Source organism: Strigops habroptila, chromosome 10 (genome assembly GCF_004027225.2).
Source record: "Strigops habroptila isolate Jane chromosome 10, bStrHab1.2.pri, whole genome shotgun sequence".
Taxonomy (NCBI): domain Eukaryota; kingdom Metazoa; phylum Chordata; class Aves; order Psittaciformes; family Psittacidae; genus Strigops; species Strigops habroptila.
Genome location: NC_046359.1, coordinates 23754405 through 24042762, shown reverse-complemented (window position 1 = coordinate 24042762; position 288358 = coordinate 23754405). Strand labels below are relative to the sequence as shown.

The window sequence follows — 288358 nt, the reverse complement described above, 5'->3', positions numbered from 1 at the left end:
TCTCAGCCCATTAGGCAGGGTTTCTTATCTGTGTTATTGCTGTGAAAGAAACCTTAGGAGTTTGGCCTCCATGGTGCTGAGACCTGCAAAGAAACTAGTCTGGAACAGTAGTCCCTGATCCAAGATAGTTAACAACTCCTTTTTGGCTCATGTTATGTTTTAATGCTTCAACATTACTTAAAAAAATAAATTACGGTGACCAGACCAAAAGCTTCCACTAGAGGCATTTCTTTGGGTACCTCCTGTCTCTGTATTTATTAGAGAGCACACTTTCATAGTCCTGAATGTCTTGGGGCTGTGGAAGGAAAACCTGTCATTCACAGCCTAACAAAAGGAAGAAACTTCTCCTCCTACCCTGTATTAAATGATATTCTGTGTTTATAAGCACTTTCCAGGACAATCACATAATGGAGAAGGTTATTCTCTGTCTATTGAGAATTCTTTCCTGGGAATCTATGCTCCTGCCACCCACAAGCATCTAAAAAGCACAGGTCAGGCACTCAAAACCACAAGTCTGGGCAGAAATCACAAGACTTCAAAAATATGTTTGGAAGGGAAGAATTTTTTTTTTTTTTCATTTTGATGTTGATATCAAGCATTCAGGCTCATCAGGTTGAAAGTATTAAACTTTCTTCTGGAGCTTCAAGCACTAGAAATATGCATTTAAGTTGAGGTAATCTTATGATTTAGCAGAACAGTTGCCTGATAATATATACATTGCCTTTTGATGATGCGCCCATTGCCTTTTGATGATATGAAAGGAACCGCTGGAGGGACGGAAGAGGGTGCTGTCAGCCTCGGGTAAGATGCATTTAACAAAGCTGATAATAACCCAGAGATTCCGTGGACAAAATCTCTCTTGAGGGCTGGGGGAAAGGAAAAAGAACAAGTCAGCTCAGCCCCAGAGCAGGTAGCAAGGCAGAAGGATATCTTCCGATACCTGCCTACAGTGACCTAGCTCTAGCTCCATGGACATGTTACCTCCCCAAGAGAGCCGTGTCTCATTTGGAATACTCTGAGGCAGAGAAAATGGTGGTCACTGAACATAATCACTAGCATGATGTTTAAAAGCCAGAGCTGACCCCACAGCCTCATGGAGGACCTTGCCAGGGTACACAGAGGAGCCCACAGGCAAGGCAGAGCAGGAAATCCTTGGAGAGGGGAGGTGGAGGAGAGGATGAGGCCAGGGCAGCTAGTCCCAGCACCTTAGTGGCTGCTTGCCCCACTCTGGCTCCCTGCTCCAAATTCTTCACTATGCAGCACCTGGCCCTGGGCTGAAGGCCTTGCTTGGCATCAGATGCCCAGAGGCACTGCATGGCATATTAAGCGTCATGTAGGCATGTGATCCCAAGTTGCTGGCAGCATCCCAGCAGAGTCATATTCCCATTGCATTCCTTGGATATCTCCCAGCCGCTGGCTTGAGAAAGTCACTAACCTTAGTATGCTTCATTGTTCTGGCAGGGTGTCTCAGGCCAGAGGGCGTCTCGTGATGTCTACTGACCACTGCATGTGCACTGGCTCAGGTCATTCCAGAAACAGCTGAGCAGGTTGATAGATCTCTGTGGCATTCACCAGTCCTTAGCACCCACCACCAGGAAACAGAGTTGCCATGTGGCCAGGCGAGTATTTCCAGCCAAAGCACATCATCATCACTCCCACTAACACCTTCTCCCAGGAGTGAGGAGAAGGGCTGTGGGCAGTATAACAGGGTTTGAGCCCTAGCATGGGCATATTGGAGAGCAGATTGCTTGGAGAATTAGAGCCATGGGAGCACGCTAGCAGGAGCTGTCTGACAGGCAAAATCATTCTCTCCTCAGGGCAAGCAGTGTTTATTCCCCATGCTGTCTGCAGTCCTCTACCTCTGAAGGCATGATGTGCCTGGGTACCATGGTGAGTACAGTGACAATACAACCAAGACATGATTTCTCTTCTTTCGCTCCCCTGCCAGCAGGGCTGGCCTGGCAATGTGGACACATCAGCCAGAATGCTTTTTAGGGTCTGTTTGCCTTGGACTCAAAGCCACAAACACTGTTTGTAGCCTGCAGCTCTGCCACACAACAGTCCACACGCTTTTTTTCCCTGGGAAACTGGGCTGCTGATGTATTCAAGATCCTTTCCCAGATGTCTTGCCAGCATCCACACCCTTATGCCAGAGCACTTATTCAAATAGGAAATAACCAGGCATGGGTCCTGGGCTGCTGCCAAGGCACAGGTCTGCCATTCTGCAGATAGGGCCTGAGGGTTTCTCTGAAACACAGCTGCACAGGAACAAAACACCCAAGTACTGGTCCACTCATCTTTTCTCCTCCTTCCCTCTGGCTCTGAAAACAGCAGAGCTGATTCTTTCATCAGATCAAATAGGCCAGTGCTAGGAGATATCCTCTGTGCTAGAGGATACCTCTGAGGATGGGAGAAAGGGAACAGAACAAGCAAGGCCAGTCCCAAAGCAGGCAGCAGGGCTTAGGGATGAGCACGGCCAGGGTAGTTGTGCTCAGCACCTCACCAGGCTTGAGAAGAAGCCATGCGGTGATACTGGTAACTCCCCATTTGAAGATTGCTTCTGAAGAGCAACTCCACGCTCAAGGTAGGGAAGCAATCCCATGTGCTCACCAGTGGCTGTGCAGTCTCAGACCAGGGGTCTGAGAGCAGTCTGTCACCTGCATGTCATGTGGTCTCACTGCAGCAGGCGAGCATTGTGTGCTATGAGGCTGTGAATGGACACCTTCTGCCCTTGGTCACAGCTGAGAGAGAGGCAATTGGTGAGCCCAGAGGGTGGACCAAGGAAGAATGGGAGGAGGGGGTTCTACTTAGTTGAAGGATGGGGAAGAGGAGATGAAACAGAAGCAGTGAGAAGACTCAGAGAGGTTCAGTAACTATTGGGACAATACCACTAGCTGCTATGGAGATAATTTTATTCTCAGACTTGACACAGCATGGCAGCTGCCATAAAAAATCACCTTTTCAGCTCGGGGAAGAGGAGAGCTGTCATCTAGAAATTCATACAACCAATACATGAGTCTGATGGGGAAGGGAAGGAAGGTGCTTTACAGACAAAACAAGATTTATGGATACGTGCATCAAGATCTCTTGATAGACAGATCTTTGGATGAAGGTGAAGGACACCCAAAGAAGAGACTGAGGAAAACACCAGCTAGTAGAGGAGGAAGAATGGGTTTGCCAGAGGGCAGGTAGGTACAGAGGACTTGATCAGCTGCTCACACAAGAACAGTAGTGGTGGAAACAGAAAGGAACAAAAACCTTTTTGTGCTGCAAGGACCAGAGCCAGGACAAGAACCAGATGACTTAGGTTGGGAAGATGGACCATTTTTAGCTCTTTGTCAATTTTATTTGTACTGACTTGGGTTAGGAAATAAGGAAATACTCCTTTTTTTCAAGCATTATTACATCGTTATGAGTTATTAATGAAATGACTGTAGGCTCCGATGTGTCTGATACTATTAAAATCTTCATAAATTTGGAGAAGCAGTTCAAGGTTCAGTGACATTCAGACTACAGGGGGTAGCAGAGATTTCTCTCTTGCCTCTTTTTTAATGTACAATAAATAGATGTTACAATTACAACAGGAATGGAAAATATCCAGGACACTTGCAGAAAGAGGTCCAGTTTAATTTTATCAAACTGTTTGATACAAAATGAAACGCAAATATACTGATGATATATATTGCAAGATAATTTTCCAGCTTAAATGAAATTACCAATATATCATGTCAAAAGGCTTTGTGCTGTCTTTGAAAATATACAGAGAAAGAGAGACTAGCATCTTCTGTTTCCTGAAATACATGGATTGGTAAAGTCAATACAAACTTCAGAATCTGTTTCTTTCAAGCAGTAAAGCAGAGGTTGGGATACAAGTAACAAGGCAGCAAGTAGACAACAAGCCAATCCACAGGCACATGGAGGGTTAGGACCAATTATTAAATACAGAACAGGGCACTTTGAGTAAGAATTTTCATTATGAAGCCATTTACTTATCCTGTGATTTAAGTAACATTAAATCATGCAGCACACGAGATAGGGAGGAGACATAAGGAAGATGTCCAGCTGGTGGGGAAGGCAATATCTTTCCAGCACTGGAGGTCTACCCCATGTCCACTTTGAGTTTTCCAAACAAACAACTACAGTAAACAAACATGCATCCAGTGAATGATGTGAAGTCTACAGACTTCATGTTGCCTCTGCAATCTATATTCACAACCCTGAGCATATGGCACTGTACAGCACTTAATTTCATGAACACGTACTCTTTTTCCACAGGGCTTCTGCTGCTTTAACTGTAGCATGATTATTCAGCTCAGCTATTTGCCTTCCTTACCCGGTGCATGGTGTGCAGGCCTGTTTTCCGGAAGCAGCCCTGTAAACATCATTACTGAATTTCCTTGTGGTCTTACCCTCAAGTCAGAGAGCTTCAAAAAATCAATGCATGTTTCTTCATAACATGCATAGGAGAGGAGCTGGTGCTGCCCCGTAATAAAAGAGAAAGATCAAAGTTGCCAGAACTTTCTTGCTATTTGTGGGCGCCAAAATGAATTTCCCAAAGCTGTTGGCAAACTTACAGGATTTTAGAAGTTCAGTGCGCAGCTACCACTGATTTCCCCTCCAGGTGTGCGTGCTCAGCACTGCCGCAAATATTGTCTACAGGACAAAACACAGCACACAGTGAGTGACAAACAGAGAAAGTCTGAGTGGACTGTACTGCTGCCAAGGCAGGGAGGAGACCATGTGTTTCTCCAGCAGAGCATCCCTCTGCCTCACCTCTCAGACACTCCTCACCACTCTAGACAGCCACACCAGGGTACACTCAGGGTAGTTGACCCAGAGTAGGTTCCTTCTCCACAGCCCAATTCCTTCCTAGATCAGCCAGCCCTGCATGCTGAAGGAGGCAGAAGTCATGCCAAAAATGCAGCATGTGCTCATGCACCAGAGAGCTTGCTGAATGTCTCTTGAGCACAGGGCAGAGACATTCTCCATGCTTCACATATCCTAACCAAGTGATCAACTCTGCAACTTTAACATAAGGTACTGCAACAAAACCCCAAATCTTTCAAATAAAAAATGGAAAAAATAATTTGTCACATGGATTTGTATTGATCATCCATTTTGTCTGCCATGGAAGAGTTATTAGTTTCAGTCAAGTAATAAAGGTCTGCTCTGCAGATATGCTGTTAAACAGCCTTCTCTTTTCTTCATAGAACAGCCACCTGTTAAAGGAAAGGCAGGGAGGGAGCAGGACACCAATTTTGGCTGGGAGTTTCACTGCTATTTGCAGACAACAGATGAACAGGAAGACTGAGGTCTCGTGGGTTCAGTTCCAGGGTGCAGGCAGTAATCTGGATGAGCAGTTGCACACCATTCTGCTGTTACATGTTCCCTCAATTCTTTGCTTCTGTAGACAAAGGAGAAGATAAAAAGTATTAATAACAATCAAGTCCCACCTCCATATAAGTCCATAAATGATAAGAAACAGGAAGAGTCCAGTACCTCTCTTAGAAAGATCACATTATATATATTTTCAGTGTGAGTCTGGCTATTTAATCTTGTTAACAAAAATGTTTGAAGAAATGTCCAGTTGCATGTAAGTTTAAACAGTAGCCGATACTCATGGCGCGAGTTTGATGCACGGTCGTGGAAAGTAGAAATTACAATTGATTTTGCTAAGCAGCCATTTCAATGTGATAGAGGTCTTTCCTGCACTCTCTGGGAAGCATCCGTTTCAGAATGCCTTGGAGACGTTACCTCATTAATTTTAATGAGAAGCCCAGACGTGCGTCTGACACAACCATAAATTGTTCTTTCTGTGTGTGCATGTATGTGTGTGCTTAAAAGAGCTCCCTGTGTTACCCCATGAAGGACCTGACTGTGTTGCATGCTGACGTCCGCTATTTAGGCACACGTCATCTTGGCTCCACCACACAGCTCCCTTTTTATGCTTTGGCCACCCTTTACAAATTACCTTCGTGCCTCTCCCTGCCATGCCCTGTGTGCATAGACCTTCTTCCATGTCTCAGAGAGCAGTGAGAGCTCCACCCACTCCAGACATGACTCTAGACTGAGGCCATACCATCACCCTCAAAATACCCTCTCTCAGACGCAGACTTGACAGCCGTATATTCACATCAGTCCTACCCCATGCCCTGCACTGTCCTGTTTAAGCCCTGCAGCCCCCAAGAAGCCCCTTCAAAACCTCTCGCAAGGGACAAGCTTAAGGTTGGGCCCACACTGCAGGGCTGAGGATGGACAATGACACTGTCAGCCCCAGAAAGAGGACAAGTGAGGTGAAATATGACAGCTTGCTCTCCTGTTTTCCCTGTCTGACCACCACCCTGCTCTGTGGCTGACCTTAGAGGCACAAGCCACTGACAGAATCCATTGCTGAAAGGAAAAACCCCTCACTCAGAATATCTGTCGTGGGAGGGATCTGGCTTTGTACCTCCTGTAAACGAGTGTCGTGTAAAACTGGTGTCCTCAATGCAACCCATTCACCAGTGACTGTGAGCTCAAATCCCAAGTGTCTGCTGTGGGCAGCGGTTGCTGGCTACTTAAGTGGCATTGCCACAGCAGTACAAAAGCTGTTTGTCCTGCAGTGAATGCCATTTTGTCTTACATAAGAAGCAAAACGAACAGTAAAAGGGTCACCTCCCCATGGTACCTGTGCTCCAAAAAATGCCTTCCCTCCCACATATCTGCATTTCAAAGGTGACCCATTTCCCTTCTAAGAAAAATCTTTGCTTCCTCTCTTTGCACAATTACCTTACCTTGTGAGGTGCTTACTCGTCCTGGTGAGCAGCTTTGCCAGTGTTTCTCGCTGAAGTTCTCTGCCATTTCTTTCCTCAGCTACTTGCTAGGGCATTAGACCACCACATTCAGCTATGGGCTGTTTTCAACCCATATCAAATTCTGACCCTGTTCTGATCATCTCGGACTTGGAGGGAGATGTTTGGTTTGGTTTTTGCAGGTTTCACTTTGCCCATCTGCTGTCTATTCATTCAGTGAATACCCCAAACTACAGAAAACTTTACCATCTCTCTCTGTCCTTGTAGGACAATTCTTGCACATAGTTTGTCAGTCACTTGGGTATTCCCACGCAATATATTTATGAGTATATTTATGTTGTTTTTAATCTATCTCATTAAAGGCCACCCATCAACTCTTTAAAAAGAGACGCTGCATCTGTTCAATGAACAAGTTATAGATCTGCATTTGTAAACTTTGATTCAACTCAGATACTCGTGTGACTTGGGCTTCCTACACTCTGTGTGCTGATTAGCATCTGCCCTTCTGTAAACATCCCAGGTAGTTTGGCAACATGGACTCTTTGTATCTCGTGTGACTGCATATGAGTGCATTGCCATTTTGTCTTAATTATGAATGTAGGAAGTCTCCTCTCGTACTAACAGTATTTCAGAATTTGAGGGTGTCCATCTCATTCCAAAGAAACAAAGAAGTCTCTTCTCCAGCCTGACTGGGTACACGTAAATGGAAACCTGAAGAACCACAGGTTTTGTCCCATTGTCAAACCTAGCAGTTAAAAGTTTTTGTTCCCTCAGCCATACGTGCATAAATGTACTTTGGGCTTGTATGTCTTTGCTGCTTGCCAAAAGCAGCATATTTTGTTAAATGGGAAGCTTTTATTGAAAGTTTGTAACTAAATCTCCTTTGTCAGACTCATTGTTTTCTGTTGCAATTGCTTCCATGTTTATTGCAAACTAATCTGTTCTCTGCTTTCTGTTTACCCTGGCACTGTTTTTTGTGCCCTGGGATGCATCTTTAAGTAGATTCACTACCACTGGCCCACTGCTTGTTAACACTTCCAAGTGCTGGTTTCACTAGATGCCCAGATCTCTGGTCGTTGTCAATTCAAGTCCATTTCAGCAGTAACCTGCTCTTGTGGTCAGACACCATGAATCACCTGCTCTGAGATCAGCTGCCAAACAGCCATTAATGAGCAAGGTTTAGTTTTAGCCAGCAAAACTATAAAAATGGTCAACAGCATCTCCTGACAGGAGGTCTCTTGTACAGTTGCCTCTGGGATGTTTCTTAAGGGCCAGAGAGTAATCTCTGTCATGCTGGAATGGGCTGCTGATTTCTTATGCCTCAAATATAAAGCCTTCTTGCTTCTATTTCTTTGAAATACCATTTGCTTCTAGACAAGCTGAGACCTAATGCAACCCAATTCTTCTGACTCTTCACCAGGCTTTTTTTTTAAGCCTATTGACTCAATCTAGGTTTAACAGATTTGTTTTCTTCTGATACTGTACAAGAGCATTAGAAGATCCCTGCTGCCAGGGATCCTGAAGTGGAAGACCAGCCATTCTCACCTGGTACATGGTGTGCAGCAGCGTGCAAGGAGTAAAACACCATGCCCATTCGGACTGGTCATAGCCAGGGAATCAGTGGAAAAGCTTTCACCCTAACAATTACTCTTTCTCTGGTCTTGTTTTTCATGTTTTTCTCTTTCCTCCATCCACCCAGCTCTCTGCCTCCTCCCTTTCTTCTCACAGCTTCCAAATTGCGGCCTCTTTTCTTTCTGCCCTCAGCCTTGTATTTAATTTTGGTCTTTGGCTGACTGTACAAAATTAACCTCCCATCCAGGGAACAGCAGTTCTCTACGCTTGGTGAGCCGCTAACAGAACTCTGTCAAACAACAGGGCCCCGTATGAGCAGCATGATCTTTGCAAGCCCAGCTTTTTACATCAGATGGAGGGAGCCACGTTTCACAGAATATGGACTTGCTCTGAGGATGAGATCTACTGTTTGAGTTTTCCATCCTCGGGTGCAAGTGAATCTGAGCTTAAATGGGACATGTCCTCCAGTTCCTGCTTCTAAAAGTAGAACCCATTTAAGACTCAGCAGATTGCCCAAATGGAACAGGCTATTTACAGCTGTACCTGAAGCTCTGATAAGATAATGGATATGTTGTAAATACCTATCATATTATGTTGCCTTTGGTTAGTGTTTGGGGATTACATGTGAAACAAATGGCTCTAAGGATTGAATAACACCTCAGGGTTCCTCCTTGAAGTGAGCTGGGAATATCATAGGATTTAATTTGTTTGGTTTACAGGAAATTTCCCTAGAGACCTGGTAAAAAATAAACCAATTGGGTGATAAATAGCATGTGTTGCAGCTTGGTTTCAAGGCAGGGAGTCAGGGGGGCCATTTTTCCACTTCATTCATTTTATGTACATTTCATTAAGTGAGAGTGGACCTGACATTTACTGGAATTATTAAGGACCTGGGAAAGGAGTGAAGTGGAAGAGCTAGAATAAGGAAGCAAGCAGAAAACACGTGTTGCGCATCATGGGGTGAAAGATAATGTGTTCTTCCTTCCTCTGCCCTCTCTCCTTCTCTAAATTTAGTCTTCTTTCAGAGTAAAGAGAAGACAGGCTTCAGGTTGCCCCGAAGTTCTCCCAAATTCTGCTGTTGGTGATGGATGTGGGAAGAAAGTGCAGAAAATGGCTATTGGAAGAGGGTTTTTCCAGCCCAGGTAGCTGCTATGGGCAAAACCTAGATAACAGAGATGTGAGGCAGGCTGGTCAGGAAAGGAAAAGACTGACATGGGTCATCTGTACTGTGCTGTTGTTAGAGCACAGGGAAGATTTTCCAAGGAGATTGGGTGGGGGTTAGGGTGGCTCTTGGCAAAGGGGCAGGAGAAGAACAGCAATATCCAGCTCTCGTTTGGGCATGAGCAATTAACCCTATCACCTTCTCTGTACTGCAGTCCCCACAGTTTACCAAGAAATACTTGCAGACCACTGTTACCCTGCAGCTCCCCACATGCCAGGAAGCAGCTGAGGTGCTGCTCTCCACCAACACTCAACATGGCTGATCTCATGTCACTGAAATGCTTCACAGAAAGCACCCCCATTCGAGTAGACCCTTATGGAACTGCACGTTTTGTGCTCGCAGACCCACACACGAGCTGCAGCCAAGTGCTGGACGGTCCCATTTTCTTTGTGTTCCTCTTGGAGAGGAGGGAGATCCCATTAAACGTGAAAGCTATGCTCTGCTGTCTGCCCTAGTTCCTGTCCACATGAGTGCTGTAAAAGCAGCTAGTGTTACCTTTGGGGCACCAAGCAGAGCTCATGTCAGCATCTGTCCTGAGTGTCATTAACAAGGCATAAATATTTTTTGCTTGTTTTTAATTTAATTAAGCAGATTTTTTCTATTTAATTGCTGGGACCCATCCATCGTTTGGCTATGTGGTCACTGTGGTTATATTCAACAGGCACTCCCAACCTGAGCTGCTGGAAAAAAGCATCCCCTGAATGATGCCTACTGCACAGCAGAAGATGTGGCTCTCTCCCCCTAGGAACCATAATCAAGTTCATGTGTATACACTTAAGTCCAACATGTGTCTGTGCACCCAGTAACTGCTGCTTGACCCATTAGGCAGAACAACTGCCAAAATATTCAGCTCTTCTGCGCCAGAGCTAGAACCACAGCAGAGCTGCTAGGAAAGTCAGGAATATTTATAAGGGCAGCAAAAGTTAGCAGCTGGACTATACTCCAGGATTCAGGAGACATCAGCCTCCCCTCCAGGGTTCGGCCACCGGTGGTCTGCATTTTCACTGCCACCGTTCTTGTCCATCCTCTCACAGGTACCACGACGCGTCTCCTCATTAAGAGCCCATACAGTGTCCTAGCATAACCGCGGGCCTTCGACCCTGCTGCATAGCCCTAGGCCCTGCCTTCTACCATAACACCAAGTATGAAGAATGGATATACAACAGCACTCTCACTATCCGATAGTAATGACATGTACTCCAGGTCATAGACACTGAAGGGCAAGAATTGCCTCATTAAGGAAAGGAAAAATACGGGATTTTATCACTTGACATTATCAGGGAAACATGTTTCTTCATGTTTACAGAGTTATTGTAAGGGCTTCTGGTAACACAGATATCCTCTGATGGCAATAGTGAAACTGTACATAGCTGCTCTAGGCCTGACCTCCAAAACTGAACAAAGCCCCCAAGACAGAAGGAGGATTTGGGGGCCCAGAGGAAAGCCCCAGGCAGTGCTAAGCTCTTGGCTGATGAGAGGCTCTGTGCTGCACCAACCCGCCAAGCGGTCACTAACTCCCTCAGCTAGACCAGGGAGCTGCCAGGCACATAGCCTCCCCAGGCATCCTGCTCCGCTGCGAGTGACTGAGGCACTGGGGCTGTGATTCACAGGCGTTTTTAGCCCCACTGCAAAGCACCATCTGAGCCTTTTCCTACTTGGCTCAAAATGTAGCTTCAGAGGCCAGTTGGGCAGATCTCCTTGCAGCCTCTGCCAGCCTCGAAGGAATTCTGGCCAGTACTGGCACCCCAGCATAGGCCCCAAGTGTCTTGGTTTCAGAACGAAAAGACTTTCTTCTGTACGTTTGCAGCCTGGCTTTTGTTTTCCTAAAGAAGAGATTTTTGTTCAAGCAAAACAGCATTTCTAACCCACTCCCAAAAATAACCCAGCTCTAGGCTGCTGCTTCTTCTGCAAGATATAAGGTTCTCTTGGACTTGCAGAGAAACTTTGAATTATACAATTATTGGACAGCCAAAAAAGAGAGAGAGGGCAGCCCTTGATGTAGTTCTGAGTCAGATGTACTCAGATCTAATCCTGCTTGTGTATCTATCTGTCATCCTGGTGAGGGATCTGAATGATGTATAGGTCAGGAGTGAGTTCTGCAGAAAAGGGGTGCTATACAGCTGAACCAGCCCGGCATCCTTGGAGGACTGGCAGCTGAGCCCTTCACCTTCTGAAATCTGGGAAATATTTTCCTATGTCTTGTTGGGAATTTGGTGACACAAATAACCTGGGGTTTGAACTGGGGAGACTTGGCCCTGCTGTAGAGGGGAAGGCTGCTCCTTCCCTTCACTGACCTATTTGAAAGGAAGATCAAAATTTATCAGGGATGCAGGTAAGGAAGAGGCAAAGGCAAAAGCAGGATCCAAAGCTCCTGCATTAGTGCATTAGTGAGGGACTTGGCCAAATGCACTGAATAGTCTGGGGACGGTCATTTCATCTCTAGTTTCCCTGGTTGTAAAAGAGAAAGAAAACTTCCCCTAACCTCAGAGTAAATCCCTTGGTTCTTGTCAAGCACTTAACTACTACAGCAGTGAGGGCCATATAAATTATAATTACACTGAGTGCCTGGTGCTGCTGCCCGGAACTAGCACTTCATTGTTTAGTGCACAAAATTTCTTTTTGGTGGGGAAATTAGCTGCTTCTGCAACCCTAATTAGGTTCCCTGTCTTGAATGACTCATTTCAGCACATAGAAATCAGTTTTCTTGGTCTCTAAAGGAAGCTTGAAATCATGTTTTGGAATTCAAACCAGGTTATATTGCCCATAACACATAGCCCCCAAAGGTCTGGTTAGGACAGGGTGGGGAGCTAGGGTTGTTAAACTTAGAAATGGATTTAATTAACCTTTGCTGTTTATTGCTTGCTTCCAGAGTTCAGCCAGGTTAGGAAAAGAACAAGGAAGGGGTCACCCAGTGTTTACATGGGGCTTTTGAAGAATGGTCTAGACATTTATTTCTCACCCTTGCTTCTTTAAACATTTGGAGTTTAAAGCTGTGGCTTAATTTTGGAGCCAAGGAAGGGAATGTTGATTCAAGAGAATGGTAAATAGGTAGTTGTAGGAGGCAATATGAACCTCTCTGTGCTGCCTTTAACATCAGCATATCCTAACTCTTCAGCTTACTGCATGCAGGAGGTGGTAGGAGAGCCTCAGCACAAGGGTGACAATTGAATTCCATGCTGTGTAGCATTTTGGTCATCTGTCTTCATGCTTCCCCTGTGGAGGATGGTTTTCACTCCCTGTGTGAGCTGGGAGTATAACAAATAAAGCATCTTGTGAATGTTTCAGTAAATCCCAGAGGTATCTTTCCCTACAAGGTGCTTCTTTGCACCTCCTTCCATGCAGAGCCTGCATGCCCTGACCATATATCCATTTCCAACAGGAATAGACAGATCTGCAACATTCTAGGCAGGAGGGTAAAGAAATGTATTAACACAGTGGGCCACTTTTTTCTGGTCCTGACAAAGTCTTTCTGCTTCTTCACACCGCATCTGCAGCCACATGCACATCAGTACAAGCACAGCCAGAGATGTGAAGAAGGACTTGCTGGCAAGGCAGGCTCTTCAGCCCCAGAGTCCTTTTGGGTTTTCCTGGGCTCAGGAAAGGGAAGGAGTGGCCAGCCTAACTGAAAGAAGATGCCATTTACTTCTTTTCTCCCAAATGAGTCATCCCCAAATCAATTTTTCATTTAAAATAAAGTTACTGTGCACAATGTGAAAAATTGAGTTTCAGTATCTGATGAGCCTGTCCAATAGTATGGAGCAAGAAGCCACATAATTTAAATAGCTGTCATCAGACTGGCATAATCAGGACAGGAAGCTCCAGCAGTGGCTCTGAAACTTAGGAGTGACACAGGAAGGTTTGGGGAATGATTAATTCAGCAAATTGCACTGTGAGTGGGAGAAAAGAGACACAGTACTTTTTCAGCCACTGATTTTTACTTTTTTTTCTCCCTTATTACATAAAGAAGAGAGAGGAGAGGAGAGGAGGAGAGGAGAGGAGAGGAGAGGAGAGGAGAGGGAGAAGAGGGAGAGGAGAGGAGAGGAGAGGAGGAGGAGAGGAGAGGAGAGGAGAGGAGAGGAGAGGAGAGGGAGAGGAGAGGAGAGGGGAGGAGAGGAGAGGAGAGGAGGAGGAGAGGAGAGGAGAGGAGAGGAGAGGAGAGGAGGGAGAGGAGAGGAGACATGAAGGAAAATAAAACACAAAATGAAACAAAGAGGTTTTTTTACACACTTTCAAAAACAGTGGTTCGAGTTAAATGTGTGGCAGATTCCTTCCCTGAATCCTTATATTAGATTTTGGATGGTATCAGCCCATTTACATCCATTGACTTTGGGTGAAATCACACTTACTTACATCAGTTTGGAATCTTGTCCCATAAACTAGTGAAATGAAAGAAGAAAAAAAAGAGCAAGGGAGGTCACTTTGAGGTATGGAGATTATACAGGACAAGGCTTTGATTCAAATGTTGTTTGTAGTGACAGCAGAGTCAGTCTGCAGTAACTCCAGCACCTTCCATCAGGAGTTTCAACAACTTCAAGAGGTGATCTTAGACAGGGAACTCAGTAGGGTACAGGCACAAACATTGTTGTAAAGAAAGAAGTGCCCTGCCCACAGAAGGGAAATGGCTATAGCAAACAGAAGGGAAAAGAGTATCAAATATCAGAGCGTCCACATGCCTTTCACAGGCTGCCAGAATGTAATCCCCTCTAACAGTCACCCAGAAGATACCCCATCTTTTTGAAATGATTGCAAGCTGTGCATTAAGCTGGAAGTAGAAAACAGAGGGTCCTCCAGTAGGGTGGGTGTGAAATCTGCATACATGCTTTGCCTTTTAATCTTGTGAAGGAAGGAAGGAAGGAAGGAAGGAAGGGAAGGAAGGAAGGAAGGAAGGAAGGAAGGAAGGAAGGAAGGAAGGAAGGAAGGGAAGAGAGGAAGGAAGGAAGGAAGGAAGGAAGGAAGGAAGGAAAGGAAGGAAGGAAGGAAGGAAGGAAGGAAGGAAGGAAGGAAGGAAGGAAGGAACTAAAAAAAAAGCATGGATGACCTTTGTGAAAACCCTAAGCCACGAAATGCTCATGCTGGTTGACTCAAAGAAAGACAGAACAGTTTCTTGGTAAATTAAGCTCAGTGAAACAGGGTGGAAAGATGACTTTATGGTTACAAGACAACTCAGGAGACAGTAAGCCAACACTTGCTCCTTCTACAGAAACAGAAACAGGAATAGTTCATTTCTCTTTGTAGATCTGTAATGTGATGGGAGTGGACATGGTCTCTCATTACGCTTTTGGACAGCATCTGGGAGAGTGAAACCTCAGCCATGGCAAAGCACTTCTGGAATCCAAGTGAAGACGAAGATGTCATGGAAACTTGGATCTGGATGGTCCAAAACATTCCTCCAGACTTGCAGTGGAAGGCTGTGGAGATACTGCATGACAGTAAGTGGCAGTATTTGCAAAACAGAAGGGGATGAAAGCAAGCTTGCTCCTTTCTAATTATGGAGGAGAGCATAATTGATTCAGCCTTAAATGGCCCCTGGAAAAGGAACACGCAAAGAGAAAATTTCCACTTGGACTGAAATATTGACTCTGTTGGTGGAAGCCAAATTCTTCAGCAGATTAGATAGACTGATAAGGATTTTTAGATCTCCTTTGGCATGGAAAGCCCAGGCTTGAACACCTTCAGTATATTTATTGGGCAGGTTCCAAAACATTTCACTACACAGATGCTACAGTCCCTGTAAAAATTGAAGTGTCTACTTATGATATTATTGTCTGGGGCAGAACTGTCACTGAGTATCAGAAATTATTTCAACATGTGCTTACTGAAGTTGCAACTGGGGAAAGGTTTTAATTAAACAAGATGAAGTTTCAATTAAAAAAAAAAAAAAACAGAAAAAAAAGAAAAAAATCTAATTATTACAGATGCTGACCTTAAAATGATAAATCTAATGTTCTGGCTCTCATACGTGTTGTGTCCTTAACTTCATGACAAGATTTTCACAACCTGTGCGAAATGACTTCCCAAACACTGCCAAGGCAGAGTGGCAACACAGAAAGTTTAACCATTTGTAGTATATACTGGTATTAATCCAGGTTGCATTTTTGGGGCCTATTACAAACAGTCAAGTTCTACTTGGATGCTTCAAGTGGTGACTCCAGACCTCTACTTCACCCAGCACATTTCATGACTGAGTAGATGCCTGTAGAGCATGCAGAAAGCAATGAAGGAAAGAAAGAAAATGCTTGCATAGCTTAAGAAAACAATGCTAGGTCTTGCACATGGTTGTCCTGATTTGCCCAAGTCTCCCAAGGGTTATAAAAAATGCAAGCAGACAACAGTTCCCTCTGAAACTGCAAGAGCACACTATGAGCCTTGAATTGATGACCCAGGATATGATTTAGTCACAGCAGACATGCTGCTGAAAGCATATGCTTCACTTGTCAGCACATAATCTGATGATGTGGAACAAGCAGGAACAACTCATGCAAGCACGGTAAAAGCATCGTATGCTGCATCTCCTGAGATAGGGGAATCATCTAAGAATGAAACAGAGCAAGCATCAGTGTGCACAATAACTGAAAACTTGTGTACAAGCTTACTCCTTGTATGTGCACATGCTTCTGGGATGAAAGAAGCAGAAAGCAGGTGAAGAAGACAAGGAGGGCAATACATAGCTGTGTCTAGCTATTACTGCATTCATTCGGAGTCAGGGGTCGGCTCACCCTCCGACACCACTCAGCCCAGCCACAGTGAAACCTAAGCCAACAAGACAGATTTTCTGCTGCTGCAAGTTGGCATCTGTCCACTGACAAAAGCAGGCCTGTCTTATCCTTGGGTGATGTGAAGCAGTGTCATACCCCTAAAGTCAGTACACTGATAAGCCAGCCTTGGCTCTGGAGAAAGTCAAAAGAGCATCAGCAATTGTCAGGAGCTGAGATTTTGTCCCTCTCCCTTTGATTTTACAGTAGATTAGGAAGACAGAGATTTGTCCAAAAGACCAGTGAGGCACACTGACAGCAGAGGGGAGGGGAAGGGCGGGCAGGCAGGGAGCCAAGGCAAGGAGCTTTGCTGGGCTTATTAGTGTGGGCTTCAAACTGATGTTGCCAGAGCCAGCAGTGGGACAGGCAAGAAAGAAGTGGCTCGAGGCTTCCAAAGTGGCTTGGAAGGCTGAGCAGGTAGCTGCCACAGAATGGGAGAGATGGGCACCGAGGCAATGGCTGTGGGTGGATGAGAAGACAGCAGGCCCAGGGAACAGAGCCAAGAGGAGAAGGGAGCAAGACCAGGCAGCAAGTCGTGGAAAGTCGTGTGTTGTCCTCCAACACATTCGTGGTGTAACAGCAACAGGAACACTACAGGGCTTTTCTCACACCATCATTGTGCTTCTTCAGTGAATTTGCTGGTGTGCTGAATTTAGAAAAGTCATCTTTAAAAAGAGAAAGAGGGAGACAGGGTTTCAGCAAAGGTGGTACCACCTAATGCTGAAGTTGCCTAATACTTCTTATTAAAAGGCTGTTTTCAGTTACTTATATCTTTGTCACACTAACCATCTGGCCTGCAATTCCCCATGCTGGGTCACTGCCTCAAGCTGAATTTGTTTTGTTCATTTGTTTTTGCATTTCTGCTTAAGTGGTGCGGCTGTTTCTGAGAACAAGGAGAAGAAAAATGCATTGTTTCCCTTATGCTGAAACATTCTTACTGGTCTGTGACTCCCATGTCTCAGAGCAGGGCTGCCCTCATATCAAGGATGTGCTCTTGGCAGCCCCATTACAATCTATCCCAATCTATCCCTCTTTGGCCACCTTATAAGCCTCAGAAAAGCCAACATTTGCATTTTGTCTGTAGAAGAGGCAAGACAAGCACTTGCTTTCCCTAAAGGTCTCCTGGATCTCTCTCCTGGGTTTGTGCCCCATCTCTTCCAGCTCCTCTGTGCCATCATGCAGGAGATGTATGTGCACACCCATGTCCTTGCACAGGGATATGAAGATCAAGCAGGATTGCCTCTGCCACCACTCCTGATGATATCTCTGGCTCTGAGATGACTGTACCCAATCTGCTTTTGAAGGCAAAGGTAAGTGGAAACACAAACTGGAAAGATTTGGGAAGTAGGAATGAAAGAAAAAATGAGGCACCAGCCAGAGCTGTGAGGAAACAGGGTATGAGTGAGAGAATGTACAAGACAGGGGCAGGGAGTGCCATGGTACATGGGAGTACATCACTCAGGATCTAAGTGATAGAGCAGGAACATTTAAGCCATAGAAAGTTCTCCTTTGGAGAGTCTGCGGCCTGTACACCTCAATGTCCCGTGGCAGCCCAGGCTCCAACACCAAGCCAAGTGTGCTCCTGTCCCTGCAATCTGCAGGGCCAGTGGGCTGCTACCCTCCTGTCACCTCAGGTATCAGCGGGCTGCAGATCTCCAGCTCCCTCTATCCTGGTGACCTGTGCCAGGGTCTTCACACTGCACACTCTCTAAGGGGTAAGGAAGAAAGCTCTGAAACTTTAATGTGGTTCCCCGCCATAAACCTATGAAATAACACATGCAGAACTATGTTAAAGGAACATTATGACTGCACAGCAGAGTAAGGAAATGCTGGTCCGGAGGCTTTCTATACGGCATTAATTCATCTCTTTTGTGCCTACGTGTTATAGTACAGCCTTTAATTACATGATGACATAGTGTCTTGTTGGGTTTTTCCAACAGTATCCCTGCATCCTTTATTGCCAAGCTGGAGGGCTGTGTAGGAAATGAGGAAGGGGACTGGAGCTAGAGAAGAGATGATCTGGTCATTAATGCAGCTGAAAGCCACCTAGCCCTGTTCGTACCACTGAGTCCTTGTGTGGTACTGGCAAGTCACCTAAATAAGCATTTCCAAAGTTGGCCACTACCTCCTGTTCTGTTTGCCAAGCTGCGGACACTTGGGGCCAGATTGGCAAAGGTGCTGAGCGTTCTGCATTGCAAGCAAAGTTGCTGAGAGCTGTGCCTTCAACATAGAATCATAGGAGTCCCTGTCCTAAAGATTCAAGAAATACTGCTCTTAGAGTTCCCTGCCCCACAATCTCACTCTTCAGCCGAGGATGTGTTTTTCCCCTAGAGGTAGTTCGTAGCAGGTTTGCCAGTGATTCCCTTGGCTTGGCTTCAGTTCATATCACAACCTGCTAACAGGGATATTCTAGGGACTGCTTAGCTCACCTTTCTTCTGTTGTCTCAGCTCAGTGTCCTGCCAGAAGAGATTCTCAAGTGCTCTTCTATTTAGTCACAAACCTTCCACAATATTAGACCTTCTAATCCACACACCATTCTCCCTCCCTGCTCTCCTCCCTGGTCCTCTCAACACTTCTTATTTTTCTTTTTCTTGTTCTTTTCTCTCAGTAGGTGCCCAGCTCTCACATTCACAGAAAACAATTGGTTTTGTTATATATCTGCAACTTTGTCTTTCACAACAGTCATTTGGAGGGTAAATTCTCTGCAGTTTTAAGTAACATGTCAACATCTAAACATATGCAGCACACACAAACAAAATAAAAAAATTCCCCTGAACGCAAACTTGTGTAGCTGTAAAGGGAACAGCAAGAGTTAGTGTTCCCAACTCTAATGTCTTTATCCTCGTTTCACATTCATAAAATGGAAGCAGTACTAGCTCCTTCCTCTTCTCATAAAGTCTGTGGTAAGGGGAAATCTGTTTGTGTTGGTGAACTTTTCAGATTTAGAGTGAAAGTGTCACAGGAAAACCCATGAGGAAATGTAATCAGTTTGTGTTCTAGACAGAGCTTAAGTGGTGTTTAGTAAATAAGGTCTGAGGTCAAGTGATGAGGGTAAGAAGAAATTCTGAGCAGTTACCCAGTGAGCACAGTAATGATCTGTCCTATACAGTGATAATCCTGTGACTGCAACACAATGCAGACCTATATAAAAGTTTGAATTAAGGCACAAAGAGCTATCATGATGTTAGCATTTCTTATTTCTGAGCATTTCATGTTTCCAGCTTTGGTGGTTTTTTAGTGTCATTATTAAAAGTTAATAAGGACACTAATAATATAAAAATAAGTGCCCATCCAGCACATGAAATATTATACACATTTAGAAAATAATTACTTGGTTATCCATTTTCCCTTGCAATAGTATAGAACTAGACTTTATAGGATACATGCCACTACCTACTTTTGAAAGCCCCAGGCAAGGAGCCTCAGGAGATCATAGAATCATAGAGTGGTTTGGGTTGGAAAGGACCTTAAAGATCACCTGGTTTCAACCCCCTGCCATGGGCAGGGACACCTTCCACTAGACCGGGTTGTTCAAAGACCCATTCAATCTGTCCTTGAACACTGCCAGGGACGGGGCATCCACAACTTCTTTGGTCAACCTGTTCCAGTGCCTCACCACCCTCACAGTAAAGAATTTTTTCCTAATGTCTAATTTAAATCTAAAGTTTTCAGTTTAAAACCATTCCTCCTTGTCCTGTCACTACATGCCCTTTTAAGAAGTCCCTCTCCAGGTTTCTTGTAAGCCCTCTTTAGATACCGGGAAGTTGCTCTAAAGTCTCCTCAGAGCCTTCTCTTCTCCAGGCTGAACAAGCCTAACTCTCTTAGACTGTCTTCATACGAGAGGTGCTCCAGCCCTCTCATCATCTTCGTGGCCTCCTCTGGATTTGCTCCAACAGGTCCACGTCCCTCTTATGCTGGGTGCCCCAGAGCTGAACACAGGACTGGAGGTGGTGTCTCACGAGAGTGGAGTAGAGAGGGAGAATCACCTCCCTCAATCTGCTGGCTTGTGTACTTCACTGTTTAACTTATCCCCATAATATTCAAGTTACATTTTCCCTTAACCCAATGTCCTCCCCTTTTTATACCTTTTCATACAAGCAAGCACTGTGTTAAAGACTCATTATCCTGACTGCTCAGAAACCAGTAAGTGTGAACAGGTATTAACATGCCCCTGCAAACACAGCCAGCCAATACATAACCAAACCAACCAGGCTTGGGTCAGTCTCCCACTGCACACTTCAAAAACCCAAACGGGCTTGAATGATTCCTCCATATTCTCAGTCCCTGTTATTTCTTTGCTTTGAAGACCGTCCAGGTTACCACCATCTCCCTCATTTGGTAGGCCACTGCTTTCAAAGCAAGATCATAACTTCCTTGTCCTGTTTTGTGTGCTCTTTGTGCCAGCAAGACCAAACTCCACTGACCGTCCTTGTGGTCATTCTGCATGCCAAGACCTTATCAAATCTGCTCCATGTTTTGGCCCACCTACACCTTCCATTTGTTGAGCCTTACATCTGGCTTTAACGAAACACACTAGCAAGTTCTTTCAATCTGCCGAGGCTTTTTCTCCCATCTCATAGGCTATGTATTCTGTGTTGATTAATAGATGTTTGTTTTGTGGGGGGTTTTTTAAGATTTTTTTTTTTCCTTTCTTTTTTTTGGCTGGCTTTCTGCTCCTCCAAAGTCACATTGTATTTGTTCTCTGCTTAAACTTGCATTTGCAATTCAGCCCAGTTAAATGGCATTTGTTAATGCCATTAATGGGCTTTTAACTCCCCGCAACCCAATTAATAGAAGAGATATTAAGTACACCCAGAAGTAATGTTTACAAAAGCATCCACATGATCTTAAAGCATAAGTCCTGTCAAATGTCTCTGCGTCAGCTTTGCCTTTGAAAGTGAACTTCACAGTCTGGCATGGACCCAGAGAGCTGGGAGCATGCTCCATTTTTTGGGATGGGGAGGGCTGCAAACTTATCCCTCTGTAGCAGGACATTGGGGTAAGCATCACATCAAACTGGATTTGCGTACATTGACATTTTTCCTTCCCTACGTGAGTGCTAGCTTATTTTCTGCCTTACATCCTGTTCAGCCACCCTTTTTGTTCTGTCCTTGCGTTTTTAAGGAAGCAATGGAGACTCTCCGTCACTTCAGGCTCCATCTCATTTATGCATGGATGAACTCTCCAGTACTACTTGTTTTCACAACCTCTCTTTCTAAAATCCTTTCACCTTTCCTTGGCAGAAAGAACTCCCTTCAAATTCTTCTTGCATGTTCCTTTCCCTGCAGAAGGTAATGACTGAGCATTCAGATTTGGTTGCTTTCCCTACAACGATGGATATTAACATATCTAAATAAACACACCTATTTATGCAGGAGCCAGACAGGTATCCACAACAGACAGTGTTTGCTATGTCCCTCTAATGCTCACCCTCAATAAGCCTCACAAATGCCTTATCTCAATTGAGCCACCCTCAGCTTGCTTTCGGACCCCTGGATGGGCCAGTCCTAATTCTGAGGGAAGAACAAGACAAGACACCTAGCTTCTTTCCTGGGCTCCTCCTTCAAGAAGAGATTGTTTACACCTCAATATATCTGAATAATTTCCTGGAATGGCGGATAGCTACTTGGTGCTAATTCATCACAGCAGGAGCCACACAGCTCCACCACACTCACTGCACAAAAGCACTGAAGCTTCAGGGTCCCACATCCTGCTCCAGCTGTGAGATCTTCCCAAACATTCATAAAAGGAGGAGGGCCCACCTTTCCAGCCAGTGTCCATGGAATTAAATTGCTGCACAGTTCCCCATTGGCATTCCCCAACCTCAGGTCAGTGCTGACCACCTTAAAGCACAAACAGAACTTTTGCATCCATCCCCTTGTTGATGCCCTGCAGAAACGTTACTCAATTACATTGCATTCACCACCTGAGATAGTGGTATGGAGCTAGTGGGACATCCGCTGTGCTGACATACAGAGATAGTTCTCATACCAGCTGTGAAAAGCCAACTTATCTTGCTCCAGACACTGTGTTAAGCTTGAATGACATTTATCAGTGATTCACCAGGAACTTGATGGCTTTTGGCTGCTGCTTTCTTGTTGTTTGTGTGGCAAAAGAATGCCATCTATCATTGTTTGGGTGCCTTGCCCATTCTGGCTTGCTCTGAGGTTTGCCTATTTGACACAAACAGAATTTTCAAGGGATGATCATGCTAGAGCAGCCCATGCTTTCAGTTCCTCATGCAGCAGGGTGTTTCCTTGTCTCTAAGCAAATGCATGATGTCCTAGCAGAGCTGTTTCCCTCTCCCACTGAGGAGCTGCTTTTAGTCACCAGACCACTTGCAAAGACCAAAGTACAGAAATTGAAGAAGAATCTCCAAAGTTTCTCCATGGAGCAGGGGAAGGATGTGATGTGACTGGCCACTGTACCAGTTCTCTGCATTTCCCTACCACGTATAATTAGATATTACAGAAGAAGACTACAATCTAGAAGTCACAAGACCTCCCATCAGCTCTTCACACAGATAGCAAGGATTGTCTTTTTAATATGTGTGCATATATATATACTATATATCTAAAACCCAGTGCAACAGGGACTGATCACACACAGATCAGGACTCTCTGGGTGTGTCGTGGTTATGAGCACTATCTCAAGCACTGTTTTACAGTAAATTGGCATCTCTTGTTGCTTTGCAGAGAGGGAGCCCACTTCAGTGAATCCTGCTTGGTGGAAATTTAATGTGTTCAGAGAAGCTTGAGGGGATGGTGATCTGGAATGGCCTGTTAGCACATGGTTAGAGGGTGGAATTAGACCTACACTCATCTCATGGCAGCTGGTGTGACAGGGAGGGGCAGAGCCAGGGGGATCCAAGTGTCATTTGGTACCTGGTGAATGTGTGACATAGACTAGTCAAAGCAGGGATGAAGAACCACAGAATGCACCCATGGGGCAACCCTGAAGGACTGCATGCTGCTTCCCCTGCCAAGCAAAGCCCTGCCTGATTTCAGACACCCTGCAGTGGGTGTGTTTCTAATAAAACAAAAGAGAAAAGGGCTTTATTTCAAGAAAAAAAAACACCCACAAAGAAATTGAATAAATGCTGTTTAAATCTTCTGCCTCCTTTTCATAAGCTTAATACAGAACACAGGTCCATCTCAAAGTCCCAGCACACCACAGAGGGCCTCTGAGACCACCTCTGTGGGAGACCTGTCTCTGATGTGGTCCTGTCCACAAACCCCTCTGAAGCACTCCATACAAAGGCAAAGGCAAACCAGCAGCTCCAGCCACCAAGAAAGCAGCTGGATTTACTGAAGGAAAAAAAAAAAAAAAAATAGTCTGTGCTTCTCTTGCTCATTCAAAGCCTTTGGGTTTTGCTGAAGAGAGACTTCCAGATTTGGCAAGGGAGTGAAACATTACCTGTTCTCCTGCACAAATGCTACAGTTCTGTGGGGAAGCAGAAACCTGTTAATAGGAATGGGATTGCCCAGGGAGGGCCCAGCCTTCCTCTGCCCAAGGGCACCAAGGGCATGCTTGTGCACTGCAAACATGGGCTGTGGTTGGGTAAGCCTGAAAGCTCCAGGGCCTGCAGCTTCCCTGTCAGATTGTGGTCTGACACTTCTTCAGAGCTTGGTTCAAGGAGGGAGGGGCGTACTGTGGGATCTCTAAGGAGGCTCTCTGTCTTCTTGGAGCACTGGGGGACCATAAGCAAGCAGAGCAATGGATGAGGAATGTCAGTGAAGGACCTGACAATGGAGAGCACGTCTTCCATAACCACAAGCCTCTCATGAGGACTTTGCAAACATGAGATTAAGATTAAGCCTTAGTTGTAATAAATTCTGCATCAGCTATACAAACCTGCCCCAAAGAACAGATAGGCACAACGGAGCAAGGGCATAAATCACAACATGGGGGCTGAGGGTGGGAGGGGGAGAATCAGGAAGGTCAGAGTGGTTGGATGATAAAAGAATTGGCACATTGGTGTCAAGGGCATAGTTTGTCTCTGATGGTATATAACTCATGTGTGATCTGTCCCTATGAATGACAGCCAAGCTTCACCTTTGTTGTCTTCTTGTTTCTCCACCTCTCATCATGACTCTTACTGGAAGTGAAACTCAGATCATGCTAAGATCAAGGGGATAGAGAAACTGGGACACAGGTGTTTATGGCTTATCGTGCTTGTCAACACCATAGATTAACATCTATATTGGCGTCCTAACCAGTGGTTAGGAGAACATCTGCCAATGTATGCAAACACATGTTGAAGAAATTGGTCTGGCAAGTTGAGAGACAGTTAAAAAAACCCCACAGGGAGGTCTGTAAGTAGGAGAGCTCAGGCTGAGCCATTAAGATTTGGCTAGTCATGAGGAGCGCAGCAGCAGCCTGATGGCCACAGCAAGACAGACAGGAGATTGTCAGCTCTTCTTCATAGTGTGGTGAGGGGGCACATTCCCTGAAAGTCAGCACTGAAGTTAGCAGGCCTGGGAAGTCTGCAGAATGGCATTACTACTAAGGCACGATATCCTCAGGTGGTGCAAATCAGTGCAGCTTCACTACAAAGTTAGGTGATGGTCTGCCCCCAAATTAGTATTGTTTTTTTATCAGCTGGTTCAGTGTTGTGAACTTTTACCACAAGCAGAACTCTACCCTGTTGTTGTTTCGATAAGAGACAGAGGATGTTTCGCAAAACTTTGTGGCAGAACACGTAACACTGGCCAGAGGGCTGTGAGATTTGCAAAACTGGGTGAAATGTTGCAAACAGGCAGACTGGCGCCATTGGACAGCAATTCCGAAAAATGAACTCCTGGACACTTCCCGCTTTCTGCCAGGCGCCCAAACACCCTCCAGATATGCTTTTAACAGATGCTCCTGCATCCCAAATGCTGTCTAGCCTCCAGGACCTCAAAGACTTGTCCAGCATCTGTGAAAGGATATAAATAATAAATATAGAAGGTTTATTAACAAAAAAAACAAACAAAAAACCCCAAAAAACCCAAAACCAACCAAAAAAAAAAAAAAACCAAAACAAAACCCAAAACAGAAGCCAGAGGTTTGACTTTAAGCATTTAAAATAAAGCATTGGCTTTGCCTTCAACAGTTCTGCAGGAAACTTGCCATCCTGTGATGCCAATGACCGAAAATGCCACCAATATGTCCCTTTTAGGGGCCACCCAAAATGTCTGAGTAGATGGCCATGCCATTGTGTGATTCCTTAAAATAAAATGACTATAATTGCGGTTAAGCTTTAGCTATCCAGAAGCCACATGAAAGAACATAAAAGCCACAGAATAACTTAGCTACATTGTCTACTGGGGCTTTGCCAGGGCTATTTCTGAGATGATGAAATCTCTATCTCTCCAGAACTTCTGCTCAATTCCAGGTTCCCAGTTCTCTGATTTACCTTGCTTGGAAATCCACTCTATCACCTTGATTTTACTGGTGTTTGTTCTTCCGCAGCTGAATCCTACCATGGAAATGTAATTAAGGATAAGCTGTTCTCTGGCACCAATCTTGCTTCAGAGGCCCAAGTCCCACCCCACACTCAATCCAGTCTAAAGAAGAGGCAGTCTGTTCCAGGACATTGCATAGAAATGCATGGCTGTCCTGCTGAGTCACCCTGGTAGAAGGAACCTCTGCCATGAAAAGGTGTGCAGTTCCGTTTGCTTGGTGCTTCCTTACATGCAAAACAAGCCAGTTCACCCAAGTATAGGAAGGGGAGGAAGATCTACAGTTTGTGGGACAGCACGAGGGGCTGGCTGTGCCAGTAAAACTGTTCCAAAGTCTTTAATTATCTGCCACCGCGTGGCTGGTGCTTTTGACTGCTTTTCAAATAACGGAGTTGCAGCAGCAGCAGAGTACATAAAAATTATTACATACAACCGCAATCTACCCATTAGGAGATAGGTCTTATGCTGAGAGACCCAGAAATTAGAATAAACTTTTTGTCTTGCAAGGGGACTGGTGAAATCCCTGCATTAGGGAGGGAACTCAGAAAAAAGAGACAGTGTAAAAAGCTTGGATCTGCATGCAGGGCATTTGAGAACTTACTTTCAGTCCTTCCTTCCCCTAGAGAAGGCAAGTGACCATGAAAAAGAAGCCATTTCCAAACATGACTAAGTGAATTAGGACCATCAACCTGCATTTCAGAAGTGGATTATGGGGAGGGCTTTCAGCAGGAGAGGACTCTAAGGCCCATCAGGTTTTGAAAATAAGTCTTGGGTCCTCAAAGGTTTGATTCTATTAAGTGTTAAAACACTCTAATGCCCACTTTTCAAAGCTGCAGAAGTTCCTGCTCCTGCCTCCGTGTTCCCATCCTGCTCCCATTCCTGTGGTCCTGCCAGGCAGTTGCAGCAGCCTTTGTGCCCTGCTCTTTGCGTATCATTCCTAAGCTATTAGAGCAAAGTCGGCCGGTGAGCAGAGTCTGTTACTAGGTTCAGAATCGGCAAGTACAGTAGCAGTGTAAACAGCAGACACGTCCAGAAGCTCCAGCACTGTCCTCTCTGTCTCCAAGGCTCATGCTTCTTTGCTGCTCTGAATTTCTGAATAGTTTCAAAGCTGATGCCAGCCCTGCACTACCCCTGCAGAGCAGGTGCAACCCCTTGCACTAACCTAGGAGTTTTGGTGGCTGGGGAAGGAATAGCTTGCACGCATCACCTGCCTATATCCGTAGTAAAACCTTCTCAAGCTGCTCCACTGATACATGGCTAGTGATTACAGGGAGCAGGAGAGAGGGGCACGAAGTGCCCTACCCCACACTGAGCACATTTGCATCTTCTGCTGTTTGTTTGGCCATGATAGGCCCCAGTTAGCAAATCCCTAAGGTGCTGCCAGGTAAGCTTGAGTAGGAGAGTCCACGTCCTAAAAGGAGGTGTTAGGGTTTCTAAGCCATTCAAAGAGCCTGATCATATGTTTTTCTCCTCTTCCCTCTTTGTCTCTTGAATTGTGCTTTTATTCGCCATAATTTGGGTTACAGGTGCTTGTGTGCTGATGTTTACGTCTCTCACAGTGCCTGTCCCTGCTAAAGACATCTGGCTCATGAAAGCCCCTTGGAAAAATGTGTTGATCTGACACATTTCAGCATGGACCATACACACCCACCAGGAGTACCTGCTATGACCTGACACACTGTCCTGGGCACAGAAGGGTAAGGGGGCAGACCCCCCAAGTTCACGCTGCCCTGATCAGGAATTACACATACAGGCAGGAAACAAGGTCACACAGCTAGACATCTCTGCCCACTGCTGCCCAGGAGATCTCTTTCTGCTTCCACCTCCCTTCTGCAGTCACAGACAAACATGTCATGGGGCAGCTGATGAGGGACCTTGCTAGTGCTCCCCTATCTGGGTGGAAGGGAGATGGGTTTCCTGCCAACTCTAGCCCCAGAAGTCATAGAATCATAGAATGGCTGGGGTTGGAAAGGACCTTAAGATAATCTAGTTCCAACCCCATACAGCAATTTTAACTTTTACATACAGTAGGTTTCAAGATACCTATGCTGATAAGAAGAACTTGACAACGTGAAAGTTAATGGCTTGAAAACTCAAAGGCAAATACATCCCCCTGTCCAAATTACCTTTCTTTTCAGCACCTATTCTCTTTAAGGCAAATTTCCAGGAGTCTGGCCTGGGAACATGGGACAGCTGAGGCTAGCAATAGCACGTTAAGCGGCACTAGGGCATTGTGCTGTCCTGCACAGAGGTGAATGCTCTGGCAAATAGGAAGGCAGTGCGTAATATGCTGTGCTAATTATATATATGCCTGTAACCAGGGAAGGGCCTATGTACATGCCAGCGCCTGGAACAGCTTGGAAAGACAGGCATGATATGCAAAACTGCTATTCCTCCTTTCCCTTCTCTTCTCCATTCAAGGCACTTACACAGAACACAATTAAGGATGGTATTTATTTATTTCTTTGAATGAAAAAGAAAAATTGTACTTGTGATTTGTGAGGAGAACTGCCAGAAGAGGAACTGGAGCCCTTCCAATACCTCACAGTCTAGTAGTTAAGTATTGCCTGAATTGGGCACCGGGGAATCTTGAGTCCTGCTTTCTTCCACTCACTGGTTTATAACTCTTGGCATTTAAAAAGGCACCTTGTAAACATTTATTTCATTGTTCTTTAGTATACAATTGAGTCATTTGCTGGCTTACCTTGTTAGAGAGAGGAAAGCACCCTGCAAGGGGAAGTTTTCTCTTCTTCCCAGCTCTTCCTCTCCTGCTGGGGTGCGATGGCACCAGCAGCTCAGTGTCTTCTGCTTCCCGCCAGATGCTTTCTGTCTGCCTCTGAAGGAGGGAAGGTCACCTTGCAGAGAGTCTTCTCTCTGCACAGCCAGATCTTTCCTTACCTGCATGGCACCTGCTTCATCTTCCCGCATCAGTGGTGCTCAGCTGGCTGCTATGCCAGCCCAAGCCCCAGTCTCACTTCCTGAGTGAGCCAAGCCAAGACCTTCCACACAGCTGGTTCATGTGGGGCTGGCATGGAGGTGTGGTTTCCTCCTCCCAGCCCTCCCTGCTGAGAAATGTGGTTGCTTGTCTCAGTGGCGGTGCTCTGAAGTTTGCCCAGCTACTCAGCATGTCCCTGCTATCCATGTGAATGTGGCATATGCATAATGCTGGCCCCAGCATGCCTGGGGTTGGCTGGCTCCTTACTCATGTCAATGTGATTTTTCTTTAAAGTGTTTCCCTATTACTACTACTTGCATTTAATGCACAGGCCAAGGATTGTTTGATGCTGTGGCGGAAGCCCTGCCTCTCTGTTACACCTTATGTACAAAGTTAGTGGAGATCTTTGCTGCATTCCAATAAGGGACTGAGCAACAAATCTGCTGGTTAATCATTTATTGCTGTGTGAACCTGCTGAATAACAAATATGCTAGAAAGGGGAAAGGAAAGGGCATGGCAAGAGATTAGCTGAGGACAGTCGAAAGTCAACCAGAAAGGAGCGGGGATGAGGCTGGAAAGGTCAGGTTGCAAACAAGAAGGCTACTGTAGTGTAAACACCACCTCTCAGCAGCACAGGGACAGATGCACTATCCCGCACCCTGTTCAGCTCTCTCTGCTCCATGACCACAGGTACTGCAGGCTGAATGACTAGCTATTGCCTGCAGCTGAATTTGGTGGCTAGTCTGCCTAGGAGAGCCTTTTGGATTCACTAAGCTTCTTTCACTTTTCCAAGACTCAGATCTCTGCTGTACTTCTCACAAGTGGAGACCTGTCATGATCCTTGCAGCCAGCAAACACACACTTCCCCATGCAAAGTGTTGTTCTCACCAATGGCTCTGACTGCCAGCCCATTCTGGGAATGGACTTCTCCAATGGACCACTGCTTCTGCAGCATGGTAGGGCTGGTGGGGCATGCAACATATATCTAATAGGACCATAAGCAGAGCTTGAGAAGAACAAATGTCCCTCTCCTAGAAACCCATGAGGTATTCACATTAGTCCTCCAGCAGCTGAAGACCAGTGGGCTGGAACAGCAAATATAGCCACTGCCACCCAGGCAGCCCCAGATCACCCCAGTTAGATGGTAGTTAGCTAGGAAATTAGGCATGGTCACATGGGCACTGGCAAGATTTATGGTGTGTTTTTACCAGTCAGTGGATGGTGGATGCTCGGCCCCATGGCAGCCGTGTGTGGGTAGCAGCAATCCCATGCAGGCTGGGACAGGGTCTACTCCCACCCTAAGCTCACCTCCAGCAGGGAAAGCAGACGGGAATGGCACCCCAAAGCTGAGGAAAGGGCTCCATTTTGTTGCCTGTTGACATACCAATGGTATGACAGTGCCAGCATGCTCAGAGCATGGCAGCAAAACACTGTACCATGGGATGTCTGCCCAGAAAGTGGGGTGTTTTTTTGAGAAAAGCACAATACTGGGTGAATGCCACAATTCAGAGAGGGAAGTACCTCGGCCAACATAAACAAAGCAGTTATTGATATATTTAAAGGACTGAGCTTCCTGATTTGAATTGTCACCATCCATCAGACTCAAGCACCTCTTCTTTGCTCTCCACCTCAAGACTTGGTGTCGACCCAGACACAGGAGCAGCTCTGAGAAGCCTAGTTGATCATCATACAGCTTTGCCCATGTTGATGGGGAAGACCCTGGAAAAGCCCATGGTGCCAGCACGTTTGAGCACTTCTGGATTTTGAGGGCTGTGGGCACCACCACCGCTGCCCTTGCTCCTGGGATATCCCCATGATATGAGCTTTGGCTTCATTTGGGGTCATCAGTGGTGGGAAGGCTGTGGAGAGTCTTGGTGTCTTGATGGAAAAAGGGGTGAAGGTGAATCCTTTCCTCTCCCCGAAGCTCGTATCATTCTCCTGGGGTGAGGGGCAGAGCACAGTTGTGTATACCTTAGCTGAGGAGAAGGCTACCCCCATGCTTCAAAGGGTCAGCAGGAACAGCAAATATGCTCTAGCAGGTGAGTCTGTCTCTTGCTCATCTCTTGCACTGCACTTCCCTGCCTGGCCATTGCTTTGTTCATGAAATACTTGAAGACATCTTGCACTGTTTCCATCCCTCCTCCATTGCCTTTTTGACTCTGCTGGGATGCAGTTGAGTCCTCCCTACCTTTCATATCTGTAACAGGCACATGCCAGATACTCATACAAGAATCACACTCCCATCTATGAGGCCATGGTACATCAAGAAATAGCACAACAGAGACAAAGCTAGGCCTTTACTGTCTCAGTATCAGACTTTATGCCAGCTGCAGGAAAACAGTTCTTTTTCCACCATCTGCTCATGCCAGACTGGTGTGAGCTTAGTAACAGTAAAAGTTTTGCCACATTTTTCTCCCTCTCCTGTAGAAGACACTGGTCCAGTTTTTACCTGGCTGGGAAAGAGGGTAAGTTAGGAAAGGCAACAGGAAACCGCTTACCAACTAGACCAACCAGAGGGGAGTTTGTTACTCTTACTGCTTTTTAAAATAGTAAGAAGTGAAAGAACAAGATAAGCTATTGCCTATTTGATGGCCCTAGCGGGATTATATTGCTTCACAGTGTGCATGACAAAAACAAACAAATATGTCTACCAGAAACGGTCCTCTATTTGCCTGAACTAAGCACAAATCACACTGCAAAGTATTTTTGCAGTTAGTGTTCTCATTAAAAGCAATTAAAATAAGCAGGAATATTTTGCCAAAGCTGAAGATATCTCTGTCAATTTGATTTGTGCAATTTACCTTGCAGCAGATAAGTATCAGCTGAAAATGAGGGCACTAATCAAACAGGGAACTGGTATTTCCCTTTTCCTGTTAAAGGGCCAGACTACAGCAGGGTGTGAGCATTGCTGTGGACAGGAGTGGGAACAGGTGAATGAGAAGAAAAAGGTGGGGAGAATGAGAGGAATGGAAGTGGCATTACTGTCCAGTTGTTATATGATTTGATGCCTACCAGAAACAAAAGGTTCTGGCATTTCAGTTTTTCCATGGAGCCACCAGCAGAGCAAGGGCAGCATCAGCATGGTGCAGAAGCCAAGGCTCCTCACTACCCAGGCAGCAGCTGTGGTGCAACATAGCACAGCACGCTTCTAGGAAGAGGATTGCTCCCAGCATGGACAGGATGTCTCTGCCTGAGTTTGAGGCCCACTTCCATGGTTCTCTTTGCATGTGGTGTGTCAGAGATACTAAATGTACTAATGAGCCTTCTCTTGGCCAGGACATGCTCTCTTGGCCACCATGTCCAGGATGTGGCTTACCATCTGGCAAACTTGCAGCCTAGTTCTTCACAGGACTTTGCTGGATATCCTGAGTTTCTCCACTTCATTTTACCCGAGAGACCCTGCAGGCCTCAGTGATCCAGCAGCTGCTGTTGTGTTACATCCAGACATCCAGACACACTTCTGTCAGCAGAAGTACAAAAATACTAGATTTTCCATCAAAGCACAAGCAAGCCATAGCTGTCAGTGTGCAAACCTGGGCTCATCACAAAACAGGGCTGTGATCTGAAGGACGCAATACCAAATGAGACTCAATTCCTTTCCAAGTAAAACACTGCATGTGGAGAGAGATGCCACATACCTGAGGGTGGGTAGGGGAGGGAAGTAGCACCCATGTGTGAGATGGCAGGGCAGTTTGTCCCCCAAAAGACTGATGTTAACCCCCACCTAAAACGTTCTTGTGCAGACGGGGTCAAAGAGAGGTTTTCTTCTTTAAAACTGTACCAGAAATATAAGGGTAACTACAAATACAGTAACAAAAAGGTGTATGTCACCGCATGGCAGAACTGGACCTTCTTCTCCCTTGTGCCAGTTAGACCAGAGGGCTATGCATCATGCAGACGGTGAACAGGCCTTCTGCTCCACCACTGCACAGGCAGAATCTCAGCCATCCCGTTCTTCAGAGCTGGCAGCTGAGCCATAGAAAATATGAAGATCTCTTCCTCAGGGACTTTCTAGGAACTCACTTCAGGAGGATTCCTGTTGCTGAGGACATGCATCAAAGCGCTATATATCCTGTGGGAGGAGAAGGGGAATTCTTTCGCAGACATCATCTCTTCCTTATGTAATTAATAAAGTCAATGGGAAACGAATCCAGACATGAATATTTATCTTTGGCTTCCTGGTAAGCATTTTACTGCACTAATTCCCTTGGCCTCTTTCCAGTTCACTTAGAAAGAGAACCCAGATACAGTGGCTCCTCATAAGGACTTGGGTACCTGGGGACATGTAGCCTGAGAACCTGTTGACCCTCAAGTTGTCTGACTGGGCTGACACATGCATCTTCATCTAACGTATCCCCTGAAGACTCCTCAAAGTATTATTTTCCATAAAGAGTAACGCTGCAATAATTCCATTAATGAACAGTGCTGTGAAACTGTCTGCTGGTCCCTTCCCACACACCACCCTCATCCCAGGGAAATGTCTGAGGCGGTAAGATAGAAAGGGATCTGTCAGCACAGCCGCATCAGTTTTGACATCAGCAGGACACAGGCCTCCTGTGGGCCTGCTGCACAAGGGTGACTTTCATTGCATGAGGCCAAACCATCGGGGCTTGGGAAGGGACCACAGACACACCCCAAGGCAGCATTAAAAATGGCAGCCTACTGTGTCTCCTGCTTCCCCATGTGTTCTTACTGCACAAAGCTCTCCAGTGCAATGGTCTGGGGAAAGAAGAAGATAGCTAAGTCCTCCCTAAGCAGATCCCATGTCCGCGCTGCCAGTGCTCTCCTGCTCAAGGATGCTACTACCTACTATGACTTCTTATGTGTGAAGGAGCCACAGTCCTCTACAACAGAGCACTTCCTCAGCCCATTTTTTTTGCACAAAAGCTCTGCTCAGGCAAATTTGCCAAGTCAAGGGCCACCAGGTTAGGAAAAGCGTAAGTTAGACTTCTCCATACAACTCTACTTTTTCTCCATCCAGGTACAAACACTGTAACACAGACTTTACATGCAAAAGGCAATCTCCTTTCACCTCACAGGCTTCCTGTCTGCACATAACAAAGTATTATACACAATCTGCACAGGTTCATCATTCTCAACTGCTTTACCCATGTTTACTTACCACTCTCTATCCAATCTCTGTCCTGAACATACTATTATTCATTTCCTGCTGTGGTACTTTTCCCATTGTACTTGCTTCTTCATGAACATTAATGAGATTAACACTAAGATTATGAGATTAAGCCTCAAACTTTTGGATCATCCCCCAGCTTGGTCTTCTGCTCAGTGTGAATTTCCCCTGTGTTATCTACGGTCCCTACACTGGGAAACTGACTGCCTGATAACAACTCTGTAGTTAATGAGCAGAGTTAGAGATCCCTTAGTGGGTGACTCCAATCATCTTCTTGGTTGCAGGTAAAGACTCTCCCTTTTGAGCCTATTTTGGGGTGGCTGCTCCTTACCAACCATCAGTGGTTTCTTGCCGCTTCTCAGTGGTTTCCTTTTCTGAGCAGGCATTGCTCAGCAGCTCAGGTAGCACCTTTAGCCTCAGCCCAGTGCAGGACGATGAAGTGTCACAGACTCTACACAGCAGTAGTTCACCAGCAATTCACCAGAGCTGCCCAGGTAGTGGGAGTGGGAAAGCAGCACAGCAGCAAGCAGCGGCACAAGCTCTGCTAGGGTAATCCCTTCCTGCCAGTGAGTCAGAGACTTTAACCTGCTCGTATTACCTCACACAGAGGTTATGTGATTCAGATGCTACCTGATCACTTGATAAGTGTTGTAATGCATGTCTAATTGTGTGCCAACAATGCCCCACTATTCCCTGAAAGTGAAAATTTTGCGTGGAGTGTGATGGAGAAGCAGGATGACTCCAGGTGATCTCTCTCCTCAGCTCCTTGACAGCCTGAGCTGGTATCTGGTCAATGGGGAAGGGAGGGCCACATGTCAGAAAATGAGGGGAAACAAAAGCGGAAAGAAAGATTAGAAGATACACGTCCAGAAGAGATGAGTTGTTCAGCATTTGGGAGACAGAACTGATGGGAGGCAAGGTTATGCTCCTTACATGTGCAAAAGTCTGCCACAGAGAAGGGAATAAATTGTTTTCACTGCCCACTGGGACTGGACAAGAGAACTGTAGTGAGTTGGTACTAGAGAGCGGGGGCCAGACTTTCTCATCAGGAAGCTGTGGTCTACAGTGCCCAGGGATGCCGCAGGAGGTTGTGAAACACATGTTGCTCACATTTGGTTTAGGCAGCACTGACCCTGTCTTGGGATAAGGGGATGGAGCTGGTGACCAGGAAGACGTTTCCAGGGCACCAGCAAGGCACCTACGTTGCCACTGCTTTCCCAGATAACTGGGATAGAAGAGTTCAGGCATCCCTCACTGTACTCGAGGCTGGGGAACAGCCTTTTGCTCTAGGACTATCTATTGCTCTGTTACAGTCACCTTTTCCTCCCGTGTCTCACTCACCTCTACCAGCTCCTCATTTTCACTGTCATCTCCTGCTTGCCATCATCCTCAGTCCATGTCTGTGTTCTTCCCTTTCTTCCCTCCTTTCTTCTCAACAGCTTCTGACTTGTTCCCCTCAATGCTTCCCACTGTCCTCTCTGCAGCCTTCACCAACCAGGCCCTTAATTCTCCTCTTCTTCTTCTACCTCCTATTTTTCTACATTAACACTCAGGGTGCTCCTCCCCTACATTGTCTGAAGCCACATCTAGCCATGAAGCCATGGAAAAGAGACTCACCACAAGTTCCCACACACCCCAGGCTCAGCGCCAGTGGTGCAACTGCAGAGAAATCCTTGCTCAGCGAGGAGGGATCCCTGAGACAGCATCCCAGGCTCTCCTGTGCCCCAAGGCTGGCGAAAGCCCTGGGAGGGGCTGGAATGAAAGCAACGGAGGCAGAGCATTGGGAGAATTTAGCAGCCAAACTCTTACAAACCTTTGCCAAGCACGGGCACCCCACAGCTTTTTTGAGCTTAAACCCTAGTTAAATATGGGTCGCTTTTTTTAATAAGGGTAGAAACCAGCAACACATTGATCCCTTCCAGAGAAAACATCAAGGCCTTTCTCCAAAGTATTCAGTGAAAATGCTGTAAAAAAGGAAAGATTATTACAGAGCAAACCAATGTCATTTTCCTAAACTTATTCTCAGAAACCAATGAATCATTTTAGCCATTTTTTTCCCTTTTAATTAATTAATTAATCATGCTGAAGCAAGAGACCTAGCATGGAAAGTTGTAAGTAAATTAGTGACTGGCAATGTTATGGGGGGGGAAAAAAAGGCAGAATAAGACAAAGATGGCTGACTTTACCCATTGCTGCCACTAATACAGAGATGGCATTCGCACAACAGCAATTACCCCTCCTGTCAAAACTATCAATGTGGTCATGCTAGTACCCACTTGATAGGAGTTTTTCTTGAATAAAGGCTGAGAAAAATACTGAGAAAGAATGTGAGGTTGCCTGATAAAATCATGGTGCAAATAAGAAAGCGCAATAGTATTGTATCTTATGAGATCTATGCTTCCTTGTCAGTCAGAAAACCCAGGTAGTTTACAGAGCACACGAGATCAAGATGTTCCTGGCACAGATTAGTCACAAGACTGTCTATCCAAGGGTCAGTCACATGTGTGGAAAATAAAAAAATAAAAGAGTAGTAGTTGACAATCTGTTGGTCCATGTGCATAATCAATATACACTATAATGCTCCATGGGTCACATCGTACACACATGCATGCCCCTTCTCGGACTGAACATCCTCCATGACAAGAAGATGGTTTTTGTGTAGTTCTAAACAGCAAAGTACAACTCTGAATTGCAAAACAGAGAGAAGGGACCTCACTGAAGAACTGCCAGCATCCTGGCAATATCGCCATAAAAAGATGCTTGAGGAGGAATTCACCAGAAATACTTGGAGGGGCATAAAAAGACCATGCCTCCTAATTGAGGAAGGAAATGCCAAACCAGTAGCCCCAGATTGTTATATTCCTGTATAGTTTTGTCCCCAGAGAGGGGATAAAAGTCTTAGCATTAGAAAATCGGCAGTTCTGAGATACCTTATTGCAGGGTCATGTGTAGCAACCCAACTTTTCAGTCAGCAGAAGCAGAGGAAGATAGCACCACATCCACCAGCCCATCAGCAGGAGGTAGATGAGGCTCCTGGGTGGACATGTGCAGATCACCCATGCTAAGCATGATAAAAGAGGAACAGACATTTGTCATTAGTGATGCCATTAGATTTGCTGCCTCTACCAAGTGCTGGTGACCTAGAAAGTGCCACCTATGTCAAATGGTTTCTACCAGAGAGAATATTTTTGTCCTGCTTATATGGAATTTGCTTTTATTAATTTCCCTACCCATTTTTACATCTTAAAGGCAAGCCATCTAAATTACATTTGCACCTTTGCAGCAAAACCCAGAAGACAGGGTCACTGCCATGAAGGAAGACTCAGAGAAGTGTGCCGTGGGAGACCATGTGGGGAGGACAAAAAGGAGAGATTTTCACGAGCAGTCACAGAGAATGAGCCCAACAGTGGTAACTGAACCCCAAACGTGAAAGCATGGGCCAGTATTAGGTAGCCCAGCAATTCAGCCACGTGTTGCCAAAACCCGTGGCATGGTTCCCATCCCTTTCACTAACCCTGCAGTTGCGTTCCTCTACCCACAGCCCATACCAGGGTAATACGGTACGGGAAGGAGGTTCAGGACGTAACACACAATGAACAGCAAGTTCCAAGAACTTTCTCACCATGCTGCACAGTATTTTTTGCTTTCTTCAAGACTCCTTCTGCTGCAGACTACCAGCAGAAGAACAGGCATAGAAATAGAGAGTGTTAGTGGCGCCTTCCCCAGATAGATTTCACACTTCTAAGGCACAAATCAGCGTCACAGTGCTGTGCACTGTGTATGGTTAATGACGATACAGCACTCCCTCCTGTTCTTGCTGTCACAGCAGCTCAGTGAGCCTAGGAACCAGAGGTCTAAAGTTTCTCTACAGCAAAAAGTACACTCTGCAAACCAGAGCATCAAGGTCCTGCGCTGCAGCATCTCATGTTCCTCCAGCACAGCAGGCTCACACTAAGGTTACCCCTACACCATCCCCACTTCCAGAGCCCAATCCCATCACATTCCTGCTTAGACTGCTGAATGCAGATGATGCAGTGTGTATCATCATCACTGTTACCACAGAAGGATTCCTCTGTATGGAATGACTTCTCCACCAGCATTATCTACACGGTACACCTGTGCCTTGCACTGCACTGCAAATCAGAGATCTCAGTCTCATAAATATTGTAGGCATTACGCACTGCCACATCAAACATTGTCCCTGCCATTTCCTGTGTGATCCATATGATCTGTCAGGAAGCAGAAGCCTTATGAGAGCATTCTTAAGCGTGAGCACCAGGTCCCCCCAGGACAAGAGATGAAATATTCACTATGACATACTAAAATAAACCAACCCTTCCTTTTTTGGAGCCAGCTTGTGAACATGCAGGATGTGTGTAGTCAGATTAATGTCATTGCCAGATAACAACATCTCACACAATAATGCAGTGTGGAGAGCTCCAGCAAATGTCAGTTAGTGATCACTGTCATGTCAGTGTATTGCAAAAGAGCGACTGTTCTGTTTGCTGTTGCCACACTGATTTTGTAGAACTTCAGCACTTACACATGAGCAGCCTTTAAGACTGTGCAAAGGGAATGTCTCTTTCCTTTTGTCCATGATCATACCTTTATATCACATGACTGCAAGTATGATCATGTGCAAGGAAGGAACAGAACTGAAACCACACACTGAAGCAAGCCTGGCTTAGGAAATGCAGTCTGGGACACATGAAGTGTAGCTAAATACTGCAAAGGGCGATACTGTGGGGTTTTCTTCCCTGGTATTTAGGTGAGTGCAGTAGGAACCTTCTGAGCTCTTTGTTTTTCCCAGCATTTTCCTATCTGTACTCTGTACAACCCTACCTCAGGCAGACTCAGATGAACACAAAAGTGGCCATGAAGAGTTAAAACTGTCTATGTAAATTGATTTTTTTCTGAAGTAGAGTCTTATTTCCCATACTGCTTTGCACCCTCATTTTTATGCAGGGAAAAAGACCTTTCATTTCATATAAGTGTAAATAAATGTCCAGTGCCAGACACAGCCACCGTGAGATTTAGCTCTTTCAAACCATGGAAGCAGCCATAGGAAACGCCAGTTTCACAACAAATGTGAAGATGTCAGATGCCCCCTCATACTGGGAAAGACACAACCTTTACAGCATAGATTTAAATCCAAGAGAAGCATTTATTTTAAAACACAACAAAGGATTCACAGTTGCACTGTCAATAATATAATGGTAACAAGCAAGGCCACGTAAGAGAAACATCTCACCCATTACCCACATAGGTTCAGGGAGTGTCTCATCCAGATCCATCATCTGCCCAGGTATTTGAGCAGTGACGCCAGTGGCGATCAGCACTTGGTAAACATCTTCTACTTGAGCTGGGGCAGTATGGCCAGACCTAGGGGTGGCACAGAAAGCGTAGGCTTAGGTTGTACCTACGCTACAGCAGGAGGTCTGAGAGCAGCAGCCATGTGGCCAGCTTTTGGCCAGGCAATTTGGGTATGCAGAGGAGTGTTTTCAGGCTGGCAAAGACCCTGGCAGAGATTGCCTTCTCCTGGAGGAACCTGGCCTCCGCTGGACATTTGCTGCCTCAAGGTTGCGTCTTTGCTGCTGTTGCTGTTACCTGAGCCACTGAGAAAACAAGCATGCTCAGACAGCCTGCTTGTGCTCACTTATGCTGGAGTCTGCCAGGTGTCCTTAGCATCTAAATTGAAGGGGAAAGCCTGTCCGGTATTGTATAAAAGACTTTCTAAAGAGGCTTCTTTAGAAAAGGAATCTAACACTATTAAGACTCTTTGTTTTTGTCTTCCACAGCTGAAGACACAGAATATTGGCACATCAAGTAATGATGGAAGAAAGGCAGAAAAGCAGGAAATATGTGTCATGGCCCAGGCAGGGGCTGGAGGAGTGTCTTATGGAGAAGTCAGAAGACTGGTACTGGGAAGACAGGTGCTTAACTCCCATTGCATAGGCCCTGTGTGACACTGAGACACATATTTCCCCTGTGACACGTAGGAAACAATTTCAGCTGCCTGAGCTTCAATTCCCCCTCTGGAAATGGGATCATCTGGTGCTCACTGTTCCACTTAATTTCCCCCAAGGACCAGTCTCGTTGGTATTCAGGTGCTTGCCCAAGTGCTGTCATCATGGGGACCAGTTAATCAAACCCTTTGGAGAGGCACATCCCAACACACTGTGGCAGCTGGTGTTTAATGAGAAAGCAGGCTGTGTTGGAGAAGCCTCAATCTATGAAAACAGAGCCTGTGCCATGCTCAGTGCTCCTGGATCTGGCCCGAGGAAAGTGGTGGGCACAGCAGAGAAGTGATGGGTGGGCTGGTAACTGCAGCTTCCCTGGAGACAACTGGGAGGGACCCTGTTGTGGTTGTTGCCCTGACAGCCAGAGGTGTTAGCTGGTGCGTGTGGGACTCTCTCATCTCCCTTGTCACTTCTGATGGTGAACGTGAACAGCCTGCCTAGACTTCTCTTCCCTGCTAGGCTCAAAATGCTGGGTTGTGCCTCCCCATGTGCCAGATAAAAAACACTCCAGAAAGATTTGTTCCATATACCTATAAAACAGCTCACTATGAAGCTCTGCTTTCTCAGAGACTCGTCAAAAAATGTCTCACTCATTGAGAGCGATGATGTTCCTGAGACATTCTACTTTTCTGCTATGGGTCTGGTTAAACACCCACTCAGCTGCCAAACTGCAAGTTATAAATTGTGAAGATGACTCTCCTGCCTTCAGCTGAGCACCCTCTGCCCTGAGCACCCCTTGACAGCACCCAGACACCCCTTTCCCCATTGCTCTCATTGCTGCAAAGAGAAGCACATTTGCAAAACCATGGGTGTGCATGGGCGAGTGAGGGCTTCTGCTGGGTACAGGGTGGAGCAAGGACACGAAGGGAGGACCCAGAGAGAAATCGTCCGAGCAGATCCTCCACTAGAGTAAGTTGAGGCGGCCTCATTGACTTTGCCTTGCTCTGGCTGGGTTACGCCTCCTGTGCCGTGTTTCCTGAAATAGGGATCCACGTCTGGCTCGATGAGAGCAGGCTGCCCTAGCAGTGTTTAGAAGCTGTGTAAGTGGAAAGCATTTTTACACAGGCTAATTTGACATGTAGCATTTCAGGAACTTACAATTTATTCCATTCACGTTTCTAGCCAGGTACGGCATCTTGATTTTTCTGGATTGGGGGGGGAGGGGGAGGGGAGGAACAGGAAGAAAAAGAAAAAAGGAGAGAGAGGGGAAAAAAAAGAACACTGGGCAAATAATAACATGCGTGGGTGGGTTGGTGTGTAATACTCCAACCACAGGACTACAGCAGCATTTGGTCCCATTGACCTTTTTGCTCCAATTAAGGTAATTACTCAACTAATGACAATGGTCTGTTGTGTTATGTCTGTGGATTAGCCCAGAGAAAGGGACGTGACAAATACTTTATAGTTTGACATATGCAAGTGGCTTCAGACTTGGTCCAAAGTCTAACGACAGACTGTTCTTACATGCAGAATTATTAAACCTTGATTAAATCCCAAGATATAGAAAGACAGAAAGTTGGAGAGGTAGCAAGGTAGGTAGGTGGATATATAGGTAGGTTGATAGATAAATTCTATGTACATTAAAATAGATCTACTTGGGAAATTTCTGCTGTGATCTTTCTGAGGGTAACAGACTTTCTACAAACATCAACAGGTTTTGTTTCCAAACGTCATTTTTTTCCTAAGTTTTCCACTAGGAAAATCAAAACTGTATATTTTAAGTAAGTTAGATAATTCAGTGTGACTGACTATATGTTATGTTGTTGACCTGGCCCAAAATACTCTCAAGTGCATTTGCATTTGACTGTGATGCACTGTCTCCTGAAGCATTTGCATTTCTTTCCCATAATAAAACAGTCAGTCTCTTGGTTCACATGAGGAAATGGTGCTACCATCAAACCTGGGTCGTGTGCCTCCGTACAAATATTCTTTGTAATACTGAACAGGCTCAAAAGGAAGCATTCTGTTAAACTGAACATACCGACTCAGAACATTGACCTGGAAAAGTCAAATCATCCTTTCCTCACAGAAAAGTCAATAAAAGCAATTTACAAGTGTAAACATTTTAGAATTTTTCATTCAAAAACATCTGTATTTCAAATGTACATTCCATGTTTGTCATAAAACAAATGCTGAAGCATCTATTTCATTAAATAGAAATTCTGATTTTTATCCTGCTTTCCTGCTGCATAGCTGCAAACACACACACACACAAGGTAATATTTTCTTAGCTCAAGTTATAGAGCAGATTTGCTATTATGAAAAATAAATTATGTCTCTGACATGGAGACCTCATAACTTACATACTTAGACAGTATTGACTACCTTTAAACAAATCCTAGAAAATCTGCTTCTTGAGGTTGAATATTGCATCTGTGCACTGTTTCTGCTTTCAAAGCCAGAAGTGCCCCCTGAACACTGCTAATACAGATTTTCTCTTTACAATGAATGAAACACCTGAGATGAGACACAGAAGACCCCAGGTCATAAGATTTGTGTCATGAAAGAATGATATTAAACTTTGGAGTTTAGTACTGTTGAGAGCAAGCCCCAGGAGCTCACTTGACAAGTAGCAAGGTTCATCCCCAAGGCCAAGCTGTCTGCGAACCCTTCTGGTGCTGAGCCATCTGGTCCCAAGGCTCAGTTCATGTTTTCAATTTCCCACTGTAATTTGCACACCCACAATTTGACATCTCTTGGGGAAACGGGGCTAGGATTTTTTTTAGGATTTGAGAGTTCATATTTTTACATTTTACTCTTCTTAAGGATTAAGAGCTACATCAAATCCAAAAGAAAGATTTAGAAATACTCAACAAACCTGATGCAGTATAGACTGAAAGATGGAGGTTTAACTAATGCACTAGTTTTGAGCCATGTGTGGAATAGGCTTGTTGTTGGTTGTTGTCCTCTAGGGAGAAACAGATAATCCCAGGAAGAAAAGGAGAAGCAGGAGCTGGAAGGAGACCTACAAACACAAGGGTGAGAAAACGCAGAAAGCATTGACACTCTAAGCAGGCGGGTGGAAGATTGGAGGTACATGAGGGAGGAAGTGTCTTGTTCACACTGGTTTCGTATCAGACTTATCATCCAGATCTTCAGCTAAGGAATATTTTGGACCAAAAGTTCAGCTAGTATTAAGCAGTGTATCTCCATGTCACAAGCCCTGATTTAGCAACAGAAGGATCATGGAAATCAGAAAATTAGTCCTTCCCTGTGGACTGCTTAGTCAGACTTTAGCTATCCTTGAGCCACACTTGCCCTAACCTCTTTTTAGATGTTCACTGCCTTTCTAGTCAGTCTAAGGAAGCTAGGAGACCATATCCATGGTCTAAGCTGGTTAATTCATGCATTAGCACTACAGTAGCACCAACTGATTGTTTACTCCTTGAAAACACATCCTAGAAATATCTGTGGGGCTGCCCCTAGTAGTTCTGAAAGTCTCAGCTAAAACTCAGAAGGTAACAAGTCCCTGATGCCACAAAACTGCCTCCAGCTTTCCCTCTAAACACCACCTGAGCACAGTGAGAAGAATAATCCAACCAAACAAAGCCAAACAGCTTCCCACTGTTATTTTAACCCAGGAGAGGAGATGGAGGGAGGGGGTGAATGAACTACTCCGCATACACTGGGAAATCATTTAGTTTTGGCTGATGGCCTCTTGTGGCTGTGGTTTCCACAACGTCTCTGTATTCTATCTGTGTCAAGATGGAACCAGCCTCCTGAAATAGACTGAACAAGCTAGACGGGAGCTATTTTAATACCTGGAGCTTGTTCTCTTTAGACTTTGTTGAGTGAGGGGAGAGAATGGAAGAGGAGAGAGAACAAGCCAGGGTGATGTTATTTTAACACATGCAACAGAGCTGTCAGAGTAGCAGTTTGGCTGTCTCAGCACACACCGCCCCCCCACCCCGTCACTACTATGTGCAAGGATGCACAGCCTGAGCTAGCACCTTCGTAGACCAGAATTAGCCTGGTTTGTGTATGCACACACACACATCATACTGGAAAAGCATCATGGTTTCCTTCATGTCACCTCGAGAGGGAAAAGTGAGTTAATGTCTCTAAAAGGGTGAGTGCAAGGAATGATGGACGAGTTGACAGAAAGCAAAGTGGACTTCCGTTACCCAAGATACACACAAATCACTTGCCTGTCATTCCACGATAATCACAGTTTTGCTCAAAAAAGGAGGGCAGCTTCTTCTCAGCATCAGATGCTGGAGAGCTGGGAAGGGTGGTAAGATAGTATGCAAAGCAAAGTCTCCAGAATACCAGGAGATTTTTTGCACTTGCAGACAGAGTTTTGTGTGTGATAAGATAAGTTCGGCTTGTGCTGTGTGATAAGAGGGTAGGCTTCCAGAGACTTCATCTACTGAAGCAGTACGGACCAGTCCTTTCCCCAGGCCTGCCTGGATCCTGGTTTCATGACAGCTCAGACCACAACTTCCCCTCAGTTCTTCACTGATTTTGCAGCAACAAATAGTATGTCTTGAAAACATTCTCTCAGCTTGCCAGTGTTGCCTTTTCAAATCTCAGTGCAGGAGAAGGCTTTAACATCTTCACCTGGAGTGTTTCCCTACATTTCTGTATAGAAGAATGACATTAAATTCATCTTGAATGATATCAAATTTGTCTTGCTCACGGCACACTGTGCTGAGGGCTCAGCCCCTCCAAGGCGGTCTCAGACTGGGTTATCCTGATTTATGCTGGGGCCACTGTGTTCTGATACAACACAGAACAACATGTCAGCTGTACCCCTGACACACGACAGCTCCACTTTCTTCAACGGAAGAGAGCAAAGACATATAGCATTTTGTATCACCTCCAGGCTGGTCAGAGGACAAGTTACTCCAAGTAGGGTATTCCTCAGGACCAGATGAAGCCACTTTTGTAGCCTCTTCCAATTGCTAAAATCCTAAAGGGGGAAATCTTTTGCTGTCCCAATGTCTGGATTCCTCCTTGTCTTTCCACACCCTCTTTGTTGAACTAATGCCTGAATCCCTCGTGACACCCCTACATTACAACAAATCAGCCTAAAAACATATGTGAAGCATTGTGCTCCTTCTTTCAAGGTTAACTGTAATTTCTTTGCCCTTGCAACCAGACGTCCCCAAAACGGTCAGCCAGTGAGGTCATCTTCTCTATCAGATGGAAAGAGCTAAAACGTGATGCAGGAGATCTCAGCTCCATTGGCTGCTTATCTCAGTACCTACAGCCAAAACAGAAAGCTTACTCAGGCTGCCAAATAAAAATACCTCTTATGGGCACATTCCTTGCAGAGTACGTGAGAGAGCGAGCTGAGAAGACAGCAAGGGAGGGCAGCAAGCAGCAGTCAGACAGAAACAGAAGAAAGGATAGATTAGATAGATAGATAGATAGATAGGGACAATTCAGTAGGTGAGGGGGGAAGCACAGGTGAAGAGCTATGCAGATAGAAACAAGAAGACAAAGTCATACAGGGAGCATACTGGTTTCACTAGCAGTAAATGTCATGGCAGACAACACAACTGTATGACACAGTGCTTTCTTAGGTATGCTCAGTGAAATCCTAGCCCTGTTGAAGACTATGGCCAAAATCCCATTGACTTCAGTAATGCCAAGACAAATGGAGCTGCCCCATGTCTCCCAGGATTCAGCTCTGGCCCCTGACAAAATCCCTCCTGCAACCTGATCCTGCTTCTCGTGTTTCACCCATCACACTGCCAGAACCAGACCCAAAGGGACAAGCAAAGGATAGGGATGCACAAATGGCCAATTTGTGTTTTTCCAGTTTTCCATGTGTGGTGACAAGCAAAGCAGGCAGCTAAAGGCAGAATTTAGCCCCTGCAGCCCATCACCCTTCAGAATGGTATTCAGCCCCAGCAGGATTTCTTTCTCAATGTCACTGTACCTTGTCTCTTCCTAAGGAAAAAAAGCAACTCCTAATTACTACAAAGATATAATGTTCCAGATAGCTCAGAGCTTTATCTCAGATCACTGAACAAAGCACTGAAGTTGCTCTCTACAACTACCTGAAAGGAGATTGTAGTAAGGTGGGCATCAGTCTCTTCTCCCAAGTAACAAGTGATAGGACAAGAGGTAACAGCCTCAAGCTGCATCAGGGGAGGATATTAGGAAAATTAGATTGGATAGTAGAAAAAATTTCCTCACAGAGAAAAAAGGTTTAGTGGTGGTCCTGGCAGTCCTGGGGTAATTGTTGGACTTGATTATCTTAGAGGTCTTTTTCAACCTAGTTCATTCTATGATTCTATGAAAAGATTTCTACTACCTTTGGAGAGCAAAGTGTGCAGTGACGTTGTACTGGTGTAGTGGCAGACGCATTGTAGCCAGCAGAGCCAGCTCTCACAACAGAGTGGACTGCAAGAGCTTGCTCTGTCTTATTTCTCACTGTGATCTGATTGTGCAGTCATCAAACCCATGCAATGTGGCAGCACATAAAACCTTCAAAGCATTAAGAACTCCTTGCAGTGCAGAGCCACCACAGGACATGCTGTCCCCAAGACAGCTGAGATCTCTGCCTTTTTTGCATGGCTTCCCACTCCATACCTTGCTAAGTTCAATGTCAGAGTCATTACCTTCAAGGTGTCCCATTGCAAGGGCCAGGGTAACTGCAGGACCAGCTACCATTTGAGATGAACATCATGGCTGACAGCTCGACTTCTCCAGCATTCAGGAAATCTCAGCTGCAAGATGAACCTTCCTCCAGCTGGCTGGAACAGACGTGCATGGAGTGAGCTTCTACAGGAAGACACCACATGTCTTTCTACACCAAATGTGAGGGCATTTGTTCAAATTACCTTTTTCATCTTTCAGAAAAAAAAAAAAAAAAACCCAGACCAAAAGCGAAAGGAAAAATACCCCTCTCCACCAAACTTCAGCACAGCAAAGCATTCCACTTTTCCTCTGACAACCACCAAATATGTCCTCATGCTGCTCCGATGTTCAGAAACTGGGTGATAAAGGGGTTCTAAGGATCCCTGCACAGAACCAACTCAAAGCTTCTCAGCATGGTAGGGAAAAATGAATTTTGTTTTCCTGAAACAAACCACTGGGACAAATGGGTGACAGAAGTTCACCTCTCTGCTCTTTCTGCATTTGTGGGAAAACATGGCCTCCAACTCTTCTCAATAGCTGCCTACCACAGGATCCCAAATCTACCCTCAGCAACAGTGGGGGTTTTTTGTGCTGTGGCATTGGCAAAGTAGGCAATAGCTTATGGTGATTTTGCTGCCTCTGCAAACCAGCTGCCCTAAGTGTTTGTCTGCTTTGCCAGTGTTTAGTGTGAGTCATATCTTCAATTAGGAGAAAGAGAAGGGGAAGGGGATCTATGTCCAATGCAAGATGAAGCCCTGTTTTACACCCCTGTGGCTCTGGCACTTTGGTTTCCGTGGGTACACATATGCTCACACCAGGTGATTTGTTGACTTAAATGCTACCATGGACATAAGCAGCATAAACATTGCCTGATCACGAATAGTTGTCACCTTGTGAGGCACGTGTGCTCAGAACCAGGTGTGTGTCACTTCAGTAACATTGGAAACTTGGCTATAAAAGGAAGGATGAAGGGTGAGACCCAGGGAATATATGGACACTGCAGCAGGTACTGGAGATTGTTCTTGGCTCCTAGCAGCACTGTTTGATCTGTTCAGTGGGTCATGTGCCAGCCAGCTGCCTCCGTACGTGTGTTTAGGCAGCTCCTGCATGTCTGAATTCTCCCGGTCAGCTTTAAAGGTTGCTTTAACTCCTTCAGCTGCCTTGACCTCCAGAAGGCAGGCAGTAGGAGAAGTAAAATAAAACCCAGAAGGGCTGGAAAGCAGGGCTTGATTTAATTGAAGGTTTTTTTGAGTGACAAAGGAAATGGAGAATTTGCTGGGACCTTCAAATTAATTGCTGTCGCTGTTGATAAAAAGTCATGATCATCATGCTCCTGAGAGGTGTTTCCTAACATGTCTTTGCTGAAAATTAACCAGGGCAGCCTCTGCTCTCTCAAGCTTTGAAATCCTGCCATGGAAACCTGTAGCACAGGATGGAGAGACAAAAGCAGCAGCAGCATTATATAGCACAACCTGGCATTGAGAATAACTGGCAGGGAGAGGTTCTCATGCTGTTGTGCCATGCATCTTCAGTTGCATGCACCCCTCACAAAAGCAAATACTAAACATAGGAAGCCTGGAGAAGTGACACTGTTCACCAAAGCTTGTGGCAAATCTGTGACTGTGAATCCTGACATGATAGATACCTGAATGGATTTTTCTGCCAGTAGAGAATAGGACCAAACTTCTGCAGGACTGGAAGCATCACAGGACAACCAGGTGATCAGGCACAGTCAGCATGGCTTTATGAAAGGCAGGTCCTGCTTGACTAACCTCAACTTCTTTTATGACAAGGTGACTCAGTTAGTGGATGAGGGAATGGCTGTGGATGTTGCCTACCTAGACTTTAGTAAAGCCTTTGACACGGTTTCCCACAAAGTTCTCTATGGCTGCTCATGGCTTGGATGGGTGCACTGTTCACTGGGTAAAAACTGGCTGGATGGCGAAGCCAAAAGGTGATGGTGAGTGGAGTTAAATCCAGTTGGCAGCCTTGTTACAAGTGGTGTTCCCCAAGGCTCGGTGTTGAGGCCAGCTCTGTTTAATGTCTTTATCAACGCTCTGGATGAGGGGGTCGAGTGCATCCTCGGTAAGTTTGTAGATGACACCAGGTTGGATGGGAGCGTTGACCTGCTGGAGGATAGCAAGGTTCTGCAGAGGGATGTGGACAGGCTGGATCAATGGGCTGTGGCCAGTGGTATGAGGTTCAACAAGGCAAAGAGCTGGGTTCTGATTTGTGCCACAACAACCCCATGCAATGCTAAGGCTTCGGCAGAGTGGCTGGAAAGCTGCTCATGGAAAATGACCTGAGGTGCTGATTGACAGCAGCTGAACATGAGCAGCTTGTGCCCAGGCAGCCAAGAATGCCAGTGGCAGCCTGGCCTGTATCAGAAATAGTGTGGCCAGCAGGGCCAGGGCAGTGATCATCCGTCTTTACTCAACACTGGTGAGGCCGCACCTTGAATCCTGTGTTCAGTTCTGGGCCCCTCACTACAAGAAAGATGGTGGATTGCATCCAAAGAAGAGCTACAAACTGGTGAAGGGTCTAGAGAACAAGTCTTATAAGAGGAGGCTGAGGGAACAATCAATTGAGGGAACAATTGATAGAACAAGAGGAAATGTCCTCAAGTTGCGCCAGGGGAGGTTTAGATTGGATATTAGGAAACATTTCTTCACCAAACGCATTGTGAAGGATTGGAAGAGGCTGCCCAGGGAAGTGGTTGAGAAACATGCCTGGAGGTGTTTAAAAGACAGGTAGATGTGACACTTGGGGTCATGGTTTAGTAGTGGACTTGGCAGTGCTGGGGTAATGGTTGGACTCAACAATCTTAAAGGTCTTTTCCAATATAAATGATTCTATGTCTGAATCCTCTCCTCTCTCCTGTGGAAGATGCTACAACTGTTGGCTTTTTGTGGCTAGGCCTTAGAGACTTCTGAGCCCTACAGAGAAAGGCCCCAGGTGTTGCTGTAAAGGTATTTATCCACATAAAGAAAAGGACCTTCCTGGAAGGTTGCGCTATAAGGTAAAACAAGCCCAGATGAGCTGGGATGCCAATCTCCCTGGTCGGCATTAAATCAGCAATGACAAGCTCACCTGGAAGTCTGGGTATTGGAGAAAAGCACAGAACAGTGGAAAGACCCTTTCGCATCCAGTCCTCTGTTATGGCAAATAACCATGACATATGAATGTGCTCAAAAGCACCTTTGTAAATCAGGCTGACAGGTGCAGTCTATCAAAATAACCTGTTGGATTGGGAACTCCACAGGCCACTTAGACGGCAGTACTGTGGCAGGGCAAACCAGGCTGCAGTCAGCATCAGCAGCCAAGATGGATTTGTGAGATCAGCACATCAACACTGTTCCTGATAAGTATTTGGGTAAAATATCAGAAGCATCATGCTGGGACAGATTTTACCATTGATAAATTGCTTTTATAAAATTGTAGCTTTAAAAATATGAGGAAATTCTATCCTTGTTAACCTTTCATGCCCTAGCCCCATGTGCTACTATCAGAAGAGACAAGAACCACCACTCCCTTGCTCAAGCTTTCTACTGTCCACACATGCCACTTTAAAAAAAAGAAAACTATGTTGTTGGTTTTCGGGTTTTTTTTCCTGAGGGAGTTAGGGGAGAGAACATTTAAAGATCAAGAGCTGAGAATTTACCATATCAAAGTTGCTTTAGGCTTGACAGAATTCCCCTTGTTAATTGGGAGCAGCCTGCAAGGAATTACAAGGTAAAATCAAATATTTGAAATGCTCATTCCTATTGTTACACCTCTCTGTTTGACTGCTCTGGCAAACCTGCTGTCAGTTATAAATTTCTTCCCTGTGCCAAGCCAACCCAGCAATAATGAAACGTGCATGCTCCTGAGTTACCCCGCGTTCCCTGGCCTCCTGGCAGCTATTACTCTTTCCTACCTGTGCTTGTGGCTGGGCGGTGTTTTAAAATGGGTGCATGTTCATGGATGCCGCAGCCTGTGAAGAAGACATCTGGCCACATGCAGGCTCCTCACCCACACTCCACTTGCACACAGCACCCTCGGGCTGATCATCCCAGGTGAATTCACGCTCATCTTCCCTGATGCCTCTGTCTCATTCTTTCCCACACCTCATCCCCCTCCACCCCAACCTGCCTGACCACCTGGACCCCACACCTAGCCCTAGATGAACATCTAGGTCCGAGCCAATGAGGCCATCGCTACTTTCTTATGAAACTCAAATATGTCTCAGGTATCAAGTGATGATAGATCTCCCAAGACAAAATGCCTTCTGCACTGAATGCTTGCACAGCCTGGCCCTGGAGTGACTGTAAGTTGGTTGAGATCACACATGGCCCTATGACTTCATCACTGACAATATCCCCAAGCATTAGGGCAGACTGTTACATTCAGGGAATAAGAAAATGTTGACAGCATCCCACGAGCAACACCACCACTGGGGGACCCTGGCCCCGGCTCGCATGCCATCAGAAGCCAGGCAGCCCAGCATGACCCCCTGATTTTCCCAGCATGCCCACATCACCATTGAGAACGTGCAAGGAGCCCTGCACTTGTGCTCCCATGCCCTATGGACTCTGTCTGGAAACCCTGCACAGCCCATGATCTGCCAGCCTTGGCAGAGGTGGTGTAGAGAGAGCCACACCTCAGGAGTAAATATCTCTTGCTGTGAGCCATCCCTCTGTCGTATTGGCTCCCAGGAGGAATCACCCCAGGTTGGAAAGACACCATTCTCCTTGCTTATCACTTGCAGCAGGCCTGAGTCAGCAACTGAGGTTATGTGGGTGCCCCATATCAGCAAGCAGCAGCTATCTGCCTAATGTTTACGGCATGCAGTATGGCAAGTGGCATGCAGTACCTAGTTCTCCTCCATCCCTACAGTGATGATCACCTGCTGCTTGCAGGCACTGGGGACAGGTATCTCCATTTCTTCTGCACTCTGCAAGAAGGTGGCCTAGCATGGTTTCACCCCAAGGTCCTGAAAGCTGTGAAATGTGCATAACAGTGCCAAATACTTCTCAGGGAAAACTCCTGGGTTTGGATTTGGGATGTACACCGTTTTTGAGGATTCCCTCTACATATCAATGGGGTCTTTGTTTGGTGCATGAATCCACACACAGGGAATGGTCCCATCTGCAGCCCTCAGAGGACCTTGGAAAGTTCTCAGAAGTGATGTTGTTATGGGTGTGATAAAAATCTCCAGAGGTGAGTCCCAAGCACAGCTTATTCCTGACCATGTACATCTTCCAGAACAAAACTAATTCTACTTTCTCTTTAGGCAACATCAGGAGTCACTCCCATACAATTCTGGAATAGACATTTATTTCATGTCAACAGAGACGAAAGCAAAGTCTGGCTTTTGCATTCAGCTATGTCATACCTGTGTGGGTGCATGTCACCGATGCTGCAAACTATCAGGTCTGTTGGTGTACCCATTGCTGCACTTGCATCCTGGATTCTGGTTCTGAGCTCTATCCCTTTACTCCCAGCCTAAGCAGCACATGTGGTAGCTGTGTTATCCCATTGGACCTTTTCAGGAACAGAGAATGCCCAAAGCTCATTAGCAACCCTTTGAGATTAAGGAATGACATAACTTTGAGGAGCTGCAGAAGAGATACAGTGTCTTCAAAGGGAGTGCATGCAGGGCCTGCAGATGCCCTGAGAACTGCATACACTTTTGGACATGCTCACCTTGAGGCATGGTGCAGTGCAGTTGCCACCTCCAGTGTACGATGTTAGCTCTGCCTACTCTGCCTGGGTTTTGCTTGGTTGAGTGACTTTGAGTTTCTTTCGCCGCGCAGGATGTTTCCTGTGTGTTCCCTCTGCTGGTACTTTGTTAGAAGGGTCAGGCATTAGTTTGTGTGGTTTTGTAATTGGTGTGCTGCACCTGAAGGTCACAACAGCAATTCACACTGGGAAGAATGAAGCACTCAGAGGAAAGCCTTGCTCATTTTCCGCACCACAAGGGAAGTCTCTGGACGCTGCACATGACTCAGACATGGTCCAGAGCAATTGCAGAATTCTGGCATCAGCCTGGTGGTTTTTCAGGGTTACCTGTTGTGCTCTAATCACCTGCTTTCATCAGGCAGCTGCACCAGCGTGGTGGGTTTTCCTGCTTCTCCAAAACACAGTGCTGGCCAGCGGGCATGGCCGAGTTTACTGCTGTCATTTTTCTGCATGGCAGATGTCCTGTTTGTCTGTGGGAAACTACTGCCTGGGAGGAAGCGGTGTCTTCCTTGTACATCCTGCATACTACATTTCATTCCATCATCGCTCTGAGGACTGAGATTTTCAAGTCGCCCAAAAGGCTTTGAAATTCACATGTCCAGCACCTTCACGCAAGAACTGCAAGCTAGAATGCTCCTCAGTGCTTCAAACACATTCAGTTGCTTCAAAGCATCCTTCAGAGCTTCCTGAGTGGGATTACATCTGACAGCAGTGACAAGAAAAGCCATTGTTTGCAGCAGGAAGGACTCAAAGAATTGGTCTCTTCACCCAACTTTCAGTAAGACAGTTCCCAAGAAGAAATTTGAACACATATGTGCAGGCCTTGGAGACCCAGAGGTTCGAGCAAACCTCAATGCCAAGTGCTCGCTAGATCTGGTCCTTCCCTTGTCTGTCACTGAACTTGGAGTGAGGCCCAAAGAAACGTAAGTAGGTTTCATGGCAACTTTAGCTCTGTCTTCCTAGCCTAGATCCTGAACTTCTGTGAGCCCAGATGCAAATGCATAACCTGCCCACCAAAGCAGAGAAGTTGTGGAGCTTTTGTAGAAGCAAGGACACACACATACAAAAGTTATGGGTGTCTTTCTAATGCCCTGGTGTTTTCCTGCATCAGGTGGAATGTAGAGAGGGGATGGGCAGCCCTCTGGGGACTGCACAGACAAGGAGTTTTTCTCACTCACTTGGCATCTGCAAGGACACAAAATGAGTGTGATAGTATCAGCACAGGCTCTAATTAATGTTTTGTCTGATGGACAAAACCAGTCTGGAACTGAAAGAGAGACCTGGGAATTTCAAATGAGGAGAGTGATAGAGGGTGGCAGCCAGAGAGGGGGAGAGAAAAGTCCAGCATAATGTAAACTTAGTCCTGATTTGTAAAAGAATTGTACACATCCCCTACCTGCCTCCAGCTGAGGAATGTGAGATTGTATAGGCTGCCTGGCTCATCCAGCCTGGTCCTCAGTTCTCGCAGGCACTACATTTCAGAAATATATTGAATTCCATTGTAAAAGCGGATGGGTATTTGCCTGGAGTAGAAGGCTGTTCCAGAGCCAGTTACTGAACACAACCCCTCCAGGGTCATGGCATGTTTAACAGAGGTCATGAGCTCACTGGAAAAGTGATTGCAGAAGTGGAGCTTTGGCTAGAGGTTGGGTAACCATCAGAAGCAGTATTGAGGCTCTTTTGACTTTCCCTCCTAATTCAATGTCTTTGCCCTCAAGTGCACTGCCTTTGTGTCATTTAAGATGGAAGAGACAGCATGCATGCTTCAGTAGCTACCCATTCATTGTTTATTTTTTTATTACCTGTTTGCCTTAAAATGATCTCAGTCTATTCTGCAATCCCCTGACTCCTTCACAGAGCAGCCTTAAAGTTACCATGTAAATCACAGTTCTCCTCATTCTATATACCCAGACGGGGAGCAATAAAGCAGCTATAAAAAGAAATTTGGCACTTTTTCATCTTATCGTCTAAGTGTAATTTGATGGTACTTTACACAGGAAAGAAGCTGACCTCTTGCCTATATTATTTGTCTGGAAGAGGAGAAGAAAGATGGGTTTTTAAGGTGGAAAATTCCTGCAAAAGCAACAAGTTAATGGCACAGAGAGGTCTAATGGCCCAGTTGCCAGGCCTAGGTTTCACCCTGGCTCACCTCTGCATGGAGAGGAATAACACGTCCCATCTCTCTGTGGTGCCAGTTGAAGGAAAGAGTTCAGAGCAGCAGGGACCTTGATTTACAGCCCAGCTGTCCTCACTCATAGGACATGATCAAAGCATCAGCGATCCCCCACTGAAGTGATGGGAAGAAACGGCCGACTGGCTATCTGCTTGGCATGTTCAGCTCTAGCATAAGGCCAAGGCAAGCGCTTTGTTTTCATGGAACAAAGCTTCTCAGAGTGGCTGCTGAGAGGAAGAGACTGAAAACTAATTCTCAATTAAGTAGGGGAACCAGTAGGTGGGAAGTTCCACTAGGGCCAAAAGCCTATAATCTCGTCTAGATGTGACCTTGTGTTAGGAAAGAAAAGGATGTGAGACATCCTGTCCCCAGATTTCCTGGTGTGCCCTGGAGGAGGTCATGGCCCCTGAAATCTTGTGCTCCTCTTCCACTGAGGGCTGATGCACTCATTTGGAGACCCAGCTACCACAACATGTGGAGATCCCCCACCAGACATAGAGCAGCCTGGGATGCAGCCCTCCATGTTGAAGCATGGGACAAGGCCATAATCCTAGTGTCGTTATGTGATATGTGTGTGCTCTCCAAGGCTGCAAGTCATGAGCCAAGGCTGAACTCAGAGCAGAGATGACTGGAGTATCTTTACTCCTTGACTGCAACATGTAAAACGAGGACATCTCCAGAGACATGGCTCCACAGGGACAGGCAGCTTAGCATCCTGTAGGAAAGGTGTAAGGCGCAGGACATGCCTGGTGCTGTGCTGTTTCCAGAGCATGGGGCCGAAGGGTTTCTTTGGGATTTGAGGGCAGGGCTTGCATGTGTGTGTAATCATATTGCCAACCCAAGTTATATGGCACGACACAGGCCCCTCACAGACACTGGTGATGTCTGGCTCACCAAGCTTGGCTCACCTCCCAGTGCGTGTTTGGAAAAGGAAGGGTTTCTACCTGTGTAAAGCAGATAGGAAAACTGGCCAAAGTGACCCTTGTGAGAGCAACTCCACTCCCTGCCTGCAACCCCAGCAGCACGTACTCCACCACAACATGGTGTTGTGAGTGTTGGATTATTTCATCTTTGCAACTGTCTTGAGGAGAAAAGCAAAGAAGGGCCTTTGTGGAAATGTCATGCAGGTTGCAGCTGAAGGGGTGGCTCCGGGACAGCCTCAGGAGGTGCCACTCGCAGCCTACATAGGACAGCACAGCCACAGAGCACGTGGGCTTCATAAAGATACTGGGTCTCCTCCCCAGGGAAGGCTGCCAAGGAAGCTGATTAATGCCTGGAGAGATGACTGACCTTCTCCGGTGAGCCTGAGGAGGGAGTGGTTAGTAGGGAAAGGGGCTGTGATTTTGGGGCATAAATATGAGCTATGGGAAATAAGGGAATCCTTGAGTCACCAAAATGACAGACCCAGCCAGGAGGAATGCAGGGAGGACAGTCCCTGTGGTAAGTACTCCTTGGGCATATGTAGGATGGACGTAGTCCTTTTGAACAGGGATAGTTTTCACTTAGGACCAGTCCTGCAACCTCAGCTCTGACTCCTCAGACTCCCAAGCTGGAAAATTCAGCAAAATGCATAATTCTACCTCCAGCTTGTTTGTTCCTTTGGTTCCTCCAGTCACCTCCTCACCTTAGCCTCTTAGCTCTAATCCTCCACATTTACATCATACTGCCTATGAAGAGGAATAGCTCTTAACCTGCATAGAAGCTTGCTTCTTCAGACTTGTTCTCGCCACAGGAGTCACAATCTGAGGCCCGAGCAACCTGCACAGCCACCCTTCCCTAATGCCACCACCCGCATGAAGGAAGTGGTTGAAACGGAACACCCACGCCTGGTCTTGACCCCTGGCATTGTTGCCATTTCCAGTTTTATTCAGTATGGTTTCCTGGATAAACAGCTGGATTTTCCTCTCCTGACCCTTCATAAATATTATTTCAAGAGTTCCTTTGAAATTGTGTAAACAATCACGTGTTTTCCACCTGCACACATTATTTTTGCTGTCCTTTAATATGCAGATTGGTCTACCTAGTTCCTGCCTAAGTTAGCATTCCCCTCCAGCAGCTCCCACTTGTGTTTACCTCTTAAACAACAGGTTATTGCCTTTCAGTCACAGCCTTGAATTTCTTGCATCCCAAATAATTTCATGGTATTTCAGTCCAGCAATGACTGAGGATTCTTATAGCATTGGAGGCTGTGACTACCTCACATAGATATCAAGGATCCTGTCAAAAAGGCCCAGCCTGCCTTGGTTTTCTTCTTTGAAGAACTAAAATGCTAAATCTTGATGTCTTGTATTACTGTAGGATATGAGCAAGAGAGGGGGAACCTCCCTTTAGGTGCCTGAAAGTTTGTCTTTTTCCTAACTGTGTGATTTGGTCCAACCATCCCCAGAGGTACTTAAAAGATGTGTAGATGTATCATTTAGGGACATGGTTTAGTGGTGGACTTGGCAGTCCTAGGTTAATGGTTGAACTCCACGATCTTAAGGATCAATTCCAACCTAAATGATTCTATGATTCTGTAAGTAAAAGGCATACTTTCTCCCCATGACACTTCATTTCTTTGTATTCTTTTATCTGCCACAGTTATAACACAAATATGGAAGACTGCAAATGTGAAGGGATGGGGTGAGGCAACAGAAACAGTCACCCCATCTATATTTCAGAATATAGTGCAACCATAAAAACCATTCCTGATAAAATACTGGAAATAAAATCAGCAATGACTGCATCATCATCATAAAGGCACTGAGAAGTCAACCGAAAACAGCCACAAAGGGGATTCTCAGAGGCCTCCGAATTTTGCCGACATACTGCTACTGCTATCTTTTTTCGTACATATTAGCTGCCAGCCTGTCTTGAGCAACCTCTCTGAAGCAAGCCATGGACAAGTGTGGCAGCCAGAGGCTGTTTTTCCTCTGCTCTTGTCTTCTGCTTGAAGACCTTTGCTCCCTCAACAAATCCTGACAAACTATATGGCACTTGAATGAACAGCTTAACTGTAAACACAGAGCAGGACCAAAGGTGAGGCAAACAGGAGGCCGTGAAAAGCAAGCAGCATAGCCCAGCAGCTCTCAATGATCCGGGAACAAGGGGCAGAGTTGAGGTCCAAGAGTTGGACTGAGACTAATGTTTGCTTGCCCCTGAGATCACAGGACGCTGTTTTGAGGACCCTTTCCACAGGGTTCCTGTGGGAAATTCACTGACTGTTAACAGCACTGTAGAAGGGAAGAGCGAAACAAACACCCACTGCCTGGTCATCCATCACCCTGGCCTCGTTAGCAGGAATGGGGTCCTCCTGTGGTTTATGCTCCCTCCGCTAGTGTAGCTCCCTGGGACTGGAGCTTCCCTTCACCAGGTTTGCACAACACGCAGACTCAGGGAAAATCAGTGGAAATACTTAGTAACAGATAAGTGTTGTTTTTCTAAGAGCAGACTTGCATTGCTCTTGGCAATATTTGACACAGCCAGCTTCAAAATGCTTGCCCTGGCCCAGGAATGTGGAAAAGCTCAGCAGGACCACACCGAGAGGGCGCCTCATTCCTTGCAGAGAAGGCTGGAATCAGTTGCTGCCTCCCAGCAGCCAGGGCTACTTGCAAGACCTGAGCTCACCTGCCTTCCCCCCAGCACCTCCATGAACACATGTGGCTTCATGGTGTCGTGAAGAGAGGTGTCAAGGGCCCAGCCATAGATCCAGAATGACTTCACCAGGTGCTATGTGCTCGGAGTGCTGCATCTGCTTCGCACCAGGCTGCAGACCTGCCAGCAACATGTTGGTGAAGCTGCTTCTGCATTATAGAATCAGAATCATAGCATAGTTTGGGTTGGAAGGGACTTCAAAGGTCACGAGTCCAACCCCCCTGCAGCGAGCAGGAACATCTTCAACTAGATCAGGTTGATGTTTGTCTCCATACCACACCCAGAAGGGCCACAGCTGAAACCCGTGTCTGCAGGCAGAGCAGGCTGAAATGTTTTTAAACACAGCTTTTCATCCTAAAATATGTTGTGATTAAATGCATTGTTTTTAATAACCAGATATTGATGATAATGGAAATTGCCCCTGGCAAAATATATCAGTATGGGCATCTTCTTTGTTCTGGGTTGAGAAATACATCTTCATAAATTTATAAAATTCAAAATTTTATCCCAGTTTTCATTGTAAAGTTTTTAACTGCATGACAGCTTCTCAGCTTGCACATCTCTATATGAAAGACTTGAAATATTGGGTTTTATTTCCTTCTTTAAATCATGACAGACAGCTGTTATTTAGTACTAATTGAAACACCTTATCTTTTTTCACAGATCAAAGTGTCTCCTGTTTGTTTTGTAATGAAGCAGTTTGACACTTTTTGTGTTTGACTTTTTGTCAGACTGTTTCATTACAAAACAAACAAAGGTCACTTTGATCTGTAGAGAAAGATAAGAATTTTTTAATTAGTACTGTATAACAGCTGCCCTTATTTGGGTTTAAAAATAGAAGAATGGTAGGCTTCAAATCTCTTGCCATATTCTGCACTAAAACTTTATCCTAAAACAGGCAGTAATCATTGTAACACACGAAAAGGGCATGAATTAGAATTTCTAACTGATGCTTTGAAATTCCAAAATGTGAGTGAAATACAAAATGCAAAACCCAAAATCCCAAACTGGAAACTCTGTGACAAACCATTTTGTAAGAAAATTCCAAAAAATACTGATTTGACTTGTGAATATCTTTCAGAATTCCACTTCCAAGGGAAAAGTTGAGGGCCTCATCCTGAAAATCAGCAGGCAATGGCTAAAAAGAACTTACATCACTGGCCCAATTTTTTGGCATGTTAGGACAACCCACGGCCTTGGTGTTTCCCCAGCTCCTCATTGCTTCTAGACATTGAAATAGCCACATATGTTAGATTCATATCTGCTGCTCTGAATGAACATTGCCTCGAGCAGCAAAGTCCCGTTCTTGGCTGGCACCTAACCGTACTGCAGATGAATAGCAATAAAGCATCTTTTGACAAGGAGACAGCACTTCTTTCCCGTTGGGTTCACATTTTGGTGCAGCCTTTCCAGAGACAACCTCCCCTGAATTTATTCCCCCTAACTTTGGGTTGGACACCAACTTCAAACACCAGACTCTGGTTCTCTGCACCAGGTCTGTACCAAATTTTGGGTCAAATTCAGAGTTTCAGCCCTCCTCTCCAAACCGATTGTCTGGGTGCTAGCTGCCTAAGGGAACTGCTTCATGCTTTCTGATTGCAGCAGCTCCCAGCAGCAGTGATTCACCCAAAAATCTTTGTCTCAAGGGGAACGCCGATGTCTGCAGCAGATGGGCATCTTTCCTGCTGCTGACTCCTACCTCTGGAGTTTGCTCCTGCAGGGATCCAGATGAATGATTACCAGCTTTCACATGTCCCAAGGCCAGAGGCATGTCTCATTTCAGCCAGCTCACCAGAACACCACCACGCACACCAAATACAACCCTCGCTTCTGAGAGCATCCAGGAGGGTGGTCTGTCCAGCTCACCGCTGCAGAAGTCCCCGGCACAGTTAAAGGACCTCCTCCACATGAAACGGATGCATGGAGATGGGAGGGATGGCAAGGGAAAACAGCAGTGTCTCTCCCAGCAGCCCATCTCCGCTAGCAGCTGGCACCGCATGCTTCATGGGAGGTAGTAAAACCCTCATAGTGGACAGTTGTGCAATAGGCTTCCTCGTCTAGCTCGCAATTATTGTCATGCGAGATGAAGATTTATATCCCATGTAGGTTTTTATCCCAGCTGGTGTCGGGGTGGATGATATTTTTATTGCTCCTGTATGGAAAATGTGAGAGTAATGTCTTCCCAAGCTCTTGGCCACAGTCGTATTTTCAAACAGTGAATTCCACAGGTTACATACTGAGTAACACATCATGTTCCTTTATTAGTATTGCAGGTGCAGTATTTTAAGTCCTGAGCTTTTTCTTTCTCATTCTGGTATTTTAACAGAGGTTAAATAGCAGGGTCTTATATGTCTTCTCCCTGCCATTGTTCTTTTCATACCCATGTCACATCCCTCTCACTAAATTAATGATCCTAATCTTTTCTTTGTGAAATTCTCCTAGGTCCTCTAATAATTTGGATCATCTATCTTTAGATATCTTCTATTTCTGATATGTCTTTCAGAAAAGTGACAAAATCTGTGCACATCTTTTCAAATGTAGGCATCATTTCGGTTCATAGGAAGGTATTATAATGCAACCTTTTCAGTGTTAGCTTGCTATTGCAATCACTGTTGCTCAAGGAGCCTTAAAAGGACCTTGATGTTTTCCTGAGTAAGAAATAATTAATTTAGGGCCTGTCATGTTACATAAGTAGTTTAAATTGATCTTTCATGTTGTATTACCTTGTACCTACCCATGCTGAAATTAAACTGCCAGCTGCCTACTCTGGAGATCCTCACGCTCTCCCCTTTCTGACTCCTCTCAGCATCATACATAGCCCTGGAGCCCAGGGTCCATGTTGAGTCTTGCAAAACCAATGACCAGGGCCCAGAGAAGAGCAGCAGGTGCCACACAGCCCTCTGGCAATCCTGCAATGAAGTGCAGTGGGTAACATATTAGCCATTCTCCACCCATTGCTGGGGAAACAGCCACTGAAGGTTGCTGCTACACTACAAGCAGGTCTGCAGGGAAGGTGATCTGAGCCCACAAAGAGTGGTTGCTGTCTGAGTGGCTAAATCCTTACCTCTGCATGCCCGCAGGGATCCTCAGGCACTTTTAGTCCAATTTCTGCTTAATACTTGCTCAGTACCAACAATAACATTTCTGCCAGTCTTCTCTTCCGCAAGTCCTGGCAATTGCTGAACAAGATAAAGCCAAGTCAGCCAAGCTCAACTCAAAAGCGTGAGGCTTAGTGATCCCACTCCATTGCTATATATTTCTCCATGAGTTAAGCTAGAATTTGGCACAAAAATCTAGCTCTTTACATTGGCTCCCACCTTATATATGTGGGGCTGCTCATCTCTTTAGGTTAGCTATTTGGTTTTAATTGTGATCACTGACTCAGCACAGGCTGGAGGAGTGGCATCAGCAAAGTTGAGAGGAGTGGAAAGTGAGTTGGCTGAACCTGGATCACGAAAGCTCTGTATGTTCTTCACAGTGACAAGAGCGAGCAGAATTTGGAATACTATTGGCAAGGACTTATAGCTCATCAAGATTTATCTTTTGGTACGAATTCTTGCTGTTGTCAAAGGGGCTTATTTAGAGTTGTCTATATAAACTTGGCCAAATCCTCAGTAGTTATAAATCAGCATAGCTTCAATTAATTCAATGAAGCTGTCGATTTACAAGCTAGATAAGCATCTAGCTTGTAGTACATTCTTGAATCCAACCAGATTACCTCCCTTTCATAATTACCTGGCTGGCAGTTTTCTCTCTAGAATCTTTGCAGACTTTTCCTTCTGGAATCTAGCAGACTCCATGTTCTCGCTGTCTTGCTGGGCATGAAGTAACACCTGAGTGTTAGCCCCATAAAAAAAGAAAGAAGCACACATGGTTCTTTTACAACAGAGACCTATTAGCAAGTCAAAGCAACAGCTTGGAGTGGTGGAGGCACAAACGTAAGGAATCTGTGGTATTTGTAAGAAATGCAGATAGTAGAGGATTTGACTTATTTCCAAATACTACAGCAACTGTTCCTTTTAATGCACAGGGCTCTGCTCAGCTGATTGCATTGTCTGCAATAGCAGTGTATTTATGGATGGCTGGAGGCAAATACACAAACCTTGCAAGAAGTTCTTGCCCCATATGCTACAGGGATAATAATTGTTCCTTCAAATCACCTTTCACCAGCAGATTTCTGGGCACTTTGTAAACAGCAACTTCAGCACCAGGGATACCCTCTGTGATGCAATTAATTGGTGGTGCTGTACTAAAAGAGTGATTCAGTAGGTTGCTTTAGGACAGAGGCGAAGGCAGGAATTAAGCTCCACTAACCCACTTTTCAGTTCCAGGCTACAGACAGTCACCCCCCAAGCCTGGAACTAGAAGCCAAAAATCCTGAGTCCCATCACCAGCTACAGTATCTACTTCTCTTTTCACTTGCAAAATAATACCCACATCTCTCAAGCCCCGAGTCCACACTTTAAACCCTACACTCTTTGTGGAATGTCCCACAGAAAGATGCCTCCATTTGCTTTCAAATTATATAAAACCAGGATTCCACTGGTCATGTGGTGGAGAGCAGCTTTCTGCTCTTTTGTTTGCTTTGGAAGTCTCCAGGGGAGATTCCTGAGAAGAGGAAGAACCCTGAGTTCTCAGAGAGAGAGTACTCAACTATCCTGTTTGGCCAAAAGTTGGATAAATTAATTGTAATTCAATCTGAATCTCTGCTGGGTTTCTAGTGGTGATGTTTAGATTTGGTCTACAAAAATAGTGATTCCCATTCCAAGTGATTTCTTCTTTGCTTGTTTTCTGTTTTCCCTTTCTCTACATCACATAGATATTTTTGCTGGCTTTCTACTGTCCATTGTGCCATATCCCCCACATCTTTTACCAGGTCTTATTCACCCTTATCCTACCTTTTTCCACTTTCTTTCTAATTCTTTCTCTAAATTCAGTCCGACTTCGATGTAAACTCTCTTGCCTGACTTCATGGTATCTGGATATTTTGTCTTTTGTTTCCCCTGATGCTGTTTACTGCATCTTTCCTTTCCTCAATACTGCCGTGCAAAGTTCCACATGGCATTAGCTGTGTCTGTTCTCCAAGGTGTAGGAGTATTTCCCACTTTACCTGTCTAAGTCCATATCCTGGCCTCATCCTGATTTCCCAGTGGGACAAAACCTGGATATACTTGATTCTTAGTCTCTTTCCACTCTGCCTCATGCCTTAAAGTCCACAGGAATAAGACCAAGTTGCCTGGACAGGAGGATCGATCTCAGCCATACCTCTGCTCTGATCACTCATAGGGCACAGGACCAGAGTCTGTACCATAGCATACATCTACCCATAGTGTAAACCAGGTTTTCCTGAATAATGCCACAAAAATGCCACCTAGTCAAATATCTATACTATATCTTCTTACAATAACTTCAAGCAGATATCGCACGTGAGATGTGCCCAGCACCTCTAAACAGAAGATCAGCTGAGCCAAGAACTGAGATACAAGAAGAACCCCCCCAACCAAAAATACAAAAGATGGTACAAAGATGAAGCCTATAATGACACAGCAGGTCAGCATTAGATTAGGTATACACCAGATCTCCTGATTGCCCCCACTGGCGCCCTCACCACAGACTACATGTCATTTCTCTCTCCTCACTCCCTTCTTATCCACCTCTCCATCCCCGCCAAGCCACTCCTCTCCTTTTATTTTAAGAGCTGACTCTGCCATTTACCATCTATAAGGTGACATATGAAAACTTTCTTAGAAAACAGTCATAAAAAGAAGAAGAAAATGAAAAAGAAAGACCCAATGGAGAGCAGAAAATTACAGTGTCTGGGCCGTATTTACAATAATTATAATTATTATAAAGCACAATAGGGTGTAGAAACCCATAATTCTCCTGGTGCTTTCTGATTTTTAGATCTATGTTTAGAAAGCACATGCCAGAGAAACAGTCAGAAAAGGAATGCCATGAAGTCACTTTCTTCTCTGTGTTGCAAAAGCATTGGGGGGAATATTTGTGTCTGCAGGAACACTGGGGTGAACAGCTTCAGAAATGAGTCCATCATTGTCTGTCTCAGAGTGACGTACCACCTGCTATAGTGAGAAACAAAGCCCTCTCTGACACCACTTCACAGGAAGAGGACCTCCTTTCTCTACCTCCATGTGTCATTTTCATAGGACCAGACGTTTCTCCAATTTCTGATGCTTTGCTGACCCCAGTGCCAGACTCCACACCAGCAGCTGTGAACTCCAGCCCACAGTAATGCAAACATGGAGTTGCTCCCTTCCTTACATGAACATTTCGTGGTGATACCTATCTGCAGACCTCCTAGTAGCACCTGAGGCAGTCTGGCTAGCATCTGCCCTATGGGACTCCTTTCCTCATTCCTCTCCCACAGGCAGAAGTACGCAGGTAACACAAGTGGTTTATTTTGCTCACCAGGTATCATAGCCGGATAAAGTGGCTTTGAAGAAGTGCCCTCATGTGTAGGAAGGCTTGTGATGGTCATTTGCTCCTGCAGATGGTTATCTAGCCTACCTGAAAGTTCTCTTCCCTGCCCAGAAGAGCCTTCCTCTTTTGACAGCAACACTATTGCTCATTTCTGCAGCTTTGCTCTTAAATCCCATGCAATCTCTTCAACGAAAGAGGCTGAGATTTTCAATTCTAATCGAAGGTCTTTTATACGGATAAAAGCTCATATTCTTACCTAATCCTGCATGGCTGCTCACCTTGGAGTCAAACCAGTTTGTTCTGATATACTCCTAGTCAGGCTGACAGTATGAGACTTGTGTCTCCAAAAGAGAAAGGTCTCTCCACACAGCTCAATTATGTCCACAATAGTCTGTGTTGTTGGAAAGTATATGCTTTAGCATCCAGTACAAGCTCAATTAGTTTACCTCCGCAGATCTCCCTACTCTTTCCCACATGGGTTCAGACTCTGCCCTCCATGCCCCGACTCTTGAGCTCTGCTGTCCTGTTCTCCTAAAGCAGCACATATTCCAGCCAATATGATACACACCAACATCTTCTGCAGGGACAAAAACACAGCAAAAGCAGCTTTCAAAGTGCTATGGAAGTGTCACACTCTTTCAGGGCTACCTAGAGAGCTTGGGACACCTTCTTAGGCCAAAGAGCTGGAAGCAACCACCAGACCATAACATGGCTATTGCTGTTTCTATTGCTATTGTTTTATTGCATGTCCATGGCTGTTGCCAATGAACACTGAGGACCTTTAATTGTCTTTACTAATGAGTGGGTGATAATAGCACCTGAAAGTGAAAACCCACAATGAGTTATGACCGGGAAACCTGTCTGAGTAACAGAGCAATGCTTAGTGACATCTGGGTAAATAGGTAGGAAATCAACAGGGTCTGGCTGTGAAGGAAGAGGTGGACTGTGGTTTTGGACAGGAGTGAATACATTCTGCCCACAAGCATCAGTTGTGCTTTGGGCTAGGTAGAGGGATAAGTTCTGTGCATTGTGCATGTTATGTGTGTATGCATATGTATGCTCGTGTGTGTGCTTTTCTTTGAATGTTAACACATTTTTGCCCAAATAAGGCGGGTAGGACTGCAGCATGAACATTTGTAACTAGAAGAGAATAATCCTTAAAATATTTATGCCTACCTGCAAAATTCCTCCCAACCCTGCAATACATGTCAAGATCAGGCTCAGATAAAAAGTCATGGGATTACCCCAAAAGTGGACTCTTTTACATGCCTTCCCCAGGCATCCCCTCTCCTCTGGTGAGAAGAAGGATGGAGAAGCACCAAGACACTCAGAGAAGAGCTTCTTCTCAAGCTTTGCTGCTTCCTAAGGGGCAGGTGAAGTCTTTTGCATGGAGCCTTCAGCAGCCAAGATGAGCTCTCTCTGTGAGAGGTAGGAAGGTTGCCAAAACAAAGAGTTTTTCCCCAAGGTGAGCTGAGACTCACACCTGCCCAGCTGTTCCTGCTCTCTCATGAGACTGACTCCCACCCCACCTCAAATGAGACAGCCTGAAGTGGGGAGAGAGGGTGATCAGATAGATGCACATAGAGGTATCTCAGATATGCACCTGCCACTCAGACAGCGCCAGGGAGACGCCGGGCAGAGAGGGAAATGTTTTATTTTTCCGACATTTTTAGCGTGGATAACAGAGTTCAAGCAGAACAGAGGAGCCCAGCGATAATGGCTTCTGTTGCCTTGAGCTAAGCTGCTTAATTGCATGGGACTGGCTCTTCTAATCAGGGAGAAAGGTGAAACACCTCCTTGCTTGCCACAGCTGACTTTCCTCAACGAACAAAGCCGTGAGCAAAATGCCAGGTGGTCCCCAACATCAGAAATAACTGAAGGGAGCAAAAAGAGTCCCACTAATGTAATCCTGTTGGAAATAGCATGTGAGCACTCATACACTGAAATGGCTTGCAGACCAGGCTGAACCTAAAGCCCAGTAGCCATGGTCCTCCCAGCTCACTGGAAGTACATCATTCCTAACTTATCTCCTCTCCCCTTCATGCTTCAGGGCTCTGGGGAGCAGCAACAGTCCTCAAGTGGTTGCTGGTATCTAGAGGAAACTGCTGAAACAGCTGAAATAAGGATCTTTCTTCCACTTCGGTGTCTCACAGTTCAGGGCCATTTTCTTTCACCCCTGTCCTTCCCCTCCTTTGCAAGACCCTGGCTTTTTTCTGTTTAAAGAACTTGTAATCACCATAAGATACAGTGTTCTGCCAGGATGTATAACTAAAGATCTTGATGTACCCCAAATAATTGTGGGTAGCAGAATGAAACAGCTCAGCAAGAAGGGCCCTAGTCTGGACTGGTCTCATTTGTATGTCCTGTCACTCAAAGCCCTCAACTGTGCAGCAAAACTGGATGATACAGGGTGGAGCCTTGATCAGTGTGGAATCAGGTCAGGGCTGAGGGGTCTCACTGACCTACAAGAATGTGTTCTGCAGCAGACAAAGAAGTGTAGGTAGTCTGGTTTAATTTTACTTTGGAGCCACACTCAAGGCAAGGCATGTATCAGGGGGGTGGGTTTTGTGCCAGTCCAGGCCCTTTGCCCCATGACAAATTTTACATTAGTCAGGGACAGAGTACAGTGGGACCAATGCCCCGTGAGGAGCCTGACCCATGGTCTTCTCTCTCCAGTGACTGATGTAGAATCAGACACCACAACCTCCCCAGGCTTAGCGACTGATGCTATCGTCTCTCTGGGCAAGGGGAGCCCACCCACAGGTACACAGGAATGTGTCACCACATCAGTCCCATGGCTGCACATTTATCACCAGCATCAGCCACAACACCTGCCTGCCCCTGGCTCCAGTGGTGTCACCACCCACTGCAGACAGTGCCACCAGCCCTCTGTCTGCTCTCCAGGGCTGCTGTCTGGCCCATGCCCACCTCCCTGTCCTCCCACCCATGCCCCCAGCTAGGCCAGGCTTTTCCTAATGAGCTGTGGTCTGTGCCAGGAGAGGAAACCACCCTCCTGCAGCCTGGGGATGAAGAGGAAGGATGGGCTAGAGGGTGCCTGGCCCTGGGACAGGTCCAGTACCACACTGTGCCAGAGCTGTGCCATGTAGTTGGCATGTACCCATAGTGCAAACACCACGAGACCTGGCTTCACATCCTGAAGCTACGACTCACCCAACACGTGGCCCTGGGCAAGCCTTTTGCCACTTCCTTCTTTCAGTCTCCCTCCCTATCTGCCTTGTCTAATTAGGTAAAAGCTTTCCTGGGTAGAGATCGCTTCTTCCTGGGCAGTGACTCGAGGTGGCTGGGAGCACTCCTAGACACAATTAACACCCAGCAGAGCAAGCCCACTGGATATGATGGTGTCAGCAGGAGCCGGCGTCCCTGATGCAAACTTTTATCTTGTCTCAATTAGCAGGCAGCAAAATCTCAGTCCTTCTGTGGTTTGGTTGAAAGGCCAAGGCTTCCCCCTGGAGAACCAGTCCCCAGCTGAGGTCCCCTGACCTTCACATGCCGGCAAAGCATGGCTTCTGCAGGAGCTGCGAGATGCATCTCCCCTCTGAAAAGCTTTGCGGGCTTGCCTCAGTCACCGAGCAGAGGCTTTCTCAAGCTTTGGTGCTGCTAAAGGAAAGGCTTTGCCCGTTGACTAAAGACAGCATGAAGAGTCCTGGAGCTCAGCCTATCTCACAGGTAGAGGCACACAGGCAGCGGGGAGAGAGTGACCCTGGCATGGTTATTACAAGGGCTTAGGGCTGCTCGCCTGCGTCATGGTGGAGATAACATCAGCCTACTGAAGACAGCCTTGGAGCAGCCTAATTGCTCCTGTAGGAGAAGGAAAACATGGGCCTCAGGAGCCGCTCAGGCTCTCAGCTTATTGTCGGGCAGTTGTGCTGGCAGGGATTGTGTATCCCTGAGGAAAGGCTGTGAGGAGGGATGCCATGGGCAGCCAGCATGGAGATGAGCTCCATTTAAATGCCACGAGGGATGGGTGGACAGAGCAGTACTCAGAGGAAGAGGCTCAATTCTCCGTCTCCTGCGTCTCCCTGGGGAAGGGGCTGCAGGTTGAGATGCTGTGCCAAGGATTGTGGTCACCATCTCAGAAGAAAAGGGTGAGGGCTCTGCTGGAGGCCAGAGGAGAGTTGGGGGTGGGAGGAGTGTGATGGCTGCTAGGAGTTTAAATGAGGGCACTGCAAGGGATCCAAAAGAACACAAGGTCTCCCTCAGTCCCGCACTACCCGCCTTATTATTTCATTGCTGTTTGCCAGTAGATTTGAAGACATTAAGAAGAGAATGTCATGAGATTAGCACAGCTACAGACATTGCTAACCTCAAATGCAATCACCACAGACAGCATTGCAGAATGGCAAACGCGAGGTGTGCAGACATACCAAACCCAGACTCTCCTCACTAAAAATCCACATGCTCAGGATGTTTCCGACATGGCTTATAAATAACACATTGGCCTTAAATATTCGGAAACCCACAGTTATGTCCTCTAGGACTCAGGCCAAACAAAATAAGTGAACATTTTGAGATTATATAGGTTTACACGTTTGAGAGCTGCATACTAAAAGTAGTAGTGGCAACAAATGTAGCATTCTTTGTCTACCCAGTGGGCATGCAAGGAGTAAAGTGTGTGTCAGGTAATGTCCTTGCGAAGACTGAAACTGGAGCTGGCTTGAGCATGTGGATTCTGGGCATCTTCCGTTCCTCTCCTCCTGCCTGGAGTCTTCTCCCTGCTCTGAACAGCCCAGCAGCTTGGATTGTGACCCTGGCAGGAAGCACAACAGGACCCATTTACACTGGCCAGGACCATCTGCACTGACCAGGACCCACGTGCACTGACCAGGATCCACACAGTCAGAGTCCTGCCAATTGCAGGACAGGGAGCTGAGTTTCGTGGAGCTTGTGAGGCAGCAAGAGCTTAAGCAGTCTTCCCATCAAGGCCTTGAGCTCACCCACAAAACGGGAGCTCAGATCCCCACAAACCCACAGGCTTACCAAAAGGAACCTGGAAATGATCTGAGGGAGAGCATAGATGGAAATCATTGTCATCAGGGAGGCCAAGAGCTTTGCAGGAAGCACGAAAGGATCAGATGTTTCAATGGATAAAAAAGAACATTCAGAGCTACACGAGATAGAATAAAAACATAAAAGATGTAAGCCCTCTTGCTGCAGGATACAAGCATGCCCTGACTGACAGGGATTAAGACAAAATGACACATCTGAGCAGGTTGTTTCGTAATTACCTGCAGCCGCATTTCCTGCCCCTCTTCCCTGCAGTGTCTGGCACTGGCCCCATCCCAGATGCAGCTCTGAATTAGACCACTGGAAAACCGGCAGGAGTGGAAGGAGGCTCTGCTGAGGGGAAACGAGGAGACGAACTGAGAAACCTCAACTGTGGTAGAGAGCACTCATCCCCCTCTTGCTCTCCCCTTTATCCCTACCTTCTCCCCCTCCACTTCTGCTGAGAAAAGATGTTGCCAAAGCAAAGCTCTGATGACAGAACAGCCTGCTTTGGATATTTAGGTAGGCAAGGGAAAAAATTAATTTTCGAACCATCTGTCCTGTCCAGAGAAGAGCAGCCCTTCCCAAACTGAACTGACTCCATGCAATGGCAACAGTAAGCAACATGATATTAAATAATAATAAATCAAAGCTGACATCATTTGGAGCACGTCCAGACCCTCCTCTGTGGGGGTATCACTCTTCTGTGTGTCAACAGAGGGAAGAGAAAAGCAGAAAGAAACCTAATCTGGATCTGATAAAAGACAGTGGGCATAGGGTGGTGTTTCTGAGAGAGAAGACCCCTCCTAAAGACTTGCTGTGGGCACCATGAGGGCAAGAGAGAGGGTACAGGGAGGAAGGATGGGGCAGGATGACCTGTCTCCTTTGTGGCAGACAATTGTCTAGAACAGCAAAGCCACCTTCAGGGCATCCATCTATGGCACACAGCACACCTTTCTGAGCCTCTGCCTTTGCAGTGAAATCCCTTCTTCCAAATTGCAGTAGGGCTGCACACCTTGGTCCAAACCAGCAAGTCCAAGAGCTCAGACACCTATTGGGAGCAACAGAGCAGAAGAGGAGCATTTGTGGTGGCTCCGGACTGGAGGATGTGGTGAGACTTTGACAGGGATGTGCCAAAACAGCAGTCCAAAATCATGAGGATGCTTGGGGAGACATCCCTGAACCGGCTTTAAACTAGTTGGGGTCTAATGAGAGAGTATGAGCAGCAGCAGACAGCTGAGCTTGGCCTAGGAGGGGTCTGCAATCCAGACATCTCAGTGACATACTGCTGCTGGTACCCACACTAACAGGCAGAAAACTAGGTTAAAACTCAGACCGAAACCCAGGCTTGTTAGGGTGTGTTTACCAAGCTGCGATCCCACCTCTGGAATGCAATGTGAACATACCCAAGGGATGACTGGATTTAGCTATCTCCTTGTAAAATACTAATGGAGAAGTGACTTAAGGGAGTTTTACTCCAAGGCCAGCCCTAGAGCTGTATACTAAGCACTTCAGGGTAAACCTTCATTCGATATCTTATATATGGGAGCAGAAAAATGAAGCCATTTTCCCAGCGATGTACTAGCAAGGGACACCAGTGTCAGGGAGGTGTGCTGCAGACATGTTTTCTGCTCGTGTGTCCACTCGCCCATGTTGGGGTATTTATACCTAGACACATAGAAGTCTGCTTTATCTAGTTTGGTGCTTTCTTCAAGGGCATGTCCAAGAAACCAGCCAGCAGGCAAGGGTAACTTGGCCAATGGATGGCATTCAGGGAGCACAGCTTCAATCTAAAAGCTGAGGTTATCTCCTAGATACAACTGTGCTACAGACTCTGCCAGCCCAGTGCAGGGTTGTACACAGCACACAAAGACAGTATCATCCTTCAGCTTCTTCAGCCAGATATCGCAGACATCAGGGTGGATGGGTTTGAAGAAACTAGAGTCCAAGGCAGTGGCTGAAAAGTGAGCTTTGGATCACATCCCTGAGAAGCCCATCAGGATGAGAGAACTATGAGGGGCCTGGGGCTGGGCTGGTGGGGGCCATGGGGCAGCACATGGGGCAGAGGCAGAGGGCCTGGGGCCAGGTTCTGGAGGAATTCAAAGGGGTTAAAGTGACGGGGTAAGGAATTATCCCTATTACTTTGTTGTCCCACCTCCCTTTCACCGGCCATGTGCACTCCATTATAACGACTTGCTTCCAGTCATGCTGGAAGCTTTTCAGGCTATGGACTAACCTTCCAGAAATGCTGTAGAGCTCCAAGAACCAGGGATTATGATGCACAGCACTTCTCTCTCTGCTGCCATCACTGCAGATACTGAGATGTGCAGATGAGAAATGAGACGGTTTACAGCAAAGAGAAGAAATAAGGTGCTTTAGCCTCTTCCTGCCAGTTTTAATGGGCTTCTCGTAGGTGTGCCACTGCTAATGAGTGTTGAGTCACGCTGGCCAGAGCTTTCTCTTGCACAACCTGCTTCCCTAGGTTGCTCTGTATCTGCCCTCTGATAGTGCTATACCTGATGACTAGGGCAAGCACCACTGCCAGCAGCAGGTTTTACGCAGTATTTGCTGAGCTTTACCAGAACGGGACCTGATTGTTTCCCTTCGGCGGCTGTTTGTTCGGCTAGCTCACTGTTTGCTCGCCGTCCCTCCCCCCCGCCCCTCCAGAGCCCTCCGCACTGCCCTTGCCTCGCTCACGGCAGCGAAGGGCGAAGCTCCCGCAGCCGCCAGCGTCGAGGCCGCTCTGCTCCCCTCTGACATCACCCACACCCCACCCTGGCTCCCCAGCGCCCGCGGACCCACTCCCTGCCCCGGGGCTCAGGAGGAGGCACCCACCTCACCCACCTCCCACCCGAGCTGCGCTCCCAGGGCCAGCGCTGAGGCTGCGGGTGGAACCGGCTCCTTCCCGCTGCTTCGGACCCTCCCCCATGCAGACCCCCTGGCGGCACCACACCAGCCCCCTTCAGCCCTGCCTGGCCATAGGCTAACCCCAGCAGAGAACACACTAGCTCGAGGCAGGGATGGCTCGCACCACAGCCAGGTGGAAGCAGATGGAAGATTCAGTACAACATGACTGGCCCCCATACAAGCTTCATTTTTCTTTTCCTTCATAATTTTCCTCCAGGCTGTGGGAAGAGGAGTCACACATGGTGGGCAGGACCTAGGCACCCCGCTCAGGGGCATTATTCCCATAAGGACTTTCTTGATGGCCTCTGTGCACAGAGGAGCATGTGCTTGAAACCTCCTATACGAGGACTGTGAGTCCAAAGACACTGTGTAAGTAGGCAGCATTCCCTTGCTGATTCAGCTAAACGTACTGGCACATCATGGGGAAAAAGCTGAAGTATTTTCACTGACTCACACAGGTCCAGAGATCCTGTTAGGCCTATCCCAGGCTATGAGAGTGGGTACAGCCTGTCTCTGAGTCTCAGTACCTTGGGATTGCAATGGGCAGAAGAGGAAATTCCTTGTGGGGAGGAACTTGGATCCTGCCTAATGCACCAAGGAGAGCAGAGACCTTCCACCTTGTGACAGGCTGCAGAGCTGCTCAATGCAGTGCCTTACGCCAGTTTAGACTCGTCTCTGAGTCCGGCCTTCAGTCTCCAAGTGGCTCCACATGCCAGGGCACAGTGTCCCGGCATTAAAAATACCAAGGCTGACAGATAGTGTTTATTAATAGCATAAGTGGTGTTTATTGCTGAGCAACAGTCAGCAGTTCGGAGGTTACTGCTGTTACAAGCCAAGGTCTGAGAGCATTGCCACATTGCTTTGGTCTCAGGGGAGAGAGGCTCCATCTTTGGCGGCAGAAACCATGGGGATGGGGGGCGAGGTGGGTGTCCAGCTGCCTCAGGGACCTGCTGTGTGCAGAGGAGGGGGTTACAAGCAGAGCATCCTGACCTGAGGCACAGGGCAGCGCCATGGACTGGGGACCCCAGCTCCTCAGGGTGACCTGCATAACACACAGCAAAGCTTGTGCAAACAGGTGCACAACAGACATGCCAGCACTGAGCATCTGCTTTCTTCCCATCACCTGCACTTCCCATCACCTGCACACTTCCGTCACATGCTGGAGGCACTATCCCCTATCCATGAACAGTTCTGGTCTTCTGGGGTCTCACTCAGACCTACATGTGCCCCCACCCCAGCTCTGCTCCTGCCCCTCACTCCTGCCCCATGGTCCCTGACAGCCCCAGGGCACCAAGCAGTTCTTTAGGATGTTGGTTTTAACATCCCTGTTTCGCAGAGAGGGAAATTAAGGCAGAGAGAGGTGAAATGATCCACCAAGGGTGATCTGCCTGTGTTCCACAGAACACAGAACAGATTCCGCAGACCTCCACAGATCTGGTGACTACATCTTAGTGATCCAGAAGTAGTGACAGAGCAGGGGCACTTCGCTGGGTGTTCTGCAGAGATCTGTGCTTCTGACTTCTCTGAAGAACTCAGAAACGCCCAGGGGCAGGGGTTCAGAGACTGAAAAAGCTTGAAACCTAATAAGCAGTTGTCATACCCCAGACTCACAGTTCATACTCTGGTGGTGGAAGCCAAGCCCAGCTCTCAGCAGTCATTTCTTTCCAGTCCTTGATCTTACTCTCCCAGCAGACTTTGTATGACGCCTTGCACTCTCCGGGTTTCTCTTCTCCAGAGCCACGCTCCATAGCTCTTACCAGTTTATGGCTAAAACACTTCAGCACTAAAATGCTACAAGCAACAAACCACTTTGCTCTGTTTCTCCTAGTTTTTTTCCTTTTTCTCTGTCATCACATGCAACATGTGGAGGTCTCCTACAGAACGTTAGCCCTGGCTTCTCTCTTTACATATTGCTTCAAGGGAAGATGTTTGCAGCTGGGAAGCTACTCCATCCTGCCCACACAGACTGCTGCACACCTGGAAATAACATTACGTGACTGCTGAGCACTTGTCTTAAGCTAAGCATGACTTTCCTTTGGAGCCACGCAGAGAGCTCTGCACTGCACGCGGAACTTTGGCTCGCTACTCGCTGCCTGCTATCATGGAATCTCTGAGCACTCGACACAGACTACCAATTAATTCTGCTGTAACTCCTCGCCATTAATTCACTCACTCACAGATCATCCCCCAGGGTAGCTCAGTACTGTTATCACTATTGCACTGTTATCACCACTGTGTTGTTATCACCACTAACAGATTGGGAAACTGAGGCACAGATCAGAGTAGCAATTGTCACCACTCTAATTAGCAAACAAGGCACAGGGCTGTGACGAGGGCGTGGGATTTCCAGCTCTGGCACAGCATCAAGGTGCAGGATCACCTGTACTGCGCATGACCCTGTAACTTTTAGCTGGTTTCTTTTACACCAAGCTAAAGCACAGGGTTTGGCAAAAAATCTTCCATAGAGGCCACAGCTTTGTTCATCTTGGCTAAAAGACCCTATCCAAAACTCCCTCCATTCTCTGCAGTACCCTCCAAGCAGGTTTCCTGTCATTACTCTGCCTTCTACCTTTACCCACACTGCATCACCCTCACCAAGTTAGAGACCAGTCATCCAGCGCTAGCTAGCACCCTGGATCAAAGGATACACTGTTTGGTGCAGGGCATGGTCTCTCCAACCAACTGGACAGGGAGAGCCAGTGACCTGAGGTAGTCACAGACTGACTTTTGCTGCTAACATGTTCCACATACTTATTGTCTGAACGAGAAAATAAGGAGGCTCTGGATGCATCGGAGTCCCTGCAAATGGGCAGGTCTGCGTGGAGGTGCTGAGCAAGCGCACAGACCTCTTGTGATCCCAGCACAGCAAAAGCAAGGTGCCTCCTCTCCTCCCTCAAGGACCCCAGCTCGGGTCAGGGAGCCGGGCCGTGGATGTTTAGTCTGGAACAGTCTGCAGGACATGATTTGGTGGTGTTCCCGTGATATTTCACACAATAAGCTTAGAGAGGACAATGCAGTTGCTTTGTGAGACATGGTGATGCTGTGTCTTGTGACACAGCCTATTAGCAGATTGGCTAATGCTGGGTGTGCAGCTGCATTCTGTCACGGGAAAGGCTGAAAGCAGCCAGAATCCTGTGATACCTGTGAATCCTGCTTCTAATTACTTAGAGCAAAACACACTGTGCTCCCAGTTTTCCTGTACCCGAGTACCTTGCACACACATGAAAAATAAGTCAACAACCAGAACAAAAATCCCCTTTTATGCCTTACTGGAATCCTGCTCAGTAAACAGGATTATCCTTGAAATAGGCTGTGATAGAGATACGAGGAAAGACAGACAGATGCCCATATTTCTTTTCATGAGAACAGCTTGCTAAACAGCTGAATGGATTTTGCTACCTCTGCATAACCCCAGATGCCTCCACACTGCCTATTTAAAACATTCTACCTCTTTACAGGGTCTGTCTGGCAGCCCTCCATCACTGCCGAGTTTTGCTGGGGTGGGATGTGAAACAGCCCAATGAGGGAACATAGTTGTTTCCCTAATTTCACCAAAGCCAAGATCTCCCCTTCTTGCTGAGGGTGGCTTGGTAGTAATGAGGATCCCAGCAGTGAACTTCCTGTGAACTGATGGGAACAGCCCTTCTCCTGGAGCGAGGAGACAATATCCAAGGGCTGTGGACAGAAAAATGAGGGAGTCAGCTAATAAAGAAAATTAACCCAGTGGACATGATTTGCCTGCATTCTCCAAGGATGGAGTTCGTTTATAAGGCTTGCCACAGAAGGCTCTTAAGGATAACAACTAATCCCTGGATAAGGGTCAAAGTTCTTGCTGGGCATTAAAACTTGGTGATGTGATTAAAGAAAAAGTGAAAACTCCCTGCTTGGAGCAGAGCCTCCAGTGAGCAAGCCGCAGGGTGCCAATGCTCTGGTTGCTGCTGAATGATCCCAGGACATCAAGGATGAGGAGCTAATCGGTTTGGCTCATGGTGGTCAGATGTCTGAGGAGGCTGAAAGGGATGTAAAGATACTTTAGAGCGAAGCAGTGCAACAGCCCTCTGAAAGGGCCCCTGGATAGGTGCAAGGTGATGTACCCTGGCACGGAACAGCCAAAACTTCACCTCCTCACCAACAGGTCTTGAAGGTCCCCTCTGGAAAAAAATATTTAGCAGTTGCTGTGGATACCTCTGATTGGATGCCTGGGGTTTGTGTGAATCTACAACTCAAAAGGCAAAGGGGGCTCAAGTGACTTAAAACTGGGAGAGAAACTGTAAAAATTATCCACAGCAAGACAAGGACATATATACTGTCCTCTTCCGGGCTTAGGAAAGCTCTGAGATTGACAACACCAGAAGATGGGGGGTGGATTAAAAATAGGGTGGAACCTGGGTGTAAAGGGATATGGTGAGAACCTGGAGAGCAGAGCCTGAAGGGTGCCCGAGGGGACGCACTGGCAGGATTTAAGGGTAGGAAGGAAAGTCATTTGCTGGCAAATCACCTGCACAGCTGAACCCCACAGCACTTCAAAACTAATGCAACCTGGGCTTTTGGACTATACTGGGGTCATGCTGGATTTGATTTTTTCATGAGTATGAAGGATTGAAAGCTTTTTGGTTTGACTAGAAGCAGGTAGCCTTACACACTGCATGGCTTTTGTGCTGGTGTAAGTAGCACAAGAGTCTCAGCATTGGCCACCCTGGGCTCTAGCCTCTTTGTCTGCAATGGTCACCCCACAGAGGGGGGACTCCAAGGAGTCAATAGCCATGGGGGCAGCTGTGCAATATCTCATGCCTGCCTGTTCCGCAGCAGAGCTCTCCGTGGCACAGGGAGGCCGAGGGGCTGCTCCCCAGGTGGTAGTGAAGCTCCAGCACTCCTGCAAACCCAAACCGTGAGTTTTCCAGCACTGAAATCCATTCACACCAGGGAGAGATGTGTCCATGGGAGTGCAGGAGGTTTCGTAACTGGGAGGGTTCCCTGCGCCTGGCACTGCCAGATGATCTCAGGCCTGCCCCACCCCACTCCTGACACAGCCTATTCCTCCTCATCTTCCCACCTCACAGAGCATCCCTTTACCGACCAACCTCATCGCTCTTGCGCTGTCCCCTACCTCCCTGAGCCACCAAAGTCCCTCCTGAGATGGGCCTTGCTGTTTCCCCTCCCCTTCATCCCCGTAGCCCATATGCTCCTGTCCCCTTCCCAAACAGCAGATGGAAGGAGGTGCTACCAGTACCAAAATATCTGTTGAGGTTCTGTCACCAGTGATGGAGAGGAGCAGGAAGATATGACTGCAGCTGGGACTGGATGGTGAGGGGACAATGACTTACCTGCTTTTGGGGAAAGTATACAGAGATGCCTAACAATTTCAGCAAGATGGGAAGCCTTCTACTAAGTGGGAATAAAATAATAAGCAGTGAATGGCACTTGATCGTCCGTCAAGGGTCCCAAAAGAGGAAGATGGAAAACTCAAGGCAGGGAGGGAAAGCAGAGCATCTCTGTCCCAGCTGGGAACTGAACCCAGCTCCCTCACTTCCCACACCTCTGCTCAGCTCTACAGCCTAGGACCCACTGACTCCCACAGTTCCTGCAGCTGCACTGTGCAATTCCTATCTGATGGGGAGGGAGAAACACAGCTCACCAGATGATTGAACACAGCTACATGCAGGGCCACACCTGCACCCACACTGTGGGGCATCAGCACCACCACCCCGCACTGGAGCCACAGCACCCTCCTGACTCAGCAGCACCAGGAGAAGGTTCCCCCGTGAAATCCCCGAGCTGGCACCCCCAGAAGCAGCGATTGTGAATTCCAGTGCAAACTGAGAAATCCTCCAAAAGGATTTAGAGAGATTAGAAATGAGCAGGAAACAAAATGAGATTTAACTTGGGAAAAGATAAGCTAATGTATCTGGGGCAAAGCTGCTTTGCGGTGAGAGGGAGGGGACACCCTGGAAAGCAGAACTGCCAGAAGAGGTTGGGAAAGAGCAACCATGCAGAGATGCATCCAGAGAGAGACACAAGGGGATATGTTCAGAGCCAGCTGTCTGTTTCCTCTTCTATGCTTCTGGAGTGGTCCATCTTTGAGTGTGTTCAGCAGTAGACACCTTTCGAGGGAAAGGGAGTATTACTGTTATATATGAAAGGTGTTGGGATATGAGGAACAGGAATGACCAAGGGCAGAGCTTGATGAGCTGATGGCAGGGGCTTTGAAGAACCATTTTATGTCACTGGCCAATAAATGTCTGCAGAGGAGACATGATGAGACTCCGCAAGCATCTGAAGGGTCTATGTCAGAGAGGAAGGGAACACATCTACTGACACATCTGCAAACTTAGAGCAACGGGGTGAAATTAAGGCAGAGAAAACAGAGGCTAAAGAGCACAACAGAGTCCAGGCAGTGTGACAGCTCAGGCTGTGGGGTATGACCTGCACAAAGATAGACATGTTCAGAACAGCAGCAGATTTGCAAATGATTGACAAGACCACCTAAACCCAGAAATTGCTCCTCTTGGGATGTCTCTGAGTTCGTGACTGGTCCCAACAATTCAGCAGGGGTGTGGATCACACTCAGTCCCACAAAGTGACTCACGAATGTCACAGCCTCTTGCACTGCACATCCAGCCACCCCAGTGGTACTGGTGCAGAGGGCAGTGCCACTCCCTGACTCATCAGCACCTCCTCCGGCAGCTCAGCCAGTTCTCCGAGGTGCTGTGTATCGACGAGGTCTGCGCTGCACGTTCACAACACAGAGCTCTGGCAAGCCAATACTGCAAGCAAGAAATTGGCCCTAAGCCTCAAGACCAGCCTCGGATTAGTCACCAAGTAACTCAGGATGATCCTGTGACTCACAATTTATGGTGCCTGTGGAGATTGGAAACAATCAGAGCCAGTGCTGTTGACCCCCCATTCGCCGCACTTCCGGAGGTGAGATAAATCAAAATAAGTAGGAGTTGGCTTCTTATTCCCAAAGAGCAACAACACCTTAGGAGAAACGTGACCTGCTTAGGAGACTCCAGGCTGCTCCTCCCAGACGTGAGGTCCTTGCAATGCAAAAAAAAGAAGGCTTTGAAACAGCTAGTACTTGCAGTGGCCTCCGAGCAGCCAGATGAGGGGTTTCTTTGGAAGGAATAAGTCCATCATAAAGCTCTGTTGAGGCTTTTGCTTCTGCACTCTTGGAGTCAGAGCCAAGCACAGGCAGGAAGGGCAGGGAGAGGGGCTGGTAGGAGTCCAATGACACAAATACGTACTTCCTAGGAATGTTTGTGGCACAGTGCTTGCAGGTTCTCAGTAGGTTAGAAGGACAGGAAGGCCAGGCAGTGAGATGGTAGCTTGGATGCCTTTCCAAAGTGTATACCATGTCTCAGGTAGGAGTTAAGGGCAAGATGAAGGTGAAGGGCTCTGGTCAGCTAAGGCAGTTCATGCTTCTGGCCTTAAAACCTCTGAAAAGGTGATGGAACTGAATTATTTGTTTAAGCTGATCATTGTACTCGTGCCACCTCTCTCAAGCTGTCCGCACAGCTTGCAGCTAAGGGGTAAGGCTTCTCTCCTTTTTGCTTGGATAATGCTCCCAGGGATGCACACCAAAGGCCCAATGGCTTGTGTGAGACACACTCTTCCTTCATCACAGACCCGTTCAACCAAGATTCAGATGCATTGCCATCTAGATCCAAAGCTTCTCACCTGCAAGGCACCACACATGATGGGAGCAAGACATCCTGACCCGCATCCGAGATTATTTTGGCATTACACAGGCCTCCCTGGGGAGTGCTCCACGAGAACTGCCACTCACCAGCAGTCCTGTCAGGGTGCTCAGCAGAGCCAGATGCCTTTCCCAGCCTGGGTCCTAACACACAACGTGCTCCAAGCAAGAGCATTCCAACAGCTCCCAGAATAGCTAGCAAAGGACGTGTCAAAGTAACCTCCCCAGCTAAACCCTTGCCGTGCTGGCATCAGGCTTGCAGCACACCTTCCCCCTGCTCTGTGCACCAGGCTTGGCCAGGAGATGGGCAGCAGAGGTACCTGGGTGTTGTAAGGCACAGAGAAGCCTGGGGCAGCAGGCTGCAGCAGACAGCCCCAATGCCTAAGGAGATGCTTGGGCACTCTCAGGTTAGGGACAGATTGGGCTTTCTTTTTGGCCCCCCAAGAAGTGTCTGGGGCATCTGAAAGAGCAAGGTAAAAATAAAGAGCAGGAACCAGCAAGATTAGCCCTGTATCACAACGTACAGATATAGCCCAGAAGTGCAGATATTTCCTAACATGTCTCTCAGCTGTGAACACGCCTGGATGTATGGAGGCGGTTCAGGCAGCAAGCTGAAAAAAATCCTTAGGGGAAGGAGGCTTTTTCGGCCTCAGGAGGCCAGCCTTGGGCACATGCTCAACAAGCCCATTTTCCTATGTAAGCCTGCAATTCCCTCACACGAACAGTGAGCTGCACCTCTGGGAGATACTTTGGATCCCCTTCCCTGATGCAGGCAGCCAGCAAACGACTGCCATTTGAGGGGGAACTTGATCCTTGTGCTCCCTGTGGTGCAAAGCCCCTGGGGTCCTCCCAGCTCCCCAACCAAAGGAAAAACCTTCCCCAAAGCTGCGGTCAGGCGCTCTTTGCATTCCTTTCACTCCCTCCTTTGCTGCTGGTGCAGGGGGTATCACCTCCCAGCTCTTACCCACAACTCGCCACCTCCTATGAGATAAGGGGTACTTGGCTGGAGGTCCAGGCACAAGTGCCTGGTCCCTCTGGGTTGGCCAGCAGCTCAGCCGCCCCATCGCTCTGTAGGGTGTTGGGTGCTGCAGGGCACAGTGGGAGCCAGCAGCTGCCTGTGGGGTGGCACGGTGCCACTGGGGATGCCACTGGGCCCATGCGCCCCGAATGGGGCGCTGAGAGCAAGCATGGTGCTTGCAGAGACCTGGACTGCAGATCTTGTGCTGGATGATGGGGATTAGCCTTAAATTTCAGGTGTCCCAAGCACAGAGAGGGTGTCCACACACTCACCGCGTGGTCTGGGATAAAAATACCCACCTCTCATTACCAACGCTCCTGCAGGCGAATGGTGGAGGACATGTGAGACAGATTTCCTTTGGGCTCCCAAGGTCCTTTGTGGGGACTGTGCTGAAGGACAGAAGGTTTACAGGCATTTCTAACATAGGCACTGCAGGCGGTGGCGGAGCCAAAGCAGAGCCTTGCTGACTTACAGACCCAATCAACAGCGTAAAACATCAGCAGCAAGGGGTTAAATCAGCTAGCAGGTGCCAAATGAGAAAGACAGAAGTGGTTTCCAACCAAAAGCACAATTTTTTCCACTGCCATTGGGGTTTTCTGGGTTTTCAGCCCAGGGCACCCTTTTCTGCCTTTCATGGTGCCTCCGCTCTTTGAATCCCATAGAATATACGAAGCAGGCTTGAGGAAAGCACCAGCCAGCTGCCTGAAGATAGCGTTTTGATCAGCCAGCCACCAAAATGCAGACGTGACTAGAAGCCTTTGAGGGAAAGTTCTCATGCGCAGGGTGAAGGGCTGCGTGCCGAGATCAGAGCGGCTGCCTGCAAACCTGGCCTCACTCCATGTGTCCTCACCTCACCTCAGCACAGGGCTCAGGTGAGCCAGGTCCCTGAGCAGGCTGAGGGACAGCCACACTCCTGTGTCCCGGCCCCTGCAGGAGCAGTGTCCTCACTCAGGCGCAGCTTTTACAGCCAGGCTGAGCTCCCCTCCAACATGGAGCTGCAATCGCACTCCTCATGAGAGGTGACAGCCCAGCTACATCCACCCTGAAGGACAAGGGAGAGGAGCTGGACTGCTTCCAGGGCCCCAGGTACCTCGTTCAGAGCTGGCTTGGGCAGATTCTTGCTGTAGCAGCTCGAGGCAGCTGCCTCGGCTCTGCTGCAGCCACACAGAAGAGAATTCTTTGAGCAGGCAGAGTTGTCCCAGCTGAAACATGCCATCCACCCAGGTGCAGCCACTGTCTCATAGAGCAGGTGGCTACCACATCAACCTGGCTCTGCAGATGTCCTACATCTCCTGAGCCCTCACAGGTAGGAAAAGAGTGGGATGCAGCATACTCTTACCCTCCAGGAGCAGCCAGCCCAGCTCACCATCCATGGGTAAGGTTTGACGCGTTGCCACTGACAGTTTGGACCCACTGCCTCATCCATCCAGGAGAACTGGGTTCCCTCATGCTGAGATTTCACATCCAGCTCAGCCCCAGGGAGGAACAGTGACCTGCTGGTTTCAACCTTTTCAGTTTGATGACTTGTAAACATTTCCCAGGTCACAAAGACAATGCAGGTCTATTGAGGATAGGCTCACTGTCTTTGCCACCTTGCACAGCCATTGCGAAACAGCCCATAGATCCTCACAAACCAAAAGCTGGTGGTGCATATGCAAAGGAAGCAACTTCTTGGGTTCCTCATGCAGCAGCATTCACAGACAAGGGCCGCTCACCTTCTCATCTCTCCATTGCACTGAAGATGTTACTGAACAAGATGAACCAGAGCATCCTTGAATACTTGTCTTTTCTCCACTCTGCCCTCTGCAGAGACTGTGACTGCAGGTCCACCCGTTGAGCTACCAAAGTCCATCCTAAATAAAAGCCAGATTCTTCACCTTCACAAGAGCAGGACTGAGGCAGCCATGAACTCAGTGGTCTGCATTAACCCATGTGAGTCGCTTCCCAGCCAGCCAGACCATCTCATATGCTCCTTTCCAGTGTCGCCAGATGACTAACACAACACACTCACCTCCATGGCTGATGAGAAAATGACACCACTTCCAAAGAGCTTTTCCTCCCAAAGACCCCAAAGCATATCACAAGAGATGCAACAGTATCAAAATCCTTAATCGATGAGCATGGTCAGAGCTGGACAGTTCTTTGTTCAGCGATGTCCAGGATGGTGAGGTCTTGCTGAGCCATCACTGACAGCGGGTTACACACACACTGCTCCAACTGCAAACACCAAGTCCATTACCAGTGACAGGCAAGCACAGAGAATTGCTTTCATCTTGGATTGTAAACTCCACCGGGATCGCATCTACTCATGCCTGTACAGCACCCAGCACACGAGGCTTGGGTCCCAACAAGGCAGAGGCAGGCCTGGGACCATCACCATGCTCCTTGGCATCAGAGGCTGGGAAGGAACCCAGGAGTCCTGCCCCTCATTGCTGCCCGTAAGACCACCCTCTTCTCACTGAGCGGGGAACTCAGGCCGAGCTCCACACAAGTATTTTGGTGCCTACCTCCCATTCATCTCACCAGGCTGTAAGTACCTAGATGCTTTTGGAGGCTCTGGGCCCAAATCCAAGAGTCCGACTGGCAGGTTGCTGGTGCCCTATATCCTCCAGAGGCAATGCTGGAGGGATTGCTACACAATGGAAGAAAACCAAGATGCAAGGCAGAAGGAGAAGGCAAAGGAAATCAAGGTCAGAATTAAATTCTTTAATACAAAAAAAAGTTTGTTTGTCGTCGTCGTCGTCGTTTTTTAAGATATATCTGTAATTTCTTTGTTTAAAAATAAATATGTACTAAGGAATATCTTGAAAAAATTCACTAGACACAATATGTAGTGTTAATATCTTTTTTCCCCGCAATTATTACAGATAAACAGTAGCACCAATAAATAAAATGATAACAAATATTAAAATTAAAAAGGAGAGAGATTCAAGATGTAGAATTTTCTATTTTTCCTGTTTCTTCTTTTTACATATATAAAAAAATCGTAGCGTCTATTTAATCCGAATCACACATATACATAAACATATATATATATACAAACACATAGCCAAATATATATATAGTTATGTAGATGTATATCTAACCCTTGTCTCAATAGGAATGTGTAGGGGTAGGTGTTAGAGAAATTAATTAAATAACTGCCCATAACATGCTACTGACTCTGCCAACAATTGGGGAGAGATGGGACGGGACAATGGGAAGGTTAAATTTATACACAACCAGTACAAATAAAAAAAAAAGAAAAAAAAAGAAAAAAAAAAAGAGGTACGGCTTATAAATAGTTGAAATTAAATATTAACAAAGAATACTGAAAAATCCCTACTCTTTAATTAAATTATCTGTTTAATTTCTAATTTAAAAAGGGATATTAAATAAGTATATAAAACACTTTCTCTTCCCTCCCCCTGATCGGAAGCCTCTGTCTTGCGCACGATGCAGCATGAGTATTACACATTGCAGATGCAAGCACCCACCCGCGTGTTTTTCCTCCTCCTGAAAGCCACCAGTCGGATGGGGAGTTCCTAGTGGTTAGTAGTCGCTTGTTGTGAGTCTGTTTTTAGACTGTCTTGTCTTTTTGGAAGCTTTCCATGTTGTACATTATCAGGCGTTGAAAATTCAATTGCAGATGATGTTTGGCAGCATTCTGACACAGACCGAGTACCTTTTTGATTATTATTATTATTAATAATAATTTTAATCACAGAACTAGTTTATATATATCCACATAGATGTACAAACACGCTTTCAGGGGGGTGTGTGTGTGCGCGCGTGTGTACGGTGGGTTTCACATACACCACAGCGTATATTGCAGATACACACGTAGCCAAGATTCTTGGACATGGCTTAGGGATTCCGTCTGCCTTCACATTTGATTCCCCAGCCCAAGACTTGGAAAAGGGGCCTGATATTTACAGTATGTCATAAAAAAAGAAAATATCTTGACGTTTTTAAGGGTCATTCACACTGGGCACGCAAACTGAAGGCAACAAAAATTGTGTTCTTTTTCCCCCCTTCAATCTTGGCATACATATATATTATTTTTTTTTATATATATATATGTATAAAAATAAATATATATATATAAAAAAGAGAGAAAAACACATACATACACACAGACACAAATGCACACGTTCACATACACACACCCCCCCCTACTGTGTATATACTTTTGATTAATATCCCTTTCCAGAAATGTTCCGTAAGCATCTTGGATGCTCTTGAGTGGCAGCTCTGTGCATGAAGAAAGCAGACAGTGCTGAACAACTGTGTGGCTATGCACCGGTCCCCATTCTTGCTTCAGCACACTGTAGGCCTTGCGTCCTTTTGCAGCCACCAAGGGCGGGAAATCTAGACTCCTGTGATACTTCCTTGAATGGAAAGTTAGTGTGCATCAGCTGCCCACCATCCTTAAGAGAAGCCAGCATGTCTCTCTGGCAAAGTTTCTACAGCGAATAAAGTCAACGCAAAATGTACACTGACATCCCATGTCCCAGCAAGGCAGGCAGGTTATGAGACGAGTAAGGGCGAAGGTTGGGGGAAGAGAGGGGAGGAGGAATCCTTGATCACGGAGATGGCCATTTCCTTGGCCTTTGACCCATCGCACCCTAGGATGCCGCTCTTTGGAACTCCCTGCCCATCCTCTCCATCACCTCTCCTCCCTGTCCCAGAAAAGGAGAAGGTGGTTTGTGGTACAGCACACTCTACAGAGAAACAGCGGAGGCCGCACAAGTCAGTTAGAGTTAAGAAGTTTACACCCAGCGCTTCTACTCAAGTCCAGTCTTAGCTTGTTTCTTATGCCCCAAGTAGCCCGCTTGTGTCCACAGCAGTCGAGTATTATCCAGTGAAGACACCAATAACATTAGCAATGTTAAAAAAAATAATCAGTATATATATATAATATATATGTGTGTGTGTGTGTGGTTAAGATATACATATATGTATATATAGATGTGGTTAAAATATATATACATATATATATATGTATATGCATGTATACACACATATATATGTATGCATGGCAAAACCCATCAAATACACCCCTATAGTCTTCCTGGCTCTGTTATTTAGCAGCATGAAAAGAAAAATAAAATAAACCAGTTCAAAACCCAAAGGTGAATTCTGTGCGGCGGGTGCCTTGGGGAATGTTCCTTCCGGAGTCCATCGTCCGTACTGAAAGTGCTGTGCTCTACCGATCCTTCATTTTTAGGGTTCATTTGGATTAGTGTTTTGTTTTGTTTTCTGTCCAGGCGAGAAATCAGGCTCCAGAAACAGGGCTGTTCCCCCTTCTTTTCCGCTGCTCACCGTCTCGGTTTTTCACATCTGTCAGAGAGGAGAGGGAAGGAAAAAAAGAGAGGAGGGTTTAGTGTTTGTGACAGGGGTGCAGGTAGGACAGGGAAGGGAAGGAAGGGAGGTGGCTAATGTGTTTAAGAGCACATGGTGTTAAGACATGGCATGACGTCACTGGTGGGGTGAAGTGCTGTGCAGGTGGGGCAAAACAGCTGAGAACCTCGACCCATGAAAGGGTCAATGAGTTCTATTCCCCCAGGCTCACCTAGACAGGGCAGGACGGGGGTACTGGTACAGGGGGAAATTTAGGAGCAGAATCAGAGGCTTCCTCACAGATGAGCCAAGTGTCTTGTTTGCACCCTCTCACACCATGCACACATAGATACACACAAACACACAGAAAAACAAGGCTAAGCAATGCATGCAGAAAGACGCACTCCCTCAGCTCCCCACCTAGCCTCTTGTTTAGGTTGGAAGCAGTGCAGACAACAAGGCCTCATGCAGGGAAGAAGGTAAAAAGAAAGTGCCTCTCATTCGACTAGCTGCCATGAGCAGGAGTTAGCACCAGAGAACAGTAGCAACAGCCTGAAGAAGCAGCAGGAGAAACGAGAATTTACCCTCCCCTGAAGGATCCAATTCTAATTCTACAAGAAAGAGCACGAGGAATTTAACCTTAACTAGCTTTTTATCTGGAACAGATAAGCTACCCACTCCTATGACTCCTTCCTATCTTTCTGGCCAACACATCAGCTCTGGAAACCTCCCTTAATGCCAATTATCTCACCACAGAGAGGGACCAATAAGAAAAACTAGTAAACTTCTTCTGCCATCATGACTGCTTTGGGGTATTGGTTTTCCTTCGTATTTGTTATTATTTCTCACCTTTCAAACTCTGCAGGGTAATTTCTAGCTAATCTGGGGTTGGGGGAAAGGAGCAGAGGGAAAAGGTCAAAATTAGGTCTGGTCTCACACTTCAGGAGTTGCTGGGAGAAGGTTAACTCCAGAAGCTGCTCTATTCTGGCTTTTACATCAATTACTTTCCCACTGAAATAAAAGCACCCCAGAAAATTCCTCTCTATGCAGAGCCGTTTCCACCACACTGGCAATGCGAGTGCCTCTCTGGTTTGGACACAAAGCATTTTCACACCAGAAAGAAACACTTGCTACTTGTAGCAGCCTCATTCACTTAGCCAATTCCAGGCAGGGAAATAGAGGCAAACAGATGCCTCCTCTTTCACAGTGTTGCCACAGAGGACCCTGGACCTCTCTCCCTTTTTCTTCCCCATCCAGCCACTGTAACACTCTCTTGACAGGAGGAATCTCCTCGATCTCTGAGAGAGGGACCTGAGTTCAGGGTCACAGCTAAGGGCTCATTAGCAACCCCGTTTCTATGTCTCTCTCTGGTTAGGTAGGATGATCCCACACCAGAGATGCACACACAGCTGCTGTGAGTCAAAAGACCCCAGAGTTCACCAAAGAACTCAGCTGAGAACCAGGAATCTGTTTCTGCACATGTCTATGCCACAGATGGTGTGTGACAGGTAGCACACATGCACAGCATGGATCTCTGAACAAACGCTAACCACACAGTGTCTTTGTGTCTCCCACCCAAAGTACAGACTTCTGCCTGCCTTCACCCAGAGACAGACTTAATCCTGACATACTTCACTTAACCCTGAGTGCAGCCACTCAAACCGCAACTCTGGCCGAGCCATGGAGAGGGAACTTGGAGCAAGTGCAAGGGGACAGGGTACTCTCCCTTGCTTTTAGAAGAACAAAGAGACAAAGGAGAATGTGGGGAGAGCCTTGATGGAGGCTCCTGATGGCCTGGCTTTCCTCCCTCTGCATACAGCAGTGTCCACAAGCCACATAAAAAGGGCTTGGAAGACAGGGGTGGTATCAAATCCTAGTCAGCTAAGGATTTGTCTTTGTCCAACAGAATGCTCAGAGTTGCTTACAAATAATGTACAGAGGGCTACAGACCCTCCTCATGGCTACCTCAGCAAGATGAACTCTGTTATCTTGTTCTGCAGGAAAGGATACCTTAGATACAAATGCCCTGTCTCCAGGAGCCATCCCCATCCGAGTCCTGACAGCACATCTGAAACGCACAGCTGCCCTCTGAAACTCTGTCCTCATCTTAGCCCCTCTGCCCTCTGGCCCACGTAGGACAGCAAAAAGAAGTAATCACACAGCACTGGTGCCAGAAGTCAGCAGGAAGCAAGCTCTCCCCTCTTTCTCTTTCTCTCTCTGTCTCTTTGTGTGTTTCATCCTTCAGGACACAAACCTGCAAGTGCGCTCGTTTAACTCAAGCTGCCTCGACTTGCAACGTGAGTCTGTGAATTTGCAGGAACATTTACAGGTCTGGGGATCTTGTACAAACAAGTGCTTTCTCCTCTCTGAGCAAGGCTCACAGTGACTGCAAAAAGGCAAAAGGAAAGATGTCTAAGCTACAGCGCTTCAGCAGAAAGAAAATACACATGCAACACCCTAAACATCAAAGCAATCCCTCTGCCCCCTCCCACAGCCCCCATGCTGCCCACTGGAGCGTCGCGGGCTGACGGATTTTCCAGCAGCACCCCGGCAGCCCCAGGACAGCACCCCCTTGCATTAGCGTAAAGAGAAAGAAAAAAGGCACTCTGCACAGTATTCACAAATGCTGCATTGGATCCACTGGCACAGGCCAGAGGGAGGAAGAAGGGGAAAGCAACGATGGGAAGGTGAGAGGTCCCAGCCAGCTATTGACGTATCAACGAAAGGCATTCTCTGAAGTGGGCTATTCAAGTAGAAAGAGGCCAGCGGCTAAACGAGTTAAATAGACAGGGTCTCTCCTCCCCTGGAAAGCTGCTGGGCTGCAGCATCACACGCTTACCCCTGCAGCCAGTACTGCCCTCCTTTCTGAAAGCCCCATCCCAACCTTGCCACTTAGGAGTGTCCTATGGAGGGGTCATGAATTTACAATGCAGAATTCTGTGAACCACCGTGAGAGAGGCAGAGCGAAATGGACAGAGAAAGACAGGGAGAGAGAAGCCACCAAATCCAGCAGAAAGAGAGAGGAAAGGAGAGAGCAAGCCTGCCCGGTTCCCCAGCACCCCCTCTCCAGCTTCCCACCGTCCCACCTCTCCTCTCCGCCTGTGACTCCACCAGACACGCACGCACACGCACGCACACGCACACATGCATGGCAGACGCCAGCCTGCCTGTTGCCAGTCACCGCAGCAGTGAGGGCACAAGACGAGTCAGGGGAAGCGGACGAGAGAGTTGCAACCAGAAGGTGCGGAAAAGAGGGCGCAGGGCGCTCGCCTGCCCACCCGCACTCTTGTGCCTTGGGAGAATTGTCACCACTGATGATTAGAAAGCCAAGCAAGCTAAAGCCACCTTCCCTGAGATGCCCTCAGTGCCAGAGCAGTGCCACCACCAGCGCTGCCCCTGCAGGATCTGCAGCCCACCAGTGACTGGGAGGGGAGGGTGAGATTTGCATGAGCAGCAAGCAGGCGGATTGCTTTGGGGAGAGGGAGGGAAAGAGTCTACAAGCAGAGGACACAAACGTACAAGCTGAGTGGTTTGTACCGGCCTTTCTTGCGCTTTCTCTTTTGACCCTTCCCCTTTCCTCGCTTTGATTTTCTGGAAGAAAAACAAAACAAAAAAACAGAGAAAGAGAGAGAGAAGGAAAGAAAGGGAGAGAGAGAGAGAAAACGGAAGAAAACGCAAGGAAGAGGAGAAAAAAAATACAGCCATGTGCCTTGCTGGGAGGGGGAAGCACATGAGGCAGGACTGGACGGCAGGTCCCAGGGCCGAAGCACAGATCTCCACCTCGCACACACATTCACCGGCCCTCCTGCGCTCCTGCCAGCACCGCAACCAGCCTGCCCACAGCCAAGCCAGTGCCAGGGGACTCAGCAGAGACCACCGCCAGCAGGGCTGCTGCCAGCAGAGGCAGATCTGCTGCCCCTCCAGATGAGAGGGGCAGTGGGGAAGGGACAGGGCGTGAGGGAAGGAACAGAAAGCTTCGTGAAAGCATCACGCAACCGCAGGGAGTGCAGACAACCGTTCCAGGTGACAAGCACGGGCGCACAGTGACCGACAAGAGGCAACCTGAGCAGAGGGGTTCTCCCCAGGGGAAAGGAAACTGCTCTGACCTGACGCACTGCCCAGCATCAGGCCTAGGAGGGGGCAGCCGAGCTCTAACAGCTCTCCTGCCAGGCTGGTAGTGATCCCGCCTTGGGATGGGAGCAAAGGGGGCCCGGGCCTCAGCGCCCTGCAGCCAAGGGGTGAGACCTGGTCTACACTGCAGCGCTGTGTGGGAGAGGGCTATCTAGCCTGAAGGCTCTGCTTACCCACCCCACCTCCCACGTGTGGTTTGGAGGGCTCCAGGAGACCTCATTGGATGTTTGCTAACATCCCCTCTGGCAGCCCCTATCCTGTGCACCAAAGGGGAAAGAGGGAGGCCTGACCTAGTTATGACACCCAGGAGATAACCAGCAAGCAGCTTTCAGATTTTCCCTCCTTTCTCTCCTTCCCCTTGCCTTCCACATGGATCTGCCAGACTGACAAGCAGACAGAGCCAAGGCACAGACTCCATTCTGAAAAATCCACCAGTTGCTCCTGACTCTTGGGCAGGCCGAGACACTAAACATGGATCTCTACAGGTCAGTGAGAGCACAGGGAGGGAGGGAGGCTGGAGCCTGCGCTGCTCCTGAGCCACATTAGCCAGGACCAAAGGAGAGACATGCAAGGAGAAGGCCCTAGGCAAAGCACCAGGGCTTGTCAGGCAAGGGAGCCCCAGCACTGCAGCAAGTTCAGCAAAGGCTCCCTCGTTCCCTGGCACAGCCCACCTCGGGAGGGAACTGTGATGGGGACATGGGGACAGAAGGGAAAGCACCATAAGCGTTTCTTAGGCCCTGTTCAAGTCGTCTCACTGGAACGAGTGTCAGAGCGTCAGCTCGCTCCCAGCCTCTGCCCTACGTGTCAGGAGTCACAGGGAGGCAGTGAGGGGAGGAAAATCGACCTGAAGGGAGGAGAGGGGCACCAATATAACAGGACTTTCAATCCAGCACAAATCAAAGCACACCGGTCTCTCCCGTTCCTTCCCTTCCTTCCCCAGGGAGTGCAGAACCAGCAAAGAGCGGGCAAGGTGCTGTTAGAAGAGGAAAGGGAATGCAACACAGTCCGGGCTGGCTGCTTCACCCACACCCCATCCTCACCAGAATTCACACAGACCCAACTCTCGCACATCTTCAAACCACAGAGCCACACAGACCGACCATCCCCGAGACGGCCCTGCTCAGAGAGGAGTGCCGGCTGCACACAGCCCAGTGCAGCCAGGAGCAGATTTCCAAGGGGAGGAGGAGAGGCTGGAAGGCAGCTAGAAACACACAACCACCAGGAGAGGGGTGAAAGAAGTTCTCTCACTCTCCAGCTTGCTCTCTGTTTCAGCCTCATCTCCCAGTATTCATTCACTACCTCTCCAACTCCGCACCTCTGACCAGCAGAGCTGCTACCACGGCCACGCACAGTCCAGCTGACTCTCACCCAGAGAGGTCACTCTTTCTTTTTGATGTTGTTCCACATTTTGTGATCATGCCTGCAACTACTGCAGGATGAGAGCTTATTTCTCTACTTTTCACATTGTTTTTACTTTCAGGAGGAAGGACAGGGAGGGTTGTACCTTAACCTCCTTCAGGTCACAAGAACAAATCCATCAGACTGAAAAAACTCTCACGAAAGCCTCCACCAACACCCGGCTAGGACGTCCACCTCCCTTCACACCCTCCCTGGCCCCCACCCAACCAAAACCAGAGTCACATCCTGAATGGCATCCGTCCTGCCTCCACCAGGCCTCTATTGCCACCTCTCCCTGTAGCCAGCAGAGTTCCTACCCAAGCTGCTGTGAAAGAAGCCAGCAAGTACTCACTCAAGCAGCAAGAAAAAAAAATTAATAATAAAGAAAGGCAGCGATTTGCAGTAACCAGAGACACCCCAGGAAGAGGGAAGGGAGATCAGGGGCTGCACCTTGAATCCATTCTGGTAGGACACACACGACGGGACTTCCCTGACTCGGGATAAAGCATTAGGAATGACTGCCATGGCTGTGGGTCATGCAAGCTCCAGGACTGGGGTATGAAGGAACGACCATCAGATCTGGGTTTCTGTGCCCACCTGGAACGGATTCAGAGTGTCGCCCCATGCACTGTCATATGCCATTTCCAAAAACACCTTCTCCAAGTAAGTATCTCCAATCAAAGAAAAGGGCAGGGGGCAGTGGGGAGAGGAAACACCAACCAACCACCAAAAGAGAAAGGAGGAAAGGCTTGTCACTTACTTTTCTTGTTTGTTTTTGACATCTTTCTTTGGTCTGTGGAGGAAGAGAGAACAAAGGCCTCATTAGAAGGGAGCTTACCACATATGCTTCCAGTATTATCCCCAGTTCCTGCCAAGTCCAAGGAAGAACATGTACAGCTGGCATTGCAGGATGCCCATGGCAGGTTTAGTGGTCCTTCTCAAAGTGTTTGCTCTCCTTTTGCACCTCACTGGCAGTCAGTGCCAAAAGACCCGAGGTTGCAGGCTAGCACTGTCCACCTGTGATATCTGGAGATGGAGGAGCTGCCCCAGCAAATGACTTCTTTTCCCAGGCTCAGCCATCCCTCTGCAAACCAACTGAGGAGACTGCAGGAGCCTCTGGACAACAGTCCCAACCCAATGGCAGAAAAAGGAAAGGCTCAGAATAAGTTTATTGCAAGAGGAACAAGTGCTGCTCCATTCTCACCTGCAGTCACATTTACTGTGCTGTAAGAAGCTCATGTGCGCTATGTGCTGACTCTGATGGGGTTTAATTCTCATGATCTGGAATGAAAGAAACAGAGAGGGTCACTGCCCGTTCACTATTCATATTCACAGCTCCAAATCAGCCTGCTGCACAGCAAAGCATTTGCACCCCAGGTGCTCCTGGGAAGAGCATGGCAGAGTTTGAGCTGGCTTTGAGGCCCCATTCTCCCAGTCAGGAAGGCCTTTGATCACAAGCAAGTGGCAATACCAGACTCGTGCCAAAGCTCTGTTTGCTCATGCATGCAAGGTGCCAGCACTGGTGGACTGCCTTGGAGACAGGCATGGGAAAGGGCGTAACACCACAGCAAGATTCTCACTGAGCTGTCCCTGGTTGAGCTAGAGAGACAGTAAAGGAGCATCCAGCCTGCTTTCACGTAGAAGCATGTTTCGGTTTAACACAAGGGCTCAAGCAAAAATTCCATATCCGACTCCTTTTACCTACACCACCATTCCTTCCCAGCTGACGTATCACTTTCTCAGTGACTCAACACACAATGTAAATCTGGTCATCTGTGCTTAAAGTAGCCCTGCAGAGCCAGACACTGTCCATCACCCAGCCCCAGCTACCTCCAAGGTAGTTATATCAGAAGCTATGCATGTATCATCACAGTCTCTCAACCCAGAACCTGACTGGACCACGAGCTCTAGCATTTGCACTGGAGATCTGCCCAAGTGCCTCTGACCCCTTCCTGCCATGCAGGTATATCAGCCAAAAGCTGTGATTCAGCAAGGAATGGTAGGAAGAGGACCATCACCAGCTACACCATGCTCAGGCCCAAGCTAGAGCCTGCAAGTGGAAAAGCAGCATAGAGAACCATGGAAGGACACAGACAGGTTCTCCACCAGAGTTCAAACACAGCTCAAATGACACGTAAAAAGAGCTCGCTGGTTCATCACTTAGTCCTGCATGTCTCTCATCCACATTAAAAAGTGATGGCAACATTCACAGTGGCCATTCAAGAGGCTGAGGGACAAAAGTAGGTGAGGAAGCTATGGGTTAAGGGTAATGGAAGCAGCACCACTGTGGACACAAGTTAGGATCTAGGCTGCAGACAAGAGAGGTGACAAAGCTCTCTAAAGCAGAGTTTGATCTTCCCCATGTGCCCACCCTTTGCTATCACAGCCATCTCTGTCTCTTCCAAGGAATGAATTCAGCAGCCTCCAAACAAAGGAGGAGGATGCCCAGAGGCAGAAAGGCTTTTCCACTTGACACTGAAGCAGTCTGTTTCTTAGAGCCCCTTTCCACCCCTGCTGTGCCAATGTAGCTAATGACCCAAATCCCCTGCTCTGTTGATAAAGGCTGACCTCACACGCCCTCCGGGAGAGAGTACTGACAGGCTTTTCCCTCTTGCACTACTCAGCTGCTTTCAGATCAACAGCTGTGTGGACCAAATACAGAGTGAAGATGCAGCAGGGGCCCAAGGAGTATCTTCTTTGAGGCCTCAGAGATAAGAGCATCAGAAATGCTCCCTTGCATTTTCTTAAACATGAAGTGCTCCTTTGCAGAAAGCTCCTTTGCATGCTCCTAGCAACTCTATTTGGGCACTGGTGAGGTCAGAGCCAAAAAACCAGATTCTCCCCTTAGCCTTGATTAGACATGGGCAACTCATCTTTTAACCCTGCATGGTGTAATGCTGGGCACAAGGGTCAGGAGAGAGGTGAGTCCTCCTGATCTGACAATCTCCAGTTCCCTGTGGTAGGGTGCCCTTCCTCTGAATTAACTGGGAGTTTAGACTCAGAGTGGCTGTGATGGCTGACTTGCTTCATTTCACCCAAGCATGCCAGCTTGCAAGTTGGGCCCTCACCTCCATCGTGACGTTGTACACATCCACAGGGACACATTCTAGGCCCTCATCGCCGCAGCAACCCGCACATCTCATCAGAGGCACACAGGATGGCTTGAATATGTACTCCACCTCATCAGGGTACTCCTGGAAAATGTCCACCAGGGTCTCAATTGTCCTGCAGAAGCTGCGCTCATAGACTTCCAGGAATTTGATAACTAAAAGGAGGAATGGAGGGAATAAGTTAATGCAAACTTAGCTCAAGAATGTCTAGTGGTTCACCCCTTAAAACGAGACAGACAGTTGCAACACATCTACCCTATGCTCTTCACCAACAGTCTTGCAGGCCTAAGTCCTTTGTCTCTATCCCCTACACACACACACAGACCAAGTGGGGAGAGAAGGAGACAATCTCTTCCTACTGCTGCTTCAGGGCAGAGGCAAAACAGACCACAGCCTCACTATTTTCCTTGCTATCCCCTATCCTCTTGGATACACTGTCACTAAGCATACTAGCTCAGCCAAAAGGCACCTGAGGCTGCTGAAGATGATCAGCACTCTAGATTAAAACCCTTCACCGATTTGCCTTTTATCCCTTTTCAAAACAGCCAGTGGATGCCCCAGTGGCTTTTAGAAGGCACGGGGATAAGCCAGAAGCATCCTTTCTACAGCATTCAGAGCAGAGACCCTTCCAAGAACAAGCAGAAAGTTCTAAACCATGCATTCACGTATCTTCGCTCTTCCTGTCAGCCACTTCTTTTGCCCATGCAGAACATCCACCTCAACAGGCCACCTCAGAACCACAACAGCACTTACTACAAGTCACAGCCTCCGTGTCTCCACACTGATCACTTTCCCAGACCAAGGAATCAAGCCACCCGCTGAAAGATTCAAAGCAAGCCCACAGCACCCTCAGGATTAACCAGACCATATACTCGGCTACCGAACCACAAGGGAGTGTGGGAGGGGGAACAGGGTGGATCTGCCATGATCTCCCGCCTTCCCTACGAATGGAGCAAACACTAACTGCTTGCGATCTGCACTGATTTCACAAGCGTTTCTCAATGTTTCCCAGTCTCTTGCCAAAGCTTCATTCTGTTGCTTGGTCAAGGGTTGGAGAGAATTAAAGAGTAGAGAGATAGGCTAGATAAGTACACGCGCACAAAACCCAGCTGCTAGTACAGTTCTGCAAACAGTGAGTACCTGGAGCCCTCCAGGCCTCTCAGCTCTACCAGCACGCAGGTGAAGGAGGATGTCTCAAATGGAGCAGAGGATAAGAGTACACACAAAGAGATAGTACCTGCCCATGCTGTTATGGACTATAATGATCCACCTGTACAGTATGCAGAGTCCTACAACACCAAGGTTGATAACTCAGAGTGATAAGAGCAAACTGCTTGCATCATGGAAAAAAATGGTCTCCAGTAAGCGTTTCTAAAGTGCCCTGAACTTGTGACAAGCTGGCATAAAGGTTACTTTACTTTGCCACAAAAATGCAAAAGCTGCAGGGCTTGGAGCTCATAGCCCGCAGCTAATTGTTGAAAGTTAATTCTAGGTCACGCAGAGCTGACGGTGCCACAGTGCTGAGAGCGGGTACAAGAGGGGAGGAGCTTCCATCCAGGGAGTCTGAAGTGTCAGAAAGCGTGAGCAGCTATTAAAAGAGAAAGTGGCTTGTAAAAGAGAAATGTAGCCTGGCAGGCATGGACTGCTTGTTGGTATTCCTCGTCTAGAAGACAGCATGTTTCTGTTCCTTGTCCCTTCCCTTCCTCTTCCCTCTTCTCCTAACTGTAGTATGCCTCCTGTTTATTCTTCTATCTTGTCCGTGGCTACCTCCTTCTTCCTGTTCCGCTTCAGAGTGACCTTAGCCGCCACCTATATTTCAACAAGTTGAACAATTTAATATGTGGGAAATTCTGCAGGCACAATGACAGTCTCTGAACTGCACTGTTGATTATTCACACTGTGCCAGCAGGAAGGATCTGGGAACTCTGGCAGAGAAGGCACAGTTCTGGACAAAAATGCTTACAGACCTACGTCAAGGGGAGGGAGGGAAGAAAAGAGGGAAGGAAAGCGGCAGTTACCTGTGCAGATCAAATGCTGCTCACCACAGTCTGGGGCATAAAGGAGGCAGAAACCGAAACAGAATAGAAAACTGAAGTGAAACTGATTAATGTCTGCCACGCTTCCTAAATGTTTGCACTGCGCAAGCAGCTGGATTACACCAGAGAATACAGACTAGAGATTGGCCACAGAACAGCACATTCAACTTCTTTAGCAGAGCCTTTGCTTTCACGGCTGCACCCTGATGACTATACTTGAGAGCTGGGAGATTTCGCACGACCAAATCCTTCCCACAAAGAATCTGGGAGATTTTGCCCTTACTTTAATATATGATGATTTTCCAAAGTCTGAATCGCCTCTGAAAAGGAAAAGGGGAATCTTTCTCCAGCTGCCAGTCAGAAGATCCTGCCATGGAAGGCTTTGATTTTGCTCGACACAGACCATTCACTCAGACACTGCAACACTCCATAGTTCATTTACACAGCTAGCACCCAAACCAGAGCACATGACTGAGGCACAGTCATCCTTACAGCAAAGCCCTGCCCCTGTACCATACCTACACTTACTCCCATGTACTGGGAGTCATATTCCACACTTTGCTGGGCTGATTCAGACTGTGCTTCCTTTCCATTGGTTGTGTCAGGGACGGAAGAAGGTCTGTCTTTCATGGGGAAACATAGGAAGGTCACTGAAGGACTAACACCACTTAGCCTGCTCCTTTCCTGCAATTTGGGCTTCAGCCCACGTTTAAAGTTAATCCCGCACCTAACCCACACTCCTACCCCTCAAAACACCTTCAGATTTGAGTCAGAGGCTCTTCTTTGTGAATGGAGGGCGAAGTAAGGTTAAAACCCAGTCAGGGCCCACATTAACTCTTCAGGGCAGGCATAGCCACAGCAGGCAGGATTAAGTCCAAATTTGGAGCAGTCGAGTGGGAACATGCTACACTAGAAAAGGAACAAGTTCATGATCACTTTGCCTCCCTTGCCATCAATGGCTTAGCAGCAATACAGACAAACTGTTCTTTTAAAAATAAAAGTGCAGCCACAAGTGCTGGTGGTTTCTTTTATTTATACCAGAAAATCTTTTCTCGTGGAACAAACAAAGAGTGTTTGTCTGCCTCCTCTACATCTTCCCGTGCCACAAAACATGTGGAAGGCTCTCTTGAGCACAAAAGGGTAGGGGCTGAAGCTAAAATTACAATCTCCAACCAGAGTGAATCCATCCCAAATAAAAACCTGTCACAGCTCAACATCTCAGAGCAAGCACAAAATGACCAAAGACACAAAATCACCTTTTACCCCAACCCCGAAGCCTCCAAAAGCTTCAGTGGAAGGATCTACAGGACTGTCCTTGTGGAACAGAGGCACACCATCGTCTCCTCTTTGCAGAAGAGAAGTTGAGGCACAGAGAGAGGACCTCCAAGGTCATACAGCAGGATGGAAGTAGAGCCAGGAAGGTAATGCCAAGATTCTTGATTTCTAGCTCACAGATATATCTGCATCGCAGAACCAGAAATAGCACCAAGGCAACAGCACCAAAGTCTCACCACTCACATTGCCAGACCAACTTCTCCTGCAACCCCATTAGCCTTCTTGGGACAGGGAATTAAATTGTTCGATTCTTCTCCTCCCCGGGAAGGTAGTCGGACAGAACAAATGGCACAGATGAGGACACTTGCTCTTTACTACCAACAGCAGAGGACTGGTTACCAAAATAAGCCTCACAGCAGGCTCCATTTTGATCCCTCTGGAGTCACTGAACCTTCTTCTGTTGACTTCAGCAGGAGCAAGGGTCAAGCGCAACAAGCGGCAGCCCGCCAGCAAATTCTGCCCATGCAAAATGGACACCTATCCCAAACACAGCCTGCCACAAACCCCTGGCAATGCACGCTTAGCCCGTCACACCAATGAAGTTACAGAAATTGAAATCCATTGCAACATAAAAAAAAGGCAATCTGGGCCCACACTGCTAGAGCCCTCTGCTGACTTCCAGCTGGAATAACGCAAGAGGTCACCACCCGTGGGGACCCTACAAGACCTTTGCCAGACCCTGCCATGCAGCCAGCGGTCTGCTCCGCCATGAAGGTATGGGAAAAACACGGTCGGGATGGTCTTAAAGCAGCTGATGATCACCTCAGCCTGAAGGCTGCAAAGTCCACAGCCCTTTAACCTCACTTCTGAACTGAGGACTGCGGACAGAAAGCCAACCTCCTGGAATGCGCTGGGCTCCACAAGACAGGGCACCTGTGGCAGGCATCACTGACTAACCTGGTGGCTGACCATTCTCCTGGTCTACATTTACTTGCACAAACCAACGAGTCAGAGGACAATGCCACAACCTGGCCTTTGGGCAGCTGGACAGACCCAAAATCACAACAGCTGCTGAGGCACCACCTTGTTTCCTCTACAGGCAATTGTCCTGGCCATACTGGACCACCAGCAACGAATTAAGTAGAACCTAGCTGTCCCCTGAATCTGCTAAGCCTGCTAGCTCAAACTGGAGTAAAAGGGTGTATTTTTCAAGCCTGGCTCTGTACAGCACTAAACAATAACCTGACTGGGGGGTACATGGGACTGTCAGGAGCCACAACTCCAGAAAACCACCCTGGGCTGCCCTTTTCTCGTTCTCTCCCCCAGAGACCTGGCCGGAGTTGGGGCGCTGCTTCAGGCTTTGTTCGGGGATCAGCCCTGGCCACCCAGCCGGGCACCGCCATGGTGAAGATGACAAATCCCTTCCTACGGCACTGTGGCGAATGCCTAGCAAACTGTTCGCCGCTACTCAGCTCTTTGTGTGCGCTCGCGTGTGTGTTTATATATATATATATATAAATGAGCGTGTGTATGTGCACAGGCGCACGCACGCAGTTTTGCTCAGAGTTGTGGGAAGCCAGCGGCGGGCTGGGCCGGCCCTGCTGCACGCCCCGGCCCCACGGCAGCCCCGGGGCCGGCCCCACGGCCACCCCGTCCCCACGGCCCGGCCCCGCGGCCGCCCCAGCCCCGCGGGGACGGGGGGGGCGCGGCTCATCGCCGCGAAGGGGTTAATGGAGGCGGCCCCCCCGTTCCCGCCGCCGCCGCTCCCCGGGAGGTGGCGGTGTTGGCCGCCGCCGGCTCCCGGGGCTCGGGCCTCCTTCCCCCGAGCCCCCCGCCAGCCCACCCGCCCCCCGCCCGCCGGGCAGCCCCCCGCGCTTACCTTCATTGGGTTTCCGCTCCCCATCCCCCAGGGCAGGAGCTGCCTTCGACAACTGCAAAGATAACAGAAAAACGGTCACCACACGGAGCCGCGGTCCCGGGGCGCGGGAGGGCTCCTGGGCAGGAGGCGGAGGGGGCGCCCCCGAGGTGGAGCCGTTATATTCCCCCCCCAGGCGGGCACAGAGGGACCTTTTGTTCCTCCCGTCCCCCGGGGAGCGGAGCGGGACACAGGCAGGACAGGACGGCCCCGCGCCGAGCGAAGGGGCAGGCGGGAGGGAGGCGGCCGGGCCTTCAGCGCGGCGGCCGAGGGAGGCCCCGGCGGGAGAAACGGGTCCCTCGGGAGCGGCCCTGGGCGATTTTAAGCCAAACCCAGCGAGCAAATGTGGGACCGGGGGAGAAAAGTAACAGGAGTGACCTCCTGCTGCTGACATGACCGGTGGGCCTGGGCACCACTCTTCTCCCCTGGCTTCCATTTCCCCTGGGAAAGGTGAATCGGCTCAGGAGGGCACAGGGGGATGAAGGGCGGCCAGGCGCAAAAGGGCATCGCTCCCCTCTCAATGTCACAGATGTCTGTGCTGAGCAGCAGTGGCCACCGAGTTGCTGGTATCTGTCCGGGTGTCAGGGCAATTAGCTGTGACAGCACTGATTTGCCGACAGCACCGCCAAACCGCCCAGGTTTCCTTCCTTTCCTCTGGAAGGGCGGGCGATGCACACCCTCACCTAACGGTCCTGGTCCCCAGCCCCTGCATGGCCATGCTCCCGTCCCTCTGCTCCCTGTGGCTTCCCCCGGGCAAAACCCAGGAAGGCCCCAAGCTCTGTGTTCACTCCTGCTGCCTTCTGGGGCGAGGGGCATTTCCAAACCGTTGACACAGGCAGGAGCGGTGACAGGTAACCCACCCCCAGACCAGGATGGAGAAGCGTGACACCGCTTTGCTAAGGAAGTCTTTTTAATTCCAGGTGAAACAAAAACTCCAGTCTTCCTGCTCTGCGTGAGGGTTTTAGCTCTGACGTAACTTTCCAGCCAAGTCAGGCTTCCCCCTGCTGTTCTGTTCTGAACCAAAACTGAAAAATGCCCAGCTTTCTTCACTTCTCCAAGGTATGTTGCCACCTGTGTGACGCCATCTGCCCCAGAACCTGCTGCCTTTCAGCCGAGGCCCCACAAGAGCATGGTGATACATACGAAAATACTGCTTCATCAGCGATATGCTGCATTTAGACTTAGAAAAAGGCCCTCTGATGTTGCAGCTAGAGACAGAATGGAATTGAACAGGCAAAGTCCACCCCAAGCTCACAGCGGGAATCCACCATCTATGATCTTCCAGGCAGCCCTATGCACAGGGCAGCACCACCCTCTGAGCAGCCCAAAGTGTCAGCTTTTAAAAGGAGGGGGCAAGAGAGCCAGCAAAGCCCTAGAAGCCCCTCTCCCAGCTGTTCCTTTGTGTCTGTGCACAGTTCCCTTTGTCTAAGGTCCCCCTGACCGAACTCCTTGCTTCTCATTTCAACCAAAGTCTTTCTGTACCTGCGCACAACTCAGCAGCCCAGAGCTGTGCCACCCTGTACGTGGATCTCTTTCTGCTCTGGGGAGGAGAGGGCTGCATGCCCAATCTCAGTGCTGGGACAACAGTTTAAAAGGCAGGTTCCTAGAAACAGTTTCACTCCTGAAGTGTGAAGGTCACTGCAACAGCACAAACAAAATGGAGGCAGTAGAGGTTGCAGAGGCCTTCCAAAGCCACTCAGCGCCTGACAGCCTAAGGGTCAAAAGAAAACCGCATCAAGGGCAGAAAAGGCTCAATCTGTGTTGTAGCACAGGAAGAAGATCATGAGCCAAGTCAGTTTATCCAAGTCACAACATCCCCAAGACCTTTTGCAGAGGGATTTTGGGTTCACACACAGAATGACCATGATGGACTGCGCAAAATCAGCTTGGAGACACTTTGAGGGTCACTCTACCCATTCCCTGGCCAGGCTGCCCAGCCAGCTGCCAAGCCCTCTGCCTCCCTGCACACACACGGTGCACGGGTGATAGGAAGCAGAAACAAGCCACAGACTTCCGCTGCTCACCTGTGCCTGGCCAGCACCTCGCCCTGCCCCTCATGTACTGGAGCAGGAGCCTGAACTCCCCCAGAGCTCACCTAGACCTGGGTTGTGATCCCACCCCGAGGATGGGAAATCAGATCAGTACCAAGCCTGCAGAGGGCTTCTTAACACTCGCAGGGAACTCTCAGCAGAAACCCAAAAGGTTTCCGAGAACTCAGTTAACACGCTCTCTGCTCACTATACCAAGAAACTTTCCTGCCCTTTTGGCAGTGCCTTTCACCTGTGGCTACTGCCCTCAAAGCCCGTCCACCAGAACAGCAGGCGAGGCAGGGGCTTCTGCCTCACGTTAAACCAGTCTGCTACGTATCATACAGGGCCGTGGGGAACCAGAAGTGTTCCAAGGGACAAGCAGGCCTGGCGTGCCCTTCGGTGGGAGCCTGAAGGTCATGCTCTCCTCTGCTGCCTTTTGGTATTACCCAACAGCTCCATAACATGATTTCTTTCAAATAGATTTTCAACATTTCACAGAGGTGTGGAAGCAACCCCTGGGCTCAAAAGCAGGATAAATGACCCCAGGAATGGGGCTGACCAAGGGGAAGCTCCTTTCTGTGCCCTTTGCAGGTTGCAGCAAATGCATATCCCTCAGTGAAGTAAAACTCTCCCTAACAAATAAATCCACTACATGCCATCTGTATGTCGGCACCTTCCCTGTCCCCCTTCTCTCCCAGTCTCTGTCCCAAGCACATTATACTCTGAAGGGAGAGAAAAGGTTAATCAAGTCATCCCTCTCTAACCATCACCCCCCTAACCACTACCACCAGCACTCTTTCTCTTCCTTCCCCTCCCCCTAATCTGTGCAGGCTCATTAAAAGAGCTTTGTAACTGTTTAGGACTGGAACAAACAATCCATCCACTTTGAGAGGGACTCTGGGACAGGAGTTAAGGCACTTTTCGTCTTAGGCGCTAGAAATTCTCAGCGGTTTCTGCTTTAAGGGGTGGGGGGAACGGGACTTACTGCACTCCTTCTGTATTGTACGTGCAGACAGAGGTCAGTAATCCTGAAAGCTGCCAGCACAGCCGAGGCACCTCTGACATGAAGCAGGGAGGACAGGAGAGCAGATTCGGGGTTGCTCAGGAATCAGCAAGCCCCTCTGAGATGTCAGCACAGGCTTCCCTCTTCCTGCTCCAAAGGAGTGCTCCATCCCAGCCTGTCGTCTGAGCACAGACCTGGAGCAGCAATGGGGAAGGTGACCCACTGTGCCCTGGCTGCCTATGGGCTGGGGAAGCAGGTTCTGGTGGCTCCCCATCATGGCCTGGCACAGAGGCACACCAAAGGTAGGGAGCCTGGTGGGTGTGCGATCATTAGCAGTCTAGTCACAGGCTCCTTCTCCCTCCCTCCTTGTCTGATCCCTGCCTCTTCCCTATGGCAATACAGCTGGTGTGTCCAGGTCCCTCTGCAGTCCACGGCAGGAAGGGAAGAGTTCCCAGACCCTCACCAGGGGTGACTTGCCACCAGGCTGCCACCAAGACCCACAGACAAAGGAAGATGGGGAATGACTGACCATACCCTGTTCTATAGGAAAGGGGGGGCTGGAAGGGGACAACAATGCAACGTCTCTGACCCCGAGGAGCTGGACGACTGTGCACCTCGGCTCAACACCGCAACAGATGGGAGGGTGGCACTGCAAAACCACCTTTTCCACCCTCTCCCGCACAGAAAGGCTGTCACCACCAGCGGAGGCAGACACCTGTGGCATCAGTACCGCCCAGCCCTGACCATGGCACGATTTTCCACTGTCCCTGTCTTCCTGCGGGAGCGACCGTAACAAGTCCCTCCATAAGGAGCCATCCCCCTGCCACCTCCACCAGAGGAGCACCGTGATTCCTGCATCCATCCTCCTTTGCCTTCAGAAAAGCTGCCAGACACGCGCTGGACCCTGCTTTCCCAACGCAGCCTCTACCAGGGCTTTTATTTAATGCTCTCCAACGCGCCTGGCTAGCTAGATAGGTTTTATTCAGCACAACAGCCAGATTAACAGTACAGATAAATATTATCATCAAAGCACAAAACCCTAGACCCGGCGTGAAGAGTCATGCCTTCTGCCATGCCCAGAGACATCGTCAAGCTGCCTACGTGAGATCTGCTGGTATTTCTAACGTTCCCATCACCGTGGTGCCCAGGCAATCAACGGACAAATAAGGACAGAAACGAAGGGCAGACCTCACCATTGATCTGCCTGAGCACTTATATGGCCCACATCGCCCAGCTATCTGAACATCTCGCAATCTCTCGTGTATCTATCCCCGCAACATTCCCCCCCAACCCCACCGACACCCCGTTAATTCTTCCCTACTTCTTTTCCCACCGTTATCCTCTTTCTTTTCTCATCGGCATCATCCTCCTGCCCAGGGGAAAAGGCAGCATGAGGCTTTTACGCAGCTCCTGAGGACAGGACCTGGACTCTACCTGATTCGCCGTTTCCTCCTCTGGGGAAGAGGAAGGGGAGGGGAGAAGGAGCAAGGGGAGGGTTAAAGGGTATTATCACTAGACATGAGTACAGAGTTGTCTAACCTACAGCCTGGAACAGACAGGGCTGCACAAGTTTACCGAGGAGCTGGGAAGCAAAGAAACCCCCGGTTTAGGTGACGGTGGAAAAACTCTTGGAGAGTGGAAAGAATTGTCCCATGAGCCAAATCTGGCAGGCAGGCAGCACGGAGCTGCTCTGTGCCACACTCGAGTGAGAGCTGCACCTCGGTTCCCATCGAGCACAGCCCAGTGTGCGGCTGTCACTGGAGAAAGTAGAGATATAACAGGCTAGAAACAAAGCGTGCAGTGCCTGCATGACTTCGGTTACAGCTGAAATGGCTCCTAATTGGGGAGTTACCTTCCAGCATCCGTGCTGAACAAACAACGTGAATAACTGATTACTTTGCAACGTTTATTATTACAATTGTGGGAGATGATCTGGCCCACGTCCTCTCCAAGTGCCAGGCAGAAATGGCAGGAGAGAACTAACCTGTTATAGCCTTTAAAACGTAATCCCTGCCCGCCTAGCGAACAGCCACTTTCACGTGGGCACTCTGTCTAAACCCTGTAATATCTCTTGGCAACACAGCCCTCTTGACTCTTTAGAAAAGGCAGATTTAGAGGAGAGGTTTGCACAGAACGCTGCCTCTCTTCTTTCTTAAAAAAAAATAAAAAATAAAAAAAAGAGAAGGAAAAGAAAGAAGAGTTGGTTTCTAATCCCCCAGGAATGACAATGAGGCAAAAGTAAAAGTGACCGAGGAGGAAGAGAAGAGGAAAATGCACGGTTTTGTAATCTCGGTGCAGGAGATACCTATTTTGATTATTTTTTTTCTCCAATCTGGAAGAAATTCAGGATCCATTTTGTCCTCTTTGATCTCTATTTGTTTTTCCAGCTAGGTATTTTGAACTCCACTCGGCGGCACGAACCCGAGCTGGGACCTAAGGCAAATACCGCCGAAACACCCTTTTGCAATGTCAGGAGACCCGAGGACGGGAGGCGAGGCTGATGCAAGAAGCCAGCGCGCTGCCTCCCTACCCCGCGCCGCGCCGCGCAGCGCCCCGAGCCCGGCCCCGCCGGGACCCCCCGGCCCTGCCGCCGCCGCCCCGGGGGGAGCCCCCCGCCGGGGGCGTGCAATGCGCGCACACGTGCGCGGGCACTCCGCACGGCGCTGCCGGCCGCTCCGGGGGGCTGCGGGTCGCCGGGCAGCGCTTCCCCCCCCCCGCTGCAGCGCTGCACGCACGTGTGTGCGCTGCGGGCACGCACCCGCACCCGCTACCAGCGGCGCGGCGGCACCGCACCGAGCAGGTGGGAGGCTGGGGGGGGGGGGGGCGAGAAAATAAAAAGAGGGGGGTAAAAGTCTTTTCCGTCGCGTCGTCCCACCCACCCCCCCGCCGTACGCGGGGCACAAAAGCCCCCGTCCCGCCGCCGTCCCCGCCGCTTACCTCCGCGCTCTGCAGATAGAGCAGCGCCGCCAGCCCCCAGTGGATCCAAGTGAGCAGAAAGTTCATGGTTGCCGGCGCACGCCGCGGAGCGGGGCCCGCCGCGCTCCGCCTCGCCGCCGCCCCGCCGCCGCCGCCCCGCCGCGCTCTCGCCCGCGCCTCCTCCGTGCCCGCCGCCGCCGCCTCCTCCTGGGGTGCCGCCGGCCGGGCGCTACGAGGTTCTCTGGGGAAAAGAGGGTTCCTCTTCGGGGTCTCCGGTTTCACCCCTCCATAAGCCCGGCTCTCCGCCGGCTCTCGCTGCTGCTGCTGCTGTTGCTGCTGCTCTCGGTGGGCGCTCCGCCGGGCCGAGCGCAGGCTCCGCGGCCGCCCCGCCGCCGCCGCCCGGCCCCCGCCGCCGGGCAGTCCGAGCTCCACAGCTGCGCCCGTCCGCGGCCGCGCTCCCCGCGCCGGGGCAGCAGGCACCCGCGCCGCGCTCGCTCGGTTTCGCGCACTCACGCCAAAGTTTGCGCGGAAAGTTTCAATGCATCTCTTTGCCTGCGCCCCCTTCTCTTCGCAGCGGCTGCCTCCGGCGGCTCCCCGAGCCGCGGTCGCCTCCCCGGGGGGAAAGAAGGGGCTGCTCCCGCCGCCGCTCGGCCCGACCCCTCTTCGCAAGTCGAGGTGGTGGCGGCGGAGGGGACGAACAGAGCGCTTTCCTCCTGCCCTCTCTGTCTCTCTCCCCCTCTGTTCACCGCTTTAAAAAAAAATTAAAATCAGAATAGTAATGTAAAAAAAAAAAAAAAAAGGAAAAAATCCAACCTGGCTCTAGAGAGGGAGGGAACTGGGGCTGGGGGAGGCTCTGCAGGAAAGGGAGGAAAAAAATCCCAGCGGATCAAAGTATAGGTAGGGAAAAAATAAATTAACCGAGAGGATAAAGCAAGGCGGCAAGCCAACAGCAGGTCCCGGTGCCCGGGGAGGGCTCTGCTCCCGCGGCGCGCTGTCCCCCGCCGGCACGGCGTGCGCTCCTCGCCCCCGGCGCGGCGGCTCCGCGCACTCCAGTGGCGGCTCCGCGCAGCGCCCGCCCCGCCGCCCGCTCGCCGGCGCTCTGCAACTGCTCGGCGCGGCCGCGGGGAGAGACGCTCCGGCGAAGTCCCACCCTCTCTAGCAATTCCCCTCCCTCCCTCCTCCCCTCCCATCCCTTTCCGCGATGGGCGAAAAGGCCACGGAGGTAAAGGGGTGCGCGCCCCCTCCGCCGCTCTCCCCGCCCGCCCCACGCGGGACCGCAGCCCCCCGCGGCTCCAGCATTTCGCCCCCAACCTCTGTGCCTTGTCGTGTGCCCCCCCGGTCGCGGTCCCTCCGCCCGTTCTGCTCTGCCGATGGATGCACGTTCGGGTCAAAATTCACCTTGCCCGTGGGAATCGCTCCAAAGTCCAGCAGAGCCATTTGGGGGGAGGGGGCAGCAGGGGACAAATTGCCATCACAGTCATCATCTGTCCTTCCCACTTCTCTGTTCCCCCCCCTCTCCGAGGGCTTTGCTTTTCAGATACAGGGATTTCTTAGCACCTACGTGCCAAAGGGGTGGAGGGGGGGTCATCCTCGTCTGGGTTTTATTTCTCTGTATGCAGTGTCACCCCCCTTGGCACAGGGGGCCTGCCTGAGCGGTGCCCCCGTGTGCAGAAGGGTGTCCGCGTTGAAGGGGTGAAGACTGTTGCCAGACAAACACCACCCTGCTTTCTGGGAAGGTATTTGAAGGGCAAGCTTTGTCTCACCAGGGTTACTGCAGGCATCTCCCCAACTAAGCTCCTTTGCTCTGGTCACACACAAGATTTCCCCATACGGGATACACAGTAACAATATGCTTGTGACAATGTATACAAATATCCCTCCTGCCACCACCCTCTGAGGACCTTGGGTGGTGGACCAAGTGGAAGTCCAGACTGGCAGATTCCTGGGGCTCACCATGGGCTGGAGGAAGGGGAAAAAAAGACACTGAAGAAAGAATAGGCCATATTATCATTGGAAAGCAGGTATTCCAGTGCTGTGCCACAGACTCCTACTGACACAGGCAAAGCGTTGGCTCTATAGAGGCACCTGCTGGCTGAGGGAAACCACGAGGCAAAAAAAGAAAATAAAATTCTTTGCTTTCGTTAGATCTTAGACCTGTTCTTCCCTTTGTTTATTTTTTTAAAGATTTTGTGCCAGCGCAGTCTGTGAGGATGTCAGCGGGTCACACTGATCCCGAGGAAGGCTGGGACATGAGTGACAGGTCTGTCGGAGCAAGGAGCAACTCCAGCTCCCATCCAGCCCCTCCATGCCCCACTGCAGGGTCGCACCCTGGCTGATGATGGCCCTTCCTTCTGGGCGAGGGGCGAAACCCTGCCTAGTGGAAAGCCTGGAGGAGAATATAACCCCTTTCCCCTCAGGGATCACGTTTCTACAGAGGAGTGGTGGGTGTTGTTCAAACATCGCAAAAGAATCCCTTTGACTTGACTTTCTCCATTTATTTTTTTTTAACTAATTGTTGCAGAGAGTTCTGAAGAAACAAATATTCATAGAATCATAGAATCACAGACTGGTTTGGGTTGGAAGGGACCTTAAAGCTCACCTAGTTCCAACCCCCTGCCGTGGTCAGGAACACCTTCCACTAGACCAGGTTGCTCCAAGCCCCGTCCAAGATGGCCTTGAACACTGCCAGGGATGGGGCAGCCACAGCTTCTCTGGGCAACCTGTGCCAGCGCCTCAGCACCCTCACAGTGGAGAATTTTTTCCTAATATTCATCAAAAATGACCAGAGTTTCCCATATTCAGACTTCAATTGCCAAAAATGTTCTACAAGAGAGAGCGAGACTTCAAGCCCCCACTCCCGGGAAAATAGGGGATATTTCACTAAATGAAGGTAAAGCCAAATTAAAGCTCCTGGAGGCAAGAACCACTTCTGACTCTGTCACAGTTCACACTGCTCCTTCCTTACGCCAGGCCTCTGCACTTCAGGCCAGCAGGAAGCAGATAATTCACTAGGTGCTTTTTACTCTTTAATTGGTAGAAGTTCCTTGGTGCCGTTTCCCCTCCCGCTAGGTGACCAGTTTATGAATGAAGGTGGCTCTACTGCAAATACCTTGCAATTTGAATTCTTCTCTGGATGGACAAAATCCCTTCAACTGCTGGACTACTGCAAGTTCCCAACAGAAATCTCCCAGGAAAGATTAAATCCACAAGTGGCAAGGGGCAGCCTTATCCCCTTAAAGCTACAATGTACTGTAAATAATGTACAGAACCCAGCTTCTAAAATTACCACTACAGGATTGCTCATCTCGTCTTACGTTTCATCTGGATCCTGTGATCTTCCCACCTGCCAACATCCTGTTACCAGGAAAGCGGTGTATGTGAGGTTTGTGCAAATGGTCATGTACTTGCCTGAAATCTGGCACCGGCAAGGACATTCATGTGCCTTCCATGTTAACGTTACACCGCAATAAATACTGACACGGCTATAGAATCCGCAGCGTTCGTGCTGAGCACCGCTCACCAAAAAAGCAAATCAATGCATGTCCTGGCTATGCTTCTTGTTATCTTTCCCATGTCAGTGACTCCTGAGATAGAAAGAAAGACAGCATCAACAGGCAGGATTTTAAATATGGAATACCCAAAAGCACGAGCTCCATGTTTAGGCACTTAAGGGAAGACGCGTGATTTGCAAAGGGGCTGGGTGATGACTTATTTGGAGCTGTGAGACACTGAGAACTTTTAAGAACCTGACCATAATTTAGGACTTCATCTTGCAGATTGAGTTCAGTGGAAGCTTTGGCATTGACTTCAAAGGGCATAAGATCAAGATCAAGCCCTTATTTAGGGGCTCAAAATACAAAATCAGGAGCCTAAATTTAGGCATCCATTTTTTAATACCTTGACCTATGTTAGCAATACCCTTCGTCTAATCCTTCTATTTGACCTGAAAAGAGAGGAATGTCAGTAACTCTTTCCTGACTCAGGAGAAAGAACCTGTGGCTGACAAGGGGGAAATGCAACAAACAAACTCCCCGCACTTGGTTTATTTTTCCTCCCCTCTCTCAGATCCCCAAAATAACAGCCAGGGCAATGTTAGCAGAGGAGCTCAGGCCTTCTTTGAAACTGGAACAGGAAATGTGAGAAATGTGGATGTTAAAAAACAAATGAAACAATATTTTCTTAGAATTACATCTTGCGGGCAAGTCTGGGGGGAATCTGGATTTGGATAATCTAAATTGGGAGAGAAGTCAGGGAAACAAAGAGTAATTTTAAACATTTTAGTGCCAGAGCTATTTCTTAACACACAGCTCACTCTCTGGTTTCAAATATAGTCCCTCAGTGCTGAGCCTGGAGATCAGCACAAGGAAAACCAACGTCTTGTTCTAGCAGACATGATAGAAAGGCCAGAATGGGGTGAGCTGTTGGGAGAAGCATCCAGGTGAACGGATCCTAAACGTCCTGAGGTATTTCAGGTGCATCCTTCCCTGTAGGAAATCACAGGGACACAAGGTGCTATAACCAGGCTATGGCCAAGTCGGCTGCAGCATAGTCACAAGACAGTGAATCAATTAACCTTATTATTGTGATTATTTTTGTGTCGGTCACACTAACAGGGAAGGGAGCAGCTGTAGGTATAACAAAAGGTTGCTCCTCTGAGATGCTTTGCCAACGCTCCCTCTACTGTGGTATAAATAGAATACATGCAGCGGGCAAGGGCAGCGCTAGGCTTGTATCTGCAAGCATTAGAGATGCCCATGCACCACCCACTGGCAGTTTCACTTGCCTCTGTCACTCAGGAGTTTATCCAAAGATTTTCAGCTCCTCGAAAGAGAGAAAAATGCTCATGAACATGCAGCACTATCATCACTCTGTCCTTCTGGGTTGATTTTGTACCCTGGGTGCTTCTCTCACAGTCAATAATTACAGCAGATGATGAGGAGTTGTCCCCCTTTCCTTACTCTCCATCCCTACTTTCCTCCTGTCTCTCACTGGATCTTTGTACTTTCCTGTCTTTTTTTTTGCAGCAAGCAGCAGAGGCAGTGACAAGTGAGTGGAGGTAACAGGACAGGTCCTCAGCCATCAGCAGGATTGTTTTAACATCTACAGAGAGATCAAGAGACTCAAACAGCTGTCTTCCTGCTGAAACTACATGTAATGTCATCATAAGGATACAGACATCTTGACCCTGACTTAGATGTCCCCAGGTAATAGAGCTGGTAGGAATATACACACATGATTATTGTGATAGTACTTCACCTTACACTTACATCACAGTCCCTGGAGAAACATGTGATGGGGCAGCCTTACATATTAAATCATTTCCTGAAGGGCAGAATTCATTTGGGCTCATTTATTATCATTTGTCCTGGAGCTCATATTTTGCACTGAGCATAGGGAGTGGGTGTTATTCATGGCTATGGGTCTAAGAATCAAAGGCCAATTTCAGAGAAAGCTGTTCCATTGTTTGAGGTTGATCACTTGATGTTTGCCCTAGGTGCTGGACACATGTTGCTTGCTGAAGGAGGTATGACTTGATCTCGGATTTCAACATTTTGGTATCTACCAAACGAAAACAAAACTAAACTCAAGCATGCTTATCCCTCCCCTGCAATTCAAATGGCACTTAGCAATATTGACCTGAATAATAAATAAACCTATACAACAATCAAATCAGAATCACATCAATGACACATCAAATGAGTATGGTAACAGGGGGATACAGAAGTTGGACAGTCAGCACATGCAGTCCTGCGCAAAGACAAGCAAATGGGACTTCAGTCCAGGTGAATCCACAAAGCACCTATCCCATGTGTGCCACAGGACAGGGCCACAAAGTCCCTTCCAGCACCTCACACCGCTCTGCAGAGCTGTAGCAAAAGGACAAATACCACAAGTGTAACGTGCCACAGAAAGAGGGAAGAGCACAAGGCTCTCTCCAAGCCCTGGCAGTGGTAGGCTGTGGTTTGCACCAGTGTCCCACAGGACTATCAGAAGTTGTGAGCAGCAAAGGGGAAGGTAGTAAACCCCAACCGGTGGTGTTTATCTGATCAAGGAAAAACTCCTGTTACTCATAGATATGACAGTCAGGTTAAATGATGGGGACACGGGGACAGGACCACAGATACACCTTGTCACAAGTCATGTCTTTTCTCTGGCCACTCACTGACCACTGTTACCCTAGGAGGCAAAAGCTGCAGAAGAAACCCAGAAGCCTCCGTCTCCTTCAAAGGCAGGAGGAACCCTTCCTGCCTCCCTTCTGGAAGTGTGGGATTATTGCCACACAGGCACAGTACCCACAAGCGCTGACTCAACCTCCTCTCAGATCTGCTTGGTGAGACTCAGAAGGCCCTCTACAATTAAACAGGGAGATCCAGGAGTTATAACTTCCCTAGGGTGAAAAGCTGGGGAGCAGCTACCAGACAGCCATTTGTGGTTCCCCATCCCAGGGTACCAGAGGGGCGTGAAATGTATATGCACCAAAGCAACACCTGTGCCTCTTCCCCAGCAATTAGGATCTGAGGCCGGAAACCTCCCCATCCCCAAGCACCATGTCCCCGCAGGTGACTCTAGGCTCCTTGCACCATACTCCCATCTCTTCCCCACAAGTAACTCGTGATCATCCCAGTCTCACCTCCATGGGTGACCTGGGGCCGATCCCTTCAGGATATCCTGCAGGCTCTAAACCCCAACCAAAGGATGCTCCAATCAAATGTACCACTGGATGCCAGTTAAATATTTTCATACTTATCCTAGATTATTATCTGGTGTGTAAACCACAAACCATACATACAATTGTAAAGCTCCCATCTCAGAGGTATATTAATGTTTGGCTCTACATTCCAAAATCATGGGGTTTAGAAAAAAAAACCCAGACTCAACAAATTGTTTTGGGTAAATGGAAATTTGATAACTCTTTTGAATCACAGTTTACACAAGATAGTATTTCAGTTTCATCAGGACCTTGAGTAGAGCATATTGAATACAGTTCAGTGAGCAATTTCATCGAGAGCACATTGGGTTGCTCAGGCAGGGGAGTTTTCTTAAATTCCTTCTGTCTCTGGACTCTACGGATGCTCACACACCTCGGTGGCTGTCTGCCCAGAGCCACACCTTCACACCCCAGAATAGGCTGGGCAATACTCCAACTAATGAAAGATCAAAACAAGGGAAAATAGGCTGTTAGGAAGTTCCTAAATTCTTCAGCTCTCGGTCTCCTGAGGAAGTACTTCCCAGCTCTGGAACTGAAATGCAGTGCACACCACATCTCTTGAGAACACAATTTGAGAGCGAGCCTTCCTCATCCTTGGCCAATCTCATTATCCTCTTCCTTGCTAATTTCCCAAATTCCTTCTTCTTCTCAGCATTTTGAAACTGAGTTCTTAGGGCAAAACTTGGAGGAAGGAACTTTGGTCCGAACAACTTCAGCTTGAGACAATACTTCACTAGTGTCAGTTCTGGGAAAATTTCATTTACACCAGTAGCACAAAAAGTGGCCAAGGCTTAAGATGCCTGAGATGCCAGAAATGCTGCCTTTCTTCCAAATGTTATATTCATAAATAAAGCTACTTTTGAAGAAGATTGGCAAAATCTGAATTGGGTAATAGGTTTTCTGATGTCATCAATTCACAGAAAGGTCAATGTTAAAAGCCCAGATGATTTAAAACAAAAACCATAGGGGCAGCTACTCATACAACTGCCACCCGTCAACAAAATTAAAGTTCAAACATATGATCAGTTTCATCACGTCCAGCATATTTTCTGTTCACCTAAAAAAAAGTGGGGTTTTTTTTCTGGAACTAAGCTATGGGTCAAAGAGCCTAGCTTCTGACATCTATAGTTTTATACAGAAGTTGCTTTTCAATGTTGTCTGTATTCCCATATGTGTTATTTTTCTCCCCAAAGAGCAAGATTAACTCTTACAAAGGATGATGGACAGAAGAAGACATGTGAGTTTGCAAATCATCAGTGAAACTACCATCTCTATCCTGGTAGCAAAAAAATATGGTGCAGGTTTGCCCCATCCCCTTCCTGAACATTTCACAAGGTTTACACTAAGTGGGGACCAGGATCTAATCCACTCACATCTTATCCATCTGTATTGTGTTTCAGGGCAGCACAGGACCATCAGGACAGTGTCCCAGACCTGCACAGGGCAATGCTCTCTTACCATTACAATGTGAGGCAGCAGCACTCAGGAAGAGCAAGCTGCTTTCCTAGCAAAGGAAAATACACAGTCCTTGCTCAAAAAAAACTTACTGTGAAGTACTTAGCAGTTTGTTTTCCCTGAAAGTGAGCCATAACACAATCTTACAGCAATGCATTTATATCTGGAGAGCCTATGTCCAGAGCCAACCAGTTTGCAAATACAAGAAAAGCAGGCTGAGTTGGAACAAAGCTCCTCTTACCCTTTAGAAATAATGGCACACCATTTCTTTCCATCTTCCTTTCATTTACCTCCCATAAGTTTCAAAAGCCCCAAAACGCCCTCTCTACCCTGAACTAAACATGTCACTTTACTTTTTAATTCTCCTAACCCTGATGCTTGGATGGCAAAAAGCCCCTCCTGCCATTCAAAATATCTTAATCTCAACCTTTTTTTGGGGTTGGCTTATATGTCTCCTGGTTTCCATGCGCAGTGCAGTGCTAGGACCGCAGGACACACCTGACATCCGGACAAGTATTCTCTAAGGCAACATCCCGAGTACATGTCACTGGCTGGGGACCAGGTCTGTTAGCAAAACAGCTTTTGCTTCACTCAATATCAGCCCAGTTAGGTGAAACAACATGAGCTGAATCCCGTTTTCAAAGAAAATGATTGCACAACCCGGTCCTATCTGTGAAAACAAACAATTAAGCAAACGAAGCCAGGCAGCAAACTCAGTGCAACAACAAAGGTACTACATGCCGGGCGATGCCTGGCTAGCTAGCCCTGCTCTGGAGAGCAGCAGTCCCATCTCTGACACTTCTGCTCACTTTCACCCTAGCACACTGACACATTTCACTGCATTTCACTTGGGGAGTTCGCTTTGATCCTCTGTGGCACTCAGCAGAGAGATCGCGCAAAGTTCTGCTGAAGCAGCATTTGTGCCTGTGATTTAGCTGGACATTTCTGTTTGAAGGGAAGGTGGCTTTGCAGTCTTTGAAGGGAAGAGGTGACTTCCAGAACAGAAATACCTTATTTGCTCTGTACTTCAGGTCTTTCACTGATGAACACATCTGCTGTGTGTGTACCCATGTTCCTACCCTGCCTGGGACTGAGGAGAGGTCTGGGCAGAGAATGCGTGGTGAGGAGATGATGCAGAAGCTGCTAGAGGAGGTGCTGGTGGAAGGTCTACAGCTCTTCACCCAAGGGATCATGCCTGGAGGATTCCATGGGAAGAGGACAACCCATCAGTTCACAATGTAACAGAGCACCTCTGACACATTAGAGACATCAAGAAGCCCAAGGGCTGCACCTCGGAGAACAAAGCAGTTGCCAAGGGAGTTGTCTTCTTTAATAATCTACATCCTTGACCCAGGTGCAGACCACGTGCAGACTGGCCTCACTGCTGGACAGCATCCTATGGCACAGAGAGCTGAGGCCAGTGTCTGGGGGCTCGTGCCAGGTTTCGGTTGAAAGCGCTTGCCTTTCATTTTACTCTGGACTGAGCACTGGCAATGGAGGAGCTGCATCTGCCAGTGCCGATTTCATCTGGTCGAATGTTTGGTGTACTAAGATGAGTCAAGATTCATTAAGCAGCTGCTGAGGTTGCCTGAGCTGGCTGCATTTTTCTCCAACAATGTGCACATGTGCTTCAGAGAGCGGCTATCAGGCCAGTTACCTGCTCTCCCAGGCCTGCAGCTCATTCTGGGAGGATCATGCTGGTGCTTCTCTTCTAGCATCCCGTCTGTACATATCTGCCCACACGGGAGAACGGAAGTCTCTGATGAGGTCACCCCTAGGGCAGGCCCCCAGAGCAGGAGCAATCTCCTCACTAGACATGGCCAGGTAGCAGAAACCAGACAAACATCAGGACGTGGACCACAGGGAGGTGCCTGCATGCTGATGGATAACAGTTAGCTGGAGGTACTCAAGCACACAGCTGGAGCCAGCCAGCACAGTGACTCTGTGCCATCTCACAGAAGATGTCCAGTGCTCTGTCATTGCAGACACCCTGGGACAGTCACCTGCTGGCAAACGGGAAAAAATTATGCAGGGTGGTTTACTGCTAGCTGCTCCTGTCCTGAAGGCACCAAAGCATGTCCGACACCAAAGCACTGCAGGATTAAGAGCAAAACAGCCATTGCATCCCAGGAGACTTGTGACTAGTGCAAATTTTACTCTGACCAGCACTACTAGCACCTAGGCTGACATGGAAGGTGATCCCACAACAGCTAGCACACATCTGCAGGCAGAAAGGAGGCAGAGTGGGGTAGGAGGGGTCAGGGTGGGCCTTTCAAAGCACTTTCCTTTGGTGGAAACTCACTTCCTATTGGTATTCTGGACTAGATTAAGACTACTAACTACAGAACTGAAAATAAATTATTGATTAGTTAAGAGTCAAATGCGAGTGACTCAATGTGATTTGTTACAGGCAAACAGAATAAAGTCCAAACTGCTAATGTACAAACCTGGAGTTTTAAAAGGGCCAGTTTCCAAAGCTGAAAACAATTCAGACTTGAGCTAAATGAGATGGGGGAGAAACACAAACAGAAGAAATGGAATAGTTGAGAAACTGCATATTTTTATTGGTGCTGAAATATCACAATCGAGAAAGAAGGCTGGTTTGGAGGGAAAATAGAGCTCTTGGAATGATTAAATATGTGGACATCGGTCTCTCTGTATGGATTTGTGTGTATGTAGATATGAGGGGGGAAAGAGAGAAGCTAGCAGCAATAACTAATGTGACTGATAATTTATTTGTTCGTAACTGTAGAAAAATCATAGGAGGGGCAAAAGGACATGAAGATACTTGTGGACAGGAGACTTAAGGGCAGAAAGACAACTTTTTTAAGCAGAGTGCGAACAAAGGATATCATAAAACAACTCTAGTCCATTTCTGTGTGGAAATAGTGGTGAAATAATTATCCAGTAATGATACAGAGAACAGTTATAGCCATCAGATATGACTGTTGTAGACTTTGGACAGTGATGACATATATTTTCTTCCTAATAGGGACTATGGAGCTTTTAAAAAATGTAATAGATGTGTAAGAAACCTGAAGGCAGTGATTTAGTTTGAACACACAAAAAACACCCTGCAAAGCAATAAAAAGAGCTGCAGAAAAAGACTTTGAGGAGCTTCAATACGTATTGGAAAACAAGTTTCATGGGCCTAGAAACAAGGTGGCCTTGTACCAGTGTTAGAATGAGTGAATAGAGAAGGTTGTGTGGCACTGCAGTAAGATAGCCAGAGGGCTGGTGGAGCCTCCATTCCTGAGCTTTTCCATTAGGAGGAATGAATTAAAGGGGATAGAATAATTCATACCAGCAAGCCTAGATACGTAGAAAATGGATCTAGTTAGAATAACAACAGCTTTTATCAGTGAGATTATGAGTTTGCTTGACAGAGGTAACAGGGCAATGTAATTTACTTCGACTTCTTCAAGTCATTTTAGTTCATGCCATAGGATGATACAAAATACGCATGGATCTTATTAAATGGATTAAAAGCTGGCTAACTAGTAGGTGTCAGGAAATGATACTGTAAGTAAAGAGTCACCATTTGGCAAGTGGTGCTTTTGTCCCAGCTCTTTCAAATCCAACTCAGAAACTCAAATTAAATGATTCCTATTGAAGTCTGAAGATGGCACAAAGATGGACCTATTAAGTAATGAAGAGGATATGTCTTTGCTGCAGAACAATACTGCCTGGGCTCATGCAAACATGCTGCATTTTAAAATGCAGAAATGTGTGACTCAGCTGGGTAAGAAAAAATGAGACCTCCTACCAAAAGGGGATTTCTACCCAAACAACCCAGAAATCTGGAGAGGACTGGGAGGTCATGGAAGTATCTGCCAGGGTGAAATACGGTGTCAAGGGTAACAAGATTCTGGGCTGCAAAACAGGAAGTATTAAACAGGAAAAAGGAGGTTGCATTATCCCAGCCTTTAGCACCAAGACAGCTACTCCTGGGATCACTGCATGGGCAGGGAGGAGTCAGGAGGGTGCTGAGAAGAGCCAAGGATGACTGCAGCACTAGAAAAGATGCCATAGAGTAGAGCTGCCAGGATGCAGCCTGTTCATTGGATTAAAGAGAATGCCATGGGTGATCTGGCCATGGTGTGTAAGAGCCTTACACTGGAGGCAGAGATACAATAACAAATTGTTCTCTTTGGTTTAGCTCTCTTTGGTTTAGTTACAAATATTAAAAGAGCCAATGGGGGGAAATGATGCAAGGCAATCTTGGAGATTAGAAATGAGGCGAAAATACAACTGAGGAAAATTACAAAAAGCTCTGGTGGACTTTTTGAAAACCAGAAATCTTTCAGTCATTTATTTTCTAGAAAAGAGTTTTAATGTTTCTGCTTAATTCAAACAGTGATGAACTCAGAAGATTCTTTGCCAGGTGTTACATAGATCAGATGAAATGGTCACCACAGTCCCTTCTGTCCTATGTTTCTGAATCTGTTATAAAAGTTGATGGATTCTGTGGGTATATTTGTTTCTTGGTCTCATTGCAATAGAGATTCGTGCCTTCCTGCTGGCCAATCAGTGCTGTTTCTCTGCATCTAGTGGTGATTCCCCTCCGGTTGGCCTCCTGTTTTTCCTCCTTCATCTCTGCAGCCAGAAGCAGGAGTCTGCTGCTTTACCTTCCCTCCTGTTTTCCACAAGCTCTCACAGGCCACTGCTCCCCTCCCCTTTCCACACACACACCCCCCCCCAGCTCCATTTCAGTCCCAGTGTGCCCAAGTCTCCACGTTCCTCCAGCCCTGCTCCTACTGTTACATCCCAAGAGATGTCTCTGGAGAAAGACCCGAAAGATGCCCTAAAGATGCTCATGTCTTTCTTTTCAGATCCAGAGAGCAGCTATGCAACTGCCTCAGACTTGATTCAAAGGCAAGTTTTTGGGCAGCTAAAGACAACTTTTGAGCAGGTAAGGCAAGTCCCATGATGGACAACTTGCCCATGTCATACTCCAGGTTTGTGGCAGAGTGGGGAAGGGACTAGAGCAGACCGCCACCTCCTGCACCATCATTCAAGCCCTTGGACCCCGTTTGGCCGGTCGGTTGGTTTTTCCCCTAACGGGGAAGCTACTGAATTTCGTGCTGCCCACACTCCCCTCTGCTGGTCACACTGGCGCTCGGCCCTGCCTGCAGCCTGGCCCACTGCTGCTCTTACCAGTTTTCTGCCTACTTCATGTTCTGGAGTGAAATGCAGAAAAAAGATCACGATGGCACCTGGTCCCGTGCCTGGAGGTGCTCGGGTTTAAATATCCCTCACCCATGTGTTTCGACAGGGCATGAATTTCCGCCTGGATGAGGAGAGCAATGAGGAATGCCTCTTTTTTTGGCTGATGCTAGCAAGAAAATAACGCTTGTGTAAACACAGTCACCCAGGCCAAGGAAGCCTCTGCCGGCAAATGCTACTGTAGGAAAGACTCAACAGCATCAAAGAGCTACAGAGGGCCACCGGGCAGACCTGCGAACAGGAATGTCATTAACGTGAATGTTACCTCACGCTTTGCATGACTCACAGTTGGAAGTGGAAGCACAGTCCCATTACCTGCGCCCTCTGACAGTATGGTCATAACCCCAGCAGAAAGAGGTTGCTAAAAATTAACTTATTAGTACTGTTGTTGTTGTTGTTATTACTAAGAAGCTAGATACAGGAGTACTAACTCAAAGAAATGGCCTGTCCCCTTCTGCCAGCCACCGTCTGAAGACAGGGCTTTTCTGCTGAAGATAGGGATTAAGGAGAAAAATGAGCGAAGATTTCCGTTTCTGAGATAGCTGGTAATAATTAACATGCAGCTAATGGAGGGGCATGTTAGTGAGGCTTTCCAGAGAATGTATTCTAGCTGCAAGAAGATGGAAAAATTCCAGAGTGAAATGCAACTGGTCTTGCACCTCATATTTCTTGTGCTCCCCAGATCCCTTCAGGCCGTTAGAAGGCCTGACCCTGAGCATGCTGAAGCTACTCTAAGCATTTTCTTTGTGTGTAGAGGACTTTGGGGCAAGGCTGCTAAATCCAAAAGAAGAAAACAGGGATTATACTCCTGTTGGAGAGAGCTGAGGCTCAAGAAGCCCATGGGATACCTCCATCTCTCTGGCAATATCTTTCTGCCAAAATAACCCTGTTATCTCTTGCTGGAGCTCCTCCCCAGCCCCAACCCATTCTTTCTTTCAGAAGTTGGTTCAGGGAGCATATGGCCAAGGCTTTGTACAGAAGGGACTCCAATATGCCTACCAACACAACAGGCCGGTGTGTGGTCCCATCTGCGAGCTGCACGTCACCACAAACCACTCTGAATAAAGCAGTAAGGGAGCACAGACCTTGCTGTAACAGGGACAGCACAGCCTCACTAGTGATAAGTTAATTTCTTAGTATATGTCTGGCCTATCTGGTAAGGAATCCAGCACTGATTTCCTCCGGTAGGACACTTCTCACACTGCTAGTCCATACAAAACTACCAGTTTTCAAGGCGGGAAGCAAAGACCAACTTCTCCCAACAACTGGGATTAGACACATTTATATATAAAGAGAAAAAACACCATCAGTTTGTGCTATCATTTACTGTTCTATATGCAGCAGGAATAGCTCAAGATAGTGTAAGAAAAATAGTTGAAGTCATACAAACATATAGATTCTGGGGTATTTATGGGACAAGATAGCACAGTGAGGAAGGACAGATAAGGTGGTGTAGGAAGAAAAGAAAACGAGAAATTTTGCCCAAGGCAGTTGAGAGATTGAGGAAAACACAAATTTGAATGAGAAAGTTTTACACATCAGATGATCTCCAAAGAGCATTTGTGTTTTTCCTCTCCTTCATAAACACAGAACAGGGGGAGGGAAAAAACACACTGAAATCTTAACTCCCATTAATAGCATATAAAAAAGAAAGTCTCGCTCCATGCAATTTCTTACAGCTCTGTACAGGCAAAGACTCACATGGGAAAGAGGACTGAAGGACCATTAGTAATCAGAAAACCCAATCTCCTGTAATTACCATTCAACCTTTAAACAAAAAGTCTTCACAATTTGCCAGCCGTAACCATAATTCTATTGTCTTTGCTCCTGGTCCCTCGGCTCACAGTTACAAGACCACTCATGCAGAACACCAGGTTATAATTCTGATAGCTGGTGGAGACAAAGAGAAAGTCCACCAGGGAAAGATAAATATTGTTCTATAAAGATCACCACCCAAATCTACTCAAATTCCAGAAGATAAGAATCGTTAATAATTTCCTGCTCAAAGTGGTCAGCCCTGGCCTCTCCTGCAACCTTGTGTTCCCATGAAGATTACATTTTTTCATAATAATTTTTTTTTAAATATTACCCAAAACTAAAGCACTTTTCCCCTGAGTAAAACTTCTGTCCCTAATTTAGTCAATGCTGGCTTTAGGCCATCACACTTGGTTCTTCTCTAACGGGTTGCATGGTGCATTTAGAGAAATGCAGCTATATCTGAAGTGTTTGAGCACTTCATTTTAAGCAAAACACAGTTTCCATCCACCTCCAAGAGACACAAGTATTCCAGCGAGCAAAAGTTACCGGTTCATCTTACCAGATCACAACCTTTTTCCTCTACCCCTGGAGAACGAAATAACAATAAGTAAGTTTTGAAGTAAATTCTCTCTTTTAAGGGCTGATGAAACTCTTTGACCGCAACCATGCAGAATCATGGAATCTGGAATTGTTATCTACCAGTGGACTCCAGCGTGTTCAGACTCTCTTGCACACTCCAAGAGCTGCAAGTTTATAACCCTGGTGTTACTGTCAAGCATTTCCAAGACGGTTTTGGTTTGCTGACACATTCGTTACAGTTAGAGAAAACATTTTGCAGGAGCTGCTCTCTGGCTCTTCTGGCTCTGTAGGATCCCCACAGCGGAGCAGCTGCAGAAGTGATTTGCCTTGTAAGAACAACTGTAAACTGCCTGCATCCCAGGACAGGGAAAACAGGGCCAATCGTTAGTAGAACAGCATCATATCATGGTCCGCAAAGTATGTGTAGCCATGATCACTCCTTTCAGCAGAGCTGAGCTCCCTGTTCCTGCCTTATGCTCCTCACTCTAGAAAGTCCCACCCAGGGCATTTCCCTCTGTGCCAGCCCCACAGGAGCCATACAGGTATGAGAGAGAAAATGGGTTCTGCTCACCAGAAATGTGGCGTTTTGCTTATTGCCATGCACCAGGAAGAACCACTTTTGGGAGCCAGACCCAAGGGTGGGCTTGAGTGGTGGGCATTGGAGGTCAGTAAGTTATCGCTTTATTTGTAAACATGAGAAAACTTCATCTGGAGCCAGTGAAAACACAGAGTCCCGTGGGGCCATTTTCCTGAGTCAAAAGCAATAAATTCAAAGAGCTCATCCTTACAGAGAAAGGAAATTGGCAAAGAACAGCAGCATAATAATACCTTACATTGTATATCTACATGCTCTTTGATCCCTGGATATTTACAAATATTAATGAGTCATGCTTCTCAAGCACCTTTTTGGAAGGTATTATTAGACCATTTTCCAGATGGGGAAACCCACAGGAGAGAGAAGTGATCCTTCCATAGCCACACAGAGCATCCGTGACACAGCTGAAAGCAGAAACCAGATATTCTTGCTTCCAGTCCTTTGTTTTTAATTATAGCAACATTCTTCCTCTCATATTTTATGTTGTATTTTATAACAAGTCATATATGAATACACCTATGTAGGACATTTCTTGCTGGTTTACTTTCCACCAGACACACTGATATTTTACTCTTTACACTAAACAAATTTTAACTGACTGCATCACAGCAGAAAACTCTGATAAATATACACTGCTGTCACACAGAGAGTGTTCCTCACACAAAATAGTAATTGCGTTCACAAGCAGCAACAGGACACTGAAGATTTAAGAACAGATGGGTCTTTAATGTTTGAGAGGGAAACTTTAACAGAAGAAGAAGAAAAATGCGCTATACATATGAGTGAATGCCAAATAATGTTGTGTTGTGCTGTCTTGGTCAAGTTCAGCAACTGTAAAGCTACAGTATCTTAAGGGATCAAATTTAAAGAAACAGATCTCAATGTCTGTGGTTTGATGAAAGAGCAGAGGTAAAAAAGAAATAAAATCATCAAGTATTCTCAAGTATGTGAGAAAGCAGCTATCTACAGGCTCCTTTGTTCTGGGGGAGCTGATAAAACACACCACCTAGCACTGTTTTTTTGCTCCTGTTGTGGATAAGCAGGACAGTTGTCACTGGTTCACCTAACCCACAGCAGCTCTGTATTCCTCTAGAACACCATAGCCCTTTTTTTTTTAACTTTCTTTCCTTTTTTCCTTATGTTCCTTTTTCCTTTTTTTCCTTTTCTTGTCTTTTTTCCCTTTTTTTTTTTTACAATGTACAGATTCTTTACATACAACAGCTCATGCTTTAAAGCCAGAACACTATCACAGAGTTTAGGTTAATGGGATAACTCAATTTACATACAGAGCCAGAACTTATTAGCTTACTTCTACAGACCATTTCAAAACATTCAGACCCTCCTGTCTCCTCCCTCTGAAATCTATAAATTCTTCCCACCAAATCCATAGATAAGGGGATGAGCCAGGCCTCTGCACCGATTCTGTTTCTTACCAGCCCTGAAGTGGTGTGGGAATTTGATCACTTTATCATATTTTCCCTGGTTTTCTCTTCAGCCTCACTCTTCTCTGCTCTCACCCTTGACTTAGCTGATTGTCCTTTCAAGAGAGCAAAGTAATTGCTCTGGATTTTACCAGGGGACATTTTGCTGGTGGGATAAACCTGTCCAGATGTTGGCATTTACATCAGAGCTAGACGTCTAGACTTATTTTAACAGTCAGCAGAGAGAAACAGGCATTCTGGGGCATGGGTAATCTCATTTTAAGGTAGATGTTGAAAAGCACTCAGATGAACCAAGTCCTGGAAGCGCCTATCTCTCTCCATTGGCTATAAAGATTGCCTGGAGCAGAAGCTCAAACATAAACATCAAAAGTTAAGAGAGATGAAAGTGTATCGTCCTCAAAGTGCCTAATACAAAGGGACTTCAATAGTCACCAGGCTTTGGGTCTTTTGTAGTGCATGAAATAATATCTATGTGTTTTCCATGATGTGATCAAATAGTAATAGAAAATAAGGAAAAGGATTTTCTATGAAGGAATCACAGAGCTATACACCTTGTCTGGGAGTGGTATTCACCCACGTGACTGGAGATAGCTAGGCTTAAGCCTCAGCCTCAAGCCCAACAACTTCGGTTCAAGTATTTCTGCTGCCACCCCTCTCCCCAAACCTTCCTCTTCATGTTCTTCACATTAGAAGACAGCAGATGGTCACTTGTGCAGATTCCTATTTCTTCATTTCTTTAATAGAAGGGCTGTCATTTTATGCATATTCCTTTTCAAATTTAGCTACACTTGCCCAATGTCAGCATCTCAACAACATCATTAAAGACACCAATATCATCCCATAACTGAAAAGTCTGTTTTGTTGTGAGGACTCATTCCCCAAAAGCAAATTTTCCAAAGATGCTTGAGCAAAGAGGGAGGGGCTTTGTGAGTTTGCCCTAAACTACCTTCCCAAGAGTGTGGAATTGTCTGGGACATTTTGCACCCTGCGTGATCTTCTAATCTATACTGTTCCAGTATTCAACACTGCTTTAATTTAGCTTGTGTCAAAGGCCTAGTGGAGTCCAAAACCTACCCACAACGCTAGTTGTTCTTCCTTTCAGACAGCCTACTGTAAGGAGTAATTTCCAAGCACTCCCTCTTTGCATTATGAACTAAGATTGTTTTTCTCAGTTTTCTTTTTCTTGTTCTCTAGGAACACTTATTGGCAGAAGTGTCTTTGTTTCTTAGAAGTTCATCAGCTCTCGCCATCTGTTTTCTCCCATGATGTCACCACTCTCGCTTTTGCCTCATCGCTATTTCCACAGAAATCAATCAGAACTGGATGCCTCAAATGTCTGACCTCCACCAGGAATTAAAAACCAGAATGGACTGGATATGGAGAAAAAAAAGGATAATGGGAATCAAAACCAGGGAAAAACAACCGCTCAAAGTCTCCAATTGCCTCTAAATGTGATTCTTCTTCTGAATCTCTGTATTATGGTATCATCTTTTAAGAATGTTTTAAAGTTGGCCTCCACAGAAAAGCTGTTTCAATTCATAGATTTTAAGAGCTAGATGTTTAATAATGTTTTCACAGCGGTTTTAAAAGGAGTGATTTCTCTTCATTCTTGCACTCAGACTCCTATAACCTATAACCAGAGACGGTGTGAGAACTATTGACAATTCTTACATCATAAGAAGAAGACAGTAACATGCAGGCATTTTAAATTGAAGGATTAATTTCTTAATATTGGTGCCTAATAAACATAGGAAAATAATAATATCTGTTAACAATTACTCTGTAAATTTAGACACAAGACATCTGTTGGTTCTGAAACATACATCAAAATCAAGGAAGACACCAGTGCAAAAACTTTGCTGCTTCTAGCTGAGAAACAAGCAAACCATTCCGTCTTCCCATTTTTCTTTCTTGTCCTGATCACACAATGTCAATAAACAAACAAGGCCATAAACCCAGTTGTATTTAGACTTGGCAGGGCACCTGTAGCATGTGCTTGCTCTTACATAAAACAGAGCTTTTTAGCTGTTTTTCATTGCTCTCTCCAGTATCAAGGTGCCCACAACATTCCAGCCAGAAGCTCTCTGCTGCTTCTGGGGTTGTAACTATGCCAGAAATACCACTGCAAAAAGGAAGGCTTCCTTTCCATACACCAGAAATAATATTTTCCACAGATCCCCAGCTTGCACAGGTTAGTGTGACCACAGGCTTCTTCCTCAGCCCCCTGTAGTGTCTATCATGATGAAAGCATTTGAAAGCACTTTGTACACTAAACTTCCTGGACCCGACGGGAGGGCTCAGTATGGCATTTTGCAATCTGAGCATCCATCTAAGCGGCCCGTGTTCCTCATGAAGTCCCAGCGCTGCGTATGATGCATATCTGCGCGAGCAATTACTGCAAAGGGGTGCAGCTGAGCCTGATCTCAACACAGCTGAAGCTCAAGCACTGCCAAGAACAGAATGTGTTCAGCGCTGTTTTAAGTAGTATGGTTTCTCTTCACATGTAGGAACTCTCCTTGTTCTCATTACCTCTCTTGAGTGCCAGAGACTTTGAGGTGAGAGTCCTCTCCTTCCTTGCTCACACTGAAAAATACTTGCCTCAGTTTGGAACCCCATTCGACTAGAAACTACCCCCTCTAGATGTTTGTCTGTCGTTACTGGAGGATATGGTACATCCCAAACCACACATCCGTATGTGTCCATCCAGTAATCTCCAAGAGGAACTTTTCCTCTGTACCTGATAATGGAGGTATCTCTCACTGTATCCCCAGATTCATCTTCTGATTATTTCATGGGTCTTTTATTTTATCCTTTTACCTCCCCAGAAGGACATCCCTTTTCTCCACATCTCGTACTTGGGAATAGAGAAGAATGAGTACAAATTTTACCTAGATTATGTGTCTGCCTCGTTAGTAGCATACCTATCCTGGTGCATCAGGATGAAGAAGTTGTTCTGAACAGATGATGTCTTCTTTTTTTTAGTGGGGGAGAGAGGCTGTGGTGGAACAATTTTTGTGCTCGGTGTTTAGCTAGTGCAAGCCATGCAGCGGAAAAGGAGGACTTACAGTCCCAGAAAACAGTATTTGGGTTCACCCCAGAAAGTGGATTGATAAGATGATCGTTGTAAAGATATAATGGCTGCGTTACTGCATAGTCACCATACCCCCTCCAGGTGGCCCTTCCCAGCAGTCCAGTGTTCCCCCTGTACAGTTTCAAGCAAGGCACCCATCAGTGCCACCCTTTTCTTCAAACACTACATGACTGTAACTGATCCTTTCCAGTAGTTACGGATGAGCACACTGCTTCTGAAGGCTAAAGCAAAGAGGGCCTCAGTAATCTCCAGTTGCATTATTTGTTTCTATGTATGCATACTCAGACTATCCTCCTCCACTTCCCTGTGTCCCATATCCTTGGTTTCAGCTGCCCTTTCCCTCATCAGTTACTCTCTATATGTCACTTTACCCTGCAATGCTCTCCATCCACCTCCCACCATTCACCCTTACATTCCCCAGCCCTACCAGACTTAAGTCTTTTAAAAGTTTAGGGCGCAGATTTTTCCTCATGTGTGTGAACAACAGTGGGTGGAGTGGCTGCTGAAATCTTACTGGATCCATGATATGGGCAGTGGGGTCTGTATGCACTTAAAAACAAAATCTTGAGGGAAATCCTGAAGCCAAGCTAAGATGTCAGGCTTTTGCTCAAAAGGCCAATAGATCTGTAGTTGAGAAAATGAACCCCTGGCACCAAAAAGATAAGCAGGAGATGTTGAAAGTTAGGCTGTTTGCCTAGAAGTCAATCCCTGCCTCTGACTTTGAGGATGACCTAGAGGGAGACTCTTAATTTGCCTCTAGATGATGAGAGAGCTTCAGAAGGAGGAGCAAAGAAGACCATTAGCATCTCATTTCTTTGCTTCACCTACCCTGGCAATGACCATTTCACTCACAGCTGCACTGACCCAACTATCTGTCTCATCGAAAGAAACCAGAGTTCAGCGTCTATTCTGAGAAATACAGATGGGAGTGAAGGGAAGGAGGGGGGAGACCCGTTTCCATGGTTTCAAGCTCGCTCTTTCTCGATGTTACTTCCCTCCTCTTCAGCAGCTAATTTCTCCAGTTTGGGGGCTCAGGCCCAGGTCTGCCTCCTGTGGCATGGCAAGGTCTTTCACACCTTGGCACATCCTTCACCGAGGGACACGGCAGAGAAGCGAGTAGTCCTGCTTGCACTGGGGCGGGCTCTGCCACGTGTTGCAACCCAGCTTTCATTGTCTCTTCAGGTTGATGTGCCACACTGCAGCTTCCTCTTTCTCTGTCCCTCACACAAATGAGACCCAGCTGCCTTGGGTGGGTGCCTTGGCTGCCCCAAACCCTGGGGGATGTAACACTTCTAGGATAAGCCACAGGTCTCCTCTGTTTCTTCCCCAGGGCAGGAAGCTCTTTACAATTTTGCTACTTCCCTCTCTTAGCCCCACTGAAAGGACACCCCAGGAACCCCATCTTTTCAAGGACAGCAGCCCATCCATCCAAATCCCTTAAAAGCTGCATTGGAGTATGTCCTGCTGGTGGCATGTGGGGTGTCCTCCTGACAGCTCATTTCACTGCAGTGCCCTCCACCCTTTCCAGCTTGTGGCACAACCTCATGCCACTTTCCTCCCAGGCACTCCCTCGCTCTTTCCCCCTACCTTTTCCCAGCAGATGCTCCCCACTGACCAAACGCAGACAATCCCCCTGGAGATTCTGTAAAGTCTCCAGCTGGCTCAGAAAGATCTTTTGTACTGCCCTGAGCCTGTGCTGAATTTTCCTGGGAACACCTCGCACCTGCTTTTTCTAGGAAGGAATGAATGTAGAGGAGCTCAGAGTTGGGCTCACGGCTACAAGTCCAAACACAAGAAAAGTGAAAGAGAGACTGAAAAGCTAGCTACCCTGTCATTAAAATATGAAAAGGATTAAGCTTATGTTCTCTTTAGGAAATAGAGAAGTGGGAAGTGCCAGTGAAAGGGGCCTACAGTTGAACAAGTTTTGTTTGCAGGATAAATGGCTTTTATTCCTGGGGAGAAGAGCTAAGCCATGTTTACAAATAACGCTGACGGTCCAGCCCTGACTGTGCTCCAAAAGTGCAGCATCCCTACTCCTGGATTGCCTCAGCACTGCGTTCCCAGAGGCAGAGAGAAGCAATAAATCAGAGTAGCAATCCAAAACATGACCCAACTTTTGAGCAATATTTTCTTGTGCCTTGTGGTACATAGAGGGCTGCTGTCCCCACATCCCACTGGCAATTGCTCTGGTAACAAAAATATTATTGTCTGCACTGTGATGGACCCCTCAGGCTCATTAATAAAGACCCCTCAGGCTCATTGTTTTAGAGTTGGGATTTAGCCCAAGTATCCTTACCATGCCTCTGCCTCCAAATGCTGTGATTCAGTAACTTGGCTGTGAGCTAGAGAGTCACTCCCTCCCATCTGCAGCATGGGTCAGCCCTGAAGGTGGGATGGAGGTGATGTGAGGACCTCAGGCTGGCCTGCAAGACAAGGGCAAGTTATACCCCTGCAGAAGACAGTGCTTCAGAGCCCTTTGGGTGAGAGTAGTGGTGAGGTGACCCATGTGTCTCCTTCGCCCTCTCGCCCAACCCATTGCTCTGCTCCTGAGGACTCCATCCCACATCCGTGAGTTCCAGGTCCTGTGTCTTCTGAACCCTAGAGGGTACTAGAGAGCAATATTCAGCCTTCTGAGAAGCAGGCTACTTGCCTCTGGTCCTGGAGGTGTCATTTGTGAAACTAGGAAGCAGTCCTGTGTGCCTTGGACGAGCCTTGGAGGCACCAGGGCCTAAGCATCTCTCATTCATCACTGCTCTCTGAAGGAACCCAAGCAGACCCTGTTCAATACAGGGAACATGCAAAGCCTAGAAAAGGATGTACTTCCCTCTGGAATTTCAGGATAGGCGTCTCTGGGCTCTAGGTGATGATAAAAGGATGTTAATACATGTACCTGTCAGCGCCACCCTGATTTTAATAACCAGGGATCCCTTCATTCTCACCTCCTCTGTTTTACAAGACATGTTGCTCAGATACTGGGGACCATACAAGAACAAGACACAGATAAACTAGGCAACCTGTGCCACACTTTTCCAGCCTCCTGAACAGTGACTCCACAAATCCCAGCACAGAAGAGAGCACGCAGTGTGAGCACATACCCTGCCCTGCCTGGAATCGTAATGCAGAATGGGATCATTCTGAACCCATCCCATCCAGGCATTCATCCAGATTTTAAATGTTCTGCGAGTTCAGACACCAGAGAAACATTTCTGCCCTTTCTGCTTTGCCCCGTGATGAAAGCAGCAGAGACTGGGTGGGAAGTCAGTCAAGGACCCCACCAAATGATGTCCTTGAAAATGATGACCAGCCTTGGTGACTTGCTTCTCCCCCCTGGACCATGCAGAGTCCTGGCGTCAGTGAAGCCCTTCTGCTTCCAGAGAAAGAAACATCTCTGCTTCCTGACAAGCCAGGGTGGCAGATGTTAGCAGTGATGTGGAGCGTGCTGGCCATTTGCCAGCTTCTTGAGGTTGGCATGTTAATTACACCTGAACTATAGAAGATTTAAATCAGATCTAATTGCTCACAGTTACAACTTTCCACTCGGGCAGCAAAAGCATGTAGAATATCACAAAGCATGGGTTAAAACAAAAATATGCTTTCACAGCAACAGAGGAAAGGACCTAAAGAACATCCTAAAGAACTAAAGAGTGAAAAAAATATGCCCCACTTATTTCTTAGTCCTTTTTAACTTGGTGGAACTGGTACATGTGCTATACCGCACAGCTGAGCCTGTCCTGGAATCTCCTTTTGGAAATCACTTCTTAAAGGTAAAATGTTCTTGTTCACAACTTCCTTCCTTGCCTTGCAGAGCTATTGTTTCAGTGACCCCTGAAGTTGTTCCCCAGGCTCAGAGACAGACAAAAATGCAGTTTTAGGAAGCAAAGAGGGGTCTCGTGATAGCACTTCATGCCATTCTTTCATACCTTCTGGGTGTGAGATTCTCCTTTCCAGCAGATGCAGATCTTAATCTCCTCCTCTTGTCCATGGCCTCCACTGCTCAAACCTCTCCTGGCTGTTCTCCCTGCACAGCTATGGGCTCTTCAGTATTTCATGCTAACAGCAAATTTGATCCTGACATCACTTGCACCACAGCCTGTTTAAAAGAAAGAAATGAAGGAAAGCACAGGTTGGGATGGGATGATTAGCTGTTTGTGTGGTAGCTTATTGAAAAGCTTTTAGAAAGAGCTTGGAACAAAATTTTCACCTAGAAGGAAGGACAGGTCTCCTAACCGAAACCAGGAGGTGTCTTCTTTCTGTTACTTAATCGAATGATTTAGAAGTTCTAAGTGGTTTAATTTGTTACTGGTTTTGCTATTCAGATGAATGAGAAATAGGATGTCCCCAGTTTGTTCACAAACCATGTCCATCACTCAACAGACACTGACAGCGATGTACAGTGGGGTCCTCCGCAAAACCTCATTGCCATATTAGAGAACTAACAAAGAGTTCAGCTTGAAGGTGGAAACGGATCTGCAGTCAAGGTGAACTTTTCATGTCCCTGAACACCTCTAAACAGTTCAGCAAAGCAGTCCTGATGTTCCCTGTGCCTTTCAGCATAACTATTGCTGTCACCTTGGTATTGCCTTAGAGTTTGAAAGAAAAATGAGAGACATTATTTTCCAGAAGTCATTTTTTTAAAAGGCCATGATTGTTTTCTTGTCATCTTGCAAGCAAGAGAAGAAATAACTCATTTCTTGGCCTTAAAATTTGAAAATTTAATATAAAGGACAACTTAAGTGTCTGTAAAAAAGCTAGATCACAATGTGCCTTGCCATTTCCAGGTACTTCACGCTTTCATCATTATAAATGTTTAGGGTTTTTCAGTTTCAGAAGCACACCAAATTCTACCAAAAAATCTGGGAAGCCCGACAATCATTGGCCATGCTATTTACCTACAAAAAGTATAAGACTGACATGACCAGCTCTCTGCCACCTGGCAGACCTCACTGTATGAGCAACCATTGAGGATTTACTGTTTCTCACATACATTTGCCTACAGTACCTGTTTGTGGTCACCTGGATGAATTCTGTTTGCATCCGCACTTCTCAAGGGAGGCCCTGCCAGGACGTGGTCTAAACCCCAGCAAGCTCCCCGAGTCCTGCTCCATGCAGCCATCCCCACCGATAGGTGCAGACCACCTGCAGGTCAGCACATGCATGGCCACACACAGAACACCTCACAGTCACTGACACCACACCGCGGGCAGGAGGAAAACTAGGGGGGCAACAGATAAAACTGGTCATAAGCGCAGGCTCCAAACACAAATTCAGGGGACACGTTCCTTAGGAAACCATGGAAGAGGCAGCAGCCACCTTGACAGCAGCAATCAAAGCCCAATTTGCCAGCAGGCTTTTAAAATTGTCAGACCTTCTGCACTAGCCCAGAGGTGAAGGCACATTTAGAAGCTATTTATTGCACTTCAGGTTCTGTTTTCACTCCATAAAGAAAATAAATGTTTTGGCCATGAACACAGTCAGTTGTTTGGCTTTTGCTATGCATATGCAGGGAAACTTCCTAGTAACTTCTTGCACTGTCATCAAATACCATGAATTTGTTCCTTTCCACTGAGCTAGGCTCAGTCTTGAATTCTCAATTCATAGACTTTGAACTTGACTCAGGCCAACATTGTTTTAGCTGAGGTTCACAGCCTCTTGAGGCCATAGAAGGCCAGCCAGAACATCTCGTCTGAGCTCCTGCTGCCCTTAGGCCACAAACTTCAGCAGTTCAAGAGCTACAAATCTCTGTTAGCAGTACAAGGAAGATTCCCAGGATTTTTGAAGGGTTTTCTTCAGTGAAGAGAAGGCAAGGTATTTATTAGGTGGTTTTTTCTAATACAGCTTTGATAGAAGGAGCCACACAAAGACAGAAGTATGGTAAAATCTCCATCACTCCAGTCTTTTCACCCCATCTGGGTGAGGACAGACCAGACCATTTCCAGTTGTTCTCCTGGGTCTCAATACAGGGCTCAGGATGAGGCCTCCTAAGCCAACAATTCCACCACTTCTGGTGCACAGTCACTGGAGCACTTCCCTGCCTTGCACCCCTACTGTATCCACCTCATCCTTCCTGACTGGTGAACCCACAAGCATAAATGACACCTGAAAAAGCAACATTTCTGAAGGCCAGTTATCCACCCCTAATAATAAAGGCTGAGATCTCTGTGCGACTGCAACCAAGAAGCTGCGTTGTAAAAACTGAGTCCATTCATGAAAAGAAACAAAGGGGGAAGCTGTATGCAAGGAACAATTCACAGAGCGCAGCTCCATCAGCTCTGGCCCTTCAAACCCTCCATGGACCTTTGCTCTGGTACCCATTTACAGAAGCTATTCCCAGGAAACCTGTGTGGGAGAATGGAGAGGAAGGTGAGATGATCTCCTCTGCTCAAAGGCATGAAACAAACTACGTGAGGATTTATGAGATACTTTTCTTTTGCTTTCACCATCTTCAGACACTCATACAAACTGTCTAGCTAGTATGAATGCTCATGGCCAAATTCCTGTGGGAAAAGTTCTTGCTGAGTCAAGCTAGTGGAAAAACAGAAATTCTGCTTCGTGGGAAATTCCAGGACCTGTTTTCTTCCTAAATTAATCATAAAAGTCAGAAATAAAAACTTTCTGCAGAATGACATTTCCAAGTATTTTTCTTGACTATTTGGAAGATAGTTCAGCCTGAGTTTTACAAGCCACAGCAATGTGAGATATGCGACAAGTATAAAACCTTTTGGACACTTCTATGCTGCAATTCTACACTGCAGTAAACAAGTGCAGCATCAGAGACAGTGCTCCTAGCAGCATTAGACTGCCCCACAGTGTGTGTGCAGGCAACGTTTATGATCTTCCTCTAGCAGACACACCAGGTTGGAAGGAGATTCCCTTCCTTGGAGGGCTGTTTGCTGGGCTCTCTTCTACTATCTGTGCAAGGTGAAAGTATGTTTACATTGTGAGTACTTTCTCCTTCCACTGCCATTACCTCTCCCACACACTGCATGTGTTCCAGTGACGTGCAAAGGAAGTTACAGCTGACATAGGAAAGGGACAGGCTTTTAAGATGTCCCCAGAGCCTTGAAACAAAGGCTATTACAAAGAACTGCCTGTGCTTCTTCCAGTGCAGAGAGTGCATGACACCCAATGGCAGCTTCTGAAGCCTGAGTTGTGCAATCCTGTGCAGCACCAGCAAGGCTTTGAGCAAACAGTCTCATAAAGCACGCGCTGAACTGAGCTCATGAGGCTGAGTAACGATGACTTCAACCCTGCATCCTTTCTCTGCATCAAGGAAAGAGGGTAATCATTACCAACAGGCAGCTTCATAAAGTGGTGCGCAGAGCGTGGACTGTTTCCAGTGCAGCAGCATGTGGGACTGCAGCTTCCGAAGCCCAGGCTGGAACTGGGGTGGGAAGAGGAAGAGGAATAGACCACGGTCTTATGCCACTCCTCTGTGTCAGAGCTGCACAGGCTTTCCCCTAAGTCAAGCCAGAAACAAGCACAGATTCCATTAAATAAGGCAGTCCCAGGACAAAGTTTCTCCAAGTGCCCAGGCACCATGAACAAAAGATGGTTTAATAGAAGTAAGATGAAAGAATTGTTCTGTTAAATTCAACCAGCACCTCCTGCTTCCAGACTGCTCTGTGGCCTATTTGTAACAGCAGCATGCTGGGGGGACTGCAAACACAGGTGTTAAAGAGTTACACTCTGTGGTGCTGCAGAACTTTAGTTAGTTGAGGCAGTGAATTTACCAAGGATTGACTGGAGCACAAAGGAAGTGGTTGGGGGGGTGTCTTCAATGGCAGGCAGAAACAAAAAGCATAACAAATCACTGCAAACTCTTAATGGGAATCAGAGGACAGAAGGGCTGCAAGGCATATACATGGAATACACGAGAAACAACAAGCAGAGCCTAGGAAACCAAGTAGCTGGATTATTTCTTCCTGAGTTGGAGCTTCCTGAAGTTTCTGTTTTGTAAAGGTGCTGAATCCTTCCTACAGCCCATGCACTAGGAGAACAATTTGTGGCCTCTTCAGTGGGCTAAAAGAGGAAATAACACAACTACAACAATTTAGCTGCAATTTAAAATTGCAGCTATTAAAATTGTCAAGGTGCTGCAGGGTTACAAACACAAGCCCTGATTCTGCCATGTGTTTCGCACTGGTGCTGCCTTCTGCTCCACCTCCAGATGTGGTTAATTCAGCAATCCACTCACAAATTGCTCCTTGCAGGACCAGGGCCAGAGTTGTACAAGCAAATTCAGTTTGGGGGAGTGACTTTTAGGGAGGCTTAAAAGGTCTGAAAGAGAAGAGGTGTAAAACTTCCTAAAAGCTTCATCATTCTCACTAATTCCCCCAGACAGGAGAATCAAAGGCCAAGTGACTTGATCACATCTCTCCTTCCTCCTTATTCCCAGATCAAGAAACAGCAACAGCAGCATGCCACAGTGGTGGGGGTGACCTGTGGTTGCAAGGTTACAAGAAGTAGTGAATACCCAGGAAGCTTTCACAGAGCCATTGCTAAGGGGTTTCTAGTAGCAGTATGTTACAAAACCTGAAATCAGGCAGTATAAAGACAAGGGGGAGGAGGCATATACTGGAGTGACAGTCACATGATGCAAAGGGTTAACACCAGCCTAATCCGACATTTTAGCTCTCTTCAAACACATGGGGAATGGATTGTGCGTAAGTGAGATTCCAATGGGCTCCAGCATGGTGTTACTTTCTCTGTATAGGAGTGAATTCTCACCAACACCCAAAATATAGACTGTTACAAAAAAGTTTCCCAGCTCCACTACCAAACCCTACAGGGAGGATAAATGAAAAATAACAGGACTGACAGCATATTGCGAGACTTCCCCCAGATCCGCTGCAAGAGCCAGCCTTTAGGATGAGCAGGGTTTACATCAGCAAGTGTTCATCCACGTGGTGGAGTTAACTGGCACGGTCTACAGTCCAGTCCCCCTCTCCAGCTAGCTGACCTTGCAGAAAAGCAGCTGTGCCTCACTGGCTCCTCTCTGTGCTTTTGGGGGTTTATCCCACAGCCCCAAGTGCTGTGCAGGAAATGGCATAGCTCTACAGACCCTTTCCCAGGGAACTGAGAGGAGAGATGTCTGTCTGACCCAGGGCAAAGGAGGGATTATAGGAAGCCTCTGGAGGACTTAGTAGCATGGGAGAGGGGCTAGCCTGCACCCACATTGCAGAGCAGTTATGTCAGCAGCCTTGGGGTTGTACTCTAGCCCATCTCCTTGGCTGGCCAGCAAGCTCAAGCCGAAAAGCATCTCTGATTTATAGGGATGTGGGTGTGGATAAGACACAAGTTACCAGCAACACTGGAGTTACAATCTTATTAACTCTGCAGCGAACAACCCACCCTAAGCAGGGAGGCCAAGGAGGCAGGGTGACTCCAGAAGAGAAACAGGACAGCCAGGCTTGTAGTCCTGGTCCAGCTGTGGCCTTCCCACTCTCGTTCTCTTCACATCACACATCCCGCACAAGGTGGGGCAGGACGTGGCTTTCCTTTCAGTCTCCAGGACACGGGATCTCAGCAGCAGGACCCTCTCCCCCTGTGCACATTGCAGCCACTCATCCCTCCTCCACCTCCACCCCGAGACTCTGCAGCTGGGCCCAGAACACACAGCCAGAAATGGGAGCTGTCAGCGCAATCACTGTGGGTTTCACAACCTCCTATTACTGCAGCTTTGCAGTTTATTTGCTCGGTGTGCCAACATAAGTGGATGCATGCTCTGTTCCTGTGGATATACGTGCATCTATCCGTCATGCTATCCACCTCCTAAAGCACAGGGGAATGTCAGGCCTGTGAAAAGGTGATGTCCATGGTTTGGCAGCTACACATTTTTGTGGTCGCTCTGTGTATCAGATGGGCATGGGAAATTCCTGCTGGGCTCTGGCAACAAGTTTCTCCCTTGGCTAATTTTTAATGGCAAAGGTTTTGTAATCACCATCCAAGCCTGAGGAACAGAAATTCCTGAGGAGTAATTGGCTTTGTCGGTCTGTTAGGCGCACTCAGCCTTGATCTCTTCAATTACTGTACGCATATACCTACTCTCACACTGACATGCTGATGAGGACAAGCCTGCCAGCTCCATGGATGGGTGCGTGTCTTCAAGCAGCACAACCGCACTGGCAGCTAATGCAGCACATAAGACATGGGGCAACACTAGCAAGCAACACTGGTATTGTCTTGGCGGCAGCCACTTTATGAGAAAGATCACATAGGAGACAGGACCTGTGGGGACAGGGGGACAAATGAAGTGGCCCACCAGTTGTTCCTCTTCTACCACTTGACTCAGGTTGCTGACCCCAAACTTATCCACCTGCCACCACATAGGGCACCGTGTTCTCATTGCCAGTGAGGCCTTCTTCACGTAGAAAACTGGTTAGCCACTATAGCAAACCCTCCCAACGGAGTCTCAGCTTCCACTGGCAAAATGTCTGTCAGTGGCTTATCCCAGATGATTTTGCTGCCAGCAGAGCAGCGCATTGTCTTAAGACTCTTGCCAGCACAGTAGTATCAATGGGAGGGACAGGATGACTTTTCCTTTCCTTAATTAACGGGGTTATGCACGCAAAAAATTGTTGGGAATGGACCAGGCTAATGACCCCTTAATGCTGCCTCATCAGCACACAGCATTTAAAGGATGTGTATGACATTGAAGCATGCTTTGAAGCCCCTCCATGGGGCCCAAGAGGGCTACACATAGACACAAATCTTCAGTCCCAGCATCTGTTCTATCAGATTACACACCGGGGTCTCAGGCACAACAAGCAAGGTCAGGATACACGTGCACCATCCTCCTCATGCACCCCAAGCCTTCATCATGGTGTGACCAGCACATTCCTCCACACCGTCTCCTGTCTACGTCTGTCCCACTCATATTCCTCCTGTCCCACATGCTGGTCCCATCCCGCTCCATCTTCCCCATGGCAAACTCTGCTACCGCCTTTTCCCCTCCAGCCCTCGGCTCTGCCGACCTTCCCTGGCTGGCGCCCAGAGCTGCTGCCCCTCCGGCAGCGGCTGGAGGGTTGATCCCCAGAGTTCACCGCAGGCAACTTTCACTCCCTCATCTCCTCTAATTGCGGTCGGCGCCCCCCGCACAGGGGGAACTCATAAATACCACGGCCTTACGGGGGAGTCTTCCAGCCAGTAATTGACTAAACTTTCCAGATGCGTTTCCAGCAAGAAATTAGAAAGCAATGTGACCCTTGTCAAGGGCACGGGCACCCCCCACAATGCAAACACCCTCTCCCAGGAAGGGGAGACGTGGGGCTGGTGGGGCCAGCAGGAGCCATGGTGGCAGGAGGCACTGGAGGGGTGGGGGACAGACGTAAATCAGGCCCTGCTCTCCCCCAGACCCTTATCAGTGCTGCTCGGCATGGTGAGCAGTCCAGGAGGGATGTGACCAGGGCAGGCGCTGACACTGGTGGAGATAACGGCCCCACCGGGGCAGGCCTTGCTCCCCTGGGAGCTTCCAGACCCTGCGGCCCAACTGTGCGGCTCTTCTCGCTGCCATTGCAGCCTGCTGCTTGGCAGCCTCAGTGCCTTAACCGGGGCAGGGTGTCACTTCCCCATCCCCTATCCCCTTTGCCACACAAGAAACAGCACTGGAGCTTAATGAAAAATAAACAAGTCAGGAGTTTTACCTTTTCCCTTTCCCTCAGCACCCAAGCAACACCATCACTTTCCAAACATGCTTCTCTACCTCCAGCAACACCGTGATGGGACAGGAGGTGTAGCAGAGTCTCACTCTTCCTGGAGGCTTGACTCAGCTCAGGCTCCAAAAACCATGGCACCACCCAGCAAAGCTGCCACCTCACTGGACTGTGCAAAAGGCCAAAGAATTGGGACAGCATGGGGTGCAGGGCAGAGAGGTGTAGGGACAGAGTCCAGGTAGGGAAGAACAGGGAAAGGCAGACGTCCTTGGTAGGGGTGCCTGTTACCAGTGGGATCTGGAGCCACTTGGGCATACAGCCGAGGGACCAGAGGGGTCTCTGGGAGGGAAATGTGCCCTCTGTGTGCCAGGCTCCTGCACCCCCTGGCTCCCCCGGCACAATGACTGCCAGGGCAGAAATGGCAGTCTCCATCTGTAGGGCTTGCAGGCAGGGGAGGGGGATCTAGTCTGAGGGAGGGCATCCTCCAGCAGCAGTGAGGGGTGAGGAGGCAAAACCAGGTGTGCTGCGGTGTGCTCCTGGACAGCCATGGATGGTGGCTGGGAAGTGGCAGCCAGGGCCAGTGCAGGGAGAGCAGCAGACAGGTCCCTGTGGGGCAGGACAGGGCTCCCTGGATGGGGCATGGAGGGAAGTGCTTGGGGAGTGCCAGTGATTCACAGCATCGTGGGCAGACACAGATAAGTAGTTGAAAGGTCTTTCACCCTGCTAATCCCACTTCCCTCCGATAGCTTTAAATCCATCACTTAAAAATTCAGTGTTTCTCTGTTGGAAAGCTGGGTGGCCTACAGGATGAATGGAGCTCTTCAACCCTGGGGCAGCAGGGAGACTCCAGAAAACAGGGCCAGGAAGGTGCTGGCATGTTAGCACGTAGCTGGGTTATAATTTACACGCATACGCCATATGCTTGCTCCCATTAGCATCTTGGCTTGGAAGGCACCCAGTCTCCTTTCACCCCTGAAGGAGTCGGCCTCATTAGAAATCACTCGGAGGCGTGCGTGGCTCTATTTGCCTACAAAATAGAGGCAGCTATACGAAGACCAAAGGTAAGCCGTGAACATCAGGCTTGTTCCTCTTTGATGGAGTCAGAAAGATGGCACTTTTCACAGCGCACAATCTCAAGCTGGCCATTTTCCCTGAGGGGACACAGCACACAGAGACACCCTTGCTGCAATTTCAGTGACCTCAGGTGGCATGCAATAGAGATCGTTTGCGTTTGCGTTTGCATATTTAAAATAACACCTATAAGAGATTGCCCAAGGGTCCAGTAAAGATCACTTAGTTGCTAGAAGAGAAGTCTAACTGCATGTCTGTCCATGTTAGCCAGGACCTTGGGGCATTTAAAATGGGATTGAGCCCATGCGTAAGTATGGTTTTATTATTGTCACTGGCACCATTCACACTGAGTGCATCAAATACTGTCCCCCCTCCTGCATTCCTCTAAGAAAGATGCAACTGTTTCAGAAGCCCCAAATAAGCTGCAGAGGTAGGTGAGGTCCTCAAGGGTCAAACCAGTACTCCCAGATACTTGGAAGGGCTTTGCCTTCATGTAGACTTATCTCCAAGCAGCTTACCCACTCTCCCACCACTCTGGAAGGCAACAGCCCCACAATGTCCCCTCCTGTCCTTTTCCACCGTGTTCCTATGACTTCCGCTTAAGCCAGCTCCCTGATCCTGCAACAGGCCCAGTGCAGGGTCCCAGATGGAGGGCTGGGAGGAGGAAGGCTGCTGAGTCTGTATATTCTTCCAGATCTGCCCCTGCACACTCCTCCACGCAGAAATATCCCTGCTCCTATCAGCAGTATTGGAGCTGACGTCCTTCGTGACGCAGGTAACGTCCCGCAGGGCTCGCCCCGCCGGGCACCTGGACCCTGCCCACCCCAGCTGTGAGGAGAGACCTCACACTCACCTCGTCGCTGGTGCTCGCAGAATCAGTATGGGTCTTATTGGTCCCTTGAAGTTTGGGCCTGGTGACAAAGTGCAGCAGCACTGATTTAGACCCACCCAAAGAGCTGCCCTTTGAAATTCTGCTCCCCTGCTCCCAGCAGCCAGTGTTCTCCTTCCTTTGGGCTGTTAAAAGGCCATACTGACAAAAGCCCTTGCATGCCCTCTTGACCAGCATTTCCAAGCATTGAAACCAGGACTGCAAGTGTTGAAAGCACTGGAGCTCAAGCCCACAGTCCCTGACTGGCGCCTCTGTCGTGTTGTCATAAGGAGGACTTGGATCACAGACAGGAGCGATGGACTGTATGCAGTAGCTGCCTCAGGCATGCAGCAAAACTCTCAAGGAACGGCCTCAAAGGCAGCCTCACCATCATGCCAGCGTATACCTACTATGGAAAGGTGTTTCCAGAGACCCTATCTCATTCCCTGTTCTGATTTGACCACACTGGAACCTTTGCAGTAGAAAGAAGCACGACCAGGCCCTGTGGGGCCAGAACAAAGGGAGTTCACATAGTGAATGCCTAAAGCGAGCTGCTGAAATCCTGTCATGCCCTGGTGCACAGGGTCAGAGCTCTCTGACTAGTTAGGTGCTAACTCATCGGTCCCAAGCTACTGACTCAGGTCAAATACAACCTCCACCTCAGTGAGAGAAGTAGCTTCTGCACCTCTCTAAATTCCTTTCCTTCCTTTCCTTCCTTCCATACCCATCACCCTCATGTTGTCCCCAGAGCTCTTCCCTGTCTTGCTTTAGGAGCCACAGGCAGGGACAAGCTGGAGAAGGGACACAAGAGACAGTTCTGCTTATCTCTCCCAGAGGGAATTTCTCATCTCCACTCCTTTGTGCTCAGCTGCCCATGATGCAGTCCTGTCACTAGAGACAGTGTCTGGCATGATGTGCTGACAAAGTCACAAGAGATGTGGAGTGCACGTGGAGATCAAGGCACAGCTGACACAGGCTTTAAGGCCATTCCCACTGCTCTGCTCATCAGAGAAAGGAGGTGAGTGTCGGGGTAGAAAGGGGAGAAGGGTTATCTTCTGCACTGTGCCGAGAGCCAGGAGCAAACCTTGGCTCTTCTTTTCCTCCAGCTCAGCTTCTCTCAGCCACTCATATTTCCCTCCCTGGTCCCAGCTGGAAGCAGCACAGGTTGACAGATGGAGGCATCACTCCACGACCTTTGCAGAAGGTAGAAAACCTTTTCCTCATATCCAAGCAGCGCTGTCAAACACCGGTGCAAGCTCCTGTGTCAAGCACATCAAGTTTTTGCTCCCTGAGTTGACAGTGAGGCAGGCTCTTCTGGACAGGCATCCAAGAGCACATTGTCTCCCTCCTCCTCTTCTGCTCTCCGATTGCACAGTTCCTCATCTGGAAGATTCCTCATTCAGATGCTTATCTGCTGAGTTTGGCATCAAGCTTAGATCTGAGCGCTCTGCCCACAATCCTGCTGCACCTCTGTTTGCAAAGGATCATGATGATGTACACTGTGACTGCCTGGCAGAGGAGGGCAAGTTAGCATTTGCCTGGCAGTTTTCACACACACTGCTCTACCGATTACAAGCGCTCATCCATGCCTCCATTTAGCACGGAGTTCACTTGCCAGGAGGGGTTTGCTCGTTTCCACAGGCTGGGACCGGAACTGTTGCCAGCACCTTCAGCAGCAAGAGCAAAGCCCTGCTCTGAGTGCCCTCTTCCTGCATCCTCACAGACATCCAGGCTCTGTTTCTTTCTCTTCACAGCCCCCAACTGCCCCCTCCATTCCCCAATCTGCCCTCACAGCTCACTTCAGCTAGGTGGGAAACTCAGGAGCCTTCAGTGCACTCAGAACAGCCTCCCTCTTGCATTGGACTGCTCCCAAGTACTTTGTGCTCTGGTCTCTGGAAGCTGGGGCCTGGAAAGAGGTCAGGGGAACCTGCTGGTCCTCCTGGGCTGAGTGCACATCCCCAGCCCTAAATGACTGCACTGAGAGTAGGTCAGAATCAGGCCAGGGTAGAAAGCTCATTCATCGGGCTATGCAGAGGGCTGCTGTGGCCAATGCTGTCCTTGCCGCTTTGGCAAATGGGACGAGCTAGCAAGAGCACGTTGGTGCTGGTGTTACAGTGGCTATGCCTCCTAGTATAGAAATGCTGCTTTTAAAAAACACCCCATGTCCTTACGTGTCTCACTTTCACCATGAGGCTGACCATAATAAAGGCCTGCTTAGCCTGAAATCACTGGATTTTCAATGGTGCTCAAATCCCACTGAGCACAATAGCGAACCCCACCTCCCGAGGGGCAGCAGAAGCAGTGCTGAAAAGCTGTCCAGCAGTGCTGCCACTGCTGGAGCCCCAGACGTGCAGTGGTGTGCCTGCAGGACGCCTCATCGGGAGGGAAGAACAAGTAGGACTTCCCCTTCCCTGATGCTCTGTCTCCACCTTTGTGTTGCAAAAACAAAGAGGTTTGGGTGTGATCCCGCCCTGTGCCCAGCAGCAGCTCCAGCGGTTGCGTGCACAACGTGCCTGCTCCTGGTGCTGCTCATGGAGGAGGAGGGCGCCCGTGCCCTGGGCATGTTGCTCAGCCCCTGAGGCACCATGCTTCTCCCTCTCCAAAGTACACATGCCTGTACTACCACCTCCATGCCAGCAGTGGAACCATTGCTGGAGACTTTTCCATGCTGAAAGCCAGGCTGGACAAGGAAAGCCGGGCTCTTCCCAAGGTGCCCGGCCGCCTCCTAACATGAAATCATGGGGCTGATCGATGCAGATGAGCACGTAGGGCAGTGGGAGGGACAGTGTGTGCTATCCCAGCCTGACTAAAAATGCTTATAGTTTACAGCCAAACCTAGCTTGACCTCCTCCAGGATTGCCCCAGGGATCTGGGCTCTTCTTCTCCAGCTTTCCTTTTCTCATTTTATTGTTTTGACCTTTATAGCAATATCCAAGTAAACCCCTCAGGCTAGAAATCAAGGGGCTGCAGTTTTCCTCAGTGGTCAGTGGAAGTCAAGAACAGGGAGAGACATGTACTAATTCACTCTGCCACCTACAGCAGCACGTAGAGGATCCAGGATCCCACCACCAAAAACTAGAGGCAGGGTCACAGCTGTACAATGCAAGGCATTAGGTGTCAAAAGGAAGAAAAGAGCAGAAAAGGAGGAAAAATCCCTTGACACTGCACACGCACATGTCCCCAGCTAAAAGCCACTACCAGAGCAAACTGTGAAGACCCCAGGCGAGAAGGAACAGAGTTTCAGTGGTGTCTCCATCCAGTTTGGCTCCCATGCTGAGAAGAGGAGACTGTGACATGCAAGCTGGCAAAGCCTGCGAGAGCCAAGCTATACAGCAACATTGGCAGTCAGGAGCAGAGCCTCTGGGCTATTCCATCTAGGATTATTTTTCTTTTTTTTTTTTGGAGTCTTACTCTGCTTTTTCCAAACTCCAGACTCTGGCAAGCATTCTGGACAGCCTGGTAACTGTGTGCTAAGTTTGGCCTGAAAGCATATAATCCTAATGAGAATAAAAAGACCTGACTCTCTCTGGGAGCTCTTGCTAGGCTTCAAAGGAGCCAGGACTTACCAAGCAGTTTTGAAAGCCATCCATGACTTCTGGCCCACTTTCTGATCACTGCTGAGGAGGGAAGGCTGCATGCATGCCTGGGAAGGGGCATGGAAGAAGAAAGCAGGGGGTGTTCAGAAGGAGCGGGCTGGGGGAGGTGGGGGTCCTCATGCAGTGGGGGATGGCCTGGGGGAGTTTGTGTGCCAAGACGGGGCTAGGAGGAGCAGGAAGGACATACATGAGTTTTCTTCTTGTTGCTGAAGACAGTACAGATGGCATGGTGGAGATGAGAGGGTGGGATGGGAAGGGAAGATATCCATTAGTGTCCAGGGGGAAAGGCAGGGCAGCAAATAAGAAGCACAGATCTGGGTGTCAAGGTAGACACTGTCTACAGACAGGAGAGGGCTAGAAAAGACACGCTGGGAGCACACACATTAGCCTGCGTGGATGCTCACATGCATGATGAATCAGGGCTCCTGTTTCTTCATCTGCCCACTTAGCACCAACCCCCTGGACCTTGTAATAATGTAAACACCTGTCCTAAAGGAAAGTGCTTCCTAGGGCTGGAGATGCTCCAAGAGAGCAGGCTGGCTCATCCCAACACTTTCCACCTTACACTGGTTTTGCTGTGTATGTCAGAAGGGAGCAAATATATTTGTTTCAGCAGAGACATTGCTCTGTGCATACATAAGTAAGGGACGAAAATGTCCACAGCCTCTACCAACACAACATAGTCGGCCTTGAAGCTTTTGGTGGGTTCCCCTCCACCACCACCCTGGCAGGGAAGAGAAGTACTGTGTGCTTTAGCAGAGATATTTGAGGCCAAGGAGCACTGGCAGGCCATGAATGATGAAAAAATAACACTGCCACGCAGGTTTTAGTACTAGTTCAGGATATCACATGAACTGAGGCAAAGAGGAAACTGGAGAGTTGGGAATGAAAGGCCAACCTAGCTACTGGAGAGAAAACAGCAAAGCCCCTTTGTGAATCTTTTCTCTCCTGTCACATCTAATATTGCCCAAGTTAGGGCTGCACATGGATGTGCTGCTGATGGAGCACTGTGAAGTCAAAAGCCTGGTGCTATCCAAGATGTATGTGTGGCACACTGCTAGTTCAGAGTGGGGCTATCACCCCCACAGGTACTGTTGACAGTTCAGTGCCTGATCTCTTACGGATTTATACACATCTGGCCATCCTGCTGCTGGAAAGCCTTATGTGGAAAGCCAACTGCAATGCATTTAGCAGACTGTGGAGATGCTCACCTGCCTGCCAGCTGCTTCCTGCTGCTCTGCTGACTTGCTTCATCACTCCTTCCTTGTGAACATCTGCGTTTTCAACACCAGTCAACAGCAGTCATAGCTGTTACTTAATGAGTTGCTCCACAGGAGCTGCTTGCCCAGAAGTAGAGGCAAAGGCCTGTCTTCCCTGCTCTCCAGGGGTCCCAGGCTGCATCCCCAGGGAGGACTCAGCCCCACCACTCACTCCACAGCTCCTAGCAGCAGTGAGGTGGGTGGCAGCATCCCACCCCATGCACAAGCACAGCTGCACTCTGTTCAGAGCCGGCAAGGCCAGGGTGTGGCACCAGTCTGCACCCCAGATTGTAACACCCCAGCCCTCTTAGCAGCCCCAAGAGCACACACACATGCACATACACACTCTCAGCCTGGGCCCAAGCACAGCCTCCGATCCAGATGTGCTCTCCTACCCAGCACTCATAGACAATGGAAATGGTCTCATTAAAAAAACTGGAGACAGAATGAATCACAGCCTGCTGCAGGCCTGGTCTCTGGGCCCTTCCCAAAGAGATGGGGCTAGCAAAAAGCAACCAGCCTGTCGCCTGGAGCAGCCTGCTAGCTTCATGCAGCACCGGGAGGAAGCATCCTGCTCATCACTCTAAGACCAGGCTCACCTTGGGAAAGGAGTGGAAAGGAAAAGTGCTCCAGCGATATGGTGAAGAAGCCCCAGTACTACAGCAGCAGTTGCTGGAGAACAGCGCTTTTGGAGCCACAGCCCATGCAAGGAGCCACAAACGCCAAGGGATGCTGTAATGTTGTAGCAGTGAGAGAAAACAGATCTCCTCTGAGGAAAACAGCCCCAGCTTTTTCCTCAGGATGCAGAGGTGACTGTGTCTTGCTCTGGGCTGGTCTGCTTCCTCCTAGAGGACATAAGAACTAGCACCTATTTGACTTGTCTCTCCCAGTCCTGGTTTCAATTGCTTGTAACTTGCCACTTTCACCGCTTAGGCTGACATTTTCCAGACCAGGCATCTGCCTCAGCCTGTTAAAAGAAAACGAAGAAAGAAAAAAAAAATAATAAAAAAAAAAACCCAAACCAAATAAAACAAAAACCCCCACACACATTTAGAGATTTTGGCCGTTTTCAGACTATAAGAAGAAAAAGAGATTATTTTGTCCGCGCTAAAAATCAGCACTAACTTGTTAACTGAGAGTTTACAGTTTAAAGCAAGAACTTGAAATTAGGCAAGGGAAGTGCCTCGCTGCCAAGAATACGTCTTTGCTGTCCCCAAGAAAAATATCCCTAAATTTTCATCCACTTACGAGCTCGATACTCAGAGAGAACAGATTTGGCAGAGCTGGCAGCTCCATGCTGCAACATTCCTGCTCAAAGCGAGTGTGCGGTTTGTCCACATGTAGCTCCCAAATACCGAACTGAACCAGTCCTATATGGGAACATCTCCCCATGTCAATGTGCTTGGGGTGGGGGGCTGTTATGAAAATTTTACCTTCTCTACAGAACATAAGCACTTGCCTTGTAAAATCTTGCTGAATCACTGAGTCCCAGTTGCCAAACATTAACTGAAAACACTTGCCAGGCCTACCCTAACTTCATTTGCTTCACACACCTTTTGATATCTGCTTGTGTCCCACAAACAGATTTGGTTTCCTCCCCTAGAGAAGCCTAATTCATGTCCACCAATCCTGATATCTGTGCAAGTCAGAAAAAAACATAATAAAAATGTAACATGATGGTGTATCTATAGTATCTGATCTCCTTACACACCAGGGAGTTACATCTTAGATGCAAAGATAACCTTTTTTCCATCACTTCCTCACTGGGGAGGTTTGACAATGTTTTTAACCTCTATTGCCATGTAGGCTCTTACTTCACTTTTGTCTTTGCAGCTTCTGATTAGAAGTCCTAAGTAATATTGATCCTGCCTCTGAAACTTGGGCCTCTGATTCTTTTATCCTGCACCCAGGAGAGGAATCGGGGTATTTTGAAGCCTCCTGCCTCAGGCATTATGCTTTTGGACAGATGTGGCAGAGTGGGGAACACAGCCCATGGATGGTGACTCCCAGAAGAGCTGGCCATAGCACAGCAAGCCCTGACACCCATCACCCTTGGTGATCCTCAGCTGTAGAGAGGAAAGCTGGCTAAAGGAAGACCATGGCACTTTTCACCAAGGGCTACTGGGCTGCATCTTTCAGGGTATTTGGAGATCCAGATTTCCAGATTCAGCTTTCACACCAGTGGTCCAAAAAGCAGAGTTAACCACAGCACTAATGAAGGTACATAGCACTCTTCATACACCAGGCCCCCTACGCACTTTGTGAGTATCAGTTTCACCTCTCAACAGGGACACTGGGTAATAATTATTACTTTTGCATAGAAAACAAAAGATACTGGACATGAGGCAAGTTTCCCACAGACAAAAGATCAGCCATATGCAGAGTTACAAGAGAAACCCGTGTGTCCTGACTCCATTCTCCCTGCTCTGGCTGTGACAGTGAGCTGAAATAGCAAATACCTACCACATATAGAAAATAGAACACATGGCTGCTGCCTTACAGAAATGCTGCACCCTCTGATTTTAGCCAAGACATTTGTGTCCACGTCTTCCTTGTTCTGCCAAATATTTATTTGTAGCTATGCCTAGCCACACTGATAATGATGGATATAGCAAAGGGAGGTGAAGGAGAAAAGAATGATGATCCAGAGTGATGGGTATTCATGGGGTGGGAGTTAGGAGTGTTTTCCTTTCCTGCCCTCTTTATTAGCATGTCAAGGTTTGTAGGGAGCATAGTGGGGTTTTCTAATTAGACCAACTGATGTATTTGGGAAACGATGGACAAGCTGTCAGGAGCTGGAGCTCTTCTTAGGGTCTGAAAAAGATACATCAAACTTCAAGCTAAGTATAGACTGCAAGCAAGCATTCCAAGTTTAACTTCAGTGTGTCAATCAGCTAGCTGTTTTGAAGGAAAGGAGGTTGTTGGTGCATCCACAGCAGTAAGAAATATTAGCAAGAGAGACGGGTAAAGGCTGTTTGTTTCTATATAGTAAGCAGAGGCAGAAGTTCTTGCCAGGCAATTAGCAAGGGATTAGTGGAAGAGTGGGGAGCTGGGGAAAATTGTAAAACCAGTACTAGTGCTGCATCTTTGGTTTCTAGCATCCATTAAAGTCACAGATTTTAACTCCCTGCTCGTCTTTTGAAGGTGTTTCCTACGTTTGCCATAAGGATCAAGTCTGTGATAGAGTGGCCGTTCTGTGAACAGTGCTCTTCTGTCTGCGTAAGCCTGTTCCTGTCACGTACCAATGCCCGGTATGAGTTCATTCATGGCACAGGGATGGTTTGGTCACTGCGAGTTACCCAGAGGACACAGAGCATGCTGGAGGACATGTGCCACAATCTGCATGCCACTGTGATGGCTTTGGGAGGTCTCAGTGATTTTATCCTCTGTTGTTCAAACAGAGTCTGACTCCAGGGTGACAGTGCCTTGTTGTGCCATAAAACTCCCAGTATGGACTGCTTCTCCCTAGCCTGAGTTAATGCTAGCACCACCCAATGCTTCATCCCTGTCTTTTGATGACTGCTGTTGCCCATCTATGCCTTCTTCTGAGACCTGGCATGGGTCTGGGAGCTCCCTGCAACTTAAGCCTTGCACTGTGAAGGGTATCCAGCCTCTCTGCAGGGGTTACAAATGGTTATCCTGACACAGGCAGGACCGTGCTCATCCTCAGCCTGCCCTGAGTGCTGGGAGCTGCCATCACAGCTATCACACTTGGTTACACTGGATGCTGTAAATCTGGATGACTGTGTAGGAGGCATGGGGCAATTTCTGTGGATGAAAGAAGTGGGACCAGAAGAACCTTCCCTCCAGCCTGGGGGACAGGGTCTAAATAATACTCTTTGCTGAGTCCCTACCACATAATTCATTGCAAAGTATCTTCTTCCTCCTGCATCTCACCCCGTTTCAGACTCTCTGACTCTCTCATCCCTCTCTCTCTTCCAATCTCCGCTGTTTTTTCTATGAAACTATTCATCAGATAATTCCCACAGACAGCTCCCGAGCATCAGTTCACTCATGAACAGCTCTGTGTAAGCCTGCTTGAAATACCGCTGCTCTGAGTGGATGTGCAGGTGCTATGGGATCCTTCTGCCCCCTGCCACGAGGGGAACCCTTTGGATGGCGCAGATATGCTCGACTACAAATTCCCAAATGGTTTCCTAAGGCCACTCTTTGTAGTCTGATGTTCATGTCCCTCTGGAGCACAGAGAATGCTCAAGGTAGAACCACCATGCCCAAGAAGGAGTTTGCTAAATGAATAGCTATGGATCAGCTTAACCAGAGATGCAAACATCTCTGGGCAGTTTTGACAGAAGGGCTAGCACCAGCCAACTCTGCAGCAGGCATTTACAAAGTTTCCGTGCCCCTGCTAAATGAAAGGAGCATAGAGGTGGATAAATTAGTATCCACTGCTTGCCCCATCCTTTTTCCATGGTTTCCTCTGTGAGCACAAACCAGCCAAAGCCTTTGCCTGGGCCCATCCCCAGCACCACAGCTGAACACTGCTCCAGCTGAGATCATGTTGGAAGGCATTTCTCATGGTGATGGGCCTGCTTTCCTCTGAAGAGGGACTTAAAACAAAACAACTAAAGCCACTCAATTAGAGTTTGGGGCTTAGAAGGCCCTTTATCTCATGAAAAAAGAGATTAAAGCCCTCTGATAATTTATAAAGTGCTTAAAAGTTTAAAGGAGAATTGGGCTTTTATCTGAACTATCAGATAACATGAGGCACAAAAAGGCCACGCACAAGGCAGCCCCAGGGTGCAGTCACTTCATGGCAGAGAGCTTGTGCTTCCAACCATGGATCTGATCCCAGTCCCTGAAATTAATAGCCAGACTCTCAGGCTCTCATGGACTAGTAGCCAGGCCAGTCTGACATGTCCCCATGGCTCAGACATGCAGTCACGTAACTCTCGCTTAGAAAGTCCTTGAGTGTCCTCACTTAGTAGTGCCTGACAGCTCATGTGGTGAGATGGGCTGGATATCCCGGATGCCTTTGAGTGAACATCCTGGCGCTGAGGGCTTCTCCCACCACATTGACGGCCACTGCTTACTTAATGAAGGTGTGCGGTGTGCTCAGCATGCCCTAAGCAATGTATAGTTGGCCCAAGTGCTCTCAGAAGCTTGCCCAACCTGTTTTCATTTGAGCTGGTATTTCAGACAGCCAGTTATTATTTGGGTGGTTGAGGCCATATTCATTGCTCTCCTTGTAGACTTTTTCTGTCGTCCCAGCTCTCTCTCTGCTCATTATCCACTTTGGCCACTGCTGACAATGGTGTCCCGGCAGGCTGAGACCACCATCAGACAATGGAGGGAAGAACATGTGTGGGACACAGAGTGTGCCCTGGAGCTGGCCCTGGATGCTGGAACTCGCTCCTGCAGGAGATGGGCACTCCCAGGCTCACGGCAAAATGCCAAGCTCAACTATTCCTCAGCACTGCCCACACATGTTCTTGGAGAAAAGGGGTATCCTTTGTCCCCAGACATCTTCTTACTCGCTACATTAACCCTGTCCCGCATGTGCAAGAGACAATAGTGGTGCGCATAATCTAGAGCTAGGTTTGTGCTGGTGGGCAGGTCATGTTCACACCTGGTGATGGTGTGGCCAGCTGATGTCTAACAGCTGGGTTCTCCTTCTCTTTCCTTCAGAAATCACTGGTTTGCATCATTTCATCTTCTCCGACAGCCACAAAGTTAGTGTTTTTGAAACTTCTACTGCTCTTTCAGATGTGGTTGAAACTGGCTGACATGTTGCAGAGCTACTTGAAGAGGAAAGGATGAACAGCCAAACAGGCAGTTTCCGTTGGAAAATGGGCTTTAAAAATACCCTGCAAATAAACCAGACTTTATTCCTTTGTGCTGACCCTCAGTTAAACTATATACTTCATCCAACAGATAAAAAAGTCCTAACTCCAGTCATCTTAACATGCAGACAGAGCCACCCGGCCAGGCCCATCCTCACTTGATCAAACTCCTCACTCTCTAACGAGTGAATGAACCAAAAACTCCACCTTGCATCTGCTTTGCTGGCAGCCCATAAAAGGATCAAAATGTTCCCAAACAAATGCATTATGCAAATTGTTTGCCAAATACTCATTTGTTTTCAAGGGCCTTTTTGCAACCTTTCAAGGCCCAGTTGAAGATGAAGGTTACCTCTGGAGATTTGGGTAGGTGTCTCAGGGAGGCAGGGCTTTGTCAAGTAGCTCTGGTCTGAGGGTCAGCAGACCTGAGTCCCTCTCCCAGCTCTCTCCAGGACCTTCCACATGATCTTAGAAACAATTCCCCTTTGTATTTTATCTCTCAGAGTTTGTCCACCTGCTTCATTTAAACTGTTTTCTCTTTAGGGAGGAGGCTGGTGTTAGTGAAGATTTGACCAGCATTTCCAGAATGGGACCATGAACTGGACAGACAGGCCACTGCAACACTACCAGTGCACAAAACTAGATAAGGACTTTGCAAGTCTTTGTTTCTGGAGAAACATGTGCAAAGAAGTAAGTATGTATGTAAAATATATCTAAGGGAATACATACATATATATACACATATATAATGCTCACATGTATAAAGAACCCAATATAAAGGGTGAGAATTGATGTATTTAAACCTTAAGAAGTCATCTTTGAAAATGTCTGCAAGTGTTTGATCTAGTTATTGGTACTGGCAATGTGCATGGGACATGGGAAACCGGTAGCAATTACTGAGATGTGCCACACAGCCAGGCCTGCCTGACACTTCCCATGCAGGTAGAGAAGGCTCACTCCTGGTGCCACTGGGCATCAGTACTCGGTAGCCAACAGCTCGCATCTGCTCAAGAGGATTTTGTGTGTGCATCGCCACTGGGCCTGTGCGGTGCTAAGCATGAGAGCCACTGTGAGATGGAGGTGTTCAAAACACTTGAGCAGCATTAGGACATTTTTGGGGTTTGTGCTGTGGTTTGTCCTTTGGGTTAGGACACCACCGGAACTGGCCAAGAATACTTTAGCGTGACAAAGTTCTCATTTGCATGGCCGGCATGCTAACATCCTCATTCTTACCTTGCATGTCTGTCAAGCATAAGCAAAGTATACATTAATTGTGTCTGACTGAATTTTAGATGCTCTTTTAAAAGGTCGCTGATGTAAGTTTAGACAATAGGCCAAGAAGAGGCTGAATCGCTGTGGAGAACACGCAAGGCATTCTCCTGTGTCACTGATTTAATAAGGAAGAGGTGAATACACTCCTGTTTAGAAAAGCCCAAATACTTTGAAGGTTTCTGCTTGAATGGAAATTGGAATTCACTTTGGCTGCGCTCTCACCATCTGTGTGCTCACCTCCCTGTGCTTCCCCAGCCAAGTACTTTTACTGCGAGGAACATCTGCAAGAATAGCAAGGGATGCTGCTAGCTTTTTGTGGGAAATCCTGTTTCCAGTAGGTACCTCTTTCCAAGTATGAGGCTCATCCTCCAAGAGGTGATGCATGAGACTCAACATCCAAGACTGTAAATGAAGTGATCAGCATGTTCCAGGAAAATGAAGTTAACTCTTTTTTTGAAGCATTGAGGATTTGCAAGAAATAATAAACTGCTGAGAGTTCATCAGGAGGCAAGACATAAATGTATCACTTGAGATGACAAATAATCAATCATAAAGTCATGGGCTGCTTGAAAACTTAACCAGGGCTGAAATGCCCAGATGTATGATTGGAAGTGTTACTCACTTGGTTGCACGCATGAATCCTTAAGTCCACCTAAGGGTAACTAGAAACTTAGCCAAGATCCAAACAAGTTGCCTTAGCTGCCAACTCCAAGGCCCCTTTGCTTAGTCAAGTCCTCTGTGCAATACACACTTCCTGCCCTATCCCTTGCCAAAGTCCCACTCATCTGCAGCTCAACCCCAGCAGCAGATGGAAAACATCCACAGCAAGAAGCAATGGGAAAAACCAGTTCTGGTTGGCTCCTTACCCCTCAGCACCCTCCGAAATCAGTGAGCTGTGCTGGCTCCCTGTCCCAGAGAATGCTGCCATCTCTCCCTTTCTATTTTAACTGCCTCACATAAGGAACGGAAAATTCTGGGAGGGGATTAAGGTGCCGGGAACACTGGTATGCACTGAGCTGTGAATAACCTCCCACTTGTCTGAGGGGCAAGAGACGGAATACTGAGGGAAGCAGGGCAGACCAATGGGACACCGACACGGATGCCCCGCCATAATCACCCTGTGCCTCACATGCCATAAAAAACAATACACCAGGCGTTATATTTATTATATACCTTCATAAAAGCCCCAGATAGCAACACGTGCCAGAGTGTGTGCTGAATTACACCTTTGCTGCAGCTCCAGACACAAGGTCCAACCAGGCACCACTCACTCCCTGGTAGAGTATCTCATGGAGCAGCATGCTAGAATTTTATAAGCACTGGATGTGCCCAGCACATGAACATGAACAACTGCCGCATGCCTAGCGCACCCCAATAGGGAGGCTGTGCATTATTGCAACTGCCATAATCACAGCTTCTTATCTCCGGTGTGATAACAGGCAGACAGTTTCTATTGCGCAACCTGCACCACGTAGGGCCAAGCAGCCCACAGCGCGGCATCACTGGCATTCTAGGAACGGCTCTGCTCCTCTGCTGCCAAAACACACCGCCCGCAGCACGTCCCAGTGCGGTGGCACGCAGACAGGGAGCTACAACCACAGGGAAACCTCTTCCTGCAGCCTTTTGGGGCTGGCCACAAGCGTGTTTCAGGAGGCACATCATAAAGCCCTGCCGGAGAAGGCCAGCGGCTGGGTGGCTGTGGAGCAGCTAAGACAAGATCCAGCACCACCCAGCGTGCCTGTTGCTTATATAAAACAGCTAATAAAGCTGGTTATCATCCAGGCAACTCCTGCATTAGGTGTCAGTGGCCATGTGGAGGACTCCCAGAACCAATATACATGCTGGCTTTGCTGCCAAAGGAGAGGAATGTAAAGTAGGAACTCAGCGGTTGGGTTTTGTTGGTCCTTTAACAGACATTTAGCAACAAACGTGGAACAAAGCTATACTCAAAAGGCACTTAAGCATGTGTGGATTAAAGTTAAGCATGTGTTTGTGTGCTGTCCTAGATCATATCCATTGCAATCTCAAGGCCTGTGTCTGGGGAGACTGTTGGTGGAAGGCATCTCGATACAAAATGCCACCTACTGAGAACAGGCTTTGAACGGGTCACCACACCTCATGGGAGGATATATCAAACCAATATGCAGAGACAAAGAATTACCCCTGTAGGTGTAGACGCTCCAAGCAGTTTTGGTAACACTCACCAGCAAAACCCAAACAAGCTCATACAGCTGCATTGTCCTCCCAGATTTTTGTGAAAGAGCCTAGAAGGCACATAATAGAGGCAGGCTCACACCCCTGCCCGATGAGGACACATCCTTCCATTCCTTAGGGTGAGAATATACCGCAGTGCATTTAGTTGCAACCAAAAGCATGAGAGGCAGGTAGGCCTCAGTGAAAACTCATCCAAGGAAATTGTTAACATGCATTACAAGAACCAGGGGCATCAAATGAAAGCGGCAAACAAAACAAGCAGTAGGAGGTGTCCATTTACACAACAGGTAGTTTACTCTGTGGAAGTCCTTGCTGCAGGAGGCTGCGGGCAGTACAAGTTTACAGGATTTCAAAATAAAACACAACAAACATATGGAAAAAAAAAAATAAAATCAACAAAGACACTAAGTCTGCCCCAGGAAGTCCCCAAAGTACAAACTGTGGGAGGCTGGGGAAAATTTGGGAGACATATCACTATACATTTTGCCTGCAAATAACACTCTCTGTTGTGCATGCGCTATCAGCCATGGTTGGAGCCAGGCTGCTGGGCTCCATGAACCCTTGGTCTGACACAGCACAGCTGTTCCTCCCCTGTGCACATGCACTTTGTGCATGGTGGAGGCAGAAGGGAGCCAGAGGGAACACCCAAGCCTTGGATCACGCTCTGTCCCATAGCTATTTGGGCATGATCAGGGATAGACATTTTACTCAAAATAAGATTGGGCAGAGGCTTGAATCCATGCACCTCTCAAGCCATTTCCGTAGGCACAAACACTAGCATGCACCCCTCATCTTCCAGCTCTGAAAAATCTAAGTTTCAGTCTGAAAATCGCGTTTCACACACAAAAAATGGAAATTTGACACAATGCTGTCTCTGCCAGAATAGCTGAAATATTGTGGCTTTGTCCCAACACAGACTGAGAGCTAATTAGGAAGCTTTGAAAGTTGTTCCCAAAAAGAACTGCTTTCCTCTGGTTACCTACCATGGCAGCCTCACTCCAGAAATGCATAAATATGTTAAAAAAACCCCAAACCAAAAACCACCCCAAAACCCCAGGCATGTGTATCAGTGTATCAGCAACTCATAAATGTATCTATCTGGAAAAGAATGGCATGGTCTGTTTTACATGAAAGTAGGAGCATGGCTGTGGTTAGAAGATGAAGCTCTGAAAACTGCTCAAGCTCTCTTTCTCCAAAGCTATGATAGGGAATTCCAAAAGCCCAGGGGATGGGCAGTGCTGGGAGGGAGTTGGTGGAGGGTCTGGGCTCCCTTCCCCGTGCCAGCAGCATTAGGAAATGTCACTGATTCAAAAGCACACCAGAAAGACACTGAAGCACCATTCTAACACAGCAATGGCAATCCCGGGCATCCAAAAGCACAAGACAGACTCAAAAAACTTCATGAGTTTTGTTTAAAATAAAGAAATTAAAATCTAACATGGTAAACTGAAGCTTTCATGTCTGTAACGGAGTCTTTAAGACGCCAGAGTTCACAGTCCCAAGGCTTTCTTGGGGGCTGTTTGGGCTGGGAATGTCTTTAAACAAAGCCAAGAAATGTGTGAAAAATAAACTGATTTAAGGGTTTTTTGTATCTAGTTTTTTGCCAGGGCCATTTTGAAATCCTTGCTGTTACGTGCAGAGCAGCTCCTGCCTAAATATTTACCCCGAAAAAGACTGTAGAAAATAGCAAGGTCACAGAAGAACCGGGCCAAGGATCCATTCATAATGATCAACATTTTTAAAAAACAGAAGCTATATTTGCTACATGTCTCTCTAAAAGAAAATAAATAAATATCAGCAGTAGCATTAAACATTGGGGCCAAATTTTCTGGACTAATTGTGAGTAAACTCACTCAAGTCAAGTGGCCTGTGAGCAGAATAGCCTGCAGAGTGTTAGGCAATAAGGAACAAAGATGTTAGCTGGTTTTGCAACACAGAAAAAGAACTGAAAGAAATACTTAAATGTAGTTGCTGCTCTGTGCGGACAGTTCCTGACATTCAAAGTCATTACTGAATAATTAAGTTACCAACTCATTAGGGGCTATTTACATTGTTTACGAGCATGTGACTAATTACACAATGAAGATACCAAAACATAATCACCTAATAACAGCATATGGTTGTGGCATAGATGAATTGGGTGAGCGGGGACATCCTGCCTAAGTGCTGCCAGCAAGCCCGAGCCCGCCCTGACCATGGGGCGCTCACAGCACTCCTTCCCTATCTCCCACAAGCAGCAAGTCCAGAAGAGGCCGAAAAAATTCCCAGAGACACTTGCTTTAGAGGGGCCACAGTCCACAGGCAAAGCGAGGAGGGCTGCACGCGTATCCTCACAGGGAAACACTGGTGAGAGGCTCTGTACAGAGCCTCAACACTAGTGCCACCAACATGAAGGGTGTAATCGGGACGAGCGGTATTTGGGAGTGGTTCTCACTCTGTCCAGAGGCAAATTCCAACCCAAAGGATTCAATCCTGATGAAGAGTGTTTGACAGGCAGCCTTGAAGACCAAAGGCATAAACATCTAAAGAAATAGCAACATTGGTGCAAATGGAGCAATCCCCTTTGTCCAGAGCAGTGTCCACGCTGGCCTTGCAGGGGGACTTTGAGGAAGAACCTTATCTCCAAACATCTAGTGAGTGTCTTCTGCAGCAGTGGATTTTCCTCATTTTGGTCCTCCTGGACCAAAACTCTAGTAATGTTGAATCTGACATGATGCATTACTATAGCGGCTTTGCATGTCCAAGGTTGCCGTAAATACCTCCCAGAAATGTCCTGTTGCTGGTGAGGCTTCTCATGGGGGAGCTGGCTTCCCCTTAACACACTTTTACTCAGGCTACACAGATTTACTTCACAGCTAAATTCAAGTTACCTTAACAAATTAACTGCTTACAATGTCATGTCTCCTATCTCAGGTAGGCTCCCCCTAACCTCTTTACCATTTAAAAACAAAAAGGCTGACATGGTCCTGACTTAACCAAAACTGATGTCTCAGGGTAAAGGGCTGTCTCAAAGATGGTAAGGATAAACAGTGCTGCTGAAGGCCTAGCTCCTCACTGGTATCAAGTTATGGCACAGACGCTCTGCAAATGTTGTAAGATGTTCCTTTGTAGAAAAAACCCATCCACCAACAGCTCATGGTGGTGTGAGCTCTTCTAGCCCAGCCAGGCTGAACCTCCTGTGCACAGAAGGATGCCCTGGGCAGCCAGTGCCAGGGCCCGGCCAGGGGTCCCACATGCATTGGACTTGCAGATGGAAGTCTCAGACAGACATTGCAAGGAGGATGGAGCGAGGAGGTGGCTGGTCTCTTCTCCCAGGTAACAAGTGATAGGACAAGAGGTAACAGCCTCAAGCTGTGCCAGGGGAGGTTTAGACTGGATATTGGGAGAAATTTCTTCACCGAAAGGGTGCTCAGGCATTGGAACAGGCTGCCCAGGGCAGTGGTGGAATCACCATCCCCTGGGAGTGCTCAAAAACTGTGTAGATGAGGCCCTTAGTGACATGGTTTAGTGGTGGCCTTGGCAGTCCTGGGGTAGAGGTTGGATTCGATGATCTTAAAGATCTTTTCCAACCTGATTGACACAGACCATGAAGCATGGCTGGGAAAGGGGAGTGCAAGACTGGACTTTTACCCACCGATGGCCAAGAAAGACAGGGACCCCAAGGAGCTCTTTGTTAACCTAAATGGCAGCATCATCTTGGATGAGGCTGCTCCAGAAGAAAGTGCTTTATGGGCGATGACAAAATCAGCCAGACTTATGGCACACTTATGAATATGTCACCTCATCGCAGCACCTGCATGTATCAGGAAGCCGCCTGTGTCCCCCACACTGCTCTGCAGATCAGTAGTGCCTGGTCATGGCACCTCATGCACCCTGGCTCCCTGTGCTCCACCACTGGGCTCCAAAGCTGTGACCCCTGACAGACTGGGATGCCCCTCGTTGTACAGCAGAGTGGTGGCAGAGACAATGTCAGAACACAGCCATGGCTATCTGAAGGCACCTGCAAGGAGCTCAGTTTGCTGCCAGACAAATATCTCTTCTCAGTGGTGCTTTCTCCATTCTTTTTCCTCACTCAATTACTTTTTCTGCTGTTTGAAGGCACTGTGATGTGGAGGGCAGGAGCATACTGCACCAAGAATGGAAACTGGAAGTCTGGCAGCACCTCTCAATCTTGGGAACGGCATACCCAGAAAGCCCAGGACATTCTGGGTGGGCATCACCCACTGCATTTCTGGAAGCAATGCACAGTCACACACGGAGCACCCTCAGCATGACACAGGGAGAGGCGAAGAAGGAAAAGAGCTCTTGCCTTGCCTGGGAATGTTTTATTCATTGCCAGTGCCCAGAAAGGGGATGAATGTCTCCATGATGGGGCAGACAGGCAAGAAGGATATGGTCCAACACCAGTTTCTGCAGGCAAGCCGGTGGCAGCACTGCTGTGATCTACAGCTCCCGGTGCCCATAAGCTCCTCATGCTGTTCTTATTCCAACCACCCCAATGCTAACCATGAGCTCTCGCTTCTCATCTCCTGCCAGCTCCAACCCAAGTTCATGCCTCCAAAGCTGCCAGGGACTTGTACCCTGAAGCCCAGGGAGCAGCCACAGCCCCTGCTCTTTGGTCTCGCTCTTTTGGCATAAATGCAAACAGAAGCTCCAGCAGGAACTATGATGTCTCCGAAGGACCCGCAGGGAAATCCCAGCCTGACCCTGAACCCACAAGAGAGAGGCAAAGGACCCAGTTCTCTGAGTTACTCTCTTGTCTTCTCTTCCCCCCTGCCCTAAACAGGATGGTCAAGAGGGAACACGCTGATTTATTAAAGCAACTCTTTTGCTGAAAAGAGGCCCTGGGTGCAGGACTGCTGAGCTCAGCTGAAATTGGGCATCTCCCACAAGCAGCGGGACAGGGAAATTTGTGTCAGCTGAGGAGTGACCCTGCTCAAGGCATCCAGCTGTTTCCCTTCCTGCCTAGGCCTGAGACAGCACAAGCCTGCACGCTTCCCTCCTCCAAAACCGACCGTCACATTTGTCACAGACTACATTGGCCTAAATAGTTAGGTGTCACGTAGCCAGCAGCCTGTACGGGAAGATCTTACATAACTCAGATAACTGGGACAAGGTCAACGCCAAGCCTGAGCTCCTCTTGCAGAAGATCCTGCACTGATGGGTCCTTGCAGGCCTCCCGCAGCACAGGGGACTGCTGGGGACCAGGAGAAGCAGGGGCTGCCTGGGAGCCCCAACCACTCTGTCCACAGGCAGATCAAAGGGCACTGCTGATATGTACAGGAAGAAATTCCTGGTAGGATTTGCAGGGCTGGAATGTGTTGGCGTCACTGAGTAACCAGAGGTGCCAGATCAGGTGAGACAGTTTAGTGAAACCACAGGTGCAGCCCTTTGTCTGTGCCCAGCGCCTGGCACAGTGGAAAAGTTTTACCTGTGTTACCTCACATCCCCTGCGCCTGCCGATTCAAGCTCCTCTATTTTTAAACAAGGAGCTCAGTGTCACCCCGGCAGGAAAATTACTCTGTGCCTCCAGAAATAGATGCTATACCTTATGCCTGCTTTGCCCCATCCCCAGGGAAGCCCCTTGTATGTGGTACCATTTCAGTGGCCATCAGCACTGCTCTTTCATGCAAAGGGACTTCTGCAACGCCTGCTCTGAGACTGCACAAAACCTATGTTTGCGGGAAACACTGTGGAAGAAGGAGAAAGGGGGCTGAGTTGTAGGAGAGCACAGCACGGGTCAGTGGAGGAGTGGGGCTATGTGCTTTCATTTGCATGGAAAGAAGGAGGGAGGGTAAAAACCACAGGCTGGAAAGAGGGGCCAGCAAGGCTGGATGCTGTGGGCAGCTCTAGCGGGGGTCAACAGCCGGGCAGTGCCGGGCCACGATTTGGGAGCATTGGCCTCGGGAGCAGGGACAGATTCCGTCCGGGGAGGACAGATCTGGAGAGAGGCCTGTCCCATGCAGCGGGGAGAGAAGAGTGCGGGCAGAGGGCAGAGGCACTCAAATCAGGATGGGGTTTGCAATAGCATGGGTTTTCCTTAAAGCCCCTGCTGTCACTGAGGCAAGAAATTTTTCAGGGCTTGTCTAGAAAAAGAAAGGCAGTTTCTAGTCTTGGTGGTTTCAGAGAAAAGCTTACAGTTGTGTCCCGAGAGGAATTTTAAGGGTAAGCAGTTGGAAGTGGGGGAGGAGGGGAACGGCTGTTAAATACAGATGCTTTGCTTTACTGGTATTTTTACTTACTCTGTCAATTTGTTGTGCACTTCAGGCTGGCAGTGTGGGATTTTAAGGGCTGCTCTCTGGTCACCCTGCCTTGCTGGAAAGTGCAGCTCCCTGGCCCATGCTGCCCAGGGAGGGTCTAGCCCCGCAGCCAGCCCAGTGCCACCATCTTACTTCCCTCTCCTACATCCCCATGTCCCTCTCACTTCAGGGACTGCGGTCTCCTTTACACAGAGCCCCTTTCCTACTGCCATGCATTGGCCTGTCAAGCTCCACAAGAGCCAGGAAGCATCACAGCAAGTCTGCAGGGTGGTGCTGGCTTTGTGACCTGGCATCACCAACCCTGACCCGTCCAGGGACACGGGGCCAGTTACAGGTGTCCATCACCTGGAGGAAGCAGCCGGAGAGCAATGTTTGTATCACGTGCTGGAGAAGGAAAACCACAGAGTCAGCCTGAGGCCAAAAACAACAGCTGGGAGAGGAGGAATTCATTAAGAGAAAAGTCAAGGGAAGCAAAGCATGTTTGTGTAAGGGCAGAGACAGCAGCAAGCATCCTGCGACCCGCAGCCACAGAGGGTCGGGGCTGGAGCCATGCCCACCCCACACCAGCCGCCTCCTCGGCTGGGCTGTCCTGGTGAGAGGCATTCGGGGACCCTCCTGCTCCTCCCAGTGGGGTTGGGGGGCTCTGGCAGAGGGTCTTTGCCAAGCTTGATGCCTTCAGCCCCCTCCGGCAGCATCATCTGCTGCTGCTTCTGAGGCACTTAGGCAGCAGTGGCCCCTGGGGCAAGCGGGCAGTTTTTCAGAGCCCGAGGCCCTTTTGGGGGGGCACCTCCCTGCTCCTCGTGGCTCCCCAGCTTAGCATCCCCTCTGGCACGCAGGCAAGTGAGTTCCCAGCAAAAGAGTTGGAACCAACTTCAAAAGGATTTACAGTGAGCAACCTTTCTATCTCTTGATCCTCTCAGCTGTACACTGGATTAGGGGCTGGCTGAAGCCTGGAGCTCCCGCTCTGGGGCTCGCTCCCCTCACTCTCTGGGGATTCATCAGAGACCTCCTTATCCCCATGTTCCAAAGCTGCTTCCCGTGCTGGCCCGGCAGCCTGCAAGAGGGAAGTTCTGTCCAGTTCAGTGGCATTCCCCAGATTCTGGCTAGTGGGGGCACAGGGGCCCTCTCCCAGGGATATGGGATGGGTTTGCCCACTACACCATGTGGCAAAGCTCAGCAAGGCACAGCATCTCCTCCACTTCTGAGCTCTGCCATCAGGGCTGCCCCAGGCAGAACCCTGTATCCAGAAGATGGGAAAGCTGAATTAGCCCAAACCCTGCCTTCCCTAACTGCATCTGCCGAGGCAGCCATCCCCTCAAACCCTGCATCGCCTGCGGCTGAGCTATTCTGATTTTTAACTGGGCTGCCCCTCTTTGGGAAATATATTGGGTCCTTCCACAGCACACCCACACCATGGAGCTGATGCATCTCCTCAGGTCCCAGGGAGGAGGGAACGGTGCTGGAGTAACACCACCACAAGGACTCACAGGAAGGACAATTTCCCACTGAAGAGTGGGTGAGGGGAGAAGAGATGCTGGAGGGGCTGCAAATCTTAACAAAAGGACTAAACTTTCAAAATGGAAAAGGAAAAGGAAACCTGGGCATGGGCTGTGGTTTTCATTTTTCCAATGGACAAAAGAGCTGGTCCACATTTTTGAATCATGAAAACAGGGAAAGTTTTAGAAAAGGAGAAAAATTATTCTGGCTCAGCTCAGGGAAGCAGAAGGGTGGTTTGAGCTCAGCATTACTAACTTCCATTTGCTCTGCAGGATGGGTCAGTGTGATGTAAAGTTTGTCTTTGAACAGGATGTCTAGACTTTTTCCAATAGGTGGGGATGGGAACAGAGGTGGAGTCACTTCATTAGGGACACGAGGATGGGAAACTGCTCCAGCAAAGTTCATACTGCAAAAGTGAAGATGTTTTGCAGTCACCAGAAAAATACGTAGCCAGCATAGTGGAGAGGGTTACTGCAGGGCAGGACACCAGGGCTCCCCTCCAAAGTGGAGGAGAAGGGCTGAGCAGCAGCACAGGAACAGTAGAACAAGGGTTGGGACACCAGGGTCTGGAAGCAGCATTGCTGAGCTTGAAGCCCACTTTTGCCACTGACTCCCTGCATGGCTTTGTGTAAATCTCCTTTGTGCCTCAGCTCACTGCTGTAAAACACTGGGATGACTTCCAGGGGGTGGTGAAGGTGTCAGCCACTACTGTCACGCTTTTTGAGAGCCACTGAGAAAGGGAGAGGACTCCATAAGGGTCTGCTGGGATGAGTTTGTTCACTGAGTCTTCGGCCCCCATCACACTTTCCCCACAGCTAGGATAGCCAGGGCTGGGAGGGCCAGTGCACCAGGAGGGCAAGTGCACCAGGAGGTACTGGCAACCACTGGACAGAGCCACCACTGCTGGCAGCGTCGCTTCAGCTTGTTTGTTTTCCTTAATCCCAAGGGGCAACATCTCTGACATGACATGAGGAGCGTGATTAAAATGATCCAGTGTTGCTGTCACAAGCATGCAATTATGGGTTTCCTGTGTCATTCCTGCTGCGAGGTCAGTGACTTGCCCTCCCTCACTCCGGCAGCAGGAGGGGATGGCCGCCAACTCCCATCTGCCTCTTACCCCCCTGCCCAGCTCTGTCCTGCGGCCTCCACAGCGCTGGGGAGGGGTGGGCAGGCTGCGGCACACAGCCAGGCTGGGGAGCGACAGTGAAGATTGGAGAGACGGGGGCTTGAAAAGGAGACCGTGGAGGATCCCCCCCTTGCTGGCACTCGGTACCTTTAGGTTTGCCCACAAGCCTCTGTAGCAAAGTGGCCTGCATGGAGGCAGCTTGACGGCTGCCAAGAAGGGGCCTGGCCTTCAAGAGGGGGTATCTAGTAGGTTTTGGGAGGTTCTCCTTCAGACCCCACAGAGGTCCTGCCTGTTCAAGGGTGACACTGGTTCCAGGAAGAGGGAAGCACTGTCCTCATGAGCACAAGGGCCTGTCAGGGGCCAGTATGAGGGCTACACTGCCCTTGGATGCAGAAAATTGGAAACTGTGGCCTGTTCCCCCTCCCACGGCCCTTTTAAAACATAAGACAATACCTCTGGGACCATCCTGAGAGACCTGGGCAAGCTTTCCCATCCCCGACATCCACATATCTCTGCCTACAAGTACATGAAGAATGGCAGCTTTGCCACAGCCTGCCCCAGGTTCTCCCAAAAGGCACTGCAAAATCATTTAGGAGGCCTCCAAGGAATCATCTTGCTCCTCAACATCCATGTTTCCCTTGGAACTAGCAGGCTGGCCGGGGATGCACAGAGGAGCTGCTCTCACCAGATCAGTTTCTGAAGCTGTTGCACATGGGATTAGCTGGAAATCATAGCAGAGAAGGACCCGCTGCTGGTCTGTCAGAACAAGAAGAGGTTTTGTGCTGCATTTGCTCCTGGAGAAGGCAGGGTTTCCTCAAGCTCTGTTTGTTTAGTGACCCCTACATAAGGGAATCCATCACATAGCCTCCTTTATTAATGCTGGCAATCATCTGCAACCAGCTGTTGCCCAGCTGTCAGAACTGGTATTGCATGGGAATCCTTGCACAGAGCGCCACAGATCCTCATACTTACAGACTAGGATCCAAAAGAGACTTAAGGAAGAGCCTGGGAGAATATGGTAGCAGCCTGCTTAGTGGGGTTACTTGTACAGGCAGATGCAGTGGACCTTGGCTTCTACTCACACAGCAAACTGCAGCTCAGCTGAACCCCAGGCTGGCCATATCCCCACAGAACCCAATATCAGTGCTTAGCCTTGGCACGAGCATTTCTGTCTGAGAGAATCTGCTACATCTGCTACATGCTACATGATAAGAGGGCTGGAGCACCTCCCGTATGAAGACAGGCTGAGAGTTGGGGCTGTTCAGCCTGGAGAAGAGAAGGCTGCGTGGTGACCTCATAGCAGCCTTCCAGTATCTGAAGGGGGTCTACAAGGATGCTGGGGAGGGACTCTTCCTTAGGGACTGTAGTGGTAGGACAAGGGGTAATGGGTTCAAACTTAAACAGCGGAAGTTTAGATTAGATATAAGGAAGAAGTTCTTTACAGTGAGGGTGGTGAAGCACTGGAATGGGTTGCCCAGGGAGGTTGTGGATGCTCCATCCCTGGCGGTGTTCAAGGCCAGGTTGGACAGAGCCTTGAGCCACATGGTTTAGGGCAAGGTGTCCCTGCCCATGGCAGGGGGGTTGGAACTAGATGATCTTAAGGTCCTTTCCAACCCTTACGATTCTATGATTCTATGATTCTATATGGTCACTCGTTCTCACACCAAGGAAAGCTTATCTCTCTCTAAAGTACCATTTGCCATCATGTTTAGATGGGGACCAAAGCCCGGACTCAGATGTTTGGGCCAAAACAGATCGGCACTTCATACATAAAGCAAGCTGTGAAACTGAGTCTTAGTTCTTCCCTCACTTATCCTAACTATTTGCATCTACCAAGGCCTACCTTCCGGAAGGTCATCTGAAGCCATCAAGAAACAGAGAAGAAGAAACATCGCCCACAATAATGCTCCAGTGAAGAGTTGCCTTCACCATTGAAAAATTCTGCTTTCTTCCTAGTTCAGATCTGGCTGGCACGAGCTAAGAAGTAGGCAAACCATACATGAGTTGTATTTACACCTAACAGAGCTACCAAGAGCTACAGTCTTGAAGTAACTGCTATATAAACATACATGGAAGCAGACAGCAGCGAGGACTTTTGCAGATTTCCTCTAGTCTACATTGCATTAGAAAATAAATGAGCCCTGTCCATAAAGCTTTCTGTAAGCAGGGGCAAGATCTAGAACCTCACAGAGAGAGAGGTAGCATTTCCTGATTCATGCCAGCAGCCATCCCAGACATATGCTGTTGCTCAAAAAAATCGAGGTTTTCTCTGAAACAGAAAACAAGGGAGCACGGAGGTCCTTCAAGTGAAGGCTCCCAGGAGCAGCCTCACATCACAAAAAGCTACAGCTAATGCACAGGCTCAGAGGTCACTGTGTGGTTTAGCTATAAAGAGCCTTCTTGAAGGGCTAGCGCAATGCTAGCAGTGGGAGTGCTAAGACAAGCTGTAGGAGGCACGAGGCAGCTGTGTGGATCCTGCCAACCACCCTTCCACTTCCTCCAGAGGAAGCAGAGGAGAATGCTGCAGCACGCTGGCCTGTGGTGAGGCTTGCTGCTGAAATCCTCAGTGCATGCCCCATGCAGCTGCTCCGCGTACTGATACAGCCCTCTGTACAGAGAAGGCCTCCACGTAGTAAGTAGCCATCTTGCTCCTGACCACTTGCACAGCCAGTCCCTGAAACTCCCCTGGTTTCTTCCTTGCACCTCTGATTCCCATGACACAACATCTCGGTGTTCCTGAATGTGCTCAGGGTGATTCACAGGCACCCGCACAATGGGCTGGTTTAGCGCGAGGCCAGGGAGGAGCTCTGCCTGCCATGACAGAGGCACTGCTGCTTTCTGAAACATTTCCCAGGAGGAAAACCCTCCACCTTGCCAAGTGCAGCGTCATGCTGGCTGTACTGCTGCAGGGTGAGCAGTGACTGACACGCGCAGAGTCCCCTCCCAGGATGCGGGAACTAATCACTTCCCTTGCCCTGCCACAGCCCCAGGGGTGGGAATGTCCCATAGCAGATGAGACCCAGGGTGTAAAGCCCAGAAGTGTTGCTTCTGGACAGCAATGGGATGCTGCTCTATACTGAACCAGTGGAGGGGACACCAAATTTACACATAATGCAGATAACTTTGAAAGCAAAGCAGAAGACATCCTTTAAACATTAGTCAGGGAAGAGGCAGGCAGCTGTTTGTCACCTACAGGACTATTGGACTGGGTAGGTAGGTGGGTAGGACCACCAAGGCCATCTGTCCCAGACCCTACAGCTACAGGCTGATCCAGAGAGATCACAAGGACGTTCACCCTCATCCCCTCCATCACCCACATCATGAATTATTCTCCTTTGTGGTTCATAGGAACATGTCTTGGTACTCTGGAGAAGGAGACCATAAAGAAGGTTAAAAGGTTGAAAGACCACTACAGAAGGTTAAAAAAATGTTCCGGACAATCTGATTTGGATGGAAATACTTTCCTGATCCCAAATCAGGCATTTCCTTAAGGCTAGAACATGTGCATTAGACATGTCAGGCAGGCCCTGGAGGCGTTTCTGTGTGCCACTAAAATCCCCACAACACCCTACCACATCTCGCCTCTAGCCTCAGCCTTAGCGCAGCAGGGCAGAAAAGAAACTTTTTTAATTTCTTTTCAGCATTCTTTCTGAATGAATCAAATGGAAAAAAGTTTGCTGGTGGGTTTATATGGGCAACCTGAGACAGGGATTCATTCAGCAGAATTGTGTGTATTAACCAGGATTTATTAGTGTGCTGCACCAAACTGAAATGAGATCACTTTTCATGTCCCTTTTGGCAATACCACCAACTGGAACATCCAAAACTCAGTATTGTAAGCTTTATTCCTCCAGTCCAGAACCCCATTATCCTGACATCCGATCCCCTCCATAAATCCAGCAATTCCTGCCAATGAATTATTCAGCTGTCCTAGGTCTTATGCATCAGCTGCTGCCCCCATGTAAGACCCTTCATGGGGAGAGGGACAAACAGCAAGGCAGCTTGCTTTCTCTGTAGCTAAAGGACACCCTATAGCACATCCCAGAAAGAGGACCAGAGCTCCCCAAAGGGCTTGTGCTCTTCTAGCTAAGATGCACAATGGCCCTGGGGAAGGGCAAGAGATTCACACATTTCATATGAATCTTGTATCAGAACTGGTTGTTGAACTTCTATCGTTTAAAGGTCATGGTCACTGAGATGTCTACAGAACACTATTTTTCACTGCTTTTCTTTTTTTTCCCGTTTATCTAACCCACACAGGTTACTCGTGTGGGAAGTATTGACAGGGCATGACTCAGAAATACACACAAGCGTATCCCTCTACATTTACGCAAGTAAATTCCCAAGGATCTGCTGCTGAGGACAGCTGCATTGCACTGGATATAACAAGTACAAAACACCCTTGGAGCCCTCTGAGCTCATGAAAATGACCTCTCCTTGGACACCCTGGGGCCTTCTACCATGGTGGGAAACAGCCATACTTAGGCACTGCCTGTGTTGGAGGCTCCAACACCGCAAGTCCTACTGCTTTCTGCTTACAAAAGCAAGGCGCATTTTTGTGATGTTCCTTCTCCACAAAGGGATGTACATCCCAAAGAAAACACCCTTCTCTCATTACAAAACTTATTTTTTTCCTAGGAAGCAGACTATACCATACAGGACTGCTGTCAGTCACCTCTCTTAGCTAGCTCATGTAAGGTGGCATGTTTTGGAGGGTGAGGTGAGAACATCATCATATGCTAGCTGATCCTGTACCAGGAAGCCAAGCCCAGGCTCCCCTGTGATGGCTCTGCTGATCTTTATCTGCTAGAAATGTGATTAATCTCTTCAGAGCTGGGTCTGGTGGGGAACTTGCAAAAGGTGAAAGCTCAGCAAGGGGAAAGGAGAGGTGGATGAACAATTGATTGGCCCTGCCAGAGAAGGGCCATCCCACAGCTCCTGCAGAAAGGGACCAAGACTGTGAGCTCTGCAGGAGAACAGGGGAGAAATGAAAGTCAACTGAGGAAGCTCCTTTATGCTCCTTTGGGACACTTCTTGGAGTTCATTACCAGCATGCCACGGCCAGCTACTGAAAGAAACAGATTCCAAATGACAACAAAAGACAGAGGTTCTGGGAGTTCTGAAACAAAGATCCCCACAGAGAACTAAAGCAGGACAAATATTGCCACAAAGACATAGGAATGGCAGTGAAGAAGCTGACCTTGCCACCAAGCTGTGCAGAGCAGCACTAAGTCATTAGACCATTTCTAAATGTGAGCATCACTCCTTCTCGAGGTCTGATTGCCAAGGCCAGAGCTCCAGAGAAAAGCAGAACTTCCAAAAACCAATACACAAGTGTGGTAGAACAAGCATAAAGCATATGCGTGATTGCAACGCATAACACCTCCATCAAGAATTCCAGAGAACTCCAACGTCCTTCATGACAAGAACAAGTTAAACTTTACATCCTTGCAACAAAGGCATTACCATTTTACTGACCAGGAAACTGAAGCACCAAGAGATTCCAACCAATGTTTCTAAATGTAGAAGCCTTAAATCAGATGTGTAAAAAGCTTGCAGGCATGTTAGAAAGGGTCTCGGTCTTTCCAAGACGCTTCATGTCCCCACTGTTGCTAACTGAATAATTGCCAAGTGACCTACTTCAGTGCTCATGATCACAAACCTCTACATAAAGGTGACAGGTTATTAATATTATTGATAAGAGGGTCCGATTCAATCACTCCTTCTTCTATTTCATTCCAAGGCTCTCAATGCCATTCACACCTGATAAGATAGAGAAGGCTGTCATAATTTGCTTAAGATTCCCCTGAGTTTTCAGAGTTACCTCTTGCACAGATTTTCTTCCAGTCTGAAGGCAGCAGAGTCATGCATGACTATGTGGGGCCATTTGATCCTATCACTTTCAAACAAACACCCCCCTGGAAATCAGGTGTTAGCAAGTCCAAGCAAGAAAAATCTCTGTCCCAAGACCGTGGATGACTGTAGTAGAGATCTGTATTAACATGTCCTTCCCAGGCCAAAAGAGACTTCACAGCTTTTTGCTGTAAGCTAACTTTATCCAAACTTCTGGTTTGGATCACTGAATTGGATGTTTGAACAAATCTTCCCACTGCTCTTCTTATGGCAGGACAGCAAGGAGCTTATGTGACAGGCTTGAGACTGGTTTGTTAGATGAAAGCACACAACTTTTTGGACATCAAAAAAGTGACCCTTCATCACTTACAATGCAACTAGGAATTCCTGACCAGGAAAATACTAATCTTAACACTTTCCCAGTCTGTGTTAAATTAGTAGCATTCATACGCAGCACTTCAGGCCATTTACAAGGGGCATTTCCTGCAATCAAAACCATATGTCCCATAAATGGCCCAGTTCTGCCTAAGTTTGCTTTCCTAGAGCAGCTGGCCATTCCTGAGAGTACAAAGGAGAATATTTAAGCAAGTGTAGTGTTCGCTGATACCCAGAGCTGGCTGGGAAATAGAAATCCCTTCCAGCAAGAAAGAAAACAATAGCAACTGAGTTTCTTTTTAAGGAAAATCCTAGGCTGAAAAAATCAAAAATGCCGTTTTAATTAAGGTTCCACAAAAATCATGCTTCACAACAACCGAAAGGAAAACTCCTGGCTTCCTGGATGCCCATCTGGTAGGGACTAATTTGATGTCTGGGGCAGGTGAGCTGTCAAAAACTTTGTGGGGTGACTTCCCATCTCCCAGCCTTCTTGTGCCTCGGACTGCTCAGCCGTGCTTCTGATTTGCAGACCCGAGGGGAAGGCTGGTGGCAGAGGGCTGCCTGGAAAGACAACTTCTGCTGGTTCGCCTACAACGCTTTCGGCAAGTTTATTCTCTCCTCGCAGAAAAAGAGCCAAGGATACTTCAGTTTGATTTTCCCAATGGAAATCTCCAATTTTCTTACAGAAAATGCTGAGTTAGTGAAAAGGGCATTTTCCATTGGAGAATTATTCTGATGGAAAATTTCCCAACTGGCTTTATTAATACCCTTGACATTGTTTTGTCATTCCTCCTATTTGTGTATCAGTGTCTGGCCACTGAACCAAATTTCCAGCCAGGACTTTCTTAGTTATTATTCCCAGAGGGCCATCATGTAATTCTTGGAGTACAGTAGACCTGAGATTTATTACAGTAACTGCTCTGGTGCCACACGTTAGGCAACCTGGACGTGTATTTCAGTACTCTCTTTCCATCCAAGAAGGCTCAAAGAGGCTGTGTGCTAAGCCCATCTCCTCCTTTCATCAGATGCCTAAGCCAGGCCTGGCTTGCTCTCAGTTTCATGTTGCATCAGGGTACCTGTCACTTGCCAGATGCTTGCAGTACCAGTCACTACAGATTCCTACCACACTACCAGAGCAGGGAGTACCCCAGAAAAACCTCCCTCTCCCTAACCAGGCTGTTACTCCTAACACTGAAGCCAGCGTTTGACATTTGCAACCAGAGTAAATGGTTTCCTTCTGAGATAAGCTGCAGTTAAACCACTGGCCTCCCAGGATGATGTGTGGATCTTTTCTCTGGGTGTGAGCACAGTGCTGCAAAGTGATGCCAGTGAGCCCCAAGCATAGGTCTTTTCAGTATCTGACCCTGACAGCTGGCTTTCAGCATCGGTGTTTCAGGCCCAGGGGGAAGTGCTGCAAGCTAGTTTTACAAGCAGAGTTTCACTTTCTGATAATCCAAAGTTTTTTGCTTCATCTGGACCTTGGTACATCATGTGGATCAACATTACTTCTGTCCTTTGTGCACTGGTCTATTTAGGGAGTGTAATAGTGTCGATGTATTGGGCAAGACCCCTTGGAAATAACTGCCTATCCCCAGAAAGGAAGATAATTGTGACATATCTTGTAGTTGAGGTGCCTTGAGAATAGCTGTAAGCATTACTGGTGATTTATGAAAATCATCTGCAAGTCCCACAGCACACAACTGAGCTTCTGGAAGATTCACTTTTCCTTCACTTGCTGTCCAGCTGTTCTTGATAACCTGAGTGGTACCTCTGCAGACATCCCTTGCTGCACTTCCATTAACCCGTATGTTGTCTGCATAGCTCTGAATGGTAAAAATGCTTTGCAAGAGCTGGTCCATGGCCCTCCACCAGAACCTGGGTGTGGAAGCTATCCTAGTGCCAGCCTCTCATACTGGAGTAAAACCTTTTGTGCACTATTCCGAGTGGGGGGAGGGTTTGCCATTAGCCGGCATCCCCATGTGACTGATGATAGGTTTTGCTTAGTCCGACCTAGGCAAAGGATACCCGTCTGTGTTCATGGAGACCAGGTAACCACCACAGAACGGAAAGCCCCCTCTTTCTTCCTCACTGGCACCACATCCTCCCTCGGTAACCCATGAGAGCATCCCAGGTCCTGCTCATGTTGTTCTGCCCTTACACAGGTTGCCATGCAGATGGGTCCTCGGGAACACAGTGGAATTAAAACCACGTTTCTCTTTCAAGCAAAGCTTTCTCTCATGAATGTTTTCAGTTCTGATATTCTCCTGAAAGACTTTCACCCCAAAGGGGTGACTGTCCCCTAAAGGGGGAACAATAAAAGTTTTGTTTCAGGCTGTTGCAACTCCCTGTCTTCTGGAGTAGCTGTATCCTTTGACACAGCAGTTCCTAGAGCACGATTTAAGGGCAAATCAGCCTCAGTTAATAACCGTTTTTGTATTGCTTCATTTTACATACCACACACTAACCGCTCCCTTGACACAGCATTTAAACTCTCTCCAAACTGGCAGCACACTAGTAATTTCCTTAACACCTCCCCCCCCAACACATATTCAGAAATCATTTAATTTTCCTTTTTTTCTATTGGGTTTTTCAGGAGCTCAAATGCATTGTTATCACAAGTGCCTTTTTGGAGAGAGGATTTGGGAAAACTTCCACCATCTTGGCAAGCATTTCACCCACTGGCTTAACAGAAGCCACTAGTCTGTGGTTTCCTCTTTAGCTTTTTAGCAGTCTCTGTATTCCTGGATTATAATCCCACTCTGGTAACCATTTCTTGTTTTTCTTTCCTTCTTAGACATAACACGAGGAGCCATACAGTTACGGATGAGCGCTCACTGAGTATACACAGCAGCTTCTCCCACTACAACTTGGCCTGATCATGTTGTGTTCTCCTTTGGCACTTCAGCCTGCCTTAACCATTTATCTCCTCCCTGGAGGCTGTTTAGTTTAGGGAGGTAAAGAGCTGGTTTCAGTATACATCCTCCCAGGATATCTGTGAACTGATCTCAGACACCTGGTGATCTCCACATCAGGTGCTGCTCTCGTGCTGGTGAATCCTCGCTGGGTGGAGTTCAAACACCCAGGTTTGTTGTATGTACATGGTCAGCGGTGTAGAGGCCTCACCACAGCACACAAATAGCCCACACCACTGCCAGTACACGTCTCTGATCACAGCTTCAGGCCTTTGACTTCCTTTCTTCTCTCCTCTCCATATGGGATGATGGGATGCCTTTGCTTTCTGGTTCAGGGTCCTGGGCAGCACAGGCTAGCTGCCACCTCCCCTCCCCTGCTCCACGAGCACCTGCCCCAGCCCCGACGCACCTCAGCTCTGGGTCAACACCTTCCTCTGGATACTGTCTCCCAGTTTCAACTGTTACATTTATTCCTTTGCTCTTCCCCCACCTACCACTCCTCTAAAAACCCCTAGTGCCAAAACTGCTGGAACCCCACTGCAGCCCCCATTGCTGCCATCATCTCCCAGTGCCTCTCACACCAGCCTCCATCGTCTCCCCAGATCACCTCTGCATTCACCACCCCTGCCGCTGTCTCTGCTCATGGGCAAGCAAGAAAATGTCTTCAGTGCATCTATCTCTTCTGGAGGGCACAACAGGGAGCAGAGAAATGCAGCCTGTGTATCTAAGGGATGGAGGGATAGTGCATCCATACACAGGTACAATACAGGGACCTGAGTGGAAAAAGGCATTTTCCACATCTACCTTCTGGCCGTGCTCTATATTGTGGCAGAGCTGTGGAAATTCACCTGCAGTGTTACATCATTGGGGCCTGGCTTAAAAAGCTGAAAAGGAAGAGGCTTCACCAGGCACCCAAGCGCTGGCTGCAGGCACAACAGAGTGGTTGGAAAGGTACTGAGATGGCAGTGAGTCACAAGCACAGAGTCACATCAGAAAGGGGATACCAGCTTGTCCCCTCCCAGTCGGGTTTCAGAAGGAGTTGCTGCCTGGCTCCTGCTAGTGGCATTTTCCATGCAAACTTGTCAGCGCTGGTGATGCCCAGGATTAGCTTCACCGGAGGGGGGTGCGGGGGGTGATACTTGGGGTCATGCCAGCCTGATTCTCATGCAAAAAAGAAGACCTGGTTCTTTCCAGGCTCTGTTTCTTTCTCTTGTCTGCACAGGAATACATCACCCAGTGGGAACAAGCTGGCAGGACAGAGTGAGACAGAAAAGGTCAAGGAAGCTACTGCTGTTGTCAGATATGCTACCTAGACTGGCGCGATGCAGGATCCCCTGGATCCTCTGGGGCTCGTGCTTCCTCCCTGACGTGCTTCCCCTGTTCCCCTTGCCTTGCTTGGGCACAATGCACACGCCAAACCTCACAACAGCTGTAAATTCTCACTGCTTGTATGGAAAGCAACAGGCCAGCCACCCCCTGTGTTTTGTTATAGCTTAAATATGATAAATGTCAAAGAAAAGATGAGGAATTAGTTTGGCCTGAAGTTCAGGATGGACAACAGTGAAAGTCAGGCCATGGGCAGCTTTAAGGCAATTATCCTACATTTTACTGTCTTGCAGAGCATCCCTATCCTGCCCCAGGAAAGGGGTAGTGCCACCTTTCCAAAGGCACCAGGCTAAGCATCAGCTCTGCAGGGTCCAAGGCAGCCTGCCTAACACAGCATGGAGATCAAAGTCCTGATTTTGCATGAAAAGAGGAAGCTGTTCAAGAGCATCTGGAGGAAAAAGGCTACAAATGAGGACTCAGCCATCACAGGCATCAGGGGACTGCAGGGGACAGCAGCAGAGCTGGGGCCCAGGGCTGGACTAGCGCAGGGCTGAGGGGCAGGAGTGCAGAAAGAGGCTTAGGGCTGTGTGAGCTGCAGGTAGGAATGAAGGGCACGAGCTGAGCTGCACGGATGACATTTCCACAGTAGAAGTCTGCAATACATGACTCTTCCCTCTGCCCTTGGTCTATTCACCCTTTACAAGCCACAATTGTTTGTTTCTTTGCAGCAATTTCAAACCCAAGAGCAAAGCTGGAGTTGCCCGGAGCAGTGCTACTGTCCACACACTGGCTGACCTCATGCATGTATACACCAGGGAGGTATATTCATCACACAGTAATGACCCGGGACCTGCAGCTTTAAACTCCAGCTATAGGTGTTGCATCAGGTTATGTAAAGTTCAGTTGCATCACGCACTGTTTCACAACGCAGCCGGTGCCTGACGGCAGCGTGCCAAACCCCACTTCATTCATCCATCAGGTCCCGTCAGCCGCAGCAAGCCGGCCAGGAGAGAGGTGTCTGCTCCTCGGGGTACCCCAGTGTGGGAACGGCCTCTCCCAGCTCACCACACCCTCCTGAAACGTGCAGGGGGAGCTGCCACCCAGGTCTCTGTTGTACTTGGCACAAAAGCAAGGTGAGAGCGCAGGGAGTGAACAAGCCGCCCAAGTGTCTTCCTCTTGACCAGAGCTGAGACCATGTCTCCTCTGAGACACCCTCTGCCAGCACCGCTCTACAGGAAGCTCCGCCAGGCAAAATGTGCTGTGTCAGACCCTGGCACCCACCTCACCAATGGTGTGCCTGTGCGGTACCTCTTGCAGGTGGTCTTGGCCAGCCCACCACAGCACTGAACTCAGCTGATGTAGCCCCTGAACTGCACTTATCCCCCTCAAGGATCTGCAGAAAGCATCTGCGGGTCCGCCTGGGACAGGGCACCGCACCAGCATTGCCCTGCTCAAGCAATTCAAGTCATGGACTAATGGAAAAGATGGTGAGTGGCCCTCCAAGGGCCAGAGGTGATGGTAATGGCCTGGACAAAGCAGTTGAAAATCAGAGACCAGCAGGAGCACACCTGAATCCCAAAGCGGGTTTGTGTCCATCTCCCGAGAGCCCCTTACCCCTACCCCTGCCTTGCTCCCATGCAACCCATGTTGCTCCCATGCAACAGCCTTCCCTGGACGTGCTGGGCCACCCATGGTGGCAGGCTCAGCAGCGTTCCCTGGATTCACCGCTATTGTGTGAACTGCTGCCTTCTTGCCAAACGCTCCCCTCCTCTGCTAACAGCGCAATGCCGCAATGACCCACTCCAGGGCGCGGCATTGCAAGCACTGGCCCATCCACCAGGCTGAACTGGGTGAAAGCCCTACGGCATGGGAGGGTCTCCTCTGGGAGGGGTGGGGGGGACCTATGGTGCAGCAAGGTGCTCTGTCCCCCTCCAGTGGCAGAGACCTTCAGGAACCAGCTGCCAGGCTGCACTCACCCAGCTCACCCAGCCACAGCCACCTCACGCTTTCCAGAGCAGAGCGGGCACCTAGGGCGACCAGGCAGTGCCACCTCTCATAGGCGTGATGGGTTCCAAAGACACCGAAGCATTGTGCTGAGAAAGTCCTTACCAAGGAAGGTGCCTTGGCAAAAGGTCCAGTAGCCTGTGAGAGACCTCAGCCATGCACAGCCTGATCCTGTGCAGACCTTGCCTTCAGCACAGGCACACAGAGCTCTGCAGCTCCTATATTCACTTCAGAAAAATAGAGGTTTTACTTCTGTTTCTTTCCTGCCCAAGATACTATTGCTAGCAGTGGAGGAAGGAAATTCCCAGTATCTCTGTATACAGAACTACAAATTTGGTTGTGCATTTGCCATGCCTCCAATTTCCTTATGGAGCTGTAGCTGAGTAGGGACATGGACTGGTTGACTGCAAGCCTGCCTGCCTCTACATTACATGTCCCTCCACGGGGGAATGTCCCAGCTCTTGTGGAAGACCCCAAGAGAACCCAGGACAACAGGGATCCAACCAACCAGCTTCTGGCATGGAGATGCTCTGGCGATTTTCCTGGAGTAGCTGCTGATATGGGGATGATGCAGAAGAGCCAGACATGAACCCAGCTCCCCTGAAGATCCAACCACCTTCAGGCAGCAGGAACATCCTCCAGGCTGGGCATGAATTTGGCACAGGGAGGATGAAGGTGAGAGGTCTGGGAAAATAAGGAAGCCTGACAGGGTGGCACATCTAGTGTTTTCACTCTGTGCAGTGACAGGAAGAAAACATGTCCACACCCTCATGACTGATTTTACCACCAAGATATCGTACATTAGCCATAGCAGGAGCACACACCAAGGAACAGAGTTGCAACCAAGCCACGGCCCAGCTCTCCAGCAGCTAATTGCTCCCTCCAGGAAGGCACCCAGCAAGCCACAAGCTGGCTTCGCCGGGCTTGCTTAGGCTGTTGAGTAGGAGGAGGGTTTATTACCTGCCATTCAGTGGTGAACTGTTTAAGACGTGAGGGCAGGCTGGGCTTGAAGAGGGCATGGGAAATTTGTTAGACCTACTGTGACCTCTACTGGCTTGGTCTGAAATTGGTGTGCCGGTTGGCCTGGTCTCGCCGGAGCGTGGTGGGAGCTGGTCCCCCTGCTGCAAGGCTCCCAGGAGCTCCCACCCTGCAGTACCCTGCACACCCTGCCTCCAGTTCAGACTTTGCTCTCACTCCTGATGCAAATGTAATGCAGCTCCCTCGGATCCTCTGGAAAACAAATTGTCCTCTAATCTTCACAACAACATCCTTCTCAGTTCCCAGGCATGCCAAGTTTAAGCTGTAATCTCCTCAGGAAGCTACGTGGGGTAGTTTCTGAGGGAGTGTTACATTGAGACAGGAGATTTTCATGGAGTAGTGATGTCTTGCCTCAAGCAGGACTGGTGATTCATGGGCTCCCACCCCAGGCCTCCCCCCATCCTGCTGCCAGTGTGGCCACTATTAGGTGTATGTTATGTAAAGGACCCTCTCAGGGGGGATGCAAATGATGCCTTGAACATCTATGACCACAAAAGATAATGACAAGTCCCTGCTTGGGTCTTCAGTGGAAGAGCCTTGTAAAGGACACCCCAGCAAGGTGAGCAGGACAGCTCACCCCCTTCAGAGCTGCTATATCGGGGTCTGAATCTGGATCCATTTTCTCCAAAGAACAAAGCTGGTTTAAAAGCTTCTTGGCTCTCCCAAGCCTGGCTGCTTGTTCCTGAACCCGTGCTGCAATGTTCTGCCCTCTCAGGGGCATATCAGTGGCAATTTTTCCTTGGTAGCAAAGCTGCTTATGAAACTCCTGCCCCAGCCTGGTGTTCCTGACCCTGCGCAGCAGCTTGTCCTTCCTCCTGCCCCTCACCCCAAGTGGTGCCACTATATCACTGTACATGACCACAGGGAGAGCTCATTCACTGAAATGGTTTGTGTCCCTTTGTAACCCACTCCTTGGTCCATCTTGTAGACAATAGCAGTAGCAAAACCAAATACACAGTAAACCTTAGTGCAGGGGCAGGAGCAAATGCTCTGGGACAGAAACCTCTGCCCATCTTCACTGCCAGTTGAGCTGAGGCACTGAACTGCACCCTTGGGATTTTGGGACCCCAGAAGAAGCTGTTGCATTACTTCTCTTTAGCTCAGGGGTTTGATCTTTTCCATGTAGGCAAAGAGCAGGAAGCTTCCCTTTTTAAAGGAAATCTGAGCTTTCAGTTTAATCCTGTGTTTTTAGGAATGCCTGGATCTTAATCCAAGCCTGGGGTTTGGACTGTTTTAAATAGCTGTTGTGTGACATTTCAGGGCTAGTTGGATTTAATTAGTGACCTAGAGCCTGTTCACACTGCTTTGTATGAAGTTTTAGGTTATAGTTTGATGAAAACCATTAAAACACACTCACCCACCTACCCCTCTCCAGCCTCTACATATAAGAAGAAATATGGGAGAGAGGCACAATCATTAGCAAACCAGGAGGGTGCTGAACCTCACTTTGAAAATCAAAACCAGAGACTCACTGGTGGTGACACATTAAAGTGTCACAAGCTGCTCCCATAAAGGACACTGCAGAACTAGTTTTGATCAAGTGTTAGTGCTTTTTCCTATGCAAGCTACTGCCTCTAGAGCCACAAAAATATTTCTTGTAGCAGAACTTCCCCAGTAGTTCCATGGTTTAAGCACAATTCCTCCTACAGCACTGAACAAGACTGAATGCCCATACAGCTTCAATGAGGTTTGCACTCATCTGACCTCTTGCAATCCAAATACTCCTCATCACAGCAAGCACACCTTCCTCTGGGCTGTTTGTTCCTGCTAAACACAGGACAGATTCTCACCAGCGCTGCAGTATGTGCTGAACAAACATTGTGTTGTGATTTAAAAACAAAATCTGGCAAAATGAAAACCTGAGACATTTCAAACCTCCTCGAAGACATTCCTGGGTTACGGGGATGCCTTTGGAAAAGCAGAGACACACAGACAAATGACACAACACATCCTTATCAGCCAACCTTTGTCCCGACACATCAGACTGCTTCTCTTCTATATGATGTATAGCATGGACTTGTGGACTTGACCTTATTGTGATGCTTTAGTAAGAGCCTAGCCTTTCTTTAGCAAAGGGGATTGTCTGCCCAGACGAGGGGAACACCTCCAGATAGCTGACAGTGCCACAGCAGAAAGTATTGACAGCAATGAATAACCGATGGTGAAAAACACAAGGCAGGAGTCTACGTTATCACCCTTACTATTGCATTTTTGTTGCAAAACCACCTACAAGATTCAAACTCCCATCTTTAGGCCCAATGTGCAAGGCTGATCTACATTTGCCAAAAGCTCAGACCCAAACAACACATGAACTGAGACAGACAGATGAATGAAAAGCACAGAGAGAGGCAAAGAAATTACAGAGGGAGTTCCCAATATGTGCTGTGCCCCATCCCAGGGGAAGCTGGATTCTCCAAGTCGAGCCAGTGTTGGTTTGAAAGAAAATATGCACCATCGAGAGTTATGATGATTGTGACTGTGAGAAAAACTATCCTGCACTATCAGTCCTGACCTCACTGAAGCAAAGCCTTCTGAGTCCATGAGGCAGGGTGGAGTGAGGCAAGATAACTTAAGGAAAAAAAGACTCAAACACTCCCAAAACAAGAGGCTCAATAACAAGCAAAGAGTGAGTGAACAGGAAGGCAGTTGTGGGCTCTGCCATGGGCTGTAGGCTGAATCCCCAAAGCTGGAAAGTTCTTTTCGGTGTCCATATAAATATTTCTGTAAGTTATTTTTAAGTGTGTGTTTTGAAACTGAAATATATTTAGACTGGTTAAATGAAAATGTGGTTTATAGAAGGCTGCTTCCACAGAAATTTCCCACGCTGGGGAGCCTGCTCGGCCATGCCAGGGCTGCCCGGATCTACAGGCAGCTTCACAGGCTGGCACCGTGTGGGCACTGTGGGGCACAGGCAGGGGCATCTCTCTCACCAGGCAGGAGACAGCCATGCAGCAGCCCCAGTTGGCACAGAAAGGCTGGCAGCCTATGCAACATTTCCATGGTGCTTTTTGACCCTAGCATGCATCAGTGGGGCAAGATGTGGTGCAGCACATGAGAGAGGGGAAAGGCTGAGGAGGAAATCCTGGATCTAGGGAAAGCAAGCTTTCTCTTTCCTGTGAGCCGTGGCTAAGTGACTTTCCCAGGGAGCAGCACAGGTCATGACAATAGTCTCTTCCCAATGCAACGAGAATCTGGGGTACTTGTCACGTGTGGTCTGATCCCAGAGCACTTGCCACAGAATCAGGATGTTGTTTTGGCCAGGCTCCAGCCTGGCTTGCGCAGCCAGCACCCTCTTTGCAGAAACAAGGGACCAAAAAAGTTCATGAGATGGACAGCACAGTCCCTCTGCCTGGTCAGTGGAGACTGCCACCTAGGACCACGGCATGCCATGTTCTGCCTCGCTTTCCCTGAAGGAGTTTCGCTGGGTTGCAAACTTCTTTTTCCTTGCACATCCCCAGACATTCCACAGTGCTGCTGTGCACACATGGCCAGTTTTCTGTCTTATCTCAGAGAGAAGTGCTCTGCAGCGGATGGTAAATTCTCCTACCTGTGTTTAAGGCTGAAGGAGAAACACAATTGTTTATACACTGGTTCACATAAAATAATGCTGGGAGTGACATCATGTAGAAAAACACTTTTTCCCCCATATTGCTTGCATGCATTATCTGTCCATCTCGTGAGCAAGATTCTCACAAGCTTTCCCGTGGATTTCAGCCGGCTGGGTTGATTTAGGAAAAACCTTTGAAGCTTCTCCACTCCAGCCTGCACAGTTGGATTGCTTTTCGGGGGAGTTCTGGGAAGTGCACATCCAACAAAACCTCTTTCCAGGACTCTGATTTTCTTTTCCAGCTTTTATAGATAGTCCAGCTGGAACAGCAGCATCATCTATGCTATAGTTTAGAAATCTGACCTAGTTCCTTTAATCCGTGCTAGCCATGGGAGCTCTCAGAGGGCTCAGAAACAGTGCACGGCCTCGCCAGGTCACTTGCAACACAGGCTTTAAAGAAACATTTTCATCCAAGAGTAAAAACATCCTTTGATGGATATTAAATTAACCAAAATAGGGGGCGGGGGGCGCTTTGAGCTTAAGCAACAGCCAACTTCAAATGAGTCTGGTTTCTTCTGCAGATGAATGAAAGCTAAACTCTCTGTGGCACCGCCTGCATCACCCATCAGAGCTCCTTGCAGGGGAATTCCAGAAAACGGAGTTAGAGATGTATCTGGTAAATACGAGATTAACAACTGGCGCAATGGCAGGACCCCAATCAAACTGCTCAAATGAAATAGAAAGCTTACAGTAAGTGCTGGTTTCCCTGCTGGCTGCACTGCATACCCCCAGTGCCTGGGGACATTCCCAGTTGGAAAGGCTGCTGAGGGGGATGGCAAGACCGTCAAAGTGTTACTAAATCCCAAACAAAAGCAATGTTGCTGCTTTCTGCCCCTCCCCCAGTGCTACCCTTCGAGGTCCAGAAGTCACCTCTGAACACTATTTCTCCTCCCAAAGTCATCAGCCAAGCGTTTTGATGTTCCTTTTTTTTTTTTTCCCCTAACACACACAAGGGCTTCATTTCTTTTCTTCTTTTTTCCCCAAGTGAGAGGTTACTCCTCATAATAAAGCAAGGCTGTGAAACCCACTTCCAGGCGTCCTCTTCTCAGTATGAGCAGAGGTTTTTATAAACCATAGTCACAGTCTGTTCTCTCCCTACAATCATAGGTGCCGTTTAAAAAGTCATAAGAAGAGCAGACCTGCTTTCCTTCTAGTCGAAGCCAACGACAACATTTCTTATCCTAAATCACTCTCATCTTTTCCCTCTCTCATTATAGAAGTGCTTTTCCCAGGCTCCCAGCCTTTCTCAATAGCAGTGCCCCAGCCCCCTCTGCTTCTTTTTTACCAGAGTTGGAGTCTATATTTCCTTCCCATGAGAAAATGCCATTATAATATTTGCTGCTTTTTCTTTTTTTCCCTTCCATCCCACTCCCATTTTTTGTTTTCTTTTGACCCCCGTGGCACAGTGGGAAGAGCTTTCCACCCAGCAATGCCCACTGATACTGACCCTTCTGGCCAAGCAGCTACAGCTCATTTAAAACACGGTCCTGAGAACAATCAGTTTGCCCAGCTCCTTGCCGTACACCTTCCCCCCACTTGGTTTGCTTCTCTGGACCTCAGGGTCCAGATGTTTCCACCGCCCTCCTCACACCTCCTCACACAGCAAAGATAACACTGTCCCAGGGAGGAAACCTCTGGGCCTCTTTATTGATGTTGAACATACATTTTGGATGCAAGTCTTCATCTTGCAAAGTATCCCGACAGCAGCAACATACTTGTCTCATTGCTTTGATCAGGCCCTTTGAGAATATCAAGCGTACGAAAAGGACATTTGCTAAGATCAGCAATGAAAATTTAAGAGGTGGCCACTGCCTGCCTCATGCCAAAATTCCTCTTCCTACTCTGTGCAGGGAAACATTTGCAGTCTTGTTTTGCTTGTTTTTAGGCAACGGGAATTTTGCTTTTGTTTCCCAGGATTCACATGCAGCTGAGGGGGTTTTCCGACACAAAACCCATCCTTCCATTACAACCTGCAGAAAGATGGGCCCAAAGGGCATTCTGACCGCACAGAAGCAGATATATTATAATGATAGTGATAATTTGAATAACGAGAATATTCAGGGTGAGTTAGGTAAGCAGAAAGAAATGCAGGTGAGTTTTGGAAAGTCATATAGACCCTGCTGCTGCAGACCTGAGTCTGCATTTGGATCTCTGGTGTCAGGAGAAAACCACCCTTGGATACAAGTCAACCAACAACCCTGCTGTAGGGGTTCATACACCTTTATCTGTCAGATATCCTCATTTGGCTGTGGTGAAGGGGAACCCCAAAACCCCCATGCATGGCTGGACTCTGCAGACATGGCAAGCCTGTGGGGCCGGCCAGGCGCCCGGCACACAATTTTCCCCACCTCCCTCTTTTTCAAAGGGTCCTTTCTTATCATTCCCCCCCTCCCTGCCCCACCTCCCCATTTCCACACGTTACTCACATTCAAGTCAAATATTTCTCCCAGCCCCTTCGGTCTGGTCCTCCCCCCGTGCTTTTAGGAGGCCCCTTTATCAGGCAAGATCACGGCGAGCCAGGCAAACATTACCTCAGGGGCGCTGTGAATCGGGGCTGGGGGCGTGAATAGGCCCCACACATTCTCTCCAGCGTTTTCCCTTTCCTATAGCAACCAAGTTGGGAGCAGGCAGGTCACACAGCCCCTCCGTTGTGTGGAGAGCCCTGCTGGGGCCCGGGGGGCGGCCATTTGGCCGTCCTGTCTGGGAGCGGGTCACAGGGGGACGGGGTTGGGAGCAGGGGCCGGGAGGCAGTGCTCAACCCTGCGCAAATATGGCGAGGGGTGCCCCGGCTCCCCGCCTGGGGCCTGGCCAGTGCCTGGCTCGCTCTTCCCAATTAACCAAAGTCATCTCTTCTGGTGTGAAAGGGGAACTCTCGGCTCCATCCCTTTCTTTTCCACCCTTCAGAGAGGGGAAAGGAAAGCAGCACTATAAAAAACTCCTCTGTGTCAGCCACAGATCCCAAAGGACAGCACCAGGCAAAGGAGGAGGAAGGAGCAGGAGGAGCCTGGCAGATCTTTCCACCAGCAGAGGCCTTGGAAAGGGACCTCCTGCCAGCAGACCCAAGCCCCCACATGCCGTGTGCAAGGCAGGGGCCACTGCTCAGGAGGGTCTCTCCAAGGCGGCACCACAAACCAAGGCGTTGTGCCTGCTTCTGCACTCCAAGCCCCAGCTCTCCCTGATGGACTCATTTGGGGAAGCTCCTTGTGAGGCCCTCAGCCTTGGCACACACAGCGTGGCCAAGGTGGGGGACAGCTTCCCGTGCCACCAGGATACCACATGGCAGTGCCCAGAGGCTGGCATCAGCTGGCTCCCACCAGATCTCAGAGCATAATGTGGACCTTGTTTCAGTAGTCCCCTGGACCTTCATGAGGCATGAACACCAACTCCCTCAGAGCACCCAATGGCTTGCTGCAGCTCTCTGCATGGACTGCCCCACTCCCTTCCTCGTCACAGGGCTCTGTGCAGTTTTGTCCCAGGGGATTTTTCAGTGTTTATCTAAAGATGCCAAAGGGCCATCTAATCTCTCACTATTGACCTCCCACAGGTCACCTCCCTCTTGGCATGCTTCCTTCTGTGAGTATGGAGGTAGGGTTTAAACATGGTTGCTAAAAGGACTTGCTCTCACATGGCTCCATGGAACTCCATGTCTGGATGTCCTCAGGGACAGCAGACAAGGTTCACCCCCTGGTGCCAGCAGTATGAGCAGGGACAGCATCCACTGACAGCCCAGGAATGGGAGGTGATCTGGATTTTCACAGGGGAAAGGAGAAAGGATGCTGGTTTGGCACTATGAAGCTCTCCCTAGCAAAATATTAATGATCTGATGTGACAGGGCTAGTCACAGGCAAAACTCTACATGCAACAGCAGCCTCCCTGTGGCTCCACACGTAAGGAAGAATCACAGCTATGCTGGGTCACACTGAGCATCCATCTAGCCAAGGGCTCCGTCTCCGACACTGGCTGATAGCAGATGCCTGAGGGAGAAGAGGAACAGGCCAACAGTGATATTGCCTCCATATGCTCTCCCAGGCTGATTGTGGCTCAGGATTTCCTGGGCCAGAGGCTGCTCTCATCTCCCCCTTCCATGGGCTTAGCTTGGTCCTTCAGAGAGCTCCCAAGTCTAAAAACAGAGACATTGAACTGGACTTTGTTTCCAGAAAGTAGGATAGATTGTTGAAGTGTAGGCTTGAAAGGGACCCTACTCAGGCACCACCAGCACTATCTGGGAGATACTAGTCTAAGCTCCTCTGAAAACATCAGAGGAAGGATGTCCCATTGAGCCCTTAGGTTGCCCCAACATTAATTAGCCTGACAGAAAGTTTTCCTAATACCATACCTCAAATATTCATGGACACTTATGCACGCTAAGCCTCATACCCGCTGGAGCTTTTTCAGGACCTGTGGCTTTACTCCTAAGTATAGAGGGAAACAGGCAATTTGAATTCCCTTCTGTTGCCAAAATGAGTATGTTGTGGTTATTTTACTAACATTTTTTATGTCATAGTAGCAGTCGCAAGGCACTATGAATTGCACAGATAGCGAGGGAAGAATGGTCTTCCCAAAATCCTACATGATTCATGGCGAATGAGGACACTGACAAAAGGTGGGTAGCAGGGAGCAGCACGCCAGCAAAGCGATAGTGAGGGTGACTAACATCCTGAAAGCCAGGAGCCATTTGGGCATTACTGCCCACGCCTGAGACCCTCCGTCACTTGTGGTTTCACAGTCATATATTCCACTTTCTAAAAACGCTTTCACTCTCCCCCAAAGGCTTGTGCAAGGCCCACCCAAACAACGGAAGAAACTCACTGACCAGACAAAAACTGATTGCACCCGAAGTGCTGACACACGCACCGCACGACCCAGCCAGGACCCGAGCATGAGTTTTCCTCCATTCTTGGGCTCTTGGGAACTCCCCAGCTCAGCAACAGGATGGAAATAACTATGTGAGAGATGCACATTTTTAAGTGGACAGCACCCCTTCATAAATTGCTACATTCTCTGCTGAGAGATAACTGAGTCTATCCTGGAATCTTTTCAGATGAAGGTAAGACATCTGCCATCTTCTGCTGATTCAAGGGTAGGGAAACCCTTCCTTATACTGTCTCTCTCATGCTCTGTGACAAGAAGTCAGCCTCCATCCCAATACCCACGGCCATTCCCACCACACTCCAGGGCTTCCACTCTTCAAGCAATGGAGAAAACCAGCCCTCTGATCTTGCACCAAAGACACTGCTGGCTGTGTCTAAAGGAAGAGGCTAGGAGACAGCAAAAAGCATGCTGTCAGTTGCAGGAATGGTTTGCAGAGCCCACGATCTTCTCCTCATGGGCCTCTGAGGGCTTCAGGAAAGAGGGGACGTAAGAAAGAGCAGGTCCTGTGCCAGACAATGTGGTCTGGCAGACCCCCGGCTGGGCACCATCATCCCAGCATCACAGGATGATGTGATGGGGTATGGCAGCACCATATACGTGGTAAGCTACCAGATGTTACACCAAGTGTGAGACACAAGTTGGCACAGTAACACCCTCCAGCACCACCTCGACTCACTCCAGAGCCATGCACTGCCCCAACTTGGGTCACTGCCCCACACATCCAAGCCAGGACCACATGGCACCCAGGGAGAAGGTTAGTGCTGGTTCCCAACCTGTGGCAAAGCTGGCAATCAGCACTGAGAGGGGCTGACCACCACCATGGCACTGATAGCCTGGACATGCAGAGCCACCCACATTCCTTCCCCCGGCTCCAGGGAAGAAAACCAGGCACTGCCTGGCAACTGGCTGTGTTATTTGGGGTTAGGATCCTGGCCAAGTTGGTGGGTTTGGTGCATTGGGCACACTACAGGCAGGGCTGGCTGTGTTCACAGCACAGCAGGGAGAATGTGCTGCCAAGAGGTCCCCAGCCTTGGCCCCGGAAGGTACTTGCCACTATCCTTCCACCAAGAAACCCTACCTTTGAGGAAGAAAACTGGTGGAGAAGGCAGCTCCCAACACTGGCCAAGAGGATCTGGTGACAGGCTCTTTGTCTCTGCAAAGCTCAAAGGCTTGGTGAGGGAAATTACCGTAAGTCCTGAATTGTCAGATGATGCTCCATCCTAACACAGAAGTGGTACCAGCCACAACTTTCGCCCTGAGTCCCACAGAAACTTTGCACATCCCTGCATCATTCTCAGCCTTTGCCTCTTCACCAGGTATTCCCATGGAGGAGAAAACACAGATCTGTGATTAAAGCACTGGGCTGAGGACCCCCTCCTCTGCATTCAGCAGGCATGTCCCTCTTTGCCTCACTGCTCCCACCCTGGGAGCCAGAGCTGACAGGTCACTGCTCGCCTCTCCTGTAGGAGAAGGGAAAGGTAAGCAGTGGGAAAAGTAAGCTGCTGAGGGCTGTGCAGGCACCAGCCCCCGTGCTTCCTGATGGTGAGCAGGTTAACATGTAGCTTGTGCATCATATTTGCAGTTCAATTAAAATCAAAGGCAGGCAGGAGAATAGCAGGGATGCATTGGCTAAGGGCCACTTACCCGGCCACCCCCATGTGTGCAAGGCCTCCATTTGAGGCATCTGTGCCTCTCCAGGGACACATCTTCTGCTCCCGGACTGTGGGCAGAGCCCTCTCATTCCAGCTACCTCCTGCCCCCCAGCCCTGCAATTGCCTGTGAATTAGAAGGAGCTATTCTTGCTACTTCTTTTGAAACACAGAAGTTCCCAGAAAAGGCACTTCTACAAATAATAATCTATGCTAACAGGAGCCTTCAGGAAGGCACCCACCTTTGTCTTCCTGCCTCATTGCCACCCACCCAAATCAGCAAGAGCAGTGGGTGGCATTTACAGAATATCTCCCTACCGAGAAGCAAAAGCACTAGGAAGGTGACCCAGCTACCAGAGTGGGAAATGCAGTGGTCTGCGAGCACTTGGCCTCAAATGGAAGTGGTTTATTTCTGGTAACTCAGCCACAGCAGCTTCCAGTAACGCTCATAAAGCTCCCTTCCGCTTGGGAGACGGTGGCTTCCAAGGGCCAGCACAGCTAGCACTCTAGTTTGGCTTCCTTCAGAGCAGGCTGGTGGTAAGCTGAAGTTAATGTGGGAGGTGAGGCTGCCCAAGATCCCATGTGGGGGACACCAGAGATTTCCTAACAGAAGCCACGAGGCACTTCTACACCATGAGTAGTGATGAACCAACCTCATATGGTCTGGCCAGCATCCACACGTTTGGAGAATGATAGGACAGGATGGCTTATGAAGACTGCTTGTCCCTGTCATTCCTAAGATCTGCCTTATCCAGGCAGGGATTCACAAAGACCTGTTCTGGACAGGTTGTTCACAGCACCTCACTCCCACTGAGACCAAGACGGGGTAGTCTTAGCAGCGAACAGCTGAGGCTTTGCTTTACAGCTGCTCCAGATCTAATGATGTCCTGCATATGCATTGTCCCATGGGGAACTTGGGATGCTGCTTGAAAGGCATCTCAGGGGACAACTGCAGGAACAAAACCACAACACATCAAAGCCCAGCCTTGCCCAGACCCATTGTACAAGCAGATCCAGTGACTCTATGCTGTAAAAATGCCATCAGAGCTGCACCGAGGTGGAGAGAAGTGAGGCTGAAGAGGGCATGGTCCAGCCAGCTACCACAAACCCTTCTCTCGCCATGCCATACCTAATCACTGATTGCTAGCTTGCTCCTCACCAAAAAGAAACAGGAAGTCTCACCTATCAGGGTGTCCTGCCTCCCTGCCACACTGGAAAGCAGTAGCAGGGTCACAGTCAGAGCACCAACTCCAACAAGGCAGCTCTGCGCAAAGCATCACCTCTGCTGCCCATGGCACCCCTTGCTCTGTGCGGGCTTTCTCCTGGCTGCATGCTCCTCACCATTGCCACAGCCAGGCACTCAGCCCTGAGGACTCGACCCTGACCAAAGTCTCTGCAGATATTGGCTCCAGTGGCTAAACAGCACCACCTGGGGCACTTTATAAAGCAACTGGCTAATGCTGCTGCTTGGTCATTAAAAATACTACATGTGTTCTGCACTTCAGTGTTCACCTGGGTTTGAGGGTTGCGCAATCACCCCTTTTATCTGCCTGGAGTTTGGCCCCTTTGCCTGAGACCGAAACCAGAGCCTCTCTGGGTTTCTCTGAACCATTCGTTCCACTTCCATGTTGCCCCTATCTTCTCTTCAAGCTACCAGCAAGGCCACAGTGCTCCCTTGCTTGAGGCAACACACTTTTCAAATTGATCCCTGTTTTGCCTCCTGTCCTGTTATTTTGGGCCTCATAGCTAGCCTCGTGGCTCTGACCAGGGATGCAGCACCGAGATGGGGAAGGATGGAACAGCAAGGAAAGACAAAACCTCTGCCCATGGACAGCACACCCCATGGGTACATGCAACTTGGCCTCAGGAGCATTCCACTGTGTTAACAGACACACACATGCAAACATACCAGCAACATACACACGAACCCAAGCGCTGACATTTAACACCAGCACACTGGTTCCAGAGCCCAGGTCAAGGAATCTGCCCCTGAACCTACAGATGCTGCTTCCCATTTATCCCCTGTTCCCAGGGACCTCCCAAAACACTCATCTTCCAACCCAAATGTCAGGAGAGGAGTATCAAGGCGGTTGTCCCAGCAGATCCCATCTCCCACTCAGGCAGGCAAGCACTGCCAGTTCACTGGGGCCAGCCAGGAGCCATTGACAGCAAGGGAAGAAGGGATCTCATTTCCAGCTGATGTGGAAATGATGGGGATGAGCTGAGAACACACCCTTATCCCCCCCACTGCTTCAGGCTGTGCTCTGGCTGTTCCCTGGGGTAGTCATTTTAATGCCTGAGCATGTCTTTGAATTTCCTGCCAAGTTTCAGTCACAAGGATGGAGAGAGAAATACATACAATGAAGGGGAAAGGGGAGCAAGGCAAAGGGAGGGAGAGATATGTTATCTTCAGCACGTCAGCTGGGGATAGAAGGGCCTGAGCAAATGAAGGCAAGCAAAGCAATGTGTACTAGCAAGGGGTGGCTTCTCCTCCAGGCCAGCCAAGGACCAAAGCGGGCCAGGAAGGTAATGTGCTGCAGTGAAACACAGCCAAAGAGCAAAGGACCCCAATGGGGAAAGCAGAGGAAGAGAGGGAAAAGCTGAATAAGTGTGCAAGCACCTCCATCCTCCCCATAAAGCCTTAGTAACTGGGAGTATCTAGGAGCCTTCAGGCTCTAGACAAGAGAATTAGTGAGGATTAAGACCCAGTGGAGATCAAATGGCCAGAGCAACTTGGACAACTTGGACAATTATTTCCCAATATGGCATGTTTTCTAGGAGCTTGCTGATCACTGAAGCTTATGAACACAAGAGCCCCTGGTGCCTACAGGTACCACTGGCCCTCTCACTGGAGAGTCCAGCCACTACAGCACATGGCCCCAGTACGTGACATTTTCCAGCTGAGGCATGTTCACTTCCTGCCTGTGCCTCTGCCTCACCACTTTGCGAAGGAAAATGTCAGCAGGGACATAGCCGTGCTCTGTGTGCCCCAACAGGGTGCTGAGGCCTGTCCTTTCAGTTCCCTGGCCATTGCTGACCCTGGACCAGGGTCTGCCCTCCGTCTGCCAGGAGTCTGGCTCAGGCTCCTCTGTGAGGAACCCAAAGCCTCTTCTGCTCATGCCTCTCCACTTCCCCGATCCATTCACACCACTGCCCCCACCCCGCCTCAGTTTGGACTCTGGGCACAAGAGCCTTGAACCTGTCCTGTCCTCCTGCAGTGACCGAATTCCCCAGCATACGCTGGAAGTGCCTCCCCAGGTCAGCTATGTTTGTCACTGTGGCATCTTGCCAAGCTAGGACCTGGGCGCATCACAGGCTGGGCTCCTACAACCCCCCTGCCTCCCACAGTGATGTGGAACCCCACATCACTGGCCTCCAGCAGCCCCGGAGCACCAAGGAGGGCAGGAAAAGCTTCATCTTGGTTTTGGAGATGGGAAAAAAATGGAGAAGTTGGTAAAAAGAGATGAGCTGATGGCATCCACAATGTCATCTCTCTATGCAGACTTGGGTTCCTTCTGCCCTCAGTTCTGCAAATACTATGCATTGAAATTAGTGCTAATGATTTGATTATTGTTCCCAACACAACTGATATTAAGAAACAGTGCTATCTGAGGACTGGAGAAAAGCCTCCCAGCAGATCCAGAGGAGAACGAAGCCAAGGAGAGGAAGAGATACTCTCCCTCTTCCCATATTACACACAAGGAAAGTTATCCATTCCCCTGTTCTCCTGGTTTTATTTAACCCACAGTGCAAGACTCCTCTCAAAACACTGCCAAAGCCCCTCAGTCTTAACCCACTGGACCAAGGGTGCTCACACCCAGCTCTTCTGACAAACATCTTCCCCTCCTGAGCACTGCAAGCTCTGCTTCCTAAGTGGAAAACCCATGCCTGCACTCCCCACACCACGCTCAGCCCCCATGCCACTGCTCCCCACCACCCCACATCTCCTCTGGCACGTCCCAGAGAGCACCACGGAATCAGCATAGAGAGAGTGTCCTGGGCTTCCTCTCGCCCCACCAAGCCAATTGCCGCCTCACGGCAGCACTGAACTGGCCTGGAAAGCACTGCAAGTGGCCAAGGAGAGGAAATTAATTCCCATGCCCCTCTGCCGCGAAGCCTGAGAAGCAATCAGGAACTTTATTAAAAAACAACAGCAGTGATAAAAAGGGAGAAGAGTAAGCCACCTTGGAAGCTGTTCAAGCCAAGCACAGGGAGCGCAGGAGGCCCTTTCAAACGCAACCACAAGCGAGCCCCCTCAGGTCCAAGCAGCACTGGGGCGGCAGGTTGCAGCTATCAGCCGTGCCGAGGTCCAGCACCAGATCATTCCTGATCAAAACCAGCCCCCGCTGGCTCTGCTGGGAATGAAGCGCATCCCCTTGCTGCCTTTTGCCAGGACCAGTTCCCGCCTGGACAGCAATGAATGAAAGAGTTTCACAGAAGCCGGCAGTGCCTCTTCCCAGCAATTTTCCTCTCCGCAGCTGGGGATTCCCCAGCAGGGTGCCTGAGGCTTCCCCAGGTCGGGCTCTGTGGGCAGCCGGAGCCCTCCCAGCACCTGGTGATGTGGCGGGTCAAGGATCATCTCGAAAGCCTTTTATTAAATGAGGCGGTTTTTAATCAGTGTTCACAAACACCGCACAGCTCAGGGTGCACACCTGGGGCTCCCCTGATATCACAGAAATCAGGTGGGGCAGGGGCTGATGACCCCAGTGGCAGATGGTATATTTATACCTTGTAATGCTATTTCGCACCCTCTCCCTCCCCAATACCCCCTTCATCATCACTGCTAGGAAGGGCAAGGAGATGGGAAAGTCCCGCTGATTTCCTCATCTTCCAGCTAAGGAGAGGGAGTGAGACCCATGAACAGTCCTGTCAACCTCCACCCATGCAAACAGGGAGAAGCCAGCCCCTTCCTGGGGATAAGGTCCCATCGACTCAGAAATGTTCCCTGAAGTCCAGCCTCTTCACCTGTGTGGTGCCTCTCCTCCCCACAGCTGCCCTGCTTCACTGTTGGATACCACAGTTCTCCTGCACTGGTGACCAGCCTCCACCTCTCTCTGGCTTGGGCTGCTCTCTAGCAGTTTCCTATCTCCTTTTTGGCATCCCTCTGCTCAGGTGAGCTTTTTTGACTTGAGGGAAGGGCTCCTCTGATTTATCCTTCCCACTCTGGCAGATGCCTTCAACATCATAGTGGAAGGAGTGCTCCAGCACATCCCTCACATCTCTTCACACCGCAGTTGTTCATCCTTCCAACTCTCACATTTTGCCTCTCTCACAAGAGATGTGTTGTTTCAGCAAAGCATGATGCTCCATTATCCATCGCACCTGGAGTACATCACTCCAACAGCGAAATCCTCCAGGCAGCAAAAGACAATCCAGCATGCCCCGGTGTAGGGACAGTACCCTCAAGCTTAGCCCCCAGGGTGGTTCTGTCCTCATGTGGATTCACCCTGCCTGTTCCCTTACTAGCAGCTAATGGACAAAATGGGCATTTCATGCAGGCAAAGCCCCTGTAGCAGGACATCATCTCTAGGCAGGACGATGTGCTCCTCCAGGGAGGATTTTCTCACTCCAGGAATGAAGGATACCCAGGCAAGAGGCAGGAGCTGAGAGGAGGGCTTAGGAACAGAGAGCACTGCAGGGAGCAGAGCTACTGGAGAAAGGGACAAAACCATGGCCTGTGGGTGGCTGGGTCCTGCAGAGCTCAGCCTGCTGCATGCCAAAGCCATGGCTGCAGTTGGGCCATCATCACTGTACTAGGTTTGGCTGGGACACCCCAGACAAGGTGATGCTGTGGCTGTTAGAGGTGGAAACCACTTTCCTGTGCCCAGCTACTGCATGTTGCCCTTCACGTTGATCTGCCCATCTCGTTCTCTGCAGGGCCAGGACAGCTCCCAGAAGCCAAATGCACCTTCCAGGGACACCCTCCTGTGCCTGTCTGAGATTGGGTTCGTCAGGCTGAGTCAATCCCGAGACAAAGAGCCAGCAGCGCGCCTCCCTGCAAACACAGACCGTGCCGGGGCACCACGTGCCACCGTGTCACGTCAGGTGCTTCAGGCATGAACTTGCATGCAGGTAGAAGAAAGATTAAGGAAAGCACAAAGCCTGTCTCTGCGTCTCTCCAAGCCCGCCACCTCTGGATGGGATTGACAGGAAACCAAACATCCTGTACACACAGCGCGTATCGCGTGGCAGGGAAGGGAGCTTATCGCCCGCTTCCTCTGCAGGCCTGCCCGAACCTCCCAGGCTAAGCCCCGCTCCCAGCTCCACGTAGTGAGAGGTGCAAACAAACTGCCAGCTCATGCCGACCTCTGCGCTCCCCAGGCAGCCTCCCAAGAGCAGCTCTCCTCCCCTTCCCCTCCTCAGGGCACAGGGAAAGCAGGAGAAAGTGCTGCTCCTCCACCCTGGGGAGGAAGGAAAGCTGGAGCTGCACTGCTGCAAACCCAGGTGCCTTCCCAGCACTTTGTTCCCCTCCAAGCAGCATCCGCCAGGCTCAGCCCCCAGCACTTTGCTAGTGTGGCAAGGAATTGCTCCAGCCTCTGGGCTTGTCCTTCTCCCCAGCCCCAGGGGTGTCCCGGAGCAGCCCATAGGGTTGCACCAGAAGGAGAGGGTGCAGGCATTTGGGACAAGGGGGTTAACAGCCAATGAAGGCCACAAACACCTCAGCTAGGAAAAAATTGGCACCAGGGTCCGTTCTGCATGTCATGGCCACTATCTATGAGGTTTTCCCTTGCAGTCTCTGTTTTCCTTTGGGCCAATCCTCATATTTTTGAAGTCACAATCCCTGCACGAGTCCATTGCTACTTCTATTATTTCCACCATGTGGTCCATGACACAGCTGGATGTCTTGGATGTAAAAATCATCTCTCGTGGCTAACTTGAATGTATTGCTGAATGCTTCATCAGGGCTGAGAGTTCTCTTCTTGAGGGAGAAGTGAAGTGACAGAGGTCACCGTGCTGCCTCTGTTAGGTTAAATGTGAATTTGCCTCAGGCTTTCTGGAAAATCTAGGAGCTGTGAAGTGCCTCCGGGACAGCCTGGACATGGAGAAGGCTGAGAGAGGAGCAGAGAGCTCACCCACAGACTTGGATTCCATCTCAAGCACTGAAATGGAATAAACCCCACGAGCAAGTTCTCACTTTGCCCAAGGACACCTTCCCAAGGGAAAACACATGCATAGTTAGGTCCTGGAGAAGATGCTGCACCAAAAGCCACAAACTAAACCTCTGCCTTCACCTGCAGGCAGAGGAGACATTTACACCTTTCACTGAAAGCCCACGAGGTTTCCCCTTCCCTCTGCAGCCCTCTCTGCCTACAGAAGGGGCCAAGGTAGGGATGCTGGAGTGGCAGCCCCAGCCCCCTCGGGCTCTTTGCACCCCTCCACCCTGCTCCCGGGCTCCAGGAGATCATTATCAGCCTCAAGTGACCACGGATCAGCTCTCACCACCCGCCAGGCTCCTGCCATCCCCCATCCATTACAAACCTCCTCCCTCCTCAGGGGCAACACGGCTTTCCGGACCCCCCTGCAAGTTTGTCAGGGATGCCGGGACACAGAAGCGGTGGTGGGAGCCCTAACCGATAGCCCATGACGTGCTAATCCTGGGATTAGCTGGAGTTCAGAGGTTAATTACAAAGGTGTGGAGAGGAAGAGGGGGAGAACAGGGACTACAAGAAGACCCAAAAAGACTCTTCTGTCTATGCAGCAAGCTTAGACCCAGGCTGGCTGCAGTTTCTGAAAGACAGCATGAAGGAGGCAACACTCTGGGAAGACTTCATCTCCTACCTGGGCTCAGAGGGGCTGGTCCCCCCAATTCCTGACCCATCTCCAAGCCACCAAGTGTCCCCCAGGCCCCAGCTTATGGAACTAGCACAGAGCCACTCACAGGGGTGAGGAAATCAAACCCACTGGAGACTGTGCACAACTCCAATACAACCCAGGCTGTGCAGGAACATAAAATGGGGATGTGCAGCCCAGATATTTCAGGGGGAGGCCGCAGGATTTACAAATCTTCCCACCCATGCTGATTTCTCAGACATCTCTGCAGCAGAGAAAGGCATCACGCAGGGAGACCTGAATGGGCTCCCAAGCGGGAAGCAGCGTAAACGCTTCAACCTCAATTCATTATCAGAAAACATTGCTAATTTGCTCCAGCACAACCCTGCTAACTGCGGTTTTCTGGCTTCCAGGCCATGAAGTAGCTATCTCCACAGGACACCGCTCTTGGATTAAGTAGCTTTACCCACCCGTGGAGAGCTGCCTGGGAGCCCGGCATGGCAGAGGCAGCCCCCTGCCATGCATCGAGCCCTGCTGATCGCAAGGGGGAGAGAGGGATGGTGGAGGGTCCCTCCCCAGCTAGGGTCCCCAGGCAGCAGCCCCCGGCCACCTATGAGTTCCTGGCATGCCCCTCGCCCGCCTCGTCACTGCCGCATCCCCAGGGCTTTCCTTGGGGATGTCATTAGTCAGAAACTGCGGCATATGACTGCACATCTGGAAGGAGTTAGAGGACAAGAGCCTCTGCCAGCTGTCTTCGTTTAGGTTTGTTCATACTTGGAAGCGCTCTGCAGCGTGATCTGTAAAATAAAAAGTTGTGCTGATTGACACAAGCCAAGGGTTTCCTCCGAGGCGCTCCCTGCCCCCATCGCCTCCTCTCATGAGCCAGAATCAGTACTTGTTACATCCCGGAGGCTGGCTGCCTACGACAGAGGAGGCTGTGTAATAATGACGGTGCAGCAGCTAACCATCGCCTTTCTTCCTGCCAGAGCACGGCCAGCTCCAGCTGGGACAGAGAGCCCACAGAAATGTCATCTCTGGTCGACACCAGGCCAGCCCCGGCAACACCACCAAGCCTCCCAGCCCCAGTGGGGCTTTGGCACAACCCTGCTGGGAAGCCAGAGCCTGTCCCTTGGGGACTTTACCCAGTGCTGAGTGCTGAACCACAGGGAGGGCCCGTGGGCTCTGGGACAGCCAGTTCCTTCCCTATCCCCATTTCTGTACATGGGGCTCCTCCAGCCCCCTTCCCAGGCCCCAGTGATCCCCTGAGCTCATGTGTTTTGTTCTGCCGGCAGAGAGAGAGGGAGGAGAGCCCCCTGCTGCAGCGGCTGGGGGGGGCTGGCCTTCCTCCAGCACTTCTCTCAGACCTCCACATGCTGGACTGGGGCGGCTGGGCAGGTCGTCCTGCCTCCACTCTAAGGAAGGAGATGAGGAGGGAGACACCAGTGTTAGAGGGCACATGGGGCAGAGGGTAACACCGCAGTGAGCATGCTGGCAGCAGTGCATCAGTGGGGCTGTATACCCTGCTGTGACCACAGCTCAGGCATCCCTCACCTGTGAGTTCAGCCTAAATATCCCCGATACCTGCACCACCACTGAGCTCAGGAAGGGCTGCACAGCTCACTAGAGAAGTAGATGGGAAGCTTGGAGACCTCCCTTTTCCACACCACACATGAGTTTTGCATCTGAAGCTTTTTCTGCAGCCTCCCCTTTGGGTGCAGCAGTGTTAACAAGGACTACCAACGGAGACTTTCAGGAGAGCAGTGTCCAAACTTCACTGAATCTTTGTGTATTTGTCAACAGCCTTGGGATCAGCTGTTCCCAATCTGATAATCCAAGTCCCATACATGCAGCCAGAGGTTGCTGGGAAAACAGCTCATCTGTTTTAGGATCCCCCAGGGTTGGATCCTTCCCATGAAAGATGAAGCAGGACAGGAATGGCCAACCACTGATGTAGAGTCCTTCCCAAGAAAAAGGATACTGCAATGCAGGGAGGTGGGGAGGGCAGTGGGGATGGGGTGGGAGTGTGATGCTGGGAGATAATGTACCCCCACAAGAGTGGCATGCATTCACACAGCCATGCATAGCCTCCCTCAGCTTCCACAGGGCATGTGTGACCTGCCCAAAGCAGCATCAGGGGCTCAGAGCAGAGCCTGGGCGGTCATCTCGTCTATGCGACACATGATCTCCCAATGAGGCTGCCAATGCTGGGCCCCAGCCAAGGAATCGCGTTCCTAAGGACATGTCTTCAATTAATGTCTTTTTTTCCCTATTTTGTTTAAAATTGGGGTTGAGCTGCTTCTAAACAGATGTGTTGGGGTAGCCAAAATATTTGCCTTTCTGCTGGCGGCTTGTTTGGCATCCATGCCTGACTGATGATAAAATAGGCTTTCCTCCCACCCGCAGTGAGAAGCAGCTCAGGGGGTATGGTGGGCACCCTTCATTCAAATACCCAGAGAGTCAAATTCAGCCAGGTCCCTGCTGCCCCCATGTCTCATCTGCAATCCCAGCATCTCCCATGCCAGCTATGTGCTGTGGAAGCACAGAAAATGCAAAAGGAGCATGTATTTCCTCTGGGAAATACAGGGGAAAAGGGTCCAGCACTGGGCGGAGTGAGGAGGAGGCCAGGGAAGAAGCATCCATGGTAGGGACAGGAGAGCAAAGCAAGCCCTCCTCCATCACGAGGCTACATGCAGCAAGCACCACTCACTCCGCTCATCCTGCAGCCCCTGCACCCAGCCCACACCACCAGCACCTAGAGAAGCAAACCCTCCACCACACAGCCAGGGGAGCAGTGTTAGGGCTTGTCTACCCTGTGGAGAGAAACAGCTTTGGAGACGCCCTGAACTGCAGGAAGAAGTAAGGATGCGCTTGGGTGAAAGACACCACACCAGGGGCTGCAGGATGGCCAGCACCCTCTGTCCCTGTGCTCTCTGTGAGGACAGACACCACAAAACACAGCAAAGCCCCTCAGGGACTTCCACTCGCACAGGGACACTCTCAGCCCTGGCTTGTCCAGAAATGTGTCCTTGGCGACAATTTCCAGCTGCCTGCGAGGAGGCTCCTCCGCACGCAAACCGTTGCGCTGGGTGCTGGGAAATCCCCCTGCTCGCAGCCAGGACCCGACCCCTGTGATTCAGAGGCCGGGTGGGCGCTGGTGAAGCATGCAGGCGTACGCTAGCTCTGCTCTGAGCCCCGGGAAGCAGCGGGGCTGAGCAGCACGCAGACACCCCGTGACTCAGCCCGGCGTCAGGCTCAGGCTGCAGCTGGGGAACCCGCCAGCATCAAGGACGTGGGGGAAACCTCTGCCTGTTTCATCCTTTCCTTTCGGGATGTAAGGAATAGCATCACGCTGTCCCCTCCTCCCTCCTCGCAGTGCAGATGCAGAACCCTTCGTGCTAGCAGAAAACCGCAGTCAGTTTGCGAGTTGGGAATGGGGCTGTCTCTGCAGCTTTCACTCTCCCGGCACGCTCTTGCCACCTACAGGGTTAAACGCAGCCCCCTGCCCTCACGAGTGCTCTCAGCAAAGCTCCCAGAGCCTGACACGCCAGCTTGACTCTGCAACAAGCTAATAACCAATGGAGAGAGCGTTAAACCAACTGCTCCAGCTCAGCAGCCAGGTTCACCCGTACTCAGTCACGCACCTCGACACTCATCCATGATCCAGACAACTGTTTACGCCAAGGCTTCCAGACCACAAACAACCCCAGCACATCCTTTGGCCCTGAGCATGAGAGACCAAGGTGGGAGGAAGACTTTCCAGCGTTGCAGGCTCCTGTCCTTTTTGCTAAGTAACAACCCAGAGGGGAGAAAAGTCACTACCCGTTCACCCCAACCCTAGGCTAAGCCATCCCTGCCTCCTTCTACATTTTTTGCCTCTTCTTTTTCCCAGGCTCCTCTTTCCTCACTCATTACTGCCTGAGTCCAGATGTTCAGGATAGACCTGGATGCCAAAGGGCGAAACAAACCGGTCAGGTCAGTCCCTCGGTCCCATCAGCAGCTATCTGGGTCTCACTCAGGGGCTTATTCTTACTGGTGGCTTATACAGCCACCAAACGCTCAGACCTGTGGCTGCAGCACCACAGGATGAGGTGTCATGATCCTGAGGAAAACATTTTTACACTGGCTGCTCAACAAATTGAGACTGGAGTAAAATTCACCTCTGAACCAACAGCCTACAGCTCAGTACCTCGGCGACGTGGCAAGCCACAGAAAGCCCTTACCCAAAACAGGAGGGTCAGAAGCTGACCTGGGAACATGTCTCTTGCTATGCTCTCACGTACGTTTTCTGAGTTTGGATGCCAATTTTTTGGACCCACGTACTTTTATGCCTCCCTTGCTCTCTGTAGGCTTCAGTGTCTCTGTTACACCATTTTGTCTTTCACCATTTCCCTGAAACAGGACCCAGTCTCAGCTGGTCTTGAGCTCCAGCAGCAGACCCGAGCAGATGAGATACCCCAGTGCTCCAGCTCAGAGACAAGCAAGTTCATTTCAATACCAGTTTAGATGCCCAATTCCACTGTCGGTCTGCCTTGCAGTGCCCCTCAGCTGGAGGTCTGCTCTAGAGCGGATACTCAGGCTCTCAGCCACTCTGGAGTTTCTTGCAGCTCACAAAGGCTCATCATATTTGGACCTGCATTTGGCAGTGGATAAATCCAAACCATAAGAGGTGGGACTCAGTGGCGAGGAAGAAGCAGCAGGTGGTGGGACATGCTGGTTAAAGTCAAATGGTTGGCATCTATGGTCAGAAGTACAGAGCCAGAGGGTTAGCATGGTCCATCTCAAAGGGACACATCACAGCACCGAACTCATCATCACTGCCCTAGCTGCATGGCAGCACAGTGCTATCAAGGGTTTGAAAGTCAGGTAGACCGGTAGGCAAGGCCAAGCAGCTGTATCACAGATGCCTATGGCAGCTCTGGCTGCACAAACACAACATGAAGGAGGGAAGTCAAAACGGCGTTCACCCCCGAATCGGGATGTCCACACAGCTTCCTGTCCTTTCCCTTCACTGAAGTCTTACCTTCCCTCCTCTGCCTGTGAAAGGCCAAGGGGAGCGGCCAGTGGTGCAGCAGCCTCAGTCACAGCACTATACCCAGCAACACCCTGCAGCCTCCTAATGACTCCAGCTAAATGCCACAGGCTACAAAACAGGTTTCCACCAGTGCCTGGGGGATCATGGCTGGGATCTATCCCTTCACAAGGCAGAGGCTCTACCTCTCCAGTCCTCCCAGTCCAACACGACAAGAGACCACACATCTCCCCTTTGCTGTCCAGTCCCTAGGCCCGTAGGTGTGCAAGAGTGAAAGGGTGAGGTATAAAGACATAAAGGATAGATACCCCCACTGATCCTATGGCTGGGCCAGCACCAGCTCCTCCAACAGATGGGCCTTCGAAGAAAGGGCCACAGACCCCAGGAATACCCAGTTTCACGCCTGCTCTTCAGATCACTGTGGGCTCTCCCTAGAGCCTACCAGCAAAGATGTGGGCATGTCGTGAGTGTGCTCTGCAGCAGCACATCTGTGACCCAGCTCCACGCAGCTGGCAGCACTGGCAGTTTCCAAGGCCTCCTGAGGGGACAGGAATCACCAGCCCACGTGTGTCGCATGGGCCACTCCTCCAGCTCTGGGTTCTCACCAGTGCCCCCCTCCCAGCCTTTTAGGCAAGAGCTGGCTGGTCCCGCACAGGGAATCCCCCTCAGCAGAGCTTTGCATCCAGATGCCACCACACAGGAGTATTCAGTGAGGATGAAGCATGGTCACAAGGCCTTGCCTGTTCCCTGGTCACCACCAGCTCACTCACTGCCTCATCACAGTGTCCCAGACAGGTCAACCTCCAGGAAGTGCTCCCCCCCCAGACACTCACCAGGATGAATTCCTTCCCACTTAGCATAAATGTCTAATGATGTAACAAGACTTCCTTTGTTTCCTCAATACCTGAGATTTAGGGCTTTGATTGCCCAACACTCATCTGATGGGCTTTAAGGGAGGGGGAGGGACGTCAAGCCAGTATCCTCAGAACTGATGAGTATCACCCCAAAACAGCCTCAAGCTTGTCATGAAGGTCTGCCCCAAGTCATTCCCTTTTGAACTCAACAGTCATACAGTAAACATCCCTATCTATCTTCAACACAGCAACGTCAGATGCCCGATGTCCCTGACTGGCTGCTCACATACGCTACTCATGCATTACTAGAGAGCACTTACACCTTCATCACAGCATCAGAGTGGGATTGTACTTTTCCAGCCTGCTGTGAGTCAGTGGTGAGCAAGTGGAGACGTGTGGACTGTGTCCGGTGATGGCGTGCCATGTGTACTCACATCTGGGGGAGTAATTAGACACATGCTCACACTAACCTTCCTCTGTGGTCCCATGCTCAACCTGGAAGCCAGAGACCCAGGGCAGAGTCCGGCCCCTCTGACCCCAGGCAGGGGAGAGCTCTGGTTTGAGAACATCGCTGGTGTGAGAGATACTGTGATGTTCACTTCAGCCCCAACTACCCAGTGCCTTATAGACAGGGCAAATGGTGGTGAGATGATGTGAGGGGAGAGGGTGCTGGTGAGGCTCTCAGTTCCCAAGGCTTAGCACCAGACCCTGCAGTGTATGCCCCTGGGGTGCACCGTCACCAGCCCTGACTGTCCCCATTACTCCCCCCAGACTCTCAGCTCAGTGGCCTGTCCGGCAGGACATCTCCCAGTGGGTGCAGCCAGCGGGAAGCACGGGCATGCTCAGCTAAGGGAAATGAGGCCTCATTCCTCAGTCCCACGCCTGACAGGCAGAGACACAAAAATTTGCTCTTTATTTGTAAAAGATCCTTTCTCTTTCCCTTAACTTCCGATACCCTCCATCTCTGCCTCCTCACTTTTGACAGCCCTCCTACCTGTACTCCCAAGGAGGAGGCTATGATAGCAGCAGAGCTGGATAATATCACTTCTCTGATGCCAAGAAAGCCTTTGGTATGTTTGCTAAGAGCTGTCTTGGGGTAGCTGCAGCCCAGGCTCAGGCAGAATGAGACACGGGGGAGGTTTTCCGCCACTCAGAGCTCCGACGGAGAGGACAGGGATTCTCCAGGCTGGGCAAGGTGTGAGCATCACCACCCTGGGCCCCTACAGGGATAAACTCCAGGGATAAGATGGGGTGCAGCCACTGGAAAGCAGGGGTGGTGGCTGCCCAGCTCGGCAGGGGAGACCTCCCAGATGAAGAATGGCTGTGGCTTAATAAAGGCAAAGTTTTCCCTCATTTCCCTACCAGTGCAATGTGTACCCCACCTCATTTAACATCAGACCTCGAGGAACACACAAGGAGCAGGACCACCGCAGGCAGCAGCAGCGCAAAGCCCCACATCCTCTAGCAGGGTCACCATCACCCACCAACTGATTCACACCAGAGAATGCTCTTCCCTAGGGGCCAAAATGCCACCAATTTTCTGCAGAGAGGGCTGCTGCTGCCCCATGGGGTGGATGTTGCCTCCTCCCCAGTTCTGCCAATAGGAAGCTCAGACAAACCCAAATCTGTAAACAGTCCATGTCCATATTGAAAAAAACCCTTTCATCAGCATAACAAATCCTTCCTAACAACATATATCAAGGATATCTGTGCTGCCGTACTCCATATCAAAGCTAAGGCCTCTTGGCAAAGCCAGGCTGGGCTGGCAAAACCTGCTTGGCTATTAGGGCCTGGCGCAGCCAAGGACCTTTGGTTTGGAGGTTTCACACTATTGTCTTTCGGCAGCTCTTTAACACACAAAACATAAAAGCAGAGAGCTGCTCAACCTGCTCTCCACAGAGGAAGCAGGAGTGAGTGTTTGCAGGCTGCTTTTAGCGAAGACAAGCCTACTCCAACCTGCCTCAACCCTCAGCCCTCCCCTTTACTCATAGCCAGGGAAAGGGCTCGCTGGCCCCAGCTGTCTTTCCACCCCAGCTACCTCGCCAGATGTCGGCCATTAACAGGGACCAGCATGAAGCCAGGCTTGCCTCTAGGATCAGCCTCCATGTGCTGTTAGTGGTACGTGTGTGTGAGCAAGAGTGTGCGTGTGCAAGCCAGCACGTGTGTCTGCAAGTGTGTCTCCAAGGGCTGCAGTAACCGCTGCTTTGGCCTGCTGCCCAAGGCGAAACATCTTTCTCGCACATGCAGGCTCTTGGCTTTTTGCTCACCCTTGCCCCCTTGCTGTTTTGCAAAGCCCCAGACCCAGCTCACTCAACAGCTGAAGTATCCAGAGGCCCTGGAGCTGGACGTCTCCATCCTCCTCGGCTGCGGTCACATCCAGTGCACGCCACTTCCCCAGCATGTAGAGGTGCCAGCCTCTGACGCCGCTTCCGCCGTCCCCATTTGGCTCACTTGCTCTTGTCAGCCCAGCTCAGCCCCACACACACAAAAAGTCCAGCTTTCTGATTCATCTGCCGTGGGTCCTGAGGAAAATGAATCCTCAGCTTTCGTTTTCTGAGGATGGAGTGGGATCTGTTTACTCAGGGAGGCAATGAAGTCATTTTTGTCTCGTTTATGCCAATAGCGGAAACGGTTTTCAAAGGAAAAGGAGTGGGTTCAAAACCAGCCTCAGACAGAAGCTGAATGAACACAGACCAGAATCAAAGGCAAACAAAACTTCTGGGTGGCTTGTCCATAATACTGATAAGTTTCTGACCCATGTTTTCTGTCACTACAATCAAACACTCTCCACTACGCATAGGGCTACAGCCTGTGAATCCTGGCTCCTCATCCCTTCATCCCCTGTCTCCCATGATTTCAGCAGTCCTGCCTCCCAGGGTCCTGCTTCATCCATTAGGTCAATTTATTTCCTAGAGCTGGAAGGGGTGAGTCCTGGACTCCTGCTCCAGTTGTCTGGCATCAGTGTTTGGAAGAGCTCCTGATCCACCCACTGAACACAGTGGGGGCTATGGAGGCACCTAGGGGTAAAGCAGAAGGTGGGGCTGGCTTCATCAGCCTTTTGAAACACGGACACAGGATCCTCAGCTCATGCCCAGCTCAAGGCCAGGTGGATCTGAAGTCAGGTACACCTCAGAAGGATGGAGGAAAATCTACAGTAACATTGAATCTACAATAACGTTGTCTCTAATGTAAGGTTTTTTTCTCCTCTAAGCTTTGATCTTAGTCTTCACCATTTGGCATCTACACCTTCTAGCACAACTCCCCAGCCAATGCAACCGGAGTGCATCAGACTCTGGTTGGCTGCTTAGGAAGATGAGCAGAGGTTTGTTGCCTTCCTTGCTCCAGGACCCACAACCACTACTGCTCCCGCTGCTCCGTTGTGAAGCAGCAGCCCATGGGAGGTGGCTGGTAGAGCCCAGTGGCTGATAGCTTCAGCATTTCCACAACTTTCTTGGCCTCAGTGGGTCAGTGGTCCTAGGGGTGGCCCCAGCTCCCACACAGGACTATGCATGCAGCAGAAACCCAGCAGCGAGTGCAGAGCCATGGCCAATGTGTTTACAAAAACCTGTGTTGCTAAGCAGACATGCAGCTGGGATTCACACCAGTTGAAGCCTTCTTTATTCCCCCTTGGCTCTGTTCCCAGGTATTAATGAGTTGTACTCAAGGAGCTGAAGGGTCCTGCTGCCAGATCTGCATCCAACAGAATAGGCGTGGGGGCAATCCATGGTCATGTAACCTCCCAGGACTCGAGATGTCATCATTGACTTCACTGGGTGCATTTCACTACTCTCCAGAACCCCGCAGAGCGACTCACTGACATCATTCCTTCAGCCGGCCTTGGCAGAGGTGGTGGGGATGAGGCCCACAGCAGCCAGCAGCCCGGGGATGGTCTGCATGGTTTCCATATGTCAGTTCTTTCTTGGGACTTTCTTCAGTGTTCAAAAGCCTCAAGTGCCCTCTTTGGTTCACTGGTGCAACAACCGTGACTGCCGCTGTGTATGCAACTTCAATAGAGACACCCTGGCTAATGGGGCAACTGCCTGGAAACCGTTCAGCTGCTTCTGCTATAGGCAAAGGGAAATTAAATGAGTCACCCACACAGAGAGCCCTTCCTTTCTGTTGAGTTGGCTATGAAATGTAAGATTTTCACCACCGCTGGAACACTTTCAACAAGTCACAGCAGGATTTGGGACTGTAGACACATCTGTGCTTCCCCAAAGGTACCGTCACATACAGGCCCATGCCGAAGGATGGGTAAAGGGGAAGGAGAGAGGAGGAGGGACAGCTGGAGAAGCACAATAGCAGAGCACTGCTCCAAAAATGATCAACAGAGAAAAAAATCATGGTTGCCATTACTAATTACCATCATTACATCCCAACAGTTGAGGTCCACAGCATCCATAAGGTAGACTGGGGGGTCACAAGAAGCTTCCTCCCAATAATATTTCTTTCCAAAAGGAAGTTAGAAGAGCACTTTATCTGGAGCAAAATGCACATGCCAAACAATGGTGTTGTCCACAAATAGCCAGAGAGTGGCTCTGCGCCTCAGCACTTCAGAGACAGAGAAAAATAAAGGCTATAAGTAACATAACAAAAAGGACAAACATAACTTGTCCTAATAAGCAAGAGAACTAGCTCCCCAAATAGACTAACAATTTAATGTATGTGCATGCTATCACAGAGCAAGATGTGTTTGAAATGAGGAGAGATTTCACTGGAAACTGAGATGGTGAAGACTTCCACGCACAGTTTTGGCCAAGATACCATGAACAAGGCTTTAGTTTCTCATGAAAAATACCACTGGACTCTACACTGATGAAGAGGAAGATCACAGCTCTGTTATCTCAGCCAGCAAACAGCACTTCCTATAGCCTAGTTTCTCCTGGCACGAGGATGTGCCATTGGGTTCAGCAAGGGAAAGTGCCAAATCTTGAATCATCATGACCTGCTGTTCACTCCGCAGTGACTCAGAAGATATCTTTCTAACATTTATCTACTTCTTGTTTCTCTTTTCACCATACTGTTCATATTAGATATGGGTAGTCAGGCAGAAAACATTACACAGCCTGATTTCTGTTACCTTGCATGTCAAACTGAAGCTCCTTTCTGTGTTTTCACTTGCATATGCTAGTAGGCAAAATACTTACAGCTAACTGTGCAGTGCGTGTTTTTCACTATGACGTTCAGCTGGTGTGAGGCGATTTCTGGTGCAGACTCTCTCCTGGGAAGAAGACTGACATGTCCAACTAGATCTTATGTGGTATTTCTCAGCAAACTTTTTTTTTAATTATTGGAAAAACACCAAGTTAATGGAAATTAACCTTTCTGTGGAATCTTATCAGGGCTGACAGATCACACAGGTCGAGGTTTGGCACTCAAGAAGGATGTGGGAAACCCAGATTCATGGTCTGCATCAAATGGACCAGAGAGACTGATTCATTACACTGCTGTGATTCCTCTGACAGGATGAGGCCTGTACTCAAATCCCTCACTTAATGAATATTGATTCCCTTATACAACATGGAACAGCTCCTTGGAAGGAGGGAGAGCACCTCCACACAGAAGCTTGCAGGATAGAGAAGATGTCTGTGTCACTACAGGCTGAGGTCTCAGTCCCTGCTTCAAGCCAGGCAAATTTTAAGCAGCTCTCACTTACGCATCTCCAAAAGAATTTGTGCCACTCTGCCCACAGTGCTCTGCGTGGCCACTGTGCTCACTATTACTGCAGCAATCCTCACCTGGCAGACCTGACCTGAAACACTGCTCTTGTGTCCTTTCACTCAGGGGGATCAGTGAGGATGGCTGAGCTGCTCCCAAAGCACAGACCCAGACATTAAAGAGCTGAAGCAAACTGCTAACCCCTGCAGGGATCAGCCAGGTGCCCACTACAAGGGTAGTAAATGGTGACCACAGAAGATGTTAAACACTGTCTGGGCAGCCAGTTGATGAGTCGCCTCATTGCTGATAAAACAGTGGGACATAAATCTCCTACATTCCCAAAAAGCAGATGGTATTTCAGGTGCTTCAGGCTGCCCACCGGAGGCTCCTCTCCTCACAGGCCCTGGACAGTCCGTTGCCTAAGCAGGTCTCTAAGCTGGTAAGAAGCTGGCATCTCCAGGAGGACTGAAACCAAGCCAGAGCAAATAAAAGCCGCACTGCACACTCCTCTCCAGCAGAAAGCACACGGTACTGGTCCACGAGCCACGTCCTGGTCATTCAGCCCTCAGTATCTCAGCGCTCCTTATCAGGAGCACAGCTCCCACCACAAAGCACATTCTGCCACCACCAACGGGCAACAACCCTGACTCCCAACCAGCCACAACAGCCCAACAGGCCAGAACTGAACAATAATCCCCTGGCTTTTACCAAACCATTGGAAGGATGCGCTGACAAAAAAGCTCAGATCCTGTGTCCTTTTTCTCTACCAACCTATACTTGATGGTCTAAGAGGCCACCTCTGCAGTTGTGGGTTCATCTTGGGGAGGGGAGGGGCTCTCTCTGCTTGCTGCAGGGCTCCAGAGCTTCTACTTGCCTGCAGCAGCCCTGTGGTTGGGCACGTTCTTGCCATTCTGTGGTGAACTTGGGTATCAGGAAAGCTTTGCAAGCTACTCCCAGCTGCTCCTTGGCAAAGCTGCTTTCTGGAGGAAGGAATTCCCCATTGCTAGCTGGTTGCCATAGGCTAAGCAAGGCTGCACCTTCTGGGCGCTCCTCCTGCTTTTCCTCCCCACTCCTGGTGCTAGCCCTCACGCAGCCAGGGCTGCCTTGTTTGAGGGGCAGCAGCTCCCGGGCTACAGGACCAGCCCTCTTGACTGCAGAAAGGCTCTGTGCAACACAGCCACCCCCAGCTCTGCCCTCCCAGCCAGCCCCATCCAGCTCCAAAAGCCCTGTTGGCAGAGTGCCTCCTGGCTCCTGAGAAAGCATCCCCTCGGGGGCTGTTCCTAATTGGTGGTTTCCTCCTCTTTCTCTTATGTCGCTGTGTTTTGCTTCCTAGCTCATATTTTATAAGGTGGGTTTTTAATAGCCTGTGCAGGCTGCCAGACCTGAGTCTACCTTCAAACTTCTACTACTGGGAGAAAATGTCCTGTCTGCAAACCTGGGGGTAGCAGTGGCTTTGTCTGGATGCAGGCAGGGCCAGTGGGCCCACCCAGAGGCCCATAAGAGCTCTAAGCTTTAAGGCTTCAGGCCTGCAATAATTTGGGTAGTACCCAAGTATCACAGTGATGGGCACTGCAGCCCAAAGAAGACAAGCTGGAGGTGGTTTCTAATGTGCAGTTCTGGTATCTGCTAACTCATAGCATAGTGTGTGTGATGGGCAGGAAAGATCTTCACAGACTGCAAACAGGCTGAATATTATCCTTCTGCCATTACTATATCCTTCTTCGCCAGGGGATCACCAACTGGGACAGGGAGCAGATGAACCTAAAAAAGCACTGCCTGAAACACAGCCAGGTTTTATTGCTGTATGTCCCATCTGCTGAGCAAGGAATGACTAGACACAGGTAACTTGCCAGGACATGACAAACACACAGGAGGAGCCTGGCATCAAAGACAGAGGCTGGCAGACGCAGCATGCTCCCCTCCCACTGCCTTGGTCATTTGTGTCTCCATCCTGCCCCCAAGAACATGCCTAGTCTCCCTGAGAGTCAGGACACTGGCATCTTCAAGGCTCCTTTGTCCCTTTCTTCCCATGCAGGGACTAGTGGGGTGGTCTGGGCAGCGGTTGATATACTGAAGCTGAACACCCATCACACACCAGAGCCAACTGGGCTTGGCAGCATCTTTCTCCTTGCCCTCAGAGTAAGTCCTGGGTCTGGCAGGGCTGTCACAGCAGCAGGGCTAGTGTCCACCTCCAGGTGAGCCTCCATTTGTCTGAACAGCCAAACTCCACACCCAGAGAGCAGGCAGGGATGGTGGCACATGGCTATGGTTGATCAAAGCCACAAGCTATTCTCCAAGAGGAAGCCCAGGCTGAACTCTGCAGTGGCAGCTGCAGTCCCAGTCCCTGGAGGCAGACTGCAGTGAGGAGGAAGCCAAAAAAGCCCCACACAAGCATAGCCAAAATCTTCCTCCCCGCTTCCAGCAGACTGGCTCCCTTGCCAGCTGCTCAGCTCCTCACCTCCAAATCCCCATCAGCTCCTGGGTCTGAGCAAATCTACAAGTTATCAAACTTCACCTACCTCTTCACTCACATCAAAACCAGGGAGCCGTCACCCTTCCCCGCTCCCACCTCTCCCCCATCATAGTCCCACTGCTGCTTGGAAAGATTTCTCCTGAGGATCCCACACACGGTGTGACTACTGAACCCCACACGTGGCTGGCAAGTCATGAGGAGCTGTTTGTGCTCCTGCTTCAATTTACAGAACTGGCCAACATACCATGAATTACAAGTGTCAGATATCACAGGCACATCTCCAGCTGGATTTTCCATCCAGAGGGGAGGTATTGGTTCAACAAACTGCAGCAAGTGCTTCCCAAGAGTAAGAAAGAGGAGTGACCGTCAGGGAAGGGTCAGGGCTTGATCCCCTGCTTCCAACCTTCCTCCTCACTCACTTGTGAGCTGAGGATGGGTTGCTCTGAAGTGCATTGCCCCAGTGCCTTCCAGTGAATATTCAGGCAGTCTATCTTGCATCTCCGAGCCTTTGATCCTATTTGCATACAAATATCCTCAGAGATAAGGGGCAAAGAAGGGAGACAGAGGCAGGATTGGTTTTGGAGAGAATTATGTGCCTTCTGCTTCCCATGGAGAACTGGGAGTGCTGCATCCCTTCCAAGCCATTGGCTTTGTTGTGCTCTGGGGATAAGCCCCACCACCAATCTGGGCACCAGGTCACCAAGAAAGAGCTCTCAACTCAACCCTATGAATGGCAGAGCAGGGTTTATTAAAGAATAAATTATTACTAATCACTGTATGCAGTACAGTAGAGCACAGAGGTTCTAGCTGAAATCATGGTTTGCAGGCACAAACACACATATACAGAAGCTCATCCCTGCCAGAGCATGTAGTCTAAAGAGGTGCAGATGCTGATGCAAAAGGTCACAACAGGAAACAGACCAGAGGCTGTCTCAGACCAAGCTGAGGGCCTCAGCTATCAGGTAACACACGTAGGGAGGAAAGAATACTGGGGGAGGAAGCAGGGGCTATAAAAGAAAGCAGGTAAGGTACATGGGAGACTCAAGCAAAGAGACTCACTGGCACAAATCCCCAGCACCATGCATTCTTGCAACCAGAAGGCATCCTGATGAACGCATACAAAACACTCACAGATAGAAAGACAACTGGGTGTTGCTGCTGTCCTTGGATGCACCAGGGAGAACAGATATTCAGTAAGATGAAGAAACGACCACTCCAAACTTCATCAAAGTAAAGAATTTCCTTCACATTATCTCTAGTTGGACTAAGCCACCCCTAACACAAGAAGCTGGGGAAGCCAAGAATTAGCAAACCTTACAAAAAGATTGGACAATGACGTGGATAAGAATAAAAGGGGGAAAGGAAAAAGAAAAAAGAAAAAAAACCCCGAACAACATCATAATGGGAGCTAACAATGTTTCTGGAAAAGGTGCTAAAATTCATAATTCATACTCAGGTCCCAAGCCCATCCCTAAGGGGTAGGAACCAGAAAAGGATGTTAAGTGTGGAACAGACTATGTTACACCTGCCTACTGCGAAGTTCTTGCACCCTCCCCTGAAGCATCTGGCAAAGGTATCAAGAGAAAGCATCAGAGCATCCAAGACAGGCTCCAGGAATAAATGGATTTGGGGGCTGACCCAGTTTGGCCATTTCAAGGCTCCAGCACGTCCAGGGTCAAGATTGCAATCTCCATGTTTGTGTATACAAAGTCCTTGCAGACACCAGTGAAGTGAAGCCATTTGAAGCAGCATTGCCAGTGCCTGTTATGGGTTGTGGATCTCATTATACTGTTCCTGTTTTTCCTTAAAGCTCCAGATCCTGATGACAGATGATTAGGTGAGAAACATGTTTTCTACAGAAGAAAAGTTTCTAGTCCTCTTGATTGTGGGGAAAACTAAAAATTAGGAGCCCAATGCAACATGTTTTCTACATGAGAGAAGTTTCTAGTAGTGTACACTGTGGAGGAAACTACAAAATGCCCTTTGAAGGCAGCTCTACAGCTCAGAAACGAAGAGGCAAAGACAGAAAATACAGCACTTACTCTTTTTCAAAAGCTCATGATTTTAAAGTTACCATGAATTTTTGTGGTCCAGCTTGAAATGTCTGAAAGCTTGGGAGTCAGAGTACTGAACTTAAGGCAATATGAATCGTTTTAAGCTCCCTCATATCTCAGGTCTTGCTAACTTCTCTCAGTCACAGGGCTTCTGCTCCGCAGCTCTTCAGAAGCCCTCCTTTGCAGGGTCTGTCTCCCCACACCGCCCTGTGCTGCTGACTTTCTAGATTTCATCAGACATCCCATTTGAGTCACTGTTTTTCTTAAAGCTCCAGCTCTCAGACTCACTCAATTACGTGAAAACATACATCTTATAAGGGAAAGTTCCTCCTCTTCATAGCTGCCAGGAAATGCTAGCAATGGAGCCTGACTCTAACCCAAAAGCCCAATACTGCAGGCCTGACAAAAACACCAGTATCTTCTTACACTACTGAAACATTTATGATTTGAGAGATTTGGGTCTTGGCAACACTGTTCTCCTCACCCTCTGTTTTGAACGGGTCTCTCTTGCCTCCAGCCTGCTGCCATGCCCTCCTAAATTTACACCACCAGTTCCTTAAAAGGCTGAAAAAGGCTCCACAGCAGTATGGATTCTGGATGAAAAAGGAAACTCATGTTCAGTTCCTTCCCTCGAACACCAGTTTTTGCAGAGTTTTGACCAAGCAAATGTCATTGTTGTGCCTGCCTCCTACCCTCCAGCTGAGCTCTGTGCCCCTCTCCCTTGTCCAAGGCACAGCATCCCCTGGTGCCAGGGAGAGAAATCAGCTCTCCTGCCTCCATTCCTGGCTCCCCATTCAGATGAGCAGAAGTAACTAGGAGCTGGTAAAGGATACAACGAGTTTCCTAGTGCTGTTGTAATTTGGCTGTTGTTTCTACAACACAGCACCTTGTCAAGGGCGAGCTTTCAGAGCCCCAGAGGTTTTCCGGTTGAAGGTGGAGGGAGTGGGATCGGAAGGTTAGAGCATTCACAGTTTGCATGGGAAGCAAGTTAGTTCTCAAACCCAGGCTCTGACCCAGTTTTAGCACACAGTGGGAACATACCCACGTGCTACAGCCTTGTCCTGGGGCCAACGTCTTACGGCAGCATCCTGAAGGTGAATGTACACATCTCCTAACTTTGTGTAACCTGCTCAGCGAGGGGTTGCCCGTGTGTCCCTCACCCTGATATGCAGGTGTGTGAGATCTGCATCTATAACCGCTGCACACAGGCAGAGCTTTCAGGGAAGGTGTGTTTTCCAGCTCTTTCCTGTGCCAGTATTGCCGCCACCTGGAGATGAGAGGAATGAAGGGCTCCCAGCCACCTCCCTACCTTTATCCCGTTGCCTTTTCTCAGCCACAAAGCACCCTCCTTTGCTTCAGCTGGAGGGAGAGCTGGCAGTCTCCCAGCTCCTGTGGTTATGATGTCCCATGTGTGCAGCCTGTTGCAAGCCCTGCTGTGAGGACAAGGTCCTTATGTTCTTGGTAAAAACACAGCTCCTGGGCACTAGAGGAGGCTTTGGCGAAAGAAGGCAACCCCCCACTCAGTGCACTCTCAGTGCTGCACCTTCTGCGAGGAGGCAACTCGCCCTGGGCTTTCCTGTCCTTGTTAGCCTAGAATTCAAGTTGCAGATCTGGGTGAATGAATACAGGCTTGTGTGTTCAGCAGAGCTGGGCATGGAAAGGAGAAGGGGTTTCCTGCACGTATTTTATGGCACTGTCTGGGTATGGAGATGGGAGGGAGCTTATACGCTGCATGTGCACGTGCACGTTTTCATGTTGCCTGCACGTGTGTGCATGCGTATATGCATTTCCATATTGTGTCTAATAGGCTCTTTGTTTCTCCAGAGAAGAAGGAAAAGGAAATCCGCATGTAATGAATCCATTTATTTTATGGAGCTCCCCTGGAGAGGGGCAGGGGAGCAAGATTTATGCAAAAAAACAGGCAGCTGCTGTTGGGAGGGGGACATCAATCTGGTTTTGATTTTCATTCATAAGTGGAGGTGGCCACACAAGCCAAGGCCTCATAAACTCCCTGTAGAGGAGAGTGGCCGGTTGGTGTGAGGCTGTCAGAGCCTATCTGGCCATTAGTATGGAGCCGCTCTCCTCTGCCTCTGACTAATTCCCGCCCTGTTGCTCTGCCTTCCCAGGACTTGCTTCCCCATGCTGAGGCCTCCCATTAGAAGACAGAGGCAGAGCTGTACTGGGGCACAGACTGAAATCTTTCTATTGAAGGGCAAAAAGCCTTCTACAGAGCATTTGCAGTTCATGTCACAATCCAGTGTATACTGTATACCATGAAAAAGAAAACCCACAAAAGCAACATGACCTGTATGCTACAGTCCAGTTCCTCTCTGCCATTTATAAAAACACACAGAGTGAGATGGGTAGAAAGACTCCTGGGCTGGAAGAAATAGCCTAGAAACTAGATACCACCCCTGAGCTGCTTTGAAAGTATAAAGGCCAAATATGCACCAATGTGAAATGCTGACTTTAGAGAAGTGGCCACAAGGAATGTTTGTTTCTGAAACCAGTGGGATCGAGGTCTCTTCCTGAAACCAAAAACAGTAGGTCAACTGGGCCATCAGTATTCAGGCCAAGAGAAGGAGCTGCTTTTCCAGGATATGCTAGAAAAAGCTCCTATAATAGAGTCCGATCTGTGGAGGAACAGGTCAGATCACAGAGCTTTCAAGGATAGCGATGGATTAATTTCACAATTTTGTTCTGAAAGAGACCTACTGGCATGGTTTAACCCCAGCCAGCAACTAAGCACCACACAGCCACCCACTGACACTCCCCCCGGTGGGATGGGGGAGAGAATCAGAAGGGTAAAAGTGAGAAAACTCATGACTTGAGATAAAGACAATTTAATAGATAAAGCAAAAGCCACACACGCAAGCAAAGCAAAACAGGGAATTAATCCAGCGCTTCCCATTGGCAGCCAGGCGTTCAACCATCTCCAGGAGAGCAGGGCTCCATCATGTGTAACGGTTACTTGGGAAGACAAAATGCCATCACTCCAAATTTCCCCCTTCCTTCTTCTTCCCACAGCTTTATATGCTGAGCGTGGTGCTGAATGGTATGGAATATCCCTTGGGTCAGCTGGGGTCAGCTTTCCCGGCTGTGTCCCCTCCTAACTTCTTGTGCATCCCCAACCTCCTCGCGGGTGGGGTGGTGTGAGAGGCAGAAAAGGCCTTGATGCTGTGTAAGAACTGCCCAGCAGCAACTAAAACATCCCTGCATTTTCTACACTCTTTCTAGCCCAACTCCAAAATACAGCTCCATACTAGCTACTGGGAAGAAAATTAACTCTATCCCAGCCAAAACCAGCACACCTAATTGTGCACTAAGTCTCAGAACTATTGGTCCTGTAGCAGAGACTAACAAGATCAGCTGAAAGGCCTCGAATTTGCAGTGAAGTGCCATTATCCACACTTGCCCCTTGAGAACTCCCAGTTCAAGTATTTTCCTCTGCTTGAGAGACAAGACTCAGAACCAATGATCAAAACACTCTGCAAGCTGGGGGAGTGGCTAAAAGTAAACAGACTACCTTAATGCTCTCCTGTTTTACATTTTCCTTCCTTGTATATAAACACAGGTATCTTCAGTAGTGTTGCAAAGGATATTTAGAATTAAGGAAATGCTGAAATGCTCTCCACCTCATGCATATTTTCACCTCCACTTACCAAGTGCACATTTCAAGTCATCTTATGAACTGAACATCTAATGAAATCTTGGTTGAACGATACTGTATCTATCAAAGTTTTTCAATGGTTCCTTCTGCTACACCTTGCACAACTCTTAATTTTAATGTCTTCACCTTCATACAGACCTAGAGGGAACATACACACCATTATGTCCCAGTTAAGGTTAAGTCCCTGAGGAACTTGAAGACTAAGGCTTGTCCCACTTTGCAAAGCTCATCCAGCCAAAGAAGGCTGCTGAGGTACTGTGCCAGAAAAAACCCTCATGTAGATGTATTTAAAGTGATGCAGCCCTGCACTGTTCCAAATTTTGTCACCAGGTAAACAAGCAAATGGCCCTAGGCTGGGAAGAGAGGAGGCAGTAAATGATGCCCAGTCCAGCAGAAAGACTTCCAGATATGCAGACCATATTCCCACTAGGTGGCTCTGCCAATGTAGCTATGCTCTTGATCATACTTGGTAACTACTTTAAGCTATTATTTCTCAAGCACAACCAAATAAACCACATGTATGTACTCTGTACTTCAAGAGTGGCCAGCATGCAAAAGCTTATTCTTGCTATTCTCTTGGGTTCTGACTTTTGCTTCTAAAAATGTGCCATTTGATTGGTCACAAGAAAAAAGTGTTGGAAAAATTACTTCGCGACTTGCCAAGGTCATGGAGAAAGTCTGTGGCAAAGCAGAGGATTGAGCGCAGGTGGCCTGCATCCTCAGCCAGTCACCTAAGAACATGGAGGAGATGCTGCATTGGAAGCAGGACAGCCTGGAAGCATCCTGAGAAAATTTATGCCAACAGGATGTAACAACCCATAAAACAGGAGGCCTTGATAGACAGGCACAAGGACATGCTCATATATGCTACTGCATGGCTAGAGACATGGCATGACGAATATCCCACAACATAGCACTGCATACATTCGCATGTCATGCTATGATGACACCTCTTCTTCAAACAGATGGCTCTGAGAACAATGAGAGCAAACAGTTTCCTGCAGTATCTCTGAAATCAAAGAAGCTTCCATACATCTGAGGTGAGGACTACAAAGTGGAATGAGACAGCAGCTGTGAGCAGAGAAGATTCCAGCCTGGCCTCAGGGCACCTACAAAGAGCATAGTAAATTCTGCTGCTCCTTACACAAAAGCTATAGGTCCATTGCTGCCTGTTTGGTAAAGGTTTTAGTATACAATGGGGAAATATGAGAAAAAAACTTAAAAAGCCTAGTTTAGTTCAGCTGCTGGAGAACAAAGTCCCTTCTTCTAGCAGCAAATAACTCAGCACAGCCCTGACTTCTTCATCTAGGAGGTGACTTCCATCCAAAAGCTCCTCATCAGGAATTACACCTTTTCAGCCAGCTCTCTGCAGTTCCTACTGACTTGGCGTAATGAAAGTTACTCCTGATCACAACTGGTTTAGTAAAGTTCCTATCGGCTCAAAACTGACCTCAGCTGGCTCCTGTCATTTCCAAAAAGCTCCTGCTGATTTGGCTGACTGCCTGAGCTCCAGGAAAACTGCATTTAAGCCCTGCATTTGCAGAGGGTAAATTCTCCCTTTCTGGAACACAAAGAAGCCAAGACCAAAGCCAACAGGAAAAAACAGAGTCAGTTTGTCTGTATGGAAATGTTTGCAGCAACCCCTGCTCTAGGGCTCCTGACCCGGAGCAGGGCATCAAGACACTCTGGGGAGACTGGCACCCTGGGCCTCAGTGACACAAGATGCCCCAGCTTCCTGCCCACTTTCTTTCTAGCTTTTTTTGACTGCTCCAGGCCCGGACACCAGAATACCTTCATGCTGCAGCCACTTGCAGAGAGAACTATCCTTATGAAGAGTTATTTCATTTTACAAGGGGCTGATAATGTAGCCCTGAAGAGAACACTCAGGAGCAGCCTGTGCTTTGGAGATGAGCCTAGAAGGACTTTCAGGCACCTTCCTCACCCCTCTCGAGCCCTTGGCAGAACCAGGATTCAAAACGATCGCTTTAATTAGAGGCTTATGGCCACTTAAGCATCTGACTTCCATGCATGGCCCACCTGGCAAGGCAGGCACACCTCCCCCAGACCCACACTGGGCCCATAACATTTGCAGGCTGTGTGGGCTGCTCTGCTTTGAGGCCGAGGAGCCTGCCGTGTTCCCCTCCAGCTGCGTCGTCGGCAGCGTCATGCTGACAGGTTCAAGCCGTGCCGAGAGGGTTGTTTTTATAACCCACTCTCTTTTAACAAAACTTTCCCAAGCTTATTCTACGTTATAGTCAGGATCACCTGCTGCTCAGGGGGACCCACATTCTTAAAGGAAAATTGCAAAAAAAAGAGGAAAGATTGACACATAGTGGTCTCCAAAGGAAGAAGAAAGCACCTCAGCACTAACCAGTTACTCCAAATACTGAACTCGGCCAAATTCCTTCGTTCCTGACTGGCAACTCCCCTCCTTTCTCTGTTGTTCCCTGGTGTCACCACAACAAACTCTGCAGATGCTCCTTAAGCTGACCTGCAGCTCTCCTACTATTTCAATTCTGGCACTATAACATATTGCCCAGTAGCTGTCTCCAAGTCTTGATCGATAGCTCCAGTGCCACAGCAACATGCTGGTTTACTCACAAGTTAATCACAGCTCAGCTCTGTGATCCCATAACCCATCTCTGCTGGCCTGTCCTGGCCTTCACTTATGTCATCCCAACTGTTCTTGTCCCACATTCACAGCACAGCTCCTTCCACGCACCTCAGTCCTGACTCGCCATCTCCTTTAGCCCATACAGACAGAAACCAGCAAGTGTGGAACACGTGAATCACTCTGCTGTATCAGTCCCAAAATCTCTATAGTTATATATATATATATAACTCGCCACTAGAAAAAGTTACCAAACAAGTCAGAGGAGGATGTAAATCTACTTAGCAACCTGTCCACCATCCAAATTTGAACTGGTATTAGTTTAAAAGCCTGAATCATAATGCTTATTCTGGCTTTCAGTTATGTTATTAATAACTACAGTGACTCTCCACATACTGCCACTCACACAATGCCCAATCAAGTATATTCTCAGTGACATTGATGAACACACTGAGTAGTGTCGTTCAGGTCTTTTTCTAAACTAAAGGAATTAAATTAGAGCAATTGAAGATGTCTGAGCAAATGAGTTTTCTCCCAGAATACCAGAATTATCTTCTGGTATTCTACAGGGAACTTAATTTGCCACTGAGCTGCCTTTTCAGTAAGCGTAGCTGGGTCTCTCTGAACTTGCTCAGTGTTCTTCTCTAGCCTTGACCAACCTAAATTTGGCTGGTGCTCACATACTAATATTTAAAGCTCCCACAGTGCAAATGAAAAAAACATGCTACAACAGGATTCTAAACAATGCCGTTTGTTTTTTGGTTTAAAATTTTTGCATTGAATTTCACGTGCTTGAATCCACAGCCCTGGAGAGCAGAATCCCCTTCTTACCCAAAAGAAGCTACACAGGCAAGACAAGAACAAGCTTCTGCACAGTGTGCTGGAGGATCAACTTCTGCATTGCCTAGCAAGTTTCAACTCTGAGGAATATTTAGTCCAAAACTTCTTTGATTGAACTATCAATGAGCATGATGAAAGTCCAGTGCCTTTTTGAGACAGGGATATTCTCACCCAGTAGGAACTGGACTACAAAAAAACAACTTATTTCACACATATGCTGCGAAAGAGCTGTCAAATGGAAATAGCTTATTGTGAAATGGTTTTGTCATGAGAATGAATATTCACTCCAGAGCAAAACAAAACCTATCAACCTCTCCGACTTTAAAAACAAAAAGCCCTCTGGCCAAGAGTTTCAAAGTTGTTCACCACTCTCAGTTGGCTTGAGATCCAGGATCCAACAAAGCTCAAGAGCTGCTGCCCAGTAGGGCAGGGAATGAGATCCCAAACAGGTGTGGACCAGGTGTGAAAAAGTAGGTTAACACACCCCACCCATCACTGTACAGCACATCTGTAAAAATGGAAATAAATACTAACTGAAGTCAAAATCTTGATGTCTGGAGATGAGCAGAATTCTCCCCAGTGACAGCTAAAGAATATCATGTGGTGACGACTGCAGCTGAGCTGATTTACTGCTAAACTCTGCTTCTCTGGCTGCAGGAGGCTCTCGTTCCCTTGCTGCTGAATTGCTTCTTCTCAATACAAGAGACAAAGAGTCCTAGTGCTCTTCTGAATATCACTCTGGTTCATTTTTCCAGTTGCAAAGCAAATGAAGTTTCATTGTCTTGCCAGACTCATAAAAAGAAACTCTCAAGCACTAGCCAAATTGTGAAGAACAGCATGTTTTATGAAAACCCAATTAAACTCTGGCCATCAGTATCTCACTTTCATCTCTGCTAAGCACTGTCTCAGCTTTCTTGTCGCATGCCAAGCTCATATTCTTCTCTGATTCACTCAGTGAGATTAGTTAACAGTTTTGGTTTGGGTTGTTTTTTTTTTGGGGGGGGGTGTACTGAAGGCAGAGCCCTTCTTGTTTATGCATGAGATCTGCAGGGTACCAGAAACAAGTATTCTCGAGGTCAGGAGGGGAGTTTACTTCCATGTCTCAGATATCAAAATGAGAATTGCTTGTCATTATCACTCACACAAACAGACACCGAATGCCTTTTCCAGAAAGAACTGACAGAAATTAAATGCAAAGAGAAACAACACTGCAATGCAATACACTTTGGAAATCCTCATCAGTGGAATAGCTCTTTGAACTGCACAACATGGCAGAGGCCCATGTAGACCCTACAGTCCAATGTACCAGGAGAATTGGAAAGTGTCATAAAAGTGCTCCGGTGCCTTCTTTCCCCAGGGGAAATTCCCTTTTCCCTTATCTGTCTCTAAACAGATAAGGTATCCAGCTGGCTGTGGCTCATACGAGGAAGCTGTAAGAAATGCAAGAGCATACTGTGTTTTCACCTGCCTGGCAAGGAGGGCAATGCTATTATTTTCCAGTAGCCTCCAAGTCTCTTCCAAGCCACTGATTAATTAAAGAATTCACTAAAAAATGCAGTGCAACAGATTACAAAGCAGAAAGCACTTACGGTTAGGGATGATGTAAACTGATTTCAATAGACCAGCAACCATCACTCCAGCCCAGCTGATCTTCCTTCCAACACGCCAGTCCAGAAAGCAAGCTTGATGATCACTGAAACAAGACAAACAGAAATGCCCTACTGTCTTGTACTGCGATCACTCTTCCATTGTCTTCTTCTGTCTTCTGTTTAGAAGACTGTCTAATAATACTGTCTCCTATTGTCTACTACTCAGTAGTAGTAGACAATTTTGGCACTAAGTGATAAAAATGCAGTGAGAAGGGCAGTCCCTGCTTTTGTCATTATATTTGAGGCTTTTAATGCTGAATAATATCAGAAAATGCAAAATAAAATAACATAGAGGGCAAATACGCTCCTTCCAGATTTGCAAAATGCAAAGATAAACTGAGGCTCAGGTAAATGTGATTAGCCAAATATGCTAGGACTCACAGAAGTAGCAAACATAGGTGTGCACAACAAGTGTCACGTCCTAAATTTCCAACCAGCTGGAAAACAGCAGCATCACAAAGAAATAGCACTTTGAGAGCTAGAGCTACATCAACAGCACAGTTGCCTAAGTGAGCACTCTTCTCAGAAATACTTGGAGGAGTCAGATGGCTGAAAGCCTCCAGAAGTGAACGGCTTTGAGGCAAATCCAGCTGATATATTTGTTGTATGGTGCCAGCATAATTTCCCTGAATGGCTAGAGAAAAGGGAAGCATGAAAAGGGTCAGTTGGGAATATATGTGCATGTGGGGGATGGGGGCAAAGAAAAGGCAAAACTAGCTGAGAACAGGCTCCATTTAAATTGCATACAGACCTCACACAAAGCACAGAGAATTGGTCAGTAGATTGAAGCCATCTGGCTGGAGGAGCCATAAGAGTAAAACCCTGCTGGAGATCTCTCCATCACGTCCCATCATGGTCCAACATCAGAGCACAGCACGGGCTTCCCCCACTCCAACCTCATGGAGCTAAATATGTGAACAAGAGCAAGAAGAGGACTGCAAAGTTCATTGTTATGACAGAGCCTCTGCTCTTCTCACAAAGTATAAATCCAGCTGGCACTCTCTCCTGCAAACTATTTCAGTCTTCATGCGTTGTTACAAAAATCCCACTTCACTAAAAGTCTAGGTGTTTGAATGGTTTGGCTGGACCAGGCTGCAGAGCCTGCTCTGCGCTCAGACAGCCCCATGTGAATCTTGAGTGGAGTGATCTACGGCTGAACTTGTGCATCCTCCTGCACTCAGAGACAGGGAAGCTTACAGATGTCCACACTACATATTCAGTGAAACAGCTTCTACGGCAACCCATCAGTTTGCCAGAAGGAAGGATTGGGCATCACTGCGTTTTGTCTACACTGTCCCAAGGCTTCTCTGGTAAACCTCAGGCTTTGGTAGCAACAAGAGAGGAAACTGAGTCAAGGCTGTATGTGCTGCAGCCAACAGCACAGAACACTCATGCAGACAGCTGGCCTCAGGCTTTCATGACTCCCAGTGAGAGACCACCCCAGGACTCTCCTCATGTGAATGACCCAGGACTCCAGGTCTCCTCCTGCTCATCCTTCCCATTTACAAGCATGTCTGTTGTTGAAAGCAAACTCAGCATTCACTACAACACAGCCTGAAGACACAACATTTTTAATACAAAAAACAGAAACGTATTTTAAAACTTACAAAACATCTTAATTTTCTGTCCCAAATAAACCCTCCGACTTCATTTAATGCAAACTAACACTGCTTGTGTTTCAGCGCACTGGTATCTGAATATTCAACAACGTGGTGGTCTTTATGCCAACCACCCCTTACAAATTCAATGGTCTTCATTGTCTGTTTTTCTGAAGTCCCTCTTTCACCTGGGTTGGGAAAAAAAAAGGCACTTAACATCTGGAAAAATTAAAGCTTTGGAAGTTTGCCTGTCTGATTGCCATGCTGTTGTTACAGAGGTTTTGTTCCTTATGATTCTCTCATGCAGACCTATTAACTGTCAGAGATCAAATCTCAGCACAAGTGGTTCAGTTGTTTTCCATCATTTTGACTTGCCCATATGGAACATTCCCAAAATGTCAAAAGTCATTAATATTTTTTAAACACTGAAAATCTCAGAACTTATCATTTCTGCATCAGAAGTGATTTTCAGAGATCCTAAAGGTTTCTTCCTCTAACGAATGCCATCACTGAGATACTTCTGCTGGTGTCAGCAATGCCACAGATACTGGGTATAAGAACAGTAGCAGTGAAAATTTATAAGGAGAGGGACAGTAGAGAAACCGAACTGAAGTGCTCTCGAAAAAGGAAGTTGGATTAATTTTCCCACTGGATTTTTCCTGTTTACACTTAGCTTGAAATCTTGGAAAGAAACGTAATGAAATTATTACTTGGTTATTTTACTTTGAAAAATAACCATACCCACTGGGAAAGTAAGAAAACCTTAAAAATATAAACAAGTTATTTTCAAGTGAGTCGCTCATTCTTCTACCAGAGTGCTGCTCTCCCTGCTCTTTTTGCAGCATTTCCTTCTTACCATCTCCAGCCACCTTTTCATCCCCATCCCTGCTTCAAATTATTAAGTTCTGCCCCAATATCATTCTCCTCCATGCTCTGAAGTCTGTTTCAGAACCTGTAAGCTGCTGTTGCGGGGAATGGGCCTTTCCTGCTGTGGCCACTCTCCACCAGGACACCTGACTCCCACATGTGAGATGATCCCTGCAGGAGCCCCCTGCCCTGACAGACTCATGACACTGGGACAATCTTCAGGAAGGCCGCTGTACTGCAGTGCTGGAGTAGGACGAACTGCATTTTTGGTGCAACGTGATTGTTACTCTCTTCCCTTATTCAGACTTAAGAGGGGGTTTGACACTTTTATTTTTTACAATCCGAAATTTCATTTGAATTATCCAGACATTTTTTTATGTAACTATAAAATATCACTGTGGTAGGCTCTAAATATGGACTATGTGACAAGACAAAACTGTGAATCGGTGTCTTTTTTGCTACGACTGAGCATCCCCAGCGCAGTTCTCAGGATCTGCAGCATTTAATATACATACATAGCTAACAAGTCATCTTGAAGAGCTCACTAATTTAAAATCTTGGATGATCAGTTGTTGGACTTGAAGACATTTCTTCTGCTTTTGGTCACCCAACATCATATTACAAGCTATAATATAAATTTTAGCCATTTTGCAACCTACTCGTCACCAGATTCAGGCTTCCTAATGTTTCAAGAAGGGGGAAGGGAGGCAAACTGTTGGATGCAAAACGAACACTGACCTGCACTGACCCCTTCTGGAAAGCACCAAAAATGTACCATTGGAAACAAACCTGTACTGGTCCAGGGGGTGCGTGTGGGAACTACGTGACCTAATAGCTTTTTCCATCTCCATTTCTATAACTTTTAATCATGTTTGGTTGGAACGGCCTCAGCCTTCATAAGCTATTTGCATGGGTAAGGCTCTGGAGCAGATATACACATCATCCACTAGCACTCTATGGACTAGAAAAGGCCCAAAGGATCATGAAAGCTTCTTTGTAGCTGGAAGCAGAAAATAGCAATATGTTACAGGAAATCAGAAAGACAGCAAAACATATTCTGTTTTATCAGACAAGAACAGAACACATATTAGTGTGAAATGAAAAATGGAGCCTTAAAGAACATCTACAATGTCTAATCCCAAAGCATCTCAAACAAGGGAATACCATTTCTTTGAGAACAGTCCCATGAAATCTCCAGAGGCCATAAGCAATTAGGACATACATTTCTCATCTAAAATAGGGTATTTCCCTGCTCCTGACCAGACCTACTTGGGAACACAGGTTTAGTTTTAATTCAAAAGGAAAAGGAGTCATTCTTCAATGGCCGGTGACATCCCTTGGAAACGTTCAGTTCTATCTAAACTGGATGACCCTCTGCAGCACTGACAAATCACAGACCACGGCTGAACTGGCTGACAGAAAGATCACTTTCTTTTCTCTCTTGTGCAGGGACATAGCATTCAGGGCTATTTTTCTTTTCCCCTGAATACAAGGTCTTGATGAAATAAACACATTCAAAAACTATCTGCAAGAAATCAGAAATATGTCAAATTTCCAAACTTGGAAAGTGATGATGGGTTTCAACTCAAATTGGCACATGCTTTGTTTGTCTCCTTGGGACTCAATGTTCTGCATTACTAACAGTTGTAGAAAATACTCAGAAGATAAAGAAAACATCTCAGGAGAAGAGACTATTTGGTCAAACCAGACTGCAGGTTTTTAAGAAAGCAACTGTTTTCCTTCTTTGCATTAAATTACGTGTCACTTAAATTTCGTCAGGGACGGCATTTCTTTGAGGGTGAGGCAAGCAAGTGGAGTACTTACCATCTCTGAACTATCACCGTGTTGCTGGCTTCCTTCTGTCCAACCAAAAGTCACAGTGCTGCTTACGTATCTGCATCAAAAGTCCTATGACACGGAGAAACTCTTGAACAGCCCTTGCTCCTCTGCCTACCTATATTTTAGGATGGTAAGCCAGCACTGTGCTTACCAATGGTTGGTTTCTATCCCATGAAGAGAGTCACTCCTTTAGTTTTCCCCATCACAAGATGCAAGGAAGCCAACATAAGAAATTGCATTCAATTTAAGGTACTGAATACTTGTTAGGCTGTTGCAGCTAAACTCCTTCCACTAGGATAAAACTCTCTATAAAATTAAGAAGAAAAAAAAAAGTAAAGCAGCAATTCATAAAAATGTGACGTCACCACACCACTGAGCCTAAGAGTGCTCCTTCTCCTCATAAGGAAGTTATCCCTAGACGAGATGGCAGTAAATATTTTGCTTGGCTCTTACGTTTAAGCTTTTGGACAAGCTAAAAATCACCCTTCTTCTAGAAATCATTATATAGCATAATGTGGAGAGAGGAAGAGATCTCTTCTGGCAAGCACTCTTACTGTGTTTCTTCTCTGACCAACTGGGATGGCCCCATTTCCATTGCTTGGAATAGAGCACAAGAGTCTGGACAGAAGCCCTGCCTTCATCCCCACTTCTTCAGAAAGTCCCAGAGCTAAGTGCTTAGATGTGCCACAGAAAGAGATTTGCAGACTGGACTGTAACAAGAAGCTAGTGTACCACACAAGAGGAAGGAGGTGGAAGACCTCCTGAAACAAGAAGATCAAATTTTATTTTACATTAAATTTCACATTTATGTCACAATTTCTATTTTACATATTTTAGCTACTAACTGAGAAAAACGTATAGAACATTCTCAGGTGAGCACTGTTGACCACTGTTGAAACAGAATGGCATGAATGTGCATCAACGCACATGACTTCCAAGGAACTTTATCTCACTGCTAGTTTTGCTTCCTGGATTTTTCTGAAGAGTTGAAATGACAAAGACAAAGCAAACAAGCACTTGGGGAAACCCCACGAATGACCTTTGCTATCGAGTACAGTTCAACTCAACCTTAAGAACACCCTTCACGAAGATACAGCATTACCATCTAAAACAAATGGTTTGTCGGTATCTAAAGTCCCAGCTATCTGACACACACCCCCAACGGGCACGTCTAATCTGTCTTCCACCAAAGGCTGATGGAAGAAGCTAAGAGATGAGGCACACAAAGAAGGATGATAGTAAAAGTGATCTCGCAGCAGCCTACAAGCTTCCCAAGACCTGACAAAGACAACTGATATTAAAACAAAAATGGAGAATACCTAAACTGGACTGACTGGTTACAAAAGTAAGTTTACAGACTGGCAACATGCTGCTTCAAACCTCCACCTGCCAAACTACAGAAGCCAGTGCAGGAACATGCTCTGACCTCAGCATCCCTAGCAGATACAGATGTAAACTGCAGATTTGAAACAATCCCCTTCCCTGCACCCCACAGCTGGCCTGAACCCCCCGTCCTCCACCCCCAGTACAAGTCACCCCAGAGCCAACCCAAACAGACGAGCCACTCCACCACAGTTTAAGCTAAACCACCCAGTGCCCTTCCTCTCACAGAGACTCAGGAGCCGTCGCAGGAGGGCAGCTCAGGCCTCCGTAACACAGAGCAAACAATACCTGTAGATTCACCTCCATGCCAAGCTGAAACAAGCTCAAAGAGAATCAGAATCACAGAATCATTAGGGTTGAAAGGGGCCTCTGGATATCAGCTAGTCCAACTCCCTGCCAAGGCAGGGTCACCTAGAGCAGATTACGCAGGAATGTGTCCAGGCAGGCTCTAAATGTCTCCAGAGACATAGACTCCACAACCTCCCTGGGCAGCCTGTTCCAATGCTCTGCCACCCACAAAAAAGTTCTTCCTCATGTTGAGGTAAAACTTCTTGTGTTTTACTTTATGGCCACTGCTCCTTGTCCTGTCACTGGGCGCCACTGAAAAGAGTCTGGCACCATCCTCCTGGCACCCACCTTTCAGATATTTATATGCATTAATGAGATCCCCTCTCAGTCTTCTCTTCTTTAGACTAAACAGGCCCAGCTCGCACAATCTCTCCTCATAAGAAAGATGCTCCAAACCCCTGATCATCCTTGTGGCCCTCCACTGGGCCTTATCCAGTTATTCCTTGTCTTTCTTATACTGAGGAGCAGGGAAACCACCCCGGGGAAAGGAAGAACCAACAGCCTCGGCCCCCTCCCTGCCCCGCCTCAGGTGTTCTGGGCGGAGAAGAACGCGCATCAAAATGGCGCCGGCAGAGCCCGCCTTCCCGCCGGCGGAAGCGGGAGTGACGGCAGCGACGGCGACGGCAAGATGGCGGCGCCCAGCCTGCTGCGCGGGGGGCTGCGGCGGTTGTTCACCGGGCTCTTTGGCAGCGGTTGGACCCCGCCGCCGGCCCGAACCCTGCGGGAGGGTGAGTCTGGGGGTGGGCTCCGCGCCGCGTCGCTCCCCGCTGCCTCACCGCGGTCGGGAGAGACGGCTTTGTTCGCTGTATTGCACCTTCTCCCCCCCAAATACTGTTTCTTTTAGTCTGAATGAGTCTCATTTTGTCCTCCTGTCTCTTTCTTTTGTTGCAGTCGTGGAGGTGACTGAAGGCAACACGACCATAGTAAGTCTCTGCACCCCTTTTCCTCAGTAGTTGCCCTTGCTGTCACTTCTCTGTCCTTCAGCCTCCCATTGTGTGTGTCCGTGCCCACCAAGCCCCCACTATGAGGCCCAAAAGGAAAAGGTCGCATTTCTGCCTGAAAGACATCAGGGCAACCTGATCTAGTTGCAGATGTCCCTGCTCATTGCAGGGGGGGTGGACTAGATGCCCTTTGAAGGTCCCTTCCAACCCAAACCACTTTGTGATTCTATTATAGGGTGAAAAGGGAAAACCAAGGTAAAAGTGTGTTGCAAACGCAGGAGAGCAACAGAGGGTTTGACAGCCAAAGGTTGGGGTTATCATGCTGTTGCTGGTGATGGGTGCATCCAGTCAGAGCCAACCATAGTGCTAAACCCCTCACCATACCGTGGGAAAGTTGAAAGCTGTGACCAGACGTATTCAGGACCCAAAATGCAAGAGGCATTTCTTCAGATGCATTCGTTTCTTAAAGTGGTGATGCTTGGCATCATCTTGAGTGTGAGGAGGCATGAAGGAGGTTTGCCTGGTGGCTTTGTCACTTCACCCTGGGCCAGCAACACTATGTGGCATCACAGGATGTTTCTCTACCAGCTCCATGCCACACACGGCTTCCCTTTGCTCTGTGTTGTGTTTGCTAATCACTGAGTGTGCCATAGTGACTGTAGGTGATACAAAGTTTGCATCTTGTACCGCACTTGCTTTGGTAAGGAAAAATTTTCACTGAAAGCGGTATTGTCAAAGGAAGACCTTAAATACTAAAGGAAAACTGCTCCTGAAAATAAAACATAAATTCTCTAGTAACTGATAAAGAAGAGTATTTTCTCAGCTATGGTTTAAGATGGGAAGGAAAAGACCAACGCAATAGAATTGGAATTTTACTTAATAAACTGCAACAGATCAGATGGTGTTCATCAAGTGAATTTTATAAGAAGTACTGAAATTTGGCCAAGGGGGTAGAAGTGGGGAGAGTGCATTATTCTGCTCACATTACATATGCTAGTAGTAATCTATACCTTAGCTGGAGACAGATAGCACAGGTACTTTGGAATGTGTAAATACAGCGAGAAGAGTGGAGCAGGAATTATTTGGGAATAGCTAGAAGACAGTACACCTAAATGCTAATCTATATATACATAATAATAAGGAGGGGGCAGACTTTTTTGCTTGCTAATGAAACAGGCAAAACCTGATTGCTCATGCCTCTGAAAGTCTTGAGTTTCCTTGTTGTATTTGTGTTAGTGGACATTGTCATGTTTGAAACCTGAATGGAGCAGGCTGCTTATATTTTAGTTATCTAATAGAATGTGGTAGTTAGCATATTAGTTATTAGTTAGTCAGCAGTTAGTCTCGAAGACTGTCAACAAAAATAAGGCTAAGGTGTGAGTGGGTATAACGGAAAGTCTCTTTTTTTTCTTCTCTTCAAGTGCCAGACTACTAATCTTTGCCCAGAGACCTGGAGAGAAGTGCTCGCAAGCATGCACTGAAGTTGTTTTAACAAAAACGAGGGAGGAGTGTGCACACCAACACAACATGTACAGTGGATTGCTGTACTTTGCACTCATTCAGTTTCAGAGGGGATGCAAACTATAATCACAAAGTGCCAATACATTAACTGTGGCTTGAAGTAAAAAAGGTATGCATTGAAATAGCAGACCCCTTTAGAAAAACCATTCTCCTTGGCCCGTTGTAGAAGCATAAGGGACACTTGGATACTATATGGTTTCCTAGCATCAATCTGGGATCTGTCAGCACCCCTAGATGAGGAACATCTTGTAACAAATAGTGTAAATTGAGCAACCAAGGGGCTGATAGACTTCTCGACATACCCTCTGGTCACTCCATTTATCCTACCAACTTTACATCAGTCTTTCTGAATCCATCTTTCTATGTTCATCTTCCTATGTGTCCCTGCTTTTATTAGTAGTGAAGGAAGTGTTTGACATGAACCAGATGAATGAATCCCAGAGAAATCTGTATTTCATCAGCATACTGAGAATGTACAGCCCCTATATTCCCTCCTTAGTTCTCTAACAGAAAAATAATATCTGGGTGGGTTAACAATACGAAAATCCTCAGGAGTTGGGGAATAATTGCCAAAGAACTGTACACTGAAATTTATCTCAAGAAGAAATTATATTGACATTGTATTCTGAATCTTTATTCATTTCCAAGAGGGAATTGCAGTTAAATTACAGTCTGAAGCCAGACTGGCAAGAATCAAGACCAGATACACTGGCTTCCCAGAAAATAGCTTTACCAATGAATAGAAAAGTAGACACTGGCCTATGTTTTATATTCACAGTAACTTTTTTGGGTTTGGGTCTGTAAAACTGGCTGTTCTACTTGTGGGGGGAGGAGTCTTACTTAAAAATGGTCAATATTTTCTCTCTTTGAGGTAGCAAGATGCTTGAACTACCTACAATCTATCTGTTTCCATTTTGCCATCACTAGACAAGAAAGACAAAAACCCATGGTTTTAAAATAGTTCTGACAGTTCAGCTGGATGCGTTTCCCATGCATACTTACAGAATCATAGAATCATAGAATCATAGAATCGTAAGGGTTGGAAAGGACCTTAAGATCATCTAGTTCCAACCCCCCTGCCATGGGCAGGGACACCTTGCCCTAAACCACGTGGCTCAAGGCTCTGTCCAACCTGGCCTTGAACACCGCCAGGGATGGAGCATCCACAACCTCCCTGGGCAACCCATTCCAGTGCTTCACCACCCTCACTGTAAAGAACTTCTTCCTTATATCTAATCTAAACTTCCCCTGTTTAAGTTTGAACCCATTACCCCTTGTCCTACCACCACAGTCCCTAAGGAAGAGTCCCTCCCCAGCATCCTTGTAGACCCCCTTCAGATACTGGAAGGCTGCTATGAGGTCACCACGCAGCCTTCTCTTCTCCAGGCTGAACAGCCCCAACTCTCTCAGCCTGTCTTCATATGGGAGGTGCTCCAGCCCTCTTATCATCCTCGTGGCCCTCCTCTGGACTCGCTCCAACAGCTCCATGTCCTTTTTATGTTGAGGACACCAGAACTGTACACAGTACTCCAAGTGAGGTCTCACGAGAGCAGAGTAGAGGGGCAGGATCACCTCCTTCGACCTGCTGGTCACGCTTCTTTTGATGCAGCCCAGGATACGGTTGGCTTTCTGGGCTGCAAGTGCACACTGCCAACTCATGTTAAGCTTCTCATCAACCAACACCCCCAAGTCCTTCTCTGCAGGGCTGCTCTGAATCTCTTCTCTGCCCAGCCTGTAGCAGTGCCTGGGATTGCCCCTACCCAAGTGTAGGACCTTACACTTGGCTTGGTTAAACTTCATAAGGTTGGCATCGGCCCACCTCACAAGCGTGTCAAGGTCCCTCTGGATGGCATCCCTTCCCTCCAGCGTATCAACCGAACCACACAGCTTGGTGTTGTCGGCAAACTTGCTGAGGGCGCACTCAATCCCACTGTCCATGTCGCCGACAAAGATGTTGAACAGGACCGGTCCCAACACCGATCCCTGAGGGACACCACTCGTTACAGGTTTCCAACTGGACATCGAGCCATTTACCACAACTCTTTGCGTGCGGCCATCGAGCCAGTTTTTTATCCACCGAGTGGTCCATCTATCAAATTGATGTCTCTCCAATTTAGAGACAAGGATGTCGTGCGGGACAGTGTCGAACGCTTTGCACAAGTCCAGGTAGATGACGTCAACTGCTCTGCCGCTGTCCATCAGTTCCGTGGCTCCATCATAGAAGGCCACCAAATTGGTCAGGCAGGATTTCCCCTTAGTGAAGCCATGTTGGCTGTCACCAACCACCTCGTTGTTTTTCATGTGCCTTAGCATGTTTTCCAGGAGAAACTGTTCCAAGATTTTGCCAGGCACAGAGGTGAGGCTGACTGGTCTGTAGTTCCCTGGATCTTCCACCTTCCCCTTCTTGAAAATGGGGGTTATATTACCCTTCTTCCAGTCATCAGGAACTTCACCTGACTGCCAGGATTTTTCGAATATGATGGACAGTGGTTTAGCAACTTCATTCGCCAGCTCCTTCAGGACCCGTGGATGGATTTCATCAGGTCCCATGGACTTGTGCAAGTTCAGGTTCTTAAGATGGTCTCGAACCTGATCCTCTCCTACAGTGGGCCTAAGGTCTTCGTTCTCACAGTCCCTGCATTTGCTTTCCAAGACTTGGGTTGTGTGGTCAGAGCATTTGCTGGTGAAGACTGAGGCAAAGAAGTCATTAAGAACCTCAGCCTTCTCCAAATCCATGGTAGCCAGTTCTCCTGATAGCTTCTGGAGAGGGCCTACATTGTCCCTAGTCTGTCTTTTATTTGCTACGTATCTGTAGAATCCTTTCCTGTTATCTTTTACATCCCTTGCCAAACTTAATTCTAGCTGGGCCTTAGCTTTCCTAACCTGGTCCCTAGCTTCTTGGGCAATGCTCCTATATTCTTCCCAGGCCGCCTGTCCTCGCTTCCACCTTCTATAAGCTTCTTTTTTCCCTCTAAGTTTCCTCAGCAGCTCCTTGTCCATCCATGACAGAAAACATCATGCTTTTCTCTTCCCAGGTTTTCAGGCACAGAAACTGAGGGTTCAGTCTAAATCAGCCAGCTTTTTTCTTAAAAGTAACACTGCATTCCACCTAGAGTTTGTTTTCAAACTCTCTGGTGCTTGCACTATTTGAGAGTATCATGTAGTGTTCAAAATCTGGTTTTAATCTTACTTTGACCAGAGGAAAGTTCCAGAATATTTTGGAGGAAAAAAAGGTGGCTTAGTTTTATTGTCTTTTCTGTCTCATTCATCTGCAGTTTGAGATAGCTCTTGCTTCTATTCATAAGTCCTCAAAAAAAGACAAGTGCACATGTAGATAGACTTCGTATTTCTAACATCTACATTTAGAAAACAAATTTCTCAAGTTCTACCCACACACACCTTCTCCATCTCTTTGTGTGTTACTTTGGAGAAAATGTGAGTGTTGGATGTCACCACGTCGTAGTGATATAGAAAAGATGATAAAATGATCTGCTAAAGGAATTGTTCAGGGAATTAAACTGGATTTAAAAAAAATTAAAAAAATCCACAGACATCTCCTAACAGTCATTTCTTAAATTTAACTTTTGTTAAGAATTTTTCCTGTTGGTGACTTATAATCTAGCAAGCCCCTGTGTGTTTTCACCTGCAACGGGCATCTGCTTTTCTGAGACATTCTTGTATTCCCAGAAAAAAATGTGGTTTAAAGTTTTTGTCTAAAAGGCCACTACAATTTCAAGGCATGGTGGTTCATAGGAGTACTGCAATAAGTGGAATTCAGGGGGATACAAGAACTTCACACTGACTGCGAACTAGTTTACATGTAGTAAATCATATACATGAATTTACCAAATGGTTCTGTATGCCCCTTGGATTTGTTCTTCTCCCCGTAGTCCCTGTAAAACCAAAGTGCTTGGTGTATCTACAGATAAGCGAGTTGAATAACGCAGATACTCTTCCCCTTATATCTGCACAAGAGTGGTCAACATGCTGTGCACATGATGAAAAGTATTCCTCAAGTCACAGGTGCAGGTAGAGGTCTAAACTATGCCTGATCATTATATCCTCTGAATTGTTTCCTAGATTGAAGGGAGAATTATAGAGGATAAGGATGCTGCAACACCAGCTCCTCCAAACCCCTTTGGCCAGTGCCCCATCTGTCGCTGGAACCTGAAGCATAAGTATGATTACGTGGTAAGTTTAATGAAGGAGAGTTTACCCATTCTCATAACTAGATAAATATTACTCTCAGATCTACATACTACTTTCTTCTTTTGCCCTGTGTAGTAAAGATAGCTAACTCTATATCTGCTTCTCTTGGGCTTAACAAAAGCTTCCTACATACTAATTGTTTGCTTTGGCTGATGGTATTCCTGGGAAAAAGAAGGATGAGCTCATATCAAATAGGAGGTTTGGAATTATACACATGGCCATCTGATCTGAGAAGGTCATATATCTCTTTTGTGCCCAGCTGCTGCCTTTCAGCATTGCGCTTCCAGGAGAATCAAACTGGAATGCAACATACAGTCAACTGATAAAGGCCTGTTCTAACTCCAGAGAGGCCGAAAGACTTGAGTAGATCAATTATAGATCTACAAGGACTACCATTTCTCATTGGGTCATTGACTGTTAAGATAACAATTGGTTTATATAACTTCTAAACTCTTGATGGGTATGAAGGAGAGCATATGTGTTTACATCCCTTGCAACATCAAAAATAAGTTTGATTCAAGCTTTTTCCAGGAAACGCTAATGAGAAGTTTATTAACTAATGAGAGGATTACTAACACTAAATGTAGAAGATGGGAGTGAAATCCTCTAATGCTTTAAAACAAAAGCACAACAGTCAAGACACTTTAGAATAAGAAGCATGAGATACAAGATACAGAATGTAACTTTACAAGAAGTCATTCAAACACAGAGTTTGCAAAAGGACTGAGTGCCTGCCCAGCAAGCTAAAAACCCAGTACTAGAATTAGAAAAGAAAAAAACAGACAGGAACATGCTGTTAATAAGATAAGGCAACAGAAAACTCAAAATGTCAATAGGACAAACTTAATGTCAATAGGATTAGGGTGAGAGAGATACAAATGCACCTTGGAGGAAAAGAAATCTTTGTGAGAAAGTCCATTAATGAGAGTAGAGGGGACTGAAAGCCACGTTGGCTGCAGAATGACTAAGCTGCTCACGTGCAGTCCTAGGACACACACAAAAGAAAAATTATGTTTTAATATCTAGGTAGGAATGGCAATCTTGCAAATGTAAAACAACAGGAAAAAACAGGTACCTAAATAACTTAAGTATTGAATTAGGTACTGACCAGCAGGCCTGGATTGTATATAGCCCAAAGATCTTAAAGGTAATTCGCTAAAAAAACACATTATTTCACTTGCAGGATTTTTTTTTAAAGCTTGAAAAAAAATTCCTAAGGAATCACTAAATGGTTTGAAAATAGCAAGTGAAATCCTAAGTAGCTGGGAGAGGAAGGAGAATGATGCTGATGACTACGACTTGGTAACTCAAACATTGCAAATTCAAAGTAAAATGGTGTCAGCTAGGACTAAAAACAAATAACCTGTTGTATAGGGCTAATTATGACTCATGAATTATGAAGAACGTGGGTACAGCAATAGTGCCAGATAAAATACTTGCAATTAGTCCAGGCAGGTGAAACAACAGATGGGAGATGTAAATGAAATACTAGTTTACTATCTTTCAAAGCGTGTGTTGCAGAAATAAAGTTGTTCAGGATCTGAGGGTTGTCAGTGACTGACTCAGGCTGGATGCAATATTAAACAGTGAAATAAATTGGGGACAGGGGAGTGTTTAGTGTTCTCTGGTCTAGTTTCTCAACAGTCTGGGAAAGCTAAAAATACAGCAACTTGCAAATGATAAAAAAATCAGGAAAAATGGCACATACCATTAAGGTATGGAAAGTACTACAAGAACAGATCACATTTGTTTTATTTTGCTTGTGTTTGAATGCAGCTCTTTCCTTCTTTGTGGTTGCTGAATTGTGTTGTGATCAAACCAGACCAATCACATGGGAAAATATTTAAGGTTACTATATTTTTATGTGACTTCTAAATGCAAGGGGTCAACAGCGTCATTCAACCAGGTAGTTCTACAGATTTCCAGAGAGCATTCCATAAGTCACACATTAACAACTCCAGAGAAACTATAAACTGATGCTCAGGGATGAAATAAGCTATAGGAGCAGATTAAATCTTGGAAATTAATATATAGACTTACTTTCTGCTTCTGACTGTAGAAGACTGCATTGCATGTAGATATAACAGTGCCATCAAGAACCAGAAAAGCCTTTTTAGGCAAAGTGACAGGGTGATGCTGTAGAGCCTGAATTTCAGGATTAGAAGTAGGCTGTTGGTCCCAACAGACAATGTAAAGCATGAGCCTTAAGTGTGTTGGTAGAGTGAACTAAGGTTATAAGTTTTCTTCCACACTTCAGTTTGATTTTTTTAGATCCTGATTTCTGTTGTTCAGTATGGAGGCAAGAGAAAACCAAATGTGAGGAGAGATCCTGCAGCCAGAGTCTTTAGAATCATTGCCAAGAGCATTCCTAAGAAATTGTGGCCCTGAGAGACAAACTAGGAACATGTCCATGCTGTCGGTTATGTAATTTTTTGAATGCGTATGTACCTGGTGTATATATATCCAGTACTCCTGCTGTAGAGCAGAGGAGAACCTGGACAAAAAGCTAGAAAACCATTTCCAAACTGTAGAGGTTTCTTACCTCAGTGTTTAGATGCATTCCTCTGTGGGGCTCATGAGAACTAGGAGAAATTTCAGTTCTGGAGTAAACTACCTCTTCTGCTTGAGTAAGTCCCTTATATGTTTGAAAGGTTTGTACCAGTCACGGATTTTCAGGCTTTTAAATGTTAAGGTGAATAAAATCTCCCTTTTCTTCACAAAAGTGCTGTCTGCTATTTTTCTTTGCTGCAGCGGTGATGAGCAGCAGAAACTTGAAATGCTTAAATAATAAAGTGCAGGCATTTAACTGTGTGGGTAATTAAACAGTGTCACAATTTACTCACTGGTTAATTGTCCTTAAAGTCTGTAAATTGAGAACAGCTATTTTTGTTAAAGATAGAGCTTAGTTCATACAGCATAACCTATAATCTGTGCTTGGTAAGAGATCAGAATAGGTGGATCAGTGGTTCCTTTGAGATTGATAAGCTGAGATCAGTCGGTTGCACAGAAGGGAAAGTGTGAGCTTTTTTGCTTGGGATGCTTGTAATTGGACTGAATGAGGCACTATGAAAAGGGAAGTGTTGAATTAGCCCCTGAGGGAGCTGAGTAATATGACCTCACAGGACTTTCCTTTTGTCATGTGCAAGTAGCACCGTCTAAAGTAGTGGCATAATGAGTTACTTTAGCTGTCAGAGAACTGGGGGACCAATGTCTCCAAAGTTATTAATCAACTGAACAGGCATTGTGAGCACTAGCAGGTCATGATTCCAACCTGCCTCAGCTGTGGTGCAGAGGGCTGCAGTTGTCTTTGCCATTTCAGCCCTTAGTCTCTGCTGAGGCTCAGTATAACAGAGCCCAAGGTATAAGTTCCCATAGTTTGTGGTCTATGTGGGTCTGACCACTGAAACTGAGACCTCAGTTGATTTTTTTCACATCCATTGGAGATTTTTAAAAAAATTAAATATTTTGGTCATTGTCAGGATGCAACTGGGTTGAAACCTGCAATCCTATTTTGAAATGCCTGGAGAATGGTGTATGGCTCCCAGGAGTAGGGAGAAGGGAAAAACTAAACTCTTGTATAACTGGAAATAATGACTGGCAGACTTGTCTGATACAGCCCAGTAATAATTTGGCTACACAGACAGAACTCTTTGTGTGGTAAATGAAGGTTTTAATGAATTGCGTGTAATCAGTCAAGGATCCTGCTTTTCAAAGTGTATGCAGATATTAAAACGCAGAGATGCCTCTGCATTTTGGTTGCCATCTATTCACAAGAACTTGTTGTACATAGTGTTTCGTTTAGCAAGTTTATCCAGCCCTTTTAGAGGTAAAGGCTAAACTTGTTTTTAATTTTCCCCCTTTTCCACTTCAAACATCATTAGTCTGAGTAGGCAGTAAATATGTCATCTTGCTTTGGCAGCAATTAGGGGAAACCAAAGTGCAAGCTTTGCCTGTTAGCCCTAGATTAATTCAATCCAAGTTGTTTTCATCAAATGGTGCAGATTACAGGGCTGGGAATCTGGGTCCAGCCTCGTGGGAGCTGTCCAGTGATTAAAGCAAATCCGTGGTTATAGGCTTGGCTGTCCACTAGCACAAAATGTGAATTTCATGGAACATGACGGCACCATGAGAACTTGCCAGACGTATTTTTTTTGTTGACCGCTCCACATACTTGTTTGCTTCCCTCCACAGCTGCCCCATAAAGTTGGCTGTACCTGTCTGCTTGCTCCCAGTGGTAAGATGCATCTGTGCGAGTACTCTGGGAGCGGCACCTGGCCTGTTGTTCACTGTAGGGATCTTCAGAAATGGACCAACCTTCTGTCAAGTGTGCAGCACTTTAAGCCAAACAGCGTGAGTGTAATTTGGAGCTGCAGCGGCTTGGACATGGGTGATTTCAGTTAAGAAATGACTGCCACGCAAGGGTGGTGGTCGGGTGGTGACACTGTTGGTCAGAGATGGTAGCAGAGAATGGATTTTCCTGACTTTTTCCACAGGGGGAAAAAGGAAGACTATCTCCCTTGGCTTTCTACCTCCTGCCTTTGCACAGAAACACTTGATAACAAGCTTGTGACTCCATGAGGCGTGGTAGTAATATGAGAAATCACTTGGACCACACACACCCTTCATAAGAGCCTGTGGCCTACTTAGGCTTTCACGGCTGCAAAGGCTGGAACAGCCTCAAACTTGCCATCAGCTCCCTTTTTCCTCTTCCCCACAGACTAATGAAGCAAGCTAGTAGAAAAGTCTAGAAAGCTTTTTTCTTTCTAGGCACGCGAAGCTGAACAGCCCTTCTTCACTTAGGGAAGTGATAATGCTTGTGCTAAATGGCAAATAGAGCTGTTGGTGATTTGGTGAATTGCTGAATTGCTAAAGATGAGGAAAAAAGGGGATGGAGATTTACTCTGGTTTCCTGAATCCAATCCACTGCGTTTCAGGAGTGGCCAAAAGTCAGTGCCCTTGGACTGTTTTGGCTGGCCCCTGTCCAGTTTCCACCAGTGCAGCCGGCACCAGCTGGTGCCCTGGTTACTATTCTCATTGGCAAGGCCATGTATTTGCTGGGCTGAGGACACTTTGCTTCTATTTTAACCATAGATGGCTTCTCAGAAGCTTGCTGCTAGTTGCTCAGCTGTGCTTTTCTTGTTCTTTTGATACACCATCACTCTGTATGGTGTTTGATAAGTCATTTTGTATCAGTGAGAAGTTGCCTAACCTGCCATGTTTTTGGAGGCGCTGGATCTGAAAATCGGTCTGAACACATTCGTTGTACACAAGTGGAAGCAGAAAAGAAGGCAAATAAGGCAAGAGGGAAGTTGTCTGTCATGATATTAGTGAGGGTGGGATTGAAGGCAAGGAGGAAGTAGAACAAAACCCACAAACCCCAAAACAGATGAAAACCATCTAAATTTTGACTGCAGCACTTGTATGACAGCATCTGTCAGAACTGGTCATTACCAGAAAGCCATACTGACTGCCAGGAGCCCCCTGCAGAGCTGAGCTGCTCTTGTGCAGTGGAGGTGAATGTGTAATTCCTAGATAGCTAGGTTTTCTGAATATTCATTTTATATCCACTTGTATTTGTTTGCTTTTGCAAGGGCAGTAAATGAAGGTAGGAATGTGCCAGGCAACTCTTTGTGAAAGAGCAAAGATAGCGGGTGGGAGCAGGGCTGCACATCTCTGAACAGCAGGCAGAGTCATGGTCGCCCCATGTGAAAAGCAAGTACTCTTTGTTCTTGCCTGTTGCCCTAGACAGGGGAGGTGTAAAGTGCTGACGTACCTGGTTTGAGTTCTGGTTCTGTGAGGGTGCTCGCTGGCAGGTCCCTTCCAGCCGGCACGTAGCCTCCGCATCAGCCACCCACCTCAACTATCAACATGTTTACAACAGCAGTGAAGAAGTAAACTCTCAACCAGCAACAAATCTGCCCGCAGATGGGGAAAAAACAACCACAGTCTCCAGAGGCTATTTGGGCCAACTTATGGTGATGTCAGCATGTCAAGGGCACTTGCCTGTATTGGCCTGACGGGTACATTGGCACTTGTGTGTGGAAATGGACAGCATGTATCTAAATACTGAGATGTTATACTGTGTACAGTTAATGGGACGCTCATGCAACAGCTGTTGCTGCTGTGTTTAAAAAATGGTCATCCCAGCCCTGTGATAGTATCTGATTGTAGAGATTCCTTTAATTTTGTTTTTTTGAGGGTGCTTTATGTTTCTAGAGCTCTTAATTGGAGAGGTCAACAGCAGTGTAATCTAAATGATTCCTGAGTCCACATGCTCTGAGTGCTCCTTCCATCCAGCATGGCTGTAACAGCCCCACCTAATGCACGCACAGTTGAAGGACCGAAGGCAGCAGTTTATCCTATTAGGTCTTTCTCATCAGCACATGTTCTTTTCTTACAAAAAGCTTCTTCATGCAAGATCTTGGACCATTTCCCTGCTCTCCACCCCTCCAGAGAGACATAAGGGAAGTTCCACCATGGGAAACTGGATAAAAGTTTGAGGAGTAGATAGCAGAGAACAATCCTGCTCTGAGGGAACAAGGAGGGGGCCAGAGGTGATCTAACATATCTGTGACTTTTAGGATAGCAGCTGTGATGGCATTTCAAGTTGTGTAAACACTGTCCATCTGTAGCTCTTGTGTAACTGTGTCTGAGTACCTAGGACAACATTATCTTAGCTAGAATCTTGGAGCAAGTGACAATGAAGTAGCAGCATTGCGGCTGACATAATGTGTTTACATGGGTGAAGTCAGGGGAAGACTCAGACCATCTGAGTGACCTTATTGAGCTAAGCTGGCAGGCGGAGTGACAGCAAGCAGAAGTTACTTGGTGTCAAGCTGCAGCCAAAATGCGTAGGAAGGAATCATTGTTTTGTTTTGCTTTTTTATGAGTTGTGTACACAGCGCGAGGGTCGGCACAATACCTAAGAATCACAGCAGTTAACGCTGCAGTAGTACTGATGGGTTTGCCCTTCTCTTGGTCCCTCAGGACGTCTTGCTGCTGAGTCAGTTTATCCGTTCTGATGGAGGGATGCTGCCACGAAGGATCACAGGCCTTTGTCTGGAGGAGCACAAGAAGATTGCTGTCTGTGTGCAGATGGCTCACCGTGCAGGTATATAACCTCCTCCTAAGACAACCCCTTGCTGTGGCGTACCCATCGAAGCCCTTGAGAGAGGTCTCCTATCCAATTAGTGTAGCTCAGTGAGATGTCATTCTTCAGTCACCCAGCAGACTCATTATGGTCCAAGTGCTGGGAGACAGTGGTGGACCAGAGGCTACTTGTTCCACTTTCTGTGTGTCTTGGCTCCTGCCTTGGCAGCAGACATTTATCCCTGCAGATGGGTCTACCATTGCAGAAAGATCTGGGAAGTGGCACAGTTTTTCATAACTAATGATTAAATACCAGCATCTGACATTACTTGATTTAGTGTAAGCTTGACCTGCCCCGTTAATAGCATGGTAGCACCTGTCTACTATCTGCCATGTGAAAGCTTTTTTGCTTTATCCTGGGAGTAGGACCCAGGTTGACACAGTCAAGAGTATAGTGTTGATCTTTATGCCTGGTACCTGAGTTGTATCCAGGTTAAATGGACTGAGAATTTTAATGGTCAGTTTTTTATCCTAGAGATGGAATCTGATTCGACACCAGTGCCGTGTCCTCTCGGAAAGCCTCTTCAGTGAGGCCAAGTGGCTATGTCTTTGGTGGGCATTTGCTCTCTATACACAGCAAAAACTTTTAGCTTCTCTTTGGCTGGGGTTGCAGGTTCAGCAGTGACTTAAGATAAAATACCCTTTCTACTGTACTGGAGTTTTTGCTGTGCTGTCCCAGTAGGGACCAGGGTCACTGGGCTTACGAGGTGTAATGTAACTTCTGGATGCTCTAGAGGCAAGAAGGAACTGCAAAATATTCTCACACCTTTCTTTTTCTGTTTCAGGTTTGTTGCCAAACCACAGACCTCCACTTCCTGAAGGGCATGTTCCCAAGAAACCCAAACTCAACAGGTGAATAGTCTTGTCTTTCCACATCTCTTTTTCAGCATTAGATTGGAAAAGGAAAAGCAGTTCCTTGTAACTTGGTAAAAGATGCTTCAGGCAACAGGACTCATAAAGTGTACTCACAGCATTTCAGTGAAGGTCAGCCTATCATGATATTCTGTCATTCTTAAGGACAAACCACATCTCGTTCAAACCATTTATCCATACAGGATTCAAACTGCCACACGTTAGAGTCTGCCCTCCCTTTCTTAGCTGCTCTCACCTCCATGTCACTAGCGCTCAGTAGGGCAGTCACAGCACACAGAGTAGTTGAGGTTGGAAGGGGCCTCTGGAGATCGTCTAGTCCAAGCCCCCTGCTCAAGCAGGGTCATCTAGAGCAGGTTACCCAGGACTATGTCCAGTCAGGTTTTGAATATCTCCAAGGATGGACCTTCCACAGTTCTCTGGGAAGCTTCTTCCAGAGAACCACCCTCATGGTGAGACAGTGTTTTCTTATGGTCAGACAGAATTTATTGTGTTTGAATTTGTGCCCATTGCCTCTTGTCACTGGGCACCACTGGGAAGATCCTGGCTCAGTTGTCTTTACACCCTTCCTTCAGGTATTTCTAAACATTGCTAAGACTCCTCTGAGTCATCTTTTCTCCAGGCTGAGCAGTCCCTTCTCTCTTGCCTTTTGGTGCCTGGCCCCCGACAACAGTGGGGTGCCCAGGAGGGGTACCAGCAGTGAATGTGGGGCTGAGCAGCCAGCAGGGGCCTATCACAAGCCTGTTCTCCTCTGCCCCGTCCCCGCTTCCCCCAGTCAGTGATTCACCCTCTGCCTGCCTTTCCCATGCAACAGGGTCTCTTCCCCCTCCCCAGCCTGGATGGCCCCTGGCCTTTGGTGGGCGAAGGGAAGGCCTGCGTCCACCTCCTGCGCTGCGCCGGGCACTCGGAGGTGCTAATCCCCTGTTTATGACCTCACACTCTGTTTCCATGGGGATGTCAGAGCGGTTTATGAACCTCGCATTAGCGAGCTGTGGGGTTACCAGGGGCCATGGGGCTGTCGCTGGGAGAGCTTAGGCTGCAGGGCTGGGGCAGGCTGGAGACTCCTGCATTTCAGGTCTGCATTCATTTCTACAGTGGGGATTTGAGGCAAGCTCTTGGGAATGTCCCTTGGATGCTGGTGGGCTATGTGCTGGCTATCAGTGAGGATCAAATTAGAGGAATCTACATTTGATGCAGCCCTGTAGCCATCAGATACTTTAACTCTGAAAACTTCTTCTTCCCTGTGTCTTACAAGTCTTTGGGATGCTTTAGCAGCTGTCTCTGTCTAGCAGCTGTGGGGTGGAGTGCATTATCTAGTTAGCATTCACATAGCAACCCTGCATAGCAGGTTGAGACAGGAAATGGTAAATCCTGTATCGCTGGAATCACACCAGGACTCCAGCTATAGTGCCCTGACTCTTACAAGTTGTTCCATAGACTTTTAGTGAGAACAAAGAACAGATACCTCCGGATATGTTCTATGTGCAAGTAGGTGAGCTACACTTCTAAAATTAAAGAGATTTAAATTGTAGATTAGTATCCAAGCCCTCCCTATTATATTGCTACTCCTTCTCTACACCACCCTTGTTTTTCTCCTACCAGCAAGTGAATATAGCAAGCAGAGTGGAAGCAGAGTTTAGAAAACGAGAGCAGAGCTGTTGCTGAGGTAATGGAACAGCATTGAAATAGGCAAGCTTTGGGGTCTGGGTGGAGACAAGAGAATGGGATCAAGAAAGTGGATTGAAAGTTTTGGTGATGTGGCTGGAACTGAAACAAGTGAGTCCCAGAGCCAGGATAATTTGTAGGGGTACTTCAGGAATACTCTGCTGGTCCCTCTTAATACTGTCTTCTCGGCCTGCTGGAAGCAGAAAGCTCTGCATGTTGGAGCTGTGCAAAATCTTGGCCACTGAAGTTCTATGGGAGTTTTGTGCATGGCCCCACCTGCACCTCCCACAGTGCTCTCTGGAACAGCAGCTGGCATCACATAAGGCAGGAGATACAGAGCATTGCATGGGGTTGTTGTGGCCCAAGTGCAGGACCTGGCACTTCACCTTGTTGAACCTTGTACCATTGGCCACAGCCCTTTGATCCAGCCTGTCCAGATCCCTCTGCAGAGCCTTCCTATCCTCCAGCAGATCAACACTCCCAGCCAACTTGGTGTTACCCATACATTCACTGAGGGTGCACTCAATCCCCTCATCCAGATCATCAGTGAAGATGTTAAACACCACCGGCGCCAATACCAAGCCCTGAGGGACGCCACTAGTGACCAGTCACCAACTAGATGTGGCACCGTTCACCACCACTCTTTGGGCTCCACCATCCAGCCAGTTTTTAACCCAGCGAAGAATACACCTATGCAGGCCATGAGCAGCCAGTTTCTCCAGGAGGACACTGTGAGAGACAGTGTTGAATGCTTTAATAGAGTCCAAATAGACAAATGTCCACAGGCGGGTCACCATGTCATAGAAGGAGATCAGGTTGGTCAAGCAGGACCTGCCCTTCATGAACCCATGCTGGCTGGGCCTGATCCCTCTGTTTTCCCGCATGTGCTTTTCTCTCCAGTCTTGCAAAGTTCTGGCTGATGCTCCCTTTGGCCAGACTTCTTCCAAGGTTGTGTCAGTATTTTTGAGAGCAGCTTCTGCTTTTCCCAAAAGAGGTACAGACCAGCCTGATGAAAAACCGCTTTGTCTTTGCTCTTTCCCCTGAGACAATGTACAGGCCAGCTGCATGGGAGGAACCCTATGGATCCTAAGGAAGTGCGTAAAGAAGGGCTGAGGAGCTGTGTTAATGTATACGTTTGAGAGCACCAGAAAAGCTGCTCTTCAGCTTTTCCTTGGCCGCACTTGTGGCTGTCTTGGCCAGAACGTTTGGCCTGTGTCACGGTCACCTTGTTTAAAGTGAGCCTGCTTCAAATACAAAGTGTCTGGCATGCGCTAGCTAGCACCTAGCTGAGATTAAAATGTAACATGTCACCATATGGAACTATCACCAAACTGTCTTAACAAGGGTCAGGAGTGCTGCCCTGCTGTTGATCTAGCGATGTGAAGTGTGGATTTATCATCCGGAATGCCTCTGCCTGCTCAGCTCCTCCAGAAGGTGCTCTTCTGGTGCTTATTCAATGTTCTCCAATAAGCAGAATCCCTGCTTTATTTTCTGAAGTGGTTTTATTGTCTCCATTGCATGAACTTTGGACATTCCCTTCTACATGCCTCAGATTTCTCTGCAGAGAGGTAAGAATTTCCCTGCTTAGCACTGGGTCACTTGGCAGCAGGCCTCCCCCTACCCACCCCATGTCCTGATCCTCTTCCTACCACTAGAATGCAAAAGGAGAGCAGAATGCTTTGGGATGTAGTGGTCTGCAGATCCCATCTTGTTCTTGGTCATCCAGCTGTCTAGCACAGTATGGAATTGCCTATCCACAATGTAATTTAACATAGAGGATGAGTTTGGGAACCCCAGAAGGTGTAATGTGAAAGTGAAATGCCAGTCTGAGCCAAGCTATGTGGTCCTGGGGGTAGTAGGAGCCATATGAGAACACCCTGTAGTCAGAATTCAACTGGGGAGTGCTCTGCAGTGCTCTCTTCTACCCCCTGCAGTTGGGACACTGTCCAGGTGAGACTTGCCATGATATTTCGTGGACTTTAGTGCTTCGACTTTTTGCTTTCTGCCTGATTTGGTTTTGACAGCGATAGCTCATGAGTGTTACCAATTAACTGCTTTACTAGCTATGGGTGCTTTTGAAGAAATATGGCCATGAGAATACCCACATCATCCATAAACTCTTGAGTCTTCTGTCCTCTCCCTCTCTTCCTATCATTTGTCTGCAGAACTTGGACATGGAAAACCAATGAAGTTACCTCCCGTCAATGCCGAATTACTCCCTACAGTTCATTTTCTCATGTTTGGCCTAGTCTGGGGCTTTCACTGTTTCCAAAGGATGATTCCACAAGCAAATTTGTCTTGCAGCCAAGATTTGTTCCCTCATCCTTAGCCTGAATTCTCCCTTTCATAACCTCCTGCTGTTATTTCTGCATCCATTTGTGCTCCAGCCAGGCATGTTCCACTGAAGTGCTGCGGCAACAAAATATTTTCACTAGCCCATGAGGCTGAGGAAGTTGTTGGGGATTTCAGCAGTGCCGTGCGGAGTGACAGACTGTTCTCGTATTCCAGAGTCATGTGTGTGCAGGCCACCACCAGAACTGTTTGGGAAGCGGTCAAGCACGGCTGCAGGTCAAACTTCTATCCTTGCTTTCAGGAACGGAAACCTGAACAGCAGTTTTCTTCCCAGCATGGAAGCTGTCGCATGGATAGTGTGGACTAACACTCTATCCAGAACAGTCGCTGAGTTCAAGCCAGCATTTAGATGCTCTCTTAATGTGAAAATAGCACTCACTTTCTTTTGGCAGGTCCAAAATATTGATGAAAGCAGTTGTTCCCTTTCCAAAAGGGCTAAGAGATATTACAGGTTCCCCGAGTCTGGGCTCTGTCAGCAAGATGTGCTGGAGTACTTTTTATGGAGTACTTGATTTTGAGTGCTCAGTTGCCACTGCATTTTCAGCTTCCTACTGGAAGAATAGAACTTGGCAGGGATAGTATCCAAGTCAGTCCCTCCTCCATCACCTAAACTGAAGAAGTTGCTATGTGTTAGGAAAGAGGCAGTTCCATATGAACTGCTCATGAATTACAATGTTCTCGGGCTCTATGGACACCTCTCGTCCCTAGGAGCAGAATCTGGTTTCACTGCTATCAGCGTGTCACTCCAGCAACATGTGGTTTCTCTCATCTGCATGGAAACTGTGCATAGCATGTGAATTCAAAGCAAAGAGCCAGAGCGGCTGCAGGTGAGCAAAGCCAAGAGGTGTCATGGGAAGAGATGTGGCAAGGAGGAGGCAGTCTTGCCAGCACTTTGATCAAGTGCTTCCTCCAGTCTGTAGCCCTCAGCCCTCTGCTCTCAGTCCAAACAAAAAACAGATTGAGAAAGTTCAGTGAGGGTTCATTAGTTCAGCCTTGAACTGCACCAACATGGCCTTTGCTTGGGCTGTGTGCAGGACTGCAGTTACCCCATGGCTGGGTCATTTCCCTTACCAAGCATGAGGAAGCCCTGTGCCTACTCCTGGGTGTTAAGTGGCAGCCCCTGAGTGGGAAGGCTTTGGGGCCCTCCTGCCTGCTGAATAAATGGACTTCAACATGCCACAGAAATTATAGGTGATTGCAGTGACTGCAGGTGACTAACCACAGTTGTTCCATCCTGCTTATTATCTTGCCTTTTCCCATCAGGGAAATCCTACCGGGATTCCCGTCATGCTTTATCCAAACTACTCATTTGTGCAGCTGGAACCTAGGATTCTGGTTGTTGCCCAGGATCCTGCTGTACTCAATGGGACAAGCAGAGCCCGGAGGTGAGCTGCTGGTCCCCAAGTTGGGCAGTTCTGTCCCCATCTGCCCAGAGTGAGAGCTCTGCACACTGAGATAACAGGTTAGGAGACTGTGGACCAGCTGCATTTGGCATCCACGTGGAGGCTCTGTCCTCACAACCCTCAGCTGGTTGAGCAAATTCAGACCATCCACCAGTGTGTGTTTGTAGGTGGTTATAAAAACTCCCCAGGACAAACCGTGTGGTTGGATACAATGGAAAATTGGGTGACTTGGCTAGAAAAAGGTGTACTCCAGCTTACATGTACAGCAGAGTGTGCAAAAAAGGCCTGTGTGCTGGGCTTCAAAGCTCTTAATATGTGAGTGTTGTGGGTTGTTTTTACTCTCAGGAAAAAAATGAACTAAATAAATCTGTGAAACAGTAGGAACTGGGGTTAGTCAAAGAGGAAAGGAACTTTGTAGACTGACTGCTCCCAGGCGTGAGGCTTTTGCTACTGCTGAATCAAGGTAAAAGAAAATTTAGAAAAAAAAAGGAAAGAAAAAAAGAGGCAGCAAACAAAATAGGACAAGTTGGAATCTGGGACAAAGCAAGTATTAAAAGCGCTAAAAGCAAATGTGCTTCAGGAAGGGAAAGCGTCCAAACGTCTGTTTCGGCTAACAATGAAAAGCCCCAGCCTGCAGTCCCCAAAGGAAGCCAAAAGCCTGGACCAGAGGGCTGGATTAGACCTGCTCAAAAGAGAAATAACAAAAGCTTTAAAATCAGGCCATTACTAAATCCTCCTTCCTATGCAGAATTGGGGTGTGCACTTCCAGCCCCCACACAGAAACAGAGGGATTTCTTAAAAAGCCACTGTCTGTCTAAACCTGCACACAGCATTGATGTGTATCTCACATTCACACATTCACTTCTCTCCCAGTGAGATCATTTACTGTCATGGGAGCACTTTCCCGTAAGCGTGTGGACACGTGACCAGAACTGCACTTGGCACATTGATACATTAAAACAATTTGGGGTTTTTTTCCTCTTTTGCTCTAAGTTCAGTTTTGCAATAGCAAAACTTGCACTACAGACCTCCCTCTGCAGCGAGGGTAACATGAAAAGAAGGACCTAGCCCCATGTGCCCGTCTAATACCCGTACGGCTTCTCCCAGAGGAGCTTTGCCATGGTTCTTTGCCAGATTCCAGGCTGGGACCTGCGTTTGGTCTCTCTGAACTCCCCTTGCATGTGAAATTAGAGACAGGAGAGTCTCTGCTGCTTCCTGTCCTGGTGGTGTTATGTAAGGGATTCCACTAATGCACTACCATAACAGTAAAGGTCAAAAGGGACTAATTTAATGCACGCATAGGAGAACAAGTGGCTGGATCTTGCTGTATGCCGTCTCCCAGATCCCTCCCGGTGTTGCTTCTAGGTGTTGTCTATCATAAACTCCGAAAAACAAAAGCAAAGCATTTCAGAAGTGGCTTCATTGCTGTGGCAGGAACCTCCAAACGTGATTCATTTTCCAATCTGCGCTGTTCGGGATTGCTGAGGAAGGAAAGTGCATGGGGAATGGGCTGCTGTTATATAGTCTGTAGCTGCCTGGCATAGCAAGCTTTCGCTCTGGTTCTCAGAAGTGTGCCAGATGCGTTTAAACAAATGCATTACATGGGCTCTGTCCAAAGTTCTTAATATCTCAAATTGGCACAATGCAAATAAAAGGTAACAAAGCTGTTTGGGGAGAGGATGACTGATGGAGGTTACATTAAGACCATGGGATTACTCAACAGAGGCATGCAAACATCGCTGGACAAAGTTTATCAGTCTGTTCCAAATTCTAATTTGTTGGAGCATTGTTTGTGAAGATTATGCTGGGGTTTTGCTTTGGATCTTTATTGTCTGAAAGACTCCTCTTTCTCTAAGGACCTCTATTCCCCTCTCTACTGGTAGCAAAAGATTTAAAGCCTAACAAAACTCCAGGCCACCCAGCCACAGAGTAAGATTTCCAGTAACTGATTCTGGAGCTGAAATCCCCCGCCTGTTTGCAAAGCCAAGTCTAAAACTTCAAATGGTAAAAAGCAGAGGACGTTTGCCAAACGTTGCTCTTCCCAGAGATTTGTAGTTGTGATGATAATTCCATTCTAGTACCTCTTACACTGTAGGTTCTGACTTCCTGCACCAGCAAGCTGCGATAGTATTGCACAGAGAACACCGAAGCAAATTTGAACATACGGAAATACAAGACCTGGCCAGAAAGCCATCGCATGCAGAAGAAATAACCGATTATCCAACAAAAGTAAAATTAATCCCTTTTTAGAGACTTTCTTTCTCACAGCGCTTAGCCTTTGTAATTAGTTTACCTTATTGAGGCCAGCTGTTGAAATAGCACCTCCCATAGAGGCTGGATGCATGCAGGCTTGGACTTTGTTGCAATGAAGGGATTTGGCACTCCACTTTAGCTACAGGTAGACAACTTGCCAGTAGCCTGGAGACTAAACCTGATTTGTTTTGTGAGGCTGGAAGTCAAGCCAGTGCCGGTGGGTGCAATACAGAGATGCAGCTTAGAAGTTCCAGAACAAACAAAAGTTCCTTTCCAGTGGTCCCTTCTGAATGGAGGGAGCTCTGCTCATAGTTATTCCTTTTATAAAGAGGCATGTGGGGAGGCTCAGGCTGCAATGCCTGCTCCTGCTTCAGTCGGAACCTCTTCTCAGTGATCTCAAACTGAAACGTGTTTGTGTTGTTTTGACAGGTATCTGACGCGCTGGTCCATCAGGTCTGCAAAGCCCATCTGGAGGAGGGGCCCTAAGTGGTGCAAAAAGCCCTTCCCGGTTGGACACCCTTTGCTGAAAGATAATGTCACATACACACAAAAGCCTCTCTATTTAAACCACTAGTGGCCAGAACCGGCAGAGTCAGTAAGCACAGCTGTTTTCCGTTGTTCTGCTGTTTTTGCAGGTTTGTCAGTACCTCCAACTTTCTTATTCCAAGACCTCATTAGTACCCTATATTGTCTGCAGTGTGAATGAGCTGCAGTCTGCTCCTCTAGGAGAATACAAGATTCAGCAAAGCAAAGTTTAACGTGCAGAATGATTTGGAGAAAGCAAGGGGCAAAGACTCTTACCTCAAAGCCAGAAAGGATCTGAAGGCTTTTGTTTCATTATGGTCCACAACTGGGTTTGGAAAAGGATGTTTCCTTCTTTTTCCAGCAGTGAACGATGATTCCCCATTAACCTATGTTTCAACTCAGGTTTGCCTCATTTGGGCTTTTGTACCTGTGATACTGATAGAAGAAAGTCTCCTGCAGCACAGTGTTTCCTTGGTAGTAACAGAAATTGTTGATGACTACTGAAATTAAATTTTGTATTCTCTGTACTATCCATAATTTGCAGCAAAACACCCGTGGCAGTGGCAAACAGGCACGTGTGCATCTTACATGTCCCCTTAAAGGTTCCTTTCCTGATTTGTGCTTCACTCCTGGATCTAGCAAATAAAGAATGTTGACATCCTTGATGACTTGGCCTGTTTTTTTCCCCCTTCTATTTGCTCTAAGTCTTCCATGTCAGTGATATTGCTGCTGCCTGGGATCATTTGGGGCTGATAATGTGCATCATTTTCCATCCTGTAACTAAAAGGTGGCACCATTTCTCTCCCTGTACAGTACGTGTATGCACCATCCACCTACTGACCACTGCTGCTTGAAAAGTGCTACTTATGGGCCTGGTATGAAAGGCTCATTAAATTTATCAGGGTCATTATGCTTTGGCTCCTTTCTTTGGAGAAACTACCTGGGGGCTACAAATCAACACAGCTTTTTTATGTACTACTGTGCCACTTAACCTTGTACTGTCTTCATCAGAATCATCTGCCAATACCTATCGGCATGGACAGGAACAAAGGGTAAGGGTAAACCCATATTACCCAGGAAATCAAATTAGATTATAATGGTTCTTTTTAGCCTTTCTTTGTGAAATGCAAGCCCTACACTCAGCCCCTTGAGCTGACCAGAATCTTTTTGCTTTGGGAGACAGAGCCAAGGCTTCATTAACTATTCTGAGATAAAATCTCTGGCTGACCGCCCCTGTTTTATGAAGCTACAGCCCCTCAGAAAGGAAGAGTTTTTTCTTTCTTCTACATACAGAAGTCACTGTGTCTTCTAGCCCAGGTAGCTCTGCGCAGTGAGCTTTACAAATAGAAAAGTCACTGGACTAAACCATGCCTTGAGATGAACCTGAATGAGCACCTTTTGCAAAAGACCAGGCAATACAAAAAAAGAGTTTGGGTTTTTTTCTACAGTTTAGTGCCATGAGCTGTAAAGACCCTTCTAATTTTGGTGAAACCTAACATCTGAAAAAACCAAAATACTCTCTTCAATATGCCTTTCTAGAGTTCAGAGTTTAGAACAGATCCCTTACAGTATGCATCAGCGTTCTACTCTGACTCAAAATCTATTTCTGTTCGTCATTCATGGGTGGCAGCTGGCATTCATTCATGTTGTCTCCAAATTAGTTTTTGTGTAAGCAAGCGTGGTGTCTTTGTAATCAGACAGATGGCCTAGGTTTGATTTCTGACCTCAGGCTTTGCCCATCAGGGAAGAAAATGCCATTTGTTACTATCTAAAGGATCTGCAGTGACATGATACAGGGAATTCAATCTGGAGTTGAGGGAGGATTGCACACAGTGAAGTCCTACAAAAAGAATCAGGGCCAGAGTCCAAGCACAGAAGAATCCTGCTCAAAGTGCAGAGGTTTCACACATTTATTAGAACAAGCACTAACCAAAATATCCTAAGTATAAAATCTAAATGTTCTTGAATCCTCACCCTGGACAGGAGAGTCACAGCATGAAGGGCAGATCCAAGTTCTTCTCACCATTGCCAAAGTAGATGTAGCCATATTGCTTGGTCATTGGGACGTGGTAGAAGGTCAGTCCGAGCCACAGCAGGCTCCGCAGCACCACCACAGTGCCTCCCTTCTCTAGCTGGACAGTCCAGGAGCCTGTGCGAGAGGATGCGCTAGTGAGTCACTGGGATGGAGGAAGAGGCAGCGCTGCTGGAGCAAGCTGTCCCTAAGCTGAGCTGAGGACTGCTGTGGGTTCTGCCTCACCAGTTAACAGTGCACAAGGCTGCACTGGTGTTTGTGACACCTGAAAGAGGGAAGTCAGGGAGACCAGAAACCTCGATAACCTTTTTTCTTTTGCCAGTTCAGCATTACATTTCCAGATGTCTGCATCTAGGTTCACACAGTAGCATGTTCCCATGGCTATGATGGTAATGCCATATGCGTCACAGGAAGGGACCCCTGGAGCTCCAGACTTGTATACTTGATCCCTAGGAGAAGCTACAGCTATTCTTGGCTGCTTCTGAGTGGGCAGCAGTTACTCTAACAAGCTCTGCCACCTACTTGGTCTAGCTAATAGCTATAGAGAGCCAAGACTAGCTACAGCAATCCTGCATAGGTATGAAATTTCTTCTTAAAATAAACTTGTAGCATCAGTAGTGGGAAGAGAAAGAAGGCACTTTCCTGCTCCAGGAAGACTGGTTTCCCTGATGGAGCAACTGGGAAAGAGGAAGAAGAGAAAGCAGAAAGCAGGATATTTCCTATCTCAGAGAAATTTACAGAAAAGGTTAATTCTCTTCAGTCTTTCTTGGCTCCACCATTGAAGAGGATGTGCGTGGTAGGGGCAAAGGGATTAGTTTCTGCATTAATTTTGCTTTGGCTCTGCAGCGGATGTTCAGAGCCAGTGCAAAAATGCAATTTCTCCTGGATGCAAGGAGCTCTGAGCCACTGAGTATTTGTTTTGCATCTGACATGACAGCCTGGGAACAATGCCGGAAGGGAGGGAAGGAAGCTGGAGCATCAGCTTGGATTCAATACCCTTGGAGGGTAAGGAGCTGCCAGGAGAAGAGAATACCAGCTTCAGCACCAAATCAGTAATGCCTCGAGGCTGCATTGTAGGGAAGAAAGTTCCTGCTGAATCTCTATCTTGAGGCAAAAGCAGCAGGCACAAATTAAAAGGAAAAAAAAAAGGCAGTTGGAGCTGTCAGGCTACTACTGGCCTGGAGTCAAGTAGTCAGCCTACCTGCACCCGGAGCCAGAATCTGCCACTTCCAGAGTAAGCAGAAGGCCCATAATGTGTTGGGCCAGTTAGCGGATATTCATCTTGTAGATAATTTTAGGCTCATCAATTTATGCTCTGACTCATGCTTACTCATGTCATGGTTAGCCTGGGGAATGGCTTCTGTGATTGCTGTCAGCTGCCAGTCCTCCCCCTCACTTCCGAGTCGTGGCCAATTTTACTCACATCCAACAAAGGGCTGAAGAAGTTCCACCACAAGTTCCTACTACAGGTCTCCACAGAACATGGCCCAGGGGTTGGCTGCAGCTCCTGGAGCTATTTGTTTGGTCTGCCTGCAGCTGCGAGTCAGCACAGGCTGCTTGGCTTGCCTGGCAGCCAGGAGGCAGTAGCTCCCTGGGCAGTTGGAGTTGGGGTAGCTTTGGGCTCTTGCACACTCACTCGCAGTACAGTCTCTTATGCAGTTCATGGCAAGCTACAGTAGAGGAGGGCTTGAAGAAGTTTAGGGGAAACGTGCATGTGGTGGCGGCAGAATCAGAAAGGAACACCACAATTCAAAGCCCTGTAAAACCAGGTGTCACGAGTTGTTACCTATCTCTTCTCTTCGTATTTCTGTACTTTTCAGAAGCTTGTTGGACACCATTGTTTGCCCTGTCTCCTTCAGCAGCATGTTCCACAGCTTTGTTATACCATAGCATAAATCCTGTGTCATCTTTATCTGTTACCTTTCAAAGTACTCTCTTCAGCTATGTGCAAACATGGAAGTAAATGGATAGCAAGAATGCCTGCTTTCTGTGACAGTCACTGACCTCACAAACTGAGTCTGGCTACAGGACACAAATACAAAAGAGACATTCAGAGTCTTTAAAAACTCAGGAGATTTTTGCACTGGAGAGCGAGCTTCTGACTCACTCAGCTCCACGTTTCCACTAAAGACAAACAGCTGAAATCACAGCAAAGCAAAGCACTACCTAATACAGGGCAGGACCAGTACAGGTGTGTGCCAGCTTTTCACCTTCCTTGCACTCCTGTGACATTGTAGTTAAAACATGAGCTAGTGTCTTCGCAAGCAGTGGTTTCACATACAAGGCAACCCCAGTCTCCCATGCAGTCTCTCCAGTGCCTCTCATGGACATAAACTGGACTAAATCTATGTCCATGAGTAAAAACACATATTATGGTTCAGCCACTGGCATTAAAAATTCTGACTTACTGGGTCTCTGACAAAACCTGCATGTTCTTAAGAAACTTCATTACTTTGATAGCATGAAAACCCAGATGAAGAATACTTCACTACAAGGCAGATCATCCAGTGGCTGAAACACTACAGCCATCTGCTGTCAAAGGACAAGCTTTCTAACAGTTTCTTGAACTTTGCCTCTACAAGTTTTCAGTATTTGCTAGTGGCAGGAGCTAGACTATGCACAGGGCTGTTGAGCAACAAGTGGCAAGCATGTAGGTCTGAATGTAATTGTGACAAATAACTTTTTCCATTTCTCCTTTGACCACTGAACTGACTTTGCTTTCAGTGCATGGCTCCTGCAGCTTGAACTTGCAGAAGTTATCTGCAAGCCCTTCATCCAAATACTGGTGGGTCTTGCTGCAGATTTACACATTGGTTTGCAGAGGGGGGACTGTAAACTTTTGGAAGAGTTTCTCTGACAAAAAGATAATGGAATGAGGAACTCTCATTGTCTTTTAGGACCAGTCCTCCAAGAAGCAAGTCTGTCAAGCATAGGACTGTGTCTTGCCTTGTTGGGTGGTGAAAGCCTTTAGGAATTATCTAGTTTGCTAATGCCTCATGACGTACTGAAAGCATCCAACAGCCTGGGTACATGTGATAGCATGTATATATATGTTCATGTACACAGATGAACACTCTGCCCCAAACTATTTACAAAGCACAAAAGGAAATGCCTAGAGCATGACAAGTGGGAAAAGTGAGAGGGAAAGCGGGGATATCAATGCTCTCAAGGACTGTAACTGGATTCAGACTTCTTTTTGTTGGACAAATTTGCAGAGAAGGTAAAGAAAATCAAGTTCAACTTGACTGAATCCCCATACCTATGCTCTGGGACAACAGAGTACACAGATCCATGATCTCCTCAGAACATGTATCCAGTGTCACACAGGCTTATCAATCCCTATGGAGTATTCATCAGCAGTTGACTGCTGATCAAAGGAACTTCCATGCACCTTCACACCTGGCAGAAATGGACAGATGTAATTGAAGACAGCTCCATTCACTTTTATGCTAGATCTCTGAAGGCTGTGATGTGCAGCTGCTTCATTTCCCTACAGCCTGTCCAAGCTGCAAACTCTCAAAGGGCTCAAATTCATAAATGTGAGATGCTTGGGGAATACTAAGTTGTTATACTTTCAAGTTCTTCTCTGATCCTTGATTCTCCATCTATGTAAATATGCAAATATGGACAATAAAGTTTTGCTGATGCTGCATAAGTCTTCCTGTGAACTGACGACAAAACAAGCAGGTTACTTCAGGGCAATCCCAACCGGACTGACACAACACAGGTTGAGGATAGGAAAAGATTGTAAGAAACTGCCTGAAACTATAATGTCATTTTCACATAGATCCTGTTTGCAGCCAGAATGATGATTAGCCAGAGCTGCTCTTTATTCTGCAGGGCCAAACAGCAGCAGCAGTGCCACCTTTATCAACCACATCACTGGGGACGTTTTTCTAACCCAGCTATGAGAAGTGATTTATTCAGTACACTCTTCCAGACTAGACTTTTGCAACACACAAAACCAATTCAGACACTGCATTTGATACACAATGCTGGTGTCTGCCTTCTTCAAAGACATCACATTACAGTTCTGGAACCTATCTGCTTTTTTTGGTCCTTTTCTTTAAAGCAAGAAATTAGAGTCCATTATCTCAATACTTATTTTCATAGGATCACAGAACAGTTTGGGTTGGAAGAGACATTAAAACTCATCCAGTTCCAACCCCCTGCCATGTGCAGGGACACCTTCCGCTAGACCAGGTTGCTCCAAGCCCCATCCAGCCTGGCCTTGAACACTGCCAGGGATGGGGCAGCCACAGCTTCTCTGGGCAGCCTGTGCCAGCGCCTCAGCACCCTCACAGGGAAGAATTTCTTCCTAACCTAAACCTAAACCTAAGTCTAACCTAATTCTACCCTACTTTTTTTCCACACCTCACCACATTAGCAGCATTTGAGGAAAGCGTCCATAAAAAAAACCCAGAATATTTGAATTCATGAGACACGGAGAAAGTTGTTCTCCTTAAAATATCTAAGACAACAGTATTCTCTTCCATCACAGCTCAAATCTCACAGTCTTCAAACACGATACTTTTTCAGGCCCACCTTTCTTGTAGGAGTTTGAAATAATGATGTTATAAATCACTCCAAAAGTACTTTAATCAGCAGCTAATGAACAGTATGAAATAATAGCTTAAAATTAATATGCCTTCTTTGCTCCTTCAAGAGAAAGTCTTAGAAATGCATGTAACAGTACAATTTAAAAAGGGATGAGGAGAATTGAGAATTAAGAATTATGAAAATCAAATGCTTTTATCCTTTTTTCTTTTTTTTTTCTCTCTAAAGAACCTTCCCTGCTATTGCAAATTGTTCTTGGAGTAAAATCATTGCATAGGTAGCTGTAGGTCTGTATTACTATAAAAATGCAGAAGCAGGATGCTGGGTTCAAATTCTTGCTAACATTAGCTCGGAGTATCCCATGGCAGTCCCTGTGCTCATCATTGCCCCTGTGTCAGACAACGGGTCTCTTACTGGGAGGCTGGGAAGCTGTAAGAGAGTGTCAGTCTGTAAGGCACACCTAGAGTCCTAGATAAAAGTTGTTAGGAGAAAAATTATTATTACTTGTATTAGAGGGAATAAAAGTAGAACTAGGAGACAGCAAGTGAAAGCTGGCTTTCCTAGAGTTAAATACCGATTTTTAACTTGCATTACGTGTGAGCTGTAGCCTGTATTGTCTGTAAATCAGGCAGCAGAGTTAACTTCGCTATCATGCAAAGCCACTGAGGTGCGGGGAACTGGCGGTCACTGCTCTCATGCTGGAGATTTCTAACAGTAACACTGCTCTGCTGAGGTTTCCATTCTTCAAAATACTACTTTTTTTTAAGAGCAAGTTCATTCTTAAGCTGCACCCAGCAAACCTGAGGAAGCCAAGCACTGCCTGTGCTGAAACCATTGCCTGTTGCTGCTCCAGAAGGGAAGGGAGGGAGCTGCTGTGTGGGAGGAAAGAGCATGGGAAAAATATCCGCTGGATGAAGATCTGGAGCTTCCTATTCCCACTTTGGATCAGGCTGCAGCCTCCACCCCTCCGAACACAGGCAGGAATTCTGAGGAGTTCCTTATATCTTTCCCAAACAAGAAAGTGCTTTGAAGATCCTGATGCTCACCCAGTGTTAAACCACTGCCTTTTTTATGGCCCTTCAACAGCTGCCAGGACACCAGGGCTGAATTTCAAAAGTCAACCTCCTTCTCAGCTTCTTCTTCCTTTCCAGTCGCCAATAGAAATCCCTGTCTCATCCCCCATGTCTGTCTCGGCTATGGGCTGAATCTTGTAATCCACAGAGGCAAGAGGGTGCGTGAGATGTTAGCTTTTAAACAAAAGCCTTTTAAGAGGGCTGTTTGCAGAAGAACTTTCCTGCCACAACTGGTCCACTTTCAGTATGACCTCTCATAACATTGCTGCTTTGGAGGTGATTCAGCAATGCCTCAGTGCAAGCTTGAGAAGAAACAGCTTTAAGAGCTAGACAGCCTGATAGAGAGGCTCCATGTCGCAAATGCTCACAGAGGGTCATAAAAGTGACATTATCAATTCCTCTTCAAAGAAGGAAATGTCTCAAGGGAAAAGCAGCTACAGCATGGTTGCACTTACCATTAACACAATATGCTGCCACAAGAGCAGGTTATAACATATCTTGCTGCAGTCAGTCCTGAGAGAGAGTGAAGTACAGAGTAATAAGACAAATATTAACACCCAGAGAGGGGCAACGTAACCATTTCCCTTTGCAAAAGCAGCCGCTGCTTGGCTGTGTGACCCCAAGCACTTAGCTCTGACAAAGCTACGCTACACCCATGGGATTTAGCTTCTATTTGCCTCCAACAGAAAATCCTACACTGGGAAGAGTTTCCTACTTCTAATTTGCTGTCTGTAGGGAACAAAGACAAATTGCAAAGCACAGCAGCTGTAAGGAAAGGTCACTGTGCTCTGGCTCTTACCAAATTTCGACACACGGACATCTCAAACACAGCCTACCAGCCATAAGGACACATCCATTCTTATGTGGGGCTCAAACTCCTTCATGCCACTTACTGGCTGCAAACTAAATCTCTTTCATTTGCTTGACACACCACCTGCACCCCATATGTTAACACTGCTGTCAATATTGCCAATTCCCCATATAACTATTTAATAATAATTAAATAAAAACACAGACTGGTTGCAGGTTCAGTACTGTTTTAAAAAGCCTCCAGAGCCAGGAAAGCACAGCTTACAAACAGTCAGATGCTGCCAAGAGGCTCTTGCATGGTCCTAATGCCTGCCACATCTTTGACACACAAATACAACCATGCTCAAACCTCAAAGTAAGTGATCTTGCTTCAGAGGTTTTTTCTCTCCATTATCTTCTGCCACTGGGGACGCCTCTGCAGCAGAAATCATTACGACAGGCCTGGGCCTTCTATTTACACACAAAAGTACCTGTTTCCCGCTGACATGGAAGACTCAGGGACTGCAATGATGAATAGTATTTAGGTGCCTCTGAGTACTGGGTGAAATTCAGGCCATACTTAGACATCTGACAAGAGTGCTGCTTAATCCAGTTGAAGCAGCCTCTGTCCTAAACCCTTATTGCCCTCCCTCATCACTCTTCCATCATAGAGACCACAAAAGTGTTTATTTACTGCTCAGTGAACCAGGTCAGGGAAATGATCTGGCTGAAAAATAGTCTAGCCAAAAATAAAGTTATTTTTCCAGCTGGAATCTGGCTGCACAGCCAGCAATGCCAACACAAAAGAACAGACAATACACAGACATAAACGAGCAGCAGAGGATGGTAAGGACTGAAAAAGCTAGCACAGAAGTAATACACATTAAATTACAGCCTCCATTATTGCCCAGTTAGTTTGCCCTTTAGTCGTAAATCCACCTGATAATTAGAATAGAGCTATAATCTTTTTTACTTTTTGTTGTTGTTAAGATGCAGACTTTGCACAGAAAGCATCCAGAACAAAGATTCAGAATGGGGCTGTGCACTGGAGGAAACAGCAAGAGAATATGCAATCAGAACTTATGAGGAGTAGGAAAAACTGATTTAAATCCCTGCTATCTGGATTCTGACAACTACAGTACAGACCATTGTATTTTGGGTCTTCTGTAGTACATTTAGAAACCTCTCAGAGTGGCAACGCACCCTCCTTCGAAAGCACAAGTTTATGCTGGATCTCATCACACTCCATATTTCTTGTTCAGCTGGTCGCTCTGGAAACGTTTTTGGAGCGTGCCCGGAGTCACGTAGCATCTACCTGGGGAGCCCCTGCATTAATCCGTCACCTTCGTGGGCTCCTGTGAGCCCATTGGTTGGTAGGAAGAAAAAGAAGGAGTCTCTCGCTCCTCCCTGCTCTGAATGAAAGACGCTTCCTCTAAATCTTGCTACAGGATTTCAGGCTCAATTCAGCTTCTTTGGAGCTTTTGTCACCAAACAAATGTGATGTCTTTGAAAGAAAGATTAACAGTTTGATGAAAGGATGCAAGGGACAGCTTTGTTCTAGCCTGCTTCTCCCTAGAGCTTTCGGTCACCGTCACTTTCTTACCCACGGGAGAATATCTGTCTGACTCTCAGAGGAGATTATGGCCACCTTGTAAGATTTTGCCTCTCCTGGTAACAAAGCACTGGCCACTTTGAGGAGGTGATAATGATGAACAGGGGCTGGATTAGGGGCAAAGAACCTCACATTGATCTCTGAATTCTGAGAGAACACAAAGCATTTGATGTTGGGATTCAAAACCCACCGAATACTTAGGGCACATCCAATTCACTCTCCTGTAGGAGGGGTGAGGCTACAAGCCCTGTCAGTTTCCCAGTTGTACTTCTTACCTCATCATCGAATTAGCAGCACTAGTTAAAAGGGTTTAGGATGAGGAACAGATGGCACAGATTATAAACTGTACATGTTTTCATACTAAACCAGATATGAATTCTGGCCCAAATTACCTGAACAGTTTACTAGTTTCTGGGAAGACTGTCACACTGAGCATATCCCCACAGTTGTGTTGATAATCAAGCTAATTCAGACCATTACAGATGGCTAAGCATCTTCCAATGCTTGGGATAGCCTAACTATCTCTGTGCAGCACAACTGCTGTACAAATATACCCATAGACGAACTGCCCTTTTCCTTTTACACAGCCACACACCCCTTCAGCATGCAGAATTCCGATCCATATGATACTTGTGTACAGTAAAACAAGACAACACCCACTGACTTCCTCCCTGTACAAGTTCTATGGCCAAAGGGGCAGCAAACAGCAGAGCAAAGCTGTATCTGCAGGGCTGGCACTAATGCCAACTGCTGCACAGGCAGGAGCTGCCACTCCTTACGTGGGGTCCCTTCAGAAATAGATCACTCCCAGCAAAAGCTGACCTCGTTCCCACTTCAGTGACACACACTCTGCCCTATGATTTCCCCCACAGGTAATTTTTCACCATTCTCTAGAGAAAGGGTTAGGCCAAGGTTGACTGATGTGGTGATAAAACTACAACTTCTGGTTCTAAGAGGCTTTACCAGCATTTCCCATCAGTTCAGCGAGAACTTCATCTCCTTTTCATGTGCAGTGAACCAGGAGCTGAAATGGACGCAGGGTAGGCCATGGTTTCTTTTACCGAGAGAAAAAAAAGTACAATCCCTGGAAAGTTGCTACGAAGACTCTGCTTCTGTCCTCATTCTTTCACTGCAGCAGTCAGCTGAGCAAAGGACTCTCCCACAGCTCTCAGATGATGGGCAGCTCTGCTCCAGTATAAACTCATCCAAGGCCTCTGACCAAACAAGACCCCTGAGGTGATAAAGACCTAGGACCCAAAAGCTGTGAATGCACTGCTTTATTATCCATACACACAAAGACCAAGGAAAACAGACTCCTTTCCAGAAATCAAGGCAGACCATGGACAGCCAGTCGAAAGCTATAATAGTAGCTGGCTCTGGAGTCCTCCTGCTGTGCTGCCATGTGAGAGGTTCCAATCTGATCTTGAACTCCTGAGCTGGCAGCACCCCAGCCTGTAGGAAAGACAACATCTTGTCTTGCTCCCAGGCAACTCTCCTGGGTCACTGCAGGAGTGGCCTTAACAGCCTCTAAAGGTTCCCCAGTCCACACATCACTAGCAACAATGAAGAGCGTGTCTACTTTTGAAGGATGTAGGAGATGTGTTTATGTATTTGTGTATGTCCATTGCATGCCTGTGATCGCTAAGGATGATAAGAAAGCTATTGAAAAGCCCAGTGACCATTCCAGAAATTGCCTAAGCTTGGAAGGGACAGACTATCTTCTCCATACCTACAGTTCAGGAGGTCAGTATACCACACACAGTCTGGAAACTCAGGCCATAGCTTCTCCTCAATTTGATGCTACTCTTCGTGCTTGCTTTCTCATTTTACTTCTCCGTGGTTTCCTTTTCCGTGCTCCGCACTGACAATGCTGGCACCAGAGTGCGCCCTGCTGGAAGGCAGCAGCTACGGCCATCCTAGGATTATTTCTAAGGATGGCCGACTTCAGCTTTAACAGAGAAATTCAGGTACCAATGCTGCAACTAATAACCTACTGAGCCAGCTACTGGGTTCGAGCCTCACAATTGAAAGCTGACTGTTCTGGTGCACAGTAATCTGTTTTACTCCTTCTGTACCGCTGTGTTATAAAGCTTATTTGTTAAAACCACTTGTATAAGTGGCAGGTGACTCCATGGGATACTGTAGCTCAGTTTCGCACATTCACTGAGCCTAAAGATTACCTCTCCTAACCAAGAATAAGGATAGCTGTGAGCCACATGAGGTATTTCGGTCTACATTTTGGCTACCTCTTTTTTTCCTTGCTAACACGAAGCACTGCCCTCTCATTCATTATGGGTCTTTTAGTTTGGATTTCAGTGAGACAGCTTGAAAAGCCTTGTCCCCGTGTGGCTCTTGGCAGGCTAAGAAGTAAAGTGCTCTTGCTCTCAGCTTTCACAGAGCTGGGGAGGTGCTGCTTATTGTTAAGCAACGAAAGGGGAGGGCTCAGGTCACATCTGTGAAATGTTAGCAGAGAGGGGAGGCTGGGTGAAAGTAGGTGGCCAGCACAGCATAGCACTTTGCTGGATTTTGCAAGGCCACTGGGGAGATAGGCAGCCATTTGTCTTAGAGCCCTGATAACGGGCCGACTTGCTCTCTGCTGGCTAGCTGAGGGTTGTAAATACCTCTGCAGACACAGACTCTTCAAATGGCTGGAGACGAGGTTGATAGGGGATGAATCGCCTGGAGGTGGGGTGAAAAGGGAGTTAATTAGCTGTGCTAATGCATGGAGATAAAGCAGGTTCCTGCCTCCTTGCCTTCTTCCTTCCAGCACCTGGTTTTTTGGGCAGCCAAGATGGGGCAACCAAAATGGCCCTTGAGAGCAGCCAAAGGAAACTATCTCCCACTTAGAAATGCAACCTCTCCATCTTCAAGGGCCCATTAAGCACCAGCTTTTGCTAAACCGATAATGAGTGTGCTAATGAAGCTCAGAGGACAGGAGGTCAGTGTTCTAACCCAGGCTACTGTTCAACAAGTTTACAGAAAGGTTAGTGCCAAAAGTATTCAACCAAGGAAATAGCCACAAATCCCTTTGTCTGTAATGCTGTATAAGGAATGGTGCAAATGCACTTTGAGGTGAAGAAACAGAGCTACAGACCGAGTGGCTGTCACTCCCTCCACAGTCAAAATGGTAAAGAAACTGAAATGCTCTTCTGTCTAGGTACTACAGCTGAATCTTGAAACAGCAAGTAGACAACTCACTATGATCCACCCTGCCACTATATACATATTTAGAATAGTGCTATAAAGTCTTCACCAGCATTACAGTCAGCAATTACATCTGAAAGCTCTCAGCTTCCCAGTTTAGCCTCCACAATGGACAATGGTAAGTCAAGAATCTCCTTGGTCCTCCTTTGAGCCCTCAGGCATCATGGTTCAGAAAGCAAAGCCAGCTGTCCTTAGAGTCCTGCACTTAGAGTCACTGTCTCAGGAACCTACGGTCACCTTTGTGTTATTGTCACTGACAACGAAGAAGCCCAAGGTAAACATCACCCTCCATGGCTGTTGTCAAGTTTACAGCCAGTTGTACCAGGAAATCATCTGTTCTGGACTCCTACATACCACTACCCATTAAACTGAACTCAGTCACCATGTCTTGGACTAGCAACTTATGTTTGCATTTGGCTAAAACACAATTCCCAGGAAGACATCCAGCATGATGCTAAGATGCCAAAAGACAGACTCACCCGTTGCCCTTGCTAGGCTGGTAATCATTTCACTGTTCAAATTTGCACCTAATTTTTCACTTTAGTTTTTCTAGCTATAATTTTCAGCTGCTGATTCCTATTATGCCTTTTTTCTCTGCTACACTAAGTAGATCTTCAGTACCTAATACTTAAACCCCATGGAGTATTTACACAGTGTAATACAGTCATTCTCCTGTTATTTTCTGCAAGATAAACATACTGAACTGTTTATGTCTCTTACCAGCCCTTGAGTCATTTTGTGGCTCTTTTCTGCGACTCTCCAGTTTTGCAATGTGCAGTAATCCAGTTATGATTCCACTAGCAGTAGATGCAAAAGTAGTCACCTCCCTGTTCCTATTTGCTAGGCCTTTGTTTGTACATCTATAGATCAAATTAGCCTTTAAGTCTCGTAATCGGACTGGGAGCTCATGTTCAGTGGGTTGTGCCTCAATTTCCTTTTTCAGGCATAGCTTCCAAAATACAATTCTCAAATTGTAGGCTTCCAGTCCCTGTTTTTAGATATGTGACTTTGTAGGTAGCTACATCAAAATGTAGCTTTATTTAAGTAAGCCCAGTTTACCAGACCTCTGTAGCCATCCTGCCCTTATCATTATTTGTCTCTCCAATCTTCTACTTCCAGATCATTTATAAATAGGTTGAAGAATATCAGTACTGGCACTGGCCCCAGCTGAAGCCCCTTCCAGAAATACACTCATTCAGTGCTTTCTGGATCGCAATTACCAATCAAGATAAGTCATGGGGAATATTTCTGCAATGATGGGATTTATTAAAGGTTAACATCGTAAGTATGCCACAAGTCTCCTGAGATAATGATTTCAGGAGTAACTTACCTGGCTTTGCCATCTTCATTTTTTGACCCCCAGTAAAGGTTGTCTAAATCCATCCTCCCTTAGAAAACAGTCTGAAAACTGTCTGAAATAGTATTTTATTTTCTTAACTTGGTTCATATCTTAAATAAATAAATAAATAAAAATTTCTTATCAGCCTTTTTACCATCACCACTTAATGACAGTTTCCAGTACCATTGCTGGAAATGTCAATGCTTTCTTTTCTTCTCAATATAGTTGAAAAAAAATCCTCCTTACAGTTGTCATGGATTACTCCAAGATATCCCAGCTTCCTTTGTCATTTTTTACTCATTGTAAATTGCAATTTCTATCAATCATTAGTTGTTCCCACTTTAATGCATTTCCTTTTATATTGATTTTTAAATTCTTTAAAAATTTAAATTCTTTAAATTTAAATCCTACTCTTATTCAGCAGTGAACTGTGATAGGCTTTCAACCAAAAGCAGCTATTTATTGACTGGGAGTCATGACTTTTGAATAAAGTCTTCTATATAAATCTTACTTCCACTCATATCTTTTCCTATCTACATTTTTCTTTGCCTTGGACACACCTCCCCTCCTGCATCGGTTTTTAACAGTGCCCCATTGGGGTCCCTTATCTCCATATCCAAGTGATCTATCCGAGTCAGTAATCTGCAACAAACCTTCAGAGTCAGGTTACTGCTTTACTGAACCACAGTTTGAAAGCGTGGAAGAACTGAATTCTCCATCTCCTGTTTTACTTCCAAGCTTTCCATTCTACACTAGCACCTTAGGCTTTCTCCCATCCCCTTCCTTTACCCTTGCAGAATGTATCATTGCCTTATCCAATACCATCGTCACAGTAAAATCATCCTTCCCCCTCCCTTTTCACTTTCCCTATCATGTCCATGCCTGACAAGTGACTATTATTTCATATCTACACAACATTAGGTCATCAAGTGAAAATGCTGTAGGCATGATAGGAATTACTGCTATTTGCTTTGCCATTCCATTATCTACAAGCACATGTAAAACTGCCACAACTCTAGTTCCTGAAATGCTATCGCCCAGGGTGCTGAACTCCATGCAGCAGAAAAGACCACACTGGCAATCTGCCAGGAGCTGAAAGGCTACATCTAATTGTGCATAAAGTTGAGCAGATTGTCTGCTTAGACTAGAGCAAACAAGCTTATCTTTAATGCAGACATATGGCAGCAAAACCTACAGATCCCAGCATGCAACGTTCTGGCCAGCTGGCCATTTGGATCAGAATGAAGCATTACATGATCTGATACTGTGGTGACAGAAAATCAGTATCGCAAACAGTCCATGTCCAAAAAACCACTCCATGTCCAAACTCAAATTCATGAGTTTGGCTCAAAAAGCTGAAGATTTTAAGGGGGATAAACCAACTGAATTTGCTTTTGAGACAGGATTCACACTCTCCCACTTTTCTTTACAATAATTTTTTTAAACGTGGGGTTTTTAATAAAAGCTAAGTCACAGTCACTTGTCTCTGGGAGCTGAGACATGAAGAAAAAACAGACAGACTCACAGTATGATTAGGGGAGGACCAGCAACATATTCTGAACTCTTAAAGTGCACAGATAACCCAATAGACACATAGACAGGATCTGGAACCTGCAGTCACGACAGATATCACTGGTAAAGATAAGAGTGGCAGACAGTTTTGTTACAAAACTCCAGGTTTTCCAATCTTGCACTAAACTCTCCACTTTTACCATCGTTTCCCTTATTCAGCCTGGTTTTAACTTCCTTTCTTCCCACCTCTCAGCTGTCATATAAAATGTTCTCTCTGCCTCCAACTTTCCATTCTGTAAGACACCTCTGCTCTCCTATAATGACACACCATACATTTTATGACAGTTACCCCCTTGACAGCCGTCACAGAGGCTCAGTCTCCAATTTATAAAGAAAACTATTCCAACAGAGTTTTACTTCTAGACAAGTTAAGATTAGCCCTTAATCTCTCAGTCCTGTTCTTCAGGTCTTTTAAGGTGCTAGAGAAATTCTAGCCAGTGCAGACTGGAAGCATCACTCAGATGTCACTCACCCCCAGTCCACTTCTTGTGTATTTGTTGAGGGCAGAGACAATTCTGGCTTCAGTCACAGTTCTAGATGCAATAGATTTGGGAATTCATACTTCTCCTCTGACAATAATTGTTCAAGAGAAGATCTAGCCAGGAAAGGCAAGAAAAGCTTCAGGTCAAAACGAAGGGATTTAACAGAGCTGTGAACAATGTGTCAGGAAATACAAAAAGCACTGTCTGCTCTGGGTCAGGACCAACACACACTGGCAGAGCTGAAGGAAGGTAATCCAAGAACCAGCGTTTGAGTGCCTTGCAACCAGGAGTGAGTGACTTTGGCAGAGCTATGCTGATAAAAGCAGCAGAAAGCCTGTGTCTGCCCTCTTCTTTCCCATACACACACATTTTCACAAGCAACCAGTACTTTAGGCAACTTGAATGCTTGCTAAAGGGAGAGTGGATTGATCTTTCTTTAATGTTAGAGCACATAGAGTGCAATTAGAGAGGCGACATGCCTTGCTGATCCTGTAACCAGTTCCTGTCTTACTTCGTTTGCCTGACAAGCTCATTCCATCAATCCTCAGGTCCAGGCAAAAAAAAGCAGGACAGAGCAGCCAGAGCTGCATAGGCACCATGATGAATCTTCTTTTGCATTAAGAAACACTGGGCTTCCCTTGAGTTCAGATAGTCTTTGAGAAGTAACTTTTTTGAGGAGACTGAAATCTGCACTAACAAATCACAAACTCCCAGGAAGGGGGCAAAGGTTCACAGTAACACAGACCTCAGGTTGCCTCAGGAAGACAAACATGATGGTGGCACAGCTGAACTACCATAAGAAACTGCAGCTAAAGTTTTCTTAGGAGTTATCTAGTATGGAATCCTACTTGCAATACTCATGTTTTGAGACAAAAGGGCCAGCTGATTGACCCAGTGTATGCAACTGGAAAACGACTGCCACAAGGACATTCTCACTAAGTTGAACAATGGTTTAGATTTTCTTGCTGTTTATGCTCTGAACAGCCAAAAATGTTCAGAACACAGTCAGGAGCTCACTGGGTTCAGTCTTAGTTCTTTTTTTTCTTTTTTGCCAAAGGAAAGCCTGGAATATATATACATATGTAAAGTCTGAGAAGCTATTTACAGCACTGGCAATTCACTGTCCTTCCAGCCAATTCCATCTGGCACAGATCACCTACTATCCTATCTTGCTACTTCAGGGTAGGAAAGAAATAGAAAAGCTAAGTTCTGACTGTGTCCCAAGAATCTTTCTAGACAGCAGAATGTGAAAACTCTTGGCCCAATTAAAAAAGAAAAATTAAAAAATGCAACAAATCAGCAAAAAGCATTTAGAAGCAAATAACAAGTTGTTCCATCTCTTTAGAGAAATATCCTGCCAGAGAGATCCCTAGAAGAGGCTTTAAATATATTTAACAGTTGTCCAGCAGAACAGTAGAGATATGAACTGAAGATACATTCCAGTATACACATCTTTCTTTCTCGTTCCACGGTGAGTAATCCCGCTAAAGTACAGATTATTCCACACTGCAGCATTTCTATCAGAGTTTATCAAAGGAACTTTTGAATTCAGCCTCTCAAAGATATCAGCTTAGTGTTAATGAGAGCCCATTTAGATAAAGAGCAGCAATACTGGGTGGGACAAGAGGTGTGAATTACTTCAAACCATATAAATTTCCTCTATCAGTGGTGGAGTTATCTCTCCCCAGAGGAACACCAGCTACCACAGGCTTTATGGAAGTCAGGCCAGAATATGGCACTCAGGCAGAAGGAATAACTGCTGGTGTGGTCAGACCTGTGGAAAGGAGGCGACAGCCGTGGTACACTTACATGTTACCACTGTGGGCTTTTAGAATTACTTAAAAAGGGAATTAAGTACAATATGTAGTAAAGGATAAAGTCCCTTCACAGATTTGCATAAGCAAATACCAACTCTAGAGTAACCCACACCTCATTGCCTTGGCACTTTGCAGACTACTCTGACTGCATTCCATTTCATTGTAACTGTTGATTCTGCTACCTTTACCTTGTGGGATGTCATGCTCCAGAGAGTCTAGAAAGTCAGTGGATGGGTCCAGATCAGCCTTTTCCAGCAGGGTTTTATTCTTCAGGTTAACAGGCTCAGTAAAATGGAAATAGGAACTTAGTTTTTTTGCCTCTGTGAAAGAAAGACCTGCAAAAAGCCATTGGTGACCATTAATACAGCAAGCTAGGCTAACATTCATTATACCATCAAATACCATATTGTTTCTCTAACACCCACAGCATAGGACAGAATCACAATTTTTCTTCAGTGGACTTCACAGAAGGTCAAAGGCTTGCCAGAAAAAGGGCAGCAGCACCCCCTGATGCTGTGCATTGCAGACCATGCTAACTGCAGCCCGAGAAGCAATGGACACTGAGTTGAGACCAACCCTCTGTGCCCATTTGGTTGCATCCTGTATCTAGATGGAGAATTCACTGCAGCTATAATTGCTAAACAACAACATAAACTATACACAGACAAATGGAACTACAGGTTTAATGACTCAGAGCCATTACTAACTCTCCTCCCACCTTCACAGAGTTGAATCATGCACCTGAACATTAGTGGCATTGAATTCTCTCCTCCCATTCATCTTACCCAAGGAAAAAATAAACCTGAAATCAAAACATCGACTAGAGAAAGTCATCTTAATTTATAGCCTTTATGATCAAAGTACAGTTGATCCTGATAAAGAAAATGAGACTTTACCTTCAAAGTTTCTGTTTTCATGCACAGACCCAAGAGGAGTCTTCACAAATGCCCCCCGGGGGATGATACCAACTGCTCTGTCTATCTGTTCTATGGTAGCCACAAGGCGGACCTCCTCCTTGATCGAGAACTTTAAAGAAAAATAGGCAAATTTTAAAGGCAGGACTAGCCTTGTTGCCATTTCTGAAAATAAACTCGAGGTGACAGTAGAAACCACAACTGACTCATCAGCTTGGAGCCCAATGGCACTGAGAGAAGGACCTCAAATAAGACATTCTTCTCATGAGATACGACAGCAAATGTGGCTAGGAGCAGACAGTCGAGACTCACCAGAGGGCTAATTATCCCTCCCTCCCTCCATCCATCCTTTCCTCCCTCTCAATTAAGCTTATGACTTGTCTATTCATTTATAAAGAATGGTGCCTGCATTCCTATTAAAGCTTCAGAAACTGCAGCGAGGATCTGTACCAACTGTGCATAATAAAACATAAGGGAGATATAGTATTTCTGAGCCATGTCTTAACTCCAGGAGAAAGTGAAATAACAGTTCAGTCAAGAAGCTGTTACTACACAATGACAGCAAAGAGAAAATTGTGTGTATTTTGCCTGAGCTCAGGTTGCTTCTTACAAAAAAGGAGGAGGAGCAACCACCTGCCCAGTGTGAGGGGTACAACTGTAGCTAAGACAGTTCAGAAGTGTTTTGCTGTATTTACCTCCTTACCACCTTCAATCAGGTTTTCAGCATCTTCTGCGTTTATCTCTGCAAACTCATACGCAAAAGAAGGATCCCCCTGGAAGCGGCCCGTCAGCTGCTCAGCCTGCGCAATCGTCTCCTTCGTCACTGGTGGCAGGAGGCTCCATTCCACGCAGTTCAAACTGCCAGCGACAAGCATGACACAGGCCTGAGCCCACGGGAGAACAGGGGTTGATGCAGCCCCTCAGGGGACAGCGAGGCTCCCTCCAGGGGAGCTGAGCAGCCCACCCTGGCTCCCCAGTCCCCTCTCTTCTCCCACCAGCTCCCAAACCGGCCTCCCCGGTCCCGCCCCCTCCCAGGGAGCTGCCCGTCCCCTGCACGGAGCGCCGGTGAGGCCCGGCCCGGCCTCCGCACCTGTAGAGGCGGCTGCGGGGCGCGGCGCGGTCGGGCCCCAGCCCCTCGGCGATGTAGTAGGCGCCGCGCACACCCTGGATGCAGCCCCAGAACCAGACCCGCTCGAAGCGGTAGTCGCGCTGCAGAAGCAGCAGCGAGGACCCCAGCACCGCCCGCTTCTCCGGGCTCAGCCCCGCGCCGCCGCCCGCCGCCAGCTCCAGCGCGGCGGGCAGCGACGCCGCGTCCATGGCAGCCCCGCGTCGCCGTTGCCAGGCAACCGTCGGTCGGGCTGGCAGGCTAAGGGTCAAAGGTGACGGCGTGCTTCCGCTGCAGGGAAAGGTCCCAAAACGTCAATCAAAGTCAGCGCCCTGGCAAAGGGCGGGGGAGGGGTGGGAGGTGGGGGGGGGGGAACGGCGTTGCCATGGCAACGGCGGGTCCCGCCTCTCCGCTGCCATGGAAACGGCGCCGGTGGGCGGAGGCCGACAGTGGCGGCACCGCTGGGCGGCCGGTGCAGCGCCCTCTCTCAGCGCGGGCTGAGGAGAGCAGGGCGGGCATGGAACCACAGAACGGCTTAGATTCGGAAAGACCTGCAAACATCATCCAGTCCAGTCATTACCGCAGGATCGCCAAGGCCACCACTAAACCATGTCACTGAGGGCCTCATCTAATGGTTTTTGAACACTTCCAGGGACAGTGACTCCAGCACTGCCCTGGGCAGCCGGTTCAAATGCCTGAGCACCTTTTGGTGAAGAGTATTTTCCTAATATCCAGTCTAAACCTCCCCTGGTGCAGCTTGAGGCCATTACCTCTTGTCCTATCGATTGTTACCCGAGAGAAGAGGCAGACTCCACCTCGCTACAGCCTCCTTTCAGGTAATTGTAGAGAGTCCCCCTGAGCCTTCTCTTCTCCACACTAAACCCCCCAGGTCCCTCAGTCGTTCCTCATCGCACTTGTGCTTCAGACCCTTCACCAGCTCTGTTGCCCTTCTCTGGACCCAGTCCAGCACCTCAATGTCTCTCTTGTAGTGAGGGGCCCAGAATTGAACACAGGATTCAAGGTGCAGCATCAGCAGTGTCCAGTACAGAGGGATGATCACTGCCCTGGCCCTGCTGGCCACACTATTTCTGACACAGGCCAGGATGCTGTTGGCATTCTTGGCTGCCTGGGCACAAGCTGCTCATGTTCAGCGGCCATCAGTCAGCACCCCAGATCCTTTTCCATGAGCAGCTTGTCCAGATCCCTCTGCAGAGCCTTCCTATCCTCCAGCAGATCAACACTCCCATCCAACTTGGTGTCATCTACAAACTTATTGAGGGTGCACTCGATCCCCTCATCCAGATCATCAATGAAGATGTTAAACAACACCAGCCCCAATACCAAGCCCTGAGGGACACCACTAGTGACCAGTCACCAACCAGATGTGACACCATTCACCACCACTCTTTGGGCTTGGCCATCCAGCTTGTTTTTTACCCAGTGAAGAATACACCTGTCCAGGACATGAGCAGCCAGTTTCTCCAGGAGAATGCTGTGGGAGACAGTGTCAAATGCTTTACTGAAGTCCAAATAGACAATGTCCACAGCCTGTCCCTCACCAGCGAGGTGGGTCATCTTATCATAGAAGGAGATCAGCTTGGTCAAGCAGGTCACAGCGAGGAGGCTGTGTGCTATCTGGTGTGGACTTCCTCTAGAACACAAAGGAGAAAGGAGGGCGCTGGAGAGCTTACAGACAGATATGGCTGTAAAGCTAACCCTGTCAGGAGCCCCAGAAACACTGACAAAACAATGCGGTTAGGGGTGGCTGACCTGCATAGGTGTTCCTCGATTTCAAGAGGCCTCAACCCAAAGGTAAGTCCAAAAAGCATGAGGGCATAAAAATGTATTACACCTTAGCTGGAATACCACAAATGGCTCTATTTGTTTTCCTCATTTCTTGAACAACAGGGGAAAAGAGAGAAAATAAACACCTTTGAATCTCATTATTTAGTGTCATTTCTACAGACCTTATCTAGCTCATGCACGCCTATAAATAAATTGTTTATTCATGAATGACTGTATTTGGATCACTAGAGGCTCATTTTGCTGAATCACATAAAGATGGATAACCATGAAACAGCTCTTGCCCTAAAGTCTTGCAATCTGGCTTAAGGCAAAATGCAATAAATAAATAATGAGCTGGTTTGCAGCTGGTTTGACAAGTAGAATTCTGTTTGCTCAGGAAGTTAAGCTTTTATGTGTGTGCATTATATAAATAAATAAATGTCTATGCACTTACATTTAAATCCATTGCCATGTCATAAATTCTTGCATTTCTTTTTCATCCATTCCTGTTCATTTCTAAGGAAAACACTGATCCTGGAACTGCTGGCTGTAACAGTCGTCACCTGCTTGCCTGTCAAGTGAGATGTTTCATGAGCTGTGCAGCCCACAACCTGACCCCTTATTTTTACTTACACCGCACAAACAGCAACTCAGACTCTTGAAGGTTAACCACCCCCCTTTGACATGGCTCAGGCAGAACATGCAGGAGTGACTGCAAACATGTCCTCGCTGTCACCTATCATCTTGCCATACTCTGATTTGCTCTACGCGAATAGGAATTTTCAGGCTTCGTAAACTCATTTAATCACTGATGTCTCTATAACTGTGTTAATATTTTATGTTATGGCTATTACTGGGCCAAAAAACAGTAGAACTGCAAGCCAAACTCATTTCATACGAGTCAGAGGCAACTTGAGACCGTAATGAATTTCTGCCACTGTCAAAACCTGCTGGATTCAAACCAGATGCTAACAGCTGAGAGGCTCTTTAGCCTGTTATAGATCTTCTAAGCCACCCAGTCTCCAGTCTTTGCCTGTCCTGAGTGAAGATAATCAAAAAGGAAATCTATAGCTTAAGGAAATTCTTCCTGGTTCAGTAAAGTCTGGTGGGTAACTGTACTCTGCTTTACTTTGTCTTGACCCCAATTACTAAACGCTGATAAGGATCGGGAAGTAAGTGGTTGCATTATTTAACAAATGAAAGGTCAAAAGTGCTGCTATTCAACAAGGTCAAAGGTTACCATCACTGTTATTAAACAGTTTGAAAGCAGTTTCTCCCATCGGTTGCCATCCCAGGCTCAAACGAGGAACTGCTCAGCAGTCAGGATGTCAGGAGGAAAGAGAGGCACCAGGCATCTATAGCCAGCTGTTGGCCAGGTGGCTTTTCTTAGAGACCTGCTTCAGGGAAGGAAAGTGCCATGCTTCAGTAACACACATCAGCTCCCATCGCAGAACTGAGCTCTCCTGCCTGTGTACAGAACATGCACGTACCTGTGTGCCAAACAGCCTCCTCCCAGCTCCACCCTGTTAGACCTGGCATCTTCTCAGGTGAGAAATAGAACTTGGGTTCCCTTTCACCCATCTTGGGCAAGGTAATGAAGTGCACACAACTATTAAACATCTTGAAATACATGTAAGTGACTCCTGAGTGCATAGTGGCTCCTGTGTACTTGCACAGCTTTATAAAACATTTGAAAATAGTTTTAGTGATCTAGTAGGAAGTGAGCTCATCTTCCTTCATGTTCTTTAGTATACCTCATCTCAAGAGAAAGCAAAATACTTATTCATCCATCTCACCATTTCTGGTGGCACAGACTAAGAAGGCTGCCCTTAAAATACTGTTGCAGGACCACCGTTACACTGCAATGGACATCCATTAAGCTGACACTGCTCACAAGTTATACTGCTATCCATCATCCAGGTCACTTCTTCAGGTGGTAGAGACAGTCTGCAGTTGGTTCTGATGCAGCAAGAAATGGAGAGGGGTTATTCCACCCAGGTGTGTTGAATATAAAGTCTGATTTTCCTCCCAATTACCTTAAAAGTTCAGACTGTCTCTGGCTTCAGAAACATAGCAGCTTTGAATCACTTTCCTGCATGTAAGTCATTAGTGTGTGAGGACAGTAAAAGATAGTAAACAAGAAAGGAAAGTACAGAATTTTTCCTCAGTAAGGAAGACATGATAGATGGCTGCTTGACAGAAGGGGAGGAGATTCTGGATGACAAACTAACTGTTAAACAAGCTTCAGAACTGCAAAGTGAAGTCTTGAGCTGTGCTGAGCATAAAGAAACCAGAGCCAAGTAACAGTTGAACAGCAACAGAAGGGACATAGGATCCTAGCATGGTTTGGGTTGGAAGCAACCTTAAAGATCATCTAGTTCCAACCCCTCTGCCACGAGCAGAGACACCTCCCACTAGACCAGGTTGCTCAAAACACAGATCAGCCTGGCCTTAACCACTACCAGGGATGGGGCAGTCACAACTTCTCTGGGCAACCTGTGCCACTGTCTTGTCATCCTCACAGTAGAGAATTTATTCCTCATACCTGACCTAAATCTATCCTCTTCCAGTTTAAAACCATTACCCCAGAATATCCCTACCTCATATACTACAGAGACTTTCCTCTGTCTTGGAGATTATCCTAAATATGGCAAAACTATGGCAATACTTTGACTGCAAACTGTTCAAAGAAAAACAATGTCAGTCTTTTGGCTTGTCTGCGACCAATGCTGTTTTCTCCATTAGTGAGACCTGAGCTAGCTGTGTGCAGTCACTGGGAGACTTGGAAAGGAAGGGATGAAGGGGCAGTGTGTGCTGTGGGCTGGGTTCCTCCACATCTGGAATCCCTGCAGTAGCATTCTCAGTAACATGTCAGCAAGAAATCAGGCCAGTAGGTCAGGATGAGAACAGCTGTGCTGAGATAAAGAGAAAATCTGCAGGATGTCTGTGACAAGCCTTCCCTGAAGATTCTTTTTGGCATAATCCTGGGCAGGCAATACACTCAAAAAGAAGTGGTTATCCTGCCCTGCTCAGGAAAAGACAGGCACAAGAGCCAAATAGCTTTGTCATTTTGTGACATTAAGTTTTCTATGTCTTTAATGTTCATTTCATGCTTTTCATCACCCCCCTATCTTCCTGACTGCTCTTGGCGCAGTGGACAGGTTTACTGGGGTAAGTTTACTTGATGCAGTGGACAGCTTTACTGGGGTAAGAAGTACCAATGTGGTGATTATATCATCTTGCCTGGTCATCGCATGAGTAGCTGTGATTCTTCCACTGGGCAACTGAACACATACGTCTGTCTTTCTGTTTTTCAGAGGGGTGAGATGCAGCCTTTTGACCTTGCACCCACCATGCTGCCAGTCAAACTGCTGACAGTCTGAATAGGAGAATGCTGTATAATGGTATAGACCTGGGTGATGTGTGAGAAAAGCATGTAGCAAGCTGATGATGGGATGAACGTTTCTGGCCTACTGCCTGAGAGCTCAGAGCAAAAGTGAGAAAGTGCACCCAGAGCAGCTCTGGGATTGGAACAATTGACAAGACAGATCTCATTGACTGAAGATGACATTTTCAGCAAATATCCTTCTTCTAATAAGCTTTGCTTTTATCCAGGCAGAGCTTATTCCCATTGGAGATATCTGCATTTCTCTGTTTGCCAGATAGTCAGACACCACTGGCCTTTTCTCATGTCCTTTCTATAGTGATGCTATTTCCAATGCCTTTTTTTTTTTCCCCCTCTGGAAAATACTTCCCAATCTGAAATTTCTGCTCAGGCTCAGGCACCTGGTTAGAACTATTAACCTTCAAAAATGTGCAGGAACCAGAGACCAGTTCCGGTGGAGTGGATGTCTTGACTGCGCCCTCCAAACATCAAACACCCAGAGAGGTGTTTGCATCCCCGTCTCTGGGACACTGACTCTTGTCAGCAGAGCTCAGCCATCCCCTCAGCAAGCCTTTTGCCTTTGTGTGGATTCACTCTTCCCACCTGCTGCTGAATCACTTTGTTTGAACAACGCAGCTGTGTCGTGCTGACACTTTTATGTGGTTTCTTTTTCCAGTAATAGAATGGAGCCAGGTAAATTGTGTCTGAAAAAGAGAGGAAAAGAGGGGTCCATGCACAGCGTCTGCTGCAGAGTCTGTCCCTCCACATGCAGCATGTGGCCCTTACCCAGCCAGCCTTGAAGGCGCACTAACAAAGGAGGGTTTTCCTTTGTTTTACTGCAAGACTGAAAAACATTTTCTCTCTTGTTCTGAAGAAAATGTTACTCCTCTGAAATTTCCAGCCTTTCTTTCCCACCTGTACTCAGTTCTGGGCAGAGATGGAGGAAATCTGAGATGACCCAGGAGAGAGAACAGCAGAGAGCTCAGCCTAAACTGTTTGAATAGCTAATACCGTTTCCAAATACTGGCACCTGGGAACCCTTTAATGACTTGGATGGTGCTTTGGGCCAACTGAATATCTTCTTTCAGAAACAAAGACTTATTATTTATTATCTGCCTTAAATCTTAGAAACAGTCAGAAATTAACCCTTTCTTTCATTATATTCCTGACCCTACGCCAGATATCATGAGGCCAAAGTGTGTTCTCATTTACTCTGGTTTAACAACAAGTATAAGTCAATATTAGGGCAGACATTTCAGATTTACGTCAAAGAGCAGAATTTGTCCCTATTCGTTTAGTAAAATCTTAAATGCACACTGCCTGTTCAGAAGGAAATGAATTATATGGGAAAAAAACCCAAAATATTAAATGGATGTGTGCCTCCAACATAGCTATTGAAAAGCTAAGTGATCGTTTGTAACTGAAATGAGAAGAGTTGTCACTGAAAGACATAATAGACTACCCTGTAAAATGTATTTTATACTCTGCATTGGGAAATTGTTTGAATCAGCTGAACCTTTATTGATTTTTCTTTATTGATAGAGCTCCAGTAGGAGAAATTTTTCCTTCTTTTCTGCTTAGTGACTAGTACTTGATCTAAAGAAAGTATGAAGTCTGTGGTTTCAGGGGCATGCATGGACACTCTTCTTAATAACATGATCCAGAGTCATAAGCCTTTGAAACATATCTTCTACCTCTTTCCATCTTGTCTTGATTTGTTTATCGCTGTCTGCATCACTCCCAGAACTTGATTAATTCTGTCAAATCATAATGTATAGGCTTGAGCCACAGAGTTCCTTGCAGACTCCAGCCTTTCTCAGTTTGATCTCTTTTTCAGTCCTCTAATCTTTAAATAAGTGAAAGAATTTATAGCAAAAAGGTGAAAGAGTAAATGCTGCAACTTTAGAGATTTTCCTTTACATAAGCCCAGCTTACACCTGTAAACTGCAAGGGTGGAAGGTCAGTCTGAGTTTATTCAGCACCTAGCAGAATTAATCCTCCCTCCAGTCTCACTTGTGGCTTCTGTGTATGGGAATACAGGTAGTGTCACATAAAATAATGATAATAACAACTACCAGCTTACTTTACTGCAGTAACAGTTATATTTGCCTTTGCCTCTATGCAGCCTCTATCTCAGAATTTCCTGCAGCATGGCAACCTTGTCCTTGTACATCAAGGTCTGGAAGTCGTTGCAGATATGAGACAGGGAAGTTTCTTCAACAACGGTAAGAGAAACCACATGCCCAAGATCCCACTGTGAGTTTGTCAATGCAGCAGCAAAGCACTATGCCAATGGAAAATGGGGTGGGTCTCAGTCAGTTATTTGGCCTTTCTAGCCAGCCATGGGGAAATTTCATGCTCAGAACAAGCTTTGAGGCACAGAGGTGCATCTAAACTTGAGGCCTGGGACTGTTTTCCAGCTTACAGGTCCAGATGTGCCCTTCAGTAACATCCTGCTTGCTTGTCAGGATGCAGCCTGGATTTGTAACTGTCTGCCCTCTCTTCCCTTTCCTCCCTGCCATGCTTCCGGCTTTCCATTGGAAAAAAAACAGGAAATGAGGGCAGGGCAGCAAGTGCTGTAGTGGACTCCTGGTTCAGACTGCCATAGCATCTCTTTACAGTTCACCCCAGCCTAATAACAACACATGGCAAAGCTTGACCTGGCACAGTAGAATCACTGTGGGATGGGCTGTTTCCAGCTTCTGAGCACCTCAGACATACAGACTTGGACTAGAGCAGTGCTTTTGAACCAAATTTCCTTTCCCAGAGAACCACCATGAGGCAACCTCAAGCACTGTTTGTTTTACAGCTACCACTACCAGCAGGGATAAGTTAAGATGTAGTTGTTTTGGGAGAGAGCTGTCGGGGTCAGTACTGACTGATCTGCATGCCTAGTTCTAGAACTTCTGTGAGTCTCTATGTGCAAATGCTTAACTAGTTTCAAAATAAAAAACAACTTAATGTTTCCTTTTCATTTGACTACAGCTTTATTTTTGCCCCTTTTTACCCATAATCACATCTTGGCCACTTGAGATCATTTATTTTTCAAATGGTGGGCCACAGCTGTATGAACTTGGCTGAGGGGAGGTGAAAGCTGCAGCTTATTTCAAAACATTATCTACTTGATGTAAGCAGAAATAGAAGCTCAGGTAGGTTATTAGATGTGTGTATTGCTGAGTTGTTGGAAGAATTGTGCTGTGAAAAAAGAAAAGAAAAAAAGAAATAGGAAACTGTATCTGGATTAAAATACAAGTTTAGTGACAGCTAGAGGCTGCTGGTTGAAGCATAAGTCTGCAGAAGTCAGTGGTAAAGCTTTCATTCATTTTGCTCAATCGGGGTCTCATCCTTAGAGTGCAAATGAGGAGCCAACGGAACAGCAGTAGCAGAAATGGCAAGAAAGCAGCTGGTGAGGTTGGGTATGATGCTTGATGTTCTGCATGGAGAAGCAAAATTATAAACCTACAAAATGAACTTGATGAGAAGGTTGAAGCGGTTGTGAGGTAGCTACATGCTCTGAAGAAAAGCTGTAAGATAACATCATGGGAGAAAATTAGAGCATGTCCTGGGCTCTGGTCTTTGGGAGTACCTCTCTCCCAAAGAAAGCTCACAGCTGCTCCACATTACTGACTAATGTGGACTCCTAAGGGGAGAGATTCCTCACAAATTACTTGTTGTGAGAGCACAACAGCATGGTTCAAACTCCCAGAGGACTTCTGGTTACAATTATATAACAATGCCAAAGTCCACTGAGCTGATTGCTTAAGCCAGAAGTAACCTTGGCTGATGACTAGCTCCCTTGTATGCTGTAGAAATCCTACCTCGTAAACATTCATAGACTTCATACCCACCAGAGCAGCCCCCTGCTCTCTCAGTAGTAAGAGCATCAGGGCACTCATTCCCACTCTATAAGAATTGGTCTGGGAGAAGGCAGCATGCAAGAAATCTCTTTCCTCTTTAGTTTAAACATCACCTCCTTGGGTGTTATGAAAAACTCATTAATAGTAACATTATCATTTCTCCTCTCCTCCACTGTTTTTAAACTGAGAGATTTCATGCTAATAAGAGCCCGAAGGTAGCAAGGGAAGGGGGTTTTCTGTGCATTTAGTAAGTACTTCTCCTTTTCAGAATTATGTTTTACAAGGATTCTTTCTTTGCAGAAAAGACCTAGGATGGATGAAGAAATGTCTCTCTCTCTTAGATGTTGTGTTCCAGAAACACATATGGATTGTGTTCTACGGGCAGATCAAGTCGATTTTTTTACTGTTACAGTGGCTTGGTCAAAAAATAGTGGGTCTAGTGCAGGTAGTAGAGACAGCAGGCTTGTGAAAGTAGGGAGCAAGCAAGCAGCAACTGAAATTCACTGAACTGATTTTGCACAGCAAAAGCTTGGTAGACAGCGCCCTCTTTGTTCCACAAAGAAGAATGCATCCCTCTGAAACGCAAGAAGCGGCATTCTGGCTAAGAAGTATGTTGAAGAGATGCCAGCCGTTCAGCCTGGCCTCTTAATCTTCGAGTGTTTGGAAATCCTGTGCAAGTTAGGGCTATTCAAGCCTAAAGTGGAGACCACAACAAATGTTTGAGCATAGACTTTTGTATCCCCGCGGGGAGATCTACTAGACAGGGACACACAGGCCAGCAGAAATAGAGTGTCTTTAACCCCCGTAGGAGTACCAGAATTGTATCCACTTCAAATGCTGTTTCTGTTGAAAGGTTCTTAGAATTTGTAGCCTTTGCAGTACCCAAATGCAGGGATCCAGCGAGATCGTCACTTGTTATATTCCCTGTCCTCTACTAGAGTTAAGCCAGGCTTGCCACAAGCTGGAACTGTCCCTCCTTTCCTAATTTTGGCAGCAACAAAAAGGTGGATCTTTTTGGGAAGCCCTCCTGATTGAAAGAAACACAAAACACAGAGGTGCCAGGGGCTACAACCAGAGTTTTCAGGCTCCAGGAAAATACAAAATTTCTGAGCTTAGAAACAAATCTGCTACAACAGCTACAGGTTTGGAGCTGTTGCAGGGAAGGATCTGGAAGTAGCCTGTTGCCCAGCGGCGTGGAAATACGTGTGGTGCACAGGCTGCACTCGGCATCAGGGGATGCAGCAGCTGCTGTACCTGGCGCACACAGGCAGGTACTATGGAGGGCTCAGCTCCTCACAGTTCCAGGAACTAGAGGAAGAGGCAGCCAGGAGGAGCAAAGAAAACACAGATTGAATAATCAGGAAAAGAAGATAAACTGTGCCGAATGGCAGCTGGTCTTTAGAGAACAGGCTGTGTAAATACCCCAAGGGCCTCGCACATCATCCCTGGGAAGCTAGTCCCCAGACAGGGACTCAGCTGGATCACCACACCACTCCACACTGGAGGTATGTTTACTTCTGCACAGCCTTCAGTGTTTCCTGTGAGAACATTCCCCCGCTCGTAACCAGTATATGCTGACCTTTCAACAAGCAATGTTTCCTTTCTGTGTCTGTACACATCTGTCCATGCCAGAAAAAGCCTACAAATAAATTATTTACTGCTTATCCTCTTCTAGGCACAGAAGGCAGATGAGAGTCCAAGCCCACATTTCCCAGTGTTGAGTGGGAAGACAAGCCACCAAATAACAGAATTCTTCATTTTGTCTTCCATGCATAGGTGACATACAGTGTCATACAGTTTCTCTACCTGTATGTTCTCATACTAGAAACAGTTTGTAGGACAAACTTGCCTGGCATAATTTTCAGCATAATATATACTGACAGCTCTACACTGATGCTGTTGCAAGTGGTCAGGATGGGTGACTTTTGGAAGAGGAATGCATCTTGCCAGCACAATGAAGTTTCAGTGCCTGCTGTTAATGTTGCTTCTGGCTATAATTGTGCAAGCTGTCATTCAATGAATATTTAACAAAAGTTATCACCAGTTTGCCCTTCAATTTACTCTTAGGTTCATTTTGTGTCCCTTTCTTTCTCTTTTTGTTACAGACTTTGCTGTGTTTCCCTCTTTTCTCTGTGTCTCTGTCCCTCCCCCGGAGCAATGTGCCTTGTTACGTTCATTGCCTGCAATTCATTTGTACTGGTAGACTTGCCAGTGCTGGAGGCACACAGCAGTTTTGGCACCAGCTTTGACATGATCTCCAGTGATCTTGGCAAAAGAACCGACCCCAGCCTGGAGCTGTGGGTTTCCTTACAGGGCTCTGCAGAGGCCCCACAGAGCAGGGATGGCTGAAGGAGAGGAACAGCTGAAATGATTTACTATCAAACAGTTGCTTTGTAGAAGCTGAGGTTTGGATCAGAAGATAAGTGCTGTCAAAGGAGCACTTAGGTGCCTTCCACCCTGCTTTGCGCTTGAGTTGTATCTGTTGTAGCAGTGAATCATTTGGTCTTGCACCAACCAAATCCTTGGTCTCTCTTCCACTGTCCCTAGGCTGCAGTTTCCACCTTCCTTTTCCCACTTTTGGTAGCTGTCATCACCCAACACCTGGTTCAGCAAGGGAGCTATCTGACAGAAAACGTTCAGTGATTGCATTACTCTAGGAAATTAATAAATAAGAAACTCTTCCTAGTACAGTCTACACCAACAGCCTGTCGAGCATGTGCTATAGGCACACTGTGCTTGCTCCCTGACACAGACAACATCCCTGCTCTAAGAAACTGTCAGTGTGATTTAGAAATGAAAAATGCCAAGAGACAGCAAGAAAGAAGAGAGAAGATGTGCCCTATTTTTACTTAGAGTGTTTATTTCATGCAGGGGAAAGGAACTGGGGATTAACCATTGTCTTTACTCTGCAAGTGAGAGGCAGGTAGTGGAAACAAACCAGAGAGTAGAAAACAAATGTAAAGAAAGAACATGGGCATTCAGAGATTGAGGCGAAAGGGGCTGATCGCGCAGTGACTCCTGGGATCTGCTTCTGAACTTACTGTCCCACTCCTTAGTTCTCTATCTAAGGTCCCTACAATGTCAGTTAAGGATCTGAGTCATCCTGTTGTTTATTGGCTGTTGATGGTGCCCAGAGGCTCTAAATGAGAACAGATAATTATTTGCTTTTACTGCAGTACCAGGGAACTTTTGCCATAGATCAGAATCTAATTGTTCTAGGAATACAAACAAACAGAAAACACATAAGCACAGAAGAAAGCAAAGTCGCTTTCAGCCTAAGTAGATAAAAGAAAAGGCTGGAGAGAGAAAGCATTATCACCTCTTCTTCATGGATGGGAACTAGAGATCAAATAACTTGGCCAAAGCCATAGAGAGGATGGGCCAGGAAGTGAACCCAATCCATCATCACCCCTTGCTTGCAACCCCATCTCTTCTTTGCGTAAGGACTCTGATCTACCTGTGCAGACAATGTGGTCATTTAACTACCATGTGACTCCCATGTTAGGATGTAAATTAAGTTGTAGTTTTTGTAAGGTATAACTAAACTTTGGGAATTCTGTAAGAACTGGTGCTGCTAATGACTGGCTACTCAAACCTATGGACCCATAAGAAGACTCAGGTTATTTCTGTGTTGATACCCAGTTGCACCTGTGACTTGCCTACATCTGACAGCTTACGGGAGGTGCAATAACTACCTAAATACTAAGAACAATGTTTTAGGGCAGAAAAGCAGGGGAACTAAAGACTTGAGGAAAAACAAAAAAAAAATCTGATTTTTTTTGTGCTACACTATTTTGATGGAGACTGTCTTGAATGTCCTCTTGAAGAAAGCCTGTCTGGAAGTTGCTGAGGGATGGAAAAGTCAGTTTGTTTTTCCAGAGGCTGAAGTGGTTGCAGCCACTTGTTGTATTGCAGGTGGGCAGTGGGCACGCAGCTGGTGGCTCCTGTGAGCCCATCAATTTGCCACTGTCATCACAGCTGCTAGAGATCCATTCCTGTATCCTGCCCTCTGTAAACAGCAGCTCATAACCACAAAGCACCAAGTGTCTCTGGTCCAGCATCAGCTCAGGGAGCCAGAGAGCTGCTTGCTGAAAGCTGCCTTCTGTTTGCTTGCAGAAGTGTCAATATTTACTGAGTGAGGCTCCACTTTTGCCCAGCTGGAGCATGACAGCTTTGCCACTCTTGCACTCAGTGGCCCTATCTTCCAGCATTAACATCAGGAGGCGATGAGTGACCAGGCTGGCCTGATAAATGAGAAGAGATCTGCAAACAGAGAACAGCAAACACTTCCTGGGAGGCTCAGGACACCTGCTGAGAAAGATGTTCTTTTTTGCAAGGATCAAGTAGCATATGATGCTGTATCAGGAGAGACACAGGAAAGGTACTATTGGTGGTGTTGGGTGCTGCAGCAGGCCCAGCTTTGAGCAGGAGTACGTGGCGAGCTGTTAAGGTGGCCTCGCAGGGAAGGCACAGTGTGATCTCAGAGCTGTAGCCATGTCTCTGGGCTTTGGGCAGAGTACTGTAAGGAAAACAGCCTGGAGCATGTGGCAAGGAGGAGAGAAAGATGGTTCAAGAGGTGCACCAGTAAGGTTGCCCCCATCTCCTGTTCCTGACTATATAAGAGATGGGGAAGGCAGGACCCAGGATATGTTTGTAGGTAAAGTGCTGCCACAGGATGGGGGTTGGTCTTTTCTCCCAAGTAGTAAGTGATAGGATAAGAAGTAATGGCCTCAAGCTGCATGAGGGGATGTTTAGACTGGAGATTAGGAAAAATTTCTTTACTGAAAGGGTGCTCAGGCATTGGAACAGGCTGCCCAGTGAAGTGGTGGAGTCGCTGTCCCTGGAAGTGTTCACGAACTGTGTAGATGAGCCCCTTAGTGGCATGGTTTAGTGGTGGTCTTGGCAGTCCTGGGGTAGAGGTTGGATTTGATGATCCTAAAGATCTTTTCCAACCTGGTTGATTACATAATTCTATAAAATCCACTGCATGGTTACAGCTGCAGTTTCTCAGTTATCAAATGTGTATGTGTGAGCCATTTTATGTAAATAAAAATCAAGAGGCCAGTTTCTGCCATTAAGTCTTCGAGCTTAATTCTCTGTGATTTCACAGCTATTTGCAAATCCTTTAGTGGTAGTCATATTGCAACTAATGGTTTGAATTTGGCTGGAGCTTACTGTCACGTTCTGTTCTGCATTAGGCGGACAATAGCTGCCAGTGGTGGGGACCGGCAAAAGAGGGATCAGTAAACAGTAGAAAGGGCTTACAGATAACTGGGGGAGAATATTCCAAAAAGGATAAGCTGTTCAGTTTGGGCTGTTTCTTCTTGGTTAGGTTTTTTTTATCCCTCTCCATTGGGACCCTCTAGGGAAAGAAATTTAAATGACTGAAGACTGGGCCTTTCTGTACCGCCTAAATGACACAAGAGCATAAGTTCTCCAGAGGTTGGCTAAGGCGCCTTTGAAAATCCCTCGGAGAAATCAGTGTGGCTGACAGCTTTTCCCTGAGGATTTAGGAAAGAGAGGGTGAGCAAGGAGGATATAAGGAACAGGGGGTCCAGCCATTATATGGGTAAGTAGTGGCTTGATACAGCAGAGTGCAGGGATAGACAGAGTATTGAAAGGAAAGCTATGGACAATGAAAAGGCAGGAAAAAGATACAAAAATGAGGAATAATGTGGCTTATGCACTGAGAAAAATGAGTTTTGGCAGCTGAACTGTGTTTAGAATCAGGCAGTGTCACTAGCACGTTCTGGCTTTTCTGATGGCAAGCTTTGCATCACAGGTGGTTTAACATGGCTTGGGACTAATGACCCAGTGGTTCAGATCTCCTTTCCCATTATGGATTGAACATTTCACCCCAGCGGTGCCAAGCATCCTGCAGATAAATGCTCGTGTATTATGATCAACTAAATGGGGTTAATTTAAATGAATTTTTACAGGTAGGTCACCCCATGAAAAAAGCTGCCACAGCAGAAATGGGTACCAGTAGGACCATACTCAGTACCTTCCTCTGAAGAGCAGTGCAAGGCTGCAAGGACTGCAGCCCTGCTACCCTGAGCTAGCAGAGCCTGGGGCAGACAGCAGCTGCACGGGACTGCCTCCCAGGAGCAGGGTGGACAAGATCAGTCAACATCTGTTCCCCTTTAATCTCTTGTTCCTTTATGTTTTGATGTAATGCTTTTGTAGGTAATGAGTTACACGCTCTGGCATACCCCCAGCCACTCTCCTGGATGGTGGTTCCTCAGGCAGGCAGTGCTGCCGGGACTGAAGAGCTCTGTGAGGCTGGGATGTGTTGGAAGACAGTGCAGGCTACAGTCTCAAATGTGTTTCTGATGGCCCAGCTCCTCCTGCCCCACCAGCTCCAGCAGGATACCGAGGGCTCACCAGACCCCGTCAGGAAGAGGCTGAACCATGCAAGTTGGTTCCCCTGTATGTCACTGCTTCCAGTTGTTTTGATTACAAGGGGTTCATGTCAGGACAACCTCCAGGGCTTCCTTTCACTCACACCCCATTACGCAGTCAGTGTCTGCACCTGCAGGGTCGGCTTGCCTAAAGCCACCAATGCTTTTAACCTCACACGTATGCCATTGAACATACTCTGAGTTGGTAGAAATGGAAAGGGGGAATTATGTGCTAACAGTCTTCCACAAAGGCCTTGTGCTTCCACTGCTGCCTCCAGAAGTTTACTGTGACCCTGGGAAGGGAGCCAAAGAAGGTCTCCTGCTGAGAAAAGCAGACACAGATACTCTGTGGCATCTTTCTCCATTTAACTCCCTGCTGAAGGAACTCACAAAGCAGCATGCAAGGCAGCTGCCTGGAAGTGAAGGCTCCTTGTGATACAAAGGGTTTAGACAGACTTCGGGAGGGGAGGTGCTTTTCTCTCCAAACAATGTATGGAACTCTAGATAATTTCCTTCTGCCTTAGTGTTTGATGACGTCCCTGAAACTCCTCCAGGTTGGGAAGCACAGGAGGATAATATTAATTGCCTTCCACCTCTGAGCCCTTTGAAACATGAAGGCCAGGATCCATGCAAATGTTCATCACCCAGGAAACTACCAGCAAGAAGAATGTACACAGGACTGAACTTAGCTGAAGTAGTGGTGCACCAGGTTCTGCACAACAGCACGCTGCAGCCAGGAGCAGTAACGATGGCAGTGTCGTACATGGAAGAGCAGTTCAGATGGAAAAAGGATGTCAGGAATACGCAATGGGACAGATATTGGAGGCTAGTGAACCCAGAGCAGCTCCAAAGGATTGTGAAATGACCCTTCTCCATGTCCAGCTGTAAGACAAAGCTGGCTGGATCTATATTCCCAAAACTCAGAGCAAGGGAGGATGAATAAAGCATGAGGCCCTAAGCAGAGGGGGCTGCTGGCTTCCAGATTTTGCAGACCAACATCATTTCATGCTGGCCAGTCTTCGCTTTGCTGGATACATTCTCCTCCTCTTGAAGTCAGAAGGGGAAAAGGTGGGATAATGGCACCCTGCAGCTAAAGTAAAAGAGCGAGAAAACACCTGGAAAGCTGAGCTGCTGCCCTGCTGTGCTGGTTTTGTCTGGGATAGAGTTAATTTTCTTCATAGTAGTTAGCATAGAAACTAGCATAACTTCATAGTAGCTAGCTACGAGAAAATTCGGGGATGTTTTAGTTACTGCTGAGCAGTGCTTAAACAGAGTCAAGGCCTTTTCTGCCCCTCACACCACCCTACCAGCGAGGAGGCTGGGGGTGCACAAGAAGTTGGGAGGGGACATAGCTGGGACAGCTGACCCCAACTGACCCAAGGGATATTCCACACCATATGACACCACTCTCAGCATCTAAAGCTGAGGGAAGAAGAAGAAAGGGGGAGAACATTCAGAGTGAAGGTATTTTGTCTTCCCAAGCAACTGTTACAGGTGATGGAGCCCTGCTTTCCTGGAGATGGCTGAACGACTGCCTGCCGATGGGAAGTGGTAAATTCCCTGTTTTGCTTTGCTTGTGTGTGTGGCTTTTGCTTTATTTATTAAACTGTCTACCTCAAGTCATGAGTTTTCTCACTTTTAGTCTTCCAATTGTCTCCCCCATCCCTACCTGATACTTGTAAAACAGAACATTCTGTCCCCATCTCTCTGCTAGGGGGAGGATGATGGACTTTCTCGTATCTCCTCCCTTGGGACCTGTGCAGCACGGAGGGATTGTCATGTCTGGAGAGTGCATATAGCATGCAAGCTATTGCTGTTCCATGGGTCACTGTTCAAGGGCTCAACCTTTTCTTTCCTCTTCTTTCACGCTCACAACAGCTTTATTTTCCAGAAGCCAGTGAAAACAGGATATGATGAAATCGAATTAACCTCTCTGACTGCTTCTCCCAGGAAAACAGCTTATGGGCAAGGACCCTGCAAAGCCAGGAAGAAACTGCCAGGAAAAACATAACTGTCTCCTAGTGATGACTTCCCCTACAGCTAGGGGGACCTCTGCCATGTCTTCTCTACAGAACAGCTTGTATCTCCCTTTTCATGTCACTGCACAGGTCAGGTACTTGAATGCATTGCCAGATACCTTTTATATGATGCTTTGCAACAATGGAATCTAAGGGTAGGAGATAGTAGAAACCACCACAGAGCAATAAGCACTTCCAGTACTGGTTTCCCTATTTAGTCTTCTCAACCTCAGCTCAGAGATACCCAGTTTGGGAACCTGAGGAGGATGCTGGTAAAGAACAGATAGGGCTTTAGGTTGCCAGAAAAGCCATGGTTTCATGCCCTCTATTAGAAAATTCCTTTGCCTTTTTTTTTTTTCCTAACAATTTCTTCTAAGTTTGCAGGATAGGGACCTTGCAGGATAGGGATATGTGCTCTGGGTCCCAGCTGCTGTGAATGGAGGCATAAAGCGATTTGGGGCACAGAGCTGCCCACACCAACTACCCAGAAGGCATTTGGAAGAAATTTGTCCTCTTTCCTGGGACCAGTGGTTCTCAAAACAAATGAACACTAGCTTGGTTTGCTTTTGCTTAAACAGCGATCCAGGCTTCAATCAGTATTAGAATCAAAACAAAAGCTGTTTGCTCTTTGATTATTAACCTTTAACAGGAACCTGAAAACAGTGGACTGTGGGTATGATGTTCTAGCAAAGATGCATTAGTCTGCCTCCAGGTTCTGAGATGGGCTGATGTATTTCAATGTTGATTCCTTGATCTCAGTGGGGGGGAGATATTGCTGCAGACTGTAGGAAAGGGATCTGGTTAGTCATATTTGCAAACAAGCCCTCTGAGAAGAGACAATAGATTTGGCTATCTTTTTTTTTTCTCTAAAGACCTGTCATCACTGGTACAGTTCAGTCCTATAACGGGACTGTAAGAAGAATTAGGAATTTTTTTCTTAAATAGGGAATCTGAGAAGAGAAGGAGGGGTTGCTGCCTTTTCCTGCTTTCTGTTTGGAGTCAGTCTAGTTGCTTGAGCTTGTTTTGCTTCCCAAATTTTCAGACCCTGTCACCCTTAGGGCATGCCTGCCGCAGCATCAGTGTTTAATTGCAGCAGAGCAACTGCACGTAAACTCTAACAAGGATAAAGTAACAGCAAGACAGACTTCCAGGAAGGCCAGTTAAGTCTAGTCAGGGGCTTGAGCAAGCTTGTTAGACCATGCTGCTGGGGCTCCACTGTTGACATCCCAACTACTTGGAGCTAGATGAGTCTGCTGCTGCAGCATTCCCTTCACCAACTACATTTGAATAAGGAACATCTTGCAGATCCTTCTGCCATGCCCAGTAACAGGGCACACCACACATTGGACAGGTCCAGAATCACTCCTTTTCCAGCGCTCTCCAGTGGCCCCAGATCACCCTGAAGCTTTTGGCTCTGCACTTTTTAAGAAAATTAATCCCAAACCCTTCCAGGGAGCTCCGTGCAAAGAGCTGATTTTCATGGTGAGGTGTTCCAATGACTGATGTGGTCCCATCAGTGGCTAATGGAGGAATATGGAGGGACAGAAAGGGAAGAAAGGAAGCGCTTGATATAGGGAGGTTTGGGTAAAATTGGTAAA

General features: G+C 47.6%; 3 protein-coding genes across 12 annotated transcripts; 1 reads left to right on the top strand and 2 right to left on the bottom strand.

Annotated features, from left to right (window-relative positions):
• Positions 1–83877: 83877 nt before the first annotated feature.
• Positions 83878–107332, bottom strand: VEGFA (vascular endothelial growth factor A). Of its 4 annotated transcripts, XM_030498784.1 has the most exons (8): positions 106206–107332; positions 100200–100251; positions 94968–95164; positions 93104–93180; positions 92660–92692; positions 89890–89961; positions 88625–88756; positions 83878–86370 (listed from the first exon to the last, which is right to left on the bottom strand). In XM_030498784.1, exons 1-8 carry the CDS (start codon positions 106269–106271, stop codon positions 86349–86351), a joined length of 651 nt encoding a protein of 216 aa, XP_030354644.1. In that variant the 5' UTR covers positions 106272–107332; the 3' UTR covers positions 83878–86348. The 4 variants fall into 4 exon arrangements, with proteins under 4 accessions (XP_030354644.1, XP_030354645.1, XP_030354647.1 ...); XM_030498785.1 differs by lacking the exon at positions 89890–89961; XM_030498787.1 differs by lacking the exon at positions 88625–88756 and having other exon boundaries at positions 84376–86370.
• Positions 107333–130949: 23617 nt separating this feature from the next.
• RSPH9 (radial spoke head component 9) lies at positions 130950–269645 on the bottom strand. Of its 6 annotated transcripts, none has more exons than XM_030498780.1 (6): positions 269300–269641; positions 268905–269067; positions 268192–268321; positions 267484–267630; positions 219836–219939; positions 130950–131129 (listed from the first exon to the last, which is right to left on the bottom strand). In XM_030498780.1, exons 1-5 carry the CDS (start codon positions 269524–269526, stop codon positions 219878–219880), a joined length of 729 nt encoding a protein of 242 aa, XP_030354640.1. In that variant the 5' UTR covers positions 269527–269641; the 3' UTR covers positions 130950–131129; positions 219836–219877. The 6 variants fall into 6 exon arrangements, with proteins under 6 accessions (XP_030354640.1, XP_030354641.1, XP_030354637.1 ...); XM_030498778.1 differs by lacking the exons at positions 130950–131129; positions 219836–219939 and adding exons at positions 259663–260333; positions 261503–261560 and having other exon boundaries at positions 269300–269643; XM_030498781.1 differs by lacking the exons at positions 130950–131129; positions 219836–219939 and adding an exon at positions 246576–247521.
• MRPS18A (mitochondrial ribosomal protein S18A) lies at positions 226512–249483 on the top strand. Of its 2 annotated transcripts, XM_030498782.1 has the most exons (6): positions 226515–226658; positions 226822–226853; positions 232473–232583; positions 239589–239712; positions 240536–240602; positions 248723–249483. In XM_030498782.1, exons 1-6 carry the CDS (start codon positions 226559–226561, stop codon positions 248865–248867), a joined length of 579 nt encoding a protein of 192 aa, XP_030354642.1. In that variant the 5' UTR covers positions 226515–226558; the 3' UTR covers positions 248868–249483. The 2 variants fall into 2 exon arrangements, with proteins under 2 accessions (XP_030354643.1, XP_030354642.1); XM_030498783.1 differs by lacking the exon at positions 232473–232583 and having other exon boundaries at positions 226512–226658.
• Positions 269646–288358: the final 18713 nt, after the last annotated feature.

Excerpts from the sequence above, each read along its gene's own strand:
- VEGFA (XM_030498784.1), bottom strand. The coding sequence starts at position 106,271 with ATGAACTTTCTGCTCACTTGGATCCACTGGGGGCTGGCGGCGCTGCTC. Across the intron at positions 92,693-93,103 it reads CACAGTAAATGTGACTGCAG|ACCAAAGAAAGATGTCAAAA; the intron begins GTGAGAATGGAG and ends CTTCCTCCACAG. Across the intron at positions 86,371-88,624 it reads TTAAACGAGCGCACTTGCAG|ATGTGAAAAACCGAGACGGT; the intron begins GTTTGTGTCCTG and ends CCTCTCTGACAG.
- MRPS18A (XM_030498782.1), top strand. The coding sequence starts at position 226,559 with ATGGCGGCGCCCAGCCTGCTGCGCGGGGGGCTGCGGCGGTTGTTCACC. Across the intron at positions 226,854-232,472 it reads CTGAAGGCAACACGACCATA|ATTGAAGGGAGAATTATAGA; the intron begins GTAAGTCTCTGC and ends ATTGTTTCCTAG. Across the intron at positions 239,713-240,535 it reads GCAGATGGCTCACCGTGCAG|GTTTGTTGCCAAACCACAGA; the intron begins GTATATAACCTC and ends TTTCTGTTTCAG.
- RSPH9 (XM_030498775.1), bottom strand. The coding sequence starts at position 269,526 with ATGGACGCGGCGTCGCTGCCCGCCGCGCTGGAGCTGGCGGCGGGCGGC. Across the intron at positions 267,631-268,191 it reads TGAAAACAGAAACTTTGAAG|GTCTTTCTTTCACAGAGGCA; the intron begins GTAAAGTCTCAT and ends GGCTTTTTGCAG. Across the intron at positions 261,561-267,483 it reads GGAGCATGACATCCCACAAG|GCGATTCATCCCCTATCAAC; the intron begins GTAAAGGTAGCA and ends CCCCACCTCCAG.